Source organism: Cyrtonyx montezumae, unplaced genomic scaffold (genome assembly GCF_038088225.1).
Source record: "Cyrtonyx montezumae isolate F1298 unplaced genomic scaffold, pur_monq_1.0 scaffold_8, whole genome shotgun sequence".
In the NCBI taxonomy this organism is placed as follows: domain Eukaryota; kingdom Metazoa; phylum Chordata; class Aves; order Galliformes; family Odontophoridae; genus Cyrtonyx; species Cyrtonyx montezumae.
The window spans coordinates 42,302,580-42,590,937 of record NW_027072089.1 but is presented as its reverse complement, the minus strand read 5'-3'; the positions used below and the strand labels follow the sequence as shown (position 1 = coordinate 42,590,937).

The window sequence follows — 288,358 nt, the reverse complement described above, 5'->3', positions numbered from 1 at the left end:
TTGGATCTGAATGTACTCACAGACCTTTCTTTTGAAATAGGTGCTGCTCATCTCAAGGGCAGGGATGGCCTTTTGTATCTCACCAGCGCTGTACTCCCTGAGGACTTTTGTGAGGGCTTGTATTTGAATTTTCTTTTCACTTTCGTGGATACTGTGGAGATCAAAAAGATAGATGTGGCAGAGGAGAGAACTGAGTCTTTTTCCTCTGCAGAAGAGACTACAACAGGAAAGAAAGATGAGGCCAAATCCTGGCATCAGTGAAAGAGGGACATTTTTTTCTACTGTAATAAGCAGTGACAGACACAAAGGCATGCCCTGCCTTGCAGTGTGACAACTTGCTTGCCTCTCCCCTAGCCACGAGCATGGCCTTTTCTGACTGCCTGGTGTTGAAAATGAGTAACCCAGCCTGGCAGGAAGTGCAGCAGATAATCTAAGAGAAACACGTAGGCTGACCTGGTGAGTTGTGAGAAACACATGGCCCCTGAGAGCAGAGATGTAGAGGTAGGGGGTATGAGGACAGGAGTGTACAACTTGTTCAGGACATATCACCAACACCTTTTGCACCTGAAAGGTGATATCCTCAGCAGACCTGACTGAGATGAAAACCAGGAACAAGAATGTTTTCTAGAACAATCTCCCAGCTTTCCTTCCCTCCCTCCCCTTGGTGTTATAATATATATTTGAGAGTGATGTCAGGAGCAGTGCGGTGACACAGCCTCAGGTGTAGCTCTAGATGATGGTCTCTGTGCAAGGTGCAATCTGAGCAGAGCTGTGTTTCCAACGTCCCATCTGCTTACCACACTGGAAAGAATTTAGCCACCCTTCAGTGTGGATGACTGCAATGAATCAGCTCTGCTGTTCCTAGGTCTTGAGGTTGACCACAAAGACTTATATGTCCAGCCTTTGTCTAGGTGAGGGATTTCCCACCACCTGTCTCTAGCAGTCTAAAAGTTTTTAATAAAGCTTGCCTCAAGAATCTAGCTTTTCACCAAGGACTTGCTCCTCATCACGGAAGCTAAGGATTTGTCTGATCTTCATAATTTGATGTTTCTAGGGGAATCATATATTCCAAATTAGGTAGTGCTTGAGATCCATCCAATAATAAGTTACAGAGGGACTGGTTTGAAACTGTTTCTGGGCCACCTGGACATCAAAAGATGAGGTTCTTTCTGAGTGAGAAGACAGGACTCCCCCATGCAAAGCAAGTCTCAACATCAAATGAAAAGTGTTTTATGACCTCCCTACTTGACAGTCCTATGGAAAGGGCTGAGGGTCTCCCTGCTGTCAGATGTGGGTGTGAGTCTCCCTGGAGTGCTGTGACCTGGGCTAGCTTCATGGTAATTTTATTTTTTCCTCCTATATTCGTTTTGAAAACTTTCTCTGGGTTAGCCTTCGGTCCTGTGGTGCAGATGTTCAGCAGCCTGCATTCTTTTGAAAATAATGGGTTATTTGGAGGGCACTGATTGTCCTTGTTTAAAAGAAATAACCCCTATCCTTGAAAGAGAAAAAGGAAATGTATGCCTCTCCTACTCTGTCATCTCTTCTCGCACACTGCACTGAGGGTTAAAGGCGTGTCTCTGTCTCCTCCCCAGATGTCTTTATTAATAGCTTTCAAATATTGGCCTCCTTAGGCCATGGGCAGATGCAGCTCTGGACATGCTAGAGGCTGCATAGCACTCAAGGAGATAAGACAGTTTAGTTTAGCACAGCACGAATGATTCCAGCCTCAAGTCCCAATCAAAGAGATTTACAGCTGTTTTAAAAAGACAGTAATGTTGACTTGACTGGTGAAAGAATGCATGAAACCGCTCTCAATAAAAGGCCTGGTTTTAACAAGTAAATAAATTTTGGAAGCACAACATATATAACTCAATTATTATATCTTTTAAAATTAGCATGGTATCCTGATTGTAACGTATCAGCAATATTTCTCCTTTTGGAATTAACAGTCAATACCCCCACAAGAGAGACACATCCTTTAGTTAAAACAATTAATAAAACAGACAGTGAAACAGATCTCCTTTGTCACCATTTAGGAGCAATTTAATACTCTCTGTACCTAATATTTCATGATGCAGAAATCCTATTCTCTAATTTCCTTTCCGAGCCTCTCTCCCAAAGGGCTGATAATTTTGCCTTTCCTGTTCCTTTAGTGTGAGAGACCTTGCTCAGCATCTCACTGGACTGAGCTCTGGGAGAGGCACGAAACAGTCAGATGTCCCTTAGCAGGAGCAAACATGACCCCATGCCTCATGCTGGGTGGCCCTGCATGGGCACTAACGAAGTGACCATCTGCAATCTGCACCAAGCAATTATCTCTTGCCTCCCCTGACTGCCCGCCATGTGCTGGCACAGCCTGGTGGGAGGTGCACCTGGGGCGGCGGGGGTCGGGGAGCGGATGGTGTGCAGCCCTTCACTGGGAGGCACGCAACCTGCTGAGCAGACAGGTGCTGGCTGTGTGGATGTCCATGGGCGATGAAGCCTGGTTGTCCTGGTAGCTGACATCTATATCTAGATCTATCTGGGTTTTTAAACTGATACAACATGAAGAATGTCACTCTCTGTTACTGTATATGTGTATCTTATGGATATCCTTTAAGCACAATGCCTTGACCATGTCTGCCCTGCTTTCCTCAGCTGATGAATTTTGCCATTGTAGTGGTCTATTGTTTTTCTTTCTTTCTTCTTCTTCTTTTTTTTTTTTTTATTCTTCAGTTCAAATGCTTCAGGACATGATTCCACTTAGACTACACCAGTATTGTAACAATTCTATTGTTTCTATACATACTTTTAAAAACTTTGGGCTTTCTCTTAATAAAGCTCAGTTATTGAAACCAATGGAAATTCTCCCCTGATGTATACAAAAGCATTAAAGGAAGACTACTGTGCTGTGTGCTTAAACCCTATAGATGTCAGAGAGAGCACTGCATGTAGAGCAGCTTGACAATAGGCTTAGTGGTTCATTTTTTATTCCTTTTCTGCCTTACATCTGACTGCCTCTCTGTTGGTCTTAAAAAGATTTCATTGGCTTTTCTTGGTCCAAAGTTTAACTAAAGTGAACACAAGCTTTTATAAAATCTAGCTTTAAAAATATGTTCCCAAGGTATCCTGTAAAAGGCAAGGATGGTGTTTATTTTTACATCAGTGTACGTTCTTAAGTAGTATTTGAAACCTCACTACAACAGGACTAGGAATCAGGTATAGAAAGAGGCTGTGAACAGGAAAGAAATAGATTTCATTGAGTCTCCCCATTGTTGCTCACAAGAGGAAACAATCAAATTGTATGTTCAAGGGAGTTTCAAGAAACCATTGTGTGTTGCCCAGGGCAAGATCAGTAGATACCTCTTATCTGGGTTTTGGTTCATTTTAGCTGGGCAGCGTCCTATAGCAAAGGCTTCTCTGTTCCAGTCCAGGGCTAAAGTTGGAACAGGAAGACAAGAGAGCCATTCAGGTTTCAGCCCAGTCCTGCTTGACTGCAGTCCCCTGCAGACACTGGAGGCCTGGATAGAGTGCATCAGGGCTGCAGCTGGGCTCCACTCCCTTCCCCACCTGCTGTCCTGCCTGGGGGAACCAAGACAAGCCCTTTCTAGCAAGGTTGGTGATAATACACTTTTAGAAACATGAGTTGTGCTTTGCTTGGAGGTAGTCTCATCACACTAATCAGCAACTGCCAGTGTAGGTTTGCGGAGAATGGGGCTGATGGGACAGCCCTCCCTGCCCAGAAGAGGTGGTAATAGCAGTCAGCTGTGCCCCTTCTCTTCCTCCCACCCTCAGGTAACCCAGGAAAACCCACTGCTTATTCAGCTGAACCCAGGAGCTGAATCTGAGTGTAAGGTGGTATTCCTTGCAGCATGCCTGTACGCACAAGGTAGAGTAGCCCCAGGCAAACATCCCTGGGAGATGCTATCAGGTCCCTCACTCAAAGCAGCTCTGTGCTGTGTATCCCCACATCTGATACACCAGTCTTGTGCTTGTGCTTGTCTTTGGCACCACACCCTCATTCTTCCAGAGTCTTCCCTTGCCCATAGAATGGTATCTGGCTAACATACAGGGAATTACAGGAATAGAAATTGCTATGGTATGTGGGAACATTGGGTAATCTGTTGGGATTATACAGATGTTGTCACATGCCTTTGAAACTCAGTTTCATTTTCTCCCTTTAGGCTGTTCTCAGCATCCTTGGTATCCTCACAGCTGAACTGAGCTGGCAGAGACACCATCTCATTAAGCAAGGAATTTTCATTTCTCTGCTAGCCCTGCTGACCCCATGCAGGCTCATCTGTAATGCTGCGGATGCTCAGGTAAGGGTTCAAACAATGCTGTGGGCCTTGCACCAGCCCTTTGCTGCAGGAAAGTTACACTAATTGTGCCAATTTGGAATTTAAGCTAATGTAGGCTTATACCCCCTCTGCCTCTGGGATTTCAGCCAGATGCTCAGTGCTCCCTCCTTTGGGAGCTGATTTTGGATTCTTGAGTTTTGCCTTTGCCAGACGTGCTTTGCACCTGCATCGCTGCCAGACTCTTAGTGAGAACAAAAATATCCTACTTCCTTCACAGGTTCACAAGTAAAACAATTTTTTTACTTGGCAGGAGGCAGATCTTACATACTCCCCCTGTCTGTGCCTAGCTGCCTCTCATCTCCCACCACTTTTGTTTCCGCTTCTGTGGAGACGAAAGCTTTGTGATGGAGAAAGGGATGAGAAATTGGGGATGGTGTGGGTTGGTGGCCAGCAATGAGATGGAGATAACAATATTAAATGGGTTTTTACATGGAATCTCAGCTAACCTTTGGGTTCTCCAGCCCCACTGAATGACCACATTCTGCCACCATGTCCTTCCTTTCTCACAGCAAGTCCCCTTGCAGCAGAGTTGCTCAGGTCTACTGTGAGCTAGATAGGGGTATGCAGCCAGTCCTTGCACCATTAAGCAGATGCCACACTAAACAATGCCCACAGTCTTTTTCTTCTTCCTTTACACTCTCTTATAAATCCACCCCTGGGAAGTAATCTGTAAAATGACACAATAAAACTAACTCAGTTTTCAGAGAAATATACAGAACTAAAATACACAGGAATTTGACTTCTCACACTCGTACATTAATGTACAGAGAAGAACACATGGTGTCAACCAATTTAAAACACAGGGACTTAGTTTGTAAAGGTCATTTCTTTAGCTCTTGTTTTTAACCAGATATGAACCGTTATCATTATCAAAGGAACTACACTTTAACAGCAACAACTAACCCCAAATATTTGCAGGCCCTAATTCAATCCACTCATTAGTGGAAACATTTCTAGTGTCTTCAGTATGCCATGGATTAGGCTCTTGTTACTACATTTGTCTGATCAGGAGCATTGTGCTTCAGGCATGGCTGCAGAGTCCTGTAATCCTTGTGCGGCCTTCTAGCAATGGGAGCTATCATCCTAGTGTGGGAGCTAGAAAACCTAAATGTTGTGTGGAGGGAGACCGGTAGTTTAGGGCACAGATCAGCAGAAAGCAGTAAGTTAACCACTGTAGGTGGAATGATTTGCTTTTTTTGGTCGTTTTTTTAATGACTCTACTGACGTAGTCCTCTGGTGTCTAGATGTCCAGGTGCTCAAATGGTAAACTAGCATCTGATGCTATATCCATTGCCATCACTGATACTTTCCCTATGCGGCCTTTTCTGCCCTAGACTGCTTTCATTAATCCTAGTCAATAATTCTGATGATTTTTTTACTTCTTTATTATTCATTTTACTTTATCTAACCTAGAATTAATCAGGTTTATCTCTGATTTTAAGCCCTGCTTGTCTCTCTCTGGTGCTTGCTCCTTAGCTGGCTGAGCTTGTCCTTCTTAACAGGAACCATTCTGTTTGTGAAGAACCCTGACTCCTGTCTGGACATTTAAGGTCTAATGCGCAGCAGAGTATCTGAGAATTATGGTTAGCAATTCTAAGTGTAAACCCTCTTGGTGAATTTTGTTTATTAGACACTGAGTTAAGTAATTTTAGGTAGAAGTAGAAAAAAAAAAAAGTGTACATTACCCTTAGATGCTTAGAGAGGCAAAAATAGTTACTTTTTCAGATACATCCCAAAGTCACAGATCTGAAAGCATATTAAGTCACATACCCCAAGAGACTGAGACTTTCTTTTGGATTAGGTAGCTATCTTGCATGATTTCCTTGGTCAGGATGGATCCCCTGTGTAAAGAGAAGTTTTGGTTCTGGTTAACAGCACTGGAGATGAATTATTTGGAAGTCAGTGGCTGTCTGTGCATACCTCTTTTTGCAGAATGAGGTGTCCTGTGACCTAGAATTTACTGGCATTTCATTAGGGAAGTGAACAGTTGTGTTAGATAGTTCAACATCTATGATATCAAGAAAAAACCATTAAAATGGATAACAAGCATTCTATAGTGAATCAGCTTTTTATAGCTAACTTGTTCCTTATTTGGGGCAAAACCAAACTCATCACTATTAGGGAGACTGGACTATCAGAGTTGTCAGAAATTGAGTGGAAAACATGTCAATAAAGAGAAAAGGATCAGCAGATTGAAAAGGAAGGTTGAAAGGATGATAGCTTTCCTACAGGGCTTTGATTTTCATTTTGATTGAGGATTTTGAGGCTATCACTAATCTTTTCCATGTTAACACATCCCAAAACTGGCTGTAACAATTAGTCAGGGTGAGTGCCTCAGATTTTTTCTGCTGAACTGCAGTATAACATCTGGCGTTTGCTAACAAACAGCAAATTAGCTTTCTGATTTGTAGGGTATATTTGTCTAGAAATAGAAAGCTCAGTAACAAGGTCATGAGGTTCAACTGTAAATCCAATCCTAAAAATAGAATCATAAAATCATAGGGGTTGGAAGGGACCTCAAGAGATCATTGAGTCCAACCCCCCAAACTAAAAATAGTTTCACCTTTTTTAAAATGAATGTAAATCTTGTGAAATCTAAGAGTCAGTATAAAACAGTAAGGATACATATTCAGCTTCAGATACAATAGCAAAACAGCATCATCCCATTTTTGTTGAAGATCCTTCCAACATGAATGAGTCAGCTTTAATGTCACTGCTTCTGTGATTACTCAGTCTTTGTGTTGTCCTAAGGGCTGAACATTAAGGGTGCCAACTGACACAGATGTGTGTTTTCAGGATGGAAACATCTGCCTTCCTCAGGTGGGTGGTGACCATCAGTCTTAACTGAACAGTTTAATGAACTCTGAGGGAATGCCTTGTCCTTCTTAACATATAAAACATTGTCACAATATCAAATATAGTGTTAAAGAATCCAAATGATGTATCCCTGAAGTATCTTCAGTTACCTGAGTTATATGCATGCACTTTTCTGTCCAATGAGAAATATTTGCTATGTGATAGCTATATTCATTGACTTTGATGTAGCTTCAGGAGCTAACAACTTGTCTCCAGATGTCTAATTTGCTGTTAGTATTGACTGATTTGACTACTGACGTTTTCTACAGTTTTATAGACATCCTTTTCTCATCCACACTCTCTGCTATTAACATTTTATTAAACATGGGAAGACAACCTTCATGAGCTGCAGCCACCACACAGCGTGTTTGTTAGCCATGTCTGAGATGTTAACACAACCTGGAGGGTGCCTTTGTTGGACACAAACAGACAACATCAGCAGAAAAGTGGAAAATAAGACTGAAGCTTATCTGCTGCAAAACATAAACAACTCCCTTATACCTTCTCTTTCTTGGAACTCTGCAGAAAGAGAAACAGAAGAGAAACTGGCCTCAGTTTCTTTCCATGCTCAGTTATGCATGACAATGATGCAGGCTTGATCCGCTGTCTCAGGAGCTGATATTTGGTAGGTAAGTATTATGAAGAATCACTGATACCATTTATCAAGGGAGAAATGAGGAACAACATCAACATTAAGTTTTCTTCCTTACATCAGCATTTAATTTTTTTTCTCTCTAGTAGGTTTTGACAGAAAACATGCTACTGTGAATTACAGAATTGTCTTTTTTTTTTTTTTTGTCAAACTGTAGCTAAAAGTGAAAGCCAGCATCTTGCATGAAAGTTCTTCCCTACCTGTCCTATAGTAATTCTAATCAAAACAGGGATTGGGAATTAATTAAATTGAAGGCATGCTGGCAGGGATATAAAAGCTCTTATTTTCTTTCCAGACTTAAGAATGGGTCAGCTAGGCCTGTCTTACAAGATTTGCAGAGAAAAAAAAGTGTGATGGATTATAACATTTCATACTTTTTACATTTCATTTAAAAAAACTCTATACTCAAAAAACAGTGAAAAGACTGGCCATGGAAAAGAAAAAAAATGCAACAATCGCAAAACTCCTGATGACAGAAGTAAAAGCAAAGGATTAATAGAAGGGGATCACCCTTGGTTTATGCCTTTATGATTTCCTCTAATGAGGTACAGTGTTGGGTAACTGGTGTCATGTGTCATGTCATAGCACATCATATTCATTCAAGGGTCTGTCATGTCGCAGAGTGTAATAGGAGATGACGGGTACAATGAGTGACTGTCAGCCTAGAATTCTTTTTTATTTTATTTTATTTTATTTTATTTTATTTTATTTTATTTTATTTTATTTTATTTTATTTTATTTTATTTTATTTTATTTTATTTTATTTTATTTTATTTTATTTTATTTTATTTTATTTTATTTTATTTTATTTTATTTTATTTTATTTTATTTTATTTTATTTTATTATATTATATTTTATTTTATTTTATTTTATTTTATTTTATTTTATTTTTTCATGTGTAAAAGTTTAAAATTTATAAAATATGCTAGTGGTGAGTTAAAAGAAGGAGAAAGGAAAGAAAAAGGGCAAGGAGTGAAAAATAGTCTTTACAAGACAGGAATCAGGGCAGAGCAAAAGGCCAAGCCTCAGAAACATCAGTCAGACAGGCTAGCTGAATCCCTGACACCTTAGCTTAGAAGTTTAACTTAGCAAAAACATTGGAGCTGCTCAGAATTTGAACCCCAACTTAAGAGACTATTCAGGGTAGGTTCTAGTTCAATCCAGTATTAGTTGATCCAGCCTACACCCCAGAAACTTGAATTCAAGCGTGCATTTACATTACCAATTTCCTTCACATTCAGGTCCATCTCTGAATGAAAGATTTTGTATCTGCATTGTGCTGCTGTGTTACAATTGATGATGTCTGGGAAATTTATACGTACCTTTCTTTTTGGCTTAAATTTGCCATAGGTATTCTTTGTGTATGAGTTCAACAGTGAACATATTATGGTTCATACAGAGATGCCTGTTTACTCTGTCAGGGATTTTACTGCACTGAAGTTTGATGTTTTATTGAACTACTTAAAACGGAAAGCCATAACCATAAAAATGTTTTCAATTTTTTTTTAATTGTAAATAAAACTAAATGTTGTGTGCAATAGAAAATACGAGAACAAGTTAACAAGGCAAAGTTGGAAGCTCTCATCTTTATACTAACAATTTCATCATGGTTGCTTTTATTTTAAGTTACACAATGCAGAGAAGCAAACACCATCGAAGTTATAATTTAAGTATGCAAAGGATGCTCAGGAATGTCCTCTGTTTCTTAAAGTTTGAGAATAATGTCAGGGAGACCAGGCTCTTCTAGTAGAGGAAGCAAATTCCCCCTCAACCATACTCAAAACTGTATGTTTTTTATTGTGGTTGTTACCTTGTGCATCTAGTAAACAACTTATTCCTGGTCACTATGACTAGAAAAGTTCACCCTAGCTCTGGATGTATCCAAAACAGGATAGAGCACAAGGAGTCTGGACACTTGGACAGATTGCTGTTGACCACCACCCCCTGGCTGCCACCATCCAACCAATTCCTTATCCATCCACACTTCAAATCCATACCTTTCCAAGTTTGCAGCACTTCTGCATTGACATAAAGAGCTCAGAAGGTAGTGTCAACCCAGGGGAGTGGGGCGTAGTTGTGAAATTACTTGAATTCCTTTGGAACAGATTTGGAAGAGAGAAATATTCTTGTGGAATAGTTAGGTCTCATAAAATTTCACATTATCTGAAAACAGAGGGTATTGTGAAGCTGTGAGGCACAGAAACTATCTCAGTACTTTTCTGCATCTGTTGCTATGACAGAAGTTGTTTCAATCAAACTGCTGATTAATCTATGCAGAGCCACCATTTTTGCTAAAAGTGGACTTGGCAAAAAAGGACTGAAAACAGAATAGGAGAGACACAGTTCAATAACTACCATCAAAGGGTGAATAACTGCCCTACTGCTGACATGGCACACTCACTTAATGGTGGTATGATATTTTAGAGAAGAAATAGAGTATATATACTTTCTCCATATTTTGCACTGCACAGAAGAGTAGTTAGGAGAGGGCTACATTAACATAGTAGTGTGCTGGCAGCTCCCTGGAATAAGGTATTCCTGTCCCTTGCATCTATAACGCATTGATATAATACCATGCGATCGATTACACAGTCCTGTATCTTTAGATCTTGTTAAGGCAATATTTGTATTAAACACGTTACTGCTATGAAAGTTTACTATTGTTGCTCTAAACACTGAAGCAAAATTCTACTACCCAGCCATTTGTGTCAGCTGAACTTTCCATGACCTGTAGCCTAGTTAACTGCTTCATGTATTACTTTGTATGGATCACTGAAGAACAGCTTTTCAGTTCAATAAATATTCTTCATAGACATTTTCCTTATTTATATATTTATTTGTTAAAAGAAAAACCGAAAAAGATTCTCCTGCTGTTTGTTGCCATGAGTGCTATTGTGTTATTCTTCCTATTCTGCTTATGAAATAAGGAGTTCGAAGATGGGAAGCAGTGTAGGATTTTTGCAGTCAATATATATGACAGATAATACTTCTATCCATGAACTTGCCTGCTACTGCCTGGGTAGAAATATTTCATTTTCACATATATTTATACAGTTAAGAGTACCTTCACCTCAGCTGTTTAGACATTAAGTATACACTCAATCAATTGAACTTTAGACCAGATCTTTGACTGCTGTAATACAATATACTTTCACTAGGTATATCATAGTTTATTCCAGTTAAGTATCCAATGCATTGTCCAGATCTCTTTCACTGAAGTCCGTTGACACTACACTCTTGTTAAGATTATATGTGGAGTTTAAGGCAGACAGAAGAGCATTACATTGATTGATACCTTTGATGTATTACAGATCTTGTTCCAAGAAGGTGTTTGGGCTGATCACTCTGCTCCCATCTGCCAAATATGAGGTACCCCGCAGTACAGGTGCTCCTGGAAGCCAAGAATTGTGTGTGTTGCAATAAATAATAGGCCATCCTTCTTATACTCTTTTATAAATTCACCTCTCTGTGCCACAGTACCTCACTTTTTAACATATTTGTCCTGGTCAGCATCCCAGAAGATAGGAGTGCTATTTTGATGTAATGGAGGAAGAACAAGTGGCAAAATGGAGTGGCAAAAGTATGGAAATATTCAAGAGATCTGGGATGGGAAGCAATTAAATCTCAGTCTCCTGGGCATGCTTCAGAGCTAAGTACTCTCTGCTAACTCTTCTAGCATCTTTAATGAGTCATAGCGCTTTCAGGAGCAAAGCAACAGTAACTGTATACGACCCCACTGCTTTTTATTTAAAGAAAGAGCTTCATGAACAGCATGTGTTCACTGGATTTATCTGTAGCTTTTTGCAGGTGTGAGAAACATTAGTTTAAATGAGATTCAAATTTTTAGTGGAGCCAAAGAATGCGTGTTTTTCCACCACTACATAAAAAGATACTGCAGTTGAAAAATGTGGATTTTCTCCATTGTCTCTGAATTATCTAACACAAGAGTATTCATTTGGATCATTTAACCTGTGCTAAAGCAGGTGCAAAACTTAACCTTTTATGGAAAATCTTCCTTCTAGATAAAAAAAAGAAAAAGAAAAAACAATTCTAGCATTACCAGAAGCTTTCCTACTGCTTCCTGGCAGAGGGCAAGATGAGCAGTTCCCCCTTCACTGGCTGAGCTGCCCTCTCCAGCAGTGCAGGATCCATGCTTTGGCTCTTTTTTTCTCCCATCATGTTTTGAATAAGAAGACCTATCACCAAGTCTTCCCACTATGTAATTGGCAGCTCGCTCTCCTGGAGTATTGTTGTAATATATCTTTGAAGCAGAATCTCATTTTGAGGCTCTTTTGTATGGTATGCTTCCCACTTTATAACCACACTATTATGAGAAAAGGGAGAGTAAACCAGAAGATGGAAAATGAGGGGCTTTGTACAACTCAAGCAAATTCTTTCTGAGAGATGAAAAACACACCATAAGACTAACCATAGTATGAAAGTTATGTTGCTACAGCATGAATGTACCTTAGCTTTGACTATACATTTTCTGTTACTGTTACATGGTAAAAGTGTAACTGTCCATTTTTAAGAATTTTATTCCCATACAAAACACGTGGGGAAACAAGTAGCAGCTACAATGCAGAAATAAATCAAGATTTGTCACCCCTGGAAATTACAATGGCAAATGGATAGATACCACACGTTCTTTCCTGATGAATTCCCTCAAACATACATTCTGCAACTTCAAGAAAGAGGATTCACTCCACTCCTTATCTGGATGGGCTAATTGGGTCACAACGATGATTTCAACTACTAGATAAGACACACAGTCATGTCATTACTCTCTATGCAATGGCAATTATTTTCCAGAATCTGGAGCATTTTTTCCAAGGTGATTCTGACTGCAGCAATTACTCACACAAATATATATATATTAATATTTAAAGGAATTTTCTTCCAACATTGTTTCTTAGCCTTTTCTAGCTAACTGGATGACAGATTAAAGAACAAGAAAAAGAAATCACTATGAAATAAAGCATGCAGTGTGCATAATCAAGTCTGGGTTTGTCCATATAAAGAAGGTGCATTTTAAGTTGCTCAGTTTGACATAATCTTTTTGATTATATTGACACAATCGTCAGACTTTTGTGCCTGTACAGGCAGTCATAACAGCATTTTGTTTACTTGTGAAGCCCTTCGTGAGACAGGAACTGATGCAGATATATCAGTGTATCAATCTGTGAATCTGTTTATCCTTACAACTATCAATCCCATGCAGTCCGTGGAGAAACACCAAGAACTTCAGTTGTATTCTCTTTAATTGTCAAGAAAGATAGATAGATAGATGTAACAGCCTGCTTGTAGAGGGTTTCAGTTGTTTATTTTTAAAATCTCATTCAGTATTTCAATGAGAGTGTCGGTGTGTTCTGGTGACCAAACTTCTCCTATCTCCTCTTAAAGGAAAATAGACTAGCAAGAGTCAGCTTGAACTTAACAAGACTTATGCATTTGGCTTTCAATCAAACCATGTGCAAGTTCAAAGTCAGTGTTTCTTAGACTGCCATCTAGCAGCATGATTTTGCCACCTTTGGTGTCGGCATAAAAATCAACAAGCGTGCTACTGTAGGAACTCCAGTTCAAAGGTTGAAATGGAGAGATTCCATGTAAATCAGTACTTTTCCAATTAAACGTACTTTGAGAGTCTAACTAGGTGTTCCTACAGCTTTCTGTAAAGGAAACTAGGAAGGGATCATCTATAGCACAGAGGCATAATAGAATTCTGCTTTCTGATGTACAAATTATATCCACTTACACAAGGTGATCTTCTACATGGGGATGCCAATGAATAGTAATGGTATGATAGGTTCCAAGATGGTCTGTAGTGACTTGTGCTTTGAAAGCAGAGGAAAATACAGGGAGTTCCTACATGAACTGATGAACGGATACAATTTTTGCTAAGACACACTTGGCCTACTTATTTGCTCCTTTTTGAACCCCACTGGTCTTTAGGACATGTCAGAGTGATTTTGACAGTATTATAATATCTTTGCCCATGTCTTTTTCCATCACACATGCCTATGTAATTGGATTCTTAGACTTTTCATAAATAAAAGCAGCTCCCCCTCTCCTTCTTTGAAGCATAACTTACTGCATCTTCACTAAATCCTTGCATACCAGTGTCCAGCAAAGCCTGGGCTTTTACTGCCTTACAAAATTGCTTGTCTCTCAGAACTTCTGAGTAGCCTATTCAAGTACACTGAACTCCTCTTAGGAACAGGATCTCCTCTTCCTGCTTGCTCTGTGCACCTCATAGAGAAGGATACCTTCCATCCTGCATTATGGTCAGGCTCCTGTCAGTTGCCCTGCCGGGCCTGGGCTCTGGTGAGAGGTAGGTGTTCAACTCTGTGCACACCCCAAGATGAGCTACGTCCTTTGGTCCTGCTTGCTTCCAGGGTCAACAGTGCTGCAAGGCAAATGTTTTATGCCTCAAACATCTATCAGGAAGTAAAAACTTCTGCTGTGAACAAGAAAGGTGGAGAGACAGAAGTTATATGGAGTTTTCCTAGAGTAATGTGTATTATTTTCGGTTCCTTTCCTAATAATTCTCAATGCGATATTTGCCACTTGTCTGCCATGGAGCTGACTTTTCAAAGCACTATCCATAATGACTACCCAATCTCTTTTCTAGAGTTGTGATAGCTGATTCCCCGAGCTAATAGCTAATTTAGAGTTCATCATTGTGTGCATAGTCATGTGGATAGTTGTTTTTTTTCTTCCTCATGCGCCTTACTTGCATTTATTGACATTTCATTTGTGATTTTCATTGGATTTCATTTGTGATTTTATTGCCTCATCACTCAGCATTGAGATACTTCCATAGCTGTTTGGAGTCACTTACAGCCTTCACTATCACAGATAATTTTATGTCATCTGTGGTCTTTATTGTGTTAGTTTTTACCTTTTCCACATCACTTTTTACTATTTTGAACTGAACAGATCCCTGTACAGATCTTGTAGGACTGCTCTGGTAACAACTATCCATCAAAAAACATGTATTTTATCTTCACACTCTTTTTTTTTCCTTAGTTTTCAGCCAACCATTTATCTATGCCAGTGCAAATTGGCTTTCTTTTCCTTAGCTCAGCTTATTTGAACCCTTTGTGAGGCACTGTCCTTCCAGCAGAGACCTCCATTACATCTTTCACAGAACTTCAAAATGGTCTGGGTTGAAAAGGACCTCAAAGATCATCTTGTTTAAACCCTCCTGCCATGGGCAGAGTCACTAACCACTAGAGCAGGCTGCCCAGAGCCACATTCAGCCTTGTCTTGTTTCCTGCTCTCCCTGAACTGTGCCTTGTAAAACCCATTCCCCGTAGTATTGAAACTAAGTCTTTGGGCCTCCTCGATTTCTGTAGTTGATGAAGAAACCCATGATTTGCAAGTGGGAGCTCACTGGAATCTTAGCATTATGGCAATGATGCATGATATCAGTGCCACCAAGAGATCCTGAGGGATTAGTTCTGGGTACATCTCCAACTGTAGGTGCTTATATACTCTGTGGGGAATTGGATGGCTTTAGGAACAGTGTGCCAGCAAGGATTTCATTTTGTTTTGGGAATGACTGGTGTGTCAGAGAATGCTGCTGTTAGAGCAAGTAAAAGTAATTCTAAGTCTTACTTCTCAACTTGTGAGGATTCACTGTGCCCTTGAAACTTTTGGTTTACAAGAACCTGAAGGGAATGTCTGTAAGAGAGAGGAAAAAAATCCTGTCTTTATGCTGTACTCAGGTAAATGTTAATATGTGCTTCTTGAGCTTTCATTTTAGTGTATACAAGAACTTCTGCAGTGCTGCTATCTAGATAAATAGCATATTTTCCTTGTGAAAATGCTGTATATTTTTCCTTCAATTGATCTGCTAAGAGCCCCACTCAGCTTTTTTTGAATTCTTTGTCTCATTAATACGAGACTCAAATGTACAAAAATCAACGATGTCTAGAAGGAAGATAAATTGTTACATGTGTTGAGAGTGATGGCAAGATGATGTGAATTACACAGTCTAGCTGCTTTGGACTTCTTTGCCAATATGCATCGTATTGCAGAAACAGCAAATTTAAAATCCTGCTAGGATTAGTCTATTATTTTAATGACTATTAGTTTTGCCCTCTCAGTGTGACAACTGGTTAGTTATTGTTGTTTTTCCAAAGCAGAAAAGTATTTAATTCAAAATTTGGCACACTGAAGTACTCTTCTTAAACACTGTGTCCCACCCTGCCTCAGCTTGTCATTTCTGTAATTGTTCTTAAGTATAAACATCTTTAAATATTTAAGTGAAGCAGGACAATAAAGGACATTTGGCCAACATTTGAGGGCATATAAACCCAGACATGAGACTTCTGGGTAGGAAAAAAACTGTCATATTTTACTTAACTTGGTCTTTAAAGCTGCCAAAATTTCTATATGTAAAACATCCTTATATAGTGGACCTGTTATCACTATGCTTTTCTAACATGTGCAACGTTTTAAATGAGATTTACATGAAGGGCTAGAATGAATAAACATCTACAGTGTAAGCTGAGTGTGACAACATACCACACGCCTTCACAAAAATATCCAGCAATGATCTTAGGCTGGAATTCCCAACCCATTTCAATTAGCTGTAATTGCCTGCTTGCATTAGCAAGGAAATCTCCCTTTTAGATAAAAGGCAACTGCATGTTCTGGCCTGGTAACCTTTCCTCCAAATGAACAAGTACAGTCCTTCCTCTAAATGGCTCTGTTTTCCATTGCTCTTGTTCCTCTGGGACTAGATGGGTCAAAAGTGGTTGGAAATGTACTGAAAACACTTCAATTTTTTTTTTTTTTAATAGGGGAAAGTGATGTATGATGCCAGGATGTGCCATTAGTGGCTTTTTTGCATGCACCTCCAGAGACATGAACCCAAATGATATTCTACGTAACTCCTTTCTGAATTTTGTCATGAAACCAGTGTCAGTTCAAGGAGTGAATAACGTGCTCAGTAATGAAAAACATGCCTTGGTTATTTGTGCACCAGGCCCCACTGCATATTCAGTGGTGGCGATGGGAGTCCTATTAACACAGAGGAAAACAGCTCAGGCTTCAGAATGGTTCCTAACATCAAAGTGAATTAAATACTGACTCGCATTAGTAATAAAGAAATATGTGACTCTCGGGATAAATTCCCAATGCCTTTACTCCAGTTTATAGCTCTCTCATCACCGGGCAGCTGACCAAAGAGAGATCATTTGGCACTTCAGTGGCTGCCTGAAGCATCTTCTGGTTTCTGAGAAACTCTGGCATTAAAGACCTCTTGTATAGGATGTCAGGAGATAATTTTCATGGCCTTTGATTTGTCTGCACCTGTGTTTTGATGTGTCTATATAACCTGCTCAGAATCAAAAAAATCTGTGGCTGAACAGCTGGAAAATTGAACCTGAGTCTCTTGAGTTCAGTGCCCTACCTGAAAGGCCGGTTTTCATTGCCTGAATGAGAAGTTTGTGTCCTCTGGGCTTGAGTCCACAGAGCAATTTATTTCCATACAGGTTTCCTGCTACTACAGTTCTAAGTTTGGTATAACTTAGCTTGTCATTCACATATTTCTAGAGGTGACACATATGGAGGTGTATTCTAAACAGCTGCACCTATATGCATATTGCATTGGTGGTTGTTGAGTTAATTAACACCTGCAATTATGCTGCACTTTATGCTACAGGACATATGGAGAACAAGAGCATGGATTTGGCCTATCAGTGGCTTGCAGGAGTGGGGCTGACGAGGGTCCTGCACTGGAACTGTTCCTATGAATTAAGGCAATAAGTAACTATCTCAAGCTCAAGTATATTTTATGAAGTTTTTCTCTTTGTGTGTATGGGTATGCACCTTCTAACCTGAGTAACAGTTGTTGCTATATATAAATTAATATAAATTCATCACTTTGGTGTAAGAGACTTCATCCTTCCAGTCCACTGGAGTATTTTTGCTAGCATCTTCCTGCCTCACTGATCCATATTTCCTTCCCATATGTTATTCAAAAAACACATTTTTGTTCCTCTTTTTTTCTTTTCTTATAGCTTTTAATTTCTCTCTATTACTTAATGCTGTAAGTGCTGAGTTTTGCTGGATGTTGCAAATCATACAGCATAAAAACCTTCCATGAGATTTGGGCTAATAATTTATTGTCATCCTCAGGGGTACTTGTGTTTTTACTAACGATAAACAAATAAAAGCTCTTTTTTTTGTTGTTGTTCCTTTCATATAAAAGGCAACATTCTCTTGTGGATAAAACTTGGGAAATTAAGGAGACCTGAATATCTTTCTAAGTCACTGACTTGCCCTGACCTAGGTGTCTCATCTGGACATTGAGCGCTTCTATTATTCCAGTGGCCAAAAGTGGATACAAAACACATATGTGTCCTACTCTTAATATGGTTGATATGTGTGGACAGAAAGTATTAAGTAAGTGCTTTGGATAGCCACTGGTTTAATTCTAAGATTTGTTTTAGTGCAAGAATAAATGGCCTTATTTTTAAAAACTGTAAGAAAAGGTTAAATGGAAAACAGAGAGGGCAGAAACCAAAGGCCACCCAAGTCAAAGGGAGGTGCAGGTTTCAGCAGGTTTGAAGCAGACCACTTGTGACAACTGTATTAAACAGATGCTGCTGTGGGTCAAATATTCTATATTTCAATAATTACAGTCCACACTATTATAGGATTTATGAGATCCTAAACAAATGGCCCAGCTGAGTTCTTTTCTTGTGCAAATATCCACTGAATTCATGGAGAGAGGGAACCACTCATATGCATCACTTTCTGGGATCAGGGCTCTATTTTTCTTCCAACATACTGATTGGAGGAACAGTTATTTGGAAGAGTTTGAGTGTCTAAATACCCCAAGAAGCAGAAATACTGTAATTCGGAGACTCGTTGCTTTAATTAGCAGAGTGCTGGGAGCATACTGCATCTCCCTTTAGCTGAGCTATTCTTTGGCTCTTTGTTCAATTCTCTGGATGTTCCATCTATGAATATTATAAGCACGTGTGTCCTTATCCTTACTTTAAAAGCTTGTTTGTGGATCATTATGAGCTATTAGGGAGCACACATCAAGCAACTGTTTTGGCAGAAATACAGGAATTGTTTCACTTTCTGGCTGGAACAATTATCTCCTACCGACCATGATGCTTCATGGTTGGATCTACTGCTCCCTCCCTACTCCTGAGCTCCTCTTTGAGGAGAGTATGGCAAGTAGTCATTCTCAAATGTAGCTTTAATGTGCAGTTTATTTTTCCCCAACCTCACATTTCCAAAAATAATAGTACAAAAGCCACTTCAGCACATCATAAATCCAAGAACTAGAGAGATGTGTAGGATGTTTTGAAGTAAAGATGTTTTCAGCAACCATGAACTGTGAAACAAAGGCTGGCTAGAAAACATTAAATGTACAATGTTAAGAAGCTTCTGTGTGGAGCTTCTACATTAGAAATCTCTCACTCTATGATTACTTTTCAGTTTGTCAACGAGTAGAAATGAGCAGCGACCAACCTGAATACTATACTACGTAAAATCCCTTATCTCCATTATAAAGTGCTCCTTCTGCTCTTGCAAAGGCTGAAAATGCACGGAGTTTTGTCAGAGCTGTAGTCTTTACCCCTAGTAACTACTACTGTGCTTGTTTTTTTTTTTTTTTTTTTTGTCTAATAAATGTTTTTTGGAATATAGATAGCTTCTATCTCTTTCCACCTTTCTGCAGTTGTTTTGTGTTCTTAATTATTCTCCCCATGTCCTGGGTAGGGGCTGTAGATCCCTATTCTGGAGGTACTGTGATGAGAAAGAGTGGCCTGGCAAAGCAGAAAGCTATGCACTCACTTCCTAATCATAAAATCATAATTGTAAAATTACCCATCAGGACACATGGCTAAAAATCTATTAAGTAGCCCTGGTTTAAACTCTTGACAGTGAGTTTCCTGAGGGCAGAGACACTATCAGTGTCATTTATCCATTCGTGTCCAGCCCAGGAGCAAACTGATTCTCTGCTGGGATCCTTTAGCAAAGCAATATTTTCTTGGAAGGCATCAGCCCACAGCACTCTTGATCCTAAAAAGTATTCATCTCAATCCCATCAGCTGAGGAGGAGGCTGGGGATGCAGGCCATAGAAACACACTTACCCCTGGTCTGTGGACCGCATAACTGGTCTCACATCTTGTAATGGAGGAAATGTGGTTGTTGTGCCTGAGTTGTAGCCACACTGCAGTGGTGTTTACTGAGCTTCCCAATGGGGAAGAAAAGGGGTCAGAAGCTGCTGCTTCACACTGGCTATTTGTTGAGGGGGCCCTCACTTGCCATCCTCACCTGCCTCACCTGACAACCACATAATAATTTAATAAATGTAAGTAGTTTCAAATAACTTCTAGAAAGTTTTTCATGGAATCACAGAATCTTAGGGGGTGGAAGGAACCTCTGTGGATCATCCAGTCCAACCCCCAGCAAAGCAGATTCACTACAGTAGGTCACACAGGAAAGAGTCCAGGTGGGTTTTGAATATCTCCAGAGAAGGAGCCTCCACAGTCCCTCTGGGCAGCCCATTCCAGTGCTCTTTTCGAAGTTCCCAGAGCTTGACAAATCACTTAAGCCCATTCCTATTAACTTAAGCCAGATTTGAGAAAGGATCTAGGATATTTTTAAAAGCATAAGAAAATCATTTCAGACTTAATATTAGTAGAGACACAACAGAGAAAGGCTCTAATACCTTCAGAAGTTGCCAGGTAATTTACAGAAGCTGATATCAAGGCAAAAGGGTGAGTACCTAGAGACAAATCTGATAACCTGATGCATTACATGTTTACATCTGTTAATCTGGCATCCATGAACTACTGCACTATGTCAGGGATGACTTCCATGCTTCCTCTCTTTGTAATTGAAAATGTTGCAACAACTGCACACGGATTCTTTCCTTGTTGGGCTAATTTCAGGCCTTCGGCTGTTTTCCTTCCAGGAGATGGAGACATGTAAGGAGTGTGCGAAGGGTTGTGTGGGGTTGCCTGGATCCAGGTTAATATGATCACCCTAATGCTGGTGATGTGGAAGATTGTGTGTGACCTCATTCAGGCATGGTACCCTGCCCTGATCAGAGTTGGATGCCCCCAGAATAATTTGATGTCTCAAACATTTGGTTCAAATAAAAAGAAACCCCAAATATCGAGGAGTTTGCCATCAGGATAAAAGGAGATTCAAATCTGCTTGAAGAGGCATGTTTAGATGATATTATGGGTAGTTATACAGGCCCCGTTATCACAGCAGTTCATTACCAGGTAAGAGAAAGTGTAAAATAATTAGACTTACTTAAAACCAAATACATATGTAAGGCAGGGCTGTAGTAACAAGCACTTCATCCTTGCAGCTCAGAGGCAGAACTGTTGCATACTGGAGGAGAGAAAACAGATTAAAACCAAGGCAGTAAGACATTCATATTCACAAGCCTACTCTGAGGAAGTAGGAAGGATTCTGACCTGCTATTGACTGAAACCAGTTATAGAGAGTAAAAAGTATAAATGCACTAAATATGAGTAAAGTTAATAGAGTAGAGCCAGAAATTAGAGAGTAGAGGAAGGAGGTGAGCTGCAGGTAGATAGACTTACCAGTACATTAATTATCCACCAAACCACACTGATCCTTGCTTTCGGTAAACAGTCTGTGTTTAGTAATCAAATCATTCAATGTGCAAGAAAATCTCTACCTTCTTCCTGGTGGTGGCAGGCACCAGAACTTCCCAAGTTGTTGACGTTCTGTAAAAATTCTTAATTTCAGTACCCCTTGAATAGAGATGAATGAAAACATCAGGGGTAACTCCCCCCTCTCCAGAATTGTAATGTTCTCAAGAAACAGCTGAATCTCAGTTACTGGAAGAATAAAAGGAATGTGTATGGTCCTCTTTTTCTGCAATTCTCCACAGAAGAAACTGAAATGACACATATTTCTTGAGAGAACTTTTTAGATCCAGGGATCTGGGCTAAATCTTTGTGAACATCTGTGAATACTTCATCTGTCAGCCCTCCAAAAACAGGAGTGGAAAGTTGTCATTGACTTCACACAAGAGATGACACACTGAAACAGCTCACCAGCTGTAAAACCTCTCTGTGCATCAAGGTTGCAGCAGTATTAAGGGGCAGCCTCCAAACAGGCAGATCGCCCCAGCCCTCTTTCAGGAATCACACAACATATTTGCTCAGCTTCTGATAGATTTTACCAAAAAATTTCCCCTTAGGAAAGGGGTAGTGAAAGAGTTAAAAATAATAGCAAGCCAGATGTTCAAAATATAATGAGAAATCAAAAGCAAGTACAACAATCCCACAGGATTCTTTAGGTGCATATCTTGATTTTTCAGCCTGCAAGCTTCGTGATATTGATATTCCATTATCAGATCCCCAAGCTTTGCAGCTTACTGGGAGCATACTCCCATCTAATCAATATCTAAATTCTCTGAAGTAGTTCAGAAAACATACATTTTTTGGTGAGGTAAATGATAACTTTATCCTGGCCTGCTTTCTGCTGTACAGAGCAGTGCAGAAAAGCAGAAGCACAGGTAGGATTGAGCAAACACATTTAAATGGAGACTGAAGATGAGAGCTACCACTAATGAAGATGACATGCTACCACTAGTAATGCTGACATGTAGTGTTCCTCACCTGCAAATCTAGAAGCTGAAGAGGAGTATGAAGTAGTTGTAGGTTGAAGCACCTTCATCTTTGCCTTTGGTACCAAACTGAGATTTTTTAGCAGTCCAGCAGCAAAGCTTCTGGACAAAGCCAACATTAAGTTAGCACATAGAGAACTGCTTTCTTCTACCACTGATCAAAGAGCAGTGTAAGAAGTTGGAGAAGCCACGGTAACTATCAACAGGGGAGGTTCAGGTTGGGTTTTAGGAAAAATTTATTCTCAGAAAGAGTAGTGAGGCACTGGAACAGGTTGCCCAGGGAAGTGGTATTCAAGAACCGTGTAGATACAGCACTGAGGGACATGGGTTAGTGAGCATGGTGGTGATGGGATGGTGGTTGGTCTAGATGATCTAAGTGGTCTTTTTCAACCTTAATGTTTCTATGATTCTATGATTCTGTGTTTCTCTGAAAGTGCTCCATGTCTCAGGCAAGCTTGTTTCTCCATGCCTCACCTTTAGCCCTGGTGTGGGTTTTTCCTCACTCCTTTCAGCCTTTGTTTCCCCAAGGGTTTTCCAAGAAACAGACTGAAAGGTCCCATCTGGAGATAAGATACACAGCAAAGACTGTCTTCTCTATTCTGCATGCTCCATTTGATACTTCTCATCCAAAGCGGGAAATGCTGGAGAGCTGCTAGGCAGGAGGGCCTGAAAACTGTGGTGCAGAGCTCAGCAGCTGTTTCTGAAGCTGTGGTGTTTTGACATGGGCAGAAAGCCCTCTGGGTCCTACATGCTGGGCAGTGGACCTCAGGGGAGCATGTCTTGCAAAATGAATACCACAGTTATTCCCTAGGGACTATGTTTAAAAAAAAAATAAGAAAAAGGAAGAAAAGAGCTCTATGTTAATGAAATGCTTGTTTATGGAATGCCCTATGTATCGAGTTTCATATCTTTATGGGGTTATAACAATACCCACAATATATTAATAGTATAGATAATATAGATGATAAAATGATAAAAGGTAAAAAGATGATTAAGGTAATAGTGTCCATTCATTAAGACTTTTCAAACAGCAGCCCTGACTCTTAATTTTGTGTTAGGCTTCCAAAATGTAGAATGTAGTAAAACATTAAGTCAAGCTTCAAGTGTAATAGTTGTACATAATAAAGACAACATGTGCTCCTAATCTATTACATTACCACTTTTTAATTAGTGCAAATGTTTCATTAACTAGGGGTGATGATACTGCAATTTCATGTAAGTCTTCACATCTGTTTCCACATCTCAAATACAGAAATTGCCTTTTCTATACACAGAAGTAGCTGCAGCTGGGGTCAGTGAACTTAGTGTTTACAGGGAGCTAAAAGATGACCTAGGAAGTGCCTGAGAACAGTCAAGAATCTGGATCTAATAGTGCAAAACAAGCGTTCAGAGCAGTTTAATGACGAAAAGAATGGGGCAAAGAATACTCTGGTCTCCATCTGGCCTTAATGAAAAGAAAGTAATGAAAGGCAGGTGAATAGCAAGGGATCTCAGTCCATAATTTCCACTTGTGATGGTTCACATGAACCCCGTGGGAAGAAGAAAGGAACATTGGACATCGGGTATTAACAAAGACCTTGAAAGACACTGCTCCTCAAACTTTGTATCTGCAAGATGTTTCAACATCTGTCCTCATTAAAAAAGACATAGCCAGATGATTAAAAGAGGTGATTATCCCACTATGTTTATTGTTGGTGCAGCCTCATCTTGAATATTGTGTGCAGTTCTATTCTCCACAATATAAAATGGATGTTAACACACTTGAAAGCATCCAGAGCAGGGTAACAAAGCTGCTAACAAGGCTGGAGGACATGTACTGGGAGGAGTTATGCAGTCCACACTGAAGAAAAGGAGAACAAGAGATGACATTACTGCTCTATGCGGGTCTCTGCAGAGGAGGGAAAGCAGAGGGAGGTGGTGGGCCTTACTTCTGGGAACTGGTGGCAGGAGTAGAACAGCACAAAGCTTCCAGGTGAGGATAAGACTGAGGATTGGAAAATATTTCTTTAGCGTGAAGAGTGGTTAGAACTGCAACAGGTTTCCTAGCAAAGTGCTTGATTCCCCATGCCTGTCAGTGATCAGGAGGCATTTGTACAATGCCCTCAATAACATGTTTTAACTTTTGCTCAGCCCTGAAGTCATCAGCTGGTTGAACTAGATGATCCTTGAAAGCTCCTTCCAACTGAACCATTCTTCCCTTTCCCTTCCCTTCCCTTTCCCTTCCCTTCCCTTCCCTTTCCCTTCTACTTTCTTGTGCAATATTGTTACAGTTCTGATTCTTCAGGCCTCAGGGCAAGTCCTATGATTACACACAGATAAGTGAAATTTTCTTGTAGTTATTTCCAGTGTAAGAATGAGAGAAGTCTGGAGATCAATAAATGGGGTGTATATTTATAGAGAGCTCATTTCAAGTACAGAGGGGATCAGTCTGGCAAATACTTGAGTTTCTGCACATTTCACCATCTTCCTGGGTTAAAAATTGGCACATTGAAATGTCAGGAGTTGAAGTTAAATGTTATTTAAATTAGAGAAGCCAAACCAATGTAAAGAGCAAGGAAATACAGCTCCTTTTTACTTCAAAAGGGAAAAATAATGTCAGTAATGTCCCTCCCCCTTGTTGCAGTCAAAAGAAAAGGGCACCATGCCTGTTTGATTTCTGTTAAACATCAAATTATCCATGATGCCAGAGATATATTAGGAAACTATCATATCAAGATAGCCGTATAGTCCAGGGCCTATCAGATGTTTTAAAGGCAGGCAGGATAAGCCAGTGAGGATGGAAACACAGGAGTCTCAATAATTATTAGCTCTCCAAATGATCCTCAGAGCTATATCTATAGATGCATAGATCCCTTTCACAAAGTCAAGCACACATGTTATATCCTTAAAGGAGTGTGCTGGATGGTGAAGAAAAGAGTTTTGCAATGTGCCTTTCTTTGAAGAAGATTTATTCATATTTCTAAGAGGCTATGTCTTGCTACCCAAGCATCTTACCATTATGGCTACAGATCTTTATAGATTTGCTGTAGCCCTTACTGAGATGGTGTGTACAAAACAGGATTTCACTCTCTCCTTTAAAATTCAATTCATATGGGAATTACTTTTACCCTTGATTTCAATAGGATCAAGATTTTATTCAAACTTACATCCGACTTACAATAAGCCATGTGTTAAACAATTTCACTGAAGTAGAATGCAATGTCCTAAAAATAAATACACTTCTCTTCTGTGTCCAAAGAAAAAAGTCAGAAGATGTTTCAGTTTAGAATTGTATATGCTACTCTTGTTGAATAGCCAAATCCAAATCAAACTAATTTACCACCTAGCTCAAACAGGTGGGCAGGAAGGCAGAGGAATCAGAAAGAATTGTTTTCTATCATTTGTAAGTTATCCACACCTAGTTATAACTTGGATCACAATTTGATCCACATAACAGAGAAGGAAATGACAAAATAAGAAACTTAAGCCAACTTTCCTCGTTTCCCAAAGGCCATAACTGAGGATCCAAAGGAATTAGTCCTAAGCCGTTATGCACCAGCTACACTTTGGCTTACATTAAATCAACCAACACTTTGGAGATTAAGATACTTCTATCAGTCATTCATAGCATAATAATGGCAGTAATTTAACTCCTTTGGGGTTTCTGTAAGATTTCTGCAAAAAGCAAGAGGAAGAAAGTGTATGGTTGTTGCCTTAGGCCTTCTGTGGGTGTTAAATATGTGTAGGTAAATAGCTGACAAACCAAATATTCATCCTAGCTGAAAACTAGCATATGCATATTGATCCATTTTACTCATGTTTACGTGGGACTGGTTTTAATTCAGTTTAAAAAAATTCTTCTCCCTTCTTCCCTTTGTTCATTCTATCACTACTTATGTAAGCTCTGCTTGGTGGACCTGGCCCAAAGAATGTTAAGAAAGAGAGGAAAAATGCATATATATTTACTCTGCGTATGCAAATTGCATAGGATCAGTTCCCCAGCATGCTTATTCTGCAAGTGGTACTTTTTTATCAAGGAAAGAATACTGTTGACAGCAATTCCACTACAGCATATCTATTCTCCACATTCATTCTTTTATTTAATTCCAGAATAAGAGTCTGGAAAGGTAAAGATCTCTCCTTGTATCACCAGAAATCAATAATAAGGTCAAATGAACTTCAGAATAACTGGTGTGCATGTCTTAAGCTCACATGCTCAGGAATCCTGTCTGAACAAACATCAGATGAAAGTGAAAGTTGATTTTGTCCCGTTAGAGATATAAAAAAGAAACTCTGGTTCTTACTCTTCCTTCTCACACTTCAGTAAGATTTTCTTTTTTTCTGGATGTTTTGGTAATCATGGTATCTTGTTTCTCTCCTTCCTTCTCAGCAAAGCACTCCACTCATGCTCAACTCAGTGGTTTTGACCAGCAGCGTTTCCAGCTCTTAGATGAGCTATGCTACTTTGCTTCCTGCTGGAGTGGGAGAGCAGCTCCTGCCTATGCCAGATTTAATTCAGACTGGGATTGATTCTTACCTCCCTGCAGCTGCTCTTTGGATGCTCCCTCCTTGTTAATCCCATCAGGCCTTCAGCAGGTCTGTTCCCTTCTCCATTTCTCCTATATGTTGTGGTTTAACCCAGCAAGCAGCTGAACCCCATACAGCCTTCCATTCTCCTCCCTCCCAGTGGGATGAGGGATATAATTGGAAGGAAAAAAGAAAGGTAGAACATGTAAGTTGAGGTAAAATTATTTGCTAAGACAGAAACAGAAAAGAGTAATAATGTTGATGATGAGGATGACTATAATAATGTAGTAATAATAAATAAATAATAATAAATATGTGTATATATGTATACATAAGCAAATCATGTTATACAATAAACAGTTTCTCACAACCCAGTGATGGATGCCCAGCCAGTCTCAGTGCAGCTGTGGATCCCCATCTGAGAACTCACTTCAGATTTATATTTTTTTTCACATGATGTCATACTGTGTGAAATATCCCTTTGACCAAGTTAAGGTCAGTAGTCCTCCCATTTTCTCCCAGCCAGTTTATCCATTGTTTGTTCTTCTCCATCCTCATTACTACCAGTGAGATGGCATACAACAACGGTGAACTTCATGCAAATTTCCACCTTATGGATCACATGCACTTGATGCTATTTGGATTTTGGGTTAATTGATTGTTGTTTAAATCAACAGTATATACTAGCTTTAGTACAGCTACTTCCTTCTCATACTGGATACTTGCCTTGTGGTCCACTTGCCTGGCTGACACATAATATCGCCCCTGTAGAGCTATCTTATCTTCACAGTGGACAGGAGTTGCACCTAGAGCCATTTTCTTTTTTTTCAATTGATTTTTCAATGCCCACTTCTTAGAGAGGGAGTCCATCTGTCTGGTTTCTGTACCCATTAAATTCAGGCTATCAGTCCCATTAATACAGAATCAGAGCAGCCAGGTGACAATATGTTTGCCTAGATGATGGCTGAAATCTTTCTGCATATCTCACAGATCACCTAGGGATAGGAACTGGGTGGTTACTGACTCATTTATAACCTCTGTCTCTTCCTCCTGTTCTCCTTGTATACAAGGGTGATGGATATCGGTTTGGGTTTGTTCAGCTGCAGGGCTTTTCACAGGGGTTGGGTCAGCTGTAGGGCCTGCCACAGGGGTTGGGTCAGATACAGAGGTGTTTTCTTCCTTCTGAGGGTGCTGAATAGTATCGGATAGTCTTTGATAATAGTGGGCCATGCCCCAGAGCAATACAGCAAGCTGTAAGTCTTTGACATTGCCAGGATCAAGGCATACTGTTTTAAAACATTCTGTTAGCATTTTAGGATTTCCACACTTGTTCAGGGGTGAGTTCCCATCGGAAGTGATAATCGTGACTGATACCTGCCCATATGCTCCCACATGCCTTGCCACCCACAGCCATCCTGCCTCTGGGTACATATCTGGGTGGTATTTTTGAATAGTTTCTTAGCCACAAATAAAACCAGAAACACATGCAGAAGACATAGTAATAAGATTGTACTAGTTTGAATATCCCAGACATATTCAAAGTTTTCATCAACTATTTTAGCTTGCCTGGAGTAGAGAGTGTACTTGTGAAGAGTTTCCATGGTGAATTTCCAGAAGTCCAAGAACGATGGCACTGTTGAGTACAAATACCAAGTTAAATCCACAAAAACATGAGCACATGCTATATACAAACTAGCAAAACCATAAAGAAGGCTAGGCCAGCCCTTAGAGGTGATAAACAAAACAGATGTAGCTAAGAAAATCAACCTTATAAGTTCATAAGTTCATAAGTTCATAAGGTTGGAAAGGACCTATAAGATCATCTAGTCCAACCATCCTCCTATCACTATCTCTACCCAACTACTAACCTTATAAACAAGTAATACCACACTGTGACTGAAAAGATCAGCATTGTTACCAGCAGCTATTGAACTACTATGCTGCTCATAATGATTTTCTTATTAACACATTCTTGTCAATTTTGTCATTATCTCTACCCTTTGAGTTAAGATTATGTTCCACAAGGACTGTAGTGGCTTTACCTGGCAGGTAGCCCAGCACCACACAGCCATTTGCTTACTAACCCCTCTCAGTGGGGTGGTGAGACAATCAGAAAAAAAAGGTAGAATTTGTAGGTTGAGATTAAAACTATTTACTAAGACAGTAAAGGAAGAGAGAAATAACAGTTATGATAATTATGTGTATGTGTATGTGTATGTGTACACACACAAAACATGTGATGCACAAAGCAAGTGATCACCACCAGCCAGACTCTGAGCAATCAGAGCCACTCCTGGCCAACTCTCCTCAGTTTTATAGTTTTTGTCACGTGATGTCATGTGGTAAGGAATATCCCTTTGGTAAGTTTCAGTCAGCTGTCCTAATTCTGTTCCCTCCCAGCTCCTTGTGCCCCCTCAGTCCCTCACTGCCAAGACAAGATGAAAAGCTGAGAACTGAAATGTCCTTGGCTCTGTACAGCACTGCTTAGCAAAAACTAAAACATCACTATCAGTATTATCAATGTTGTTTTTCTCCTAAAACCAAAACACAGCACCATACCAGACATGATGAAGAATATCAGCTCTGCTCCAGCTGAAACCAGAACACTAGCCTTGCCTTTTCCCAGTCCCACCTTCCTCTTCTGCACTTCTCTTCTGAAGTATAGTTAGCCATATACATACAGAAATGGAGACAGCACTTGCTTTGATCTGTCTTTCAGTTGATGAAATATTTTCAAAGAATCATAGAATCACTCATCATAGAGTATCCTGAGTTGCAAAGGACCCGCAAGAAGTCTACTAAGTGTCTTGTATCACACATGCTGTAACATCTGACCCACAGATCAAATCTAAAACCACAAGTTTTCAAAATAAGGTGGAGCCTATAGCTACTAGTTTAGTATAAACATACATTTAATAATCACTGAGTGTTTTTGACACTGAAATCATTTCATCAACATTTTTTCCCATCTCTTTTATTTATATAAACATGTACATGTGTATAGAACAGCTAGGTGAATTTTGGGTGCAGAATCTTTGCTGATTAGAAAATCAGTGCTGTCACTGGTCAAAGCTTATTCTTGCCTTCTGTGGATTTTTCTTAAACTTATTCTTTTCCAGTCTCTTTTTCAAGTAATTGGGTTAATCATCGCTATCTTCCTTAGACTTTCCAGTTCTGATTCTTTAATTGAATTTGTCCCCTGACATTATACTCTGTGAAATTTGCAGTCATTTTTTTCTGAGTGGTCATGCTGCTGTATCCCTACCCACTGCTTCAGTCAGCACTGTTCAGCAGAGGTCCTCTCAGATCTAGAGAATGTACACAGCGGTCAAGCTCTGCTGCATACGGACTGCCTTGTACTGGCACCCAACCAGAACCCGTGGTGCTCACAGCTGCTGCACCTTTTTTGCCTGCAGCGTATTCTGAATTAGCATGTACTGAAAATATTCATTTCACAGATGTTCAGCATCAAATTCCACTCTTTGGAAGACAGACTCTATTAGAAAAGAGCAGATTTTAAGAAAGGACTCTTCCCATGGACAAGTGTACCTTTTGACTGAAGGTCTCACTTCATGTTCTTTTTGGAGCAAAGTCAATGATGCATCAAAAAGCCATTAACTTGAAATGTTTTTCTCATTCACATTTTCTCATTCTCATTAAATGTTGCTATGTCTGTCTCAGGTTATATATACACTTGTCCTCAGTAGGGCTTGAGCGAGGCCACCCACCTATATTACAGGCCATATATTAGATTTTCGATTGCTTTGGTGGGATTGCTAGAGATACCCATATACTGTATTGTCAGTCTCTGAATGTCCTTCTGGTATAGAATTTTTAAACTAAGTGAATGTAATGGATTTTTGCCATGGATTCAGTGGAATCAGGATTTCACTTCTAGGTGGTTTATTTTTATTTTTATTTATTTTTTTCTGCATTTGGTGCAAGGCTACAAAATCTCAAAGCAGGCTGAAGATGTCTTTTACTTTCTGTTGCACAGATAAATTTTACTCTTGCCTTCATCACCAGGACAGACATGACCAGAAGCTATGCTTTGGACAGAAGGAACATGAAAAGAACTGCAAAATTCTGGCTTGATGAATGCTTGTGAGGAATGTTTTCAAATGTGTTTTTCCTCAAGGTTGCTGCTTCTGTGTGCAATGGTTGTTCATTTAATTCAGACAGCACCTGTCTCTGATCATTATTTTTTCGAGTTCCAGTAATCCATAAACTTAATCTAGAAAAGAAAATGTCCTATTTCCAAAATACTCTGGTGGAATCACACTCCTGTTTTGATTACTCATTACTAAGGGGCAGGCACTGAAGCATTTTCTTCACCAGATAGATATAGTCTCTTCTGTGTCTTTTTGTTATCTCCTTTCTTGCTTTTCCTAGTTTTGCAGGTATCTTTTTTTCTTTTACTACTTCAGAATTTCCTTCTTGTTCTTCCTGAGAAAATTCATATAATATGAGCAGCCAGGCGTCTAAGGCCACCCCAGGAGCAGGAATTTTATAGCTTCTTATTGTTGTGGGCTCCAGGAAGAATCATGAAAACAATGGCTAACATGGTACCCTTTTCATAGAATCATTGAATCACAGAATCACACAGCGCTAAGAATTTCAGTGTAATGTCTCATCTAGCTCTGACTTGTCATGGCCAAGGAATGGGCCCCCTCTACTTTTTAACAAACCTTATATAAAGTGGTGTAATGTACTATAGAAAGTGTGGGGGGCAGCTGGAAGCAGTGCCTACTTAGGGTATTGCAACTACTCAAGATCAAACACTGATGCCTTTTAAGTATCAGTACTATATTCTTCAGATCTCTAAGAAAAGAAAAGCCTTGTACAGCTTCTTAAGCACGCAGACAAGCAGTACTTACTGAGCTCTGAATATGATTTTCCTTTCAACACTCCCACAATCTCGGCATTTCTAGTGTTTCTTTTGGTACTGAAGCTGTGGTTAAAGGCATGCAAGGACATCTGTGCATATTAAAGATATAAATCCCTGATTATTGTATAAGATCAGCACTTGAGTAACATTTAAGAATCATAGAAACAGAGAATCATCAGCTGTGTGACAATTCCTCCCAAACACAAATTACGAAAAAATTTCTCTTGCCATTACCCAAGTATGTAATGACAATGTTGTGGTATTAGCATTTCTACACCAGACTTACTTTTAGCCTCTACATGAAGCTGTAGGCACCAGCATCTTCACAGACCTCCCAGTATGGGGAAAGTCAAAATTTCCTGATAGTTTATCTGATCCACCAAAAAGGCAAAGGAGTTTCTTCCTCAGTCAGGATTGTGTAATAAATCATGACCTCCTGAGAAGACTCTTTTCTCCCTTCCATATCCATTTTTTTTCCATGTGCTCTCCCATCTTTTTCTCTTCAAAGGCCTGGACACAAATGTATAAGAATACTTCTGATTTCCTTCGGCCTTGCTCCACTGCTTTGAGTCCTTCTGCAGTTTTTATTGCCAAGCTCTCTCTTGACTAATGTTTCTCCATTATCATTTTTCCTGTATGAAATGTGTACTTGTAGAAGAGGTTGGCAGGCACTGGTGCTTGGATAGATATGAGTGGTTTGATATTAGAGGTACTGGCTATTGAACATTATTTAATCTCTCCGTCTCCGTTGGCCTTTTTCATTTTCCCATCTACTTGCACTGGTATTGTCTTTCTGTAATTCAGTTACAAAGCTCCTGCAACATATCTCCGTGAGCTGGTGTCTGGATGAGGTGCTTTCAGTAAGGGCTATTTGGTCAACACAGAGATCACAGTGGGCAGCTCCTGTACCTGGTCAGACAAACAGGCTATCAGCAGCTGTACTGAACATGGATGTTGACAAAGGTAGAGCACTGTTACAGCAATTTTTGCCCTAATCAGGTTTCCCTGGCAACAGGAGTCTTAAGTCCAGAGTGACATCTTGTTTCTAACAATCTTTTATTTCATTTTCAGTGGGTAATTGCAGGCAAATTCTCCAACAGCTGTTGCGAAACAGGATGAAGTGATCAATGCATTTCGTTCTGCTGTCTGCAAAGAAAAGTATATTAGGGAACAGTGTCAACTAATTAAGGCTTTTATCTGAGCAACTTAATCTGTGTATTAGTTAATATTATCTAAATAGGTAGGTTCTCTTTCTTTGCAAACTTATGGCATATGCTAGCAATGAAATAACATTCTTCTCAAATACATGATTAAATAGAAGTACAGATTACGTTACTGAGGCTGAGATATATCATTTACACAGGGGACCAGAAAATCTCTTATCATGTATCTCCATAGCATTGTGGACTTTGTCATCACTCAGGTGGTTTTATCTCTGTAACTTTCAGGAGAAAGAACAAAACAAAAACAGGCTACTTACTTCTCTTCCTTGCCAGCACTAGCCAAACAGAGGTCTTGGCTTCTGAATGTTGTACACAATTTGGAAACAGCAGTTAACATTTGATGAAAGACTTACAGGATGTTTGCAATCATCTGGTGCTAATTGCAGGAGTGAGTTGTTATAATGCAAAACACAGTAGTGCTCAGTTCGCACTGGATCAACTCTCTGTCATGCAGATGCTTTACAAAGGGAGCACAACGATATCTACACACAAATATTTTTTGGGGAGAAGTGTCAGGTATAGATGGAAAAACTGTCTTTCACTCTGAGAGATAGAAAGCAGTAATGATTCGCAGCTATACTAGGGCTAAAAGTCATAGCAGTCATGTTAAAAAAGGGTAGGACATTTCTCTTGAGTTGTACTTTGCATTACAACTCGTGTTTCTTGCTTGCACCAACAAAGCCTCACTTTGTCTGAGGGTTTGACTTCCACAAGGCAGAGAAAACTTTGATGAGGAGATAACTTAAAGACACATGAAGATCTGGTGTATGTGGTTGCTACTTTTCAGAGCAGTGAATAAGCATGTCCCTTCTTATGAGAGAAAGGTTTGGTTTTGAAAGGTTCAATGGATCTAACAGGCTTGATATTTCTTATTGTGCAATTTGATGGATTTTTCAAGGAACCTTGTTGATTTAACATCTAAAGACAAGAGACAGAGAACTGTGGAAAAAGTTAATATTCATCTTAAGGCTGACAAAAAATGAGGAATTTGTCCAAAACTTATCTCTGCTAATTTAGTTAGTAAGACAAAAGATCAGTTTCATGCAATCTGTTGCCAGTCTGTGATTGAGGATGAACTGTGGACTTCCTGAGAGCTATTCATGAGTCTGGAGATGGAGTATGAGAAAAAGAAGAAAGGGCAGGGAGGAAAGGACTCAAAGCTTGTATTTCTGATCAGTACAGTCTTCCAGGAACTAAAATAGCACATTTCAAGCTGCTAGCTGGTTGCTTTCTGCAGCGGGAGTCCCCTCTGGCATTTAAGTCTCAAACACTCCCTTTGGCTGCTCAGTCTTAGACATAATAAGCAAGGACACAAGCTACTAACAAAACAAGAAATGTTTCACTTATTATTCAATCTTAGAGCAATACTTAGAGCACTTTATATTTTTATTTAACACAGGTAAGTATAATGCAGGCAAATCTAAGATAGCAAGATACATCCATCCCAACCACAGAATGTTTTATTCCTATAGCTTTTAGGTATACAGACAGATCCTTAACCAAATCAGTGAGTACCTCCCTGCATTATTCCCTGCTAAGAATTCTCTGTTTAGTTTGTCTGAAGCTCCCCAGACTTCCTCTACTTCTCTTTTTTTCCTACACATTTGGATTCTCTCCACGTCTGTTTACTAACCTACAGAAGTGTCTTGAAAAAAACATGCAAACCTAAACCACAGTTTTCTATCAGAGAGCAGAGAAGCATCATGCTGAGAAAGACCTCAAATAGTTAGCTGCTCCTTTTTCCTTTCAAAGACAGGATCAGCCACCAGATCTGACAGATTTTTCCCTACCTTGTTCCTCTCCAAGAATATTTACTTGAAAAACTCTCCAATGGAAAACTTTCCAAACAATACCTTCCCTACTTTACCGCTTACAAATGTTCCTAGTATTTCATATTAATATTCTTATTGCAATTTAAATCTACTATTTTTCAGTCTTTCTACCTTAGAGGGCATTGTTTTATATCTGTCAAACTGCCTCCTTCCAAGCTTCTCTTCTGTAGCTGAATGATTATTTAGGTTGATCAGGTTGGTCTTCCCAGCATCAAGTTTTCAGGACACTTGCGCATTCTTGTTGCTCTTCCTGTGAACTGTCTCCAACTGGCCTAACTCCTTCTAGGAATTCAGTGCCCAAATCTCAAAGTATTCTGAGTAGAACAGAAAAATAAATCTATACCTGAGTGTTATTATTTGAGGCTATCTATTTGAAGAATCTTGCTCCTGGTTGACCTCATTTTAGGGGATCCTCAAGTGGGAAGCAGCCCACGGGGTTTTCCTATTCCTACAGTGTGGTCTGTGGGGCCTTTCAGAGAAACTAACAGACCCTGTAGGATTTAGGCTGGCAAACATTTTCTGATGTAGGCAGTGAAATCTGTAGTCTGTTACATATACCAGTGCTGATGCCAGGCTATACTCATTTTACAGTGCCCTGCTTAATTGTGTTAGCTAGAGAGCTGTCATGGAGCAGAGCAACTGCCTGCAATGGGCACAGTGCGGAGGCAGAGGAGAGGGAAAGCCAAGCATATTCCTGGTTTCTGAGTGGTCCCAGGGACAGAGCTGTGCATAGGAGAGACTTTTCCTCAGGGCATCTGGTCTTGCTTACAGCCATATGAAATTAAGGGACAAAATAACTGGTCTGACAAGAAATTTAGCCAGTGGAAGCACAGGGAAACAGCTACCAAAGGATCTTTGTACTTTCTCAGGTCATCAGCAGAGTCAGACTTTTCTCACAAAATTGTTTGTACATCCATGTCTCATTTGGGAAAGGGAAACATTCCAGTCTGAAGGAACAAAGACTTCATTTGATTTGCTGGTTGCTGTCTTGAAAGGCTCTTGTCAGGCTGACTTTTGCCTACGGGGAGAGAATTGCCATGGTGTGAGGCTTGCAGGCAGATGGCTGGGAGCGCGCACCGGGCGCAGCGCCTCCATCAACCCAGCTGTAGCTCCCAGATTGGAAGGATCTCACGCTCTTTGCCTCTAGGTAGAAAACGTGAATGATAAGAGCCTGCCAGAAATGTCAGCTCCCAGCTGCGTGACAATTCCTCCCCAACACAAATTTAAAATAAGAGTCAGGTAAAATTGCAAATTTTCAAAGAAATATTATCTGATGGACAGTTATTAAAAGGGCATTTTCCGCAGTAAAGAATGACATCCTTTCCATTCTGACAGGAAACTGTCAACCATTCCTCCTTGCTGGTGCCTCAAAACCTCTCAGATGCTCTTTTCTGATCAGTGGCTGCTGGCTCTGATTTCATCCTGTGACCTCTCTCACATAATTTCCTATGAGCCTTATCCTGCTCATTCCATCTGCCCATCTTCCCTGCTCCCCTTTTCACTCTCACTATCCCTCTGCTTTTCAAACAAGAAAAATAAAGGGAACAGAAGAACTTAGCAATGAAAGATACTCCGATGCTCACACTGCCAGCTCAGTAATGCCAGTCTCAATGTTTTTTCCTAGCTCTTTTGCTCCAGTGTTACGACATTAAATCACTTCTATATTTATACAATATCTTGTATTTTGATATTGCAACTTCCAAAGGAGCCATTCAAGGAAGATTTAGAGGAAAATGGAAAGGGGAGAAAACAAGAAGAGGGAATTGAAAGGAAGCTGTAACTGCCCACTGCTGGCCAAGTGGTATATGTAATTGCATGGCTGACTGCACTATCTCTCCATCATTGCATACTGGTACCACATCTTGACATCTTCTTAGACAATATAATTCTATTAAAAACAGACTAAAAACCTTTTATTTTTTTTATGAAATGGCCTGAACTTTAACTCAGTTATATTCCCCAGGAAGCACATTGCCAGCTTCCCGGAACAGTTAGAGAGAGAGATGGATCCTGAATAACTGCTCCTTCTGGAGGCATCAAGGATCCTCAGTGACAAGTGAGTACTTGCTTGGTCACAAGCAAGTACATGCTTGGTTACTTATCTGAGTACTTGCTTGGCCACAGTTTATTCCCCAAACTTTGGGCAACCTGCTGCCTACTGACTGCACGTCACTGCTAACATCCATTAACTGTCTTTGGTCCTTCCATTACTTGAGGGAATCTCATGAGCATGAGGGGGTCTGACATTTTGTACAATCTAATAGTGACAGGGAGAGGGGAAATGGCTTTAAACCAAAAGAGGGGAAATTTAAGTTATATGTTAGAAAGAAATCATCTACTCCGAGGGCAGTGAGGCACTGGCCTAGGCTCCCCAGAGATTCATAGAATCGCATACTACCTAAGATCACCCAATCCAACCATCTACCTACCACCTGTACTTCCTCACTAAATCATATGCCTTAGAACTACATCCATACAAGTTCTTGAACACCTCCAGGGACAGTGACTCCACTATCAACCTGGGGAGCCTGTTCCAGTGCCTCACTGCTCTTCCTAAGAAATTTTTTTTCCTAATATCCAACTTGAACCTTCCCTGGTGAAACTTGAGGCCATTCTCTCTCATCCTATCACGAGTTATGTGAGACAAGAGGCTGACCCCCATCCCGACTCAACTTCCTTTCATGGTGTTTTCGAGAGCGATGAGGTCTCCCCTGAACCTCCTCTTGTCCACGGGAAGCAATCCCATTTCTCTCATATGCTCCCCATTAGTCTTGTGCTCCAGAACTTCAAAGCATCATTGCCCTTCTCTGGACAAGCTCTAGGGCCTCAATGTCATTCTTTTAGTGAGGAGCCCAGAACTGAACAGTACTTGAGGTGCAGCCTCACCAGAAATACAAGTACTAAGTACTGGGGGATGATCACCTCCCTGCTCCTGAGAAGCTGTGGTGCCCCATCCCTGGAGGTGCTCAAGGCCAGGTTGGATGGGGCCTTGGGCAGCTGAGCTGCTGGGTGGCAGCCCTGCCCATGACATGGGGTGGGACTGGGTGGACTTTAAGATCCCTTCCAACCCAAATCATTCTATCATTCTGAGATTGATCAGCATTTAGGGAAATGCTGAGCTTTGGTGGTGGTCTGGCAGCTCAGCAGGAACTCAGCGGGCATTGAGACCCTGCAGCACTGATTGCTTGCCTTACTGAATCTCCATGCTTTTTGCAACACCTCCTATAGCTAACAATATTGACCTGGAAACCCTCTTTAATAAGGTGAGAAATTAAAACTAAACTCTTGTAGTTAGTCTTAGTGATTCTAAGCAGAGCAGGCACTTTCACTCCTGATACCTTTTGTCCAGATTCCTTCTAAATCTAAATCAGCTCCTCTGCCTCCCTGCTGACACCTTCAGTAGGAATTTTTAATGTGTACACTGCAGGCCTCACCTTCTGGATTCCTAAAACTGCGTATGTGTTTATGTGAAGCCCAATAATGTAGCACTCAGCTTGGGGGAATTGCAAACGCTGCACGCTGGCCTGCTCTCACCCAGGGTTGAGGGGAGCATAAAGCTAGTACATGAACATTGCTTCATTTTCCCAAGCATCCAGCTTCTGCCAAACAATCGACTGCAGAAGTCACCACTTTCTGCCAGCTAGCAATACACTGTTAGCAGTAATTGCAAAAGCCATTAATAAAAGAGGGGAGGGGGTGAAGCAAGACACAAAAGGGAATAAATACTGTACATAGCCGGAAGGCCCTTCCCTCCCACACATATGATTCACTGTTGTTCCTTACCTCACATGGGAAAATGTTGTCCTGCTGAATATGTACCTTAAAGGCAACTCTGCCTCAGAGACATCACATATGCATATTGATAACATGCACTTTGTAGTGCCTAGAGATGTTTTTAACGAGGCTTGCTGAAATGTACCAACAACTTTCTCTCTTCTCTTTCTGTGTGCCACAGATGATTTTTAAATGTGTTTTCTGGTGGTCTTTATACCCTGTAAGAAAGTAAAATGATGACACGGGTTGACACAGATGTCAGAAGAGAGGGGTAATGCCTCTCCACCCTCCCCAGCAGTGCAGGCTGACATAGGACCCTGGACTCCTTGAAATCTCCAAAAAAGCCCTTGTAATTGTCCACACACAGACCAGAGCATAGATTAATCTTGTTTTGGGGAGAATGCCAGGAGAGGTGGCTCTGCTTGGAACACCCCATGGGGTTTACAACCTGATTAACCTCACCCACGACTTGCAAAATCAGGTGAAGCTTCCTTGTCAATTCGAGGTGGTGGGAAGAGCAGTGACAAGCATGCTGAATCCTCCTAAGTTTCCAGCCTCTTTTTGCCATTTTTTAGTAACACTATTAAAATAGTATTATTTATTTTCAGCATCAGCCTCATGGTTCCACTAGCAATTACAATGGAGGTTCAGGGCCATTAGAAGCATGTCTAAATGCTAGTACACTGTACTATGCTCCGTGGAAAGATACAGAAGCAAGTTTTAAATAGCTAGCAGGATGTTGCGACATCTCCACTGTCCTTTATTTACTAAAGAAAATCTTTCTCATAAATTCTCTTAGCCTACTCCAGCTTTTTATTGCTGTTAGGCTGCTTTAAACATCTTAGAAACAACCCCTGTGATGTCTCATAGATCACAGTATCATTTCTGGTTTGTGGTAGATATAAGGATACATTCTTATCTGTAATTCTCCCTGCTTTAATTAATAAAGTCAATTCCTAAAAGTTCCTCAGCTTTGCACTGGAGAGCATAATCAGATTTGTCTGTCTGTCATAACAGGGTATTTTCCTCTTTCTGAGAAATCTTCATGTTGAATCAATTTAGAAATATAGAAAATTTGGGATACAGTTTAAAACATTTCTGGAAGATTCCTTTTCCTTCCTTCCCTTCCCTTCCCTTCCCTTCCCTTCCCTTCCCTTCCCTTCCCTTCCCTTCCCTTCCCTTCCCTTCCCTTCCCTTCCCTTCCCTTCCCTTCCCTTCCCTTCCCTTCCCTTCCCTTCCCTTCCCTTCCCTTCCCTTCCCTTCCCTTCCCTTCCCTTCCCTTCCCTTCCCTTCCCTTCCCTTCCCTTCCCTTCCCTTCCCTTCCCTTCCCTTCCCTTCCCTTCCCTTTACTGAAATAATGAAACAACCCTTTGTATTTCCATTCTATTGATATATGACTACAGATGAAGTTAGGATTCCTAGATGTACCCAAACCCATAGACTTCATTACTAGGAGAGGAAAAACTTGTAGGTCACCTCAGATAAATTATCTGTCAGCATTGTAAATGTACACAGATCCATTATAATAGGATTTTCCCAGCAAAATGTCTTTGGGGGAGATCAGATCCTTGCTTGAAGCAAGCATGCACAAGTGGAACACACACTGAGAGGTATGCTCCAGCCTTCACTTGTTTGGAACACAGAGACTACTTCCACCAAAAATAAAATAAAATAAAATATAGATAACAATTAATCTGTAAAATTTGGTGGTTTGTAAGACATCATTACACCTGAAATATTTGATTACATGAGTAATCATCTCTGGGCCAGGACTCTTAATATCCGTATGTTTAATAGAGAGAAGGATGCTCTGGGAATACTGACACAAACAAGGAACTCCCTGAGTACTTGTCAGCTGAGGAAATGAAGAAAGAGCAGTACTCCTGCACAACTGCTGTGCCCAAATGTTCTCAGTGAGTAATGCCCACCTGCTATATTTTCAATATACCTTAGTTTTCATATTTTCAATAACCTTAGACTTCTTATTTCTACTGTTTATATGGGGATAATCACAGAATTATAAGGGTTGGCAGGGACCTTGAGATCATTAAGTTCAACCTCCTGCTAAAGTAGGGTCCCTACAGTAGGTTGCACAGGAAAGTGTCCAGGCAGATTGTGAATATCTCCAGAGAAGGAGACTCCACAACCTGAATCATGCAGTTATTCCTTCCCAGGTGTAAGACTCTGCCTTTTTGAACTTCATTAGGCTCCTCTCTGCCCAATTCTCCAGCCTGTACAGGTCTTGCTGAATGGCAGCACAGCCTTCTGGCGTGTCAGTCACTCCTAGCAGCTTTGTATCGTCGCCAAACTTGCTGAGGGTGCATTCTATACCTTCATTCATGTCACTGATGAAGACGATGAACAAGACCAAACCTAATAGCAACCCCTGGGGAACACCACCAGCTACAGGTTTCCAACCAGACTTTGCACTGCTGATCACTCTGAGCTCTGCCAGTCAGCAGTTCTCAGCCCATTTCACTGTCTTCTCATGTATCCCACACTTCCTAAGCTTACCTACAAGGATGTTAGGGGAGACACTGTCAAAAGCCTTGCTGAAGTCAAGGCACTCAACATCCACTGCTCTCCCCCTGTCTACTCAGTCAGTCACCATAGAGGGCTATCAGGTTGATAATTTTTCCCTTGGTAAAATCATGTTGGCTATTCCTGATAACCTTCTTTTCTTCCACTTGCTTGGAGATGACATCCAGAATAAGCTTCTCCATCACATTTCCAGGTACAGAGGTGAAGCTGTCTGGCCTGTGGTTTCCTGGATCCCCCTTGCACCTCTTGAAGACTGAAGTGATACTGGCTTTCCTACAGTCTTCAGGCATCTCTCCCCATTCTCTATGACCTTTCAAGGATGATGTAGCACAAAGGACAATTTTATCCATGCTTTTGCTAAGAAAAGTGCTCAGTTTCAATATTAGATATAGTCTTTTGATAGAATGTGTATGCATATTCTGCAAAATATACTTCCATTCTCGTAAAGCTTATTCACTTGAGTGTTATCCAGTATCAGCTTGTTTCCATCCCTGCAGATATATGGAGAGTTTCCCAGCCTTGAAAGCAAAAATCAAGAAACAAGAATTGGCAGCTATTGGCACACATTTGGATAAGAGTTTTTCTTGTTTCGTGCACAGGTCTATATTGTTTTTATCCTTTTAGGATTAAAAGAAGAACTCACAAATCCTTCTTTTATTTTCGGGACTGCTGGAGGGGAAGCTAAGGAAGAAAACCAGAAGCCTTAAGGTAGTGTCTGAATTAAGAGTGTGAGCAACTTTGCCAGTTACATGTCTTAAAACTAAAAGGGAAGAATGAGGAGAGGCAGCCACTGTTCTGCTGGGGAAGCCAGTAAATGCTCACAGGAAGCTGCTGCAGACAGAGGTGAGGAGAGAGGACCAGCGTACTGGTGAGACAGCCCCTCCATGCTGCTGGGATCATCACCAGTGAGTGGTAAGTGCAAGTTGAAACTGGAAATTGATAAATTTTCCAGCTTTCAGATCTGTAAGCTCTGGAACAACCTTCTAATTAAAGCAGTTTTAGACAAGCCACTAATCCTAACAATAAGATGTGTTGGTCTAGAAGTGTTGCTTTATAGTTACTGCGGATGGTAAAAGACTGAGCCCTGTACCTCACAAGGTTCTTCCCTTTCTATGTTCCTGATTAAATGAAGTATTTGATCAGTACTTATTATACTAGTGTATGGTAATAAACACCTCGAGTGCACAGAAACCCCTCTGTTCCTCCTAGAGCTTCCCACCAGTATTCTCCTCTGCAGTACAGTCCTTAGTGTGAATGGTAAAACAAATGCAAGCCTTAAAGAGTAAATAAACTTGTGACAGGGAGATGGTGCTAAACAGTCATGTTCTTGGCCACTCCTGGGCAGGTTAGTAGGAAGGGCCAGATTCTGACATCCTTGCTCTCTCTCAACTACAAAAGACATTTCTTATGGTGTAGAAAACTGTGACAAGGTGATGCAAGCTGACTTAATTGTAAAAATTCTGTCCAATCATCAAAAAAGAAGTACACAAGGAACATTAAAGGGTCATTGAGCTGTGCTCCCAAGTATTGGGTGAAAGTGATTTAACTCTAGACAGCTTTACCTTCCTTTCTAAGGCAAGCAGTGCCAAGATAGCCGTGACATTTCAGATAGCTTTATCATAGGTTTTTAGCTCCATTCCAGTGGGCTTTGGTTCAACTGAAAACCAAAGTGAGCCTGCAGGTTGGTTTCTAGTTTCTAAAAAAACCATTGCCTTTTTGTAGTAAATATCATCTGTCTTAACATCAATAATCAGAGGCATTGGAACTACCTGATTGTTGTATTTTTATAATGAAGAATATATTTTAGGATAATTAACTGCAGCAGAAGCTATTTGATGCACAGGAAAAGTGTTTAGATTGTTTTCTTTTTTATTCTTTTTAATTTATTTTTTTAAGTTAAGGTGAATGGGCATGCTGAAGTAAATATAAAAGGCAATGAGCCAGAGGGAAAGTAGAAACACAAACACATTGCGACCAGAAATACCAGGGTGTGCTTGCATGGCTGCTAGGCACCATTATGAACCTGCACCCCAGGACAGCAGGTCATCCTAGGAATAGCTTTTGCTTGGAGCATGTGGTGTCATCTGCCTACCATCCTGTGGCTCTGCGATTTATTCTGATGGAGAAGCCAGGAGTTGAACAGTGAGATATATTTGTTTTCTTGTGATACTAAGATCAGCTTTGGAACTGGACACTCTTAAGTAGCCAGAATATACTGGGTCTCTAGTGTTGACCAAGAAATTGGTCCTTGCTTTTAAACATTTAGTGAGATGAGGGATAATATTAAATAAGCAAGACTGATGTGGCTGTCATGATAACAAAAGATATGAAAGTAGAAGTTGAATCCCAGAGTGCTTCAGCTGTGATTCTGTGGGTTGGAAAATGCTGCGAGAATGGGACCATCCTCAGCAGGCAGGGAGACATGCTGGGGCACAATGGTAGGGCTGTGCTGGAGCCACAGGGGGTTCCAAGGAGGCATCTGGGGGCAGGCTTGAGAAGTGACATGGGAAAACACTGGGGACAACAAGGTACCAGATGCAAAGGAAGGAAGCATAGGAACACACTCCTCAGAACAGGCCTGGTGATTGAACATGGACAAAGCAATACTCCCTGGAAATGCTGCAGCAATACAGAGGACTGTGTTCAGAGCACAGTTTGTGATGTATCCAGCACAGAAACACTCAGTCAGCTAAGTTGATGTTATCTGCTAGAGGTAATGCCTTTAATCAAAAACCCCATTTCAGTTTACACATGCCTTGGCATGAAAACTGTTACATGTCATCAGTAAATGTTAAACCTGATGACATTTAGCTTCTCTTTTCGTTTTGTTCAGTATTTCACCTACTTTGGCACATGGACCACTACTTGATGTTCCTGACATGAAGCTTCAAGCCTGTTTTCTAAACATGTCACAGCACATAGAATTAGCACTTCCTTTCCACATCTCCTTCTTTTTGGAAAAAAAAAAAAAAAAGGTAAGAAAGAAAAACAAGAAAGATGACAGAAAAAAATAAAAAGTGAAGGAATCGGCTCCTCCCTCAGCACCACAATGCGAGTCTAAGCTGGAAAGCAGCTGGTGTGACCATAAGAGGGCACACTGCTGCTGCAGCTCCAGCGCATCCCAGCAACACTTCCTGGGATGAGAAGTGCCAGATGTGTCCCTGCTGAGTGAGACCGTGCAGTGTCTACCTGCTGCAGGACATGGAGGATGCTTACTAGTGCATTCCCCAAATATTTGCTTGTCTGCTGGCTTTCCATTCCCCACCCTGCCTCTCAATCTTCCAGTCTTTCTCTGGATTGCTGTTCAGTGAGAGTTTCAAAGCTTGCAGTACTGATATACTAAAAGATGGCATTTCTGGTCACAGTTTTAATGAATCTGAAATTTCTTGGTGTTAGTGAATTTCAGCCTGTTTGCACTGTAGTAAGTGATCATATAAGAACAGATACATGCAAAGAGATTCCCTCTTGGATTTGATCTTCAGTGTAGATCTCTTGGTGTTTATTGCAGCATCGTTTTTGTGACAAGTCCTAGGCATTCTTCTGCTAAAATGTTTTGACAGTATCAGAAGTGCAGACAGAAATTAAAAAACTATCAATGAATTGAAGGCATTGAATTGTAAATTACAGTAGAAGATGTTAGCTGGTTATAAAATTAACAAAAAACAATATTTGAAGGTCATAAACAGAGTGGACGCAGAGAAACTATGTAGCTCAACAGAAAAAGGATATATCAAAATAGAGAGCAGATGAGTCTACTACAGATCTACTCCCATGTTTGAGAGAAAGAACAGCAAAATAGATTTGCAGGTAGGATTGAAAAGTGTTAACATGAACTGTGAAAAACAATCAGGTTCTGGTGGAGGGATATGCCCTACTTAGTGCCTATGACAAGTAGCCACGTAAGGATTTAGGAATTCTTTACATTAGTGAAGGAATACCTTTACATACACAAGACACTTGTTGTTATGATAGAGAATAACTTTTTCAAACCAGAAATTGCATACATATTCTGTCATTACATTTTATTTTTTTTTAATTTAAAGGCAGGAAGTGTATCAAATTCTAATGTCTGTTTGAAACAAACACTAAACACATTTTTATCTGTCTAATACGTACAGTTAATATTCACTTGTGTAAGTTCAATCTATTGGACGATTTCCTGTATCAGTGAGGAGTTTCAGAAACTTGAAGAGAAACTCCTGCAGCTTGCACCTGGCTTGATGTGATCCTTGTTTTCTGGCTGCCTCTGAGCTGTTTCATGTTCCCTCAGCTCCCCAGGGCTGTTTGTTTTATCCCCTCTCTAGCCAACAGCCCTCTAGTTTGAGTGCCAGGCTTCTGGGATGGAGGTAATTTCTTTGTTATACTTGCATTATTTCTAGCACAGTGAAGCACTGACCCCCAGGTTATCACACTGCAGTTAACTCCTAATAATGGATATCTGACCTGCTGGTACAAAATACTGTGCAATAAAAAGTGATAAATGCTTGTGTCTAGAAGTAAAACTCAAAACCTTCCCAAATAATTTGACAAGACTATTTCCACACCTCTGATTGCTGGAAGTGCCACAGCTCCTGTGTAATGTTGTCAGCCTGGTCGTTGTCAGGAAGATGAAACTACTTTCAAGTGCTTTGGGCCAAGTGTTCTGTATTGGAAGTCCCCTGAAAATTACCAGGTGACAGTGCTTGCAGACATCACATGTTCTTAGCATTCATGCATGTTCGTTTTCTGTCCAGCTGACCATGGGAATGATCAGAATTACTCTTGCAGGAGAGTCTAAGAGTTATGGGCATCACTTACATTTTGCCTCCTGGCTGCCTCCTGTGCCAAGCTCCTAGAACTGATCATGTGCAAGAGCTTCAAGGGTATTGGTGCAAACTCTGTCAGTTTGGTTTAAATAATACTCATAATCATACTTGCTTAACCAAGGTTGCTTTCCAGTGAGAAACACACACTTGTTCTTTCAGGTTCTCCAAGAGTTGAATGATCTGGAGCAAAATGTAGAAATAATCTATTCCCACTAGATCTGTGCAAACATGTCCAACTAGATAATGAAGTCCCTTAGTGGCAGTTGTCTCTCATAAGAGTATTGGTACTGCTTTGGTCTTACAGCAAGCCTTCTCAACAGTAGTCTACACAAAGAGAAGTAGTTTTAAATCAGTTGCTAGAAGCCCATGCACAGATGGTGCCGATGCCTGTGGGAAAATTTGTCACTGAAAACACACACTGAAAACATCTTCAAAAAGGGCAAGAAAGAGGATCCAGGGAACTACTGGCCAGTCAGCCTCACCTCCATCACTGGAAAGGTGATAGAACAGCTTGTTCTGTATGCTATCCCCAGGCAATTGGAAGAGAAGAAGGTTATCAGGAGTAGTCAGCATGGGTTCACCAGAGGGAGTTTGTGCTTGACCAACCTGGTAGCCTTCTGTGATGTCATTACTGGCAGGGTGGATGAGGGAGAGCAGTGGATGTAATCTACCTTGATTTCAGCAAGGCATTTGACACTGTCTCCCGCAGTATCAATATAATAAAACTAGGAAGTGTGGAATAGATGAGAGGACAGTGAGGTGAGTTGAGAAGTGGCTGACTGGCAGAGCTCAGAGGGTTGTGATCAGTGGCACAGAGTCCAGTTGGAGGCCTGTACTTAGCGGTCCAGCCCCCTTCAACATCTATATCAATGACCTTGATGAGGGGATAGAGTCCACCCTCAGCAAGTTTGCTGATGATACAAAGCTAGGAGGAATGGCTGACTCACCTGAAGGCTGTGATGCCATTCAGCAAAACCTGGACAGGCTGGAGAGTTGATCAGAAAGTAACGGGGTGAGGTTTAACAAGAGCTAGTGTCGAGTCTTGCACCTAGGGAGGATTAACTGCATGCACCAATACACGCTGGGGAATGACCTGCTGGAGGGGAGCTCTGAGAAAAGGGACCTGGGTGTCCTCATGGATGACAGGCTGGCCATGAGCCAGCAGTGTGCACTGGTGGCCAAGAAGGCCAATGGAATCCTGGGGTGCATTAAAAAGAGTGTGGCCAGCAGGTCAAGGGAAATGATCCTCACTCTCTATTCTGCCCTGATGAGGCCTCATCTGGAGTACTGTGTCCACATACTGCTCCCCAGTGCAAAAAAGACAGGGATCTCCTGGAAAGAGTCCATTGGAGGGCTACAAAGATGATGAAGGACCTGGAATACCTCTCTTATGAGGAAAGGCCAAGAGACCTGGGTCTGTTCAGCCTTGAGCAAAGAAGACCCAGAGGGGATCTATTCATGTCTATAAATATCTAAGGAGCAGGAGGCCAAGGGACGAGGCTGGACTCTTCTCAGCAGTGTGTGGCGATAGGATGAGGGGAAATGGCCACAAACTGAAGTATAGGAAGTTCTGCACAAATGTGCATGGGAACCTCCTCCCAGTGCAGTGACGGAGCAGTGGCACAGCTGCACAGAGAGGTGGTGGAGTCTCCTTCTCTGGAGACGTTCCAGACCCGCCTGGACGCCTACCTGTGCAACCTGGGCTAGGGAGCTGCTTTGGCAGGGGGGCTGGATTTGATGATCTCTAGAGATTCCTTCCAATCTCTTCAGTTCTGTCACTCTGTGATTCTCAGGATTCCATGGTCTTGGCCTGCATGAATGATAGAAGGAAAGACTTGCAGACTTTTGGGAGCAGAAGTCTGGCACCTTGATTTAACACCTCTTCCAAGAAGTCTGGCTTCTTTATGGAGCACACTTCAACTGGATCACCTCAGTACTTGTGAGGAGGACTCTAGAACTTTTCAATTTGTCATTTGAATGATTTGTTTCTATTTCACTGGACAGGATACTGACTTACCCCCACAGCACAGCATTACAGCTTTGTCTCCATACACCAGTTTTTTACTGAGTAGGTGACATCCAGCATAATAAAAAAAAAAAGAGATCTCATTTCTTAACAGAGATTAAAACAACTTATTGCTGCCTCTGGGACTGTGAGCTCATCTTTTAGTTGGCCTTACTAATTAGCAGCATAAACTCCTGCCTCCCTTATGAGATAGGCTTGCAAGCGGATTTTGGCAGAAGCTCTGAGGGTCATGTAAGGAATGTTCTGCGAGACTACTCAGGCTGACAAATTGAATCAAAAGCACTAAAATACAATGCAATTCCTAGTGTGAAACACTTAATCTGAGATACAGTGTGATGGGAAATGCCTTCTGAAGTTCCTGCTTTCATGATTCTTGTTTTATCATCTATTTTTAAGACGAAATTTGTTCTTACCTTAAATGCTTTTTCCAATTGCCTCCTTGAATTTATGTTAGCAGGGTTGCACTGTGTAGAGGACTCTAACACCAGGTTTGAACTGTCCAGAATTTTTGGAGCTCCCATGCCTTACTGCGAGAACAATGACCATCTTGATTTCCAGACAGCATTTACTCCCATAGTTATCTCCCAGTGGAGACACTTCACCGATTTCATTTGCTGCAGAAAACAACAGCATTAAAGGACAAGGACTAGGGCAAGTGTTTAACAGTAGCTACCAGAAAGTTATTTCATTATCTGTCTGGTATCATTCTTTAAACCCTGAAGTCTCAGATCCCAAGATTTCCAGCTCTCATAGTTGTAACAGATGATCACACGAGGTCTAAAAAAGCAAAAAAATAAAAATAAAAATTAATTTAAATCTCATCTGGTTTTAAAAAGAGAGCATTTTGATTCTGAGCCCAAGTTTACAAATAGCGATATTTTTGATCTGGCACTTAAATTATACTAAGGCTTTCCCAGTGTTATTAGAAATCTTACCCTTCCCCTTCCCTTCCTTTCAACTTCCCCTTCCCCTCCTTTCCCCCAATTTAATAGCACCTACACATCCCCATGGTGCTCATTAGCTCTTTCTTTCAACACTAAACTCAAATGTATGGGTCTTTGGCAGCTGAGGGATATCAGACCTTCACTGCTGCCTCCTCAGTCAGGACAGCAGCCTGTGACAGTAGGCCAAGGGAAGGGAGTTCTGTCTTATCAACCAAAAACCCACAGCATCTGAGGCTGAACAGGTTTGTGCAACCCTGCTGCTGACATTATGGAGGGAAAGGGGAGGTACAAGCTTAACATACATTCACTATGTCAATACAGTATTTTTGGCACCATCTTTTCTTCAGGTTCATGTGTAGAACTGCAGGAGAAAGACAGCTGATCTGTGGAAATGGCATGCCTGGATTGTACAGATGTCTCTTAGGCATCAAGTTCACTAGTGAAATTTGGACTATATATAAAAAAAAAAAAAAAGTAGCATAAAATATTCTTGATGCCACTTTTGTCAATGGATAGTCACCACCAGAGGGGCTCCAGACAAGCAGAAGGGCCGAGAAGAATCAGAAAAGCATATGCTTGAAGCTTCACTGTAAAACCTCAGTAGATTGCATGGGCACACAGGTTCAGTGAAGGGACATCTGTCTATGCAGGAATTATAGAAAAATTGAGTTAATGTGGTAGAGAATTCCATCAGATCCTGAAAAACAAAGATCTCAGACAGACAGAAAAGTTAAAACATCCTCAAATTTAAAAAAAAAAAAAAAAAGAATAAAAAGGACTGCAGAAGGCTTCTGTCAATGAGAACATGAAGTTCTACTTAATTCCATAAAATGTTTGAGGATTCAATCTATAGAAAAGATAAAACAAAGCATGGAAAGAAACAGAGATGTATAAGAGGGAAAAAGACCCAACTCCTACACAAATATATACAGATGAATGATCTTTTTCTGACTAGTGAGAAAATAATATCATTCCAATTTGATCTTTTCTTCAATGCTCAGACACAATAGCAATGGCTGCTATACATAAACTTCAGATGTTCTTCAGCCACACTCAATGAAAGGATTTATATTCTGACTCAGAAAGGCCAGTGGTGAAAAGAATTGGGGGATGTTTATTTACACAGTCATAAATTAACCTAAGGAGAACCTCTCAAAGTACAGAATGATGAGGATGCTGAGGGATCCAGATGAACTTTCTGACTTCCATGGTATTTGCTGGGCTTTTTCAAGCTAAGAGGTTGGAGAACACAAAGCTTTATTCTCTCATTTTAGTCTTCAGGCCACAGGATCTTCTGCATTTGTGCCCTAGTGATGTTTGCCTCCAGTAAATATGAACTGCACTGGGCAGCTGTGGAAGAAAGGCAAAAAACAAAAAAGCCTGTGTCTGAAACATTTGTGTTTGTGTGCATCTTCGCCTGTACAGCTGGTCTGACTCAGCTCTGAAGATGCCATGCAGCTGTTCCTCTGGAGCTATACCTGTGGGCAAGCAGCAGCGGAGTCCAACATCTCTGTACATCTTCCTGATCTCCAGAGTTCATTCTGTCCCCACCCTGTCATGTTTAATCATGAAGCATTAAGCTTTTTCTTACTGGATATTCATGTGCATATGTTCAGAACTTACAAGGCCAATAGTATATTGTTCCAGTTTTCCTATTGATGTTTTTATCTCTAATCAGAGCCCAGGGACTTGCCACGAGCTCTAGTCTTTCAAAATTGATTACTTCCTTTCTGGGTCCCTACTTACTCTACTGCAATTCACAAAGGCTGGGTTCAACTGGTGCAAACTGACTTTATCTTTTCTGTGAAGAGAAGGCAGGATTTATCCTGAGTACTGTGCAGCTCTGGCAAGTCAAGACAAATGAGAAGCACCCTTTAGGACATCTCTGCTGCTGCCTGGAGAGGGTGGCTGTAAGGGCAAAATGGCAAGGAGTGGCAGCATTCTCTTGAAGAAGCTTGGGGAAAGATGCTCGGGAAACTAAAATGTCTCACTACATCTCCGATGAGCTCATCTTGCTGGGAATGCAGGGAACCAAACCAAGCCAAGCCAAGCTAAACCAAACCATTATCAAAGGAAATTTTGGGAAAAACAAATTCATATCCAATGTTGTTGGATCTGCAGTTCCAAAGTAAAGCAGCTGTCTCCACTGAAGAAAGGAGGCTAACCTAAGGTATGATTGGATAGTGACAGAATATTTATAATTCTAGAAGGTTCCAAAAACTGTGAGGCAAGCAACATTTGAATGGTTCATGTGTGCAAAGAAAAAAAACCTCATGGCAAATGATCCTGATGAGGAATAGAAGCAGAACCCAACGGAGTTTCATGTCAGTAGGGGGACAGCCCTGACACACCTCCAGGCTGAAATCCATATGCCTCAGACATAAGTGGAAATAAATGAGATTCTGGGATCTCAGTGGGGCCTGCAGTAATCTCAAGTGGCAGTCAATCTCCCAGTTTCCCAAAGTGTTACCTACTGGTCTTGTACCTTCCCAAAAGTAAATCTTGTTGCTCATTTTTGAACAGTTCACTTTCACATACACATGAACATAAAGCAGAGTATACTAATATGGACATTTACACATTTACACTGAGAGTTTTGTTTTATGAAGAGTCCTATCAAAAGGGAAGCTGAGTTGAAACATAAGGAGAAGACCATTGCTGTGGTGAGTTGCCAGGCATGACAAACAGTGTAAGTTCCCTTTGCCTTTCAAAAGAACCTTGTGATAGGATAGCACTTTTAGCTAGATTATTCCAGTCTTTGTAGTTGTAAAGATTGCTTTTCTAATGAGGTAAGAGAAGTCAAAAGAAATTAATAGCCAAGATAAGAGCTATCAGTTTGATATAAATAAAGTAGCTTATAAAGCTTACAGTATACCACAATCTGTGACAGATAAAGGAGTCCAAAGCCAAAGGAGACTTCAAAAAGAAGCTGATACTGGGAATATCTATATCCTCAGTTCTCTTTTTAAGAAGACAATTGATCCACAATTTGCAGTTGTTGCAGCTGAAGCCTGTGTCACAGTTGGAGCTTAGGGTGAGGACATCACTCACCTGATGCAGTGCAGTTCCTCCTGTTATGTGCCTCCAGTGTGGTCTCACAAGCCTACATCCATGTCCTCTTAAGACCATAAGTGACTATAGAGCTCTCCCTTGCCACCCTGCTGCTTTCCTGCTCCTCCCAGGACCCTCTTGCATCTTAACCCTGGACACAGCTACATCCCCACTTGTTGAATGTCATGCCTGTTTTAGGAGTTCAGCTTTGCATTCCAAGGAGCCAGGCACCAAAAAGTATTATTACTACCAGACCCAATTGTGTTGCTGAATTTTGCCGTGGGAGCTTGATCTCACAACTTATGCATTAGTAAAAGGACACTGAAAAGCCCACATCCATTCTATCACTTATATAAAACTGTAGCTCCCCACTATTCTATATGCATTTTAAACTCATCGATCAGCATCAGGGTGGAGTGCACCGGCATAACTTTTGCTCTACTTGGTTTAGCTAGTTTCCATGAAGATATTACATCTTTTGCAATCACAGCTCTTCACTAACATTCAACTTCTACAGCACATCACAGTAAGCACACACTCCCAAACTCTTCAGATGTGCTGTTTTCTGGATTATTTTCTATACATTTTGGTCATGAGCTTTGGGACTCCTGAATGTTTTCAGTGAACAAATGATGCCTTTTCTTTTTTGGAAGAGACAATTTATTTGCAACAGAAGTGTGAGGTACAGTAGAACACAAGTGGGAACCAGAAAATCATGTATTATTTCTTAGTGTATTCCTCAACAGGTTATTTCAAACATAACACACGGAAAGTTTAAGTCCTATAACATTAGCTGATATGACAGTGACTAAACATTTCCACAGTAAGAAATACTGTGGAAAAAATCCTCATACATAGTTTGCTCTATCTCGTTTGTCCTAAATTACAAAGACCGCATCAGTGTGATTTAAATCGTATAAGTAACTACGTAACAAATAATTCAGTCTGTGTTTGCATCATGTCTATTTGTAAGTCCTTGAGAAACTCAGATACACACAGTCAGTGTGTGCGTCAGTATGAGAGTCAGTATGTGTGGCATTCTCATCTCTCATCTTCAACAGAAAGGTTCACAATGTAAATTCTCACATATTTACTTTAGATTATAATACTGGATGGTGTATAATATCCTGCCTGTGTTACACAGAGTTAAAATGAGATGTTGCAGATTACAGCAGCAACTGCTGTTAACTAGCATTAGTAAGATGAAAGTCCGATCTGAGGACTATTTCTTTTTAGGCATTTACTATATGCCCAATAATTAATAATTAAAAATAAAACACATTTTGAAAAACTCATGTGCAAGTACATGTGACAAGCCTAAATGCTGCATATGAGATGAGTCTTGCTCCTGCTTCCACTGAATGAAAAAACTTCCATATACTTCAACATGAGAAGGGTTACGATATCTCAAACAGTGCAGGAATCTTTTTCTTTATTTTAATTTTTTTTCCATAAGAATAGTTAGGATTTGGCTGATAATCTCCCCAGGATTTAGGCAACCTGAAAGGTATTTCTGTGCCTCCTTGTAACCGCCTTCAGCTTTCATCATTTCTCTTCTGAAGTCCAGGGATTAAATATTCTGAATATGCTCGTTAATGTGCAAATGCAGTGTTGGAAACACCTGTGCCATCATGGAGTGGTATGAGACTCATCCACAACTGCTTTTAGAACTCCAGAATAATGGCAAAAGACCTATGAAGCTTACTGTGATATATATCCACCAACATAAACAAATACATACGCTGTTTCAACCTGTTAGAAGGTCATGCCTGTTTATTATTTAACAAAATGTTAAATAATTTTATGACAAAGATGCCACTAAAAAGAAAACAAACAAAAAAAAAATCAAGAGAAGCACATACCCCTGAAAGTAAAAGCTAAGTCCTAAGGGGTGCTGAAGTGTGATGTCACCTTACATGAATGGTGATCTCCTGTTGTGGGACTCTGGTGGAAGTTATACCTAGGGACTGACTTAAGGGTGAAGTGAGGGTGAGTCATAAACCTCAAGCTGAATGAATCTCCTTCCTGAATTTACTATCTTGCTTAGAAGTGCTTATTTTGGAAAAACTAAAGTGAAGTGTATGAAAGAAGCCATTGGCTCCCCGAAAAGCTCAGCATCATTTCCATTGCAGCTAATGACAAACCTCTCCATGAGTCTGATTCCATGGAAGCAGGAGCAAACCTATCAGATCTCACTTTCCTAATAACGGCCAATGCATGACAGCATCCTTTATTGGCTAATGGTCTCTTTATTTTAGCTTCTCTTCTTTCCCTTGATCTTTCCAGCAGCCTCAGCATCTTATCTCCAATGCTCCTGTTGAGTAAGGAGTTCTCCCAGGACTGGTTCTGAGTGTTTGCCACACTTCATTAGTAAACTGAGTTTCTTGGAAAAATTGAGTTGGCCAGTGCCATGCTCATGCTATGCTCACCTCTGCAGCAGAATCAGGCTGTGTGAAGAAAACAAGCATCGCATAGTTTGTGTGAAGGACCCTTAAGCATAAAACAAATCACAGCTTCTTATTTAAATAACACAGCACCATGCAAAACCCGCATATTACAAGTTTCTAAGGAGTGCCTTTAAATATGAAAATGCAAAAATTTTGACAATCCACCCGTTCTATGTATACAGCACTCTTCACTTTACCTGCTTAAAAAGGTTTACTCAAAATGTCCCTTTAAGAAATACAGTGTTAGAAGGACAAAAAAAAAGCCAGAACAAAATGTCAAAAAAACAAAACAATGTCAAAAAACAAAACAAAACAAAACAAAAAAGCACAAGTTTTACTCTTTCTGATTGAATCTAGGATTCGAATTGAGTTTAGGATGCTACTTATCCATTTGAGAAAAGGCATACAGGAGTCTAAGCACCACACCTATGTTGCCCATACCCAGGAGCCTCAGCTCTTGCTGTGACTTAGCTCTTATCTGTGATCCTTGGCTGTTGCTTATCTCTTACTTGATACAGCAGGTCAAATACCAGCAGGTCCCTAGCCATGCTCCTGCCCTTGAACCACGATGCTGTCCCAAGGGGACAACCATCAGCTGTTTTGCCCTACTCTGCAGGCACATGACAGGAGTGTGTCTCTCCAGGAGCAGGGCTGTCACTGGGTCATCCCAGGAAGCCCATGTGTGCCATGTGCTGTGCCCGCACAGCAGAGGCAGGAGCAGGGCCCAACTGCAAATGGTGGGGGAATCACAACTCTAGTGTTCAAGGCAGGGAGCTTGTGCCACTCTCTAACAAGGTTTTTAAGGCAAGAAAAGCGTGAAAGTAGGAGAATGAGCACAGCAGAACATGCTGGAGATATACAGTGCTGTAAGTTGGAACAGCAGAACTGCCCTTGGATCACAGTGCACAGATTTGAGTTTAGCAGTGGTTTATTATCTCACTAGAAGCATCTAATTCCCTGTAATAAAGATTACATGTAGAGCACAACAAGAAGGAGACAAGACTATTACAGCCCACAGCCAGGACTAATGCTTTTTTTCCTCTTTTTCTTAAGTAGGCAGGAATAGCTTTGCAATTTCAAAATACAAACTGTACAATTACCGTAATAATATAATGCTCCTGACTGCTCAGCAGCTGCACGTTGTAAAACTCAAAGCCACTGATCAGAAGCAAAAGCAGTAAGTAACAGCTTTATAGAAATGTTCCAGTGAGATGATTACATCTATCAAAAATACTTCTGTGGGGGAAAGCCGGATTACTGATTTCATATCCCCTTCCTCCAAAAAAACCCTGCAAATGCTTGCATCTTTTCCTAGCAACAAATAAAGCAGCCTTTGCTGGAGATGTAATTAAGACTAGATGAGCTGTGGAACAAGAGAGGATCCTGTTCAACTAGTTAGGCATCAGTTACAACAAAAAGGCAGAAGCAGTCGTGTTTTTATCCCGTTATAAAAAATAGCTCTCAATCAGTGTCTCAATACAGTTAAAATTTAAAAACTCTCTACATTACTAATAAATTAAAAATCCCATATCTCCGACCATCTTGTAAGAAAGTAGGTAAGTAATTCAAATTTTTAGTTTACATAAATTCGCACAGAAATCTGTATTTGAACAAGTGCACTGAAAACAGATACGCCTCCTTTTCTTCTGATAGGTCTTATTTGAGTTATTAAGTAACAGGAAAGCCTTCATATTCTTTGCATGACCTTGAGAGTCTGCTAACATGAAATGGTCAATAGTCAAACCCCAGGAGAATGTTTCACCAAATAGACAATGTCAGAAGTGAGCAAGAAGTACAGTTAAATGCTTTGTAGGCTTATTACAGTAGACTTCAACATTCAATTTCAGCAGATTTACTCCTGGGAAGAGACGAAGGTAATACATTTACACAGAAAATTGTATGAGGGAAATTTGATGGGTTGATCGAATTTTTTCTGGAGCCTATTAAAATATCATTTATTTCAGAGGTAGTTTGCAAGGTAGCAGTGACATACATGAGTGGAAACGCTACTCCTTTGCTTGACTTTGGATAAAACTCTTAAATACTGTTGGTGCTGCCCCTGAACCTCACAGAGAATGCTTAATGGATAAGATGTTCTAATCAAAGCTGACAACAGTCAATTAAGTGTCAGAAGAACAATCTGATAAGTAGGTCTTCATGTCTATAGGCATTTCCTGATATGTCTGATCTGTCAATCTGAATGCTAAACATCTCTATCTTCATCTCATTATTGGCTGATTTATTAAAGAAGAAAGCTTTCATCTCTTTTTGACTCTGGGGTTGTTCCAGAATAAAAGGAAGGAATATAGTAGGAGCAACTCCTAATTTGTAATAATTCAGGGGAAATCCTAATTATAATGAAGTCCTAATATTCCAGCTGAGCAGATGTATGGTTTGGTGATGCCACTACCACACTAGCTGCCTTCACCACACCTTTTAAGAAATGGTAGATGCTCAGTTTAGAGGAGATCTGTTTCTTTAATAGGTGGAAGGATATCTGTGGACTCGCTGGCAGGCTGCTCTCTGCTTTCAGTGCTCCTTGCTAGTCATACAGAAGACAGCACCTCACTTGATGGATCTCTCCCCTTCTTGTCCTCACTCCTGTCAATATCAATCACATGGACAATGCCAGGCTTCAGGATCAGGTCATCGGTCTCTACGTGGCTCCGGGTGTCATCCACTTCTATGTATTTCCCTTTGGATGGCTGGGTAGCTTTACTGAAGACATCCTTAAAACGGCGCTTGAGCTCGACATCTGGGCAATAGACGTACTCATAAAGAGCACCAGCAAGGACTGCTCCTATTATTGGTCCCACCCAATAAACCTACAAAAAGAAGTGGAAAAAAAATAGGCATTAACGTTCCAGAGCAAATAAAGAAGTGAGAATCTCAGAGAAAAGCATGCCACTGCAGACTTGATTCAGAAGACTTTCTGTAAAATGTCCTGACCCAATAATTTAAGAAAGAAATACTCTCCATTCACCTTGAATCTAGTCATCTAAACCACCGCACACCTTGTGGGTGCAGATCTTCCCTAAAAATTCCTCTCACGCCAGTACTGAGGGAATCACCAGAGACTGTATCATATGAAGCAGAAAAGAAAACATAACTATGGTCACTTATCAGTAAGGTAAGGATGCTGTTTCCTTGACGTTTGAGAAAGATTTCATTCTACATATCTGGTTAGCAACCTCCTGGGGCACGCAAGCTGAACAGCCTGTTGGGCTCAGCAACTTTTATTTTTTTTTAACTGTATCTGGCAAAACAAAAGTTCAGGTTCTTCATCATCTTTAGTTGGATCAATCATAGATATAGCATTTCTTGAGAAAAAAGACCACTTGTGAAACACTACTCTGTAGACATGTAAAACATGCAGTTGCTTTGGCACAGTTTTTTTTTCTAGACTGCCAAGGATAAGGTGGTTGAGAAGCAGCCTCGTATCTCAAACTGAGGCTCAGATGGGCTTATCAACTTCTAACCTCTTTCCAAGAAGCCTTCTCTAAATTTTCATTTTATCTGCCAAATATGTAGGTAACATATTTGTCATATCTGTCAAATATGTAGGTAACATATTTGTGCTGTTTACAAAATGACACACAGAATAAATACCAATGAAGAAAACTGACCTTTCTGCATTTTCACTCCGAAATGATTATATACTTTTAAGGAAGCCAAGCTTGTCCTAGTGCATACATACAAGCAGTTCTACTTCAATATTTCACTCACATTTCCAAAGAGTCCAAATTTGACTTCTGATCCTGCATACTCCAACAGGCAGGCAGCTCTCTTATTATCTAATTTGATAAACAGATATGACTGACACACACAACTTTGTAGGGTATCTACCTATTTTAGTATGACATGTAGCAGTTTCGTAATATTAGTAGGCGCAAAGGCACACTGACTTCTCTTAACATGTTAATGTCACTGCTCTGAAGGAGGAGAAAAAAGCTCTATTTCCAAATGACCAGCAGAGAAGCTAAGCTTCTCCTACAACTTTCTACACAGTACATTTGTTTATTGTTTACAGCTTTAGTCACAAATTAGAGGCTCCCTCAGAGTATGGATAATTAATCTTGTGAAAAATTACAGTAGATTTTTCATAGGAACAAGCCATTCACTGATAACTGGGTAAATCTGCCTCAATAGGATAACTCGTGGGAACAAAGTTACACATGGTATCGTGTTTGCAGAATTGGAGCCTCAGGGCCTGAAAATAATGCTATTTCTGTTATTAGCTACAGTGGGAGCAATGTGGGCTCCGTACTTTAAAAATCAAGAAAATCCTTACACGCCCTGCAATATGCAGCTCCTACAGTTAGTACTGAAAGCATCCCTAGAAGTGCTTTCCCTGTGTTTAATTAGGTGAGGCTGAGCTGTGATCCATCTCTCCCTATAAAATGCTGATAAGTTCAGTAGTGGGATGCTAAAGAAACTGCAACACTCACAGTCTGTTTATTAAATTGTTTCGGGCACAGACACTCCTAGTTAAGTTGATGCTTTCTAATCAAAGCAGATAACATCTGGTCCGATTCATAAAGACCAGGTTGCAACCCCTTCATCTCTTGCTGTGGGCATGTGCCATGGCAGGTTCTCCCTCTGGAACCAGATCACAGAGAGTCCCTGCTCTCATTTTATGTCTGCCCCAATTTGCCACAGAACCAGGTGAAACGTGAAGCCAACAGAATTACTTCCATAATTTCTCACCAGCATGACCCAAGGGTTTGCAATCTGCCTCAGAGGACTTCTTTGTTTAGTCCCTCCCATCTCACTGGACTGTTTTTGTTTTGTTCTTTTGGTATGATTTCCTTCTACCCCAGTTACTCACTCCACAAAATGGCCCCCAAGTAGCTATACGCTATCCTAGCACACTGCCTACCACCCTGCAGTCCTAGATGTGGACCGTGACTGTACTACAGTGTGTGGCAGGTCTGCACCTGTCTTCCCAGTGATGGTCTTGATGGCATCTGTAATGATAGATAACTAAAATTGACTGCTTTATGAAAAAAATTGATGGCTGTTTGCTGTTATGAGGCAGGAAGCATGAAAACAGAGTTACCCATTGGTTTTCCCATTTTCCCATGATGACAGCAGGTCCAAATGAGCGAGCAGGGTTCATACTGGCACCAGTGTAATTGATCTAAAATAGAGACAGAATGTTGCCTGTTATTAGAACTTCAAATGTTGTCATTCAGTGTCTCTCAGTCCTTTTACTACGGGACACCCTGGTATTGCACGGTGTCTAATCCTGATACTGGATATGCTTACTCTCCAGAGTCTTATTACAAAATTAACAAAACCATCACACAAACAGGCATAAAATCCCAGATGCAGTACCTTGCCCAAGAAGATCCTCCTTCTGCTTTCAAAATGTTTTTGACATGGATCCATACAAAATATAAATAAAATGTTGAGGGCCCCTCACGACAAAAAAGACATTGAAGCTCTGGAGTTTGTTCATAGAAAGGCAGTTTTGCTGTGAGGGGTCTGAAGCACAAGTCTTATGGGGAACAGCTGAGGGAAGTGGGTTTGTTTACTCTGGAGGAGGCTCAGGGCAGACCTCATCACTTCCTACAGTTTCCTGAAAGGAAGCTGTGGTGCAGTTGGGGTTGAGCTCTTCTCCCAGGTGACAGTGGTAGGACAAGAGGGAATGGCCTCAAGCGAGGTTCAAGTTGAATATTAGGAAATATTTCTTCTTCAAAAGAGTGCTGGGGCATTGGAACAGGCCTTCCAGATAGGTGGTAGAGTCACCATCTACAGAGGTGTTCAAGAAACATTTAGATGTTGTACTAAGGGACATGGCTTAGTGGAGAATATTGCTGGTAGGTGGACAGTTGGACAGGATGATATTGAAGTCTTTTCAACCCTGGTGATTCTCTGATTTTATGATTCTATAATACAGCAGCTATATAGCTATATCAGCTATAGATATTTGCTTCTGAAGTAAGCATAAAGTGAAAAAAGCTCTACTTTTCAAAAAGAATGCATTAACTTACAGCAAATAGATGTCCAATTGCAACAGAAAATCCAATTGCTAAAGCTACTGAACCAGTGACATCACTTCGTTTTGAATCACAGCTGGCAAAAATAGTAAAAACCAGCTGGAATGTAATTATCAGCTCCACCAGGAGCCCATGGCCAGCGGAAAGATCCCCATGTACCTGGAGGAAGGGAAAGAAACACAGGAGATGATAAACCAGAAAGCAACTATCTACATTAATTACATTTCAGTGAATGGTATTTCTAAATGGTACACAGCAAAAGACAACAATGAACTTCTAGAGGCACACATTCCCAACTCTCCTCCCCTTCCCTTTCTTTTTCGAATTTGAGAGCCATGGAAAATTACTGCCGGACTGACAACAGACAGCTTGCCAGTAACATCCAATGGGAACTTCAAAGTTAGACTGCAGAAGTATCCTTTATTTTTACATGGGGATTTGCAAAGGCTGCACTTCCCCTTCACCGTTTTTTTTTTCTTGGGAGTGCTGTAATTTACTATTCAATTATAAATTCATTAATTAGCCCTGACTTAATTAATTTAAATTTCAATTAAAATTTAAGCAGTGTGCAGCTCAAGTGCATTTTTAATAAGTCCTGCAACAGGGCTAACTGATGGCATTTCTTATTAGTTTAGAACAAAGCTGAAATCTAAGCCACAATCTATTTCAAAAGTATGTCATTTTAAATTGATGTTTTTTCAATCCCCATCATAACGGCAGAGAATTAATTTCCCCTCCCCGGTCCATAAGAAAATGTCATTTCATGCATATATTATTTAAATTCTGCCCGTAAATTAACATTACCTGCTGTCATCAGATTTAGGGAAGTTCTAGAAAAGAGTACTTCTATAAAAAGAATTGCTATATAGTGTTGCATAAAGCCATCATGGGGAGAGCTTTAAACGCTTTCTGGATGTTGTAAGTAAACCAGCAAGCTCCTAAAATCTCTACTCGAACTCTCTTTATTCTGTGTGATGCTGATTCTATTTTCTTACGCTATGATTTACTATACTGCACGTGTTGGAGCAGAAGTGATTACCGCAGTGACTCCCAGGCCTCCCACCACACTTGGTGGTGTGATGAGGTAGAGGATGCCAGCTCCCACGATGGCTCCCAGACACTGGGCAAGAATATAGAAGACTGACTTGGCAAGGCTGATCTTCCTTGTGCAGACCATCGCCACAGTCACAGCAGGGTTGATGTGGCCACCGCTGATGTGTCCGAAGCACTGCACCATGGTTGCAATGCTGAGTCCAAAGCAGAGAGAGATAAGAACCATGTCTACGGGCAATGGCTTCTCTGATCCACCCCAATTGATAGTGGAGCCGAGGCTGAGGAGGACAAAAATCAACATGGCCAAAAATTCTGCTGAAACAGCTTTCCAGAAGGGCTGAGTCCAGACCCCTTTAAACGCTACCATGATGCTCTCACACTTGCACAGTTGTCCACACTTACTGAAAAGGAAAAAAAAATTGTCAGAAGACGCCAAATAAAACTTATTCTCTCCTTTAAGAAGGTTGTTATTTGACAAGCTTGGAGGGAAGGCTCAAGGCAGAGTACCCTTGGAAGGGAACAACCTTGGACAGATGTGCTGTCAGAGCTGTCCTTAAAACATTGCTGGAGTTCAACAGTCTGCAGGATGCAGGGTAATTAATCATCCCCTGTGATAAGCCTGTTCCTGTAGCTTTGGTTCATGCAAAACAGTCCCTTTATTTTTTTTAAGTATGAAAATAAGTGTATTCTTCTATCATAGCTGACCTCTGCCTGTCTAGGAGTCTGCAAAGCCCTACCACTTACTTCCAGTGGTCTGTTAATCATCATGCTCATTAAACCAGTGGGTTATTTCTTTTTCTAATCAAATCCATATTTTTCACAAGGGGGGTGCAATAGTTTGGTGAAAATATATATTATAGAATCACGGAATGTCTTGGCTTGGAAGAGACCTTGAAGCTCACCCGGTCCCACCCCGTGCCATGGGCAGGGCTGCCACCCAGCAGCTCAGCTGCCCAGGATCCCATCCAACCTGGCCTTGAGCACCTCCAGGGATGGAGCAACACAGCTGCTCTGGGCAGCTGTGCCAGCACCTCACTGCCCTCTGAGTAAACAATTTCTTCCTAACACCTGATCTAAACCTTCTGTCATTTAGTTTAAAGCAGTTACCCCTTTTCCTACAACTATCAGACCACATAAGAAGTTGGTCCCCCTCCTTCTTGCAAGCTCCCTTCACGTGCTTGAAAGACTGCACAAAGCTTCTCTTCTCCAAGCTAAACAATCCCAAATCATAGTGAAACGAGCCTAAGCCCATACCATAGCCAAATCCTAATCATTTTTACAATAGTGTAGTGATGGGAGGTTGCCTTGGGATCTATAAGAGAAAGTCTATTTTTCTGAACACTCACACAAATATTTAAATTCATATTTATACAGAGTGCAGTTTCTTCTTTCTGGACATAGGGATAAGTTTGAATCCAATAAGGAGAATGGATGCAGTCCTAAATTCTGACCGTTATATCAACCGTGTAGTCAATAGTCTCTTATTCTGTACAGAACAAGTAGTAAAACAAAACAACATTTTCTGCACATCCAGTGTGTACAACTGTGTGTGGCAAAGAAAGAAAGAAGTGTCTTGGATGTTCCACTGTCTGGAAATGCTATTTATTAGTCTGCACAGCCTTCCTGATGAGTTGCAGTCTTGCTAGATGCTCATATACCAATGAAAGTGGGTCACCAAAGAAAAGTTATTTGTGGTATTAATAAATCAGGAGAATAAGCCAAAAGGGAAGCATTTTAATGAGTTTCTAAGGAATGCTAACAAGATTCTTCTTTAAAACCAAAAGCAAATAAAACCTCAAACCTGTCCAAAAACACACACACACACAAACAAACAAACAAAAAACAACAAAACCACAACAGAAAACAAAAGAAAGAATACTCAACTGCTACTTTGGGAACAGAATTTCAAGTGGAAGATGGATGAATTTATGTGCAGTTATATAAGGTAACCAAGCTACAATGCATATTTAATACCACTTACATCAGAAAGAAGCATAAAATGCATGTCTAGTCATTTCAAGTTACTGCAAGAGGAATGGGCCATGAATTTCTTAACAGTTGTGGAGAGTTAGGGAATAGCAATTTAACTGTGACTAGAGCAAATAATTTGTTTCCCTGTCTCATTTCTTATGCTAATTTACTGTGTAGTTTGGAAAGGCCATTTGCACTCTATCTCACTGGACTCTCAGATGAGAAAAGAATTACATTATCTCCTGCAAATGATTATTGTGAAATACTTGTGAAGTGATCTGACAGACTCTGAACTTTGAGCAGGACTTGTTTCACTAGAAGAGAAATTCAGAACTTCAAAAGTGAAAAAAGTCAACCCTCAAATTTGGTTTCATGTTAAACTCAAGACAAACTGAAACAGTTTTTCTAAGACACTGCATTAACAGTCACTTAATGACCAGCCATCAAGATTTGTTCAAAATGGCTCCAAATTCACCACCTCCCTTGGTGATAAAGCCACAGCTATCCTTATCCTTGAGCCCTATGCCCTGTTGATGGCTTATCTATGATATCCTTGCTAGCTCCTCACCAACAAATTTAATTCAGTGGCCTAAGTAGGACAAAGGAGCAATGTCCATACTGAGAAGAGTGCAGGTGTCCCAGAACATGTCCCAGCCGAACTCATCCCCTCATGCAGGGATGAGTCATATCCTGAATCCTGTGGAAAATAAACGTGGATGCACACACAACAGAAGCAGCACTCATCTACTCTTTCACACTCACCTTCTTTGGGATATGGCACTGGTTTTCCCAAGCTCTAGCTTACACCTACTTTTTGCGAAGTACAAAGCACGAGCTCTGATGTTATATTCCAGACATGATGTTTGGACTAGATGACTTAATGGACTTTTCCAACTTAAATGATTCTATGACTTTTGCAAAATTTACTACTACACAAGGAGGGCATCAAATGTATTTGGCGCATGGGAAGGAGGGATATGGGGACTCATGACTTTGTCCCAATGTGCCTGACAACCACTTTCCTTGCACCGAGAACTGCAGATGGGCCTGGCCAGGCATCCATTATGAAAGGCAGATCGTAACACTGCTGCGCCAGCTGAGACCACATACTATCCATTCAGTCAATGCCATTTACAGTTCCCTCAAAGTGCAAAAATTCTACACGCGAGCCAGAAGTGCAACTCAAGCACAAAAGCTTGTTCATCAACATAAATGAAGTTTATATACTAAATATCCTAAATAGCATACTGGAAAAAGAAACCCAAATGGCGGAACTCTACTGCCTGTCATACTTTGTAAATGATCTAAACACCCATCTTTCATGCTCTCTTTTTTCTATGAAGCTTTTCTATGATATCAACACTCAGCAGTCCCAGCAAGTTTTCTTTCAAGCTGCAGAAGTTTATTCCCCACAGAAAAAAAATATTTAACTCCCTCCTGACCACTCTATTTTAAAAAAAATTAAGAGCTTAAAAATTAAGAGCTTAACATTATTATTATTATTATTTAGCTTAGATTACGGGTTCTCACTTAAATCCAAAGGATCTCAGCAATTTAGACACTGCCTCCAACACTCACTGCCCATCTGCACACGGTCAACTTAAAGGCTTGAGATGGGACAGAGAGATGATTGCCAGGTCATGAAGCTGAAAAGAGGTGTCCCAGCATCTAAGATTTGTCACCGAAGCTGCAAAACAATTTTTGGAGTAGTTGCCGCTCGTGGTTGCCTTCTGCAAGTACAAAATGCAACAGAAAAACAGGGCGGCACTTTCAGGTAACAGCCACACAATCATTTCACGTGGCCATCCTTGAAGCTCTCTGGTGCAGAGTCACACAGCAGGTGTGATGGGACACACATGACGGGTGATGGGACACGGGGTGGGGGCATCACAGTCCAGTCAGGGTTCAAAGAGCTTGGGGTGCGGGGCAGCCTTACTCTGGGCTCACGCAACGTGCAGGGCTGCAGTGACTGCGGCTCTGAAGCGGTAACAATATAAATAATAACAAAGGCTTCCCTACAAATCCCAAACGGCATTTTTAACATTATTTCTTCCCGGCTGATGCCACTTGGGGGGAGGGGGGAGGAGGGGGCAGGGGCACAGCCCGGCCCGGCAGCCGCGTGCGTGCGGAGAACCAAAGTTTCGGTGAGCGGAACGGAGACTCTCAGCAGCCCTCCGTCCCCCTTAGAGCACCCACCGGAGACAGCAAATTATCTCCTCGGGGCTGCCGGGGTAGCCCCGCGAGCCACCGCACCCCGAACCCCCCTCTCCCCGGGGGTCACCCCTCACTCCTTCTCTCCCTCCCTCCCTCCCTCCCTCCCTCCGCGGAGCGCACTCACCCGCGGCGCGGCGCGGCCGCTCTGTCGCTCATGCCTGCCCGGCAGCGCGGAGCCGCGGCAGCGCGGGCGCGGAGCAGCGGCGCTTCCCGGGTGGGCGCGGGGTGGGCGCGGGGCGTGTGGGGGGTGGGGGGGGCGGCTCCCGAGCGGCGGGCCCCTACCTGCTGCTGCGGGCGGGCGGAGGGCACTCGAGACGCTGCCGCTGGAGCCGCGGGTCATTTGCGATCATGTGAATATGCAGATTGGTGCGGGGGTTCGAGGCTGCTGTCGAAAATGAGGGAGCCGGGGACCAAGGGAGCCCGCTGAGATCCAGCGGTGGGGGCTGAGCGGAGTGGGGAAAGGAGCAAAGAGCGCTCTGCTTCTGTACGCCGGGCTCATGGAAATGAAGCGTAAGGCATTCTATGGGCAGGGAGCTTCGTCCGTTACTTGTTACCTACTGGTACCTCATCAGGTAACCTAAGCAGCAACGCTATATGTTGCATAACAAAGTGTTCACTTTGGTCTCCTTTGCAGCGTTCGGCAAAGTTTTGCCTGCTGTGGGGAAAACGATGGAGGCCACTGCAAAGAACTGCTGAAACTATGCTGCGATGATGCCCAGTTCTATGGATTTCTTATTTTTCCTATAAAATCGTTTGAGTTGGAAGGGACCCTTGGAGGTCACCTAGTCCAATTCCCCTGCAACGAAAAGGGACACCTACGGCTACATCAGGTTGCTTAGAGTCCCATCCATTCTGACCTTGATTGTCTCCAGGGATGGGGCACTCACTCACCATCTCTCTGGGCAACCTGTCCCAGTGCCTCACCACTCTTACTGTAATAAACCTTCTTCCTTATATCCAATCTAAATCTCCCTTCTTCTAGTTTGAAACCATTTCCCCTTGTCCTATCACAACAGACCTGCTGAAGAGATTGTCCCCTTCCTTCTTATATAGCCCCCCTTTGGTTACTGAAAGGCTGCTCTCAAGTCTCCTCAGAGCCTTTTCCAGGCTGAACAGCCCCAGCTCTCGTAGGCTGTCCTTGTAGAAGTGTTCCATCCCTTGGATCATTTCTGTGGCCCTTCTCTGGGCACACTCCAACACGTCCACATCTCTCCTGTACTGAGGACTGAATGCAGTCTCACCAGTGCAGAGAGGCAGGATCACGTCCCTCACCCTGCTGGCCCTGCTTCTTTCAAGTCAGTCCAGGATAGGGTTGCCTTTCTGAACTGTGAGGGCACACTGCTGGCTCATGTCCAGCTTACCATCCACCAGTACCCCAAAGTCCTTTCCTGAAGGGCTGTGCTCCATCCTTACGTCCCCCAGCTTATAATTATAGTGGGGGTTGCCGTGACCCAGGTGCAAGACCTTGCTCTTCTCATCTTGAGGGAAACCCAATGAATCTACAGCACAAAAATCTGATGAAAAAACAGCCCTTTAGGCAATAAGATTGAAACAAAGCCACCAAAGTTCCCTGGCAGGATTATTTTGTTAGAGAGTGTGTAGAGACTGACACTTGAAGAAGGGAGGCTTGAACATGGAACAAAATGTCTAGAAAATTCTTTTTTCTTTTTTTTTTTTTCCAGGATGCTGTAAACAAATTTGCACACAAGACAATAAATAAGTAAAGCCTGTGTGTTGACTACTTACTAATCAGAGTTTATGGTATGTACAAGGTGATCACAAAGTACAGATGTAGGTGTTCCTCTCATGTTTGCCTGCTCTTCCCTTCTTTAAAGGATAGTCATAGATAATAAAAGACATCCCAACTTTGTGACAGAAGAAAAACAGTTGGATGGATGCTCAGCATTCTTGTTTTCAATCTTTGCTTCATTTGTTTGTGTCTTGTTCTCATTTAGGAAGAGAGGGAATCACCAGCACACAGCCCCACTCCTTCACTGCCTGCATTTGGTCTCTCAGCCTCTGCCCTTCACAACTCATTACTATCATTCCAGAAACTCTGATTCCTAACAGTGCCCTGTGGGCAAATAAGCCCATCATACACTTCATATACTCACAGACTAAGTTTTTGACACTGTGGGAGGAGCTCTCCACAATAACAGTACATCAGTCAGGCGGTTCCTCTGTGTGTTCTCTTTTCCACTGCTATTGTATTTTCCCCTTCTCCCAGGCATTTCTGTACAAGAAGTCACATTCAGTGGCTCTGTTTCACACACCTGCGGGTTCCCTTGCTTGAATGGTCCACATCTTTTCTCACCTGCAATTCATAAGGGCAGCCTGATGTGATGGGTGGCAGGTCTGGCCACGGCAGGGTCTTGTAACTGGGTGGGCTTTGAGGTCTCTTCCAACCCAAGCCATTCTGTGATTCCATGATATTTGTTTATTTCAGCCTTTCATACCACAGCTGCTTCTGCCCAATACATCATTTTCTCTGTTGCTCCAAAAGGTGCACACAGAGATCTCCATTTTCTGCCCAGTTTTGGAGCTGGCTGTCTCAAATCAGGACAGAGGCAGCTTTCATAGCTTTGCCGTAGCAACACACGTGTTCATTGGCACCTCGCAGACTCGGCTCCCATTTGGTTAGTCACAAACAACACTCTCTTAGTAAAACAAATAATTGCTTTTCCTTTCCTTGCAGATAGCACATATCTGCTCTTTGTGGTCTGTGGAGCAGATCAGTGCCACATGGTGAAGCGGAAACATGAACACCTTCTGTCACTGCTGCTTTTCTTGTTGCAACAGGGCTTCTGGGGGATCAGACAAAGGTTATGACCACAGAAACAGACAAAGGCAACGCTTCAGGCACAAACCTGGAGCAAATCATGCTGTGCCAGCCCTGATTAAACAGGCAGACTGTTCCATTGAGAGCGCAGGAGGTAATAAAGCCATCCTCTGAGGTGGCACTGAAGCACAGAGGAAAGTAACTGTTTGTCTGGGGGTGAGTTAGTTGTTCTTGGGATTTGGGAACACATAGATTCTCTTTTATAAGACCTGGCTTAACTCATTTTGGACCTCTGCTCAAGGATGAAATGTTCCTCCTGCTGCTGTGCTTAATACAGTTAAGGAAATAACTTAGAGAAGAACATACATGAAAATTTAAAAGTGGTGTTAATGCTCCATCCCTGTCTAAGGGGGTGAATATGCATCACAGTCTCACCATGCCTCTGCTTCTCCTTCACTGAACAGTGCAGCCAACTTCCTACAGTTGTTTTTAGGGCATCATGAATTAAAGATCTCCCTAGGATAGTAAGCCATGGTGAGAAGATGCTGCAACACGTAAGGCACATCCCTGCACAAAGGACTTCCCAGACAACTGGAGCGTGCTGGGTCTGGGGTTTTGGTTTGATCTGTTATGGAGGAGAGGGCACTCTGCCAAAGTTGGAGAGGAATGTACTAACAGCTAATTCCAGCTAACATAATATGAGTGAGAGAGGCAGAAAATCTCCCAGGACTGTATTCAGACACCTTGCTGAATTGCAGTGGGAAGAGATCCACCACTCTACAGTGAGTTGCATGGAGAGCCATTGAGGCAATGCAGTCAGATCTGCCTTGTGATTTGGTCAGCCAGGACTGAGAGAGATGAAAGAAATACCAAAACAAAAAACAGATGACATAATCTAGTTGCATTGTGTGTTTTCTCAGTGGCCATGGTCTTTGTCTACTTATACCCAGAGAAACAGGGCTGCTGTCTCCACGCTGCTGATATTAAGCTCCTCAGCTTGCCCTCTCCTCTGTCAGCACCTCTTCAGGCTTTTAGTTTCTAAAATGAATGAGGTTCACTGACCACGCTCTCTCTTCCCCCACCCTCTCTAAGCATTCCTGCCCTTTCCAGTGGAAAGCCTCCTTTGGCTACAGCTGGTGGGAGACCAGAGATACCGTAACAACTTAGTTTCATACCAGCCTTGCAGTCACAGTGGGCAGCAGGTAACCACAGCAAAAGGTAACCACAGCCAGTCTTAGGAGAGGCTCCAGAAGGATTTTCTTAAGTACCCGAAGTGATGGAGGGATTTGGCTGCTGTTTTCACCGTGGCACAGACTCCTGGGAGACTGAATTCCTTTGACCTTCTTTGGCTGCTGTCAACAAGGGACCTTGAAAGCAGGCTGCAAGCCTTTCAGAAATGATTGGCACCTGCAGAAACACTCTGACTTTCTGTACTGCCTGGCAGAGTGTTTCTTTCTATTGCCACTAATGAACCATCCACCCCTCACCAACATACAGTTTATAAGTTTGGGCTGATCTTTGTCTACTGACAGGATCTTACATAAAACACCACTTACTGAAATGTGATCTTCGCACATTTCTGAAGTTTCAATTTTCCTTCGGTGTAATCTTGTTACTTAGGTCATTCATTTTGTCACGCCTTGGTATCATCCTGGTCCAGATTTGGCTGTGGGGCTGTGTTCTCCTGACATTTAGAGCAAGAATTCCCTGGGGAATCAGTCAAGAGATTTGACATTGCTTCTGGCCAGGCTCCAGAGGGTTTAGTTTTACTCTCCCTCTCTATTTATTGTGGAATCTGTCTGTCCACAAGCTGCACATTTAGTCCTATTCTGGAGAAGGAGAACTGAAAGGGACAAAATGGCCATTCACTCGAGGGATTCATTCAGGCTGCTTATAATGGTTTTACAAGAATTTGTGCACTTGGATGACTGCTGAGCTTCCTTAGTCCTGCTCCATTGCCTTCCTCATGAGACAATTTGGACCGACTGCTTTTTCTTTGCTCTCCCCCTCAGCTCAATAGACCGCAATTATGGCTGGAAAAGCAAAACTACAATCCAGGTAGCATGGGAACAACCTGGAGGCTTTTCATCTTTAGAAATAGTTTAATTTCAGCGTGGCACAGACAAGCCCCTTGCTGGGAATATGTGAAAATAAAAGCCCTTTTTCTCCTCTCCTATCATAAACTGTTGCAAAAAGCTGCATCAGTGGCAGACAGACAGGGACAGAGTGGAGGGAGGATCAGGAAGGAGCCCAGTGTACTGTGTGAGCTCACCAGCATGGGGGAAGCATCACAATGAGGAGAATTAAAGTGTGGGAGAAAGATTTGTCTAAGTTTACTAGGTAAGACACTGACATTTGATTGAGCTCCCACAGATTTTGTCAGCACAGAAAAAGCAATATTCCACATTGTATATCCCACTGCTGTATGTTCTTTAACAGGCAGCTATGCTTTCATAACTGATCCGAGCTGCTCTCCTTCCCAGTTCTACTGTTATTTATCAGCTCCATACCTCCAAACACTCATCTTCTTCTCTCAGCACCACTGCAGGCTCTTGGCCCCCTTCATAAAAGGAGCCCACAAGACTGTTCTGCCTTTCTCTGTGCACCTGTTCTCTTCAATAATTTTTGATCTTATCATCAGTTGACTCTTGACAGTGATTATGTGCTTTGTGTATTCAGCTTTTTTTTCCACCTAGAGTTAAGAATGAAGAGTACTACTTTAAAAAATAAAGTTACACCTAACCAGAAGACCTATATCAAAAAGATTACATAATAAAGACCTGTATCATGAAGACTTTTAATGACACCTAATTCCAGTGTTTGTGCTGCAAGAGGTGCTCTCAAGCATGAACTTGGTTTCCAGGAGAGAAGTTTGCTTGCCAACAGCAGACGATGACTTATCTGAAGGTGCAATTGTCATGGTTCTTAAACTAGTTCCACCTCTACCCAATGTTGCTGCAACTGAAAGGCTGTATTCACAATGCTCAAAGAATCATGGAGTATAAAACCAGATTATAGCACAAAATGTTCTAGTTAACTTATAAACTTTTCACACCATTACACATTTCATTGTTTCAACAATTTACATTTGGTTAAATGTGTTTTACAAAAAGCATCTTTGCTTAATTTGAAAACTCACAGGACAGAAAATCCACCCATTCCTTTGGTTGTTTGTTTCCCAGACTAATCATTTTCATCACCAAAAAATGGTCTTTCTTTCTAAAATGAGTCTGTATGAAACTTGTTATGCTGTTCTCCTCCAGATTAAAAAGCCTCTTGTACTTTTCTTTTGTTCCCATGAGAATACTTACATAATGCAAGTAACTCATCTCTTCATCATCCTTTTGATAAGCTAAATAGGCCGATTTTTCAAAGTGGCTCATCCTTTTCAGTTCTTGTTTTTGCCTTCACCACTTTTCCACCCTGCTTTTAAAAGTACTACTTTAGTATTGTCTGGCAGGCATATCCTGAAGTGTGCCTTGATAGGAATTGTTCTATTTAGTCTTACCACAGCACTGCACTGAGGAAGCATTCTTCATTACCCCTCCTCAAGACCTCTTAGTCCTTCTCAGGACATAGCTCTCATTCTGGAGATAAGACTTGTTTCACTATGAGACATGAAATTTTGCTTTTTCTGGCACTAGAAGATGTCGTGTTGTGACAGGGATGTCGTGTTGTGACATCAAAGAACAATCTACTCCACTCTGCTTGGCTATCCTTTTCTCAGCTTGCTTATTAAGTCACATTCAAACCATATTGGCAATTATGCTATATTTACCTTCAGATTTACTTCCTGAGGAACCCCCAGAAGCACACAAGGCCCCACAGCAATCCTTCAGGTCTCTGGCAACAGCTACCATTACCCGTCCATTAAGTACTTTTAGAGATCTGTTGCCCATGTGTGCACCCATTTAATGCTTCATGACCAATGTTCAGCAGTAATGCTTTAAACAAATGTCACAGTATTGTGGTAAAGCCTCTAGAAACAAACACACAGTTTAGTGCAGCTATCACTGTCAGCCACTGTAATTTTAAAACTGAAGCCTGTCCTGTGTTGGCTTTTTTGAGAAGCAAGGCTGAGTTTCAGTGGCATCTGATAGTCGAAATGTGCCCCAGTACTAAGAATTTGTTCTTTGTCCAAGCTATCTGCCACAAGTAATGATAGTATATAGAATATACATATAGCTTCATATTCTGGGGATCTATACACCAACTGGAATTACATGCCATTAATGGGTTGATGCAGCATATCCTGAAATAGACAATTTTCCTTCAGATCATTCAGGCTTTCTTTGTAGGTTACAATAGTAACTGTCTTCTTAATACTATGTATTTTATATATTTTTTTCCTCCCCTCCCAACACTAGTTATCTTCTAAAAGCTACCCTTTGGGACAAGCGAAGATGCTGATCTTTCCTCCATGCAAAGGTTCTTCTTTCACTGAAACAAAGTGAGAAGCAGAGTCTGACTATGAATATTTACAAGTTCAAGCTCTTTTATCCATAAGCTTCTGAAGAAAAGCTGACAGCATGTTTCCCTTGAAATCCTTCGTAGAACATTAGTTTCATTTCTGGCAGTTTTATACGTTTACAACTTAAAAAAAAAAAAAAAGGAGGTGAACCCTAATAACTTGTGATCTTGATCAGAATAATACAAAGATTTTACAACTCAGGAATGACAACAGGAGTTATTCTATCTTTTTTATGATGGAAGCTGTACTGCTCTGAAGATACTTGTGTTTGGTTCAGTTACCAACAAAGATAATAGAGATAAGCTCAGCAGAATACAAAGAAACAAATACTTCTTGCCGCTCCCTTAGGCTTTATTGATATCAGTTTAGAAACATGGGATGGATAGATGGATGAATGGACAACATGATCACTTAACAATATTCTGCCCTCACCTGCTGAATTATAGAGAAGGTGCTCTGGGAGCACATGCAGCCATGAGCTCTTTTGAGACCCATTCCTCTAGTCCAGTACTTGCACATTTCCTGAGGGGGGAGAATAGTGAATGCTGTCTACAAAAACTGGATTAAATCAAGCACAAGGAGGCTTTCCTTGTGTTTCTTTGAAAGAAATTCATGTTCCTTTATAAGCGATGTTTTCTAGTGTAACCTTCACCACTGCCTTCTGTGGGGACCTAGAGGACATGCTGCTCTTTTTTGAGGAGATAATTGTTTTTGTGAAGGCATCTACTGTATTCATTCAGTGTTAAAAAAGGAGGCAGATGTGGCTAATCCTGTCTCTTCAAGGATACACACCAAAATAGTTTGTTAAAAATAGATACACCTTTATGAGAATGTATTCAGAGGGAAATTTCTAGTTTATGGTTTCATGTGTCCCTTTTTGTTTTAAGCTTAACATCTCCCAAACCCAACTGATTTGCAGTTTCACCATGCTTAACTGACCCAAGCAGATTGTTCTTCCAGCATCACGGCAGAACCAACACACCAGTGAAAGGGATTCTTTTCAGCTACACGCCTCATCAGCACTGGCATTGCGGTGACTCCTGCGCTGTACTTCCTAGGGGTGAAAAGGGGACAGTCACACATGCAGTTCCTCAGTTCTTCAGGCTGAAGCTTGCAGAATGAAAGCTTCATGCTTTGCTCATGAATGCTGAAGCTCTTAGAGATGGCTTTAGACTTGTACACTGAGCATATTTAGTACAAAAGACACAAGAAGCACTTCAACACATTCTCACCGTGTAACTTTTGCTGTCCAGTTTCTGAAACCTGTAATTCATCCTTAAAAGGTTCGGCTCATCCTGATCCCAACTGCATTGTCTCAAAGTCCTGATAGTGTCACTGGGAAATTGTAGATGACTCAGTTTCTAACATCATGAAGAATTAGAAAATGCATGTAGCCTGCAGCCAAGAAAGCTCTTTTATCTCTTACTCAAGTGAGGATGCTGAAATGGAAAAATACCAGGTCTTAGAGGGGAGAATAATAACTTGAGCTACACGTGAGTGTTATTAGTTGGAAAATGAAGAACTTATAGTGAAAACATTATGAAAGTAAGGCTGTAGGGATCATAGTGTAGCCCAAATATCAAGCAGATAGAAAACACCATTAGAAAATGTTTCTTCAGTGATAGAGAGCAAGGACTTTGTAGACAGGAGACTGCCCTGAGTAGATGATCAATAAAATAGAGATATGTCCCCACTTTTTCTTTGCATGTGGCAGATACTGAAAGTCCTAGACCATGTCAGAAGTTTGGGCACATCACTGGTTTCCTTGGGTTTTGTGATGAGGCCAAAAAGAGAAGAGAAAAAAAAAGAAAAGAAAAAAACCAACAAAAAAGAGCCTGGGAAACCCTCTAATTGTGCAGTCTCAGTGGTTTTGTTACTGCTCCAAAATAAGGGGTCAGTGCATAATAGCACTAGAAGAGCTTGGTTACTGTAGATTTTACATAACCAGTTCCCAGCTTCTCTCACTTCTCCCATTCAGCCTGTGCCCAGTTTTGCAACGAAGACAGTACAGAGAACAGATTTCAGCCATAAAGATGTCAGTGGGATAACTTGTTTTCCTTTGGTAAATTGCAATAAATTCAAGAAATGCATTAGGGCTTGCAGAAGGAGGAAAAGAAGCAGGGAAAATGAAGAATAAGAAAAAACTGAAAATGCTAAAAACAATTTTTCAGAATGTCCTGAATTTTTCCCTTTTCTTTTCCATGGCTTACTCTGAAAAGTCTGGCTTTGGCAAAGCAATCTCTACTGCTTCCTGGCAGCAAAAGCTCCATTAGAAGCCCCTGTGTGCACAGACGGTGCAGGACCCCAGACCAACCATGGACACTTATCTGAAGGCAGCCACAAAGATTCAGGGAGAAACAGAAGAGCACCTGTTGGCAGCATGGCTGAGACACAACCATTTTGTCCAACCTCAGTTCTGTGCTTGTGTTTCATGGCGATTTCTGGAAATACCATCCTCCTCTGGAGCTGAGCTTTTGCTGCACTGCAATCTTAGGGTACTTTCATCAGAAATATATTATGGCAGCAATTACTTGTCGTGCTCTGACACCTCCAGCCACAATTAACATCTCCCCTTCTCATTAGAGGTTTATGTTCTGTCCTTTTACTTATCTCCTGCTCTCTTTTAAACAATAGCAGAAGTCACAAAAAAGGTGAAACTGGTGTCTGTTGCTTGATGCATTATTGGTGGTATTGGCGGATACTGCTGTCTAATTCCCCTCCTCCCAGGTACCCCACCAAAGGACCTCTCCCCAAAATCTGTCCCATAAGAATCAGGTGCAGTTGCACTCACTATGCCTACATAGCATACAATACTGTTGCATATGCAACACTGCCGTGACCATTTTCTGCTATAGTCTGATATGAGAATAGAGTTAATCAAGGTTGTTAGGGACATGGGCTAGTGGGCATGGTGGTGAACATATCTCTTAGTGCAGACTTAAGATCTTTAGGGTCAAATGCAGGACTTAAGCTAAGTAGCTCCCACTACCATCAGTGAGCAGCGTTTTGCTAAATCTTTGTGTACGTATATGAGCATATATAAAAAAAAACACATACATTTATACATGTATGTGTGCAAGTTTTGTAGGAAGGGAAGTTTTTAGCTGTAGAACTCAGCTCTCTGAATGCAGTGCTTCTCAGATGAATGATAACTTGTTCCCAAAAGTTAAAGATCTGTCTATGTGTGTGTGTCTGCTTTCATCAAGAAAGAGATAATTCAATAGGCAGAGCCAGTCTGTCTATATTCAGTTTTACACCTAAGCAACTACTTGGGATAATTAAACCTTTAGCACTGAATATCCTACTGACATACATTTACAGTCCACTGAGTGCTCTATGAGATGCCTGGAAAAAAAAAAAAAAGCTCTGCTCCTTCCCATGATTTGTCAGAATGTTGTTTCTTGAATACAAATTATACCAAACATTTCAACTTTGTACACCTTGGGAAATTAGTAGGATTGGGAGGTTCTGCAGAAACTTGATTTTCTGGAAGGAATTTGAGAAAAAAGGATGAATTTCTACATGAACAGGCCAAGACAGCTATGTGTGCACAGATGGTGGCTGACAGTACCATACTCTCAGGCAGGCTGATTAGTGCAGCCTCGGTGCCACAATAACATAGATGTGCTGGGCTGGAGCTGGCTGACACTTGACAGCTGAGAGAGAATCAGCAATTGGTTGCACCCATTTCTCCTGACATACTTAAGAAGGCAGAAAATTGTGAGAAGGCAGAGGAAAGGGAACTACAATTATATATACAAACATATATGTTTGTGTATATATATATATATATATATATATATATAGTGATTATAGTTATGTTTTTTCTCTTTAGTAAGGAAGTGGGGCTCTTTCTTTGCCATCAGGTCTTTTTTAATCACATCTCTTTCTAAAGATAAATATAAATACTCTGCATCAATGCAATCTCCATCTTATCTGTAGCCCCCATACAGCCATCAAGAAACTGGCTGTTAGTGGGAGCTACATCCTGAGAGCCTCCAGCAGCCAGGAAAGTGGAGATCTCAAGGGACGACAGGACCTCAGGAGGAGCTGGAGGAATGTGGACCTGGGTGCCAGGTGATGCAGACCTGCTGTCTCAGAGAAGACAGGACTTTGCCTTCATGAGTGGAATCTATTAATATCACTTAGATTTCGCTCCTGTTTCTGTAGAGTGTCCAAGTTTTGGACAAAACTGGGCTCTGAATACAATGCAAAGGCGAGATTCTCAGCTTGTCTCTGTCTGCTCTCATCTGTACAAAGGAACTGGAGGGGCACTTTCCCCAGGTCAGACAACCTGGCACTGGTTTTATGCTGAGGCGATGCTTGGGCAGGCTTGACAGATGCACAGTGTTTTGAAACAGAGCTTGCATTCTTAAGGCTGCCAACTGCACAGAACAGAGCTGAATGGTGCACTTCTTGGCTAGAACAAAACTGGGAAGTCCCTGGCTTCTTCCATCCAATTGGAAATAAAATACAAAGAAAGGGCATGAACATTCTATGAGATAAGTTCCATACTAAGACCTTGCTTCAAAACACAGCTACTTATGTGCAGAGTAGAAAGCCTTCAGCAGAAAGCATGTGGTATAATTACCATCCATTTACAGGCCTATTTTGCCAATGGGGAAACTGAGGCAGAGAGAAGGTCACGTAGCTCAACAAGCCTGTGAAGTTACAGAGCTCAGAGGAAAATCCGAATGTCTGAAGTCCACCTAATATTGTAGCCACTTGATATCGCATTGCAAAGCTACATCTCAGTAATCTGTGGAACTGCCTGCAATTAGCTACAGAGCAAAGAGCATAGCCATTCTCTCCTCAATCAGATACGTTTGTGAACAGCTAATTTCACTGAAAGCATTCTCAATAAACTAAAGAGAATCATACAAACATAGAATCATTCATGCTGGATATGACCTCTAAGATCATCTAGTCCAACCATCAACCCACCCCCACCATGCCCACTGACCATGTCCCTCAGAGCCACACCCACACGGTTCTTGAACATCTCCAGGGACGGTGACTCGACCACCTCCCTGGGCAGCCTGTGCCACTGCCTCACCACTCTTTCTGAGAAGAAATTTTTCCTAATACCCAACCTGAACCTCCCCTGATGCAATTTCAGGCCATTCCCTCTCATCCTATCACTGTAACCTAGAAGAAGAGCTTGACTCCCGCCTCACTACAATCTCCTTCCAGGTAACTGTAGAGAGCGACAAAGATGTGCCCTAAGCCTCCTCTTCTCCAGGCTAACATTTCAGACAGCAGATCAGTTGCATGTATCTGGGGCTATAGGCAGTTTTCCTTTGCTGAGTCAGTAACATTTGCTATTACTCCTTGTCCCTGCCCTTGCCACTGGACTATGAACGAATTCCTAGATACAGAACAAGTACATCTGTATTTTTTATGAAGTGCAAAACATTATGGCTTGATTTCAGACATCAGGTTCCAAAGCTAGATTCATTTAGTTCTGAAAGCATCACAGCTGATAAACAGGTTTTAACATAGCATTTAAAAATACTTATCTGATGCACTGCTAGCCTGAAGGCATGTACAACAAAGACTTTTATATATAACCCACATACACAACATGGAACTCTGTTAAAATATTTTCCTCTCAGACTTCTGAGAAGTGTCATACTACAATTTTCATTTAAATTTAAACTACATTTAAAATTAAAGTGGTGATCTCCAATGACCCATCACTGAGATAGACCTCCAGCCTGAGGCAGGAGAAGCTCCAATAATTTCAGCCTTTTGGGGGAGCTGCACCAGAGGACATTTCAGGGGCTGTGCCCTATTTGACTGCACTGTGGCTGCACACCTCTGATTGCATGGAGAGTTGCAGTTGCCTTACATGGGCAAAAATAGCAAGAAAAGGAGAAGGTACATCTACGAAATCTAGTTTATTTTCTAATCAATACTGATTCACTTAAGAAGAAAAGCAAATATGAAATGTCTTCCCCATTTATTTTTATTTTTTGCTTCAGAAGGGAAACACAACGGTCACGTTCAGAACAGACCAAACAGCCAATGGAGTGCTCTCCTATTTCAGCCTGGCCTCAGACTCATTCTGATGGCTTTACAGGCCATGACTTATCCTGACAACTAACCTGCATTACAGAAGACCTTTGAGATCTTCAAATGAAGAGGTGTTTGTAACTAAAAAGCATTTACTATAATGAAGTCCCATAAAGCAGGTTCTTTACTATATGTGCAGTTGCACTGAATGCTGTGGAGTGTAATCTCATTCTTCTTCTGCATATATTCATTATCTTTTTTTGAGTAACACATCTGTGCATAGTAGTGGAGATGGGATTTTATGCAGTTACAGTGGATGACCTCCAGCTTTTGTTTTTGCCTTGCACTCTCACAAAATATAAGCCAAGCTACAACTCAGTCTCACACTTCGACCTTTTAAAAATAGAGGTTATCTTTTATGCTGCAAATTATGCCTTCATCTTGTATAATCCCACAAGTCAGATATCACAGTCCCACTTCAATTATGCTGAACTCTTATGTTAATTTTAAATCATGTAACTTAATTTCTGGCAAAGCAGGCTGGTGATTTTCAAAATGTGGTTAATGAGGCAAAGTACAATCTAGATTCTGCTACTGAGATCATCCGAATCCCTTAGGTCGCTGAAGATGACTGTGGAGAGGCTCTTCTTTGCAAAAGCCAGGGTTAGATTTTCAAAAAATGAATTTTTAAGTGCAGTTAGGGGCTATGAAATTTGAAGTTGAGCATACAAAGAAGTTAAATTACTTTCACTAGAGCCATAGAACAACAGTGCAGCTGAAACAATTACACTTCCGTGCACATCAACACTTCAAAGGCCTTAAGTAGTGTCTTCCCTTTCTAAATCACAAATGCAAACCATACCAGATTTTCAAGATGACAGCCCAGGGACCCGGTGCCTATGTCCATGGATGCATGCAAATCAGTGTCATTTTCCCTCTCATTTGCAGAAACCAAACATTTGCTAATAACTTCTTTCACCCTCTCAACTCAAACAATGGCTTTATCTCAGAACAGTTAGTAGATAAAGTCTTATGAGACTGTACAGCTTTTTTAGTACAATTACATCCCTTTCCACCTCCAAATCTCTTTCAATCTCTGGTCAAATAGGCCTAAAGCATGTCACTGAAGCAAGCTCAACATTAAGTCTCCAAAGAGACTTGAGCTTTGTAATATATTACTCTGTATTTCCCTGTGTTAAAGAAATACTTCAAAACATACGTTAATTCAACTCCATTCTTAATTAGAACGCTAAACTTTTTATTTGCATATGGTCTGGAGAACTTTTGGTATGTAAGTCTTTTCTTTTTTGTCTGTAAATTAGTAATTAATTAACAAACACCTGCAGCAGACAAGACAAAGCAAATATATGGATATCAAGAGGCGAGTGTACATTCATTTTTTATCCAACTCCCCTGATGACATGGAAGACCTCACTACATGGCAAGAGAGAACCAACCAGAATTTGAGGTCCTTACCTGAAGAAAGGCATCCAAACAGTCCCATTCCAAATACTTCTGGTGTTAAGACCTGTGGTCCATCTAGGCACAATGACGGCTCACAAAGTAGTACTATGCTCACTTCCCTAACGCACCCATGCACCGCCTTGTTGGTGCTGAACCTCTCCAAGCCTCCTGCTGATGATGGCTTGTGGGCTTTTTCATTCCTGTCTTTGCTCCACAGCCCGAGGAATGGGCTGGCTTTGCCACTGGTGCTGGTAGTCCCATCTGGTTCCATCTCTGCCTTTGGCTGCCCAGTCTGCTCTTATCTTTTCCCCTCATAGCAGTGCCTTAAGAAGAGATGGGAAGAACCTGCTGGGTTATGCACTTGCACTATGGAGGCAGTAAGTAGCTTTTCTTCTCTTCTGAGGGGAAAACTAAGGAAGAAACAATTAATGAGGGTATGTGAGAGAATTGGTCTCTCTCTGTGGGTCATAGGAACCTACAATTACTTCCATGGAAGGAATAATGCCATAAATATGGGTAAGATGAAGGAAAGGACAGCAACAGCAACTGCTCTGGTCATGAAGAATTGTTGGGAACAAAGGAAAAGAACATTTCACTTGCTTGTCCCCTGATTTTTCTCTATCCATTTTGCCTTCTGGGGCATCCTGGCCCTATTTGTGCAAAAAATTGCCAGAGCTTAGACTGATGATCTGATACTGACAGACCAAGAGCAATCACAGCAGATGTAATGAAACTGCTTCTTTATGTAGCCATTGCTATGTTGCATAGCCACAACTCTAGGACTTTGCCTTATCACTAAATATGCACACTATCTTGAATACTGGTACTGTGGTATTCATCATTTGGTTGACTCCAGTGTAAAATTGTTAATTTTAATGCACCTCTTGGTTCTCTGAAAGGATTGTCATGTGTCATCTATAGTCTATCAGTCAAAATAGGGTAATGGACTGTGACTTCAGGATGCAGGCTTACCCAGACTTGTTCTGCTAAAGTGTCATTTGCAGTGTTATGCATTCCTATTCATGACCATCCTTCGATGTAAAACACTCAGGTCTAAAAGTAGCTACAGTCTAATGGTAATCAAACAACCAACTTATACAACTGAGAATGCTGCAAACATTATTAGAAAATTAGCCAATGCTTCTTTATTAATAAGAGACAGCAAGTGAAAAATACATTCAAAAATAGTTTCAAAACTGATTTATGAAGCAGACACACCAAAAGGAATCATGCCACTGTGAATGATTTTTTCTTAAACCATTAAAAGAACATTAGGTAAGCTAATGTAACATCTGGCTGCACTACCTCTTCCACAATAATGGTAAAAGCAGCTTTTTCAGGCATTTTACTGCAATTTATGCTGTTTACATGTCTCTTTTTTTGGTGCATTTTCCTGAAACTTTATGTTACTTTAGTTTATAAAAGCTGCACTAAGTCAACACAGCTCCACTTAGCAGCTACTTCATTTCTTTTCAGGGGTAGTATCAAAGTAGTTGTTCTGAATCCCAACATGATAAATACCTAATGGAAGCCTGAAACCATCCCAGTGCTATACAATTGGTGATGTATAATTGAACATTAAATAATCCAAGTAATAGAAGTCGTAGGTCAGCTGTCTCTCCTCCTCAGACAATTCCTTTAAGTATTGCCTCACTACTTCTGCACTTGTTCTCTCATCAGAGGAATGTCTGTCTTTGAACCTAGGAAACTTTAGCTCTGCTGGAGCACCTACCAGCTGCAAAAAGTAATTGGCGTCTTCTTCCAGAGTTTCAAACTTTCCTATGAAATCATAATTGATGAGGCAGGGATAGCAAAGCTTACTGACTTGCTCCCAGTGAATGTCCATTCCCACTGGACGATGGGAATCTAAGAGATACTGGATAAATTCCTTGAACTTAACTCCTGATCCTGTTTCCAATGCCTCCCCATTTGCATTGTGTCTATACTTCTTAATTATTGCCTTCCCAAACACTGGATGGTAATAGCTATTTGGATGTTCAAATTTATCCCTGAAGGCAGATACCAGTCTTTCCAAAGGATCACGTACAAATATAGTCTTGGTGTATGTGTTCAAACGTGTGTATATTCCTTTTAGGTCATAACTGTCCAGTTTCCTTAGATGCTTTCCATAGTGCACATCATCATGGGAAATATTGCGTACCGAAGTTGCAAGTCCATTGAGCACCATGAGGACCCTTTTCCAATTGGAACAGCCTGCTTTTGGCACCTCACAGTACAGGACCTTGTGTCTGTCCTCCACATAAATTCTTGACACTATGTGCACCAGGTGAGTTCGCAACTTCTTCATACTGTTGTATTTCTTGCAGAACTCGTACAGGAAGGATCTGCGCTTCTCCTGGGTGCTATCAACATCCTTCCACTGGTCACCCGTAACCAAAGTCTTGTTCAAAGGGTGCAGCATAGGGGGTAAATACACCTCTTTGAACTGGCTGAAGGGTGACTTGCTGATCTTCTGCTGGTCAGACAGTCCACTCACCAAGGAGACAGCTACTGCACCAAAAGCGTCGTCCTTACCCTGCCACTGCTGGCTGCCCATGATGGCCACCTCCTGCCCACCAAGTCCAGGACGAATGTGCCTGCTCTGTGCCACCTTCCTCTGCATCGCTGGAGGTGGGAGCATGAAATCCTGCAGACACAGAAAAAAGCAGACCTTAAAATGTAGCCGCAGCACAGCCAAGCCATATCACATTCCAACAGTGGCACAGGTAATGGTGTGCAAGCAAGGTGCCATAAGTACTACAAACCCTATTTTGAACCACTTGATCAATACGTCTAGTTTAGCAACAAGCTAATTACTGGAATACATACTTACCTGACAGTGCACAGCAGATCTACCTACAAAAACTTATTACTTATGCCCAATTGAGGTGTTCAAAGAGGGATGCTGATATTCCCAGTAGGGGTGGCCAGCCTACTCCGTGTCTATTACCTTTACCCTCCATGACAGCACTGGTTGAATTACACTGCTGCTAACAGTTTTCTAAACTGAGCCAACTGAGCACAGCTGAGCCTACTACTGGTGAATCTGCTTTTACCACTGTGAGCTGGAGTCCTTGCTCCCCAGTGGCTGCACAGTCAGTGCAGGTAGTAGGGAAACAAATGAAGGCTCCTAAATAGACAGCATCAGTGAGTTTGAATAGGGTAGAGTGACTGTTAACCTCTCACTCCAAAACGTTTCTCTTCTTGTCCTCTATGTACAGGTCACAGAAGTAGCAAGTATTGGATGGCATGCAGATAAAATGCACGCCATACAGAACTAGCTGCTGCAGTCACAGCCAAAAATAAGTGTTTTCAAAACTTATTCCATCTGACTTATTTAAACATCAACATTAATGTCACCGACTAACTAAACATCAACTAGTGACCCTGCAAAGAATGTAAGAAGATGAGACTTTCCTCCTGAATATTTCTTCCAGTGTTGCCAGCTTTGATGAAAACCACAAACTGCAGGAACAGCAAAGCTCAGGTTTGTGTTCTGTGGTCAAATTCTCCAAATTATCATGCAAGTTGACTGAAGAAAATTCTTGCAACTTAGCTATTCCTGTTCTCTCATTCTTCAGTGGATTCTTTTGTGTTTACTATGGCTTGTACTCTTTTTCCTCCTTTCAGCAGGCAAGTCTGCAGCACTGGGACAAAAAAGCTGCCTATTTCTTTCCAGTTCTGGAAAGGGAGGATATTGGTCAATATGTTTTTAAATATCCCGTGGCAAACACCAGATAGTCAGATGGACATCCACACACAGACTGTCCGATTTCATAGGTCTAACCTTTTTGGAAACCCACACAAAAAGATTCTTCTGCCATAAAGTGCTTAAACATTTACTGGAGAGTTGAATTGTGGACTAGCAGACCTTAAGTGATTGGGTTTGGGAGGATGGGAAAGTTTACAGAGCAACTCAAATAAAGCTGTTAACAATTCAGAGGAATAACGTAAGAAATGGTAACACATGGAACAGAACTTGAATTCCAGTTTGATATAAAGCCTGTAGAAAACACTGTCAGTTCGAAGAAAAGTTAGCCTATCTTGACACATACAAATTGCCAATGAGAAAAACTAATCTGGGGGGTAAAGCCATTGGGTACTGCCACAAGCCACTGACCAGCAGACATTTGCTTTCACTGAATGGAGTAAAATGATTCTTGTACTGGTGAAAGCAATAAAGGAAGAGTGCCATGAAGGACTCGTACATCTAAGAGAGTATACGTCAGTGTTTTTAGACCAGTAAAAGGATAACAACTCTTTCAGTTTGGCCTGATCTGTTTTTCTCATAGAATCTATTTTTGTAATCTAACATCTCATTATTTTAAACAGAAGAAATACATGCACCTAGAGATTTATCTCTTCTGCTCTAGGATGGAAGGAATTAAGGTGCGTGGTTGATGTACAATAACAGAAGGTAGTGCTGGTACAAAAAGAGGGGATGACTGTAAGTCTAATGGGAATTTCGTAATTACAGTGAATGATGACTTACAAATGCTACTGCAGAACCACAGACCTGCAAACTGCTTGAATTTTTTTACCTTAAAAGTAACTTTAAAAGATGAAAATGAAAAATATGGGCTACAGAGAAATCAAGCATGTAATTCCAGGCTCAACAGAGACAGGAACAAAAGGTCTTAAATTCACCAGTGCAGATCTGGTGTATGTTATAATGCAGAAGACACATCCCCAAAATTGTGACTGGACTGGGGTACCCCAATGCAGAGAAAATTCAGGAGTGGGTAGAAGTACCTCATGACTTCTAGTAATTCTAGTTTAGCAGTCTATTTCTGAAGACACTTCAGTACAGAGACACGTAACCACCAGAATTTCAAACTAAACCCACTAAAATGAGCACTACTCTTCAGAGGGAGAGCCAGCTTCCTGAATTAAGTCCATCATCCAGAGCCAATGGAAGATGCCTTGGTTTCACTAGGCCAGGATGGAAAAGAAAGAAAGGTGGGTGGTATGACTTTATTCCATTTCAAACAGCCCACCTGGGACACAGAACCAACCTCAGAGAGTAACCTGAGGAAATACCAGAAAAAGACTGCATTTCAGCCTCAGAAACTGTGAATGCAGCTGTAGAAACCACTACTGAAGGATTTTTCAAAGGATTAGAAGACTTCATAGAAAGATGGGCAGAACTATTCAGAGAAATCTCAGGAAACACCCTAAAGGGACAATGTGCACAGTGAGAGTTACTTGAAAGGGGCTCCCTTTCAGCAAGATGAGGCAAAAGAAGGATCAGGAAAAACAAGCAAAAAAAAAAAAAAAAAAAAGCCCCAAACAGAAGGAAAAATAAAGACATGGGGAAAAACAATTGAAGTTTTGAGGGGGGAAAAACAATCTAAATATGTAAAATACTGTTATTTGCTTCCCCTCTCCACTTTTCCTTCAGATACATTTCCCAAAGTGAATACAGCAGTAGTGACTGCTCTAGATAGAGAGTGCTCATTTTCAGATACCTTATAGATCTGAACTTCCCCATACTATGCTTTTTTTTTTTTATTTTGAAGAAGGAATGTGAAAATAAGAAAATTCCAAACCAATAACCATTCAACATCAACAATAACAAAACGTATGGCCATTACATTTACTATTTTAGCTGTGCAGCAGGCCACAAGCTGCTGAGCATCACCATTGTGGAACATGATTGAACCAACAGGCAGCAAGCAGATAATCCCCTAGCAGTTAGTAAATCTGGTTCCACACCTTCCTATGCAAATGGTCCTACCAGACTCTTCCAGACTTGTGTCCAAAAGGAGGGATGACCACTCATGGCTTTCTAAAGAAGAGCTAAGTTTGAGAAACAACCAACCAACCACTTGGCATGGGAGTTGAACACAGTGATCATCTTGGATAGAAGTGAGTTTGTCCTTGAGACACGTGACAATCTGTGCAGCAGGCTGCACACATTTCATCCAAGAATTAAAATCCAGTGAAGCGCTGGACCTTCTCCCGTAATTATGTGGAGTGCTGCCTTCTTTGTTTGCATTAACACATTTGAAAGAAAGTTAAGAAATGGCCAGGAGTCTAATTTAGATGAGTATGCACATGACATCTGTCTTGCTCTAGTTGGACAGGAGTAAAAGATAGATTTAAAATTTGTACTCTTTCAAATACAAAAGGAATTTATAAAGAGTGTTAGTGTAATGCTTGGCTACTGGCAGGCAATCTAGTGAAGCTGTTGAAACATAAGGCATTTTTTTAGGTCATTAATGGATTTGTTCTGTCATTTTTATTGCTGGAGATTCCCTTGCCCTCCTCCATCCACAAAATGATTTTTCCTCACTGTAGAAATAGAAATAAGTAGCCAATACTTTCTTTTACACACATCAAAATTGTTCTTTCCTTTAATACCTTCACAAGCCACTGGGGTAGAAAAGACTGACTACTGCCAAGAATGCTTAAGACTCATCCAATTACGCTTTGTGGTGGTTTTACAATGCACTTGTGGGATCTCATCTAGACAGTTTGCAATTAGAGCATCCTGCCATGCAAAAAAGATAATGATGTATTGAAAAGGATGATATTCCAGGGCTGATTTGCAAAGATTTAATGGCCTGCAGTGCAGACAATGCAGCGTTTCCTAAACGTTTTAGTGCTGATCTTATTTTTACTAACAAGAGTAATAAAATTAAGTAAGCCTAATAGAAAACGTAGGACAGAGAACAAAGGAGGAAAGAAATACTCTGTTCTATCATGTTTCTATCTGTGCAGAAAGCAGATGCAGAAAGAGTCTCTTCTGGGACATTTTCTCATTTTTTAAATTTACTCTGTGACTCCCTGATAAGTCGGCACAGGGAGAATATCCTCTTGATCTAGGTTTTTAGATGCTAGGAGCTTTAATACCAGAGGACTTCAAAGAAACATCCTCTTACTTGGATTGGAGGTGGGTCTGAGTCTTTGAAAAGGTCGTACATAAATTAGATTAAGGTTTAAACTAACAAATCTTCCACCTAATTGAACAGTTAGGAAGGATTTTTCCAGAATTATAGCAGATGATTCAGAATTATAGTTGAAATATGAGGAAAACACAAGGGTCTGCTTAGCCCTGGGAAAAGAAGACTGAGAGAGGATCTGATAAATGTTTACAAACATCTAAAAAGAGGTGGGAGGCAAATGGATGAGGCCAGGCTCTTCTTGGTGGTGTGTAGGGATAGGACAAGGAGTAATGGCCTAAAACTTGAACACAGGAATTTCCATACTAACATGGGGAAGACCTTCTTCACAGGTAAGGGTGATGAAGCACTGGAGCACACTGCCCAGAGAGGTTGTGGAGTCTCCTTCTGTGGAGAAGTTCAAGACCTTCCTGGACGCCTACCTGTGCAACCTATTGTAGGGTATCTGCTTTAGCAGGGGGGATTGGCCATGATGATCTCTTGAGGTCCCTTCTAACCCCTGCAATTCTGTCATTCTGTGAACATTTGGAATTATTCCATCTCCAGTACACCAGAGAAGCCTGGAACCATTACTACTTCACTTTAAGTGTAAAAACAAGTAGAAGTATATCTATCCTATATTCATGTATGTGCAAGCTTCCTTAAGCCTGCTAGAAGAATGGAACACTCTCTGTTTTTGTGTTAGAAAAGCATTTGTAACCATAATTCAGTGATCAGAATCCTCTGTTGCAATGCTAACTCACTTTACTAAGAAGTAAATATGCCCACAACTTTCTCATATAGCAGAAGCTGGGTAGTTTAACATTGTAAAGAAAAATCCTACAGGTGTTTCCAATGAAGATTCTGGCTACAAGTGACAGGCAATGCTGATTCATAGGTTCATAGGTACATTAGGTTGGAAAGGACCTACAAGTTCATCTAGTCCAACCATCCTCCTATCACCATCTCTACCCATGATGAGGTACTTCACCTTCTGTACAATGCAGATAAACCCTCAGATTCATCACTTGTACTTATAACAGCTGCTGCAGAGACAGGCACCAGTAACTTCTCTCCTTACAGTGGAGTAACGAATTTTTTGTCTTATTTATTCCTGGCAGATCACCACTGCTACATCCCTCACAAGTCAAATGTACTCCTCGTGAACAGTGCAAGTTCAGTGGAAGTACTTCTGTTGGAGATTAATAATGTTGCCTTGTGGTTTATATTCAATTCCATCATGGAATGAGACAATCGTACTTTGAACTTTTCATAGTTCTTTCCACCCCTGAAGTTCTCAAAAGATCACAAAATAGCAACAAGCTTAATGTTTCTTCTGGATTAAGATCTAGGAATATTCCTTATGTAGAGCCACAGTTGCAAGCCTGACAGCCAATAACAATAGACAGAATGTATTCCTATGAGATATATACTCCCATGCTCCTAAATGTACTTGTACAAAACACCTTTAATATTACCAAATCAGCTTGGAGGAAAATAAATTAAAAAAATGAGTATATGAGGTGCTCCGAGTTTCCTGCAGAGACTAATTAAGAGGCAAACTTTGTATTTTGTAGTTGAAACACAATCCAGTCCAAGGGAGGTACTTGTGAACACAAAGCCAGACACAAACAAGAAGAGCTTATCAAAGTAAGAAAAAAAAATACTGCAGGTAAGTTTTAATTAACAGATACCAGACATTTTGAGTGTTGCTCTTCAGAACAGCTTTGTGAATCAGTGACTATTGACCCTTGAATCTATTAGCAGAAAGCTAGGCATCTCATTGCAGCATGACTGAGAGTTATGCCAAGGGCGAGACAAAGTATGTGAGGAAGAAAAAGTAAGAGGGAAAGGGGCTTTTTTTTCTTTCTTTTTTGATTATTTTGTGTTGTTATTTTATTTTATTTTATTTTTTGTTCAGTTGTTTTTTGTTGCCTTTGTTTTGCTTTAGTTTTAAATGTAGTATGGCCCAATGTCAGGGAATCACAGAATCAGTAAGGCTGGAGAAGACCTCTAAGATCTAGTTCATCTGTAATCCCATCATCATGTCCACTTAGCTCAGTGTCACATCTATCCTGTTCTTGAACACCTCCAGGGAAGGTGACTCCTTGGGCAGCCCATTCTCATGCCTCACCACTCTTTCTGAGAAGAAATTTTCCAAATATCCAACCTGAACCTCCACTGGCTCAACTTGAGGACATTCCTTCTCATCCTACTGCTGTTACATGGGAGAAAAGGCTGACCCTCACCACACTACAGCCTCATTTCAGGAAGCCACAGAGAGTGATAAGGTCTCCCCTGATTCTTCACTTCTCCAAACTGAACTATCACAGTTCCTTCAGTTGCTCCTTGTAAGACTTGTGCTCAACTTCCTTGCTCTACTCTGGACATGATCCTGTGCCTCAGTCTTCTTTGTTACAGTGAGATGGTGTGGAAAAAAAGCACCACTAGCCTAGAGCTAGTTTTGGAGAATAACTCAGATCCATGGGTCATTGGGAAAGAAGAGAGGCCTAGAAAGGCAAGATAAACAGCAACATTATCAGGACCACAGTAGTAGTTCTTTTCCTTCTTTGTAAGGGAACAGGAGGAACCCATCTGTCTGTGTCCAAGGAGCCTAAGAGATACTGATGGCTTGGCACTGGACTTCCCTCCTCTCCCTGCCTCCAAGTGCAGAAAGCTCCAAGTGACACATGTTAATGAAACAAGACAGCCTGCACCAGCCACTCCAACCAGTTGATTCATGTGGTCAGCAGCCTGGATGAAGGAAATTAATCTCAAATTCGACTTGCCGGTTCTTGTTCAAATCTTGTTAATTCCCTTTTCCAATCGCACAGTCAGAACATGTGGTTTCTCCAAAAAGTGTTCAGAACGGGACAGATAAGAATGATCAAGGCACTGTAAATAGAAAAAGTCCCAATTAAGATGCCACAGTTACAAGAAACTAACACAGTTTGTGTGACAGATTAAAAATTCACCAGTACAGTTGCAAGGAAGTACTGAAAACAAAAACAAATACCCTATCTTATTAATAACAAAGAAACCACTGTTGAGGTTGATCACTGGTAATGATCAATTTTTTCTGGATAGTGAAATGCTGATGCTAACTCCACTGGCTTTCTGACAAGAGTTTAATGGGACTTGTCCTTCACAGAGTAATTTACAGACTTGTAAATAAGTAGAGATGTTACAGCCTAGACTGCCTATGTTTAGACAGAGGCTGCACCCAGTTTACATGGAGCACTTCTCTCTAGTTATGCACTACTAGTAAAGGCCAGGTTTCAGATCACAGACCACTTACATCACCATACCTCATTACCTCATTCCTATGCAGTCACATTCATTTTAGGAACAGGTTTTTCAGTGTGTTCAACCAATATTTCATTCTTAACTCATTCAGTCCCTCTCCTGTGTGTCCTCTTACCAAAATCTAAGTCCAACACTGTAGGCAGTGACCAGAAAGAACAATGTTGTGTTAAAGCATCTTAAATAACCTGAAATTCAGGATAAAATTATACTTGTTTAATGAAGGAGAATATAAGAAAAAAAGACTCTTCCACTGACTGCTAGGTTTACTGGAAGCATATGGAGATTTTAAATTTGAAGATAACACTTTCAGGTAGTGACAAAATATTTCATATTGGTTTCTTATTTAAGCATATTAAATAATGTTACTGACTCACTTTCACGTAATTTAAAGCACAGAAGTAAGTCAAGTAATCTAACAGTATCCTCTGCTGACACGTAATTCTAAAAATCATTACTTCCAAGTACAAGGTAATCCATATATACAGCCATTTTACAAAGAGGAAAATAAATAACGTTTCTTCTGCATTCACAGCTCAAACCAGGAGGCGTTTTTGAGTACACTCGATACTTTAAACAATAGACGTTTAAAAGAAAGGGGTTGACACTGTAGGCAAGATACCAACATTCATTCCTCCAGTGGAATTAGGGTCCTTGTCCTGGCACTCGGTAACCAGCACCAACCCTGCCATCAGGAAAATCTGATTTCCCTTGGCACATCTGCACCCACAGAGCAACAATCCTACAGGGCTCAGCTGCTTCTGCTGTAAGGTGAAGAATGAGCAGTGTACTGCAAACCTGGACTTGACAGTAGAAGTTCAGTATATCAGTTTCCTTCCTAACCTGCCCCCACAAGCTACAGTGAAGACAGCTACTTAAATAGTTGCTTAGACATTTGTTTGAGTAGCCAGATGCAGAATTTGGATGCCTGTTAGGATATCTGGAACAATGAAGGGACAAAGTGCATAAGGTATACAGTGAAGCAGTATGATTCTAAGCTCTTTCAAAAGGCTTCAAGATGGGTACCAAATCCTTTCCACCAATTACTTAAGGGAATTACTGTAGCTGTAGACATCAAGCTACAAGCAAGCTGTTCACCAAGCTGCTCTCACAAGCAGCGAGACAAGTGGTGGCCTAGTTTTGCAGGGGTTTCAGTCACATTTCCCTACCCTGTCTCCCAGGCCAACACTTCTGCTTTCTGCCTATATTCAGCTGGGTAGAAGTGGTCATTGTGAATGCAGTGGTTCACCAGCTGCATTCCTGCTTGCTGGACAACCTCTTGCCCTCTTTTGAAATGGATATGGGATATGACCTTTTGTCTTTCTTATACAGAGGACAACTTTTCCCCTCTTATTTTGTAACCGTGTCAAAGTTAGCTAAAATTGGCCTTGGCTTCGAACCTTACCGCAGAAGGATTGACAAGGAGAGGGCCTGGCAGTGTGAGTGGAAAGGTCTCCTCATGGAACCAGGCACATTTACAAGCATAGGAATGTAAAAATGAATAAACAAGTGTACTCCTCCCCCTGCACCCCCAGACTCCCTCCCCCCTCCCCCCCCCAAAAAAAAAGGCCTGTAATGTAGCACTGTGCCCCTGCATACATGGCAATATTTCTCACGTTAGTGGCAATGGTAAGATCCACAGGGATTTTTTTTGCTGGTAAACAGAATCCATTTCCATTTTGTCTGCAGGTAAACACACTTATCTTCCAGCATAAACAAGACATTGTGCTCTTTTAGAAATAGTAAGAAAGGTTTCAAATGAAACTAGGTTCAGTCAAAGAATATTAATGTATATTCAGGCATGAAGAATTCAATTTCCCCAAAATTGCCTTGGAAGAGACAGTAAAATCTCTAGAGGTCTTAAAGCACTTTCTGCTCAATCACAATTAGCATTTTATTCAAATTAGATGACTTCATTGGTAAATAAAAAATAAATATAAATGTATATAGCACTCTAAGTTGACAAATATCTCAAATCTGTTATTTGTCTACATTCATACACTTTTAAATAAATTCATGAGTTCAATTTTACAAAAAACAGAACAAAACAACAACAAAAAAAACAACAACCCCAAAACATTAATACTTAGAACTGATTACAATCATAAATTGCTGTGGAACAAAATAGGCTGTAAATTTACAAAGGGAATTATTTGCTGCATACTCCTTCTTGACACTAAATGGAAGGTAATATATCCTATTTTCACAGGAGGTAACTAACTTGTGTTTATCACAGGTAAGAGAAAATACCCTCGTTTATTCTGTGGAAGTTTTTTGGTCTAGCTGCCCTCCTGGTATGCATGTTGGTGTCACAGATCATCAGTGTGCCACCCAAACACTAACTAGTTCAACCACTATCCCTCTTAGAAGCAGAAGAATGATTAGGAAGAATGGTGCTGCAGTTAAGGGCAGATGCATGGGCCAGAACCACAGTGCTTGGTTTGTATCTTGGAGAATGTTTTTTGACCTTCACACTTCATTTTTCAATGTCTGCAAAACAAGGAAAGATAATAATTGCCTACCCCGCATGAATATTGTGATTTCCAATTTCTGATTAACACTGGTAAAAAAAAAAAAAAAACAAACAAAAAAAAACATTTTTCAGAGTGAGCAGGGACTGCTCACTGAGAGCTGAGTCAGGACTGCAACCAACTTCCCAGCCATTCTGCCTTTCATTCCTTAAATCTCAGGTCACGTTTTTCATTACTTGTACTCAGTATCCAAACTTATTCATAACCTTCTGTATACTCTAATCCTTGCTTTTATCACATGTATCACTATTAATAAAATCATATTTTTTAATTTAACCAACACCCCATTACAAGCTTGGGGCTGACTGTCTGGAAAGGGACCTGGGCTTCTGACTATAATCCAACAATGCGCCTTCATGGCAAAGAAGGTCAACAGCATACTGGGCAGCATTAGGCAGAGCATTACAAGCAGACTGGGAGAGGTGATTCTTCCAGTTTGCTCAACACTGGTAAGACATCTGGAGTGCTGGGTTCAGTTTTGTATTTCGAATAAAAAAGAAACATGGATATACTCAAGATGGAGCCAGGCTCCTCACACTGGTGAGAAATACACAAGGTGGACAGGAAGCAAGGCAGTGGGCACTCATTAAAGCACAGGAAATTTCACTTAAATATAAGAAAATGCTTTTTCTCCTGCAAAGGTAATGAACACAGAGAGATTCCCAAAGAGTGGAGTCTCCAGTCTTGTAGATTCTCAAAACCCAGACATGGTCCTGGGCAACCTGCTCTTGCTGACCCTGCTTTGAATAATGGGGGGTTGGACCAGATGATCTCCAGAGACACCTCCCATTCACATTGTTATGTGATTCTATGAAGAATATGAAAGCATTCCCTTTGTTTAGCGGGATAAAATGCAGTAGTCCTTTTGAATATTTTCAAAATCCTAAGTTTGGAGGAACAAAGTAACAGCAAGAAATGTGACCTCAAAGCAGGAGAGGACTTCAGAAAACCTGTACTTGGAAGCCATTGTACACAGATTGAGCTTATCCTAGCTAGGTCATTTTAGGGGATGAAGAGGAGAGGGGAGAGTCTGTGGTCTACTGCAGCAGACCACAGCACTGAATAAAGGAAAAGAAAGGAAGCTGGACTAATTGTAAGTTTGTTCTTCCAGCTTGACACAAGTTTATTACACCACATTGATACCTGATACCTGAAGAATGCCTAGGTCATTCCCCAACACGGTCTGCACAATAATCTTACACTGACATTTAAGAGCAGTTTGAACTTATTTTTTTCACCTCCTTACTTTGGCAGATGTACAGTTACTCCTCATTTAAGCCTAGCTCTATCAGGAATGTTGCTTCATTACAGTCATTTCCGTGATACTGCATCTCCCCATTCCCAAGTCTAGAATAGGAAATTCTCCCTGACAGAGGCATGCAAAGACTAAGAGAAGGACACAACACTGCAAGACAGCTTGCCTTGAAGAAAGAGCACTTTAGGGACAAAAATGATAGGACATGTTGTGGAGCACTTCCAACAGCCTCCAGACCCAGCCAACAACTTCACCACAAAAGAGGAAAACAGCTGGAATTTTAACCTGAAAGTCTGACCATGCAAACAACTTCAACTTCAAAATGCAAGTATGAATACTGACAGTCCTTCGGCTTCTAGGAAGCACTAGGAAAATCACATGTAGAAGTATATATGAAGACCACAACACAGAACAATCTGAGGGGCAAGGATGAAACAAAGCACTGCCTTCAGTCACATTTTGACTGGCAGTCTGCAATGCATTTTATAGCCAAGATGCTCATACAGTTAGAAGCACAATGTCTGTTCTTGCTTCCTTGCATTTCCCTTAGTAGTAGTTAACATGCTGCAACTAATCTGGCTGTAGATAGGTGCCAGGATTTACCCTGAAGTTACAAAGGTAGTTACAAAGACTGGATGACCCTGCTCAGGGAGAGAGGTAGATGACTACTGCCATTACACAAACATGCAACATATAAATCATAAAAGGGTTCTCAAGGAAAACCAACAAATATTTCATGATGAAAGCAAACAAGAGACTGTAAAAAGTGATATCTGTGGACAGTGGGGTTTGGAAACAGATACTATCTTGGTAATATGTTTATATAATATTTCTCCAAACTTGTTTAGACTTTAGAAGGAGCTAAGAACCACAAATAAAAAGCAATGGTCTTTAAGACGTTTGAAGTCCCAAACCCTCAGATTTATCCATTCCCCGTCCCTACTGTGTTTCATTTCGTACTCAACAAGATGTTTCTTGCCACTTGCCCCTTCACACTTATGCTCCTGTTGAGTTGTAAAATCATCCATCTTTCACAGAACCTCACTGAGATTTCTGGCAGGCAGTTTAACTCAGCGCTGCTTCACTGGCATAAAAAACAACTACATGATTTTAAGCAAAGGAAAGTATCTTCTCCTGCATACAAAATATCTAGTTCAGTGCTGGGAATAAAAATAACTTTCCCAGTGGAGGTACTCCATTAGGATCAACTTTAATTTAAACCTTTTTATTGAAGAAATATTAATTCGAATCATACATGCAGCACCTCTGCAATGGCATCCTAAGTTACAAACTTGGAAATAAAACTAATTTCTAAAACATTATTCAAGTTCTTGGAAGTTCAAAGGAAGTTAGTTTGCAATCGAACATCACCAACTTCTCTGGTATCCCTTTAAAAATGAATGTCTACCATTTGTCCCCAGGTTGACTTTCTACAGCTTTATTTGGGTACAGCCTCCACATATGACAGTAATTGAATTTTGCTGAAAAATTAAATGTTCATTAGCTAAACACAGGGACAGAAGGACAGAGTGGCTCAGCAGTTTGAGGAGAAGGCAGTGGCACACAGGAAAAGATTGAGATCAGGTACACAGAGCATGGGGCCTAGTCCAGCTTTTGCAACTGCAACAAACATCCTTTTTATCACAATCCACTCTTCCTCAGCAAAGGGCAACGTCCTCTACTGAGCAGATTCTGTCACAGGGGAACAGGGAAGTGTTAGATCTCCAAACACCCACCCACCACCCTGTCAATGTAGCCTCAAGTTGTGCTTTAAAAATACTTCTGTCAATAAGGACACCCCAAAGTGTTTTAGCAAGGCATTTCAGGCTAATTTTCAAATGCTGTTTAGTTTATAAATGTTAATTAGGCTTGTTTTAGGATAGAAAGTTTCAGCCAAAGCATAGAACTTCCATTAACTTTCAGAACATTTTTACATTTATTTAGGAATAAAAGATCATTCTCTGTTTGACGGAATGCTAAGTTTTTGGCTAAATATGTTTGCTCATTCATTACTTGAGATGATGGGGAGGTTCCAACAGCTCTGATAGAAAAAAAATCTATGGTTACTATTTGATGTTGCAGGGCCAGGCTTCCCACAAGCTTCCAGATCTGCAGGTCTTTAATTGGAAAAGGAGATATGACAGCTCAAGACACCAAAAGTGAGTGACATTTGCACAGTTCTGTGCCAGGGAAGGGGAAATGCTGTCAGAGCCAGGCTGTGCACAGCCACCTTAGGTGGCCAGTCACCTAATAGTTTAGTCCTCCACCTAGATGATCAGATAATGGCCAGGTACGATGCCAGTGCCTCAACTGATGGCTTGGGAGAAAGACTTACTTAACTGAGGTCTATCACAGAAATACCAACATTTTAGCGACTGCTTTTTAAGTGACTTATAAATGAATCTCACAAACAATACAAATAGCCATTTATATAGCATTCAGATAAGAGTATTCATTACGAGGACATGGACGGGTGAAACTGTAACACACCACCTCTTTACAAGTCAAGTCCTTCCAAGAACATATTCTTTGGGAAAGCTAAGTTTTTCCTCCTATCAGAATGGTTAAGGGAAAGTTTACTTCAGTGTAGTTCCTATATCCTTTTCATGATGCCGAGATACTAAATAGTGATATATAATGATGATCTTCTAAACAGCTACTCCCAGCTGATACAGTAATAAGGACAAGATAAAAACTACCTCCCCCAGACACCTTCACAGTTTTGTGAAGCCTCAGGAAAATTCACAAGAGAAATAAAAACCTAAATGAAAACACCACTTGTATGCAACAAATTTCATACCAATAGTTTTCTGTTTTTTTTTTTCTTTGTTTCTTTAGTTTGTTCATTTTTGAAGGAATATTAGCAAAGTATTATTTGAAAAACAATAAACTAAAACTCTGTGCTACAAAATTTGATCGTAGTGGACAAATTATCTACAGGCTCTGACCTCACCATTAACACATTGACAAGTAGATGCACTAAACTGTTAAATGGTAAGTCTTAGATTTAAATAAAAACCAAACAAACAAACAAAAAAACAAACCAAACATGGCTACTCTTGTGAATGTGATAGCTCTGCAAAGCCAGGAAATTGTCTGATCCATGGTCCTTAACATAGCTATGTAGTTAATATCAGCCTGTCCTCTTTGTAATTGCTACAATTCTTCTATACAAAAAATTAAGTAACAAAAAATACAGATGTGTCAAAGTACCTGAATAGTTATCTGTTGCTGCAATTTTTCTCCAGACACTGAAAGACAAAAAAATAATTAGTTTGACATAATTTAATGAATACAATAACACACACACACAAGAAATACAATAGTCAGGAACAACAAAGGAAAAAAAATTGAATGTTATAATTAAGAAATGAAATGTAACGCCCAAACAACTTGTAACTTCTAAATGGAAATCCGCATTGAGTAAAGGGAAAACAAGCTCCTCTTGATCAAAATGTCATAAAAACGAGACTGATAGAGGTATCCAATCTTGCTAACCCAGTACCCTACGAGGAATTACAACATACAAAGTGAAGGCAATAAATTTCAAACATGTACTATGAAGTATCTTAATTAACACTGCGAGACGCACTGCTGCACGTATACGTGCCTGAGAGACTGACAGCATCCAGCTCAGGATTTGGGCACCGGAGGAGAAAAGGAGCTTCTGTTGTTAACCTGAGATAAAATTACGTGCCTGTGTCATGACTGAGGTTAAGCACCAGCTGGCTCAAGGGAGAAATTCTGTTCTGATAATATCTACAAAGTGGTGAGCTGAATTACGGTCTTGCTCCCTTTCCTGGCCTTCTGCAGCATTCTTTGGTGCACTCCTGATGACATGAGCAAACCATAGACAGAACATTGCTCTCCTACAGTCATCTGTGACCCTAGCAGCAACGACATCTCAGATCTATTCTTTCCTTTTAGATCAAAAGGGACAATGGTTTCGCTTAATTTACTGTTCCCATGCACTAGCTGTCAAAAAGGCAGCTGGTATCAATTACTCTACTACTGGAGACCATCCACATGTATTGGGTAAAGTCAGGAATTTCACACTGACCTATCCAGTTAAGTTACATGTACCCATGAGAGTTTTCAGAGTGTTTTTTTATTTCTTTTTTTTTGTGTGTTGGCTTACTTTATTTTTTATTTTTTAATTTTTTGTTTTAAGTAATAATGATAGGACACTGTTTACAATATGTTAGTAACACAATTAACTGCCAGGGGAGCCTCACACTGATGGCTGCCTCCTTCAGCACTAGAAACAGGGTTTCACCTCAACAGAATTTCTTTGTGCTGATGTGTGTGGCACAAGACAGAAGCTTTAAAGTGAAATGAAAATATTTAAAGTATTAAAACATATTCGTATCTAAAAGAAAACGTTCTTCCCTACTAGTTGCTGAGAATTCTCCTATTTTCAAGGAAAGCAATACAGATAACTCAGATAAAAATAATTACTTCAGGCTATGTTGTAAGCTTGTCATGATAATTATTTCCTGCATGCTTCTGTTCAGCTTTTGTTTGCTAAATATAAAAACAATGCATTTTTTTTCCTCGTCAAACAGAAAATACCACCCAGAAAACTACTGTTTTGGGGAGAATTCCCCAAATGTATTTCCTTGTTCACTGAGATTGTCTCTGGAAGTAACAGAATTGATTCTTGTAACTCATTTTTAACCAAACAGATTGCTGGTAATAGAAGGAGTATATGTTTTTAGCATTCTGTAATGATATACAAGTTGCTAGGAAAGCACAGTGCTTAAAATCTCTGGTTAGATCAACACTATTTTGCTCAAAGGTTTGTGGACTTTGAATACTGATGCTTTCCTGTTTCCCAGTACATTTGTTTTTAGGCTATTTTGATTCACTTTAAAGGAATTTTAATAACTTTCTATTGACAACATGGACAGCTGGTCTTGAGAATTAGTGAAAATTCACTTGCTGACTGAGGAAGGAAGTGACATCAATGAGTTTCTAAAGTCAGCCCAGAGGGAAAAGTGCGATCCGCGAACAGTAGCCTTTCATGCCATTGTATTATTGCCAGTGATGCCTCAAGATGCAAATTGCATTTTCAATCAAACTTGTGGTTTCTACCTCAAACAAATACAAAAATGAACAGAAAGACTGGGGAAGCCCTCTGTGGCCACTTCTGACATGGATAAGGAAAAAGTGAAGATGAATTTATTCAGTTCTTTATTCATTTTTAGTTCCCTTATTCACCAATTTAAATATCACAGTAACAAGGAGAAGAAAGTTGCCAACATTCCTGTATGATACAATAGCAATGATGACTTGGGATAAACAGGACAGAGATTGACTAGGCTGTTAAGGACAGCAGAGAGATCAAATTCAAGGTCACCAGCAAATTGAATATTGTGTTCCCCATTTATTCACTACATGATCCTTGTCATCATTATGGAACAACTATGTGAATTTGGCATAGTCAGCAGTTACACTTAGAGTAGGCCAAGATCTGTAGTAACAGAGATACTGCAGATCAGGGTGGAAATACATTGGCACCCTTATTTCAGGAAGCCTGCCAAGTCTTGCTGCGTAGCGTACTTCTGTTTTAAGGATAAAATCTAAAATTTATAAAAAAAGAAACAACAAAACAAAAACACTAATGTAATAAACACAATCTCTATTTTACTTAATATGACTGGTCTCTCTTCCTCACTGTAGTAGATGATCGGTAAGCTTAACAGATATTCCTTCAAAACCAACAATTATCAAATAGAAAAGCTCCTCCACAATTCAGCTTTTTTTTTTTTTTTTTAATAAGTTTTTTACAAAGCAAAAGAATGCTAGACCTATGGCTTTTAGCTGACAACTAACAGCAGGGCAGGAGGAAGGACTGCCATTGAAATAACCAGAATTTTGTCCGTCCTGCTTTTTATTTTATTTTTTCAAGTCCACAGGTTTCCTTTAGGTTTTATTTATGGCATCCTCAATTTTGACAAGGATGTTTCTTTTAACGTGCCTTGTGATCACTTGTGAGGATGGCCATTGTTCACTTGACTAATTCAACAAGTTCAATTAGGGAAGAAAGTCCAAATAGAAAAGACAGTGCAAAGGGACACTAATAGAACCAGAACCACAAGAATATGCCAGTCTCAAAGACAACACCTGCACTAGTGTCATGACATTCATATAATTCTTGAGATTTGCCAGACATTTCATTACCCACAGACTTTCAGTTGCTAAGTTCAAAATTTACAACAGCTTTTCCACAGCCACTGCAAACATCAACTAACTGGGATTTTACAGCTGTCTGGAAATATACATGAAAGTTGTCCAGCAAAAACAGTCCACATAGTCCATGGGGACACATCTTCTGCAACACGAATGGGTCATCATTCTTCCATGTTTCTCCTGAAACATGTTTTTTCTTCTGGCAACTGCTCCTAGCTCAGCTCAGTAGAGATACATGACCAGACTTGACAATGTAAGCAAACTGAACGGCCTCCATCATATACAGCTACACTCTACTGTTGCATTGAGTAAAAAGATAAGTATTCAGCAGTATAAACTGCAGTTCTTACTTGTTGAGGTTCTGCTCTCCTGCCACACTAACTGAGAAGAAACTGGTATAACTGAGACAAAATAGTTAATGAAACCCAGAAGTGGAGAAACAAATCTCCCTAAACTCATTTTTAGTGATTTTCTTTTGTCTCACTAATCACAAAAAAAGCATAAAACAGTACCTTCATATGGTTTGAGGTGTTTGAGACAAATGGCTTTCTTGGGCTAACCTCAAGCTGTATCACTTCAGGAAAAAAATACAGCAAACTTTCTTTAAAAGATTTCTATGTATTTTCAACCACTAATTAGTACACTAATTCCTGTTTCCAGGGCAAGTTGGGTTTTTCAATTTTTTTTTTGCTTACCTGTTCTTGAACAGAATACTACCTTACAGAAAGGAACAATGTATATTTTGTAATGTAAGGGAACACTGCAAGACACAGGAGCATGTCCTAACTGATGTTGTCATGAGGAACTGCGACACAGACTCCTTAGCTTTATGTGCCCAACGTACAGGGAACAATGCGTAATTATGCACACTGTGCCTTGCTTACCTCCATAGAAAGGAATGTGATATTTGTGCAGGTTTACAGATTAATCTGCTGTAATTCCTTTTAACGTTAAACTTCTTCCAGCTCAAATATGATTAACATTACCAGGTATAAAAGACTGATTGGAAATATGAGTACACTCCAACAGAACAAATAACAGCTTGCTGCTATTTCTTATGTTCAAATAGTTGGATACATTAAGGATTCTTATAGCATGTTTGTTCTCTAACTATATGATGAAAAAAATAAAGTTTAATTTCAAAAGGCAAAAGAATACTACTGCATTTAATTAGTGTAAAATCCCTGAAATACACAGATCTGCCAATTTATATGACGTGACTGCTGCTACAAGTCATAGCAACAAAGGATACAGTTTCTTTCTTTTTTTTTTTCCCTCAAAATCAAATCCTAATTTATTCTTTAAACAAGAGGGGACCCTCAACCTTGCCCTGGAACAGCTATTTTCATAATCTAGAACAGTCATATCCACTTAGCTATGTTGGAAATGGCACTAAAGGAAATCAGTTTTAAGGAGATAAATCAATATTCTAGTATGATCTTTATTTCCAGTTCATTATATAAACATTAACAGTTTTGGATTTTACTTTACTTTTATAGATCTAAATAAACACATATGCTACATATTTGGTTATGATCCTCCACACTTTCATTACTGCTTTCTTAACCTACTAGAGCAATGAAAGGAAACCAAACCACATGTTTGCAAATCTTTTGAAGGAATTTCCAATGGCACCAGAACCTGAGGAAGAAACACTGAGATTTATTTTTCAGACTTGTAATTGAGAAGTTGTGACCCAAACAGACTGCCTTCTGAACATGCCCGTAACTAAAGATTAAAAGATTTAGGACAGAAACATGCATTTCCTATAATTTAACTGTTGCCTCTCTAGCACATGCAAGCCACACATCTCCTTCAGATATGCATCACGTTTTCCTCCTAATCTGAAATTCATAAACACAAAATGGTTCACTTACAGCACTGCCTTCAAAACGTAAGTTAGCTTAGTTTTTCACCTGTGATAATCACGCAACAGACTGCAGTTACAGTAACCTAAAATGTATTAATTACATCTTCATGGTATTGCATAATCCCTTGTCAGCTGTCACAAAGCCAACTCATAAGTTGCCCTGACAGTAAGAAACATAAAAAGAAACTCAAGTTAATACTGATCGAAGCAAATGAAGGAAAGTTGGCCATCTCAAAACACGGAAATTCTCATAGCATTCCAGGCTCTCCCAGGCTCATTTTTCATGATTAGTCTTGATATGAAAACAGACCTTTAATTGACAATCTCTAATAAGGATGCAGAACTGTTCTCTTGGTGGTTGAAAGGACCTTGGGAAACTAAACATTTGCGAAAGCTCCAGTAGTCCAATGTCTCATGCTGATTAACACACACAATTCAGCTTCCACCTAACAAAGTCCTATCAAAAAGAAACCTCAAAGGAAAAGAAAAATGTTCCTGGCCTGGCTAAGAAACATAGGACTGAGGGCCTTAATTCATTAGTTCTGTTGTGTATAAAAAAAAAAAGAGAGAGAGGTGCAGTTCAAATCCATTCTTCAGACAAATTCTGCATTAGCTAATGTAATGTAGCTGTACTTACAGCAAAGAGAGAAAGATGTTAGAATGCAAGTTAATAAAAAATGCGAGTTTTATCTACCCTCTATCTCATCAACACGGTCAAAAACTTTAAAATGATACAGAATTGTCAGTATGCTCAACTAAAGGAATTAGCAGGCAGGCTTGTTTGCCAGTTTTCTTCTAGCTGGTTATACTCTGTATTTCTAAGAAATGAGGGAACAAAATGTTTGTCACCTTGTTCCTTTAAGGATGGAAGATTTGACAAGATGGAAACATGCCAGACAGCGTATTTGTTTTTAACATCAACAAAATATTGATATCATGCTTTGGATGGTTTCCAAGTCAATGCTGTGTGTATTTTCATTGCCCACTTGGCATTCATCCTGTATCCAACAATAAGAATAGCTGGTTTCAGTTTTGTTTCACAGCTTACTGTGCAACTGCTTTGAAATGTTTTCTTTTTTTTAGCCACTCATGAGTTTCTCAGATTCCTGTTCTCCTAAGGAAACAAATGGACCAAATCACAGATTCCCACTCATCTGCAATTATGTAGGCAAAAATCAGTTAATTATGGCTTAGCAGGCACATTTCCCCAGACTTTATCACAACGTGTTCCAGATCCTAAGGTAAAACTGCCTCAGTTCTCACACTGCAAGGGCCACTGGACTCACATTTTACAATGGATGGACCACCAGCCTTCACTTCCATGTAGCTAGCTACACACAGTGCTTTATTATATAGTGATTATCTAAAGCATGGATCACAATCTGTTAAAATGTCTCTGACTATGCGACACTATAGAGCTCAACTGCTGCTGCAATTACCTTCCACAAGGATTCTGGGCTTAGACACAAACGAAGCCATTTCCTCTTGTCAGCTGGTCCCTTGCAGTTTCCTATATCAAGGCTCTTTGTTTGTGTTAAATGAGGGATATGCGACTTCATTCCACTGAAGGGAAACTATCTGAGTTCACTATGAGAGGAGGAAGCTAGGAGCTGTCACAAAAGATCATGGAGAGCAATTAGTGCATTCATCTATGTACTCATGGTCCCCACACAGAAATAAGAGCCATGGACGTCTTATCTCTAATACACCCTGTTACAACCCTAGGCAGCTTAACTTACAGCAGGGCTGACATGGCAGTAGGCTGGCTTTGGCTTTGAGTCCTGCTTCATTTCTGTCCACATCAAGAACATATGGTAGTCCCCACCCAGATGAGGAATGCGACTGAAGCTGGAATGTGCAGTCAGATTAACTACTTTGTGGCAAAGCCACAAGGCCTCATGACATCCTTTGCGGCATACCATAGAGAAGGTCAGCAACTGCTTTTTCAGTAGTAGTAAAAATGAGTGAACGTCCAGCTGTGAAGCTCATGGTGCCCACCTAATCTTAATCAGAATGGCATGGAAATGGTAAATGAAGATGAGGGCACCAGTAAGAAAGAGGAACAGTACATAAGGTCCCATAGAATTATGCATGCAGAGCTTTTTTTTAAAATTTATTTGTTCATTTTTTGATTTATTTATTTTTTGATTCATCTTCTGGGACAACTGCACCATAAAAAGAGCTACAGTGCTTCCCTGATCTGAATTGGAAACAGTGGCAAGCAAGATGAGCGTGCAGCAAGCCCAAAGAGGGGTGGAAAAATCCAGTTTCTTGGCGCTAATTACAAAGTAGAATTCCACAGCAAAGACTCCATGGGAAGCCCCAGTCTACAGTTTCTGTATTTCAGAAATAAAAAAAGAGATGAATTGTCTAAACAACAAAAGGCCAGGAAGTGACCACTGGTGTTGAGAGTAAATATTGTTTCAATTTATTACTCATTCTGAGTTATGCCTGCATAAATAAACTGTACTTGTTAGAATCTGACATGTTTCTTTGTTTAAGGTCTAAATGCGACACTATAAGGCACATTCTTAGTACACTGGCCTCAAATAACTTTATTGAAATAATTCCATTTCAAAGTAAAATATTCCCTAATGAGAATCTAACACTCACAGAAAGACAGTGCTCACATTTGCAAGAAGGATTACATGCATGGGAACTAGCAATTAATTAACGAGTGATGAACAGGGAAGAAAAGGTGAAAGAGAAACCCTTTGAAATAGAACCTTAACAACTAGAGAACAAAAAAAAATTCTTGACAGGGTAATTTTAGAGTGAAAGAAAACTAGGAGGAGAAAGACAAAGCTCAAACATAACCTTTCCAAATGCATGGCTCTGCATTAAGATTGGTCAGATACAAAACCAAAACCTAAAGCAGTCAGTTGCTGGAGGGAGTACGAATTTATCTATGTTTCGTATAACTAGAGTATGACCTTTTGTGACCAACTCTAGTGCTTGAATTTAGCTATAGTTATTGAAAGTCATTTGTTAAAGGTCACCCATGACTGAGCATACAATATGTATCCAAGATGCACACACATTTAGGTTTGTGCTACTCTGAAGAAGTTGGGGAGAAAGAAGGAGTGCAGGAAGCTCAATCACTGCTGCAGATTTGTTTCTCAGATGGTTTGGGACAGCTTGAAAACACTGTTTAATCAAAGTAGTTGATTTCTCATATGTGAATTATTAGAGAACGCACAGGTTCAGTGCTTGCTACGCATGACTATGTTACAAGAAACATTACCAAATATGGTTATATTAACAAGTCAGACTACTTATTTGCTTGTTGCAATTTGAGTCGATTGCTGATGACGAACACTGTAAGATCTCTTCTTCCCAGTTTATCCACACTACAAAAAGATTAAGCTAGCTCAATTTTTATTATTAGAAATAATGATCTCAGATTAGGACAGAGGTTCAGAGACAAATGGAACACCTATTTCTGTCTTTCTGCATAGACAGCTTTAATACTTCTGGATGGGTAATGTTTCAAGGAGCTCCTGGGAGGAAGCACCCATAGCAACATGCAGACAATGCTCAACGAGAAGAGTTCTGTAGATACGTAAAGACATTTTAGCCATGCTCTCCGAACACATTCTTCAAATGTGAAAATTCAAACTATTTGAAAGATAGTGGACTAGGAAATAAAGAAAAATCCATGGGTAGAAGTTGAAGAAAATTTGTGAGACAGACCTGACAGCAATCTTATGGATCTTATGAGATGATTGCCCTAAAAATCCCAAAGGGCAGACTGCAAAGGGTATACTAGTGCTACATGAGAGCATATTTAAGATTTTGAACAAGTAGATAAAAAAAAAAAATCCTCTATGCTTCCTTTCCTTAAAGACAAACCTGCAGCTCAGGGTTGTAATTCAATCCATCACTAACTTTTGCTAACTGAGCAGCAACTGAGTGTATATAGCATGTACTGGGGCTAATTGCAACCGCCTCTGTACATGCAGGTGCAGCACCCTGATGCTCCAAGCCTGGTTTGGCGGAGCCTTTCACCTGCTTCAGAAACCCCCACTGAACTCCCTCTGTGTGCCATCCTTGCTCTGCCAATTCTGGTACTGGCAGTGCTCAGAAGCAGGAAGCGGCAGGGGTGATGAAGCAAGTTCAGCTGGAGAAGTAATTATAAGAACTGATCTCATGTATATCACTGAAAACATGGTTAATTAAACAGACTAAAATAATGGTAGTAAGGTGGTATCCACTACTCTGAAACTGTAAGTAGCTTGATGGCAAAATCCCAAATGATGCATGGTATCAATTTGTTCACTCAGGAAGAGACTAAGGAGGTGTTCTCAGGCAGAGCCCAATTTTTTCACACAGAGGGTAATTCTTTAAAACTACACCTGCAGGGTCTCCACACACAACCATTTTCTGCCCTTGGAATATACTGCTGCTTGCAAATAACAAAAAGCTAGTTCCTAGGTACAATTAGCATCAATAAAATCTGCAGGTGCAGTTTTATGGAGACCTACAAGTAGAACATGACCATACAGCACACTGCTATTTATGCAGATACTCCAAAAGTAGCACCTCCTATTTATTTCCATGGAAACTCTATGAGATACAAAAAGCACGATAATATTATTTGATAGAGGAAATTCTCATCTAAAAAACACTGTTTTTCAACATAGTGACCACAACTAGCTATGCATTTTCATCTGCAATGACCAAAAGCCTGCATGCTGCACTTGTAAAAATCCTCATGGCCATCTGGAACATGGTTTGTCTTTCGTGACTCTGCCACCACTCTTGAAACTCAACACCCATCACCTCACTGTGCTGACACCCAGAAATGTACAGCAAATGTCAATGAATGTCAATGGGTGCAATTTTTCCACATGTAGGAATTCAGTGATGTACCACTGCTTCATACACACTTGCATGTCAGATGCCATTTTGTCAGACTGCCCCTCTGCTGCCATCTGTCACACAGCAACAACATGCGACGGAATATTGGTGGGAAGGGTCAACCTCTACTGCTATACCACCAACATCCGCCTCGCATGTCATGGGCCAACATAATGAAAGAGAAGGCGTTACTTTCAGATCAGCCTCATACATAGCAGTCCTCAGAAAATGAACTATCAAGTCTTCCTATTTGTTAGTATAGGATACAGCATTCCAGGCACAACCAAGAGAGGCTGAGCTGAAATCACAACGGCCAACAGACCAATTTAAGTCTACTCAGTCCTGAGTGTGCATTAATATTGATAGTGAAAATGATACTCCAAAACTGAGGGCAACATTAATGTATCCTCTGGAAGGGTGAGAAAGGAATTGTGAGTTTTTTATACTGTGTAACTACATTAAAACATACTTTTATGAATAAAAATCTTCCCATGTCTATTCTCCCCATAGCACTTTATTCTTCTTCAGGCTTTATAAAATAATCCTTTGTACCTGACACGAATCAACATGTGAATTACTGACCATGTTAGTTTCAGCAAATACTGTCACATATTTATAATATGATGCTATTATTCACATGTAAATTATGAATTTCTACTGAACTGAGCTCTCATAATGAGACATTTCTCTTTCCTTCTGGCTTTAGAATACAGTCAATATTGCATCTGATTATTAACGAAACCTAGTATATTATTGGCTTATTGCTAACTGCAGGGGCAAGGTCTTCACATGTTTCTGTTTAGCTTATTATAACTATGGGTCTATATCTACTCAAGATACTCTATGATTCTACAATACTTAAACAAAGAATGTAAAAATAAACATAGTAAATGTGCAAAAAATATCTTCATATTAGAAATTATACTGGACTAAAGCCACTCCAATTGCAATTACTTAAATAATTAGTGAAGTGTAAAATACTCAATTTGATAGGACTGAATTTCCTGCCTTCTGAGGAAGGAAATCTAAAAATCTAAAGAAGAAAATGCGATAATTGAGCATCCACACACACCCCCACACACAACTTTTAGGTATTGTGAACGCATTAACCTTTTGCAATAATTAAAGTGATTTGTGTACTTTGGATTGTTTACAATACTAAGACTAGGTTCAAGTATTGCAAGCATAATGAGGAACTTATCTTCCGAAAAATTAATTTTACATCCTTATGTTGCTGGCAGGGAGCGAAATCAGTGAACAGCATTTTTAAATAGATGGTTAATTAGATGTATAGCTGGAGACTCTGGAATAGCAGAGATGCAAACAACTCACAGTTTCAGATTCCTTCTGTGCGTATAAACAAAGCAGCAGTGTTGTTATTCCTAGTAGTATTTATCATCTCCTTGAATTACACATAACTAGCTACAAAAACCACTGGGGGTAAAAAAGAAAAAAGAACTAAAAAAAAAGAAAAAGAAGGAAATACCTATGGTTCCTACTGCATGGCATGAAAGTTAAGTTAAATACAGTAAAAATGAAAAATCACTGGAATATTGGAAGCAAGGCTTACTGATCACAGGAAAATGCCACTTGGACACCAAGAGTTCGGAAGTAATCCTGCAAATTTTATTCTCATTTCTGAGTACAGATCAATTCCATTAACACACTGTAGCTTCCTATTTCTTTGCTGGAAAATCAGATAGCATCACACCACTACCTCCTCACATTCAACATTCAAATGATGTTAAAATTACCACTTGAGACAAGCTACAGACCCACATCTTTGCTCAGGGCTTGGTTCCATGACTAGAGTAAGCTGCTCAAAGTCTGGCAAGAATGGAGAGTGCTGTATTCCACAGCTGCATTGTGTGCTTCTGTGTGGTGTGCTTCTCCTCCTCCACTAGTGCTGACAGTACTAGTGCTGCACATCATGTGCTAAAGACATCACCGACCCAGTTCAGCTAAAAACCCTCATCTTGCTTAATTGGTTGATTTTCAATCATATCAGCTCAGATCAGCCCCATCAGCTGTATGGATGGAAATGCGTGGCTAGGGATAACAGAGGGGGGGCAAGGAGAAGTCCCCTCCTGAGGAAGCTCACACATGGATCAGCATAAATCCACTGTAAATCCACATTCTCAGAGCCCTCATCTGTTCAGCTGCTACTGAATCATCCGGAATACTGATATTTGTCACAAATGACTGAACAGTTCAGATGAGCAACAATAACAAGTCTCTTGACTGCCTGCTATTTTCCTTCAGGCACTGCATTGTATGGGACTCCATCTCTTTTTTCTTCTACTCAGACACACTGCCTATTTGGATTTCCAAAAGGTATTTGATAATCTCTCACATAAGATTTCTTACGGAAACCTAACAGGCACAGAATTAGAGAGAACATCTTTCTGTGGATTTAGAAAAGATAGGAAATAGAGCATGGACATTAATAATCATCTAACTGAAAAAGAAAGTCACCGACAGAGTCCTACAGGCAGCTAAGATAGGACTGAAACTGTTCAGTAAGTTCTTAAAATCACAAGTAAAAGGGAGATGACAACATTTGCTGATGGTATTATTTCCACTCCCAAGCGAGGGGTAGAAACAATGGAGGTGAAAGAACTACGGACAAACATAGGCAGGTAGTCCAGTGTCACGTGAAGTGAAATTTCTGCAAAGCGATGCCAAGTAGGGAAAAACATCTTAAAACTCAAAAGTAGTGGGTGCTGAACTCAGCGTGGAACTCTGCCACTCAGGACCAAGTTATTGGGGTGGTGAGACTTCTATATAAACGTCAGACCCATGCTCAAAAGTTAAAGAGCAAGATTATACATCCATTAAGGTTGGAAAACACCACTAAGATTACCTAGTCCAACCATCAGCCAATCCCCACCATGCCAACTAACCGTATCCCTCAGTGCCACATCCCTATGGTTTTTGAACACCTCCAGGGACAGCAACTCTACCATCTCCCTGGGCAGCCTGTGCCACTGCCTCACTATTCTTTCTGAGAAGAAATATTTCCTAATATCCAGCCTGAACCTCTCCTGGCACAACTTGAGGCCATTATCTCTTGTCCTATCACTCTTACCTGGAAGAAGAGGCCAACCCCCACCTTGCCACAACCTCCTTTCAGGGAGTTGCAGAGTGCACTTATGGTCTCTCCTGAGCCACCTCTTCTCTAGACAGAATAATTCCAGTTCCCAAATTGAAGATTATAGGAAAAACAAGAAGAAACGGTTGCCTTACAGTGTATATACACACCTGCAGCTTAAATAATTTATGCAGTTCCGATCCTTCCACTCATGTGAAGAAGGATGTGACAGAAATGGAGAAGAAAAAAAGAAGGTGGCGGATTAAAAGGACAGGCTGGCTTACAAGGAGCAATACTACAAAACCTGGAGAAGCAGCGATCCAGAGGAGATAGGATAGAGATCTATAAAATTGTAAGTGACATGGAAGGGGTGAATCAGAGCTGACTGCTTGATGCCTCTTCTAACGCATGGCTGGAGGCAACAGATGCAGAAGGCAGATGGCAGGTTCAGAACAAACATGAGGAAGCAGCTCTCCACCCAACTAGGAAAGGAAACTTGGGAACTCTTCACCAGGGGATGTTGTAGCTGCTGAAACTTTACATGGATTCAGGGGATGACAGAACAAGCTGAGAGATGAGAAACCCTTTGAGGGTTCATAAGCAAACAGAAACCACCTCTGGCACAGGAAGTCCCTGAAACACAAACTGCTAAGTATGGGAAGGCAGTGTGGAGAGATTTCAATCTGCTGCTAGAAAATTGAACAAGGCGGAGCTCTAGTACTGCTGTATTTATGAGCCACAACAGAAGAAAAAATAAACAAACCTGTAAAGACTCCAGTTTCAAATACTTCAGCCTGCAGATCCTCCAATAGGTAGAGTCTACTATATGCCCAGGTGGTGTCAGCCAGGCAATGGGAGAGGGAAGTTATTATTTTTGTTCCTTATCTCACATATCTCAAAGTAGGGGCACACTAGACAACCACTGAAATCATCACTGTGCTGTTTTCCACCACTTAGATCCTCTGCACTTGTACAAGTTGCCTTCTGGACACCAAAACTCTGGAAGTGCTAATGGAGAAGCCTGGTAACAGCAAAGTTCCAAAAACAAGTTTCCAACAAAGAAGAAGACAGACTATTAAAAGCATTATGATCTATGTGTAAAGCTTAGTGATTCAGTGATTTTTTAAACTACACAGAATGTTACTAAGAGCAGGAGGCTGAACTACAGTACCTTTAGCCACATGCATACATCAGACTATCCTAAGTCACATTTTAGAGATATAGAGTGTTTAGGAAGTATTACAGGAATATATATATTTACCACTTGTCAATTTGCTGTTTTCTGGTTTTGCTACCCTGGAACTGAACAAAAATAAATACAGAAAAACGAGGCTTTTTGAGAACTGAGAGGTGTTGGCTTTTTTGTTCATCAGACATCCATTTAAAGATTGCAAATTGCTCATCAGGCAGTATAACAAACTCTTAAACACTCCCTCTAATTATACAGCATTGATTAAATACAAATATATCTTAATTAAGCTTTTCTACAGTACTGCTCCTATGATTTTCCTCCTAGAAGAGAAATCGAGTGTTTTTTTTTTCCTGTAGAGTTTCATTTTCATAATGCCTCTCTCTTCATTTATTTTCAAAATTAAGAAACAAAATCCACACAAAACACTAAATATCTCAGCTGTCTTAACACAAAGTCAGCAATGTCAGATCTAAACTTCACCTGCATGGAAAACTCCCAGATCAATGCCTGTATTATTCACATGCTGATTCTTAAGGAAGTCTATTTTTAGCAGTTTAAGATGTTACAACTTCAATTGCTGAGTTGTGTTAATTAATTAAATGTTACCAGACTATCCTGATGTAAAGCACGGGTTACTTGCTATTGCAGCTGAAGACCAGTCACAGGATTTGCTTAGTACCAGCACAATGGAGCAGTATCTCGAATGTTAGCACCTAGTGCCCTCTACCTGCATCACTTAAAATGCATGAGAAGTCAATATACAGAAAACTTCACTTTGTAATTGTTAAAAAAATCTTTCAGCCTTAGAATTAAGCTGACCATAGTCCATTTTTTCAATTACCAGAGTCAGAAATGCTATTCCCTTTTAGACTGCAAGCTACACAAGAGAATGCCATTTCAAATAGTGTCGATATTTTTTTCTTGAATACTTTTATCTTGTTTTAGTAAAACCCAATTTTAAGCTTTCCCTAACAACATTCAATCATTGTGACTGTGAATTCAGATGCCCACCTTATCTTTCCAGGAAATGTAGCAGAAGCCATGCTGCAGTGAAGTTCATCATGACAGGCAGAGAAAAAAAAATTTTCAGCTCATAAATCCTGGTCCTGTAATCTAATCTCTGTGCTGAAACACTTATATGGTCATCTGAGCACCTGGCATATACTACAGACAGGCAGATCCCAATTCCTGCACAGATAAGTCGGCACCATAAAAGACAAAGTTTCAATGAGCAGACATCCAGCACCGTGAATGGATACTTGGAGAAAATTTGTCTGGGTAGCCTTGACCTATCATTCAGCTAAAGCAATGTTACCATAATCCACGGTTACCATGGCTGTCTTGACTTTTTAATTCTAAACGGTACTCAAGATAATTGTTTTAAATTCCTCAACTACAGATTCTATGGAAAACTTATTCTCCTGATTTTTTTTTTCAACATGTGCTGACCATTGAATTTTAATCCTGCTTCCCTATGAGATATGAAATGTGAGTGTGTTCATTTGTGAAGCGACAAAAATCACACAGAAAGGCCTGACCTCAAGTCCATGTGTGCAAAAAGCAATGCACTAGATGTCCCTTAACTGTAAACCTAAATCAGGATTCGTGTCCTTTAATCATAAGAAATGGTTCTAAATTAGATTGTCATCATTTCCTCGTTGGAATTTTAATATCCCACCTATAGGTCTTCCAAAATGTACCACAAGAGCATTTCCTCAAAGATGGGAGATACAGGGAAATACATGCCCACATTGATATTTAGCAAACTGTTTTTGAAACTTCTGAAACCATCTACATTTCCATTTTGTATTGAAAGCATGTTTCCAAAGACTTAATTTGAGGCAGTTCAGTTTAAAATAAACAGAATGAATAAATAAGTCATGCTTCCAGCATGTTAAGTCCTTGTCATTTCTTCCTCCCCTTCCAGAGCTCTGTCACCAGCAGTCTGGCATTACTGTCCCTACCTGATCCCAGTCCCAGTCAGGTTCCCGTCTGTAATATGCACCTCTTGCTCCATCCTCTCATACAGCAGATTCATTAGACAACAAACTTACTAGATTGCCATCAGCAGCTAAAGCAAAAACAAGTAACACTGACTGAGGCCTTCTATGGCCAGCTCTGGTCAGAAGTTGAGGACAACGTTGACAAACAAGCACTACAGCAATAGGACTGCATGCCATGCCTGCTGAGAGCACATGTAAACCAATCCTCACATTCTGCACACTTCAGCATTGCACTTGCCGGGCCAAAGTGAGCCCTGAGCTCTTGATTCTCTGTGATTGGCAGTGACAGCCAGAAAAGTACAGCAAAGCCCATCAGCTTGGAACACTCCTTGGAGCACCTTCCAGTTCCCTGTGACTGTTTATCAGAGGGGAATGGAGAAAAGCAGTCCCATGCCAAACTCTCATAGGTACACAACTGGTAGGTAAAATCAAGTTATTTCTTGACACAAACCCAGCTTTGCTGGCGTACAGGGAGCTGTCAAAGTGTCCGTGTGTGGCTGGGCTGCCAGTGTGTACTGAGCATCCCATCAGAAGCCGTGCGGGTAGGGTGAACCAGGGCAGCACATACCATGAAGCACCAAGTATTGAAAACCCCTATGCACTCCAGCTGGCATCCCAGGTGCATCTTGATGGGTATGTGTAAATAAGAACTCTGGCTTTCTTTGTTTTCAACAGGAGGTTTGGCATTTCAAAGCAGAAAGGTTTCACTGCTTGCAAGAAATGTAACTGCATTTGTGATTATTTTCTCCCCTGCTGCTAAATATGATCATTTGCTCCACTTCAGTTTTTAATAATTAAATTAATACTAATTGAACAGCTTTTAAGTGTATATTTAGCCTGTGCACATTGCATATGTGCTAGATCCTGCATACTGCAGCCTCTCCTTAGCCTTGCCCTTTATCCCCCAATCCAGAGGAAATGTTTAACCACAGATCCCTGTCCTGAAACTCAGCCGTGTTGGCAGCAGCAGGTTATTTATATGTTCACACTTCTGAATCAATACAAAAGTCCACAGGTATTTTTAAAAGATACTTTGAAGAAAGAAACTTCGACAAAACTGAAATCCCACAGCTAATTTTGTGACTAACTGCCCCCTAGTGACAAAGTCCAATCTGAAGTAATTCAGCCACTTCCAAGCGTTAGAGTCCTGAAAATCAGTATTTCAAACATTTTTTTTTTTATTTTAAACAAGAAAATGAAGAAAAACAGGCCTGTCTCAAAAATAAATAAAAATGTCTTAGTCTGAAAACAGATTTATTTATTCAAACCTTTTCTCCAAATGCTTCAATCAGACTTTTCCTGCGCAGGCAGCGTCAGTGTCAATGTAAATATTCCCACAACTCAAAATTGTAAGTGGTGAGTTTGTTTTCAATATCCAATGAACTGATATGCTTCTGTTGCTCCTAACTGCCGTCCCACTGAGTGGTGAGGCTGCAAAAGCAAAATGAAAAATGACCTCAGGGCCATCCCTACAAGCCTTGGCCTTGGAGGTGCAGCTCTGCCCAGAACAGCTGCCCACAGGGCATGCACGCCAAGGGCTTTGTTCTGTACTGCTGCTCATGAAGGTGGAAGCACAGGAGGCACGCAAAGTGGGTCTAAAGGAGGGCCATAAAGATCATCAAGGGGCTGGAGCACCTCTCCTATGAAAACAGGCTGAGGGAGCTGGGCTTGTTCAGCGTGGAGAATAGAAGGCTCTAGGGATACCTCACTGTGGCATTGCAGTTCTTGAAGGGAACTTAGGAGGGAGACTGACATTCTACATGGTCTGATAACAGCAGGACAAGGGTGAACGACTCTAATCTAAAATAAGGGAAATTTAATTTAGTTATTAGGTGGAAACTTTTCACTCAGAGGTGGTGAGGCATTGGCACAGCTGCCCAGAGAAGCTGTGGTGCCCCATCCCTGGAAGCACTCAAGGCCAGGTTGGATGGGGCCCTGGGCAGCTGAGCTGCTGGGGGGCAGCCCTGCCCACGGCACGGGGTGGGACAGGGTGGGCTTTAGGGTCCCTTCCAACCCAAGCCGTTCTGTGATTCTATGAACTGCCTTAAGTTATACTGTTTTCTGGTACACTTTCTTCTTATTATTTTTTAAGAGGATGTAACTTCTGTGAAATGTTTTTTTCCCTTTGCACTTAAAAAGCATGGAATTCATTTTTCTCTTGTTCTAATGAAGTAATAACCTTACCACATTAATTTGGTTTGCTGCCTTCACTGTCTTTGCAGTACTGTAATCAGTTATGTTAGCAAGAAAAGCAGTTCTCCTGGGGACTCACAAGTTACTGTAACATCGGGGTTTTAGTAAAGAACAAAAAAACCCACAAATCCTATACTGTTCTCAAACATTAAATTGTAGTCTTAAAATACAGCTTTTCAGTAAGCAATTTCTTACAGAATACAGCTCATAAAACATACATGGAAAAAAAAAGACACATGGCAAAAGAGACAAATTGTTCAAATGTAGACAACATAAAAATACAATGACGTAAGTTCAAAACTCCGAAGGAAATCGTGCCTAATTAAAAACAACAGAAACTAGCACAAGGATGCCTTAAAATAGAGTGTGACCTCTTAGACTACCATCAAATAGAGTACACTTTTATTGTTAGTACCTGTTGCAAATTTTAGCATAGTACTTTACTGTTTGTTCAGATTCAACACTGTCTTATATGGATAGTATAGACTGTAATATCATGGGCTGTAAATGCAGACTAGCTGCCCATCCAGAGAAAGGAATAAATCGTCCTTCAGTATTCTCAATCATGACAGAAAATCCCATGCTTTCTTAAGGCTAATAAAAGCAGACAAGAAACATGCTACTCTTACACTTTTATGAGACAAAGCTCTCCAATTCAGTGGCTGTGAAAATTTCTTCTGAATATATTAAAATGATCTTAGGGCTCTACAGAAACCCTGCTCATAAAACAAAACACACACACACAAAATAGGCTGGGATAGTTAAAATTAATACATCATAAATAAAACATGCCTTTCAGTATATATTAAGTGACAGGTCTCAGAAGCTCCACTGCCATGCACGTGCTCACAGAGCAGTGAGAACACCCGCAATTCATTAAATCTACTCAAGTGTGCAGGTTCTTCCTGGTGTTATCCATAATTGAAACATTTCAATTTTAGTTAGAAATAAACTAATTTAAAAGTAAAACAAGGAAATTAGTCCTGTGTTTCTGGATTACAATCCCACAGTGCCTCCTACTAGCCATATTTAGCCTAGAAGGGTTTCATTAAAAAAAAAACCAAAAACAACTGTGTATTTTTTTTCTTTTTGGAGGGGGAAGAGGGGAGTTGGGTTTTTGAGTGGGCAGATACCTTTGCCAACAGGTTTTCAAATAATTTCTTTTTCCACAAAAAACAAACAAATAAAAATGTCACAACCTGCAGTTTAACCATATGCCTTGAAAATGTATTTCCTGCCATTAAAACAGGCATAAGGAACAGCCTTCCTCCCCTAACAGGTCCTCAGAGAGAAATGCACTGCTTATAGCAAGAAGCACAGTAAGCACAGCATAGCATGCATGGCATACTTTGCAAAGGTGACAGGATGGGGGTGACAGTCTGTCCTGCGCTGTCCTACTGTGCTTCCCCTTCATGCTGGGCAAAAAGAACTATTGTTATCCAAAAAACCTTCATCACATGCTCTGTCCCTCTATAGGTCCCTGCCAAGCACTTCCACAGCCTTGAAACAGTTCAGGTACCTCTCAGTGTTGGGACAGTCTATACAAAAGGTAAAAGACCACTCCGAATGACATGGATTATTTCATTATATCATACACAAAAAGGTTGAGACTTAGATCTCTCATCATGGGCTTGATGTTCACAAGTCAGAGGTATAATCACAAGTTCTGACCCCGAGTCCCCCTGTTATCCTACTCTTAATGTGAACTGGTTTTGTTCACAGAAATGAGAGTGGGGAAAATGTGGCTCCCTACTCCTGGCCTGCTTTAATGACTGACTGAGGTTTCACTCCCGACACAAATTCCACATTTGAAAATACAAATCACAGCAAAACACACAAAATCCTGCATGCACATCTTTTGAGACTAGGCTATGCTCTAGGAGTCATGAGTCCCAATCCACTAAATGGGCTGTACTGCTGACCAGGGCATACATGAATCACAGCGTCATTAAGGTTGGAAAAGACCCCTAAGTTCATCTAATCCAACCATAAGCCTGCCACCGTGCCTGCTGATCATGTCCCTCAGTGCCACATCCACACAGTTCTTGAACACCTCCAAGGACGGTGACTGCACCACCTCCCTGGACACTGTGCCACTGCCTCACCACTCTTTCTGAGGAGAAATTTCTCCTCATATCCAATCTAAACCTCTCTTGGCACAGCCATCACCTCTCATCCTCCATGTGCTTTGCACACAGAGCTACTCCTCATTTTTGACCTCTAAAAAAAAAAAAAAAAAAAAGCAAGACTAGTCCTTCATTTTTTTTTTGTTAATTTTGAAATCTTCTTACAGCATTACCAAAATAAAATGATTTGAGAACTCGAAGATGGGACCACATGCTCTTCTTTAATTTCACTGTTGTTCCTTGGCCATCTGCTTTTGGATGGCTGCTGGAGACCAGAGAACTGTCCTCAGCACATTTTCTGTCTGACCACATGCCGCTTGTTATTGTTGGGCAAATGAGCAACCAAATTATGTCCTGCTTATATAAAATCGTGTGCAAGCTATTCCAGCATAACACCAGATGAAGCAGTAGAACATTATCCTGGGTGGCATGTGATGAATTCCTGGAACATGATTCTGCTATATTTCTGTTACATTCTTTCAATGCATTAAAAAAAAAAAGAAAAAGAAGAAAAAAAGAAAAAGAAAACAACCTACAGACAAACAAACAAACATTAAGCTCCTTCTGAAGATTCCAGTTTCTGTAAAAACCTAGTCTAACTTATATACAGTTGTTTCTCCATATATTACTACATAGTAACATTTTCATAGTTTGCACAATCACAGAATCACAGAACTGTAGGGGTTGGAATGGACCTCCAGAGTTCATCTAGTCCAACCCCCCTGCCAAAGCAGCTCACTAGCCCAGGTTGCACAGGTAGGAGTCCAGGCGGGTCTTGAATGACTCCAGAGAAGGAGACTCCAACAATGAGGCACAAGAGCGGCACAGACTTTTATCTTGACAAAGAAATGAGTTTATCTTAAAAGAGTGGGGTTGTAGTTGATCTGTATTAGTCAGATGGGGGCAGAAAAATACTGGTACCTTGTTAAAAGTTCCATCTCCTAAGCCTTGGAAAACACATTATTACCATTATTGTCCCTAAGGCAGCAACACTGGGAACACAAGACTTTTGAGACTTATCATTCAGGAGAATATGTTTTTTTTTTTTCTGAAAAATAAGCCAGTTAAAATAGTTCCCATGTCACTGTTTAAATAGTTCCAGCTACAAGAAAAATATGCTGAGAAATTTATACATACCCAAGGTGCATGCGGGCATAAATAAAAACAGGTGAAAGTCATTCTGATAATTTTATATTCACGTGGTATAAGAAATGAGACAAAAACTTTCAAATTTTGCTCTTTGTCTCCTTAAAATCACCTACTGAAATACCTACCAGTTTACCGCCGGTAAGCCAGTAATTATTTAAGTGCCGTTACTACAACACACCAGCAAGGGGAGTAGTAACACTTTGAGAATTTCCTTCGTCGGCAGCAGCAAACTATTCATAAATGCAATAATGTATAGAAAATTGACGCTGATCAGGATAGGCAGTGGAAAGAACATTCGTTCTACTAAAAGACAGAATTTTAACAAATCGGAATCTTTAAAGGCTATTCATTTTTGAAAATGCAGAAGCACACACACACAGCTGTAGATCAGCCCTATGTAACATCCAACAACAACAAAAAAAAACCCAGTCTCAAATTTCAGAGGTTATTTCTAATATATATACATATGTATTTATTTTTAAATAGCAACGACTGTTTAGGAAGGACTGATATTTCCATGGGAAGGCAAGACACTTCACTAAGAAAGCTCGCATGGAATCACTGGGGCTGGTAGGTAGGAGGGCTGAGTTCACAAAGATGAACTACAGCCAGTGCTAAGGACAGCAGAAGATGTGAGTTTCTAAAACCAAGCTTTCACTTCTAGATGTCATAGTTCAGGGCAGATAACTGGCCTGGCACTGCTGCAGCACAGTATGCTTTCTAAGTCCAGGCAGGCCAGTATTATAAATTCTCCCTCCTGCTATCACAGACCTTCCACAGCATCTCAGAGTTTCCCATAGCAGAAAAATGAGCACTGACACTATATCATACTACAGTAAGATACTGATACTGCTGAGCAGCAGCACTGGCCAACTGCAAAGCAGAAGAGCCCATGTCCAAAGGGCGCATTTGCTGTGTCAGGTTGCAGTGTTGAGGTGAAAAGCTCCTGGCTGCGTTGGTTCCCTGGTTCATCGCTGCAGCCAAGGTTTTCCCATTCACAGAACCATACAATCGTTAAGGTTGGATGAGACCACTGAGATAATCTAGTCCATCAGTCAGCCCATCCCCACAGTGCTCACTAACCATGTTCCTCAGTGCCACATCCACGTAATTCTTGAACACCTCCAAGGCTGGTGACTCAGGGCACCTCCCTGGGCAGCCTATTCCAATTCCTCACCACTCTTTGTGAGAAATTTTTTTCCCTAAAATCTAACCGGAACATCCCGTGGTTCAACTTGAGGCCATTACCTCCCATCCTCACACCTTTCCTATTACACTATAGTTGTTAGAAAGAATCCCTCTTCCTCTAAAATGCTGTAACTTTTCAAAACCTGCTACCCAAGTATGTAGCCCAAGTATTTAATCAACTTGTAAATACCAAAGTACAAAGATGTCCTAGGCACTAATCATGAAATTACTATGCATGACAAAACTCAGAATAGTGTTTTGCTGTAATTGTGCATAATTTAACTCAAAAAAGCAAGAGAAGTTATATTTATAGAAAGAGGTCAAATTGATGAGGGGAAGAACACTGTCATTTTTATTAGACTGATACAGAAAATCTTCATCCAGTGCAAGAGTTTTAGGATGTCACTTCTCCATTGAGTTGCTAGAGGCAGCCCATCAAAAAGGGGACATCTGATGCATGATCCAGTATTATATATTATATATAATATTGGCTATGTGAATATGGATATATTGAATATGTGAATATGTGAATATATATATTATATATATCCAGAGCCATATTCAAATATATTCAGCTTTGTTACTTTAAAATGCATCTACAAATTCTCGTGTGTTTTTAGCCATTGGAGACACAGTGTTTTATAACTCCACAGTACAACTACCAGAAAAAAGCAATACAAAGTTTACCTTCCTTCTGATAAGAAGGAATGAAACTATTACATCAAAACCAATACCACTCAAAAAAAAAAAAAAAAAAAGAAATTGCAACAGAACAAAAAAGCAGATCATCTCAGCAATTTCCTAACAGTTTTAAGAACTCTGAATGCTGATGGGGTCAGCTCCAGCACTGGCTCGAACAGTTTCTTGGTTTTGCTAAGGGAAAAAAAAACCCTGTGGGATACAGGGTGGCATCCATCCTTAACACCCCACAGCTGAGACTGGAGAAGCTGTGTGACCTGCCAGAACATCCCAACAGATTAGGCTACCCAGACACAGAGCCCGTTATGGTTGAAGGGCTGTGCAGCTAAACAACACCATGTTTGAACTGACAAGATCATATGAGGAGAAGTGTGGGTAAAAAGAGTTTGAAGGTCTGTGCCGCACCATCAGGTTAGCTCTGTTAACAGGGCAGCAGCCACAAAAGAGTTGTGGGCCTTCTCCAGCAACACTCAAATGCAGATTTCACCCAGTTCATTACTGCCAACTCAAAACACATATACATCTAATCCTTTATCTGGAAGAAAGACAAGAGATGAAAAAAAAAGAGCCATCAATCATCTGCAGAACTTGCGTGACAGGGAAGAAAACCTCAGCATGAAGAGCTCTCCACTGAGGAGAGCTTGTCTCACATGGGATGGGGCTGAGAGCCTAGCTAATGTTCCCTGACACTAGCCTGAGCATATAATTCCTTGGGACAGGATCATAAATTTTATGTGTTACTATGGGGAGTGAATGTCTTTTTGAAGGAACTGACCTCAAAAAGAGAGCAAAGAGCAGAGAAGCTACTGCAAGAAATGCTTTGGTGCTAATACAAATGGTCCTGGTTTGTTTTGTACCAGCTGTAGCACTTGACTATTAAATGACTAACTTTCCACAAGAATACACCTATGAAACCAAGAAAAAAAATTATGAATTACGTTTGCTATTTAATGTAAGTAAAACATCTCCACCTTAAAGAAGCAGACTTCATGACGGGTAGCATTCAATGCAGATGGATTACAAAAACATGAGGATGGCTTTAAAACCAGGTCGGCAGCACTTCTAGAAGAAGTCAAATTAGTATATTTTTCCATCAAAGTTGTGCACCTTATCACCTTCTGGAGAATAAAAATGTAATTAACTGATTCTGAAGATGTCTGGAATAATAGTAACCTATTTTGGCTTATCCGGGAAAGGTATATAGTACCTTTTCAAGAAATGCATACATGCAAATTCAAAGTTGTCTATCCAGGCATGATCTGTACCACAGTCCTGTCTAAGATCTCAACTGCAGCCTACATAGTCTTGATTCACAATCCAGAATTTAACACATAATATTAATGTGGTCCCAAAAGGTTTGTTTTTGTTCTGAACAGACATCAACTTCAAGGCACTGTGGTAATTGATTTCACCAACACATTACCAGTCCCATCACAGACAATCCACTTCCTTTTACAAGTACCGGTTTGGACCCCTATGGCCTTGCTGAGTCAGAGGAGCACAGAAAACCAAGGCAGTTCCAAAATCCTGGGTGGGAAATACAGAACACGACTCCAGATCCAAATATGCTAATTCTTTTTGCCCATTTCCATCTCCTACAAGTATAGGCTTTCTATGACAAACACTCATGGTGCCCCCGTTTCCCTGCATTCTTCTTCTTCCTCACGTAAGTAAGCCTAAAAGCATAGTTTAACTTGCAAAAAGGGAAGAAATACTCAAACTCTTTAAGAAAACAAACAAATAAGATGTTGAACAGAAATGCTCTCGGATGAAACTGTATAATGAAAATGAACACAGCCATAGCTGGCTTTTTATCTTTGCAACACAGGTAGCAGAAAGATCCCGTCTTTCTGGCTCTGTACATGCCTTAAATTTTTCCTTCCTCCTTTAGGAAGCAAAATTTTGTCTCTAAAAGCCTTCTCATTTGCTAGAAAAAAACTCAGATTGTCTTTATTTCAGAAAATGTATTATCAAGAATCTTCCTCCTTTTCAGCTGAATTGAGAGCTAAGTAGAAAATACTTCGGGTATCTTAGAAAACATCAGGTGTTTTTCAAACTTTTTTTCTCCAAATTATAGAGAAGAGATTAATATTACAATAATTTTATAACAAAAAAGCAATTCTGAGATGCTGAAATTCTCAAATAATTTCAAAACATTCTGGCATTTTTCATAGGCTGTGGACTATGACGTATTCAGAATATAAAGGACCCTTTCATTCAGAAGATGTCAAAACAGTAATGTCAACACAGTTCTGCAAAGAAATGAATTTAAACAGAAAATACATTTGAAAATTCTTTTCCACATTCAGTTTTATAGTTGCACAGGCTCAGCATTTCTTTCCAAATGAGAATATTCTGTCAGAAAGATCCCTGACTTGCTCTAGGGCTCGGTTTTAACTTGCATTTTAGCAACAGGAGAACTGAAGCCTGAAACTATGTTTTTCTACCCCAAGTACCATAACCCTCCTCCTTGGGGTCTTGCTGCCTGTGATCCCAGGCCCAGTACTGAAATCATACAGCTGTGTTACCTTGGCTCAAACTTCTAAGAAAACTGTTAAGTTGTGAGAGAAGGATGTGAGGAAGCGTGCAAGCTAGAGCTGTTCAAGATAAGAATGGCAAAACTGCAGACAGAGGCTGAGCTGCAGATGGCTGTCATCACAGGATGTAACAGAAAAAAACACTGACACGAACAAGATAGTAAGCATGTAGAGGTTGGAAAAAAATGCAGCATCTTAACTGATTATTTATGTCCCTCAGTCTCTTGAACTATGGAGTATTTAAAAAGACAATGCACAAAACTGAAAAGATAATCGACTGCAATGGAAGCTTAATTGTGATCTGAAGTATTTGTTCATTTGTATAATTTTAATTCCTTTTCCATTGCTAAAGCAGATATTCACTATATATGAATATATAAAGCAGTGCTTAGTATTATCCTCAAATAATTTTTCCTCTATGCTTTTAAGTATCAAGGGTCTAATCTTATCTGATTATTCTCATTTTACTGCATGATCCAACCTATATCCACATTTCATTGCGTGGAATGAATTATGCTAAGTCTGTAAATCTAGTGACTTAATGATATACACATTCTCAGTATTATTTTTAAGCCCTTTACAATACAGTGTGGCTAAGAGCACTATGTGACAGATGCTACAGAATCACCAAACATTTGAAGATTACTACACTAATTTTCTAATTATTATACATATCCACATGGGCTTCGTAGTGATTGCGGTGCTGTCCGAATTGTTGGAAGAGATGAGTTCCTGCAAAAATAAACCATAGGTGAAGGCTGGGGACACTGACACCAAAAAAGGCAGGCTCTTTACCATATCCAGCAGAGCTGTTGACAGTGAGGACACACACCATTTAACACAGGCTAATCAATTCCCTCACTGTGAAAGACAGGTGTCAGCTCTTGACTAACCTTACATGTAGTTTACTTACTACATGATTTCCTTGAAAGATTCTTTTCTGAATAAACTCTCTTTTGTTTTAGGAAATCCAACTTGTCACCAGGTAAACCAGTCATTTCCAAAGCCAGTTTACAAGCAGAGAAGATGGAAAAGAACAGACAAATAGAAGGACAGATCATCATGCAATCCAGGTACCAGAGACAATTAAATGGGAGAGTGCAGTTCGTAGGGCTGAGCTGCCAATGCTGCCTCTAGTCAGGGCTCTGCAAGAAAGGAGCTACCTGGAGGATGTCCAGGGAATAAAGCACCTTCCAGTTGGTCTAGGGCTGATAAGAGGAAAGATGTACATGGAGCCACGGCATTTATCAGGATCCTATGCTTGGCTCAGCAATGCACTAACAAAAACTTTATTTCATCTGCTCACATAGCAAGAAGGGGAATTGCTTTCCGCTTCAATTTTCCAACCTCTCTTTGAATAGCCATGATCAAAATGAATACAAACAGTCCCTTTTAATTAATAGTGAACTAGAAGGATTTTTTCAAAAGCACTTTCAAGGCAGTCACTGACCACTGGCAGCTGCATGCCAGAACTCTATTTGATCTTAAATTGTGTTTCATTCAGAAACCTTTCCAGCCTTAGAGAAATAAAGAACTAGTCTGTGCATTTATGTATACATCAGTTTCTTCAGAAGCTAGAAAAGCAGAACATTTTCTGATCTTCATCTGAACTCCATTAGAGACAACACACTGCAGTACCAAATTCATAAGACATGGCAGTAATTTTCTGCAGATTTCAAAAGTATGCAAGAATTGGATACTGAACTGGACCACATCAGTTACACTACTGTTGATGCAACAGAGGACAGTAACTGGATTAAATATCTGAAAAATAAAGGAAAATGTTCACACCACGTTACTAGGTTACACACCATATTGTTTGCATTACAAGACCTTGAACAACTGCTTCTGCTGCTGTTAATGGAAACTATCACAAGCAAATCATTTGTTTCACAACTGAAATTGTAGAAGTATATGCTACTACTAGATACACTTCAAATAGAAAAGAGCTGTCACTGTCTGGAAGTCTTTACAACTAATTATTTTCCTTGTGGCATTAAAATGATGGATAATCTATAAGCAATTCCTATATTACTTTCTTCCTTTCTCTTCTAAATTCAAGCTATACACAAAACCAAAACTGTATTTTCACATCGGATTAACTTTATTTGTTTTAAATCTGCTGCAGCTCAATCCAAAAGATGTGCAAGAAAATAGTTTTGTTTATCTTTTGGCTTAGATTTAAATTTAAGAAGACAAGCAGCAGCAGCAGTGTGAGACATATATAATAGGGCTTAATTACATGTCATGCAGGCTTAATTACCAGAAGTGGCAGAAAGAACCTGCAACATTTCCTCAGAGGAGAAAAATTATTAAGCATGTTTGCCAAACTCTCAGAGTAGAAATGCTATTAATTGCGAACTGTCTGAATACAGGACATGGTGTTTTCTATTTAGGTTGATACAAACAAGGTCTGCTCCCAAAGTAATGCCTCCTATTTTATGATGTTGACCCATGACATCAGTGGCAGATGTTGGTGCTTTGTCACTATGGGTTGAATTTTCCTACCAATATCCCATTATGTGTTATTGCCATGTGACAAATGACAGTAGAGGGCCATCTGACAGAATGGCATATGACACAGAATAGCATATGAAGCAAAGGTGCGTCACTGAATGTCACCCACTGGCATTCACGGATGCTTGCTGAACAGTTCTGGAGGCCAAACAGTGGATGTGAGCACAGTAAGGCAGTGGGTAGGTATGCTTCAGCAATGGCAACAGAATTACACTCCCCAAAAATATTAAAAATAAAATAGCATTATGTTGATTTTTGATAGACTCACATAGGATTTTTTTAAGCCACTTGTAACACTATGATATGCATTCACAGAATCACCTGGCTTGAAAAGTAGCCCAAAGATCATCTATTTTCAACCCCCCTGCCATGGGCAGGGTTGCTGACGACTAGACCAAGCTGCCGAGAGCCACATCCAGCCTTGCCTTGAATGCCTCCAGGGATGGGGCATCCACAACCTGTCTGGACAACTTGTTCCAGCACGTCACCACCCTCTGAGTGAAAAACTTCCTCCTAACATATAACCTAAATCTCCCGTCTTAGTTTAAAACTGTTCCCCCTTCTCCTATCACTGTCAATCCATGTAAATAATAGTTTCCCGTCCTGTTTATACACTCCCTTCAAGTATTGGAAGGCCACAATGAGGTCTCCCCAGAGCCTTCTCTTCTTCAAGCTAAACAAGCCCAGTTCCATCAACCTTTCCTCATAGGAGAAGTGCTTCAGCCCTCTGATCATTTTAGTAGCCCTCCTCTGGACCCATTCCAAGAGCTCCGTGTCTTTCTTGAGCTGGGAGCTCCAGGCCTGGACACAGTACTCCAGATGGGGCCTCACAACAGCTGAGTAGATGGGGACAGTCACCAACCTCTAGAAGTTAGGCTAGCCATCATTTTTATAATGCAGCCCAGGCTGCAGTAAAAAAAACTTTTTTAATGCAGGCCTTCCAGGCTGCAAGCACACACTACTGACTTATGTCCAACTTCTTGGCCACCAGGACTCCCGAAGTCCTTCTACACAGGGCTGCTCTCCAGGAGTTCTTCCCCTAGTCTGTATAAATACCTGGCACTGCCCCAGCCCAAGTGCAACACCTTGCACTTGGCCTTGTGGAACTTCATTAGGTTCACATGGGCCCACTTCTCCATCCTGTCCAACTCATGTTATGCATCATATGATTTATAAGAAAATTGTTATCATTTGAGTAATAATATTTTGAAGATACAAGCAAGTTCCAGAAAAAGTGAAATAATTATTTCAACTCTAAGTAGTAATCTGTCAAAAAATCATTCTTCTAGGAGTTATGATTTTAACAAGCAAAGCAGTATTCACTGAAAATATCCTGACAAAAGACTTCTGTGAAAGTCAAATCCATCCCTGCCTGCTTTGATGGCATATAGTATAGAAACATTCTGTAGATATTCTGCTTTATTATTGTTAACATCTCTGAGTAACAGCTCTCCAGAACCAGTTATTCAGCCTAAGCTATTTTTTGGTCATCCCGCATAAAATAGCTGAGCATTTTCACTGTGTTGCAGAGAGTGTGCATAAAATGCTAACTACATGCTGACACTTCCCCTTTCATTCAGAGAAGGAGATACTGAACACCTTCTTTGTTTCTGTCTTCACTGTGGGAACTCTCCCTCGGGACTCCTGGACTGTGGGGGTAAGTGAGAGGGTCTGGGCAATGGAAGACTCCCCTCTGGTGAGAAGTCTAAGAGCATCTAGGCAACACCAATGTATGTAAATCCATGGGCCCCAATGGGATGCATCCACATGTGCTAAGGGAGTTGGCAGAGGTGATTCCTAAACTGGTCTCTATCATCTTCAAGAGGTCTTGGAGAATGGAAGTGGTGCCTGAAGACTGGGGGATAGCCAATGTCACTCTGGTCTTCAAAAAGGACAAGAAGGAGGATCTGGCTAACAACAAGCTAGTCAGCCTCACCTTCATCCCTGGAAAGGTGATGGAGCAGCTTGTTCTGGATGCCATCTCCAAGCAGTTAGAAGAGAAAAGAGCTGTCAGGAGTAGTCAGCATGGGTTCACCAAGGGGAGGTCGTGCTCAACCAACCCAGTGGCTGTTGGGAATACAAGAAAGTATACTTCGAGCAGAAGCTGTGGAACAGGATTAACAACATGAGAAAGGAAGGCTGAGAACCAAGGACACTTCCAGATGAAAAGAAAAACAAGTTCAAGTAAGCTGTGGGATGGCAGACCCTAATTGGAGGAAGAGTGCAGAACTACTACGGTATCACGATCAAAAGTTACCTCCTCCAGGATGTGTTTTGCAGAACTGTTAACTGCCGGGAGTGTTTTTAGAGTTGTTTTTCTCGAGGCTCTTTACCGATGGTTGTGTGCTATTTTCTATACACCCCTGTCTGAAACACTATAAGAATAAGGCTGTCCGGGTAATAAATGGAGCATGGTTTAACCATATTGGTGTATGTCATGACTCTGGCCATTTTCTCAGACAACAAGTGGCCTTCTATGATATCATTACTCGTTGGGTGGATGGGGGAAGAGCAGTGGATGTAGTCTACCTTGATTTCAGCAAGGCATTTAACACTGTCTCCCACAGCATCTTTATAACAGAGCTGAGGAAGTGTGGAATAGATGAGTAGATGGTGAGGTGGGTTGAGAAGTGGCTGACTGGCAGAGATCAGAGGGTTGTGATCGGTGGCACAGAGTCCAGTTGGAGGCCTGTACTTAGCGGTGCTCCTCAGGGATGTGCTGAGTCTGGTCCTGTTCAACATCTATATCAATGACCTTGATGAGGGGACAGAGTCCACCCTCAACAAGTTTGCTGATGATACAAAGCTAGGAGGAATGGCTGACATGTCAGAAAGCTGTGTTGCTATTCAGCGAGATCTGGACAGGCTGGAGAGTTGAGTAGAAAGGAATGGGATGAGATTTAACAAGAGCAAGTGTAGAGTCCTGCACCTAGGGAGGAATAATTGCATGCACCAGTATAGGTTGGGGAATGACCCACTGGAGAGGAGCTCTGAGGAGAGGGACCTGGGTGTCCTGGTGGACGACAGGCTGGCCATGAGCCAGCAGTGTGCCCTGGTGTCCAAGAAGGCCAATGGAATCCTGGGGTGCATTAAAAAGAGTATGGCCAGCAGGTCAAGGGAAGTGATCCTCCCCCTCTACTCCGCCCTGGTGAGGCCTCACCTGGAGTACCGTGTCCAGTTCTGGGCTCCCCAGTACAAAAAAGACAGGGATCTCCTGGAAAGAGTGCATTTGAGGGCTAAAAAGATGATAAAGGGCCTGGGACACCTCTCTTATGAGGAAAGGCTGAGAGACCTGGGTCTGTTCAGCCTTGAAAAAAGAAGGCTTGGGGGATTTCATCCATGTCTACAAATATCTAAGGAGTGGGAGGCAAAGGGACAAGTTGGACTCTTCTCTGCAGTGTGTGGCAACAGGACAAGGGAAAATGGCCACAAACTGAAGTATAGGAAGTTCTGCACAAATGTGCATAAGAACTTCTTCACAGTAAGGGTGATGGAGCACTGGAATAGGCTGCACAGAGAAGTTGTGGAGTCTCCTACTCCAGAGACGTTCAAGATCTGCCTGGATGCCTACGTGTGCAACCTGGGCTATGGAGCTGCTGTGGCAGGGGGCTTGGGCTAGATGATCTCTAGAGGTCCCTTCCAACCCCTACAATTCTGTGATTCTGTGATTGCAGCTGTTCAAGAAAATAAGTGTCGATGCCTGAGGAAGACCACCAGACACCTGGCTCTGCTGTAGGGTGGCACACCTTGTAACACTGGAGGTGATAAGGAGGACAGGACTTTTTGAGGGTAAGAGCTTGGCTAGCACTTGGTATATATGACGCTTTCAGCCAGTTATCTAAGGGCTAGACCTGCAGACAAAGACTTTACAGAGATGGAAGTTATTCAGATTATCATCCTGTACTCAACACATTTGGTTGCTTTCTCCCAGTGCAGCATGGGATGTCTCAAGCAGCAAGCATTCAGTAACTTTCTTAAGGAAGGTGTTCAATAACTTGCTACATATCCCTTGTGGAAAACTAAGCTCCCTTCAATTTAAATATTCCTGGCACCCAGCTGAACACTGAAGCTACTTCTCAGTCATCCAGTCATTTAAACTACTATTCACTACAGCTTTCCATGACTATAAGCATTAGTAGCAATTTCATTACTGCCTCTAAAAAAAAAAAAAAAAAAGAAAAGATTTATCTAGTCACCTCACTTCTAAAGTCTGAGCATTTCTAATATATACTTGAATTTGTCTTCTGCCTAGGACTCATCCCAGTAGGTGCCAACATTTTACTTCTCTGCCTTGCTGGCATTTTTGACAAGGGTAGGGGTGAATCAACAGCATGCTGAAAAGATGCTGTAATAAAGAAGTTAAAGAATAAAAAGTTGGGCTGAAATCCTAACTCCTGCAGAGCCTCATTAGTACAGTTCATCTTGACTCAATCTATCACTGCTCCTTATTTACAGTCCTTCAACTTATCCAGAGTCCATACGCCTTATGTTTATGTCCCAGCCAACATGTATCAAAAGGTTTACTAAAATACACATATTATATCACTTGCCTTTCATCTGCTTATTTTGTAATCTTATCAGAAAAGTAAAAAAGCAATCTGGCTAGATTTATCCTTTCTAAGCCTTTTTATCTTTTTGCTTATGGTTCCATTATTAAAGCTAAGGAAAATAATCTTCTTTACTCAACCTCTCATTGTATTTATCATTTGCCTGCTTTTTATCGCTCCAATTTCACTAACTCTTCCAGACACTCACAAAAATGGACCCCACAGTTGGAAGTGTCTACACCATGGGGATAAGGACTGTGGAAAGAAGCCCAGAAATGGAAGACAAGGTGAAGCAAATTTTGTCCTTAAATCTGCCACTTCTGACCTTAGTACACTGCATGTGCTAAAACTCAATTCTGCGGCAAGGAACACAAATCAACCAACCAAAGCACTTCAGCGTTCCTTTAACTTTAACCACATGAAAAATCCCTCTTGGCTTCAAGGTCTACTGAAGTGTCACAAACTAAGCACAAACTTTACGGAAGGAAAAAAACAACTACAACAATTCACAAGCCTTATTTATTAGCTCTGAGAGCCTACTTCCTTTAGACAGATGAGGCAAGAACACAACTGCCACTGAACTTCGAGGTCTTCACTTCGCTCTGCACAAGCCAGTTCTTCTCATGTGTTTTTCTGTTATTCCTCTTGGTCAGCACTCATTCATTTTCCTCATTTTCTTCATTATTTGTTGCTGGGTTCCTGAGCTTTGTTTTTACCATTCCCTGGGAGGACACACTGTCATGGGACCTCCCTTTTATATTCTGCCCTGAGTACTAAGGTGACAGGCATATAATCCATTTGGTTCATCTGCAAATTGCAGAAATTACTGGAGATGTTATACTCTACACTGCAGTCTAGGTAGGAGCTCTTCATCAAATAAGATCAAAAGCAGAGGAACTGGGGGGCTTCTGTCTGTTTTCAATACATACGTCAGATTTTTCCACAGAATTTTTACTCATTTAAATAAGACTGAGAGCTGAGAACTACTTTTCACCTGTCATTTTGAAAGTCCCACTACACTACTGAGTACAGGTACCACATCTTTCCTTTAATGTATTCTCCCTGAGTCAAAATAACTTGCCCCAGTAAAAAACAACAATAACAACAAACAAACAAGCCAACCATCTCCCAGAATCTTGCAAAAAAACCATATACTGCCAATAGTCTAGGACAATATCAACATACTATTATCATACCCTGGTAATGTGATGCTGCCTCTCAAATGGCAAAGGAACAGTAAAGGAAAATGAATTAATTTTTATCTGTTGATTCAGTTTCATGTGAAATATTTAAATAGCCCCTTCTGTTGGCAGTGAAAGGATGATGTTGGCATACGCCAGTTACACAGTCTAACCAAGAAATGAATTGCCAGCACCAAGTGCAAATGATTTGAAGTGTTCAGCGAAAGAAACATAAGAACAGAAAGACTGAAGAGACCAAGAAGCCTGAAGATCCGACTCTCAATGCTAAGACAAAAAATTGAAATACTAAAAATCACAATAAGGAGATAGATCTAGAGGAAAATACATCCAAACAAAAGGGAGTACAGTGCAAGAAACAGTTGAAATCAAGGATAAAATAAGCAATAGCTGATGAACAAGCAGTGACAAAAGAGGAACAACAGCCTGAACTGCACACACAAGCAATTTCAATCAGTATTTGCTTTCTCTCTCTTTCCTTTCCCCTTTCTTGTATTAAATAAACCACTCCTGCTTAGTTCAAGAAAAAAAGAACATATTTAACATTTCAGACATCCATTAAACTGGAAATTTTCTAAGGCCATATAGCATGACTATGGGAATGCTGAGTGGGATTCAATGAATAAAATGGATTTGCTCAGACTTCTGTGAATGTCACTGATCTCTACAAAAATGAAAGTATTAAGATTAATGATTGCATTGTAAGCATTACACCAAACAGATCCAGCAAACTCTTGGATGGATATTGAAGAGGTAAGCTGTTCTCATTTTGCCTCCTGCTACTTGAGACATGTAGCATGGGAGTTATGCTACTCATTTTAGAAACTGGATCACCTGGTTGATGTGGTATCTTCTCAACAAAATATGATCCCCAGGGCATTTTGCAACACCGTGGCCAAATCTACAATTAAAATATGGGGACACAAGTTTCACTGATGGAAGTATAAAGCACATTAGTACAAGTCAGAGATGAATGACAAAGTGTTTTGGCAGCTGAGACAGAGGGCAGAAGGAGCAAAAGACAGACATGCATGCACTCTAAATGCTGAAATTACTCATAATTCCATATAAATTTCTCCTTCAAGATTTCCTTCCCATTTGAATTCTGAAAGAAAAAAAGACCCCAAACTATGCTCTACATTAAAGCCTGAAAGGATTCAGCATTATATACTTGCCTCTTTTGCTTTGAATTCAGGGAAGATTTACAGCACTTTCAAACAGAGGCTCCTACAGAGTGTCTCATTTTGGCTGCAAAAGATGCTGAGGCATTCAGGTCACAGATGACTTCTGAAAGTTTAGACTAGGTAACATGCAATAAACATTCATAATTACTCTTTCATGTAATTCTCAGGGGACACAGAGCTTTATTACTGCCTATTTAATTGAAAACATCCACCTATTCAAATACAATGAGCTATGGGGAAGAATTGCTTAGGAATGTTCTCATATCCAGCCGTAGTCACTGTAATGCTGTGTCTCTGCTTTTACCCCCCGCATTAACCAGTTCTCATTTTAGAATTGTTTTGCTTGCATTATATAACAAAATATTATGTATTTGCAAAAACTGTATGCACAGCTGTTTTGTTACTCACACTCCATCTTAAAACTGACTGGTTGGAAAATGAAGTTTGTCTGAAAGCAATCCCTTTTCATTTCATCTCAGTTTACATATTCCATACAAAAGTCTCTCCTCCATGACCCAGAAGTGTGATTTTCCAGTAAAGTAGATCCTTCCCTGAAACTACAGCACAAAAAGGGGGCTTGCTGTTACACTATTTTCTTGTTTTATGTTTTTCAACCAAATTCTACAAACCTATTTAAGAGCAGAAGCCAAGCAAAAACTGCTGACTCTAACCAGAAGGTCAGTATAGCTTGTTAAGAGCTGCATGAAATAGTTTTCATAGACCAGAAGCAGTAATTCTTGGAGAATAAATAACTAGCTGAGATACAAGTCAAACTAGTTCTGTGAAAAGCCTTTGCTGAATGTTCTTTCAAAGTACCAAAAGTTATTTGTGTAACCATAGTTAGGCTTGGTTACAAGCAGAGATCCAAGGAGATTTCATTCAACAGAACTAGAGAAATTAGGCCACCACCTTAACGCAGGTAAATTAGTAGCATCACTTACAGTAATCTCAAAAAGAGGAGTCTCAGACTTCAAGATTAAAGATATTTGTTTCCTAATCAGAATTAGGAACTGTTCTCTCCACTAATATACTAGAGAGACATGCCAGAGAAATCCCACAAAATGGTAGATTGTGGTTTATTTAAAGGAGGAAAGTGAAACTCAGGAATTGATCTCATGTTTGTGTCATCAGTGTGTTGCCAGCCCTCATTCTTAAGTATGTTATACTGAATCAGGCAACACAATGAATGCTTACAATGTAACAGGTCACTGCAAGAAGGCATTTCAGCTGACAAAGGTTAAGGCAACCCTCTGAGGTACGAAGATGCATGTCTGAAATACTGTAACTACTTCCTTGCATGGTAACTGAGAGTGGCAGCTATTGCAGGAATAGACAGCAACCTTCCTTCTAGAAGAGTAGACCTGCTTCCTAACTCAAAGCAATTTTCATACTTTGACAGTAGGTACCAAAGATGAACAAAAAAAGCAAATTCTAGCTAAGTGCTAGAACTCTTTTCCGTGTTTCAGTAACATAATCTGGGATCCCACTGTACAGCGAAGAATCAAGCTTTGAAAAATAACTGAAAACTGAAATGATTGCTGGTGGTTGTTAGCCTATGAACGCACCACAATAACTGCAAGAAGTACTATCAGCAGTTAACTTTCCATAATTTTTCCCATACAACTTATGTAACATCGTGCCACTAAACAGCAAATACAATTGCAGTCCATTCTATGAACTGGAAAAAAACAGCTCTACTGATTTTACAGAGAAGACAGTTCATGATTGGTATAATTAAGTAATTTGAAAATAGAAAATGCAGGTTATGCAGGTTTTGTAGTGCAGAACAGAAATTTGTGCTTCTGCATTGTAATAGGTTATTTCTCCTCTAAAGGCAAGCATTTATGATTTCATGCGAGTCCATGGGATTGTCTCAAGATAACTAGATCTTCTACATTCAGCATATAAATAAGAGTATTACTCCATTTTACTTCTACACAAATACCAATTCTCCACTATTACAAGATGAGCTTTAAATGAATCCATATTCACTGTACTCCCACTGTGCCCTTTCCTTATACAGAACGAATACAAAACGGGAAAGAATTAAGTGTGCATGTCTAACTCAGATTCTAACACATTTCAAGCGCATGAAAAGCATCTCCAATTTTATGTATGTGCCCTATATACACATATACACAAAAGGCATTTGAGTTTTTGCAAACAAAATAAGAAAAGCTAAATAATGCACAAACATTTAGCACAATGTCCATAACAACTCCTCCTTCATTCCTCGGCCGGAAAACTTCCATTATAAGCTTAAATAAATATACGAATCACTGGATACAGAATTTTTTTTTTTTTAAGTACAGCACTGAGTACAAATAATCATTTCAGGCCTAAAAGCACTGGTACGTTACCACAGAGCCATTAACTGTATATTAAATTATACAACATTTCATTTATACTACATTTAATTTTAGCCACAATGGCCTAGTAATTAGTGCTGACTGTTTCTGATCTCTCACATATGAAAAAACATGGCTGGTAAATTAGTGATGATAACCAATAATGAGAAGCATGGACATTTATTCTTTCTCTTGGTATACCATTTAATTGTTAGGATGAAAAAATAAAAAAGCTATTTTGCTCTGAATTTTACTCCTTCAGGCAGATCTGACCCATTAAGTATACCTTATTTACTCTCTCTTCGTTACCAAAGATCACATGATATTATCCCATTTTACCTTTTCTCTCTCACTGCACTACCAGGCAGTGGCCAAGCAATTCTAAATTTGCTTTCACTTTCAGACATTTATCTGCATACAGTTAGGTGAAAGGTATTATTAATCATATCCTGTTGCTAGGCTACCTGGAGATGTTAATTTATGCTTAATGTTACCCTTTGTTAAAAAGTGCCACGAGGAACACACAGATTAGAGACAAGAAAGCTACCTTGCAAGAGCTGAATTTTTACAAAAATCAAGATTCTCAGAATATGGATTAACAAGAAAAATAAGAACAGCACAGTCCACAGTTTGCATAGTACAGCTTCATTCAGAACATGTACTTTTTGGATAACAGACACACAATATGAATGAAAATCAAGGTGAAAGGTTCTGCTGCATAGCTACTGGAATGCTTTAAGGACACTAGTATGTTTTATTATTTAGCAATGAGCGTATTAGCTAATTTTCAGTGTAGTGAACTGAAACAACTAACATTTGAAAAACAAATACTGCATATTCCTTAGTAAATTAGCATAGTTTATGTTCATTGCTGTAAGCTTTACACCTACAAGTAAAAGTATGTACTTATTCTACAGCTTTACTCAATGATACTGCAAGGTATTCATTTCATGCATTTTATCAAATAAAACTGCTCACTCAATACTCACCTGCCTACTTCACAACCACCCTACCAAAGGGTAGCATGTAAACATAGTCACTCATTTATACAGACATCCTACTCAAATACCTGTCACAACTAGGAAGAGTTACCAATGGCTTGAAGGGGAGGTTTAAGTGATAGGCTACGAAGTCCTATGTAATGAAAACAGTGAAGGAGTCCACTAACAGGATGCAACTTAAAAGGCTCTCTTTACTTACCGAGCATCAGTAGATCAGCTGAACTGAAAAGCATGAAACAAAGTTGTAGCACAAATAAGGCAATGCATTATTTTACTCCGAGACAGTGGGACAATATTTGCTAATTGTCCTAAAGACTTTAATAGGATCTTCTGTCTCATCTAAAAAAAACTGCAAAAGGTCTCATTTTTGCCGCACTTAAAGTCATGTTAGCCAACATGAAATGAACAAGACAGTTCATATTTCCCTCCACTATGCTTCAGTTTTCTATATGGAATTAATGGCAAATTTAACTTCCATTGTGAAGCCGATGCACATAGCTGAAATATGCCACTCCTACTGAGTAGATTGGCTAAAAGAGAAGAAGTGCTTGAATAAATTTCCAATAATTGCGGAGTTCTGATACTTACTGCAATTCAATCAGATGAGAATAAATTCCATCCCTGTAGGACCTCTTTCCACCACTAAAGACAGCACTGATCAGTTTAGAGAATTGTCAATATTTGGTACATATGTACATCTAGAAATTTAGCCTGTGGTCCTCAAAATCAGGCAAGGAGCCACAGTACACATGCAACATTATAAACTCATAGCATCCTAATCCAGAATTCTGTTGAAATGAGTAGATTCTAAATGTCAGAACAGGCCTGCAAAACTCTTCTATTTCTAAAGAAAATAAGCCTTTGCCTGTGAGTTCTGACCTGAAAAAGAATATAGAGCTTGGACAGAATGACAGTAACAATGACAAAATGACAATGATACAGCATTTTTGATAGATTCCTGAGTTAGAAACTAGTACTGTCATTACCACAGGAAACACACTTGCACGCAAACAGTACTATCAAAACTGTAATGAGAGTAGTCTTTATATCTTACAAAATAAAGGAACAAAAAATGACCTTCAATGACACCAGACCCTTTCTTACTCCTATAACACATTTTAGTGTCATTCAGAGTAAAGAGCAAGCTGTTCTCTTCTTGTTTCCTTATATTAAAAAATGGATGCGGAATACTTCTCTAAGTATGGTACTCATGTCTCTTCAAAAAAAGCAGCACAAAAATTTCATGGAGCATTAGTTGTTTTTTTCAGAGTTTTGATTCGCAGGTCTTTGATTTTTATTTTTTTTAACACATTATTTCCAATTGACTTTCATTTTGGCCTTACTTTTACACAGGTAGAGACGTTTGCATTCAGCATCTTCAGAAATGCTAAGCACTGAATTCTTGAATGTCTAGGTAGGGGTTTTTAAAAAGTGGGCTCTCTATCATTTTTGGATTTTGAAGCATCCACCAGTGAGTTTGAAGCAAGCAAAACTTGTTTTCATCAGCATTCAATTATGTATTATTCTTAAATGAACAAACAAACAAACACCAAAACTTTGTTTTCCACAAGGAAACTAAACACCCGTCAGCATGTTTCTGGCTCTAGCTCTGGTCTAAGATTCCTAACCAAGTCATACTCTTCTGTGAGAAGGCTGAGATGAAGCCACATAGGCAATGCTGGGGACTAAGTCAGTGCCAGTGACACCACCATGAAAATGTTATGAAGGAAAAATGACTTCATACCTTTAAGTGCAGATGCTCAACTCGGCATAACAGAATCCTTTTGCCACTTGCACTTGGTGCGATCCAAGGTATGATTACAGATTATGCAGAATCATTTCTGGACAGGACGGCATAAGTCCTCTTTCAAGCTTTAGAGACTCCAGCTAACTTACAGGCACCCAAATTAAACTTCAAAACCACAAGGCTGTAGCCTTTTTCACAACACCTCATCTGTTGCTATCTTACGTTATGTTTAGTGCCTACAGTCAGAGAAGCATTCACCTCAAATCACAGTCAAACGAGATCTGGGGAACTTCAGGCCTGTCAGCCTGACCTCAGTATCAGGATAGGTCATAGAAAATAATACTGAGTGCAAACACGAGGCATGTGTGGGACAATAAAGAGAACAGGCCTAGATTCATGAAAGGCAGGTCCTTCTTGACCAACCTGATCTTCTCCTTCTCTAACCTGCCTACGGGATGAGGAAAAAGCTGCAGCTACAGTCTACCTAGACTTCAGTGAAAGCCTTTGACTATGCGTCCCACAGCATTCTCTTAGAGAATTCGACAGCTATGGCTTGTACAGGTGCATTCTTCACTAGATAAAAAAAAAAATAAATAAATGGATGAAGGGCTGGGCCCAGAGAGTGGTGGTAAATTAAGTTAAATCCAGCTGGCAACTGGTCATTAGTGATACCCCCCCCCAGGGGTCAGTACTGGGGCCAGCCTTGTTTAATATCTTCACTGATGATCTGGACCAGGGGACTGAGTGCATTCTCAATGAGTTTGCAGATGACATCAAGATGGGAGAAAGTGCTGATCAACCTGAGGGTAGAAAGGCCCTATAGATGGATCTTGATAGGCCAGATTGATGGGCAGAGGCCAGTTATATGAGATGCAACAAGACCAAGTGCTGGGTCTCAGACTTCGGTAACAATAATTCCAGGCAACACCAGAGTCTTGGCGCAGAGTGGCTAAAATGCTGCATAGAAGAAAAGTATCTGTAAAACAGCCAACTGAAACACAATCCAGCAGTGTGCCCAGGTGGCCAAGAAGGCCAATAGCACCCTAGCTTATATCAGAAATACTGTAAACATTAGGACCAGGGAATCGATTGTCCCACTGTACTCAGTCCTGGTGGGTACTGTGTTCACTTTTGGGCCCCTCACTACAAAAAAAAAAAAAAAAAAGTTGAAACTCTGCAAAGCATCCAGAAAAGGGCAATGAAGCTATGAATGGTCTCAAGCTCAAGTCTTATGAGGAGCAACTAAGGGAAGCGGGGTTGTCTCAGGGGAGATCTTTTCACACTCTACAATTACTTGAGAGGAGGTTGTGGCAAGGTGGAGATTGGTCACTTCTCCCAGGTAACAGTAATAGGATGAGAGCAAATGGCCTTAAGTTTTGTTGGGGGGGGGGGGGGGGCACTCAGGATAGATATCAGGATACACTTATTCAATAAAAGCAAGGCGATGTACTGGAACACACTGTCCAGGGATGTGATAGAGTCAGCACCCCTAGAGATGTTAAAAATACGAACAGATGTGGCACTGAGAGACATGGTTACTGGGCATGGTGGCGATGGGCTGATGACCAGACTGAATGATCTTTGTAGTATTTCCCAAACTCTAGGGGTCTATGAAATTCACTGATATAACTAGCATGGGAAAAAAACCAAACGAACAAAAAAAAAAAACCCAACAACAAAACAACAAAAAAAGAGAAGGTTTACTTTGGATACTGACATTCAAAATGAAAATGCTCAAGACCTGCAAAAAGCTATGACTGGCTGCCTGACACACACAGCAAGGAACTATTTCCCTTCCAGGCTCCACACATTCAAGCTGACCAACTGCCCAGCAGAAAAAAAAAGTCCTGAAAACTTAGAGAAGGAAAATAACAAGTACATCACTGGGTTTATTTTTCTTTTTTCTTTTTTGTTAACACAGAGATGGAACAGCAATCACTGGCACTGAACAAAGAGTCATTTTACGATGACATCACACGGTCCAGCCAGCACGGGTTCACCAGGGGCAGGTCGTGCTTGTCCAACCTCATCTCCTTCTATGACTGGGTGACCAGACAGGTAGATGAGGGAAAGGCTGTTGATGTAGTCTACCTGGACTTCAGCAAGGCCTTTGACACGGTCTCCCACAGTATTCTCCTAAGGAAACTGGCAGCCCGTGGTGTGGACAGGTTCACTCTTCTCTGGGTGGAGAACTGGCTGGAGGGCCGTGCCCAGAGGGTAGTGGTTAATGGAGTTAAGTCCAGCTGGCGTCCTGTAACGAGTGGTGTCCCCCAAGGGTCAGTTTTGGGGCCCATCTTGTTTAATATCTTTATTGATGACCTAGATGAGGGAATTGAGTGTACCCTCAGTAAGTTTGCAGATGACACAAAGCTGGGAGGATGTGTCGAACTGCCTGAGGGTAGGGAGGCCCTTCAGAGGGATTTGGATAGGCTGAACAGCTGGGCTGAGCAAAATGGGATGAGGTTCAATAAGACCAAGTGCCGGGTCCTGCACTTTGGCCACAATAACCCCATGCAATGCTATAGGCTTGGGGCAGAATGGCTTGAAGAATGTAGAGAGGAAAAGGACCTGGGGGTGTTGGTTGATGCTCGGCTCAACATGAGCCGGCAGTGTGCCCAGGTGGCTAAGAAGGCCAACAGCATCCTGGCCTGTATTAGAAATAGTGTAGCCAGCAGGAGCAGGGAGGTGATCATCCCCCTGTACTCAGCTCTGGTGCGGCCCCACCTCGAGTACTGTGTTCAGTTTTGGGCCCCTCACTACAAGAAGGACATTGAGGCCCTGGAGCGTGTTCAGAGAAGGGCAACAAAACTGGTGAGGGGCCTGGAGCACAAGTCTTATGAGGAGCGGCTGAGGGAGCTGGGATTGTTTAGTCTGGAGAAGAGGAGGCTCAGAGGAGACCTTATTGCACTCTACCACTTCCTGAAGGGGGGTTGTGGTGAGGAGGGGGTAGGCCTCTTCTCCCTGATAAGTAATGACAGGACGAGAGGGAATGGCCACAAGTTGCGCCAGGGAAGATTTAGATTAGATCTCAGGAAGCATTTCTTTTCTGAAAGAGTGGTCAGGCACTGGAATGGCCTGCCTAGGGAGGTGGTTGAGGCACCATCCCTAGCGCTGTTCAAGAAGCGTTTAGATGAGGTGCTTAAGGACTTAATTTAGTAGTTGGGTAGAGATAGTGATAGGAGGATGGTTGGACTAGATGATCTTATAGGTCCTTTCCAACCTTATGAACTTATGAACTTATGAACTTATGACATGTACCCCTGGCATTGCTGTTTAGGGTAACTTATAAAACAGCTACTCTATACATGAAGATCTATTTGGTTTCAAGTCTTCCAAATAACTGGTACTGACAGTACAATATATATATTTTAAAATTCATTCAGGGAAGAACAGGTTCAGTTTCATTTCAAAGATCAAACATTTCTTCTGAGAGAAAAACACCCAGATCAAACTTGGCACTCCTTTAACTTTACAGGACCACAATTTCTGGTTTGGTAGTTCTGCTTTGATATTAATGTTTTGAAGAAGCACTACTCCTCTTTGCAGCCCAAGTTACTTTTCACTTTTGCTTTAGATTCCAGGTGGGTGGGAAAGAAGAAAGAAACCACCATTCTTCAGATGAGATAAAGTCAGGCATGAGCTTTCATCTTTAACTTAGGACGGTCGGTTATAATACAGGAAAATTGTATCAAAATATCAAACTTCTAAGAGTTAAAAAGGATAGCTGTAAATACAGAAACTAACTTCATTTTTTGAAGCCAGTAATAGATGCACTCTGGGAATCACACCTCACAAAAAGTAGGGGGAAAGTCTAAATTCTTGCCTTGCCTGGTGACCTGGCAGTCACATCTGCCTCCCCTATCACATGAAGTGTAGTACTCCACATGTCCTGGTGCTTTAATCAAGCACATAAATGAGCATTGTGTTGCAAAATGACAAAAGCAGCATTAAGGATCTAGGATAAGAAAGGCGTGCTATAGTGCGGTAGCATACTACTGCTGCCTGACGTTACTCAGGAGAAACAAAAGAAACCTTTCATGAGATTACTGCTATGAAAATAAGACCATATATTACACCCTTTGTAGTACTATTTAAAGAGGCAAGTATTGCATGCTTCTGCAGAACAAGAGAAATCCTTACAGTACAGAGAATGCTTCATTTCAACACCTCTTCCCAGGTGTTCTTAGGTTACCTCATCCTTAGAGAAGGCTACATGACATCTCATCCCTCTTCTCATCCTATCCTTCCTTTCCTATATTACCTCACCCATCTACCCCAACAGACTGCACTGGATAGGGTATTTGGGTCTTGAAAAGCCAAATAACTCATGGCTACAGCTCTGCTAAGTTTTCCAATGCTAAGTTAGTGGCAGTTCTCACACTTCAGCAGCACCATGCTGAATGATTAGGAAAAGCTAAACACAGCTTTCATTGGAAAGGGCTGACTTGTTTATAGAAAAGTACCCTAGTATTTTCCATACAGCTCTTTAACTCACTAAAATATTGGTATCGTTTCTGGTAGCTGTCCCATCAATAAGACATTAGAGTGGCTGAGACAGATATAAAAGAGGAGAGAGGAGATTTGATATCCAAATTGTTTTCCCAAGAAGCCACAGCTTTGTCCATAGGCAGCAGGGCAAGGCATCCATGCAGGGAGCAGAGCAAGAGTCAATACACTGCTGGGTTTTGAAAATACTGCCTCCCACATCTGCAAGAACTGAATCCTAGAAGAAGGGCTTTCGAGGAATTACTTCACCTCTTTCCAGGCTGCTCTCAAGGTTTTGGAGGAAGGTGTTGTAAATTGCAGCCTTACATTCTTAGACACTTTCTGTTACTTCAGACAAAGAACACTATACATACACACAGCGCATATATATATTTGCTACTGCCTAACAGACCAGTAAGATTCATGAAATAAAATACATTCCAAATTCAAATTAGTTTTACTTAGAGACCTGATGTTAATTTATAATTTATAAATCCTTCCTATCTTCCCTATCCTAGACTGTTCTAACATACAAGTCTCAGTGTGTTTTTAATGGTACTTTTTAGCTTTTAGAAGTCAACACTGTAGTTAACTGCCACAACAGAGAGATTTTGTAAATATTAAGATCAGATTTCAAATTACAAAACATCCCTGCTAATATTCTGATGTTCTGCAATGATTCTTTTTCCTTCCTGCTCAGTCACTAAGCCTACCAATATGCAAGGCTGTCTCAACTCAGAATTCTTAACTAATTTCTACTAGCTGTTCTATTATGTTCAATCAGTTCAGAGGAAATCCGCCTTGTTTAACCTCACAGCTGGGAATTCTTCACAGGCTTGCAACTGAATAAATTTATCCTGTCTTTGAAGGCCACAACTACATTAAAAAATCCAAAACAATTGTCATTAGGTTTAGTAGCTAATAACACCAGTGCATTTTCCATAACTACAGTCTATGTCCATTTTACAACAAAATCCTGATCTCTTGGCATACCCTAAGTTTGAAAAGATAAGCTTTCCTTCTATCTTATTTGAAAAATGATTTTTCTCAGATAGTTTGCTCTTCTCTGTCTTTCTTATATTCATTCCTTTCTTCATTTAGAAAGCTCATCCCACTTGAATTCCATTCCGGCTCCATCTGACAGCATCACTCTGTACTTTTCTATCCAAAGAACCACTGTTTCTCTCGCTTCAGAAAACTGACTCAAGATACCATATTTGGCCTCTGATGGTCATATACTGTTCATAATAGAATAAATGAAATATGAGCCAACTATCATATTTAAGCTATAAATATATTTGTCATTAAGAAGAAGAAGATAGTAACAAGATTTCTTCCTCATTAAAAAAAACTCTATAAAATAAATGCAAAAGATTTTATTATCTCCAGAGTACAGTACAAGCATACAAGTATGAGGGTATACTTTGAATCACACTTCAGGTTCAATTATTGTTAGTTGCAAACATGAAGGTCACAGTGTGGTCTTCAATCTTCAATATTTCTTCATCTTCAATATTTTCTTATATATATAATATCTTATTAATATTTCTTCATATTCTTCAAAATTTTTTTTATATAATCTTCATCTTCAATATTTTTATTGAAGTAGAACAGATAACTAATTTATTAAGTTACATTATTACTTATTTCTCACTCACTACCTTCCTCTCTCTATAGCATTTCAGATTTATGATACCTTTTTTCATTCCCAACCCCCCACCCCCATTACAACATCCAGCCATCACTGTAACTTTGTGTAGAAAACATGAGAATAGGCCTCAGTTTGATCATCATCATCATTTTAAGCTTCCATGTTGCTAGTATCTACCCATAAGGTAATACTTGAAACTGCTGAAAGTCGGAATACATCAGGTGTAGAAAGACACTGTCAAATCTCTATAGAAAGTTCTGCAGCTTCTTCCAAGCCATGAGTTTTTACTGCTGCTACAGAAAATGAAGACTAGAAAAAACAACTCTGAATAATAAAATATACTGATTTTTCAGTTGCCTTGCAGTAAATTCAAAGCAAGCTTTCTAGTACAGATCATACCCCAGAGACTATCAAACCCATGACAGCAGGATGGCAAACAAAACTAAACAAGCATCAGGCTGCATTTTATAGTATGGCTTAGATGTTTCCCAGAAGGGAAAAGGTTATACCACCAACTTTTCTCTAAAGGAAAGAGAGGCTTAAAAATGCATTTGTAATTTGAGGTTCCAACATTTTAGTAAAATGGTTAAGATTACTAAATCCCTTACAATTACAAGTTCACTGAACTTCACTGAACTTTACTTCTCAGGTTTCTTTTAAACACAGTGATAATTTTTAAGATACAGTTGAAAAAGCACTCAAATATTACGGAAAGCTTGAATCACTGCCAAGATGTTTTGTATAAACCCTGTATTTTTAAGATCATAAAATATTGAGATTTATAATATGTTCGGATAGACAAAAAGAATTAGAATAGCATTTTAATTGCCCTTGTGCCCCTATGAATGTACAGAGATGTTCAGTAACCCATGAAGAATGAAATACAATATAACAAAGCAGCTATGGATATATCCTTCTCCATTGTCTGCCATTTGATTTTACAAGGTGTCACAAAAATAATGCATACTTCATTATTTCTGTAGCGCCTATGACCAAATAGTACTGTTGTGTTGTTGTCGTTTCTCTTTTTTTGCATGTCACCCAGCCAACTACCAGCATACCAGAAGTTTAAAATTTAACATCTAAAGTGCCCCCTACATTAATTCCTCCTCATAAAATAGATATCCCTATCTATATTTACGAAAAAAAAAAGTATGGGAGAACAGACTGGTTGGAACTAGTCAGAAGGAAATGAGGCATACGTACTTCTGATTGCCAGGCTCTAACACATAATTTGTAATACTTCATAAGTTAAAGTTTTGTAAGAGTTGAAAGCATGACTGGAACTCCTGAAAAAGAATACACATTTTGCTTCACTAAGCATGACAACACAGCGAGCTATACCAACTTGTACTGAAAAAAATAAAACAACCAAGAAATAAACCACAAACATTTTGTGCTAAACTCGTGGAGATCTGGAAAGGAAAGTTCAGATAAATGAAAAGGAACAAGAAAAATGTTATCCATACTCCATCCATTTACAGAAAGATATTCTTTTTCCAGTGCTACAAGATCTTACTATTTATACTGGCTAAAGGGACAACAAGTTGTGTTCAAAAAGATAGTGTACACACGTGTATATACATTTTTGCATAGCTGTACTGACACCAAGCATGTGAAGCAGCAAAGCACAGCCCAGCTGTTTCAAACAGCTGACAATTCTTTTCTTAGCCAAAATTAGCTGTTGTTTGCCATTTTCTGAGTTAGGACAGTTGGCTTTCCTTCTGCTTTGTACTGTAAACTCAGTGTGTGCAGGACTTTAGAATAAAGGCTCAGACTTGTTCCATGGGGTCACTCTGTGTGAGAGGTGCAAGAATTACATGCAGAAAATGCAAAGCTAAAGAGTAGCCCAGTTCAAAAAATTGCTATTGCGATAAACATGGTCTATTTTAACTATAGCACTTTGAAAGAGCAAAAAAAAAAACAACCAAACAACAGAAGGCACAACAAAAATACAAAGCACAACTACTTGTATATCTGTTTTTTCTCTAGTCTTACTGATTTAATTAGAATCCTTTTTCACTTTAGCTTGTATGGTAAATATTTTCTTTAAAAATATTTTTGTGAGAAAGCAATATCCTAGTTGTAAAATATTACAACATTTACGTAAAAGCAGGAGCTAGTTTGAGGCTCTTGGGTGCAGATAAGAAAAGCAAAGGAAGTTATAATGGACTTATACTTGCTCTTCTTTATTTATTGATGTCTATTGGTTCTGAATATTTTTCTTCTACTTTAATATACCTTTTCATATACGGCTGCTGGAATGAAAAACATAAAAAATAAGAAACGAACCCACTATTCTGCCTGAGGGATTGAAAGAGGAACGGGAGCATGAAAAGAAAGAGTGAATCTGTCAAAAACAGATAAGATTATGGGTGATACTTTAGCTATTGCATGAAGAATTTAGGAGCTTTATCTTGAGAAGGTATATTCTTGGTAATAAGAAACAATGTACGTTTTTTGCTATCCTTGCTCAGCTCTTTCTCTTTTTAGAACAATCCTTCATTCAGGTTATCAGTTTACATCTTAGGTATGCAAAAGACATAAGCTCATACATGTTTCTATGTTAGGCTTTAAAATAAAACACAACTACTTTGCTTCTGAGGAACAAAAAAGGAAATGGAGCAGGACAAAAACTTGTTATATGCAGAAGTACTCATACACTATTAGGACTTAAATATTTAAGCACTTTGGATCGGGTTGATCGATATTACACTACTCTCCAAAAACCACTTTGTCTTTTAGAGGGATACAACACTGAAATGCAAGACTATAACCTTTGTATACGTTCCCAGTTTAAATGGTTAGGGAAACGATTGTATTTTTCTCCTTTTTGTCCTTAAGTATATGAATACTCCATTTATAAACAAGAGCCTTAAAAACACTGACATACTGTTTCTTGAAAGTCTGTTTCAGAATCTATTAGAAAAGTTTCTTCTGTTTAATAACTGAGCAATGCAAAGTAAGTTTTTGTTGATTTATTTCTAATTTGGTTTTGTTGAGTCAAATGTGCAAGGACATACTGAGACAGGAAATTGGAGATGGTGAGAAGAATTGGCTTCTAAATGCAGTAAACTAATATCCATGCTGACACACCAGTGACTGGCAGTTCTTAACCTAGGATAAATAAGAAAAGGATACATACAGTTCACATTTTATGCACCACTTATCAGCTTTCAACTCAACCTACTGCACTGTGGCCATTATCACTCAACAAGAAGTCATTATCTGTCTAGGCATTTTGATAAGATAACCAAATTGGTTGTAAGAAGCATAGTTTAAACTTCGAGTAACAGAAAAGTAATACCTCAGGAGTTAATTCAAACTACGGAATCACCAAGAAGAAATAGAATAAAGAATTTCATCTGTCTGTGAGAGAAGTTCTCCCTTTATAAACAATGGTTGCAAAGAACACCAAAGAAATCTTCACTGAGGACATACCTAAGAACATATGACCCTGGTACTACAGGATTCAAATACCATAAGAACCCCATAAACTAGGAGTAGGTATTAACCTCAAGTGTGTAGAAAACTTATATGCCCCAATTCCCTGTCTATTTTCTGAAGGTTTTATAAGAGATCCAGGGTAAGGTCAAACACAACACATTATCATCCACTTCATCTATGACTTTGGTCAAGAAGTCACTTTCACACAGTAAGGAGAGGCAAAAATAGTATGATGTCAAATCTCTCAACTTGCTGTTTACCAGGTAAGCCCACCCCATCGGAGGAAAAGTCACACACCTTCATAAAACATGAAGAAGCTTCCTGAACATACAGTACCTGAAAGAGGATGAGGCGTTCCATATATCCCCCTCCACCACATTTCGTGTTGTGAACTTACTTTGCATTTTTCCTCTCTGTTCACAGAAGAGCATTTATACTTTGTCGCTCAATACTTGAGCTGGCATCCGAAAATAGTCTTAAAAAACATTAACTACAGACCATACAAAGAGTTAAGTAAGATGAGCAACCATGGAAGAACCTGGCAAACCTTTGCAGTTCAATATAACCTAGAAACATGAAACCTTCCTTCTATTCTTGGATAGATTCCCTTTGCACACCCTCTTTAAAATGTTTATATAGCACGCAAACTGTAGTACCTCTAGCGGGGTATATACAAAGCTAAATTTAGGCAGAGGAAAACAGCCTCTTTCCAGATTCTCTCTCAAGCCATTGGAAAGTCAGCAGCTCCAAATGAGATGGTCAGAAGAGGATAATTAAGCTGAATTTGTCACTGCAACCAGCAATCCAACAGAAGGGAAAAAAAAAGCACTTATTTTTAAAACTTTAAGCCAACTGTCTGCTCTTGACTCATTTCCAGCCTCACCCAGACAGATGTTCTTGGTACTCCCGGTCAACGCATGCTGCCAAGAACTACCAACTCTGGCCCAGCCCAAGTCTAAACCGTTATGCAATACTAACCTCACCGGCACTTCACTGCAGAAGAGCCTGAGACGTGAAATTATCCTGCAGGGCAAAAGGAACTGTATCCCTCTCCCCCATCCACAACAGTCAATAAGACAGTTCCAAACTATAAAAACTACAACAAAATATCTCCTGTATTTTTTACCTTTAGGCTTGTAAGAGGAACAGTACATATCAGAGCAGGTGCAGGAGAACCATCCACTGCAGGACTACACCCAAAGGCCTTGATTGTGTCTTAGTGAATACAGCCATTTCATGCTCAGCACCATGCAGGAAATCTGTAACAATGCTTTATTGCTCACATCCAAAATACCTCAAACTTTTCTGACCACAAATTAGCTATGAAAGTGGCCTTATTTGCTTAAAGCATGAAAAAACATAACACTGAAGTAAGCTGACATTGCCCTCATTTCCCTAAACCACTGCAACTACTGACTGACATTTTGCGATTTAAGGGAGAGAGAAGTCAAATATATACTGGCATTTTTACTGTCAGGCAAAAAAGGTATTAAGCATACATAGGACTGCAGTCCCATCTACTGCTTGTCACTGTATCAATGAAAAGCAAGTTGCACATGTTACTTTCTCTTATCCATTTGCATTACTCTTGAGTGCCTTCTGAAAAGCTATTTTATATTCAATGGTGAGCCATTATTTCACTATGAGCCTACTAGGTAGTTTTACCAGCTGGTCTATTCTGTTTGAATCGACCCACAAAACAACTGCCCACGCTATGAGAAAGGTTAGATTATATGCATGCACCTATGCACATACTTTTTTTAACCTATATAAATAGGTATGTATTTATATATATACATTGATATTTACACTAAACAAGGTACTTGAGCTCCTTCAAGAAGACATTCAGCAATCATATACACTCTTCCATCTCTTAATCAGACAGTTACTAGAAATAGACTTCAAGGACTTCTTCCAAAAGAAAATTAATTCTCAAAGAGGGATATATATTTTGTTACAAGAAAAAGTTCTTCAAATCAAAACTACATGAATGAGGTTTTATATTACTTTCTAAAAGCTTCAGAATACTTGATCAGCTTTGCTGATTATTTTATCAGTGACTGAACGCTGCCTTTTTCTTGCTTTCAGGAACTGAGTTAAAAAAATACTTCAGTCCCTATCTTACAGTTCAAACAACATACGCAGTATAGTTTCTATCAGAAAATGCAACTTCATAGAACTAAAATTAAAAACAAAAGAAAAAATAAGTTTCAGTATTGACAAAAGGAATCTGTAACATCAGAATTTCCAACTTCTGCCTCAACAAACTGTACACAGATTTTATTCACAATTCTGAGGTATTTTAACCTTAAATGAAAAATTCATCGATTGCTGTTGCAAGGACTCCTTACAAGAAATCATATGTTAGAGGACAGACTGCAAAACATTTGCTAATAGTACTCTGATTAGCTCTTTCAGAGACATTTCTCAAATAAATTACATGATACATTATCACTTGCCTTCCCACCCTTAAATTCAAATGGTAAAGATCCCCCATATATCAACACTGGTTTCAGAGGTCTTCATCACAGCTAGTAAAAAATCTCAGGTTCCTTTTTTTTCCCCCATGTTTAACAGGACTTGAAGTTCAGCTACACATATTAATCACAACATCTTTGAGGCTTTCTCTGCCCTACACAGGCTTGTGTTTATCAGTTTCTAAATCTGTGGTTATCAATGGCTTGCCACATTGCCTCATATTATTAAAGCTACTTCCTTCTGTTCACATACCTTCACGTCTCAAAATCTCACTCAACACTGACCAGCTGACACTACCATCATTTTCCTTGTTGATTGTTGGATAACACAGGAAAATTCAGTTTTTAGTTCCTAAAGTTTAGGCAGCAGTTTCATTCTACAAACATTTTAGCTATTGTTAGGTGCTCATTTTCTCCAAGATGAAGCGAGTAGTCATACCTACACCCACTAATGACAGACAGCTCTTCAGAGATGAAATGGCAGCAGGTCACTTCCTTGAAGCAGTGAAAACTGCGATGGCAGGAGGTTCACAAACACTGTTTAATCATTATTCTGTTCCCAAAGGTGTTGCAGCTGATTGATACACTAGAATTTCATTCTAGATGATAAATACAAAAAAAAAAAAAAAAAAACTATGCTACTTCCAGGCCCAGTAAATGTTTTGCCTAATTTAGACTGTCAGCTTCATTTCTAATCACTGTATGAGTAGCATTAAACAGATGTGGCATTCAGAACTCTTGGTGTTTTATATTTAAAAAAATCCTCACATATTTCTCTCCCTCTCAGTCTTACACATTAAATATGCATAGTTTGTCAAAATCATGGAGAAATCCATCTAATCAAAAACTAATCATTATTTCAGTCCTGTCAGTGATCCCATTGGCAGGTAAATGTTATTCTATAAAATATTACTCATATTTTAAAAATGCTAATCATCTTCCTACGGAAGAAGTGCTCAATACTCAGCCCCTTCCCAAATGTCCATCAGATCTGACCTTTTCTTATATAAATCTCTTCTGCAGTTTATTTGCACTGGTGGGAACTCAATTCCAGAACAGCTGTGAGAACAACATTCTGTACATTACTATTAATTCTTTGATAGGTACAAAGCTAACATGAAACAGCCAATCATTCCTGATCTGCTGCTTTTGCTAGATAAAAGCTTTAAAAAAATAATGTAATAAGGAAGTAAAGTAATTGGGATCTTCTGCTGAGTCAGTCACCTTAATGTTTCAAGACTGGTAAACCACATTCATAATGAGACAGAAGGCAGAAAGTCTGTTAGCAAATCACTGATGTCACACTTTAATGAATACTTCTATAGGATTACATAGCATCAAATAAAAAGCGCTGTGAAGAATCTCCAAGACACTCAAGCTGGGCCCTCCTCAGCACAGGAGTCACAGGAGAAAATCATCATTCAATACATCATTGCATAGATTCATGGAAGAAGGAATAATCCAGGGCTACTTAACACATGTCCAGTTCGGGAAGCCTCCAATTATTAAATCACAGACAGCAAAGAAAATTCTAAAATTACCATTTTAAAACTTGCCTTACGCATACAGACTGCTCTAGGCACTGAAGCAGACACTATAAGCTAGAGAGTACCTTAAAAGCTTCACCAAAGCTTCACCTAGTTTAGTTTTTTTGTTTGTTTTGTTTTTTGATCTGCCAAGTAAAATGGGTTTCATCAAAACACTAGCTGAGGTACTTGAAATCAAAAGTAACAAAGATTCCTTGTTAAAGATATTACTTATGAACCCCTTGATTGACACTGTCCTTTTAGAAAAAGGAAAACTTAGGTAAAAAATGAGCAATAAAGACTTACCTACTTTCTCATCATCTTCCAAGGGCTGAGTTACATACCACCAAATCTTTCACCTTTTCAGTCCCTGCTTTTCCTCTCTTCTACTATTCTTTTATTTCCTCAGATCACATTACCATCATAAGGCAGCACTTCACACACAAATTCATACTGCCAGTTTTTATTAGCTGCTTTGATGTCAGATCAGATCTCCTTCCCCCACAACAAAAATTGTATTAGTAGCTAGAAAGCATTCAGATGTTTGCATTAGTTTATTCCACGTATTTGCAAGGTAGGAAAAACATGGAAGAAAAGTGCAGTATCACTGTCTTCTCAAGACAAAAACCAAACAAACAATTTTGATCAGGTTAGTCATGACGCATGACTAATACCAATTCCACATTCCCACCCCTCGGAATGCGTACATGTGCATTGACAGCCTTCAGTCACTGAAATATGATTTAATAATAGAGAATTTAACTGATGCATCAGAAACAACATAACCAAGGCCAAAAATATTTTACATAAAGGCATAAAGGAACTGCCAGGAAATAGTCAGACCAAAGTAATATATAGTCATGAAAAACATAACATGTACAGTAAGATATATAATTGCAACAAACAAGTTTAGTGCAGCTCTCAAGATAGTAGTCATAATACAGGTTAGAATAAAGCAACTGTAGTGTCTAGCTTGCCCTCATTTCTGATCACTGAAGAGTAAGAAATCATTAGTATTTTTGTCATTTTTGAAATCTCTCTCATTTTTCCTATTGTTTACCATGAATGGTGAAAAAAATAATAAATTTTGACATATTCACTAGTAAATAATTTATTACTGAACAACTCATTTTGATTTTTTTCCTTGGATTTTTATTCTTCTTTCTTGGTATACTCAATGATAGCAAAAGTTGGTAAGTCAATGATCATCTTTGAAAGAAAAGGTGAAGGAGATGGATGCTCCTGCACTATCATCTCTGGAGTTAGGTATTCTTAAGAGTCCTCTTACCTAGAGGAAATAGGCAGTCTTTGGGAAGAAAAGTGCTGAAAAGATAGCAAAAAATTCAAAACAAACAAATGCTCCAGAAAAAAATAGGAATACTGTAAGTTGATACTAGCCTACATGGATTACCCCATTTTATATGCCAAGATAAACCTCTAGCATTCAAGAAAGACAAATACTTGCAGCATGGCCATTATAGTTTTTTCTTAAATTGACTTCCAACTGTGACATAAACTAAGTTTTATTTACCGCATATTAATGCCAGCCACACCGTATGTGGCATTTGATAGCTGGAGAGACAAGGCTGACTCGACTTGTCTGGAGTACCTTGAACCAACCCATCAGTCACAGCATCTGGCAGCTTTATCTGTGCTATATTTATATGTACGTCAGTCCTAAACCTGATGCCAATGGAGTTTCATTATACTGCATGATCAATCATAACTTAAGAGGTAGCACACCTCAGCTATTTGCAGATTAATTCTACCAGAAAGGAATTTCTGCTCAAAGGTTAAATAAATCATGAAGTATTTATACTTCACTGCAACTACTTAAGCCTACATAAGCTCAGTCTCATCTGCCTGTTCATCTTCAAAACAGACGCACTGAAGTGCAAAATTAGGAAAGAAAAGTAGGGCAAAATTAATTTCGCCATCTGTAAGAGCAACGCAAATAAAAGCTCAAGATGTACAGTACTGTCCATATCCTTTTTACACCTCACATATACTTTGTGCCATTCCTTCCACATATGCAATGAAATTAACATGAAAGTCAAGGGCAAGAACAGGGTTTGAGACAGGTATCATCTCATTCTCAAAACTGACAGTTGAGATCAAGTAGAAAAAAAAACCCAAAAGTTCTTGCAACAAAATATAAATCAAATGTTTTTGTACTTCATTGGATATCACTTAATGAGGGGCCAGTCAGCCTACTCTCACTCTAATGAATTTGCTCCTACATGTAATTTCTTTAGTGATTAGGACTCTATTCATATCAAATGGGCTTCTATTATTGCATCAATTATTCAACAGTTCCCACAGGAACAGTTAAAAAAAACAACACAGAATTAAATTCTGGTTTCTCTACCAACCTGCCTGCCAGTCCCTCCTCCTTCACCCCCCATCACAGAACATGACAATTGTTTCTTCCCTAGCACCACTATTTTACGTATTCAGTGATCTCTTGGAGGACTGCTAGTAGGCAGAAAAGGTTAGACATCTTGAGGATCTTACAGTTCTAAGGAAAATTCGGTTTTTAAAGAGAACTACTTTCTGTTGCTTTTGTTAATAACTGTTCTGCAGAGCTACTCAGCTATCTAAGTGGCTTATAAATCAAGCATAAGTTCACAGAGAGTCTCAGTTCTTTGGCCTTACATCGAGAACAGAGGAGCAGCACTTTCTGGTAAATGCATCATAACTCTTGACCATAATTACAGAATTATCTTAAAACAATGACATTTAATGAATTACGTGCAGAATATGGTAGAACTGACAGGCTGCATTTTTACACAATTCAAGTGTCATGACTAATGCCAACAGTTTGTAAACCATTAGTGCTCCACAGTGGACAGGGCATACCATGCATCAGTGAGTCGTCTTAGAACAAGAAAAAAAACAGAAACAAAGATAAACAAAAATAAAACTAATGCATCAATGTGTATATTCTTCACATATCTTGCCATGCTTCATTTGAAAAGTGTACTGCAGTTATTTAATATACTGTAATGTGTCCCATGAATATTAACATATTTGGAACACTGGTTCCCCTGTACTGTTTGTCATTAAGTGGGTTGCTTTTGTGGTTTTTTTTTGTTTGGTTGTTTTTGGTTTTTTTTACCCCCCAGGAATAATAAAATCATTTTAGCAAGAAGAGTGAAATTCTACTAACTTCACCATAATAAAGTTTCCTCATTCAGTTGCTACCAGTATGAGGCTAAGGTCAGGAAGAAGAAACTCTGAAAATAACAGGGTTCTAGGATACTGACTGTAGGAGCTTTCGCTTTCTTCTACATAACACTCCCTCTTTATCTCAGAGCTCTAGTTTTCCTATTCCACCATTGTCCCCAAAGCCATCTACAGGGCAAGCAGCCTTTCCCAGTCAGACCTCACCACCAACAGCTATACAGCACACTGTTGTGACTGTGAGCACGTTTCTCAGTAACACGGACCTCATGCTATGCCCCTTCCTGCAGAGTAGCTGACCCTCCCATGCTGCTTGCATTACACACAGCACTCTATTTTCAGCCTTCCTGAAATGCTGTCAAGAGAAGCCAGCTTCCCACAAGGTAGAGGATAGTGGGAATCACACAGTGACTCACAGTTATGCATGGAAAACACCACTTGTGTCACAGCAAGTCCAATAGCAGAAGACTCAAGGTCCCCACTCCAACCCAACGATATCTTTGTTCAAATTAAGGCTGCCAGCCCAGACAGAACTTTGTCTGAAAACAGTCAGCAGCTGCATGAAAGTAGGAATGACAGAAAAGTCTAAGTTTTCGGCACCAAAGCATTCACAAATAATTGTGTTGCTTCCTTGTGTCTGTCTGCTCCTCCTCAAAGTTTAAGCAAGAATATCAAGTATAACCAAGAGTCAAAAGATAAAACCATACACAGTACTTACTATGTTTATTATTTCCTATTAAATGCATTTTCTTTCCCTAACCAAAGTATTTTATGGATCAATGGTGATGCACCAGGCACTGATATTTCTCTTTTTCTACTTAATACAGATGAATGATCCCAGCTGTAGCTAACATAGCTCATGCACCAGATCTCCCTGGCTGATCATCAGAAGCAAGAGCTCCCAAACCCTCTTTCTCATTGCAAACTTACCAAGAGGCGATAAACACGTACAAAGGGTACAGAACTGCATGACTACAAATAATCTCAGTTCATTTGAGCTGTTTCAAAGTACAAGCTGAGAAACTAAACTGAGATTGTAATTCACACGCAGTAGAAAGTATTATAAATCCTTAACTGCTTACTCATCTATACCCTCACACATGTACAGCTGGAAGAGTTATCCAATTGCTAGATTCTAATTGGTACTGAAATGACCTGGTCTATTCCAATCACATTAAGTATAAAATCAATTATCACCTCCTCTTCTTTCACCTGGCGTTTTCTCACAGTAAAATTTAATATTGATTCAGATTATTGTTAACCTCAGGCTGCTATCTTTAGTTACGTTTCTGTATGTTTCTCAGCATCTATGACATGCAGAAGCAGTCCCCTGAGGTGCATGTCAAATTTTGTGGCTATTAGGCCAACATCCATTACATTCTAAGGCAAAGAAACTCTTTGCCAAGAGACATGTATTTCCCCTTGCTATTTCCATTTCTCAGGAAGAAACTCAATTTTCCTAAACCAAAGATTCCTTGGACACATGCATATAAAAATTAAAGCAATAGGTAAGGCATCAGAAGCCACATGCAGAAAGCCGAAGTATCCTAGTTACATTATCTAGCACCCAAAGGAAAGACTAAATTGCTAGGAAAAACAGGGTTGCCTCTGATGGCCAAGATCCGTCACACTACTATAAAGCACCAAAGAAAACTGAGTAATGAGAGAAGTAAACAAATCACAGTATCCAGTGTGAGATTAAGCGCCAAACCTGATGTGCCAGACTGATGTCTGACCACACAGATTAGGAAAGAAAGCCTAAACAGATGAAACAGTTGACCCTGGCCTACTAAAGCAAGCTTTGAAAGCAAAAAACAAAAACAAAAAACAACCAACACCACCACACTGGTGCAACATTCAATCCCAGAACTAAGAAGAGTTTGGAGATCTCTCTGAACTTTTCTTAAGCCACCATTTATGTCCAACTGGCCTACAGGAATTCAAAAGAATCAACCTTGCAGGTCCTTTTGTGGGCGATGTCTGAAAGTGACAAAGCTCAGCTGGAAGAAGAAAGGTGAGGGTTGAGATCTTCCTGGTGAATTTCACCTACCCACATAGGCAAGTGCATTTTTAACAGAGAGTGAAAGACAGCTTTTTTTTTTTTGCTTTTTTTTTTTTCCTCCCTCTCCCATCATTCCCCCAGCCTGTTCAATACAATTACTGCCTCAACACCGTTTACCATCGTATTCCATCATGCCATTTCAGGAGCTTTTAAACTGAGACAAAAAAAAAAAAAACAAAAAAAACACAACAATAATAACCTAATGAAACCAAGTAAATTTAAGTCATCCATCTCTATATCTTTTTCCTCTATTGGTTTGAGAAAGTCTAGCTGTGACCAACTGTCCTGGTTTTCTTTTGCTTATGAGTATTGCAGACTTTTAAACAGGAAATAATTATTAAAATGATGTGGAGCATTGAATCTTCTTTGCTTAGCATCCCTATCCCCACGCTAACTTCTGCCATCACTCAGAAGTCTTGGTAACTCTTATGTCATTGTCCCTTATAGATGCGGTCATAGGAAACTGCAGGATTAAGAGACAACTGTGTACTCAGCCTGAATTTGCTAGAGCTACGAATTTCAGCCAGCACTACCCTATGGAAAGCTGCATGGTCAATATCACCACAAAGTCATCTGAAATAATGAAGTAGTGAGGGACAAATTCTGTTTACTTCCCAGTATCACACAGGTTTGCTAGAGGTTAGTGACACTCTTGGACTTTGTTATCATGGGGAAGTATGGTAGTAAAAGTTGTACTAGAAGGAGTAAAAGTTCTTAAAGACCAACTGAAACAGATAATATTTTCAAGCTGAAAAATAGTACTGCCACTTGCTGTTGACAAAGGCTTTCCACAAAGGTTGCTATTGTACATCTCCAATAAATCAGTATCAAACCAGTAAAAATCCAAACTAAACGATGCGCCTAGTATTTTACCCTTAACTAGCTGATAAGTGCCTAAGAATAATGTTATCTTTATACACAGTAACACTTTAAATACAGTATATTCTGCAATCCTTAATGAACATTTACAGTTTTAGAAATAAAACCTTTAAACTGATTTGCTCTCTGACACTGATTTTCTCTAAAAAGAATGAACTTCAGAGTTTTGGGGCTGGGTTTATTTCAGGACTTATCAGAGTCACAGAATAGTTTGGGTTGGAAGGGACCTCAAGGAGCATCGGTTCCTACTCCCCCTCCCATAGGTAGAGTTGCCAACCACTAGATTAAGTATTAGATTGGGTTGCCTAGGGCCCCAATACAACCTGGCCTTGAACACCTTCAGAAATGAGGCATCCACAACCTCTCTGGGCAGCATGTTCCAGCATCTCTCACCACCCTCTCAGTGAAAACTTCCCCCGGTATCTAATATAAACCTCCTCTGCTTTAGTTTAATACCACATCCCCTTTTTCTATCACTATCTACCCACATAAAAAAGTTGTCACATTTATAAACTTCCTTTAAATATAGAAAGGTCATAATGAGGTCTCCCTGCAGTCTCCTTTTCTTCAGACTGGAGAAGTCCATCTCCTTCAGACTGTCTTCATAGGCGAGGTGCTCTAGTCCATCTGATGTTCACTATGGCCCTTCTCTGGGCCCTCTCCAAAAGCTCAACATCCTTCCTGTGTTGTGGGACCCAGACGCAGATGCAATACTCCAGATGGAGCCTCATGAGGGCTGAGTAGAGATGAACAATCCCCTCCCTCACCCTGCTGGTCATCCCTCTTCTAATAAAGCCCAGGATACTGTTGGCTTTCCATCATGCAAGCACACACTGCTGGCTCATCTCAAGGTTTTTTGTATTTTTTTTTTTAATCTACCAGGACTCCTAAGTACTTGTCAGCAGGGCTACTCTCAAGGAGTTCTTCTCCCAGACCATATATGTGTCTCCCAGCCCCAGTGCAAAAATCTTGCCCTTTGCTTTGTTGAACCTCATTAGGCTCAAAAGGGGTCACATTTCAAGTTTATCAAGGTCCCTCTGGATGGCATCCCTTCCTTCTGCTATATCAACTGCAGTGCTCAGCTTCACGTTATCAGCAAACTTGCTGAGGGTGCATTCGATCCCATCATTTATATTGCTGATAAAGACGTTAGAGAACCAATCCCAAGACAGACCTCTGGTGGACACCATTTGTCACCACCCTCCACTCAGACATAAAGCCACTGACCACACTGCTCTGGCTATGACCATCCAACAAATTCCTTATCCGCCAAATAATCTATCCTTCAAATTTATGCCTTTTTAATCGAGAAATGAAAATGTGATGGTGGACCACATCAAAGACCTTGCAAAAGTCCAGGTAGATGACATCAGTTGCCTTCTTTTTGTCTACTGATACCATCACTCCATCACAGAAGACCAGACTGGTCAGGCACAACCCTCCCTTAGTGAATCCATTCTGGTTCACTCACTCATCCCTTCACGTGCTTTAACATGTTTTCCAGGAGGATCTGTTCCATGATCTTCCCAGGCACAGAGGTGAGGCACACAAACTTGTAGTTCCTCAGGTCCCCCTTACCTCTTTCGTATGAGAAACTTGAAGAACAATAATCATTCACCAAGCAGCATTTACTGATCCTAATTAATCATCTTTCTTTTGTGCTTCAAGCAAGTTATGAGGAAAATATAATACACACAGAAGACAGTATACTTTAATAAGAAGGGGCAATACAGAATATACCCGGCCTCACTGATTGTTAAGCACTGTAAACAAAACAAAACTTGCTTTGTCATACTGGTGGCATTCTCCAGCCACTAGCATATCTTATATAAACTACCCAAGGCATCTACAACAAATATTTCAAATGTACTAAACCAACTACATTATTCATAACTAATACCTGTTATTGAGCAGGATCCTCTCTCATTTACAGCCAGACTCCCCCCCAAAATTTTGATCTTTCTGTAAACATTTGCCTCTGTAATTCATTATGTATGAACTATCCTTTAAGCCATAACCTTGTTCCACTCAGGTAAGATTTAAACAAAAAGAAAAAAAATAGATTAAATGGTACCATGTATTGAGTACATTCGTACACATACTCATCTGCTACTTAGCATCAAGACAAGGAAGAAATTCCACAGACTCAAAGTATCTCACCAAGTTACCAAATGACCAAAGAGACCCCCTTGGACTACCAAGGACAGGAAAGAAAGCAAGAATAAAAAAAAGCCCTCATGCTGAATAGCACAGATACAGTCTGGATAGCTACAAAGAGCAGACTGAACTGATGCAATTCATGTAGGTTTTTTTTATGGGATGTCAAACTTTTCTTAAAATAAGATTGTTAATGACAGTTTGAGTCAAATTTCTTCAGATTCTTCATAGAAATTAATGCTGCAGCCTAAGGAATGGGAACGGAGTCAGAATGATGAGAACTACTCAGCAGCTCAAAGGGCAAAATGTTCCTGTGTCAGAAAAGCAAGCAGACCACAAAAAGCTGCCTAGTCATCCATACAGTGCTGAAGAAAAAAAAAACAACCATACTAATACCCTGCAAAGGAAGAAGAATGCATACATATGAAAACCAGTATCTAAGGTGAAACACAAAGCTGCTGAGAAAAAGAAGAGGCCGACTTTCCTACCCTCAGGAACTAGATAGGAGGGATAGTTTCTAGGGGAGGGTAAGGACAGCACAGCATTTTTCCAGATGAGTTATCAGTCATAGTGCACCTGATGAAACACTGAACTAGTTCCAGATAGGCATGAAGATGATAGAATTTATTGTTGTGGAGTGTGCCTATTAAATTCACTAAAAGAAGGAAACAAAACGCTCATCACACATCTATTCACAAAAGTATTCAATACTATTTTGTACCAATCACAGTAAATTACATCTGCCTCCCAAAACAGAAGCTTTTGAAGTACAATATCAGAATCCTTAGAAGTCTAATTCACATCTGTAACACAGCTGGGTTAAATTGCAAGTGTGCTTGCTTGCTATGCATACCCACACATCCTAAGTGATTCGTAATATCAAACTCAATATCAGTTCTGGAAGACTCATTAGTTTGCTTCCCCTATATGAGAGTAGATTGCTGGAAATTATTAAGCATGTAATAAATAGTAACTGCTTCTTAATCAGTGACACAGTATTTAATGTGAAGAGCATAAGACAGTATGGGGAACTGTCCAGTAAAGCAGTTGAACTTAGTTGATTTCATACCAATTTCAATTCTGAGTATGAATATATATAAGTAAATATTTGCATTCATGTTGTAGGCAGAACATATGAGCACATTTTAAACTGTCAGTGTTGATGTCAGTGATGTTAGCCCAGTAAAATCTGTACATGTTGATATTCATGTCCCAAATTGCCCTTGACATATCTCTTTCCTACTACACTGAGATGAACTGATGACATCCAGCAGAATGGACTCTGACCTCAAGTATGAATATATTATCCTGTCTCTACACACCCCATGCACAAAGACAAACCAAGAAACATGTCTCTTACCTCAGTAAGATCTCTCTCTCAACAGCCATCAGAAAGGAGTATTATAGAGCTAAAAGCTGTTTTCCAGAATGAAAGATGCTCTTTTTATTTATTTATAAGGAATAGAGATGGTGATCGTGATTAGAATTAACCAGAAGAGCCCAAGCATTGCAGGAGGGTGTAGAAGACATGGCATGCCTGTACTGAGTCACCCTTAACTACTTTCTGCTTCAGCAACCAAACATGATTGTTATCTGTCTTGTGCAGGGCACCACAGAAGATAAAAACAGTTCCAACTATGATAAACATTTGTCTCTATAGACTCATGGCATCACAGTTGAGAAGCACAAGGAACATTCTCCATTTCTCAGTAGAACATCAAGTCAAATACTTGGGAGATTAAAACTCTTGCTATCTTACAGCTGTGCAACTAGTGACACAACTAAAAGACAATATAAAATCCTTATATGGGTACTTGTCAATTTGTGCTTCTCCAGACAGCTCATCCCCAAAAAAGCCACAGTGCACAACATGAGTCAGTATGAAAAACATAAAAAAGAGTCAAAAGTGCACATTAGCCAAGGCATATTGTGAATACAGAAGTATGTTTTATTTAATAGCAAACTGAAGCAGCATCAAGGAAAGGAGGACAAAATCATTAGAGAATTGTGCAACAGAATGCTTAGAGGAGGTACAGGTGTTGGAAATAAAACAGAGTAGCTCTCTGCATTTTAAATTGGAAGAGAAACAAGCAAGACCAGACACCAGTGAATGACTTTTCTTCATGAACTTTCTAATGCACTTGACCTGTCCACTGCAGAAGATGACAAAACTCATTTTTTGGATCTTGATGAAGTGCTGTTAGAACAGCAGTCCAATGACACAAAAGGGCACCCAAAACTGCAGTCATGTTTTAAGTTCACAAACCAGTATCTTATTCTCTGATAGTTCCTATTTTAGTATTGAAATATCACAGAATTGTCGGGATTGGAAGGGACCGCCAGAGATCATCTAGTTTAGCCCCCAGATGTATACATTTCCAAGTGAAAACAAGGAAAACCCTCTCTTACTATGAAAATCATGGCAATATATGAATGAGAAAACCTTTAACGGCCCTGAAGAACACTGTATCTTCTAATTCCCCTTCTTTTCCTGTTTCTTCTTAACAGCCTATACATACAGAGAAAAGTGTATTTGTGAGGGAGGAAAATAGAAATAGTAATACCAAGCACTTCACAGAAAGAAAGGTTAACTACAGGACAAATAACGGAAGGAATGTAAAGAATGTCAGCAAGTAAATAAATCAATAATCTACAGACATCATCTACATTCCTGAACTACCTTGAAAGCAAGGATATCTGCCCTTAACATTCCCAAGAACAGCTTCAAGGAAGAGTTGCTCTGTAAGGTCTGCTTCTGTCAACACTCTCCTGTCAACACTTGATTACACGGGAATCTTTCCAAAGGGAGCCCATACTACTTTTAAAAGTTTCATTAACATCAGCTTGTAAATACACTAGTGGGCTCCACAGAGCTCTATGCTGCGACCAGATTTCTTTAATGTTCTCATCAATGACTTTGAAGCAGGACTAGAATGCATACTAAGTTGGGGGACAACATTAAACTGGGAGGAGATGTACGCTCTCCTTATGTACCGAGGCCTAGCAGAGATCTTGACAACTCTGGCAGACAAATGTGATTTTATGAACATATTTCTTCACAATATTATCAGTATATTTTAATGTAAGATTTTTTTAACATGGTCAGAATTTAAGCAATAGAGGCAAGAGGACATAAAAGGTAGTACTTCTTAACTAGCTGGGAACAGACCATATTTTTAGGGAGGGAGAAGACAAAAACAAATACATCATGTTACAGTGTGCTACAACAGAAACATATTAGCAAAGCTAAACAGTGGGTGATGAGGATGTGGATATCTGCCCCACACACAGTAGAAGGGCATTTACTTCAGATTAACTGAGCAGCTGCTGGGGGCTGAGGAGAATTGCTCATTCTAGTTTCATTCCAAAATGAATATAGATCACCCCTTGGGGCAAACCAAAGCATGGTAAATTGCCACAATAAAGTCAACTTAGAAACGTAATCCTGAGCCAGTACCAATACACATTTAGCTGAAGTTGCAACATGCCTCTGATGCGACATATGACAAAGATTTGAAAATACAGTATCTAGCAATCTCTAGCAATAACAACATTGGGATGGGATGACTCTGAGTGTTGTTACCATTTTTGTCTACATTACAGTAATTCTTCAAAAATTGCTTCATCACTCATCATAAATGTATAAAAAAAGCACACAAAAAATGATCATATAAAACTACTTCAGAAGTGGAAATAGCAGAAGCTTGGCTTCAAGTATACACAATACATTTTCACAACACTTATTTTGCAAATGAAGCAGATATGATTAGGTGCCTAATGGACTCTTCTCATGTATGTATTAAGTACAGTTACTAAAACAAATCTCCTGTCAATAACATTCTACTGCCACACAGGGAGGACTTCTTTGAGTTGTCCACACTTACTCAATGGACTTCTCGAACACCTTTTAAGCCATGGATGCAATAACTTCAACAACAACAAAAGAAAAAACATCACAAGAAACCCACAACCCAGAAGCTTGTACCTGTATTCTGCTCTTCAGTCCAGGCCTGCAGATACACGAAGAGGAGTAGACCAGCTACTCCAAACATCAGTAGCGACACGAAGACTTGTCTTAGGTTCATGACCCTAACAGAGGGCTACTCCTCAGCTTTCAGAAGGACGCATGGCTCACTTTCCTGAAGTCCTCAATGTGTCTGCATCATCTTCAGCGTCTTCTCCAGATTCTGACCTGGAATAATAACAGATGTAGATAGTTCTTATGTTACACTGTCATTCTCCACCAAAGAACCTGTGAACAGCATACTGTATACAAGCTACTATTTCCAGCATGTAGGTTTCTGTTGATGTTCTTAATATTTCTACCCTGGATGGGAATCAGACAGAACTCTCAAAGTGGCTGCAGCCACCACTCCACCTACACACATCATCCACTGCTGTAGTGGAGAAAGTTAACACCCTGATGAGATGCCTGGAAAATTAATTGACCAGCTTTTCACCCAGCTATACTGTAATACGGGAAAGCCTCAAGTATCTGATTCTTGACACTAACTTCATTGGAAGCATGATCTTGCCAAAAAGTAGTAATCTTGTACACCTGTACACCTAACTAATCCCGTACACCTGACACAAAAGGTCCATAAACTCACAGAATCATAGGGGTTGGAAGGGACCTCTAGAGATCATTGAGTCCAACTCCCCTGCCAAAGCAGGTTCCCTACACCAGGTCGCACAGGTAGGCGTCCAGGCGGGTCTTGAATATCTCCAGAGAAGGAGACCCCACAACCCCCCTGTGCAGCTGTGCCAGTGCTCCGTCACCCTCACCATAAAGAAGTTCTGATGCACATTCATGCAGAACCTCCTGTGCTGCAGTTTCTGTCCATTCCCCCTTGTCCTGTCTCCACACACTGCTGAAAAGAGCCTGGCCTCACCACTTTGTCCTCCACACCTCAGATACTTATAAACCTGGATCAAGTCCCCTCTGTCTTCTTTTCCCAAGGCTAAAGAGACCCAGTTCACTTAGCCTTTCTTCATAGGGGAGATCCTCCAGGCCCTTCACCATCTTTGTGACCCTCCGCTGGACTCTTTCCAAGAGATGCCTGTCTTTTTTGTACTGGGGAGCCCAGAACTGGACACAGTACTCCAGATGAGGCCTCAGCAGGGCAGAGTAGAGGGAGAGGATCACCTCCCTCGACCTGCTGGCCACACTCTTTTTAATGCACCCCAGGATCCCATTGGCCCTCTTGGCCACAGGGGGCACACTGCTGGCTCATGGTCAACCTGTCATCCACCAGGACATTCAGGGCTCTATACAGAGCCCCTCTCCAGCAGGTCATTCCCCAGCCTGTACTGGTGCATGCAATTATTCCTCCCTAAGTACAAGACTCTACACTTGCTTTTGTTAAACCTCATCTGCTTTCTTACTGTCCAGCTCTCCAGCCTGTCCATGCTTCACTGAATAGCAGCACAGCCTTCAGGCATGTCAGCCAACCCTCCCAACTTCATATCATCAGCAAACTTGCTGAGGGTGGATTCTATCCCCTCATCAAGGTCACTGATGAAGAGTTCTGATGAAGAGTTGAACATGACTGGACCCAGCATGGACCCCTGGGGGACACTGCTGGTTACAGGTCTCCAACCAGATTCTGCATCACTGATGACAACCCTCTGCGCTCTGCCAGTCAGCCAGTTCTCAATCCACTTCACTGTCCACTCATCTATCCCACACATCCTTAGCCTTGTTATTAGTTATTACTACATCCACAACCCTCCCCCCATCCATCCAGTTTATTAAACTCAGTTTATAATAGAATATAGAAGACTGCAGAATATCAAAGATGCAACTCATTAACCTGAATCAGAACACTTTTAGCTTGAAAAAAGGTTACTAGAAGCTGAAGAGCAGTTGTTAAAATTAGGCTGAAAAGCAAGAAGAAAAAGTAAACTGAAATTCAACATAATAGGACACTCTTGTAATGTAAATATCTGATAGAAGCGTGTAGTAAAGAGTAAATAATGTAATGAAAAACCTGACCTTTTAAATGAAGATGATATACTGAAAAGAGATCGGTCAAAGACAAATATTAGAAGAACTGAACTGTATCATAAAGTTGCTCAGGTTGGAAAAGACCTCAAAGATCATCAAGTCCAACCACAACCTAACCATACTACCCCACCTCTAACAACCCATCACTAAATCATGACCCTGAGCACCACATTCAGATGATTTTTAAACACATTCAGGAATGGTGACTCAACCACCTGCCTAGGGAGTCTTCTCCAGTGCTTAACAACCCTTTCTGTAAAGAAGTTTTTCATGAAATCCAATTTAAACCTCCCCTGGTGCAACTGTAGGCCATTTTCCCTTGTCCAGTCACCTGTCACCAGTGAGAAGAGACCAACATCACTCTCACTGCAATTACTTTCAGGTATTTGAAAAGAGCAATATAGTCTTCCCTCAGCCTCCTCTTCCCCAGATTAAGCAGCCCCAATTCCTTCAGGCATATTCCTCATTGGGCATACTTTCCAGGCCCTTCACCATTCTTGCTGTCTTTCTTTAGACTTGGTCCAGCATCGCAATGTCTTTTCTGTATTGAAGTGCCCAAAACTGAACACAGTACTTGAGGTGGGGCCTCACCAGTATCAAATACATGGGGAAGATTACTTCCCTACCTAGTCCAGCTCCTGATACCTGGGAACACTGCTGAATCATGTTCAACTGACTGTCCACCAGTACACCAAGATTCCTTCTGTCAGGCAGACTACCATCCACATGTAGCACATGTACACTCAAATAAATGCCCATATTTTATTTTTCTGTTTAGAAGTTATTCTGAAATGTAAGATTATGGTGCTTTCCACATGAAAAGTTCTTATTTCTAAATAACTCAGCACAGCCACATCTATTACGGCTGGGACCCCCATAAAAAATGGCTGCTGAATGAATGGAGTAACTGTTTTCTTAGAGACAAAGGATTTCAGGAAGAGCAAAACAGCATTCAGAACTTCACAGAATATTTTCCCCGCTCCAATTTTGCTGTTAGAATTATACAGTATTTTGCAAAGCATGAACTTGCCTGCAGAAAATAAATCAAAGCCCCAAGTAGATATCACTTTACACGCAATTTTTCTGTAGAAGACAGATAGCTAGGCATTAAGAGAACATAAATGCTCTGTATGAAGCCTTCTTTTTGTGTCAAAGTATTTTGTTTGAACCTGGGACACTATGGGGAAGTTAAAAGTTGCTTTATTGCATATAGTTCTTCCCACATTTCTTCTACAGAGACAATTTTCTACACATAATATATCTGTTTGCAACTATTATGATGCCTGATATTTGAAGGAAGCAGAGAAAACTGGGCAAAAACAAGGAAAATCCTTCAGAGAATTATTTGTGAAATGCCTTTGGAAAAGATGATAGTAGCAGAGCCTCCTTCCAAAGCTGCTGTTCTTTAGCTGGTACCACTCTGATTTCTTCCTACAGCACCCTCAGCATTCTCAGACTTGCAGTTGTCCCCAGGTTTCTGCTCCCAGTCTTCACAGCTGACATCAGGCCTGTAGCAACTACACTGCTTACACGCCTTCAGAAATCACTGCTGATAAGGAAGTGGCTTCCCAGCAACAAGCTTTAAGAACTTTTAGTTAAAGGAACAAGGAATACAAAACCCTTCTGTTTTACTATAGACAAGAGCTGTGTTGTTCCTGTAACAGGACATTGACAGCATCTGGAACGGGGGGAGAAGAAAGTAGGACTGAATACATAGTTCTGAATGAGTATGTTTGAAAGAAAAAAATAAAAAGACTGCAGATACCTGATAGTGGAAATCCACTGCCATCACAGCTGCATGCAGCACCACCCGCAAGCCCTGGATTATTAACATTTGGATGCACAGTAAAAACTGGGAGCAGTACCAAGCAATTAATCCATTAAAAAGCAAAATAGATGTTTTTCTTTTACGGTAGTTTCTGTTTTGAGGAAGTAGAAATTTGTAAGAATTTGTAGAACTTTTGTATGTATCTATCTCTATATATTGTGTAGACACACACACCCCAAAGGAAAGGTAAGCAAAAAACAAACATAGAAACAGTAGGTTGGAAAGCACCTACAAGATCATCTAGCCTAACCATCCTCTTATCACTATCCCTACCCACTAAGCTACTAAATCATATCCCTTAGTACCTCATCCAGATGCTTCTTGAACAGCTCTAGGGGCAGTGACTCCACCACTTCCCTACACAGGCCATTCCAGCGTCTGACCACTTTCAGAGAAAAAGTTTTTCTTCATATCCAATCTAAATCTTCCCTGGTACAACTTGTGGCCACTGCCTCTCATCCTGTCATTAGTTATTTGGGAGAAGAGGCCAACCCCTCCCTCACCACAACCTCCCTTGAAGTTGTGGACTGCACTGAAGTCTCCCCTGAGCTCTCTCCTCCAGACACAACAATCCCAGCTCCTTCAGCCGCTCCTCATAAGACTTGTGCTCCAGACCCCTCACCAGTTTTGTTGCCCTTCTCTGAACACGCTCCAGGGCCTCAATGTCCTTCTTGTAGTGAGGGGCCCCAAACTGAACACAGTACTCAAGGTGTGGCCACACCAGAACCGAGTACAGGGGAATGATCACCTCCCTGCTCCTGCTGGCCACACTATTTCTGATGCAGACCAGGATGCCTTCTTGGCCACCTGGGCACACTGTCAGCTCATGTTCAGCCAAGCATCAACCAACACCCCCAGGTCCTTTTTTTCTATACAGTCTTCAAGCCATTCTGCCCCAAGCCTGTAGCATTGCATGGGGTTACTGTGATCAAAGTGCAGAACCCGGCACTTGGCCTTATCGAGCCTCATCCCATTGAACCTCAGCCCAGCTATCCAGTCTATCCAGATCCCTCTGAAGGGCCTCCCTACCCTCAAGCAGATCAACACATCCTCCCAACTTAGTGTTATCTGCAAACTTACTGAGGGTACACTCAATCCCCTTGTCTAGGTCATCAATGAAGATATTAAACAGGACACCAGCTGGACTTGACTCCATCAACCACTACCCACTGGGCACAGCCCTCAAGCCAGTTCCATACCCAAAGGAGGGTATTCCTGTGCAGGCCACGGGCTGCCAGTTCCCCCAGGAGAATACCGTGGGAGTCTGTGTCAAAGGCTTTGCTGAAATCTAGGTAGACTATAGCAACAGCCTTTCCTTCATCTACCAGTCTGGTCACCCAATAATAGAAGGAGATGAGGTTGGACAAGCACAACCTGCCTTTCGTGAAACAGTGCTGGCTGGGCCTGATCCCTTGGTTGCTATGAATGTGCTGTGGAATCTCCCTCAAGATCATCTGCTCCATAACTTTTCCTGATATTCAGGTCAGGCTGACAGGCCTGTAGATCCCCAGATCTTCCTTACTGCCTTTCTTGTAGAAATCACTTTGAAGCCAATTTACTCCACCGCCAGTCATTATACAAAGATAATTGGGAAGTTTTTATGTTACTTGTGATTAGTTTAAATTATATAAAACTGTAGTATTTATTTATGCATTTAAGACTACCTTTAAATAAGAATACTTGTTCAGCATTGTTTAGAATCTAAACATATCAAATCCACCCAGAATTTGAAGCTATTCTGCCACCTTACAGTATTTTAAAGGCTTTTCAGCTTGAATAAGTAGTTTAATTTAATATAGTGATTTGTAACTCACATACCAAAAAATGATGGCAGCATTAAAGAAGCCTGTATCTAAAAGCCTTCTAGCAGAACTTGAAAAATGGCCACACAACACTGACAAATTTGCTCCTTCAGCATTAAAAAACTATGGTCATGGATAACATTCCCTAGCATCCTGGCAAAGAGAGAATATCTGCAAATATTCTTTCATCAAGATGAATGCTCCCCTGTGGCTGTGAGAGAACAGCAAACAAATAATTACTTTCAACCTAAGTATTTTCAAAAGAGATTAGTCCTATCTACACAAAGGTCCAGTATCCCAGTTAGGCTGTAGATCTTACTGCTTTCACTCCTAGTCCTGGCTCTACTGGGTGGCAACTTGACCTGCAAGGCAGAATGCTTACTCCAGGGAAGTTAACACAGTCTAATAAACTGCTGTATCCCTCTCACCTATGCTAAGGTTGACTCTTACTTCAGCTTAGCCTCTTCCTATCTCTTTGGAAGTATGGACTATTTTAACTTGAGCTTCCACAGGGCAATATCTTAGGGATGTTCTGACTGTTTGAGACAGCTTGATATGTACTGTTCCTAATCCCTGTACAGATACAATTAAGGCAGCAGACAAAAACACTGCACATCTTTGTTGGCAACACAGAGCTCCCAGCAGCAAAAAAAAAATAAACAAAAAAAACTTGACAAGTTTATAAGCATTCACTTTCAAGGCTAGATTTCTTAATTCTACTGTCATATTTAAGAGTCACAGGAATCCATACTCCATTAGTATGAGACCCCTGCATTTTTCCCTTTCATGTTCTGAGTCCAGATCAAAGGTACAAATTCCTATATGTGGCCAATAAGGAAATGGAACAGCACAATCACTCAGAACAGAGGAAGACTTCATTTCCTGCTTTCAACATACTTCTTCCTTTCAGTACATCGCCCACTTCACTCTACCTGGCAAGGAAATACACCTGCAGATGAGGTGAGGAATCTCCAGCACTCAAGCAGCTTTCTGCTATTCCAGATCAATGCCAACATCATTGATTGTAGTACATTTGGCTAACTTAGTAATTCCTTACCACTAATCCACCTGTCATCACATGGTTCTGAAATCAAAGACATAAATTGTTTGTGAGGCAATATACTATCAGTTTAATTCTCCTCCCTTTTTTTCCCCCCCTCTACCTGAAAAAGATTAGTGGTTAACCAGCAAAAAATTGGTGAAAAGCCAGATGCTCCTTTTAATGGTCAAAGCATTCATATTGCTGTGGGCTACCACAAATTCCCACCCACTCGGCATCTCCTTGGGCGCACCTGAATTAATAAAAGAAAAATGAGAAAGAGCACACAAAGGCACAACCCTTCACAGCCCACCCACATTTTCTCCTCTCTTTCCTTTTCATCCCCAAGAAGCAACAGTTTTCCTGATGCCTCCACTGGAGCATCATGACAGAAAAATTTTGCCCCAAGGAATGTCCTGCTGGACACCTGCCCAGACTGCTTTCAGCACAGTCAGTGAAAGGAGATGAGGGTAACTTCTCACTTCACTGCTTCCCCTCCTCCCTCACTTCTCATGTTAACTTGCGTCCTACTTCACACATGTCCTCCAGGATCACCTTTCCACTCCCCACACCCTATCCTTCTGGCTTCACAACAACAAACACAAGATACAGCCTCAGCTCTTAACAATGCTTGCATAGTTCCTTGTATCAGGCAGTGCTGCTCCTCATTCTGGTTTATCCCAGTGGCTGCTAGGAATAAACACTCAGTATTTGCTCTTTTCTCTCTCCAACAAGTTACGCAGAGTATTACATCTGGGTGAAGCCAAAGTCCTTATAGAAATCTGGATTAAATGCGTAACTAGATCAAGACAATAAAACTCAGTGCCACTAGGCAAATATGCAGGAATGAAAAAATTCGTAACATTGCCCTTCTGCACCACAGAAATCTATTGGGAAACAGAAAAAGGTTAAACATGTAGCAGGCCTCGCTACAAGGTCTAAGCAGAGGGGCAGTGCAGCAACAAGTCTCTCACCTCACAGCATATGATACTTCAGTGACTGGTGCTGCAGAGGGAGACTCTCAGTGTCTAGACCCACTGGTACAGCTGACAGACTAGCAACCCCTTAACTTGCGGGGCCTCTTATATGAAGGCTGTGTCTAAGCGAAGACACCATCTGGCCTGCATGACTTTGCAACTAGCAATAACAGAAGATTACTACTTACCAACCTTGCAAATCAGGTTAAGATAATTTTGTTATAGAATGTCATGAGAAAAATAATGGAATTTTTCATAGGAAATATGCATCTGAAATGTATACAATGAAATCCTCTGCACAAAGAGGCATAGGGTCATGTTGTCAAAGAAGAAAACTGCTTAAAGCAAGCATCCTTCCCTCACCCACTGAAAATACAGAAACAAGGAAGCCCTTTCAAAAAAAAAAAAGAAACAAAACCTTCACAACTGAAGTTTCACAAATGATCAGGAATTCCAAAAATCAGCATCACCAAAGCAACTTCCCACCACTCAAGCTACACGCATTTAACATTTTTTTTACTTTATTCTCCCTTGTTACATAGTAAACTTCAGTGCTGCTATAGCAATTACATTTTATAGAATACGATGTTATACAAAATGAGGAACATGGTAGTTAAATAAGTTCTGCATTTGAGTTGGCTGTTCTACTGTACTTAAGCCAGATTCTCATTACCACTTTATATTTTTCCAAAGAAAAAATCTCTTAATGAAGCAGTCCACGTAACATGTATCACTTTCACTAACAGAGCACATATTGGTTTCTGATGCCATTTAATACCTCCACAGTAATAAAAGCAGGTGATTGAAACCAGTCCATGGTTCCCACATTAGTTCTGAGATCACACAGCAATACACTTACCTATATGATCCTACTCATCAACCTTAAATCTTGAACTTCACACTGTATTAGTTTAACCCACAAAGCAACTATCCAGTTAGTTTCTTTGCAGGTTGTTTTACTGCAGTTCTAATATATATATATATATATATATATATATTTACAGGAAACAAACAAAAAACTGTGCTTGTATTAAAAACACATAAATGTCCTACCCATGAGCATGTAGATTAATTAAACAGCTTCATGAAAAATTTTGTTTGCTTTAGGAAAACAGAGAAGAAACTTCAGTGGTACTAATAACAACGGGTTTGGAATTTTACCAGTTTACCAAATATTCACTGTCAATAGTTTCATTCTACAGACCAGAACACTTTCTCATTGCAAAAAAGAAAAGAGGTTTTTTTTTTTTTCTAACATCTCCCACTCAAGACTGGGGGATGCTACTGTGCCTGGGCACAAATTTGGCACACTTACCTCTTACCTGTCTGAAGCACAGCCTGAAGTCAGTGCACAGACCCATGAAAGTCACCTGGAAAGTTAAACAGAATCAGCACTTGTGAGACAGCACTTGACTCTTGAGTCTTCTAGAAGGGCTCCGATGGACTTTTTCCTCTCCTCTTAAGATGAGGAAGATAAGAGTGATTTTGCTTCAACATTCCTTTTCTTTTTTCTTTTTCTTTCTTATTGCTTCCCCTCTCACGTAATGAAATTATGAGATCTTATTTCTTGTCTGCAGCGAACCAAAGTGTTACCACAGCGCCAAACTGCAGCCTGTCTGTCCCAGCCACTCAATTCACTGCTTGAAAACTCACAGACAATACAATATACGTGTTTTTTTAATATATAATGATATGCCCTGAATTCCCTATTTTTTGTTGTTTGACCACTGCGGGGAGGAAGAGGAGTCAGCAGAAAAGTTATTCCTTCTGCAGAGCGCTCCGTTGCAAATAGGTTTCCGCTAAACTTCTGGGAACGCTCCAGAGCTCAGAGCTTCTACCGCAACCCTCCCTCTCTCCGTACGGAGATAGCCCACGGCGCCTGGTGCCGCGAGTGGAAAACCCTCGCTACGGAAAGGGCAACGCGCCACGAAGAACAAGGAGAGGATGAAACAAGCTGTCTGCTCCAGGCCAGCACGATCCCCCCAGGTGAAAACATACCGAGCTCTGTCCGCTGCATTCCTCCCGCGCTCGTCGGTGAAACGCCCAACACCCCGGGGCTAGGCGGCAGCGGAGACGCCGAGCGGGAGGAGCCGCCGCTCGCGGGGCTGGGAGGAAATCCCCCAACAAGCCCACCCGCGCCACCGCCCGGGGCGGAGGCCGCCGCCGGTCCCGCCCTGCCACGCCCCGCCCGGCCCGGCCGCCCCCTCGTCAGCCCCTTACCTGCCCGCCTCGGCGGTGCTGCGGGATGGGAGTTTTTAGGGGTGTGTCTGCAGCGAGGCATAAAGTTTCACCGCAAAACTTTGGGGCTGAGCGTGTTGCGGTCCTCGCCTAAAGGGTAAAACCTCACCAGTGCTTTGGGATTGATCCCTGCAAGGGCAGGTAAATTTAGCGTTCTCTCGTCCGCGCACTGCTGCCAGTGTCTCTGCAAAGCCTATGTCATTACGTGGAGAGCTTCTCGTTCCTGCCTCAGAACGCCTATGAGATTAAGCGCTTTGCTAACAGGTTTTGTTTGCTGTTACACATCCAGAGGTAGGCTCTCCCAGTGCCAGCAAATACACTGCCAGCCAGAGACAAGTCATAGCTGGAATTAGCTACTGAAGGAGGTAGGATTCCAACATATTAACTTTACTGTCATCTATGGGAGACAGGGTAACATAGAAAAATATTTGAGTTTACTAACACTTTGTGCTTTGCAAACGTTATCAGGTTATTGTTACAGTCGTCCAGCTGTGTAGATCAATAACGCATCTTAAACAGTCACATTGCTTGGTTTACGTTCTGTAGTTCCTGCTAGTAAATGGGTAAGCACAGAGGAGCTTTGACTTTCCAGAGTTATTCTCAAGCCGCTTTTATCCCTCTCTTTCCCTTTAAGGCTAGTATAGTCTGGCATTACCCAAGCATTTGCCTCTGGAAAGCTCCTTGAGTTACTGTCCCACCGTTTGCTTATGGCATAAGCCCTTTCTTGGTTTAACAGTCACATAACTTCATATTTTTACACAACACATTTTATCCTAGCAGATAGCAAACCATTTTGTAATCACTTTTCCAACCAGCCAAGCACAACCACCTTTCATAGGAACAACGTCAACCAGCTCAAGACAGTGGTTCAGAGCAGGCAGTAAAGTACTGCACACTGCTCTGATTTCCAGGGGGCACTTAACTAAGCAGAGTGTAATTACCCCAACCAGAGCTCAGGCACGAGGGATAACACGTGTTCATAGAAAGAGGATCTGAAGCAGCTAAAGGCAGCCAAGACCTGTGCAGTGAGTTGTTCCTTACGGGTTTCCAATCCAGACAGTAAACCAGCCTGCTTCTGCTTAGTCTGGATGGTGTGATTAGATATAGTTTCATCTGCAATACTGCTATTTTTATTTAACTTAAGGATCTGCCCAGTCAGGGTTCATTATACAAGTAGGCAGCTCAGAGCAAACTCGGAGAGCAACTATGTTTCCTTATTCTTTAAAGCCAGCCATGGAGCCAGTATTAAAGTTGTGTTGAGTAAAGGCAGTCCCTTGTAAAGGCAGCTGCACCTGCAGCTTGCCTCTCTTCCTGGTACACGAGAGTGGGAGGAATGGAAGTTAATTCAATGGCAGAAAACACCCTTTTCTTGCTAATTCCCATAGGTAGAGCATATTTCCCCTTTTAGACAACCTGGCAGGAATGCAATGCAACGACAAGCACATGCCCTAACATAAAAATACAGCCTCAGATTAAAATTCTACACCTGTTAGTCCCTTGTGGCCAGCAAGATTTTAGAGAAAAACAACATGCCTCCTGAATTTTAGTTTCCTGAGTTAATACACTCTGAAGGTTGTAATAAAGGTCACTGAAGCTTCTAATAAGGATATACAGATTAGTCTTCTGAGTGTTGTAGATTTAATTTCACTCAATAAACACACATTGAAAGCATATTTCTTCAGATTGATCTACTCATTGGCTGTACCCATCAACTGATTAAAGTTATATATAACACTGAAAATATCAGATGTCTTGATTTTTTTCTTTTCAGTTAAAGGAATAAATTAAATGCCTTGGGATAAATCCAAATTTCATTTTACAACTCAGTTAAAGAAAAAAAAAAAAAAGTATGTTTACTCTATATATGACTTGTTCCAGTAGTTCCAATACAGGTTCTTCCAGTACAGAGGGCATATTCCAACTGCGGATTTAAGCATCTTTAAAAGATTAAAAATTCAACATGTAGATGAAATTAGACACTGGATTAGGAAACTCATTAGCTGCATAAATGTAATCAGCACCTTCTGAATCCTGACACATAGGAAAAAAAGAAAGGAATCACAAAAGGGTGGCGGCTGTCTGTCTGAGTCAGCTGAGCTGGTATCAAGCCAGTGCCTGCATCAGAAAACCTACTTGTCAGGATTCTGCATTCATCTTGTAGATACGCTTCCTGCAGACAGCAGCTCAATGGGTAAAGTAGCAAAGCCATCTTCTCATAGCAGTGAGGTGATGGTGGGGTGGTAATGCTTACTCACAGTAACATAAGTAGTCAGTGCAGTTACAGAAGAGAAATAACAGGTCTTGAACTGAAAATGAAATCTGCTAAAATTACAAGTCATGATGCTGAAATAAAAGCATCTTCACAATAAGACCAATTTAGTCTCTTTAAGCACGTTTTCCATGTTTTCAGCTCAGCAGTGGCAGGCATGGAGGAAAGTTTGGTGTGGGGTCAGGTTACAGTTATACATCCTCGCTACACTTCAATAGCTCCCCCAAATCCCCTGTGGGTACTCAGGCCATATCTTGCTACCATATGGAACAGAAAAACCAGGTGTGCTACTGTTGTGAGCTGCTGGGAAAACCTAACCTCTAACTTTCCAGTTACAGTTTCCAGTTGACATTTTTCAAAGCTTTTAGCAAGGCTAACTCAGCCACCAGCCCATATATACAAATTTCAAAGAGTCAGAAGTCACAGATTCTTATTTTTAAGAATACTTTAAAATATAAAATCCATGGATCAGGAAGCAGATGTGAAAAAAATTGTTCCTGTTAGGCCTGATCTCTGTCTAGGCCTGATCTGGGGAGGATTTGACCTTTGGAGATTTCTAGATGAGGCAAATTTGTTCCAAGTACCACTTGTCACTAACCTCAGTGAATTCCAGGATAGGCCACATCAGCACTGTCTGTTTCAGTGATGTGTGCTGTATATCAATATAGAGCTCATTAGAGAAACATTTGAAGATTAAAAGCATTTTATCATAATGAAGGTGTCTTTTGCTCTGGGGCACAAGATGTCCAGCAAGTAGTTCTATTTTAATTCTTTGAGCTGTTTTAATTTTCAGCTAATTAGCTAGAAGTACACCACCTACCACATTCTCTTTTTCTCGGTTAGAAGGCTAAAAATGGAGCATTTACTTGTTTCTTAAAAAAAAAAAAATAATAAATTGATAGAAGCTTGCTATAAAATTCCTTTGCTCATAATTGCTATATTGGGGTAAATTAACAAAACCTTTCAAAACCAGTTGTGTGCTTACTCAAAAAATATTAGGTAATTCAAATTGCCTGTTCTTCAGCTATTAAAAAACTTTAAATTTTTGTGAAGTCTCTGAACAACAAAAACATCTCTACTTAAACACTTCAGTGAGTTACCAGTGAAGCTCTTTGAATCTGATGAGCTCCTGCCTCAAAGGCCAAAGAAAAACAGTAGTTGCAATCTTTTTATTGGAGGCTAGTACATTACCTTACCCTAATTCTAAAAGGTTCTTCAAATGGCAGCTACTATCTTGCCCAGTGCTTCCCAGCTGGAAAATGCCTCAGGATGTCCTGAAAACTGTGTTTTTGTTTTTGTTTTTTACTTTTATAAGTAATAAGGAAATACATTCTGTATTTAAAAGGCTATTGAGGGCTTCCAGTTACAGACATGTCTAGAAAGGTTAAGAGTAGCTCCCATTCTTTTACTCTCCTTGTGCTAGCACTCGTGAGCAGAGTGTACATATGTTCTTGTGTTATTATATGATACATTTACAATTTAGATCAAAGTATATCCAGTTTTGAAGGCTCTATCTTTGGAAGATTTCAAGCCAAGACTAGATAAAGCTCTGAGCAACCTGGCCTGACCCTTTAGCTGACCCAGCCCTGTGCTGGAGCTTGGATTGCAGACTTCCTGTGGTCCCATCCTACTTGAGCTATTTTATGTCATTCTGCTGGATATCCCATCTGAAAATCAGGAGGTCAGGTTTCAGTAAAAATTACTTCTCCCTACTACTGAACCACAGACAACAAATGAAGGCATGAAGTCCTTAACCAAACATCAGAAGGTTTTCTGTTGAAATGAGGTTTGTAAAAGAAGGAAGTTCCTCTGAAAGCCTTCATCACTTTTGAGAGAAGATTCCAAGAGAGAGCTGTTTTTTCAGGCCTTTTGAACAGTGACTGTAAAAGCATCACAATTTCTAATCTCCTGAGTTCTAGAGAAAGGGGGGTGCTTATCTTTGTTCTCTGAAATAATGCTTGATTATGGTACTTCCTAAAGAAGAATCGTCTATTGTTAGAGTGCCTAAGAGACAATTTCTTTGGTCTTTCAGTTATTGGTCTTGTGGAGTTAACACTAAATTAATTGGGAATTTTTTAACTGTTTGGTTTAAGTGACTTTGTAAAGATCTTAAAATGTATATTCTTCATGCTTTTCTTTAAATTTTGGCTGCTGGAACATTAATGATTAGTCTCCATCTTCACTTTGGAATCTATATTTCTCAGCTACAAGTGGTTGCTCTTCAGCATTATGCAGATTTAAAAAAAAATGCTCATAAGAATATTTCATTATCTATTATGTAATTACTGACCATTGGAGAAGTAAAATCTGAATATTGTGCTTTGGTCACTAGCCATGCCCTAAATGTGAAACAAAAATAAATTCTCTTACTTCCAACAGCACTCTCAGTAATAGAAAGTTCTGCACTGATCCAACATCTGTTGACAAGCTGTCTACATAAATCTCCAGAAAAGCAAATGGATGCATGCAGCTAAGTATGCCTCCAATGTGATTCACAATCTGTTCAAACAGGAACACCATGATATCAGACATGTAATTCTGGTGTGACTGTTCCTTTTTCATCCTAAACCTTTTTAAATACCTGGGATAAAGAGCAGATACAGTGATGTGATAGTGTGGCAGCTGAAGCACAGATAAAGGAAGATTAAATTAAATAAAACACTGCCTAATTTGCTTAACCAGTGTTGGCATTGTACTGTATGTTGAATGTTTGCATTACTTATTAGGACCAATGGACAGATTCAGAACTCATTCTGACAGCCTGGATTCAAACACTATACAAACTATGAAATTAAAATATTCATGTGTCAGAAAAAAAAAAAAAAGTCACTGAGAAATTCTGGGGCAAATGAGGGTGGAAAGTAAAATAAAGAATAGGCAGATTGACAACCAGACACTGAAAAATAGGAGAGAGACAGAAAGAAAACTACAGGTTTTACATATTACATATAAATTAAATATAAAAATATAATTAAATATTAAAAAGTATATATATATATATATATATATATATATACATAATATATATAATAAATAGCTATTGTGAACATTAGTTTGAAATGTTTGATCATTGTATCATGAATCATAGGTGATTAAGTGTCAGTACTGTCCTATGCCTTTGCACCTCCTCAAGGAGGGACTATTTATGGAAAACTATGGCAAATATGCTACACTGGAGTAGGATACATGCTAGCCTAAGATTAGGAAGCAACATAATTACTCTTCACAGACTTCCTTTTGGCTACAAATTGGGATAGGTATAAAAGAAACCAAAAAAAAAAAAAAATGGTTTTGAGAGGGTATAACCTAGAGGGGCCTATTGTTGTCTGAATTCTGCCAAAAATATTCTCACAGCTGGCTTTGTTAGATGGAGATATTACTCTGAGACAATAGTGATTGCTCTGGGAAGCCATCTTTTTACAGCTGTAATCTTTTGGGCTAATTACGGCACTAACTTATTTGGTGGACTTAACCACCATGAGCTGCTGAATAAAGCTGTATGTCTCATACTCTTATCCCTCCTCCTAGCTGGATCGTTGTTTGGAATTACATGTGCTCCTGGTTCTGTGAATACTCTCACATATTAAAACCTCTTAGTTAAGAGTAGGAGACTAGATGGATTAGTGTCAGCAGCATGCATGGGCAATTAAACTCTGTAGCTTTGTAGCAGTTTAATCAAGCCTTCCACAATTTTATGCACTGTAAGGAAGAGAAACCAGAGAGAACTAAATGTGCCTCTAATGTTGCACTGTTAGGAGTGGAGGAGATCTGGAAAGAGCTGTTTCAGCTCAGACTGGGAACTGGGTTGGAGCTATTCTGGAAGCAGGAATGATGGCAGAAAGTTTTCTAACCTCAGGGGATTCCCTCCTGACATACACACACAGCCATATTTCCTGAGTCCTGGCTCCACTGCTGCAGAATGCTATGAAAGAAAGCACAAGTGAACACCATGGTACTGCCCCAGGGTCATAAAATCTTAGCAGATCTCATAGGTTTCCTGATAATTTCCCTTGGCTCAGTTCAGTTCAGTTCAGCTGTACATAAATAATGCTCTCCAGGTTGTAGCTTCTCTCTCTCTCTACTGATTAAGTTGAGGAAGGTTTTTATTTCTTTTTAGGAAGTTTTCCTTGCAAGTAACAATTTTCCCATACTGATTTAATGCTCTTTTCTTCTCATTTTGTCTCCAAAGGACACAGAATGCTCACTAGCTTCTTTGTGGTAACCTATTGCATGCTAAAATACTTCTTATGAAGGAAACCACTGCATAGACTGGATTGTTTCTCTAATAGGAAGCCACCATCCGTTAGCCTATGTTTGAATTCTGCAATGGATTTGTCTTATTCATGAATTCAGTATAAACCACCGTCCTGGTTTTATCTGATTGTCACCTACTGAATAAGTGTGGTTTTGCCAAGGGTGCTTTCAATGACTCATTATCCTAGTCAGTTTTTATTTTAGACTTGTGACTACTGAACTTACCTTTTCCAGACAGTATTGTAAGATTTCATTTCTAACATCTTTGTAATATAATTTAAGAATACGTGATAATTAACTTGAAACATTATGACCTTCCACAGTAGCACTCATGCAATGTTTCCATTTCTACAGGCTGTTATGCCACATCTGGAAAGGGGAATATGATCTACAATCCTATTCACAAGAGAATCTGAAATAATTTTAGCATTCATCTTTTTGAAGGAAAAATACTCCTGTGCACAATTAAACACTTACTATCAATGAAACTGTAGCATGTTCTTGACTGACTTTCCTAGTACGCACCACATCTGAAATGCAATGATTGGTTGTGTTTATTTTAGCTGTTATATTAAACATGCTTGGAAATTTCGTTGATTTTGGAGATGGAAAAGCGTAAGTATTTTTGTTAGTTTGTAATTTTCAGGATTATCATAATTACTGTAAGAAAACAGCTACAGAATAAACAAAGCAGCCTGTTATTCCTTTGTTTGTTTTACAAACAAATGTTCTGCTTCATAATTATCCCTTTATAGCTAAATGCTTAGGCACAAAACACACTGTTTAAGAAAGCTTTATATTCATAGCGGCAAATATTTGACAGAACATGTAGAGCTAAAACAGGTTATTTATTTTATTGGTTATAAACGGCAAAGTTTCTGGTGAGTAGAAATTGAATATTTTTATTTAGATTTTAGACAAGAGAAAAAAAAACCCCAAGAAATGTGGGTCCTACACACACTTAGCATCCTTAACCAAATATCTGGGAGCTGGAACCAGATGATCTTTAAGATCCCTTCCAGCCCAAGCCATTCTGTGATTTGTGGTTTACCATTGTCCACATTTTCCAACTACACCTATCTTAAACCTGTTTTTAATCATATACAAGAAGATCAACATGTATTCTACATGTGTACATAATGTTATATATACTTTCAATTTATTTGTGTTTGTCTGTGAATATGTTTTGAGTTTGAAGGTCACCCAAAGAGAACTGAGATTAACAACAACAATTTGAATTTACAGGAGTGAATTAAAGTATCAGGAATTTTCTTTATTTTTGCTAATGTCTTTCACTAACTTCAGACTCATGTTAGGTACCTACCTGTTGCTTCTGTCAGTGTAATAAGACTGACTGCCAAGTTGTGAGTTCAAAACAAAACAAATGGAAATAATCAGGATTTTCATAACTGCTTGCTATAAAAAATCCCATTTGATAAGTAGCTCACAGGGAAAGCTTTATTGGCAAATCCCATTGGTACCTTGCTGTCAGAGAGTCCATCCATTTTAAATTTCAGAGCCGAATACATTTTCTGTTTGCAGTTTGGATTTATTAACCTAGAAGTCCAGAGCTCCACAACATGAAACTCAGCTCCTGTTGTATCTGCAGCCTGGGCCACTCTAAAGTTTGCGTCTGTGATTGCTACTCTTGCACCATAGTTTTGTTACGTCCTTTTGTCCCAGTGAAGCAGCCAGCCAGCTGCCAGCTGTGTGTGAGACAATAAATTTTACAGAGAACACTCCCAAAATCATCAGCAGGGTCTAACGAGAGGGACAATTCAGGTTATCACTGAATCACCAGTCTTACTTGCACCAACTGCCAATTTCTGTGGTGTGTGTGTGTTTGTGTAGGGAACAGAAGTTTTATTAAGGAAATTAGTGATGGTTACCAAATAAGTCATAGCAGTTTGTCTTCAGATTGTCTTTTCTTTCTGACTGCCTGCAAACATAATTTTAGCATATGGTTTTGAATATGAGGTAAGATATCCCCCATAGAAAGTTGGAGCAAACTAGTTATCAGCATTTGCTCAGGTCACCTTATCCCCAGCAAGTTATGCACAGCGCTCCAATACAATCCTAGGGCTGCGGGTTATAGATTAGGTTTCCTTTCTGCCACCCTACCAGCAAAATGGGGCTTCTCATTTAGCTACATCAGATCATGTTTTGCAATGGATGGATCAACTTCAAAAATATGTATGAAATTCATCTTATGACAGAAATGTATCTTGTATTCAGCACCTGCCTTCATTATCCTGCCTTCTCTGTCAGCTGCCTGTAAAGATTACATTATATAGGAAAAGAGACCTTAAGCTGTCAGAGAGGACTGAATGCAATCTTTTAAGAAGATGTTGGTAGTACAAAACCTGGTCATTTTCAGTAAGTGAATTACAACACCTTTCAGGTATTACACTTGTCCCTGAGCATTCTTTTCCATTTCTGCATTGTTACAATCACACTTTCTGCTTCGGAAAGGTATTTTTTTACCCACTCCTACTATTAGTAAGCCAGAACTGCCACGATTACCTCTAGCATTGCCATCACCAGAAGATGGAATAATTTAACAGGAAAGCTGCAATATCAACTACAGGCAATTTAATATCTCCAGGTATATAGACAAAATTAGTTCTCCGTCTATTTCATGTACAGTAGCTCTGGGTATATGGGCAAGTTGAATATTCAGACACAATTGCTCTCTCCTTGTCAACAGGCCCATGAAAACTAGTGCTTCAGAACATGACATTTTCCTCTAACTGAGGTAAGAAATGACCTGTTTTCCAGGAAAACCAATATGCACACTTGAATCTGAGATATTAATCTTATACTAAAGTGGATCAACAAATGTCACAATTGTGATTTCCACTGTAAATCAAGTATTTATATACAGCTGTTGCAAAACATGGGGAACATGACAGCGGTAGTAGCAGTTTACTGGGGAGAGTGAGAAATGAACACAGGTAATGATACAGCGGTAACATGTTTTGTTCTGACATGTCCATGTTCTTCTGCATGAGTGTAACTCTCATGTTAATGCTGCCAAAAATCGTGGGCTGAGAGTCATGGAGGCAATGATGACTGTGGCTCACACTCACCACTACAGCCAGCATCCTACTCCGTATACATAACAGCTGGGTTGCATTGTTTCCAGAGAGCATCCAACAGCCACTGTTTTCTTCCCTTTGAGCACACCTAGATATTTATTTTCTTCCAGGGCTGTTTGTCAGGAGGAGTGTAAGGCCCAATGATGCTATGATTATTTAGAAATACCCTTTGGTTATTTTCAGTTCCTTGCCCAAACAGCAAAAATGAACAGTTCCTCAGGCTCTCTCTGAAGGAGCAGTAGCTGGCTGGGAAGATGATAGAAGGAGTCTAGAGTTTCCCATTACATCAGACCTTGATCAAGTATTGTGTAGGGAAAGAGTATTTTATCTGTAAATAGAGAGAGCCAGTCCCACATCTGTATATCTGTACCAGGACTCTGTTGAAGCTAATGAGGCAGCTCCAGGGTCAGCTCATTTAGCAGAGCACCACCTGAGAGACTGCTGTATACTCAGGAGAGTGGTGGTTCTATCCTGAGGCCAAGGTACACGAAAGCATTTCAGGAGCTTGAGGAAGTAAATTAGTGTGTGAACATGAAAACCTGAGGAAGGAATGAAGAAATTAATTATCAGACCAAGGGAAAAACAAAGGAGCAAGCAAAAAAACAATTAGTAGTTGAAAATGCTCTTGAGTCCAGTAACCTTGGGGAATGTATTGAGCTAGTAACTGTGGTTGCTTCCACTTAGGGCAATTATTGGACATCATATAAACTTTTTTCAACCCAAGACAGAATTGTTTATGTGTTAGGAAGCAGCCATCAATAGTGAAATTAAATATCTGAATGAATGCAGGAACATGTGCTAATAAAATGTGAAGGAAGCAATCAGGGAAGATGATCAGTCTTGTCAGTCTGACATTTAGCAGTGATAAAGAAAAAAGTCTGGTGCCTATGTACCTTCTCTTTTGCAAGCTGAGCCTATCTAGCATAATACTGAATGGCAGAGACTTATGAAGTGTTTAAGAGCTTCTCTGCAGAGTTGAAGACATGTAAGTCTGAGACTCAACACTAGATTATTAAAATGCTTTACCCTTAATGCCAAATCAGAGCATCCTGGGATCAGGAATAATTTCCTGTGAATCTCCAGACCAGCACCTAGTCATGCACTCGACCTGAATAGGAGCCAAGCTGCAAAGAAGTGATGCTCAGTACTGTGGCCTAGAGAAAAGCAAGGCTTGGGATAGCCCAAGACAGAAATGCAGAACCCACTTGTCATCCATTCCTTTGTTCCTCTCTTTCTACTGAGCAATTAAATGATGGCAGTGCCCAGCTACAAAATGTTGCCTTGTTCTGGGGGGTCCCTGCTACAAATCTCCAGGCAGGCAGCTGAAAACAAGGTTACTCCTTGCAATTGCAACTTTGCACTCTACCCAGGATGCAAGTAGTATTCAGCAGCAGAGAATGGCCTCTGGCTGCTCCTATAGATCAACAGATGGAGGAGCTGCTAAACTCAGCGGCAGGATTGAGAAATAGGTATTTTGCTCCATCACCAAGACTGTGTGCAGATGAACAGAGGATCGCCTTTAGATCACAGAAATAAAATCTATTATTTAGTGTTGTTCTTGTTTTTTGTTGTTGTTGTTGTTTTTTAGGTCAATATGCAGCCTGTCCCTCTCCTCTCCCATCTATTTTCTGTTATTTTTTCCAGAATGTTGTTTGCTGGCTTGTTTTCTGTAATGCTCAAGCGCTGAATTTCAGAAACTAAAATTGGTAAGCCTTGCTCAGAAAGCCTCCTAGAATTATTAATGCTCTTCTTTGATGAAATGGCTTAAGATAGGTAGCACCAATTGTTTGCACATTATTTCACTTTTTTTTTTAATACTTTCATTTTAGTTGTTAATGCTCATCTTTGATGAGGTGACTCAAGGCAGGCAGTACAGTATGTCTGTCCATAATTTCATATTTTTTCTTTGCTTTTAAGTAGGATTACTATTAAAAAAAAAAAAAAAAAAAAAAAAAAGAGGGGGGGGAGGGAGAATTTTGTGCCAAAACCTTACTCTGTCATCATCAGCTTTACACTCTCAACACGTTCTCCCTGAAATCTCAGATGGCTATTTGGAAGTTGCATACTTGGTACTTAAATTCAAATGCCTTTTTTTCACCCTATTTTCTACCATGGGGTGGTAACTATTTTAAATACTGCCTCCACACCACTAAGCCTATTATATACCTTCCTGGAATTTTTGTATATTCCAGGCTCCAAGTTCCTGAAATACCAACGATTTTTGTGGGATGACAACCTCAGACTAAGTCTTTATATATACATTAATGATTATCATAAGTATTAGAACACTGTGCCTGAATTTTCAGTTTGCATGAAGAAATTTGCCTCCATATCTCTGCCTCTTTTTTAAAATTGATGTTTTTCCCAAATTGATCAGAACATTAAAATTGCTTACACGTTCCAAATTTCCATGATCACCATAAAAAAAGCTCAGAACAATTATAGCTATGTGAGATCTGTGTGTGCTGAGTAGAGACACAAAGAGGGAATGTAAGCGAAAGATGTAATTAATTGGTAATCTTGAAAGTATAAAACAAGTTGCCTTCTAATTTTACAGAATGTAACCATCACGATTTATGATTTCTGACGAACTATATATTGATTTCTCTGTCTTAGGAATCAGCAGCTTTCCCTGCTGATTGAATTCTAATTACTCACTCCATAATTGCATTGATTTCAACAGACTTCTGGACAATTTTGTACCAGGCTGGTTTCAAATTACACTTAATAAATTCATCATGACTATCAGTACAGAAACTTCCATCCTGCAGCATCCTGAAATAGAAAGAAACTGTTTTTCCTTCCTACTGCACAGGCAGAGTTTGCCCTCAGCTCCTATTGCACTCACCTAGAGTAGGCAAGCTGGCCTGTGGAATATCACGAGTTGGAAGGGACCCACAACGATCAACTTCTGGTTCCACTCTAAAATCCAAACTCTGTGCTTGAGAGCATTCTGCAAATTACAAAAGTTTGCATTTTCAAGCAAAAATTCAATTGCTTCTGTCTATTACACCAAAGCGAGGAAAATCTTGTATCTGCCCTCTCCAAAATACATGCAATACATGCCAAAGATAGGTAAGTCATATTGGTACTGGTTACGCCAACTAGCAAAATGGGGCAAAATCCCCCTCATGTTCAGCAATGCTCCACATAGCAGTGCTGCCCTATGTGACAATATCTTGGCTGTCACCAAGCCTCTCTGCCTGTTCGCAGGGTCGCTCTCACAATTATTTGTCATCCTTTCTGCCTCATACAGGCATGGGCATTTGCATAAATCAATATCGCAGCCCAACTGGTTTACAATTAGCTTTAGGGAATCATATTTGGTCTCAACATTTTATTTGCATTCCCTCTGAGCAATGGCTTCCTACACTTTTGAGTTATTGCTATATAAAGGAGCATTCAATATCCAGTCAGGCTGAAAGCTACTGATTACATTCATCAGCTTTAATAAGATATGTTATTAGATCTTATTTTCTTGAATTATCAATATATCAAATATATGATCAATGGTGACCTTTAAATATCCCCATGACAATATTTTTAGAGATCTTTTCATTCAAAAGGAGCTAGAATTGTTTTACAATTGAAGGCTTAAACTCTACTTGCAGGCCTTCTTTAGGCTTCTTTACTTTTCATCTAAAGTTCCTTATTTTGAGTGCAGCAGTTCTGGTGCTGAATTTGCTTGAAGTGACAAGGTCTCTAGAGGTCCCGGTCATATCTGTTGCTTTTATTATTCTGACCGTATCTAAATTTCTGGACAGAATAGTTTCAAGCTGTTGTCAAGGTGAGACATGGGCATGGTCCTGCCCCATCCCACCACTTCTCTGGCATGAGAGGGAAGCAGGATGTGCAGAACCCAGCTTTCTACTGTGCATTCAAAATCATCCACTTAGCACAAATACCTATTTTGGAAGTGGCAAGCCTAAGTTTTACTGTAACAGGTTGTTTTCTTTTCTTATTGCGAAGTGAATAACAAACTATCCTCCTTCTTCTCTGCATTTGTAGAGAACACGTCCAGTAGGTAAGAAAAATGATTTTGCACATTATTTTCTAAATTATAAAGCTTTCCTTGGAGGTGAACTTCCTTATGGTCTCTGACAGACTGTCCGACAAGAGTAGTAAACTTACTGCCCTCTGCAAATGATCTAAAAGAGTTTTACATCATCTCTTGAAGGAGAGAACCATTTTAAAGAGTTACTGAAACCTGAAATCTGAATGGCTTGTTTCGTTTTAGGATAAACACAGTGAGTTAGGGTTTACTCTTGACAGCCTGAAAGAAAGCAGTCTCAATGAATAGACGAAATTTTATCAGACAACAAGATTCAAACAGAAATTTCTTTTGCTTTATTTTTTTAAATGAAAACTAAAAATAACAGGATTACTCATCTATTTCCCCTTAAAAATGTTTTTTTTTTTTTTAATTATTTTTTTATTTTTTTTAGGTAATGGTGAACAGATGATTCCTTCAAACTTCACTTGCAATGAATTCAAGACAAGATAATATCATCATCCATCTTCTTGATGAACCTCATCATCTTATCTTCTGTCTGAATCCATATCTACACATATCTTCATTTAAAAATTACAGCTCAAGGTTAGAAAATGTTTAAGGTCAAACTTCTAAGCTGCCATCTGGAGCTCATTTAATAGTCACCAAGAACATCTGCCACTAACAAACATGCCTAAGCCAAAACTTAGACTTTACCTTTTCTTTCAAGGAAAGAGACTTAGAGTCACATGAACATAATCTGAGATGCTCTGCTGCTGGCCATCAAAACTCAGTGCAAATTTAGTGCCGTTTGGCAACTAGTGAAGGTGTTATTAGAGAAAAACAGTTTGTAAAAACAAATTAACAGTGTTCACAGTCTAAAACCACCATTTCAGAAATAACAGTGTCATTAAGAACTTTGGAAGACACATCAAAATTGAGGAAGAGGGTGGGGGGTTTTGGCATATGGTTTCCTCTGACTGATGAGAGGACTGGAATGCAAACTTCCATTACTGCTATTGCAGCTGCTCCTCTGCTGTAGCTGCAAAGAAGGCTTCAGCTCTCAAATAGCTGAAGGCAATGTTTTTCAAGAGTGCTGTAAGTGAAATATGAATGTAGACACTTAAGAGATAAAGAAAACGTGTCCTCAGAGGTAGGTATAATATTCTCTGAGTTTTTATGACAAACGTGAAAGATATAAAAATCAGAGAAACACATGGCTTACAGAATCTAATTCCTCAGAAAAAGCCCCATATATTTATTCATTGCAAATCATAGCAAATCCCATTAGCTGTTAATTCTGTGCACTGGGGAAGTCATTTAGAGTTTTAGAAATACTTTAAGGTTGCTACTCTGCTCACACACATGAAATCCTGATAGCAAGAAGTAGATTTTATGAGTTGAAGACCTCTGATACTAGAAGCAGGAGAAATGTCTTTTTTTCGTGTTCTGATTGGAAATTATCCCTTCAAAATGATGGAAATGACATACAATATCTATTAGATTATTATGAAAATTTTAACTAGGAGGAAATGTTTTACATGATTTCACCACTAATGATTTCATCATACAGAAGAGATGCTTTTAGATATGCTTAGTGTGTAAAATTTCTGTAGTTTGGTAAATGTTGGGCATTGGATTGTTTTCCATAGATGGAAAATTAATGCAATATATTATGTATTTAGTAATTCATTTAAACTACTCAATAACTGATGTGTGCAATTCAAGGTAATTCATATGTATATTAATAAGTACAATATAATTTTTTCCATTTACAGAACACTGAATCCATACTTTAATGACATCAAGAATGCAGAGAAAACTGAAAAGATTGCTTTCATTCAATTGACAAGCTGTGAATGTGACTAAAATCCCCAAATTGATTGTAGATCAATTTACTTTTGAAATTGAAAAACACAAGTTATACTCCAGGTCTTGTACTTCATGAGGTTTTAAAACCACATTACCATTTGTAATTTAACATACAGTAGAATTTAACCCTTGTCAAAAGGATGGGACTTATATAGGAGCTGATAGTTGTCTCGTGGTGTGAAGATTCATGAGAAGTATTATGTTTTGTTTTTCTTTATAATTCATATTATCACAAGATAATCATCTTTTTTTTTTTTGGGGGGGGGGGAGAACTTTGTGCCTGTGTGAAAATGAAGAGAAAGGTTTTGCATCCATATCTCCAATCAAGCAACTATTTGCTCTCCAAAATTCAGAGCATCGTTATCAAATCCATAAATTGAAAGACACTGAGTGTGATCTCTAATAGGTTTTATCTTTCCAGTTCTGTTCAAGAACTGTAATAAAAGGAGAAACCTACCATTACTTCGAATGTGTTTTTACATTTTTTCTTGAAGCCTAGAAATTCTTTACCTTCAGTAGGATCTAAATATTTTCTTCACTTTTGAAATGTCTCTATCTGCTCATGGCTGAAACAAAATTTATAAGCAGGTTCTATCATGGTGCGACTCTGAAAACACCTCCTCACCTGAAACAAATTAATTTAGACTGTCACTGAATCCTCCGTCTGCTGAATCTTGCAGGAGTAACTTCTCTACATTGTGAAAATTTTAAAAGACCCTCTACACCTACGAATGAATTGACAAGTGGAAAAAGTGGTAGGTCTTCACTGAATATCTGAAGATGTATAGCAAAATGCCTTCAAGGCTTTAATTACAGTAAGAGAACAGAGCATGTAGAGATTTATGGCAAACTAGATTTTTAGATCCAAAATTTAAAAGTAAGAAAGTCTAGAAGTTAGGTTGACAGGCAAAGTTTACAGGAGTTTGTTTCACAACTCATAGACTTCGATATAGAAAAGAAAAATCATGTTTTATGTTTGGCACGGAGCAAGAGAAAAACATGTCTAAGCAGAAACCTGCAGAGAAGTTGTCCATAAGAATTTGGTTTCATCTTTTTGAATGGAATTTCCCTTTTTGCTGAGCTATTTTAATTATTACTTTTTATTTCCAAATAATACCATAACTCTCATAAAGCTATAGAAATGGATAAAGTTATTCCTAGTTCATTAGTCTGTAGTTAGTAGGCTTGTGTGTTTGCTGCCCATGTCTGCTAAGCTTGTATGGTTGAAGATAAGTAAAAAATAGTCAGTTTAGTGTATTAATGCATGCCAATATCAGCCAACATCACAAACTACTGTACAATACCTTCTTTGTCCCTCTGCAAAATAAAGATGATAGTACTGTTTACATTTACTTTATCTCAGTGCAATATTGTGCTCCTTAATCATGTCCTGCCATGCAAGTACACTTAACCTTTGGAAGTCCTTGAGGAAAAGAAAAGAAAAGAAAAAGGCAAAGAAAAAGCAAGGCAATGTGAAATCAAATTATATTGGAGGAAAGGGGAACTTTAAACCTGGGGCAAACTAGGATTGGTTGGATGTTTTTGAAAGAAAAACATCATGTGGCCAATATTTTCCCTTCACTTTTATTGAAGATATTTATAGTTTTTAATAACGGCAAAGACTCACACTCAGCATCTAATGTTGCATGCTCTGTTGTGGCTATAATGCTGACAGTACCATAAAACCAGCATTACAATACCTCAATAGAAACACATCGTTGTATGCTGCATGTCAAATGGAATGTGTCCCCCTTGTCCGTCACCTCCCCACACCCTGCAGGTCTCCTTGGACTGCCTAGCAGCCATTTGGTACTGCTCAATAAGTGACAAAAATATCTTTTTTCCATTCCACTTCCTTTTAGCCCACATACAGCTTCTGCTGCCATCAAAGGCCTACAGACCTTTGGAGAAGTATGTTGCAAATCAGGGAGGGGATGAAAGACTATGCGCCCATCTGATTACCAGCTGCTAAGGTATCGGATATTCCTAACCATCACTGGGGAGAGGCTGCTGGGGAGATAACCCAGTTTGTGAGTGAGTTTCATCTGAGCAGGGGAAAAAGGGTGTGGGAAAGAAAAGCATGGAAAAGGGACTGTGAAGTAATGAGCAAAGAAGGAGAAGTTAGAAGTAAATTGGAAATTGGAAGAAAAAGGAAAATTAAGAGGGTAGGCTAAAGTGTATATGAAAAGGAATTGGGAGAGAGGGAAGAGAAAGGAAAAGGAATTACTGAAAGTTAGTTTGAAGAGTTTGCTGACACTGTCAAAAAAATGTGTAGTGTCAGGAATTTCTCAGAACTCCCCAACTCTACAAAAAGGAGAAGATAGGCAATGGCTGAAAGAGCTGGTCTCAGTTTAATTAAATGTTTATTTATGCCTAATGTATTTGAAAATTATAATTGGTTTCCCCTAGCAATGCCCTTAACCAAGCCCCTCTCACAAAGATCTTTGAAAAGCAGATAACACAAAAAATCCCAGTTGGCCATTCTTTTTCCCTGAAAAAGAAGTTTACCGAAATCTTCAAAGGCAAGGATCTGGCATAATTTTCTCTTGAGTAAAGTTAACTCTGCAAGTTAAAGCCCTGTCAGGCAGAACAATGTACTCCAGCTATCTGCAACCTTGGCCCCAGACCTATGAGCAGGAGTGACTGATGTGCTGCCATCAGGTTAGATGGAAGACCAGTCCAGTTCTTCCGAATAACTCATCCCTGCTCGTGGAACGTTATGGGTCCAGCAGAGAATATTCCCACAGCAAGAACAAAATAAATGAGTTTACCCAGTTTCATTCTGCAAAGGCTCCCACTGCCCTTCGGTGTCAGTGGAGATGCACTGGCAGATGAAACACAACACACAGTAAATGTATACCTGAGGAAACTGTTGTCATTTAAAGACCACGACATAGCCGCAACATGGCTTAACTGATCATTTCTTGGACAAAGATTCTGCTCACTATCATTAGTTTTATTGTGTACCAGCTTTCAAAATGTGTGGTGTGATTAATTGCGTAAGAGCCAAAATGGATAACAAAAAGTCTGCATATTTCTGATGCTGGAAAACTATGGATCTGATGTTCTGAAAAACAGGCCCTCTAAATATGTTCTAGGTAGGACATTGTAACACTCACATCACATGGGCCTTGTAAATCAGGCTTTGGAACAGACAGAAAAAAAAAAGACAACAATAAAGATGCAAAAATGCATTTGAAGTCAGGTCTTCAGCAAATGCAGAGTGGGGCTGGCTAGGAATATTTAGGAGGAGCCATTATTTCAAACAGAAAAATCAGTTTGTGAAAGAAAGCTCTCAACAAGATCGTATGTACAGTTTCAAAGTGGAAAGAATTTCTGGTCAGAATACATGTAGAACCAATTATCCACTGGCTATAACCCCTTCTGGCAGGAGGAACAGGAAGTCTTAAGACCTTAATTCTCATCAACTCCAACTCAGAAAGGAGTGTTCAAACTCCTGGGCTATTATGTGAGGCATTTTGAGGTGAACATTTAGAGTTGGACAGTATCTTACTCCAGATCCTCTGCTTTTTTCTCCTATCTTGTCCCCCAGCCCACCCCAGACAAAGCTCAGTAATTATAGCACTTTTCTGGGATGTGCATGGAAATCTAAAATGGGTTATCTCCCTTACCACTGAGCAGCTACCAAAGACCTGAAGCATCACCCTCAGCAAAACCTCTTGGTTAGAAGAAGACTTGTGCTCAATCACTCTTTGTGGTTGACAGCATTTGAGTTCATAAGAGGAAGATGAGTTTTCCGTTTCTGAAGAAAAATCAAATGACTTGCATCTGAGTCCAGGATCTAGGCAGACACAAATAAAAAAAGTATATATATTTTTTAATATCAATTTAATTGCACGTTTCTTTTGAAGTATATGACCACCTGGATGCAGTCATAGCGATAACAACAAATCAGTACTTGTGAGGAAACACAGTTAAGTATTAAGACCTAATAATACACTGTCTTGGAAACAACTGTAAAATTATTTTTTTCCCTTTACAAGCAGAGTTTTAAGAATGCCAAGAACCAACAAGTGCCTAATGTTGTTTTTCCCCAGTTGAAATGAAAAGATATTGATTTCTACCAAATAGATTCCCTAATATGTAAGCTTATTATTCTAAGGCTTAGAAGAATCATATACTTTTATTTCTATTCTGAAGACACTCAAAATAAATGCTTTATGAAAATGAAGTGTTGTGTATGCTTCTTGAAAAATCTACCAATATATAAGGCACCTTTTCACACAGTGGATATATGCATTCCTAATGTTGCTGTATATGTGAAGAGTAAGCGTCACTGAGCACTGAAAGGTGCAAGGTTACAGTAGTGTGATAACATCACGTGTGGTTGTGAGGTTGCATTTCAGAAGCAGGTATCCTTAACTCCTGTGACTCTATTGCTCTACACTAACACGAAAACCACAGAAGAGATGAGGAATAGGGATGAGTCAGATGCAATGAACGTCCTTTTACTGGAGTACACCTGCAACTGACACTGAGAGGTTTTTCATTAAGCCTATCATTATTTTCTATGATTCTATGGTTCTATGATCCCTAAAGCTACTGTTTTCTAACTCTGTAACTGAAATTAGGTCCTTTTAACAATATTTGTTGAAGTATGCATTTTAGAGTCATAATGAAGTATGAGTATTGTAAAATAAAAATGTCTCAGAGCTTTTGCTTGCGGTACAAACGAACAGTGAGAGACTTAGGGAATGTCATTTACCTGAGTTTTTAAGGGTAATATTGCTTTGACTTTTGTAATATACATGAAAAATTAACTTTTTTTCCTGTGTGTATACTCCCTTTGCACACCATGCTGAACATAATTCGTTACATACTAGCTCTGTACAAAGCTCAGTGAAGTCACACTACAGCAATATCAATGAAACTTTTCTTTCAAGCAGCAATAGGACTCACCAAACTCTGAATTGTTGGAGGCAAAAATAAAATAATAAAAAAATCTAGTTTTATTTTCTACCACTTACACTGTCTAGCATAAAACCAAAGCCAACTGCAATAATACTTCCAGCAAATGACTCAATCTACAAAACCATCATTCCCTGACAGTTTCAACCACTGGATTTTTCTTTTCAATTTATTTGTTAACCAGTATTTTGACCCTTCTGCTATAATAGTCTCCATAAATTAAAATCTGAATAGTTTCTCCTAATTCATTTTCTCAGCATTATTTCATTAGCATTACATCTCAGCTGTTCAGGATGAATGGCTGCAGTTAGAAAAAGAAAGAGGAATTTAAAGGGTTTCATGAACACTACCCAGTATACAGCTGCAGTTTAAGATTAACTGACATCAGCTTGACCTCATACCTGCCTAAAGGAAAATGGTCAGATAGCATTTGGTAAAGTTTATGAGATGTTAGCTCCTACTGTGGTGTATGCACGTCTTTAATGAATTGTAATTTATGCTGAGAAGGACTCCCTTAGGCACACTGCCTGGTTCCAAAAGCGATAGAGAATCAAACTTCAAGCCTGTGATCTCTTCTTTTAAACTTTTCCCCGGTATCTTTTGTAATGAAAGAAATGTGATACAGACAGAACAGTGCAAGCGTGGTGAATAGACTCTATGGGGCAGTCATGAATAAAACTGAAATGGGTTATGTAAGAGAAAATATATGCAGCTGCTTACGACTTCCTCAGTTGCACAGACCTTAGTAGAACACGATTTTGTTTCATTTAAAAAAATCTTCTTAATTGTATTAATTTTTATTTAAGAAAAATAATGCTATGCAATAGTTTGTAGATTGGGAGAAACAAAAATTCTGCTCCCTGATCATAAAACTTAAGCGTCTATGTTTGAAATTTATCATTTGAAACTTCTTTAAAAGATGAAACAAAAAATACAAATACAAAGTTATACTGGAAAAATAAATGAACACAAGCTTTTGAACTCAAACTAGCTTTGATCAAGAGCAAACTTTAATGAAATTTTAGAAAACCACTCGTATATTACAGTGGCAAAAGCTGTCTGGTTATAAAACAATCACATCTGTTTTTCCCCCACTGAATTCTTGAAAATAATAGGGAATGACATAGTGGCTGTGAGCACTTCATAGTTTCTAGAGTGGAGAAGTAGGGAATATTTCTCACTGATTTCTAGTGACCCCCTGTGGTAAGCCAAACTTAACAGTACTGCTGAAGGCCTTGGCATCAGGTCGATGTCAACCATGGCCAGGAAAAGTCTTAGGAGTTGAGTCTGACCACCTCAATGAGTGAGACACCTTAGGCTGTCCAGAGCCCAGGAGGTGATCAGAGTTCAAAAGGTGCTCTTAGTCTGTGAGAAGATACCAGACTATGAGCAACAATATGCCTTACTTAGTATATAAGGATGTAATTCTACCAAACATGTAGCGACTGCCTAATCCATAGGCAGAAATTAAAGACATTTACTCCAGTCACAGAAAAAAATAAAAAAATAATAGGATGAAGTTAGAGGCTAATTTGTATACTCTTTATATAGCATTAATGTAGAATATATTTGTTCATACAAATGTCTTTCCAAGCTAAGTTCAGCACTGAGGTGAACAGTAATTCAAAGGAGGGAACTGCCAGCATGCCAGGTAATTTAGTTTAGAATTCAGCCTGAAAGAAAGAATACAAGCTATATGAGGAATGTCTTCAGATAGTTCAACTTTTAGGTTTTCTAATACACACAGTAAGTCCATCTGTAAGACCAGAAGTTTAAAGAAAGTTCTACTGGAAAAAGGATTTATTAGAATTTATGCTCACTCTCAAATACTTACAAATGCTTCATAAATCACATATTGACTACACAAACATTCCTTCAATTGAGAATAAGCCAAGGTTCTCACTATTTCCATTTGTCCTAGAAATAAATCCACTTGCAGAAGAAAAATGAGCTAATGGGAATATATTAAAGAGTGAATAGCAATTTTTTTTACACAGAAAGGTACATCTGGATCTCATACAATTCATATACCTAGAAATGGTACTTTACAAATTTTGTCAGCTGTCAAAACACAAAATGAATAGCTGAAATATAGTTATTGTTTATTGATGAAGGTAAAAATCCCTATAAACTGTTCTAAATCTCATGTCATGTTTCTCTAGTGTTTGCAAAAATAAAAGGGCTGCTTCCATATCTGACATGTCGTCATTACAGTTGGTGGTTAGTTACATTAGTTGGGAATCTGTTACAGATCATTTAACACATATGGAACCAAGTCCATGGACTCAGTCAGTATTGTTGTCATTCTTCCCTGTCTTATGAAAAAATGAAAAACATAGTTGGAATTATGAATAAACTTTATGTACATTGGCAAAGCTGACAATGTACTATATGCATAAGCTCTCTTTTCTGTGTGTGTTTTTACTGTTTCATGTTCTTCCCATAAAATTGCTTTAGTAATGTCCTTGAAAAGTAAGGGGAAAAAAAATGCCATTAATATTTTGAGTCTTCAAAAATCAGACTAAGAAGACAATGAAAACAACCTTACATGAAAAAAAAGTGAGTTATAAAATATATTTGACAGTGGTTAATGGTTAATGAAGCTTTCAGACTTTGAACAAAATAACTGGGCAGCAAATTTTGCAAAAACACCAAGGAAAAATATTTATTTAGAGCTAAATGAATCTGGCCCTAACCAAATCTCCCTGTCTTTCCATATTAAGGAATGTACTCTTGAGAAATTTCTCTCAGTTTAACTTTTGGATGTGGGAATAACAGTTGTGCCTGATGGACCACCCACAATGTGCAGCATGGAACTTCTGACAAGAACAGAAATGGGAAAGTTAGATAAACGAACGGTTTCTCCCCCCTCAGTTCTAGAAGTAATATGATTACAAGTCTGAGAAATTCATCCTGAAAAAAAGTTTAATCGATCTTGGGATAGTGCCCTGAAAAAATTCCATTTTGACTTTTCCAAATTTGAAAGAAGTTTCACTGGAAAATTTCCAATAGTTCCAGTCACTCAGTAAAACAAGCAACCCATTCTAAGCAAGCCATTCTAAAGGTATTTGAGCTATAAGCTTGAAATCCATTTTTTCCATTTAAACCAGGCTTTGAAAACAGTAACTAAATATATTTATTGAAATCATAAAATCTATGGTTATGATCCCTGTGTCTTCATAAGTTTATAGTCAAAATACCATTTTGAATAAATTCATCATCCTTTTCCCATTTGCATATTACATGTATTGTTGCCACTTTAAAATGCTTCTGGACATTTTTCAGAGGGTGAGTTTTCTTTTCAGAACAGTTTAGATATCTGAACAGATGTAAAATTAGCTGATGTTGCAAACGAAAACAAGTTATATACTGCAGACACACTTGTCACAAAATTCAAATATGTTATTTATCAGCTTTTAAATGAAAACAGAACCATCAACTTCAACTCAATCTAGCATAATGTAATGTTTGCAGCTAAAGAATAACTGATTATACTTACAGAGGTGCTTGGTTTTTATGACCACATTTTCCAATCTCATGCTACAACAGCAAGAAAAAATATTTTTTTCTCTCATATATGCTAATTTATAACAACAATTATTATGATTTTTATATCTATACAGTGCTGCCTACAAAATATTTAATACCTGAGCAGCTGGTGCGCTGTGGCTGATGCTTACAAAATGAATAAATGTTTTGTCTTCTGTTTTCCCCGTGTACTTGTATCCATCTGTTGCCTTGTGTCATTTTTGATTGAGGCCTAGAGGCATGACCACAAAACAAATAATGTCAATTTTGTTTTTGTTACGGGGAGGGCCAAGGACTCTAGTTCCAGGCTGAGAGCACGTTGGTCCTTGGTGCTGCAAAGAGATGCTTTTAGCTTGGAGACAATAAAAAGCCATGCATTAGGGTGTGCAAAAGTTACCACGACAAGTTTAAATTGATATTCATTACAGGACAAATAGTTTCATCAAGTGTGCACTCCAAGTGAAAGCAGATTTACCAATCTGGCAGGGGAAATGTTAGTTCCCTCTAATGAGCACTGTAATTGAAGCATGTTCTCTGGGTCAAACAACAGGCGAGCATCTGTTTCGTGTCCCAGCCACCATGTCCTTGCTATGCCTGCAACCTGCCCTCTCTGAGAAAAGAGCTCTCAACCCATGCAGATACCACTGGGGCTATGTTGTATGTGTGCTTAGACCTCAGCTGTGGTGCACTGGCTGCACCTTCTTGGTGCTACTGTACTCTGCAGAGCTCCAGTACAGAGTCATGCACCTGCCCTTTTAAGTCCTTTTAGTAAAGAGATGTTCTCACCTGTAAGGCTATTCCAGGCAGCCGTGTTGGGGGGGAGGGGGAAGGTGGTGGTGAGGATAGCTGCTCTTGGAGATATCTTCTCCCATTTTGTTGACTACAGCGGGAGACTGAGTGGTTTCCTTAGTAGATCAGTTCTTGTGCTTAAAGTTGACACCCTGAAACCTTTCAATTGCTTCAAATCCACCACTGAGTCAGAATCAAACAGTAAGTTTTGAGGATTTGCCTGCTCAGCTCAGGCATTACGTGAACACCTGGATTTGGATGACGCATTTACACACCCATACAACCATATGCACTTATTGTTATTTCTACAGGCATTTTATTCTTGTATAACTCCAGAAAATGTGTCTGTGAGGGTTTACATGGTGGGGTTTTCAACGGCAGGAAAATAGGGTTTCTGCAGACCATGTAGTAACAATTTAGCAAACTGAGAGAACCTCTTGAAATCTGGCCTGTCTGAGAGCAATCACTCTTCCCTTGGAGATTGAGAGAGATGAGTTGCAGAAAGAGTAAGATTAAAAAGGGTCAAGTAGTGCAGCTGGTGATTACAGGTACACAGGAGACTGCTCAAGTGTGTTTGGATAGAGCTAATGAGAGATCCAGCATTGGCCTTCCATTTGGGTAATGCTTTCTAAATCTTAGGCTGGCTCACCTTACCCATGTGACCTACCTTTTGATTATGTAAGTCAAAAGAATGACTTAGGAAACGGGGATAAAGATTTTGTCCCAAATGGGAGTATTCTAGGAGAGGTATGTTCCCAGTCTCAGACTGTGAGTTCAAGTTTCTCAAGAAACATCTTGGAGTTGTCTGTCTCTGCTGAACAAACAGCTTCAGGGACAAGGAGATGCATCCTGAGTTGAGTGAAGTAGATTGTCTGTGACACCTCTGTCAGGACAAGTTTTTCTCAAGAGAAAGACATGATCACTTTCTCTTGGAACCACATAAGAAGTCATTCAGTATGGCCATATTTGACAACTAAAAGAAATTTTGCTATACTCAAGAATTTCAGTTAAGTAATTCAGTCTTGTAGATCTTCTTTTTGCATACAGTTGGAACTAATGACCCATTTTCCATTTTCTTCAATCCTGAATAAGGCATATTAAATATTAATTACTATCTGTTTGAGAACGTATCTCTGAAGGCCATTCCTCCTGGAAAGTAGAAAAGGAAGAAAGAGGGATTTTCTCATATATTCAGATTTATTCTGTTTTGTAAGATTGAAGGCATGAGTACAATCCTTGCCCTCAGAAATGCTGCGTGTCAGATGTAGCCATGTAGTCTAAAGCACAAAATTAATGGAGCAAGACAAATACAGCCAAGCATGAAAATTATTTGGGAGAAACTGATCAAATTTCTAGTTGGTAACTTCTATCCTCCTCCTTCCCTTTCCTTCTAACATAACATGAGGTCATGAATGGATCTTACCTTTGAATAATTATTGGGATGGAATTATCTCTGTGATGAAATCTTTTTTCCTACGTATTTTTTTATTAAAAGTGGTGGAGATACTGACTCTTGATCATTTCTTTGCTACTAATTAAATGAAAGACTGCTGCAATCATGGATGGTTTCTCTCTCTTTTTTCTCTATCTCTTCTATTTTATTTATATATATGTATATAGATATATATATTTTTGTATCAGTCTAAGTAAAGTAATAAATAAATGCTTTGTTAGCCAGTGTAGCAGAGGTGCTCCTCTGAGCCCTTCTTGCATCACTTGAGTGAGCCAAAGCCTGATGGTGAGGCCAGACCCAGATCTCTGAGATTATTGTTATCGCTCCGATAGCTTCTACCCCAATTAGGATCAGAGCCCCAGTGTTCTAGGCACTACATTCTACACAGAAAGAGATATTTACAGTCCCCCAGAGCCTTCAGGCTGATATGAATAACAAACGAAGCCAAAGGCTGTTGTGCCATTCATCGTGGAAGCAGACTGAGCAGTTGTGCTCTGTGGATTTTGTGTGAGAAGTGTCTTCGACTGCTTGCATTGCCAACCTTTGTCTGATCCCCAGAGCATGACTAAGAAAAGAGGAAAAAAGGTAGAAAGATGAAGTCAGTTACAAAGTGGTATGTTTGATAGAAAGCTACATGGGGAGTAAAAACAAAATTACAAAATGACAGGACATGAATGCAGTGGGAGTTGGGGAAAGATGAAAGAAGGAAGGAAATTGGATAACAATAGTGATCAGAAAGAATAAAAGCAAAGACAAATAATGACAAGCAAGAAAGAAAGAGGATTAGAGTTGAATGATGAAAGCTATGGAAATAAGGATGGTAGCTACTATCAGAATTACAGAAAGTTATTTTATTTAAGATGTCATTGTTAGGAGTCTGAAAATATATATTTTTAAACATAGACAATCCTGAAATAAGGAAGATTTCAAGGCAAAAGAGACATAGGGGAAATGTACAAAAGCTACCGAGAATGTGTTTGTGTAGCACTAGCTGCTTCTGGAGTTAGTTCAGAATTGCCTGGATCAGTGTAAAAGAAATAGTACAGTTTATGTTAACACAAACTTTCACGAAGCCTAAACTGTCCTGTTAAAAAGTAAGGAATTATAAAGTGCTATTTGAAAATACTCTTAGATGCTTCTGAAAATTTCATCTGAGCACAATCTACTGTCATGATTTGCTGCTTTCTTTTCAATTATTTAGCAATGTCAATTTCTGTGCAGGAGAAAAAAAAATTGCTTTGTCAAGAATATCAGCAAACTTCCTTATGAATAGTTGATGCATGTTGAATAGCATAGTTCTTGGAGTTTGTTTTGCAGGGACTGTTTTGGCTGATTCTTGGGATTCCAAGCCTGAATGCATGCTAGGGGCAACTGGTAGAGAATCAAGCCTTCAGCCTGAAACATCGTTTGTATCTCTTTCTCTTGATTCTCTCCATCTGACCCATACCCCACATAGACGTCCAAGATTCTCCTGACAATATGCTGTACTTACATTATATAGGACTGAATGTACTGTTTAGTGAGCAGACACCTGAAAGGTCATTTGTCATATAGTCGGGATGAGGATAGTGAAGGCAAAGAAAAACAAGCATGTCATCAGATTGCCTGCCAGGACAGGAGCAGAAGAGCCTTGGAGCATGGTCAGGGTACAGACAGCATTCTGCCTAAGCACAGAGTCCTCCATGACCGAGTTATTTCCAGCACTCTGTGTTTGCATGGTGAGATTCTGGAGCTACTTGAGCTGTTGTGACTAACAACACTGATGTGAGTTTTGCAGCACCCAGATTCTATGGCAGCTAAAGAGGCTTGCCAAATTCACCACTAAGAAAAATTAGGTACAAATCACAGATGATATACAGGCCATTTAATTTAAAGAAGTCCACCCAATGTTAATGTTATATCCCACTGCTGAGTTCAATAAAAAACACATTTCTTTCATTAGTGGTGCTTCACTGTCCCTGGAGAATAATATTCCTTTACTAGCAGTACATGTGTACTGCTAATAGCTAGAATACTGTTAATAGCTAGAGTTTGTAAAGCTTTTAACACCTCTCTGAGTTCCTAAGTGGGACTGGTATACCATAGTACCTTGTAGCCAGGATGGCCAAACAAGCTTAGATTTCCAAGGATTATATTTCATAGGCTTCCTTGTTATTCAGGCTATGTAATTTGGGATAAAGGTCAAATTTTTAAGGCTTGACTTGTCCAAAATTTGTGCTAGGTATTTGATAAATCAAGGGTCTTATGCTGCAGGACAGCCATACATCTGGGGACTTGAGGATACTGATGGAAGGCAAGACAGACATGAGCTAGAGATAAGCCCTCACAGCCCAGAAAGCCAACTGTATCCAGAATTGCATCAAAAGTAGCATGGCCAGCAGGTCAAGGAAGGTGATCCTACTCTTCTGTTCTGCACTGCTGAGACCACACCTGGAGTACTGTATGCAGATGTGGAGTCCTTGGTACAAGAGAGACATGGACGAGTTAGAGTGCATCTAGAATAATGCCACAGAAATGATCCAAGGGATGGAAAACCTCTCCTATGAGGACACGCTGAGAGATCTGGGGCTGTTCAGCCTGGAGAAGAGAAGGCTTTGAGATGACCTGAGAGCAGAAGGGCTGTAAGAAGGAAGGGAGCAATCTCTTTAGCAGGGTCTGTTGTGATAGGACAAGGCAAATGGTTTCAAACTAGAAGATAAGAGATTTAGACTGGATATAAAGAACTTTTTTACACTAAGGGTGATGAGGCGCTGCGACAGGTTGCCTGGAGAGATGGTGGATGCCCCATCCTTGAAGACACTCAAGGTCAGGCTGGTTGAGGCTCTGAGCAACCTGATGTAGATGTAAGTGTCCCTGTTCATTGCAAGGGAGTTGGACTAGATGACCTTTAAAGGTCATGATGATTCTATGATTTTATGATTATTTGACTAGAATGACACAGTAGCAGAGATAAAATGTGCAGGCTTTTTCAGCCAAAGCTCATGCCTAGATCAGCTCACAAAATAAGAGATATCTGGCCGCAAAGAAATCTATAAACACCAACTATCAGAGCTGGATGGAAAAAGATAATTCCAGCTCAGGGAGGATTTCAATATTTGATGAGCACTTTCATGCCCATTTAAAATGAAAGCTCAAAATGTCAACGTTTTGCTTAGCCAGACTCCAAGCTCACTTTAAAATCCTGGGCAAGATGCAAACGGCTCCTGAAGCACCAAAAATTCTGAAATAGAAACCCTGATGACTAATTAAACTTTCATGTGAAAAGTTTTCCCACCAGGAAGGGGAGGGTTTCTGAGGGCACGCTTTTTGAAGCGCAGAACAGGCAGCCTGGCATACACAACCAGCCAGTGGTGAAAGCTCTGCTCTCACAAGAGTTTCTTCCAGTGAACCCCAAACCTCCTTAGCTGGCTTGAGTATGACCCTGTCTCTGATGAAAGATGCCTCTGTAAGCTGTTGCTATTCAGAAGGAACCATCTAGAAATCGCGTTCCTTTCCATTCAGAATCTAAGGCTTTCACAGAGAGTGCCATGTTTCATCAGCATAAATAATTAACTGCAGAAGGGCATGTAATATTCATAGCTGAAAATCATTAAACAAAATAAGCTGTGAAAAAAAATCTTAAACATGAAGCAATATTAATCATTTAGCCACAGATTCAGCTTAGAGCTTCTCTTTTGTTTAATTTAATTATTATTTCTTTAAACCTATTCACAGGCAGATGTTGCACCACAAACCCACACAACTAATTCCCACATGTGAGGCACTCAGCCTGAGGTTTAGCCTCTTGCAGTATTAATTAACATCACTAGGCACTGTTAATGTTAGTGGACAAAATCAAAGTGAAGAATTTTCTCTGCTTGGTGAAATGGGGATAAAAACGGGTCAAAAGAGCAAAGATTTTTAAGCAGTGTTGTCTTCTTGGCTGTATCATACACTTTCAGGTTTGTTAGTTTTTGCAAGGTAAAGAAAAAAAGCTTTTCTCTCCAAGCATGCACAACGGGAGCCCCTGAGAGCTGAGGTGTTTGAAAGCAGAAAGGATCCCAGCAGCTCCTTTGGGATTTCCAAGCAGGAAGACAAGAAAGCATTTCCATGTAAGAGCTAGAATCTTCTCAGCAAGCAGCAACATCCAGAGCTACACAGCTCCTCTCACTGAAGAGGTGATGTCAGGGCAAACTCTACAAGCTGGCATTGTTCAGCTCATGGCCGGGAGAGCCATCGCACACAAATTAGCAGTGTCACATCTCACTAAAGGTCTCATTGTCCTCGTGCCTTTCTGACATCCCTTTTCTCTTTCCCTTCTTCTGCCCAGAAAACAGGCTCAGCCTGAAACTAGCCTCTGTGAAATGGCTACAGTTTTGACAGTTGGGAAGATAATGTAGAAAATAAGAGGGAAAAGTGCAGAGACAGAATGGTTGAAAATATCTCTGCTGGCAGCTCGTGGTGGGAATATCTGATTCTCTAGGGTCTGTGGCCCGCTATCTGTCAGGAAGCTACATGGGATCTAAGCTTAAATGAGAAACTGTTTCTTTCTTTGCTTATCTTTTTTACCTATTCCTTTTTTTTTCTTTCTTTTTCTTTTTCTTTTTCTTTTTCTTCTTTTTCTTTTTCTTTTTTTTCTTTTTCTTTTTCTTTTTTTTCTTTTTCTTTTTCTTTTTCTTTTTCTTTTTCTTTTTCTTTTTCTTTTTCTTTTTCTTTTTCTTTTTCTTTTTCTTTTTCTTTTTCTTTTTCATGTGTGCGTGTGTGTGTGTGGTTTTCTTTCTTATTGTTTCCTATTGTGGTCATGTTTTTTTTTTCCTCCTGGAATAACTGCACTGACCCATGGTGTCATTTGCATGGAAATGTTCAGTGCTGTTCTGAAACTGCATTTGCACCACTTGTCCCTGCAATGCTGAGGAACCTGTGCAGAGGGAGAAAACTTTTTACATGAGTTGTAAAGCATAACCTACCTGAGCCTTCTCACAGTACAGATAAAATGATTTAAAACTGTTCTCCTGGAGGAGATGGTCGTTGCCCTGGGCCTTGAATGTGGTCAAACATCTGTCAAACGTGCAACTTAGAGCATCTTAAGGTCCCTTTTCTTTTATCACGTGTATGCTTTGGAAAGCAGGTGTAACATATACACAATGAGGATTCTTCATTCACTTCACAGTTATTTTTAATGTTTGCTTACAGGCACTTCAAAAAACTGGAGGGGACTGTGCCAAAGCACAGCAAGAGCTTATGCACTTACAGGTCATATACAGCTCTTTCATGAAAGGTGCAATCATACCAAACACCTATACTTCATTTTATTTTTTTTTTTAGCAAACTGACAGTAAAGTGAGAGAGCTTTTTTCATTAGCTAGCCAAACGCTGGGCCCAGATTTTGAATATTTTATGATTCTGTACGGGAGTTACAGACACATATATGTTTTTCTGTTTCAACTGCAAGGTTATTCAACCTTTAAAAACAAACAAGAAAATTTTGATTATTGTAGGATGCTTGACTGCACTGTGTTGGGACAGTCTGGAATGCACGGAAAAGGATTTCTATTTTCAGTGAAAATCATAACACAACCTTAATGATGCAGAGGTCACCAGTGTCTCCATGGCAATTCTCAGATGTGTAAGCAGGTAATCAATAAAAGCTTCCAGTGAAATAATTTTATGTGTATCATTTTGTTTCCCTGTTTATCCATTCCTTTGTCTGACTCCGTGCACTGGACTGCACTCTCACCCGAGCTGAGAGGTATTTAGGGCACAGTGCCTAAGTGCACACTTAGCAGCATTCTTAGCTCTCACTTAGGATAAATAGGTCATCTAGCATGCTATCTGCATGCCAAAGTGGTGAACACTGAACCTCTGTGTTGGTTTACTGCCAAAGTAGGATTTTAGGGCAGTATTCCTACTAGTAAGTAATGTAAAATGTAAGAGAAAAAAACAAAAACAAATTTTCCTTGCTGGGAAAGAAAAAGGAACAGAGCAGAACTCTGGGTGGCAGTGTATATTGTAGGTACAGAACAAATAGCAGAAATAGATGCATCAAACCTATGCGTGCTATGAACTGATGTATTAATCTGGAAGGAACCAGGGCTCTCTATTTCTACTGTCAAGATCTGAGGGCATAATTACATGAGCCTCAGCACTTGTAAAGATGTTCAACACAGTCATGAATTTATTAGAAAACAAGAGAAACACATTTGCATACTGAGTTGATATTTCTAGAGGAAGAAATCTATGCACTATGCCAAAATAAGAATTTAAATGATCTAATAAAAATTGTGAAATATTATGAATGATTTAGTAACATCATCAGCATTAGCACAGATGGCTCACCATGTTGGTGTACCACTCTGTCTGTATAATGGGGATGACTGAGAAATGCCACACGTCTCTATTACACAGTATTACCCCGGGTGCCAGTGCAGTGAAGAAGTTCCAGTGCCAGGGTATGAAAGTTATTGGTTACATTTCAGCTGCAGAAAAAAAAAATAAACGAAAAAAATGCCCTGTTGATTTATAATAACAACTGTGTTGTACAGGAGAGAACAGAGATGAGCTTTGGTCTTCTGTGGGAGACATATACTCTGCAAAAGTGAACAAAGTAAACTTTCCTGTGGAGTGTTATTGCTAAAAACCTTTCTTCCTGAGAAAAGGGGGATAATTATCAACAAATTCCTCTAAAGCTACTTGGTTACACAATATAGACAAACTCCAGAAAATTAATAGTCTTTGAGTGCATTGATATCGTCAGTATGACTTAAGTTACCTTTATGGGAAACAGGTTTCTCAAATGACTTCTACTGAAATTTCTGAGATTCGCAAATTCCAGTAATTGATGAGATTATACAAAATGGTTGTTTAAAAAGAGAAAGACAAAAAATGCTATGTTCAGATCTCTAGCTTGATTAAACATGCAGTCTTACAAAGTATCGTAACTTGTGCTTTGGAGAATAGGTTGAAGCAGGGATGGGGTCTGATCACAGGTGTAAATATATGAAGGCTTATTGAGCCAAGCCTGCCATCAAAACGAATGTACATTGAAGCATATGCTCAAAATCTGATCAATAGAAGACTAAGGGAATCATTTGAGATACATTACTTTCTTACACAAACAGTGGTAGCAAAGATTTGGCTGTCTCAGCTAGGATACAGCAGACAGCATGTACTTTTTAGAAAATTTAAACATACCATACATGTTTGGCATATGGCAAAGAACAGAAAATCTTGACACAAAACCTGGGAGCAGGCAAACATCCTTTCTGTTTCAGCCTGCATTCCAGATTGTCTAAACAAGCAGAAAATTATTCTTATTTTAATATTTTATTCAACACTGCCTCTTCTGGTTTCATTAAAACAGGGAATTACCATAAAAAGCAACAGAACAAGAAGAAAATTCTGCTTTCTCTTAAGTTCTTGGCAAAACTGTCATTGATTTTGAGAGGGAAAAGATTTCATCTCTTTCTGCAATGCTAATCTAAGTTCTTGCAAAACAGAAGTTTCTGAATTTTGCACTAGGACACATCTAGTTCTATCAGGCCTCTTTTGAAAAAGAAGTGCTTCAACTGCTGTTACTCTGAGCAACAACACTTAAACAGGTTTGTTTCTCATCTCTTTGTATGCTTCAAGGCTGAAATAGAGTGGATCTTGGTTACACACTACTCAGGGCACCATGGTTACCTTGCATATGGCAGCCATCACCTTCACTTTCATCTCCCACTCACAGAGTGCCCAATTTGTTGGCTTTCAGTAGAATGAGTGATCCCAACACTTTTCCAAATAGAGTGCATGGTGAACCCCAGAGCAGAGAACCACAGAGAACATTTGCTTTCTATAGGAGTTTCCCTCTATCAGACAGTGTGTCTGGAGAAAATCTTAGCATGTCAGGAGAAGGTACTTCCATCTCAAAAGCACTGTTGCTTAGTAGGAGCTTAGGGCTGTTTTGACAAGGATAGGTAAGACACAGTATTGTGCATTAATTCACAGTAATTATCATGTTAACTGTTAGGAAAGGTAATCTGACATAGTTTAAAGCTGGTTTTTGACCTACTTTCAAAGGCAGCAACTGCTGTCTTGTAGCACGCAGGGGCCTTGGAACTCAGACATCTCTTATCTTGGTGACATGGATTGTGGTTTATGTGTTGTCTGCCTGACAAATGTAAAAACCAGGTAGAGAGTAATGAAGAACTCTCCATGAAGTCTAATGATCCGTTATTTATCAGTGTTTATAGTGCCCATACTGTATATTAGCTGTGCTGTCATGGAAACAGCCATTCAGCAGCCAATTAAGAGCAAATCAGAGTGATGCTGTCAGAATAAGCGTAGGTTATTAGAAATGAATTTCTTACCTGTTCCCCCTTAAAGTCCAAAATCCCCAAATATTTTTAATTCTTAAGAATCTTATTTGTCACCATCTTTTTGGAGAAATACAGAAGCTATGCCATAAATTTCATGAACCAAGAAAGAGCTTTGTGAAGTCTGTGCCTTCATACAACCTGCACACAGTGGATTGTGAGTGACTTTACAAGTGCAGTTAATGTAATTACTTCACTTTAGTTCACTTTGATTGTTTCCCAACCCTCACACATAAGCAGCAGATTACTCCTAGGGATGGGTACTAGCTCTTTCTTATATGGCAAAATGTCAGAATAATGACTGCATTATGCCATCCCAGTTCTACATTCTACAGCTTTTCTGTGGCTGTGGTTTCACAGTAGCTTTGGAAGTGCAATGGCTCTGCCTTCCCTCCTCTTCCCAACCCCTCCCCAGCTGCATCTCTGTTCACTCCCTGCACTGGCATACATGTGCATTTGATCTCCCAGTGATGTGAAGGAGCAACACCAGTTTAATTTTCTTCCTGAATCTGGCCAGATGAGCACCAATACCTCTGCATAGCAAATGGAGAGAATAAGTTACCTGGAACAGCATCCTCAATTTAAGATCTCTCAGCTATCTAACTCTTAAAAATTAGAGTTAGATAGAGTATTACTCTCTTTACCAGAAAACTGTTCTGTTCCATTCCCAAAGTCACTACAGTCAGACTCAAAAGTTACACAGAAAATAACAAAAAAAAAAAAAAAAAAAAAAAAAAAAAAAAAAAATCAAGCATATAAAGATAACTATTCTTGTACCACTCTTGAATTAGATGAAGAAGGTGAGACAATAAATCAGTGCTACTATGTGTGAAGACCTGGAGTTTGCTGCAATTTTCTCTGATGATATATGGTCAAGAATACGGCTGATGAGAGTAATTATTTATAGCAAGCATAATAATATTGCTCATTAGAACTCAATAGGTGTCATCATCACTTTATCAAAAGCTTGTGAGTGTGATACTAATTTGGAGGTATCATACTGTTGCTTGAATTGTAGAAAACTGCTGATTTTTTTTTTTCCAGTACCAAGAAAATGATTATAGTAAAAGCAGTAATCAAAATGAAGGAACCCTACAGAAATATAATGGCTGTGGACCTGACAGCATTTTTTTCGTTCCTGCTCCTGTCAATCCAAACGAAGCACATAGTAAACAAGAATCCATTATGGCTGTTAGGTACAGACCCAGTGAGAATTTCTATCTATTCCTTCACTCACCCAGAAGTACCTACCCTTATCCATGCACCATCTCTGATTATTAAGAGTCATACAAAAAATAAGACTTTTAAAATATCACTTGGTTTGGTGAGGAGTATTTATGGATGTGTTTTGGATTTGCTTATGCTGCTGCTGAAATTCAGTGCCCAAAACAGCCACTCCAAGAGCCCTCTCCCATTCAGAACAGGCAGAGTTGCCTTAATTATTTATCTATACAGTATGTTGATTCCTGTAGTAGCTTGTTTTCTTCTCTGAGAGAGTAGAATTGATGGAATATACTTAACTTATGCCCTTTCATTTTCAAGTACTCTTCCACTAAACTTGCCTTAACTCACGATTAACAGTTTCCCAGCGGCAATCTGAAGTAAAATATTACACTAATACAGCAGCATCGCTTTCCTTCAGGAACAGAATACTTCACCTTATGTCCCTGAAACGGCTTTCCTCAGGTGGACCTTTTCAAATCATCTTAGTCATTTCCTGTTGTGTCCCATGATCTTCATCAAACGACCTCCACTGACGCTCTCTGCCTTCAGAAACTTCAGACACCTGTGTCACTCTTTTATCAGACAACACAGATGCTGAATTTATTCAAAAAGGTAATTCAAGAAGTCTCTAGTGACTTTATATGACTTTCAAAGCACTAAAGATATTAGGCTCATCTAATCTAAGACACCAGATCTATAGCTCGCCTCTGATTCAGGAATACTTCACATCTCTGAAGCCTTGAGGTAATCTAATCACGTATGGATGTGTGTGAGTCTGTGGGAGCCACAGCAGCCTTAAACTTTGGTCTGGTTTCTTTGTAATGAATCAGACTGTGAGCTTTCCCATTTTGCTAATGTTATAGTAACTTTTTCACTTGATCTAATTTTATTGCTACCTTTTGCTTCAATATGGTAAATATCAAAAGAGGTAAAAATGTCATACACCTGCATTTAGTTCAAGCAAATGTTCTATTTCTACCAACAAAATTATGGTATTTTTATATTAATCATGTCTTAAAATACTTGCAATGATGATTAGTTATTCATATGATAACTTCTTTAACTGTTGTTCGAGGTTAAGCATACATCTGTTTTTATGCAGTTTATGATCTCACAGTCCATTTTACCCTTATTTATAGAAACAGAAATTTTAACAAACCCAACATTTAAAAAGAAGAAAAGAAAAGCTGTTTAACTGCAAGGGTTACTGATAGGAACACTGAATTCATCAGCTTGTAATGTTGTTGCTGTGCGACATCCAGCATCCTTGGTATTTTATCCTTTCCTTTGAATCTGGGCAGTGTGTCACCATCTTTCAGCTTGATAAGTGAGAAGTTTTATTTTAGGATTTATTGTAATCCTGCTTTCATAGACTGTCTTTCTTTCCTTGTTCAAATTCAACTATAGTGCAACACCTCCCACACCACTCCCACTGCAATTAGTTTAGGTATGTGTATGCTGAATCCATGACCTGATGGCATTTCAGTGTACACATCCCAGTGGCAGTTAAGCTCCTTAGCTACTGAAGAGTACGCTGCATAGAACAGAGGTCACCGTGCAGCCCGCTGACCATCTCACCTCTCTTCCCCGCGTCCCCAAGGCTGGGAGGTGCCATGCCTGAATGCACTGCCCCTTGCAGCACCACCTCTAAAAACCAAACCCGAAGGGTTTCCTGGCTTTTTTATATGCCTTATTTAAAACACTAGGTGTCACTCGCATCCTCCTAACGCAGCCTGTTGAAAGTTAGGAGCCCAGCAAACCCTACTCCGTGCGGGCATGAAGGTGTTAGCAATGCAAGCACAGCGCAGGATGGCCTCCTGGAATAACTACCTGCATGGGAAGCAGCCAGAGGGGTGCCAGCCCGCTCAAATTTCTGATTTTGTGCTTTCTTATTGGGCTCAGACAGAATGTATGAAGCAGGGAAGAGCCGTAAATGAGGATGAAATTTTAGTTCTACTGTAATCAAATTCAAATACTGCCAGAGGTTTTACAAAAAATGACCTTGATCACAAAATGAGGTCTGAATAAATGATCTGGGATATTTTTTCTACCTGTTGGGTACATTTTAACAAGTTATTTGTACCAGGTTTTATATAATATGCTCTAGTGATGTGATACAAGTTCAGCTTCTACACTGGCTTTTCCTTGTCTCTGCAGGTCTGTAGCTGCTGAGCAGCAAGGTAAACACAAGCAACGTTCAATAGTGCACAAGAAGGTACCTTTCAGTTTTTATGACAGCCTCTGGAGAGAACTGAAGCATCCTCTTCCTAGCACCTACTGCCAGACACTGGAAGAGGCACAGGGTGAAATACAGTCTGGCAACAGGTAGCATAGCAGCTGTCCCTCAGTCAAAAAGTCAAGGGCAGCAACCTGGCATGGGCAAGGGCCTCTCTAAGAATATTTTCCATGTGTTTGTTGCTTTATTTCTGTAATCAGGAAGTTGGAGATTTGCCCCCAGATTTCGAAAGCATTCAAAAGGGCACATATATGGCTGAGCTGCAGGTTGATCTGCTGTACAAGAACTGGCTATCATGGACTGTGCTAATGATGGTCTCATTTAATGACTTCTGAAAGTATGAAGAATGATTAGAAATGTCAAGACTAGCACTAAGGTGCTATTTGTGCCTCTATAGGGCTGATTGTACCAAGCTTCATAGAACTATAGCATGCCTTGGGTTGAAAAGGACCATAAAGCCCACCCAGTCCCACCCCATTCTGTGGGCAGGACTGCCACCCAGCAGCTCAGCTTCTCAGGGCCCCATCCAACCTGGCCTTGAGCACCTCCAGGGATGAGGCACCCACAGCTTCCCTGGGCAGCTGTGCCAGCACCTCACCACCATTGAAGTGAAGAATTTCCACCTAATATCAAACATAAATTTCCATCTAGGATCCCTCTTTACAACTTACATCTGCCCAGGCAGAAGGCCCTGAGGCTCTTCTCCATCCAGTGGAGGTTTTCTGCTAATTCTAGACAGTTCTAGGCATCTAATATGGCAAAGGAAAGATGTATTTTTCACTTTATCTTTTAAAGCATCATCCACTCCTTTACATTAAAAAAGCACATAAAGAACCAACCACATTAAGCCAAATGGTAATGATTAAAACACTCAAGAAATAGACTCAAGTCTCCCTTTGCCCCTATCTTCATCTCCCTCCCCACACTTCAAAACGCTGAGTAGAACTGTGTTTCATACTGTACTCTAAAACCCCACCACCACAGGTCCCAGTCTAATTTCTTGTTACCCAGGACTAGCAGTCTGTCTATGTTGCAGGATTGGGACTGCATAAAGGAAAAGCATAAAGGCAGAGCCATTTGAGATAAAGCTATCCAAGGATAAAATCTGCAATAAATCCTTTATTTCTGAATTTTTCAATCTTCCTTTATATTTTCTTTGTGAATAAAAAAAAAAGCAGAGTTGTTTTGTACAGAAATCAACCAAGTAAGATTGTTTAAAATATATTACAAAGTTATATAGTGGATTATTATATATAATAGGATTTTTACAAATTCAATCAGTTTTATACATTAAAATGTGTTCCATATAGCAGGCAAACTAAGCTTTGTTTTTTCCCTTAGAACTAGTCCAGCTTTCTAATCAAAGGGAATCCGCTTGTATTTAAAATTTTGCCAATCTCTTTGTTCCCCCTTCCTAATGTAGAGATTCTAACAAATTTTTCAGACTGCCAAGCACTGATACAGCTAACAAAGTGAAGCATTTGAAAATCTAATGCAGCTTCCAAGGATGATAATGCTCATGCGTGCATACTTCACAAAACAATTTGTTTACTTTTCTTGAAGAGCTTATCTGGTCCTCATGGCACTGAAATGCACACACTCAGCAACATTCACATCCTTCTGTCTTTCACAAGAAAGAGATATTAGCCTAAGTTTGTGGAGAGAGAATTTCCATTGAAACCCCAATGGCAAGCAAGTTTCAAAGTATGAATATCTTTCTTATTCCCATCTCCGCACGTTGCCTTAGATTTGTTTTAATCACTTTCAGAAGTTCTGTTTTAGTAGTGGTAAAATCAGAAGAGTGCTGTCAGTATCACATTTATACTAACCACAGTAAGCACTTGCTCATTTTTGTCCTAAATATTCCAGTTTCTTAAGTCTCAAATAAAATTTTGATTCACCAGTGGGGCATACCACATAAAGTTTATGTTATATATAAACTTTATCTACTTATTCAGAACTAAGACAAATTATTCATTAATAAGACAAATTATTAAAAAATAAAGCATTATTTTATTTTATATATTTCAACATTATCCCTGAAATGAATATGTTATGTTACTCTTTTAACAAAATTCCTTAGTAAGAATATTTCATTGAGTTCTTCAGGACAGAAACCTGCCTCAGATGTATAATTCATGTCGTAAGTACTTTTAGTAGGTAAATAAACAGTTGCTATTCTGCTGTTGGACAGCTTTGACTGTGCATTCAATAGCAATAGTAGCAGTACTGGACACTTTGAGGAATCCACACTAGGTTCTGCTACTTAGGGGACAAAAAAGGTGTATGGTTAACTTCCAAGCCTGTTGAGTCATTTTTTCGGTTTGTTGCAGCTTCCTCCGTCCTCATCATCTTCCACACAGTTTGCCCCATAAACCTTTCTGCCTTTGAGCTTACAGATTAGCTTCTTTGCCATGCAAACTATGAGACACAAGCTTCAATTATTTCCAGTTATCAAAACTAGAGAACTTATTGCATCCTTTCTCACAGCCTGGGTTATTATCACACCCATCTGTGTGGTGTGGCAGCCTGTGCAATTAGCACACCCGTCTGCTTCAAGTCTGTTGATTATCCACAGATCAAAGTCCCACTTGACTATGGCCATTAACACCTTTCAGCGCAGGAATATAATTCAGAATGAGACTGGGAGGTGGGAAGGTTCAGAATCTGTTTTAGATAACAGTTTTATCAAGGAAAGTCCGGGTGTTTAAATGGTTGGCAAGTGGATATAGAAGGGTTGCATTGCTATAGGATCTGGGGCCCATTGCTGTGGTTGCTTATTCATTCTTCTAAGTAGCAGAAGGGAGGGGGTGGCTTTTTACAGTTCTCTTATATTCCACTCCAATATACTGGGCACAAAGAGTATTTTCCTTGGGTGAAATCTCTTGTACTTTAAATCCACCTTCCTTTTGCAGCCAGGACTTCACCATATCTGAGCTTCCCTGTTTAATCAGATGTGAAAAAAAATTTGCTTTTCTCATGAGATTAAAATGCTCACATTGGCTGCACCCTCCACTGTTATAGTTTTAGAATGATTTAATAAAAATGTCTTCTCATTCTCCAGGACAGACACAAAATAACGCTTGTTATGAGAAAGTTAACTATTCCATTGCTTTTTTAAAGTCAGATATATTGATTGCATAATTTTCCTTTTGAATCTCTTTGGTAAAATTCTTTTTACAAAGAAACACTATATCATAAAAATGTTGACTGAAGTGAATCCAAGCTCGGTAGCAACACAGAGCCCAAGTAGGAAGATAAATCTTTCTGGGTTATCATCTTTTGTTCTCACATTTCACTGAAATACGTTACCCACTGTGAGAGAGGAAAAGCCTCAGGGGTTCTTAATATTTCTCTTCCGTGAATTTCCAGCTACTTGATGTATTTATGGCTACATTATCAGTCTTCATCAGGATGCAGTAAATACCTTTGCAGGGGTCAGTATCTTGGATTTAGTTCAATTGTTATTTTCAGTGGTGATAGAAACTTGACTTAAATCACTCCTGTCATGTACTTGAGACACTCAACTTGTTCCAGCATCTGCCTCTCCCTTCTCAAAAGAAGGACATATCCCCTGCTTGGAACCACTAAGAGGGAGAAACCCTGCCCTGCCTTGCTATCCTACCAGCTCTCCTTTGGGGTTTCTTGTTCCCTAGCACTGTTCTGATCCTTCAGAAACAACAGATAATCCAGTAATTTCTGCTTTATCATCTTATTGTGCATTTCAGTGTCTCTGTCTGCAATACTATTCTTTCCTTCTTTCATTTCACCTTGTTTTGTGACTTATGACCCTGAATCACATATATTTTTAGCTCCCCCTTCCTGTTTCTGTACCATCAACCTTTCTATTCCCTTCCTTCATTGTCCCCAGCTCCAAAAACACTGCCAAAGACCATTTCCAAAAGACCTTGGAACAATAGAAAGAAATGTTTATCTCTGAAGATCTGTCCTCTCCCATGATTTATATTCAAGTAAATCTATATAGCTCAAGCATATCTATAGCTCAATTTACTTAGGCTTCAATACTGAGCACCATATCACCCAGCCATGCATAATTTCTGTAACATTATGATTATCAGATTCAGTATTGCCCAGATTCCTGTCATCGTCTTCTGAGTGAAAAGTGATGCTCCGTACAAGGACTTTTCCTTCTTTCCACGCCTACGCCTTCTACCCACCTCCACATGCTTCACTCCTGTATTTGACACAGACCTGTAATTAGCCTAATTAAATTAGATAAGCATGTCCTCATTATAGAAATAAATTATGCATTTTTGTTAAAAAATGGACTGGTCTGAGACATGAACCTTCCCCCCCCCAAAAAAAAAAACCAAAACATACTTGCTCAGAGCAGGTGTCATTTGTAAAAAATGTGCTCACAGTCTGCCTGCCTGAGACACAAATCTTCCTCCCTCTCAATCTCCTAGCTCTTCATTTTCTTAGTCACTTGTAATAGTTTCAAACTCAAAACCAAAGTCCTTGTTAATCTCCACATGGGAGAAATACAACCATAGCCCCTGTTCCCACAAGGAGATGATAACCCCTGCTCGTTTTCATAGTGCCTCACTTTCACTTGATCTTGACTAACATTCTAGCTGTTTCCCATCAGCCTTAGACAGGTTGGCCTATAAGTAATGTTTTCGAACTGTACATCCATCTTTCATCTTGCCATTCTCTCCAACATATTTCTAGTGCAGTCTAATCCAGTGCAGAGAGAATCACATTGCCTCTCTAACCATAATACCTCTTCTCCAGGGACCACGGCTCCAGCAAGTGCACAGCTCTGCTGGCTCTGCTTGAAATCTCAGGGCACAGTCTTCTTATCCTGTTACTTTCAGGAGGTCAATCAGCTCTACTTAACACCTGTTTAAATACCACTCCTGGCCTGAAGGGTAGAGAATGTCAAACTTCTTTGCCAACTTTCAGCCTGCAGCCCTCTGCTTGGCATCTTGTCCAAGCTATCAGAATATCACTTGTCCCAGTTGCATTTTGGGGTTCGGTAACAAACACTGAATTTATTAGGGTTTCCTTTTCTATTCCAGTCATGAACTCCACAGTCTTATCAACCACACAAGCTCCTAAAGTTAGCATTGCCTATCTCTATGATTATCTCCTCCCCTTTTTCTGCCCTCTCCAAATTGTATTTATTTTTCCTTAACCTCATACTCCATCCTTTTCCATTCTTCCAACCCTCTGGCTGAACAAAATTTGTTCACTGTAAAGAAGGAGTGATATCTTCCTCTGCTGCCTCTTTTGTCACAGAACTCCCGTTTATAAAAAATTTTGTACCAACTGCAATTCAAAAGCGGCCACTATGTCCATCTAATATGACCTCTGCTACACTGAAAGCTTACAACCATAAAATATGCCAGTATTCAAAGTGCACGAAGATCCATATTTAATTTTGAATCTTCCAGTTAATATAGAATTCACAAGAAAAACATCGGTAAATTAACTCACAATAACTGAGAGTTTTCACTTTCCACTTCCATCTACTAGATTTTATTGTGCTTTTTGCTGGAGAGAAAAGAGTACTCTACAATCCAAAGACAATTCCTACATTAGCCTTTCCTTAAAATCAATGATTTGTTGCTACAAATTTGTCATTTGACTGTCCAGTTTTCTATAATACTCCATTTCTGATATACATATGATACTACATAAATAGAAAAGAGAAATTTAGTATTGCATTGCTTTCTTTCCTCCCTTCCCCAACGTGTTTACACTGCGTATTTTCCTTCCTTATTTAGAAAACTGTTTTTTCTAGAATGTTCTTGAATGTTCTCAGTTAATACTCACATGTTTATGAACTATTTGTGAATCTCAATTTAACTTCATTCATTCAAAATTCAAATGTGTATATTACCAGAATGAGATTTATTTTATTTTCCTGTAACAAATGTTACCATGTTAGAAAACATATTGCTTTGAAATTACTACCAAACTCGGTCTACTAATGAATCCCTCTTTGTATTTCAAGTTCTAGTCTATTTAAAAGTCATCAGGGCTGGATACAGCAAGTTTTGATTTAAGAAACTGTCATCTGTAACATTTAAAAATTCCAAGGACATTTTATTATTGGCAGCATGAGACTAGCTGTACAAGATACTCAGATGGAAATTCCCCATGATAAAACACTGCTTTTTACACACATTATGAGTAGATATTTAAGTTACCATTTCCCCTCTTCCCTAGAGCAACGCCTGTGGCACATTGTCCTAAGCTCTTTCTTTTAGGGCACTGATCCTTAAATATTTATGGGCTTTTAGCTTTTACATGGACAAAGCTTTGAGTATTATCCCCATTCTTATCAAACTCAGATTTTGGGTAAAATGCCAACATCTCTGAATTTCTACATCTTCCAACAGCCTGTCGTCAATATTTGTTTCCTTGCTTCTCTTCCCTATTGCTTCAAAGATTCACTTTCTTTTATTTAAAGACTCTGTTCTTTTCTGTCTATTCCCCCTCCTATTCTTCTCACATGCCTCATTCATTCAAGTCCCTGCTGCAGCACCAATAAATCCACTTCCAGTATACTGGGTCCACAATGTCTTGTCACCTCAATTTCTCCTTCCGCACACATCTTTTGGATGTTAGATTTCCCAACAGTTCCCCCCCCAAATTCTTGTTCTCTCCTTCTCTCACTTAGACACTGAATTACTTCTTGTTCTTCCTTTCCAGCTACTTTCTCACAAATAACATTGTTCTTTTCATTTTGGATCTCAGCCACCTTTGTCTTCTTACCCCTATTCCCAAATATCTTGCTCTTTTACAAATCTTGTTAGAAAACAAATTAAGCTAAAGCCTCCAATCATCATAGGGAACTTCAGGAGGGGTTGGAAGCAACAGAGAAAAAAATGTTTACCTGCAGCTTGGAGACTTCCTGTTTTCTCAAAACTGAGGATCTCATTTGTACCACGGTCGATGGAGAAGTTCTTCTCAAGATTTGTCAGAGGAAGTGTTGTTATGAAGTGTTGTCCAACTTGTACTATGTGCAAAAGAAGAAACATCATCAGTTTAATCCTTAGTCCTTAGCCTTGATTGACCAGTCAAAAGAACAAGGAATCCATGCTTACATCACTGGGGAGAGGATATAAAAAAATCTGTGCTTTTTTTTTTTTCCTTTGGGGGTTAAAAAAAACCTCTGTACCTTGCTTGCCGATTATGTGTGTTAATATGATTAATAGCATGTATGAAAAAATTAAATCTATAAATTGTTTGATTCAAAGGCAACAAATGTAAATATCTCCAATTCCAGAGAATTATTAAAACAGTAGAAAAGTAATAAGGCTTTTATTTTCCCCAAACTATGAACATTAATTTAGAAGAGAATACAAAATACAGGAAGTAAGTTCTAATTTGAGATGGGAAAGAAAAATAACCAGAATCTCCTACAGAGTCCCTAGTGACTGTGAATGTGTGAAATTAATCACTGACAGGTGGAGAGGACAATTCTCCATGCAGTGTTAAGCTTCCTATTCTCTGAACGACAGGCAGTTAGAATAAGAGAGCCAAAGATAATAAGAGGTGCTTTGCTGCATTAACCTTCTGATCACCGGCCATGCACCTGCAACAGAAAGAGGTTTGCCCAAAACCTGAACTGGGAGTACATCTTAAATAAATATATATTATCCTGTACTTGTATTTCCTTTGGAAGTCTTCCAGATGTCATCATTTGTTACAGCCTTGGACAAATTCCCTTCTCCCCAGCACTCACTACACTTGCATATTCGGTGCAGATATGGAATTCATGGGGTTTGGTCTCTGTTATCCTGTGCAAGTTCCTCAACTGCAATACTTATTGTGTGGGAATACCCTGACCCATGAGAGCCCTTGGTTCATCTTCCCTGTGTTCAAACCTTCTGCATCCCTGGGACTTTCAATGAGGTACTTCACTGTCCTTTCCAAAAAGATTCATTAACAGTTTTATCTGAAGTACTCTGAAAAACATGAATTTGGAGGCATTAAAGAGGAAACTAAATGAAACAATGAACCTGTGTCAGGTTCAGAAGAAAGAGGATGCATCAAGTGATGGAACTCCTTGACATGGTATGGTCAGGATGCCAAATGCAACACTACTGTACCTAGCACTAGATAAGGTTGAGAGGTAAAAAACTCTTGACCAACAAGCTTTAAACACAAGCTTAAAACAGTGGTCAGTGAAGTCTCTCAGCTGCATACCACTGGAGACTGAGGTAATAAGCATCACTGTATGTTCTAAAACCATTTTTTCTGAGTATCCAATATTGTTCTCTGTCACACCAAGATAGTATAGATCAGTTTTTGCTCTGACTTAGAATAACCATGTTCTTTTGATATAAATTGGCAGGGATTTTGCAGAGAAATATCTGCTTCAAACAGTAGTGGTGTCATGATAAAGATTTAGAAAATGATAGATAAGCCTAAGCAAATCACTGCCTTCATTTCTTTGTGGAAATTAAGTGTCTTCCCTGTTGCAGGGGAAAGGTTTTAGTTTAAGCTTTCTGCCTTCCTTTCTCAGGTTGGTAGGTGTGAGATTCTGCTTTGTATATACCTCAGTGTTTTGCAAGAATGAAACCTCCTTGTCCAGCTCCAAATGAATGTCAGCTGAATGAAGTTTTCCAGCCTCCAATCAGCTGCTTTCTAGCCAGCTCACCTTGAGGAAATGCACATGAAATCAGGCGAGGCACCCTTCTCTGTAAGGGATCAGCAAGACTGCTGTGACACAAAGCAGACATAAATTTAGCTGCAAACTTAATTCCTCACACTGAGATACATGTGATTTAAAGGAATAATGCCATCTAAATAAAGGTAGATGCTTGTAAGGAGAAATGTGTCAAATGCTGGATGGACATAATCCGGCCTGCAGCTTAGAGCAGGAAATGAAAGATAAGCACCATAGACTGCAACTACCAGAAAAAATATTGAAAGCAGAATGTATTTTTTCTAGGTGGGAATTAGCTCTCTATACATGCTGCTAAACATTTGAGAAGTTTGGGCTTTCATTTTTCTGTCGTGAATAATATATAAACATATGTGAAAAAATGTTGTACTTCAAAGTCATATAGGATGCCTAAGAATAATTTAAAACAAAATAGTTCTATAAGCATGTTTTCTTACTGAGTTTCTTATCCAGATTTTCCAGTCCCGTTCCATGTCACTCACATGGCAGTATTTAAAATCACAGTTAACAACTTCAGAAGCTGATAAGCTTGTTTCAGTGCTGTCAGCTAAGTCCCTGTACCTTTATCTGGAGTTTGTGTATGTTATGATGTTCAGTGACTGCTTAACTTGCACTCACAGAAATATTTCAACATTTTCTGCAGTTCATAAAAAAAAATCTCTCAGGATCAATGTGTGTCCTGAGGCAGGATTAAACCAGTACTCAATAGGGCACCAGTTGTTCTGGTGGCCTGATTGCGTTCATCTTTGTTTATAAAAAAATCCCTCTCATCTCTAAGTGTGTGAAAAACTCCTATAAATGTGAACCAAATGCCATGCAGTTTTCTGAGACTACAAGAAATTTACAACATATTCTCTGAAGCATACGGTCTCCTCTGTCACTCTTAATGGACTATTCATTCAAAGACCCAAATATTCCAGCTATTTCACCGCTGTTTGATTGCAAAGCAGAGCCATGGTTCACTGTTTATGATACAGAGAATAAAATAACTCTCACAGTTCATTCTTGCATCCGGTCTAACTCCTCAATGTGCTGCTGCCGTCCTAGCTGCAGTGTAATTAGCTTGGCTCTCCAGTCCCTGAAGATAGCTTGCGTGGGTGGGTACCCTGCTGCCACCTGCTACTGCAGCTTTATCAGTGAGCTGTTCCTGAAAACTGATATCCTCTAAAAACTGGAATGAGTTTCCCAATTTTTTATGTGGGGACAGAATGAAGCAAAGGTAAAAGAGAGCCTCCCACGTTATTACAGTGACAAACCATAGGAGAAAAAAAGTAGAACACTGAGTAGGGCCATGTCCTATGTTGGTACATGCTTGTGCTGTTTCATTTACCTTGGCAGAACCCACTCATTGTGTTTGAAGCTCTTGACAAGGTCTTTAGAATTTTAAAGAGCAGTTAGTTATGAATAAGTAAATTTGCTGCCAACTCTTTTTCTTTTGATGAGGTTTTTTTTTTTTTTCCTAGTGTACATTTCAAGCATGAACAGTTTTATATTTGAATTATATGTCATTTTTTCTCTGTTTGTTTTTCTGTTCAGCAGTGTGTCAGCATGATAGTTTTGATGCAAGTCAGTCCCTGCCTGCACTTTGAGCTGCTGCACCTTAAGCAGGGACAAACTCCAAGCTGATTAATGCTGCACACAGCAGTGGAACACCCAAATCCTACGGCCACTGACATGACTACAACATTAATAGAATCTGATGTGTGTCTGTACTGCTCTGAAAAGCAGCAAAACCCACACTGTTTTCACTGGGTAATTATTATTTTTTAATTTGGTTCCAATAAAGAGAGTTTCTATATTCAGGCCAAATGTTGTTAAATGTTAATGCTGCCGACTGTGACTTGGTGTGCTTCTTTCCATAAAATGAACAAAGTGACTGTGCTCTCTTGCCAGCCACAGATTTATTGAGGTATGGATTACACATATTAAACACAGTCATCAGGCCACAAAGGTTCCATCACAATCTGCCTACGAGCTAACATCATTAAGGGGCAGACTTCATATATCTTCATGACTGATACGCTGATCGTTCCCACTCCATTGACTAATGAATTGACACATGCAATGTTCTTCAGCATTAGTGTGCATACCTTTGATTTACAGCACTAAAGTATGGGGCTGTAAGCTCTCAGATACTGATGAATTCCAGACAGCACTTGCATCTGGCTGTCCAGGATGCTTCCCTCTGAGGACAGCAGTGTTCACATCCCAGAATCGTACAAAATAAATGTGGTGGGCCTCACTCTGTCTGCAGTTTCACCTCCATAATGCCATCAATGACTGCTTGCCTTCCTGAGCCTAATCCCCAGCTGCTGTAAATCAGTGTATGTTGATTTACATTGTTAGTGGTCTGAGCAGTGTGTCTGAGCCTTTTGGTTCGTCTGCTTTTAAGATACACTTGGGAGCCACCAATACATGGTTATTTCCAGGGTTTGTCAGTGCCAGGGAAAAGGGCTCAAGAGGAGAGTTAACAGACTTCTGCCCTCAGTGGGTGCCAGCCCTGCCAGTCTGCAGCTGCAGTGTGAAAGTGGTGGATGCTAGCCTGATGCTGCCTCTGTGAGCAGAGGGGAGGAGAGAGCCTGTGGGAAGATGGGTAGTACTGAGTGGCTGGCTGCAGGCTTGTGTTTTGCTTCCAGCCTTGTATTTAAGTTACCCACTATGCATTCTGACTACCTAGTTCTAATGGGTGGTGTGAAATAAAGACAAATGTCAACACTTTGGAAGTTGCCATCACACAATCTTCCTAAATCCATCCAATAAAACAAAAGACCCATCACAGGTACCATCAATTTCATGAGCAGGACAGGGCAGGAGCAATTACTTGAATGCATCCTGAATGAAAGACTGGATATGATTTGTGGTCTGAGTTTGTGGTGTATTGAGCAAAAATAGCCAGCAAAGACACTTCCAAAATTAAAATTAAAATAGGAAATTCTTATTTTATGTGGCAAATAAGCCATAATTTTAAGAAGTCTGATAACAGATGCAAAACTAAATCATTCAGATCTTCCCACAGGGAGATATATTCTAGTCTCTGACACATTTTAACGATGACAGAAATATATTACTCCTCATAGATTCTAGGATTGTTTGTCTGTTTTTAATTTTGAGATGCCTCCTATGGTTATTCAGATTTCATATCAATAAGCTATCATAGATTTAAACCTTTTCAACTGAAGGATTTTGAGGCACAGGCGAATTTCTTCCTAATATTCACAGAAAAAACAACTTGCAACAACAATTTAAAAAATATATATATCTGACCAGGAAATCTAACTAACCCGAAGAAAAGAAAGAGTTCTTTCTCTCAGCTCACTTGCTATGATCACAGAATCATAGAATTGTAGGGGTTGGAAGGGGCCTCTAGAGATTATTGAGTCCAACCCTCTGCCAAAGCAGCTCCCTAGCCCAGGTTGCACAGGTAGGAGTCCAGGCGGGTCTGGAACGTCTCCAGAGAAGGAGACTCTGGGCACAACCTCTCTGGGCAGCTGTGCCACTAAGATACGAGATTAAGTGAGATGATCATCTCACTTAAAAAACCCTAGCAGACTTGTCATGAGACTATGTGTCTAGTCACACTGCAGATAAGGGTGTCACTGAAGACAGAAGGATTGACATCTTTCATGCATTTAATGAAATGTTAATAGTAAGGGTAGCCAATTCCATATCCCTTTTAAATTAGAAGATTCAAAACTACACTGAAAATATAGGAAAACAAACCGGAATTTCTATTAATTGTCTATGTTCTAATTTTGTAGATATAATCAAGGTGGTAAAGAGAAACCTGTTGTTAGTGCTTGTAGCTGACAAAAGTTCAGGCTGGAGAATGAAGAAAAAACAGCAAATAAAGAGTTATGCCACAAAGGAGATTGTCATACTATTTGCAATCAAAATTAGATCATTTTTCACAGCTGCTAGATATGAATGTAAGATGCTTCTAGGCATCTTTAATTTATATGTCTGCAACTGGAAAAGCAAATAATGTATTTTGATAGTCTTCTTAATAGTATTACAGGATAAAATGTGTCACAGGGTGACAATGTCCTTTTTACAGCATTGCAGCACCAGTTGTATAGGGAGTACAAAAGCCTTTCCTTTTAATATGTAGCTCATAAAGCCTTTCCTTTTAATATGTAGCTCATATTATCCTTTGTTATTAATACACCATACTTATTATGCTTAACTAAGTAATGGAAAAAGGGATTTGAAAATCTAGGTAAATTAGAAATCAGATTCTTGATTCACGATGCTGATCATATCTCTTCAGGTAATCTTCATAAAGGTAATCTTTGGAAGCAGGACAGATTTTGTGGATGGAGTTAAATTTCATCATGAACAGGGAACAGCTCAGGAACTACCTGGAAAGTTGTTGTGCAGCCTGCAATGAAAATATGAGCCCGTGGTTGTGAGAAGAGGAGAAGAAAGAAAGAAAGATGCAAGGCACTGGGAGGAAGGTCCCCAGGGTGCTGGGAGGAAGATCTGCTCTATACCTGTATCCAGGTGCAATGTGGAACCAGCTTCCAGCAGAATGTGGAAGGTGAAAGACCCCACAGACAAACCAAGGAGGGCTGTTCATCGATTCACCAAAAAGACTGGTTGAATTGAACAAGAAAAACACCTTGTTCTTCTCCTTGCCAGCAGCTGCCATGTGAATCTCAGAGGAAAAACAGTAGCACAGAGAAAGCTTGCAGACCATCAATGGCAGGACTTTGTCCCTGAAGGACTATGTTGAGTGTTCCCTTTTACAGCAGGAGCCTGGATCTGTTCCTCCACAGAGGAGATATGCTTAGAAAAAAGGGATGAGCAAGCCTTGTGGGAAATATATCCATAAAGAGTGGAAGGAGGAACGCAACAAGCAGATATTTTACTGAGGAAGTCTTCTCATTTAAATAAATTCCCACAAGACCTCTCTCTTTTTATCTCCTCTGTCAGTGTTCTTACTTGACCCGTGGGAATCTTTCTGCTTTGGCTTCTAGAAACTTTCATGTGTCCAAGATGTGAAGAAACTACGTGAATTTTTGTTGAAAATCTCTTTGCTGAGTGCCATAAATCTATCCTGAATTTCCCATTTCCTGCTGTTCATCTTGCCTTGAAAAGTTCCACTCCAAAGAAACACTATATTCTCTCCCACTCTGCATCATATCTGCTGGCTCCTTCACTGTCCTCTTCCCTCAAAGCATTGCAGTAAAGAAGAACATAAAAGTTGTTAGTCTGTCTGATGTTCCAGTTTGGCAAAAAAAAAGTGGATGAACTCCATATTGCTCAAACTACATGAGCACAGTGGTTTTTCCCTTTTCTAGAAGGTATATAAACTCCTTCACAAACTGAAAATATCTCCACAGGACTGTGTGAACTACACAGGCAGCAAAAGCAGCCCCACAAAGTATTAAAAAGATATACTTAATTAGCTTGTTCTTACCATGAAACAGAGGTTGGATTCATTTGTGTAAGCAAACTTAGAGGAATAGTCTGTTGTCCAGTAGTCTATCAACTGAAACACAGCACAAAATTTAAAATTCTTTAAGTTTTCTGAGAAACATGTAGGGTGTACTGAAAATACAAACCTATGTGATTAAAGACACCAGACTGGCCCTTTCATGTATGCCTCAACAAACTTTATACAACCCTCTTTGAATCTCCCACAACACGAAGTGCACACTGTGATTGTGACTTCTGCACAGGCTTCTTCTTTCTCATTAGCTCCAATTTAGAGATGGGAGGAGAATAAACTGTAGGCAAAGTGTGATCTGAGATGACAAGGCTAATTTTGGGGAAAATGTTCCTCTACCTTCTCCAATTGTCAGACTTAATCTGAAGCAAGAACAATGTGCAGGTAGTAAACATAATAGCCTTCTAATTATATTAAATTACCTCTCAGGAGCTTCTCTGCCCTCTTGTCAAAGTCCAGGAACTGGCTTTTAATGACAAATGTGAGCCTCAGTGGGACATTCTATATCATCATTTAGTTCAGCAAATGTAGCCCAAATTAGTTATATAGGTGTAATTAGATGCTGAAAAATAATTACCTTGGCCTTACCATTAAAAATTTCTTGCTTGTATCCCCTTATGATCTATGAACAAATTACTTTATTAGGAAATCATTAGAGCTCAATTTGTCTCTATATACTACAGACATCAATATTAATTTCTCATAATGTTATCACACATTCTTGCCATAAATTCATACAACTATGTAACCAGATATCAATTTGGAGTTGTTACTAACCTTAACTAAAAGACTGGTTTTACATACTTAAATGTTTTTCTTAAGCATCATTTTCCAGTAGAAAACTGAAGTTCTAGTGTTAGGCCATGAATTCAGACAATCTTTGCATTGCCCCATTACAGAGGGAAAGCGTTCCACATGGGTGCTACTGCAATATCCAAGTTTGAGTCTGCTGAAGCAAACTACCCCCTCAAGACCATGAGAACACACCCTATTTTCAGAGCCTTGAGAGCATCCTCCTTGGAGGATTATTTTGGGGCTAGCTCTCAGACTGTGTAGAAGAGAGCAGCTCAGTCCCTCTGAGATGCAAAGATGCCCTGCAGGACAGCCTGGCCAGGACTAACCCATTCCATGGGAACTGCTGGCCATTGCAGAGCTATGACTGTGATCTCAGAGTCCACTACAACTTTTATTGGGCCTCTGTTTCTCTGCAGATTTCTCTGAGCACTGAGAAAGCAGGTTGCTCCAGTGCCCTTGATGTGGAGACACAGTACAGTTTCAAGTCATATCTAGCAGTTAAGTGATTTATTGACTATTAGAATTTACAGAGCAGATGTGAGAAGGAAAGGAGATGATTAGTCAGACCCCAGGTCACCTCCTGCTATAAAATATGTTCCCATAGTTGAGCCTTTAGCTTTCACACAAGGGCAGGTTCTCACTGAAGTCTGTCATTGCAGGACTGTAAGCTAATTCTCTGCAGTGACGGTTGGAAAGTTGCTCACTGTTGAAACAAGCCAATATAGAGCAGCTGTCATCTTTGTACTTCTCAGGGCATCATACATACCCATACAAGTACTCTGTATAATAGGACCTCTGAATTTCCATTTTGGTGTGTGTATGCACATGTTTGTTTTATACTTTTTATAATATGACAATTTTTGTGGATTTTGGTATGCCACAAGCACTGGAGAAGAATTTAGTTAAGAAGATCATATACAAGCAACAGTATGCCCACAGACTTAACAGTCACTTCAGGAAAAAAAATGTCAGTAGTGGATTTTTCAAAATCAATGCTTAAAAGTTGATGAAGACTGAGATTCTCAGCTTGTTTCCTTTAACATCCATTTCAACAGGTACAAATTATCATCTCCTACTGGTTATAAAATTCTTTACCTAGAATATATGGCAGTTTTATACTGATTGGCAGCTAAGCTCCACCACTTCACTCTCTCAGTCCTCATCCTCAAAAGAGCAGGAAGAGAAAATATGATGAAATACATCTCAAAGGTTGAGATAAAGACAAGTAGATTACTCTCCAATTACAATTATGGGCAAAACAGACTCAGCATAGGGGAATTAATGTAATTTATTGTCTACTGATAATGGTCTAGAGCAGTGAGAACTAAAAGCAAATAAAAAACACCTTCTTCTCATCCACCCTCCACTGACTCTCCCCATCAAACAATAGAGGGGAATGGGGTCATTGATCATCCCGTAGCACTTGAACTCTGTTGTTCCTTCATGGTCACTTCCTTCTCCTGCTCCAGCGTGGGGTTCTTCCCAAACTGATCCCACACTGGCCATACTTCTCCAAGCACTGCTCCAACACAGCTCTATATCACAGGGCCCACCCTTCAGGAACTGCTCCAACATGGATTCCCATGTACAGCAGCTCCCCCAGAGCCCTCCTGCCCCACTGTGGGCTGCTGGGCTCTGCTCAGAGAGGGTACTCCTGCAGCCCCCTGCTACTAAAGGCTTACCACATAAGCCCATGTCAGAATCACACAGATCCCATTGTCAATACTCCTGCAATCACTGCAGTGGTGCTCACTCTGCTGTTGGTCTTGTACAAAGCTTCCAGAGTCCCAGATTCTCCCTCAGGAGACCTCTGAATCCTGATTGTAGCCATGTAATGGGTGCTATGGCTGTTCAAGAAGCTGAGAAAGGGACACTCAGCTGGGAACTAATGGGAGACTCCTTGCAAAGCCCTTGTGCATGCCTTAAGGTATTGAAGTTGTTAAAGCAGTGAGTAGACAATAAGCATCTCAGGCCAATTCCCCCACAGAAAAGGAACAAAGAACTAAAGTCATCAATATAAGTAGCGTAAATCAACTGAATAGGCAGCTGGAAAATGACAGCTACTTATATTATGAGACTTAGAAAGAGAAGATAAAATATAGGTGGATTTTTATCTTTTGGGTTTATAAGGCCATGTTTGATGGACCATGAGATCTTGGTAGGCTTTATGGGCCAAATTCTTCCCTGGGGTAACTCTATTAAGCTTGGTTGTCTCCCATTAGGATGGTTTGAAGCAGGAAAATTATGTATGCTGCAGTGGTAGTGTGAGGTACTCTGCTTTTAAGAGCTGCCATGCCTCAGCTAGTACATTAATTCCAAGGCCAGGAAACATATATTCAAAACTGCAGAAAGCAGCAGAACTAACACTGCAGTGCAGAAAAAAGAAGACAATCGGTGTTCTTAGCCAGCACACATTAAACGGCAACTAAAGAGCTCAATTCTTTGCTTCCTGCAAACTGCATTTTCCAATTATATTAATTCTTTTATCATTGCCTGCCTGACATGTCCCCCCCCCAAGTCAAACACTACCAGTGCAATCAGAACAGTGCTCAGGAAGGGACTCAGCTTTGCTCTGGGGAAAGGGTCTTTAAATGTCATTCTGTCTTGCTTTAAGTTGTACAGATTTTTCCTATTTTCTGATCACCTCCAGCTCCAAACTCAGTCTGATAGAGTGACAGCTCTTCTTGAAGCTGGCTATTACTCAACACCTATGTTCAGGGATCCAAGCTGAAAAGAAATAGATCACTCTTTCAGCCTCTGAGTGAATCGTTTTCAAACTGAGATGTCCTGGAAGCATTCCAGTGGAGGTGAGAAAAATCCTATATAGTGATTTAAGCATCTACTAACCGTAGGCTTTCTTGAACTTGGAATATAGACAGGGAAACATCCCTCTGAAAGGTTTACTACCTTAAAAATTACCTTTACTTTTGCTGACCCACAACAGTCAACCAAGAATACATAGTTATAATAAACTTTAAGTAAAACTTGATGCTTAAGATGAAAAAAGTGGAACAAGATGACAAATGTGGAATAAGTCATAGTGATTCTTATTCCAGTTGTGTTTCGTTACTGACCTTGCTAAGAAGACAGAAATTTTGATTGCAAGACAGAAGATTTTACAAATAAAAGTTAAATTACAGTGACTTGGAAGTTTTTTTAAACCCACACTCCTTTTTATTTTCACCCGTGTTTTTCTACATTTTTGTCAGCTTGTGGGTACAACTAGTTTAGATGTCTGGTCCTAGCAGTAGGCAAATACAAATACCAAAAGAAGAAAAAATATTCTGTACCTACAACATCCATCTGTGCACTGCTGATAGGTAAAGAATCAGCACCTTTTATACTGAATTCTGCTCCTACTAGTTCCATCTTTCTAATGACAGCTCTTGTACTGGAGAAGACAGTGAAGAGACAGCACCTATCCATCTTTTCTGTGTCAGCCATGCTGGTATGCCATGGATTTGTTTTCTGTTTTCCTAGTCTGCTCAGCCATTTTTTGTCCAGAAAGATTGTTACTTGTCTTTGATTATCTATTTTGAGGTACAAGAACTACATAGTTGATTTTTCATGTACCTAACATATCCCCAAGATCTTGTTGAGAGTCCATCATTTTACACTGGAGTGGCTCTCCATCTTTATTGAGCACATTAGTCTGTATTTATCTGAACTGAACTTGAATTCTGTTCTGGTTTTCAGACTTGTAATATTTCCCCACAGTTCTTCCTACAATATGTGTACATTACTAAGTGGTACAGCTCAGTAAGAACTCAGAATGAAACAATTACAGAGTGAACCAGATGATGCTGAGAATCCAACATCCATGTAAACACATTTTGAGGTGTTTGCATGGGAGAATACTTAGAACTAGCCTGGGTAAGTGGATGGAAAGCTAATTAGTAGTCAGAGCGCACCTTCCAGCTTAGTTTCTCCTAAGCTGCAATCTAGATTGTGCACTCAGAGACTTCCTGACAACACATGTACAGCCTAGTAATTGAGGATCATAAAATTTGCTTCAGAAGCACATTCTTGACAAAAACTAGAAAGCTAATGTGGGCACTCCTCTAATCTCTGCTCTTTCTATCACACTGAATAACTCTGTAGTATCAGCAAACTTCATACTTCAACGCTCACTGTGTTTTCAATGTTATTTATAAATACAGTGAACTTAAGATGTACTCCCAAATTCATCTCAAGATAATACATAGCTCCTCCTGCAAAGCAAACATGTTTGAGGATGAATCAGCTTTATCTACTAACCCTCTTGGAAATAAAATTATTTGGGTTGTAAATTGTGTTTGAAAGTGACAGTTTCAGCTGTTAGTCTGATATTTACATTATCTCTCTTGGGCTAGTCTTTTTGTTCTCCCACAGCATGTCAATCCACATCATTAATGACAAACTGCCTCAGTACCATCCTTCATACTTTAAACCTTTCATAAGTAGCAACCATTTTATACGTATCCTATACACAATCTAAAAACTCCAGAGACTAAATGTTTATTGCAAACTTACTCAGGGTAGGAACAAAGTCTTAAAGTCCCTTTTACTCCTCTCTTGCATATTGTTTTTCAGTTGGATGTGTTCCCCGCTGTGGCTTGCTATTTGTCAGAATAAAGAAATGAGCTCACACAGCAGAGATGGGGTACATATAGAGCAGGAAAGAGGGAATAACGATACAAGAAAGAATTAAGGACATCTTGTTGATGAAGAAAAATCTATCTAAATGTGGTCTGAGCTGCATTCATGATTATTAACATTTCAGAAAGTGGCGATAAATGGAAATTTTTGGTATTGCACACTGGTACGTATCGACCTGTTTCAATCACTTGAAATAAGGGTTCAAGATATGCCCTCTAGCTTATCAAGAGGAAAAGTGTGCAAGGCTCAATATCTTAATAATAATAATATTTAGTCCTTGAGGCTGGAAAGGTCTTGGGAGTCCTCTTTCCAGTCTTGCTCAAAGCAGAATCAGCTGCAACAGATTTGGAGACTTCACAGAGGCTTTCCTGGGCATCCCATTCTATTGCCTGATTTTGCTCGTTGAGAAAAATATTTTCCTTTCATCACATTTCAGCTTGTCTTGTTTCAGTTTATGCCTATTGGCTCTCACATTCCCGCCATGCAATACCTCTCTGTAATTTTTATTACTTCTCCAGAGGTACTGGGGGGACCATTTTTGGGTGCTCTGGAAGTTGTTCCAGGCTTAACAAGCCACAATTCCACTGCCTCTGTGTAGAGAGCAAACTCCAGACTGTGACTTTGACTGGACTTCCTTGATCTAGCTCCATATTAACATCATTCTTGTCATGGGGAGGGGGGGGGTTGATTTGGGACGGGGACAACTAAACTGGGAAAAGTGTTTCTGGTATGGTCTAACACAGGCTGAGTAAATAATGACTTACAGTGATACTCTTGCTATACTTCGTTAAGCACAGTCCAGGAAGCTATTAGTCTTCCTTGTTGCCAGGGCCCTCTGCTGGCTCCCACTCAGCCCACTGTTCACTAGAACTTCCAGATTCTGTTCAGCAGAATAACTCCCCAGCTGCTCAGTTCCCACCTGTATCACTGTGTGAAGTTAGCATGTCTAGCCTGTAGGATCTCACCTTTCTCCTTGTTGAACATCATGAAGTCCCTGTTGGCCTTCAGCCTGTCTAGCTTCCTCTGAATGGCAATTCTGCCACCAAACACAGTGACTGCATCACCCATTTGGTGCCACGTGCAGACCATGGTTATTATGCATTCTCTTTCCTCCTCCAGATCTTTGATAAAGGTATTGAACAGTAGAGGTCCTAGCACAGAATCCTGACCTATAACCAGCCTGCAGGTACAGCATGAACCATGTCCATGTCATGTCTGTGGTACTACTGCATACTCAAATATAATACTGAATAGTATAACAGAACACCAGGTTAGTTTTCACATCTGAATTTATATTTTTCTAATCACAACAAAACTTATGCAAAAAAAGTTTTTGGTATCTGAATTTATTGATGTAATAAATAAGATGTGGTGCTGGAATTATTTTCATTTAACAGAAAAGGTCATTCAAAAATGCTATCATAAAGCTTACTGAGGAGAGCACTAAATTAACAATATTTATTTGTCCTTGTGCCTTTGTATGAAGTCTCGTGACGTGAACTATTAAATGGAAAAATGTGTTAAGAAGGTGATAAATGTTGAGAGGCATCAACATCAGTAATATTAGTGGAGCAGCGGTAATGCATAAAATCAAGTTATTCTTATCCTTACTTTGATAAACATTTAACACTGGGAAAGAAAAGTAGAATGAAAGAAGACTTCTGATTTCCAGGAAACTCTAACACTGTAATTGTGGATGATTTTATACAATTACTTATACACGTGCATAAATGCTATTTTATTATTATTATGTGGCATAAAGAGATTCAGATGAACCAATCTGGAAAAGAAAACAAGTTGAAAACTCTGTGTTCAACATGACTCTTCAGACATTCAAGAACAGAATTCAGACAGCTCCAGATTGTAATCTTGGGTGGGTAGCTGGAAGCAAGGTTTTGGAGAAAAAATTAGCAAAATTCTCTTCTTTGCATCTTCCATATTGTTAATGTAAATTTTGCTATACATGATCCTAGTTGCTTTTAATGCATTGTAACTACCTCATGTGGAAGATATGATATGAAACTTACTCAGAATATTTGGCTCCCTAAGGGTTTTAGATGGTTTTGCAATGCTTCACTAGCTCTCCATAAATGATGGAAATAAATCCTTTTACTTCAGAAAGTGATATAGGTTCAAGATGTCATTGCATATAATAACAGCTATTTTTGGCAATTCTTCAACTGATTTAATTGTATCACAAATAAAAATGAGACAGACACAGTAAAGACAGTTCATGGGAGAACAGAAGAATTGACTAGAAGACAAAGAAGCATGATATATTGAAAATATTTGAGGATACTACAGAACAGACAGAGTGAGAACTTCTAGATGTGTTACAAATGATGAAAGTAAATTCTGTCCTCTGAGTCCACTGGTGTTGGGGCAAGATCTAAAAAAGTTAACTTCCAGCAATTTCATTGCTGTCTTTTAACTAGAGAGATTTGTTTTAGCTTCCAGAAAATACTTTCTAACTAATGAAACAAAGGCCTAAAGGAATACAACAAGAACTGAAGGCCCTTGTATTGTAGGTTGCAGAGTCTCTTAGACTATCTCAGGAATGGATTAGTTGAACACCTCTCTTCAGTAATAGTTTAAGCTTTGAAATGAAGAACTGAGGATGATGATTTTTCAGGTTCCTTCTGGCCATGTGTTCTATGGTTTATGCGTCTGGCTACAAAGCACTCTGGAGCTGAAGAGACATTGGAAAAGCAAATGAACATCATCCTCCCACCCCTACTTACCATCTGTAAAGTAATTCCCTGCACAAACCTTGCTGAGTATACATGCACATTTTAAAGCATCGCTGCGTTGACAATCTCTTCTGTGTTTGATTTGATTTTTACAGATTGCTGTGATGAAATTCTGCTAACCACAAGTGCTGAGAAAGCACTTTAAAGCTGTTACGCACAAACACACCTTGAAAGAGAATAGGAAAATTCACAAGAAATGTTGTTTTCACTGGTAAACTGGGTTGTATGACAAATTCATCCATTCAGTGAAAAGCCTAAGGGGTGAGACCACTACTTTAGATTACAGGGTATAAATAAACTTCATGAAGAAACTGTAGGATCAAATATAGGAGGGAATCTTCTCTTGGACTATCTACAGAAACCGTAGATTTTTCTAGAGTTTAGTATTTTAAATTCTTCACTATTTTGTTTTGCTTTGTTAGCTGTCCTTCAGTCTTAGTGCCCTCTTTACTCTCAAGAGAAAGAATTAGAGAAAGTATTTTGGTGAGTAAACCTTATGGGTAAGAGCCAATTTTACTGGGACTAGATAAATGAGTCCAGGGAAAAGTGGGTGACTGGGTCATCTTTCTCAAAGTGTTAAATCTAAGCAAGTCCTATTTCTTTTTTGTCACCTGTAATGAAAGCTGAAAGCAATAACTTTAGTTACTGTGCAACGAAGAACACCACTGGAAGACAAATATGAAGTAATGAGGAACAGGCTGTGCAGAAAGTGATGAGATCCATATCTGTTATAAAACTCAAACTCTAAAAAGCACAACAAAACACCCTGCCTCTAGAAAGCAGCAATCCTGCTGTGGCTGCTGTCTACTTTCCAGTGTGGTGGGTACTTCCTGGCTTACTATTCCCTATCTACTCCCCCATATGCCAGGGAGCTTCCCTTTCCTGTCCTCACCTCGAAGTTGATTGACAGGCATTTGGCTATAGGCTTCAAGATGCAAGTGGATGATGAAAATTCACCCCTTTGCATTTTCTCACTGCCTTTGACAACAGGGAGAGGGAAACAAGCACTTATGAGCATGTATCATTATTTGAAGAATGTAAAGACTGCACTGGCAACTGTTATTGCACTGTAACTGCATTGGTAACTGAGCAGGTCCTGATCACTAAACTATTTGAAAAGATTTGTAATTCAACTGTTATCCTAGAGAACCCTACATGAACCAGAATTAATCTATGGTTGGGACAATAATGCTTCATGTGTTGAAATTGGTTTGCTTTTTAACATACCAAGGGACTAGAGGTCTTCAGCAGTCAGGAAAGTCACAATACTTGGTAACACTGAACAATTTAAAAAGTAGTACAGCACACAAAAGATTTCTGTCCCAGAAAACCAAATAAGGCAATATTGACAGGTACATAAACTGGCCTCCAACCCCAGGTTCCTTGTTCCCAGCAAAGAGAAGTGGCAACAGGAGACATAATTTCTTGGGCACTCTCCTTGTTAGAATACTTTTGCCAGGTTTCTTGGTCTCCAGTAATTCCATTTTGAAGAGCTTCAAACACTATCTTTGGTGAACAAGAGGAAGAGCACTACTCCGTGAGCCAGACAAAAGTTCTGTAAAGTAGTACCTTGCAGAAATATCACATGCTACTTAACCCATTCAAGAGGATGAGGGGATATTTTGGGTCTGGTTTATGAAGCAGCAATGAGTAGAAGCTTTTTATTCTGTCTGGCATGAGTCATACGCTTCAAAAGAGACCATTTCCTTTGTAAATTATTTTGAAGCTCTCTGCTTTCAGAACAAAAAACACATTTTCAAAATGCTCATGAAGTGGAACTTATGTCTTTAGACACTAGTCCAATGCATCTGTAATGAAAGACTTGTCCCTTCATCACTCATGCAGTGCCTTTTCATTGAAGTACAAGAATTCACTCTAGGGATTTTCCTAGATCTGTCCTGTGTGATGCTGCCTGTGCTATCCTTACTATCAATAGTAAATAATGTCTTGATTTTGTTGTTGTTGGTATGAAAAGAAAGACATTTTGAAAAGATAGTGTGACCACCACTCCCAAAGACATCCCCAGAGGGGCACACTGATGAATTTTCTCAAAAATTAAATGTGTATGCATGAGTGTGAATAAGATAGAGGGAAATAAATACCTTTTGGCATTCTAACTCGGGAATTTTGGTTGGTCTCCTGAGTTCTCACCAGTAATAGGATTGTCACTCAGAGAAACTTTGCATTCAGTCCACATCGCAACCTCAAGACACTTTGATTCTTCACAGCAAAGCTCTCACTCATTTCCTGGCCCCCAGTTGACAACTGTTTCTGGGCAAGGTGGAAGCAGACTCCTCCTATTGGGAGGGGGCAGCTTTAATGACAGTTTTAGTGAAACACAGTCTCCACCTTATGTACCTTTACTGTATAGATTTTTACATACACAGCAGCCCCAGAAGCAGTTAAAAGTCTGTATGGAGGTCACAATCAGCACAGTCTCTGAATTATTATTCTGCCTGTCTTCCTTATTAAGATCATACCTTAGTGACTAAATCCATTATTATACATTGCATGCAAAACAGCTAATGTTGTGTCAAAACAGCAAGCACTTCTCTCAATATAAAAAGAAAATTAGTTTTGCAGTACTGACCAAGACAACTGATGAACCACTCTTCTGCAACATTTGCAATTTGCAGAACTGTGAGCTGGCACAGCTCCACGTAACCACCGTTTGCTTTACAGTATGCATTAGGAAAAAAAGGTACGTAAAAGCGACAGCTCTTCACTTTCTCCATAGGTCATGCACAAGGAGAAAATAAATAAGGAATTATTGATGATGCTCATATCATTCATAATCCTGCAGAACAACTCTGTTGACTATTGCATTCTCTCAGTAGTCTATAGAGATATACATCTAATATAAGATACAACACTTGCTTGAATCATCTTCTGATAAATCAAAGCACTGTTTCTGCTTTTAGAGTTGCCATTAAAATATCTCCTCTGGACATGAGTACTTGAATTCCAGTTCCCTGTGCTGTTACCTGAAATACTGATAGGTGCCATGGAGGGCATAACAAAAGCATACCACACATCATTGTAACAAGCTGACACAAGATCGCTTCAGATGAAGGATCTTTTCAAACCTGATGCCTCCCAAGACACCCACTAATAGCTGAGACAGCAGAGATTTAATCTGACTTAAAGCAATTGGACAGAAACTGGCTTATGTGCATGTCCATATGTCTCTGTGTGCATGTGCAGTGCTATACGATGTCACAAACTTTTATTTTTTAACCCAGCCATAAACATTTGCTCCAGGCAAAATAAAGTACACAGTGTTCCATCCAGGGAACAATTTTTGTTTAAACAAATTAAAAAATATCAATTTGCTCTCTTTTAAATTTATGAATGCCAATATTTCTTGCTCTTCTCTTCTAATATCCACCTGCATGACTCTACGTATGACTCAGTAGGGATTTGATTTATTGGAATTAATTTGGTAAGAGATTAGTTCACACCACAAAGTAACAGCTTCACACTTTTATTTATTTATTTATTTTTTCACTGGGGAAGAGAAGTCGAAGTAGTACAGCTGTTAGAATGGAGAAAAACCTATTGTGAGGGGAGAGTACGTGTGTATGAAAGTATAGGTTTCCCTAGGGTTGTGTGACCTCCTCTTTGCTCATTCCTGTACAGAATAGCAGAGGTTAATTACTGCAAGGGAAGTCGTCCCTATTCTGATAAATGCAAAGAAGCAACACTCCAGCAAGCAAAGAAGAAAGGCAAGTATTACAAAACTGAGAAAAGGAAGAAGTACTCACAAAATGGAGAAAATACAGGCTTGGAAGGCAGCTAATGCTGGTCTGATGGTCTTTGCTGTTAACCATAATGAAGCTGCAGAACTACACAGTAAAAAGCCATATCTGTTTTACCAAACCCTGAAGTCCTCCAAATTAGGGCATGGAGTCTTTACTGAGCTAAGGAGCTACCTAGCACTTTCCTTCTTAAGTGAAGCAAGAACCATTGTAAAGGACTACAAGTTTGAGTTAATTAAACATTCTGATTTGCTTTGGAACAGCCTGATGTGGGTTGGGTTAGGTTAGGAAGCCAGGAGAAAATGAAGTGAGTTTTTCTCTTTCAGAATATGTGAGGGAGTGAGGCAGGCTTACTTACAATATATTTCTTTGGCTTAAAGAGGCTGCTGAGTGTCAGCTCTCCATCAGCTCAGAGCTCTGTAATTTGCTGGGAGATATGGCTGCACTCTTGAATGTTTTGTTTGTGGAACTTCATGCATACTTGAGTGTCAATTTTCTACCTTGGAAAGGGTGGTGGTTCATGAAAACTTCTGAGTATATAGTTCTGTAAAGTTGTAATATTCAAAACCCTTTGAATATCAATCACAGAGATACTAAAATTTTCTTCTTCTTTCCTTTTCTTATCTTTTCTTCTCTAATATTAAATATCTTCACAATGCATAGGACAAAACATCATTTGCGAGTCTTGGGTATTTATTAATGGCAGATATGTTCTTCACAGAGTTTGTAGAGCTTCTCTGAAAGTCATCTCTTTTTGTGGAGCAAGAGCTTCTTACTGGGAGAGGTCTCAATATCCTCAGCAATAGGCACAGTATGAGGAACAACTCCTGTCTGCATGAACAGCCTTCCACTCATGCTCGTCCAGTGTGGGAAAGGAGACTTTTTATATTCTTCCATTTATCTCTGAGTTGTGCATAGGAAGGGAAGCATAAGGGCCTGTATTGCTCATGAGCTTCACAAACAGAACATTGCCAAATATGTCTTAAATTGCTGTGAAGCCTTGAAGCCTGTGAATGCTGATACAGATGATGGACAAGAAACTTCAGTGAAGTTGCCTTTGTTTTTCAGTCTTTGAATTTTTGCTGATCATAATCAGTTTCACCATCTGACTGAAACTAGAAAGGGATTATTTTTTTGCTTTGGATTTTAAGGATGAGCATATTTGTTCAGAGGATAGAGGAGACCAAATTAGAAATGCTGCTGGGGCATAATAAATTCACTGTAATTGCAAGCTGAATTCCTCAATTCTTCAGACACCATCATCTGTAAATATTCTGAATCTTTCATAGTTAGCTCATTTATGCTTTTGTCCTTACTGAATTAACCATTGTCTTTTCTTTTATGTTGTCTCCTGAGGGAAACCCCTTTTAAATCTTTTTTGTTTAATTCAATTAATTGGCATATTGTCTGGACTTATGTTTCCCCTCCTGGGTCTTGAACTTATGTTCCCTCAGTTCTCAAACTCCTTAGCTATATTTCTGCAGCTTTGACTGACAACTTGCTTGATCAGAGGACAAAGCGTGTTCTTTCCTATCTTTTACTTCCAGGCTAATATTTAACAATGTAGACAGTTTATCAGTCAATTTGTTAAGCTGGGGTGAGAGTTCTCTGTTCTGAAGTCATCACAAAAATCAATAATAATCAATTCAATTATTCTAGCTACATTAAACTATTATTAACTGTAATAATTAAAAATAAATAATTAAAAGGACCTCAAGCCTCTGCTGATTTATGAACAGTTTGTGCTTTTGTCCTTTGCTACCAACTTTCACATTTTTAATCCTTTTCCAGTTAATGAAAGACAGCAACTAAATCACACTGCTTTTTCAGTGTGAAAAATCAGAGGGTGAAGGTTTTGCTTTCAGCATAACTTCTTCACTTATATTAGCAGAAGAATGACTGTGCAGGAAGTATGAAGCATGAAGCAGAAAAAATGTAGATTTGATAAAGCATTATTTCTGTAGTAAGAAAAATGGGTTGAAAAACATAGGCTTAATACTACTCTTAGTCAATACATTTTATGGCTATAATAAACTGAATTAATGGTACATTGAGGACATTTTGTCAATGCTTTCTTTCTTTTTTTTTTTTTTTTGTCTCCACAGGATACACAAAAAACATATAATAACTTTACTACAAGTTGCTCACAGGAATTCTATCAAGCTATAGACTTGAGTATATCTTATATACTGTCAACCAAAAGAAGGAAAAGTAGGACAAAAGCAGAAGTATCCAAAGTAGTGATAAAGTTAAACAAAAGCAGAATGATCATGTCCTTCCCAAACATGGACACTCTGATGTCTCAGAGATTTCCATATATCAACATGTCCCTTATTTTGACAAAAAGTTTAAGGCGCAGATTTCAAGGCTGAGAAGAGCTAGTTTTGTAACAGCTTTCCTTAGGCCACAGTAAGAGTTTGGCATAGAAAATAGCAGTGCCCTGACTACCATTGTGTCTTTGTGTCTGTTCCTTTTTATAGCAGGATTCTGACAAGTATCCATATATATGAAAACTTATGGAGAGGCAATAGCTGTTTGAATTTTAAAGAAGCCAGAACAGAGAGAACTGTTTGCTTCATATTTCATAATAATAATGACCTGTCTTTTAATCATCAAAGACCACTTTGAGATCTTTCCTCTGGCAAGTTCTTATTCAAGCCAAGACCTAAGGAAAGGGTGACTAAAACTCCATGAAAACTGTTGATGGTATAAATGGCTGCTGAACAACTTCAATGAGAATCTTACTATCATGGCATATCCACTTAAGAGTATGTCTCATAGCTGTAAGCATCTATTCAAACTCAGTGTAAAAGCAACTGTGTACTACACCATGTTTCTCTTTAGATATATGAGCTCACTAAGTATTTTGTGCATTTTCTTGTTCACAGTAACCAGATAGTAGCAGCTAGATTAGAAACAGCAGATATTCTGGCGAGTATGAACCACTGAACTGTGTCAAAAGTTCTGCATTTAACTTGGATCCCATAGTGACACCACCTAAATAAATTATAATAAGCAGTGTCGCTGAGCCTTGTACAAAGAGGAAAGGACTTTAACACATTATTTTCAGGTATCATTTTCCATACCTAACTTACTAAAGGTACTGATCACATCTTTTTTAGTAATCACCATACATAAATGAAATACTATTTGTTTTAAACAAAAGAGAGCCCCAAACTTCAGAAATTAGTCTAGTCTCTCCTCCAGAACTACTTCATAGTAAGAGTATATATAAAAATGTAGTTTGAAAACTTGAGGGAGGTGACATCCTGGGTTACTGTGCCTGTATATCCTACTGTCATGGACAGCATTTGCCCTAAATCCTTTTCACGAAGTTCATTGTAAAACTTGTTCTTAAAAGTTATGAAGTCATAAAAGTTGTCCATGTGCGCTGTTCCTTCTAGAAGGCTACATATGTACTTCAATGCTCTGCTCTTTACAAACCAGTTCATTTCTGCTGTGAATACTATCCTTGTCAGTTTCCTGGTGATTATGACAAAGTATCTTTTCTCATTATGGCTTGAAAGAAATATGGATATATCTTCACGTATTTACTGGTAGAGGCATTACAACCCCTCTTGTAACAAACTGTTTCAAGATGGAGAGACATATGTTTCTTACACTATTGTGCTATGCTTTCAGCATATGCATGCTTCCAGTGTTGCCTGAGAGGAAGGATAACAGAGGTACCAATAATATTTTTTACTTGGCCTACCAAAAGGCCAGAACTGTCTCCAAAAAATGAAGCAGTTATACCAATATAAGTGGCATATTTAACTGGAAAATAAATTCTTAACATTCATATAATCCACTAGATTGTAAATATTTTTCTAGTAAAACAAATTGTGGATTTGATTATACTCTTTTTTTTTTTTTTTGTCTTCTCCATCGCCCTTTATTATCACAGTAACCATTGTCAATAGAGCAAGCCACACTCTCTAGGAGCTGGAAACTTCAGACAGTTTGGCAGTGTCCCTGAAAGTAGATCCCTACGTCAAATAAATTACAACAAAAAACCCCAAAAAGTGAAACAGAACGACAGGTCACAGAAGACACAGGCATCAGATACAAGGGTACTAAGAACAGAAAACTAAAACTTCCACTTTTTTTGAATCATGAGAAACCAGATCAAGTGGGCAACAACAAAAAAAGACCTACAAAATTTGCTAGTGGGTTTAAGGGAAGCAATCCTTTGATCATGCAATCTGTTTTCAGAATATGTGTTCAAGCCAAAATGACAGAGCAAATCAGGACTTAATATACGTAGCTTACATAGAAGGCAGAAATTATACTGAGCTTTGTTACCACTGTGCTTAAGAGGTGCATTATTGTAAAAGAAATTGTCAGACACAGCTGTAGTTTAAACCTGAGTGATAACAACATAATGATACTTCATACCAGTACACCTTCTTTGCTTCCTCAACAGAAAAGGTATATGAGTGTCAAGATTTCTTTTACTGACTACAACTGTAATCTCTTGATGCTAAAGACTCGGATATCACTTTAACAATCAACCAAGGGCAATTGAATTGTTGCGACATTTCAGCATGTTTCTACTCATTGGCTCAGTTCTAGCTGCACTTAGGTGTAAGAAAGTCCCAATTTTGCCTTAAGTATTTAAGTTATGTAAAAAAAAATATTAAAGATACCTATATTGTTTATCTCTGCCATCTGAAAATATCAAAGTGTGTTCAGTAGTCAAGAGTCAGCTACTCCTGCTTTACCTGCTTATCCACACCTGCATTAGAATACCTTCAGTATTATCCTTCTTTCTCCATTGCTCAATTTCTGTTTGAAAATTACACTAATTATAAATCTTGATTCAGTAGAAGACAGGAATTCAGAGTTATAGACAACCCTTAAAAATGCAGCATAGAATGTTACTGTAGAAAAACCTTCAGGTTCTGGAAACAAATAAACAAAAGACAACAACAACAACAACAAAACAAAATGCAGAGGGAGTAAATAGAAAAAAGGAGGAATATTCAAAAATTCAAGGTTAGAAAGGGTCATAAAACACAGTTCCCTGTTTTTTCAAGCCTAACGTATAAAATAGCTGACATATTTCTGTATGTATGTTCTTTCTGGAGAAGTCTGATTGATGCTATTTTGAGGGTATCCAAAATTTCAATCAAACCAAATCTCACTTTCACAACTATTACTGTTACTACTGCTTTCATGCTCTTCTTTCAATAAAATCTGTCCATGAGAATTTTTAGGCTTTCCATGTGGAACAGCTGCAGTATGGCCAAATAATAATGCCGTAGTACTTCTTGCCAAAAAGCTCCAAACTTAAAAGTCAAACTAAGCCAGCAAATGATAGATTATAATTGCTTTTAAGTAGCATTATAGCCTCATGTCAAGCAACTGCTAATTACTAAGGGCATGAAAAGGATCCTGTGGTACTAATGTATATTAATCACATAAAGACTAATGTACACATTTCTAGATATAAATGATGTAACAATAAATAAGATTAATTCCCTTTTTGTTGGTTGGTCAGTAAAGCTAGTTCTAAGAAATGCTAATGCATATTTATCTGCTGGAACATTGTACCATTTTACTATTATGTTTGTTGTTGTCCTTACTGCATAAAGTCATCCTACCGTCTAAAATGCTAGACAGTATCAGATAATGTGATGCTATTAATAAAACCAATGAATACAAATAGGGGGATGAAATTAATCTATTCCAAAAACATTACATTTTTGCTACTTATTTTTGTCATTGATATTAAGAAAATAAGAAGTATTGAATATCATAACCTTTACCAGCATCTAACAACACAACAAATGTTCTTTGATCATCTTGTGGGGGCTGGAGGATTCTGGATAGTGATTAATAATTATGAGACATTTAGAGGTAATTTTTCAAATCCTATCTAATTTATCATAATCTATAATACATAAGATTAAAAGATAGTTCAGGCTGGTTCTTTCGATCCTTGTTCAAAGGCAAAACCCGAAAAGAAAATGTTTAGTTAAAACAGAATCAATACTCTTTTAGGTAGATCAAAGGCTAAAGAGTAGTTACCAGTGTGGTGACCACCCATCAATCCAGGGAGTGCTAATGAAAGCAGTCCCAAAAGTAGCTGTGGTTAGATACAAGGAATGTACTGTCAAGATGACCATGAGAGATGGTATTTTTCCTGGCATTTTGGGAATCAGGAGAATAAGACCCTATTCACAAGACATGGACTTTCACTGGTATGGTGTCCACTGTTGTGGAAGGGTAGATGCCCAGCATATTTGTGCTCAGCAGATATTTGTCATCTTCCAAAGCATGTCCTTACAGGAGAATAACTGACTCCTGCCATCATTTTCAGACAGAGTAATATCACACAAGGTGCTCTGGCTGCAGATTTTCTAGTCATGCCAAGCAATGAAGATCTCAAGCACCTTTACAGCATTTCAGTCTGTTTTTTTTTTTTTTTTTGATAAGAGTTTTATGATTGTGATAAAACATGCTGCAAGGTGTAGCAAATATCAGAGGTATGGAATATTTTGAATTTCTCTAAGGTGCTTAACACATTGCAAGATCAGGCCTTAATTCTTCCAAAGGCATATGTTCAGAGAGAGTATCAGCAGCATGCAGTCGAACAGGACAGTACCTGCTGTCCAAATCTGTTTCAGAAACCAAAATAAAATAATCACATCTGCAAAGCATTATCAGCATACAGTGCTCTCAAAACCCACATGGGCATCAAAAACACTGATTTGTTATTTGCTGGGTGCTGGCACCAGCTTTTGTTGATGACGTGGGACTGTTGCAGTTTCTTTACATGTTGTCAGCAGCCCTAAAGGTCATGAAGGTGTGCAGAATGATAATCCTTGAAGAGCAAAGAGGGGCCACATCAGTGGAGAAACTAGTGAGAGTAGGTAATCTCCATCTGAAATTATTCTACTCTGTGTCAGGAATCTTCCTACTCCATCATGAAAGGACTTCAGATTTTTGTTTAGCCACAAATATACACTGGTAGACTTGGAAAGCATGTGCCTATGCTTCTCTCTTTTACACCTAACAAATAGCTGGAATAATCCCTGCTGTGGAGGTAAGCATTCAACCTCAGTTTTAATGATCTGAGGACATTCAATGAGTTCTGTGGTGTGGCATGTGTTCTGAAGTGATAGCTGATTTAATATTTTTCTCTCATTTCTGGCCAAGCAACTTCAAATCATGCTATGCTAAGAATCCTGGGTAAATGACTCCTTTTGAACAGGGAAAGTTAATAACTTTTTTTTATTTAACGGAAGTTGTTGGAAGAAACAATGAATTAATTGTTGATATTTCAAGAAAGGCCTTCATATAAGTATATATATATAAATTGTTTCTCTACATAGGAATATCGTCACTAAGAGAAAAAAATAAACTTCCCCTATATAACTGCCACTTATAATTCAGAAAGAATTGAGTTACTGTGTTAAAAGCATTGTGTCAATCTAGAAATACTTGTAATATCTAAATCAACATCTCTCAGATGTCTGTGCAAAGAAAACAATTGAATAAGCAAACATCTTTTCATATTAATCAGTAGGAACTTGATAAACTCCACTGATGTGGAAAATTAGCACCTTTGCATCGTTCCCAGATTTTGATTTCATTTTGGACACTTGGTCATGAATTGTAAGTGCTGCCTGGCTGGATGTAACTATTTCAGTTGAAATCCATTATATCTTATAGAATTATGTGCCTTGTTAGGGAAATGCTAGTTTTTCCATTCCAGCATCTGCACTGCAGTGGATCTATTATTAACAGTGAGCTCATTAAAAAAATGAAAGAATCTGATTTGTGTCTTTGGAGTGGGGGTTACCAAGGCCTCTGCTGAAACAAATAAGCTGGCTGTGCTGCTTCCAGCTGACACAGCTGTCACGAATACCTCCACTGCCACTGCACTGCGCAGGGATGCTGGGCTACAAGGCCTTGTAGCCATATGTAAACAATACAGCATTGATGACAGGTTTACAACACGGGAGACAACATGTGCAGCTGTTAGCCACTGGTTTTTATAGTACAGAACAAATGTTTTTCGATTTGCAGGCGTTTGGCATGCAGCCTCCACGGGAGCAGGAGGAGGGAATGCAGATGGCTGACGGCAGCTCTGCTGGCCTACACCACACCAGAGAAGGGGCTGGAGGCTGTGTTCCCTTCTCCTCACCTCCTCCTCTTCCTCAGTGGAGGAGCCGGGATTTCTGTTGACAGTGTACATGTGTTTTGTGGTGTACATCTGAAGTACTCAATTGAGGAAGGAGATAAACATTGTTAGTGACAGGAACAGCTGATGTGGGCTGTGCCTGTGTCACCTAGCCAAGTTGCAGCATCAACTATAGGATCATAGAGGCATAGAATGTTTTAGGTTCGAAAGGACCTCAGAGATCAAACAGTTCCAACTCTGTGTTCAAAGCAGAGTTGTCAACTGTTAGATGAGGCCACCCAGGGCCCAATCCAACCTGGCCTTGAATGCCTTCAGGAACTGGTCATCCACAACCTCTCTAGGCAGCCTGCTCCAGCACCTTGCTCCCCTCTCAGTCAAAAAATTTCCCCCTGATATCTCATCTAAATCTTTCCTCCTTTAGTTTAAAACCATTCCCACTTGTCCTATCACTGTCTATCCATATAAAAAGCTGATCTCCTTCCTGTTTATAATCTTCCTTTAAATATTGGAAGGTCATAATTAGGTGTCCTCACAGCCTTCTCTTCTCCAGGCTGTTCAAGCCCAGCTCTGTCAGCCTGTCTTTTTAGGAGAAGTTCTCCAGACCTCTGATCATCTTCATGGCTCTCCTCTGGACCCTCTCACCTCCCAAAGCTCTGCATATTTCCTGACTTGGGGGCCCCAGATCTGAACACAATACTCCAGAAGGGGTTCCACAAGGGCAGAGCAGAGGGGGCAATCCCTTCTCTCTCCCTGCTGGCCATCCCTCTTTTAATGCAGCCCAGGTTACTGTTGGCTTTCCAGACTGCAAGCTGACTGCTGGCTCGTGTTAAGTATTTCTTCCAACAGGATCCCTAAATCCCCCTCAACAAGAAAACTCAGAGTTTTTCTCCCAGTCTGTATACATATCCGCTACTGCCCCAACCCAAGGAAGGCCTTTAAAATGAAGTAGATAAGAAGGGATAATAGAATTTGGAAATTACAACCAGAAGTTCTCTAGTGTGAGAATATACAGAGTAGGAAGACAAGGAGCAATGACACCTTGTCTTATCCGGCCCTGTTTTTGTGTTAACAACTAAAGCACTGATTGCTTTCTGATGAGCAGAGAGCACATAAACTACACGTTAAAACAGGTAGGAAACATCAAAAGAGAGGGAAATTAAAAAATAATAATTTTATCTTAATAAATATCAGCAACCTTCTCATAAACCACATCCCAAAACAATATCAATATTTTATGAATAATTATTACACTCTTACACTCCTGTGTATATAAGTACATTATGTTTAGACTTGGGCATCTCAACTAGCTGAGCCTGTTGAAGTACATCTTTGCCAGCAACATAGTTTTAAGCATGTATTCCAATACTTGCTGGCTCACATACCTTTTAGTGATGGAAAGTTTCTAGCATATACTAAGTAACATTCTGATAAGCGCCTAGGTCACAATAACTCAGTAGCATGTGCAAGTAAACAAAATGCTCAGGGATCTGTTTTCTAGTCCCACAGGCATTGTGCCCTAATAGTCATCTTCCTCTATTTTGTTTGGGACCATTTGATGTCCTCAGGACAGTCCCTGACCATTACTGTCCTTTGACCCTGCTTTGGTCAAAATTATACGAAACAAGTATATGAAAAAATAAAGAGCATTGTGTGCCACAGCTTGTGAGAATGCGCTTGTCATGTTTAGTATATCAGTATCGATGTAGCTTTAGCACAAATGGTAGTGTTAAAGCATTAACTGCTAATTCCATTGGACAATTGGGCTGCTATGATATACTGGAACTCCCTTTCCCAAGGGAAGCTTTTGGCAACACAACAAAGCAGATACAAGATCTCAAGATACAACTTTCACAAATACTTTCAAGATAAACAAAAAGGTTTGCTTGCTCACAGAATAGCTACAGAAAACAAAATATCCAGGAAAGCTACTGCTTGTTTCAATTTGAAATCATTCTGGAAATTGGAAAATTGATCCAGATTGTAGCATCAAATATTTGCGAAAATCTTCTCTTACTTCTTAGTTATGGTGTTGCTATCTTCCTCATTGTTTTGTTTTATTTTATTATTTTTTCTTATAAATGAAAGGAACTGACAAACTGAAGAACTTCTGAAAATGTGTTTTCTTTAAAGTTTTCAGGAATGTACTGAATTCAAAATCATATTATTTCTTTAATTTAAACTATCTTTCCCAGTAAGTTAAATTTTTACACCATTCTTTAGCTAAACAAATAGCAAATGAAAACCTCAGAAGCAAATGAAAACAAGCTTGCAAGCTTGTTTAAAAAATATTTTTTTTTATCCTGCTAGAATTATTTTGCAAAGAAGATTAAATCTCACCATATGACTATAAAGAATTGCAGTGTGAGAAAACGATATTCAGCAAGAAATTTTAATAGCAGCCAAATGATTATACTGTGATATAGCCAAGGGGAAATCATAAAGGGAACGATCTTGATTTGAGAGAGAAAGGTCTGTAATTGCTGTGTTTGATACTTAGCAACATGTCCAGATGACTGGGTGACACATTTGAGAGAATTATTCTATCACGAGCTTTTGGGTGAGCTGTTATTTATGGCATTCCAAGACCTTCATCCTCTAAGTTTAATTTTTGAAGTTGTTCATATCCTTCTCAATATCAGTGTTTTTTTTTCTGTAAGTGCTAGAAGTAATGACTATTTATGAAGTATCCTACTTACACAATGCCTATTTCTCTTCTAACAAGGTCATACCATAGCTATCTATAAAAACTGCACATTCTTGCCACAAAAAGCAGATGCAGCTGGAAAGAGAATTTCAATTCCATGTAACCATTTGTATGTGAGACATACACTTCCAGCATACCACACATGTTCTGCATTTTAGCTCTGGGTGGGGCTTTATAGCCATCATAAACTTAATCCTCTAATAGATAAAAGCCTGCAAAAGCAGATGGATGATGAGATTGATGATGATGCTCTCCAGCAGCTGCCCTCTCTTTCTTCCCTAGTGAGTACTAGAAACTGACACATGTGCCCATATGGAGGCATATGAGAAGTTTGCTCCTGTTTTAACTCCATCTGCTAAACAGGTGGGTTGTGTTAGTTATCCATGATCCATCCCAGTGTTGCCTCCCACCACTGATGACAAATTGCTCCCTCTGCTTTGCAAGGCAGGGTGTTATCCCACATCTTCTGGAGCAAATCCCTTATCCCATCATCCATTACAGATCTGAGCTGTAGAGGAACATGGCACTTCCTCTTAGCTGTTCTCAGCTTTGGCATGGCCACAAGCTGGTAAGCAATGCATACTTACCAATTTGTACTCAGACAAGCGAGACAAGGAGAAAGTGAGTGATCAGGTTTTGTAATCTCATTTTATAGGACTTCGTTATGGCAACTAGACAAGATCCACCAGTGCTCCTCTTCAGGGTTTTCCATTTGCAACTTTGTGTTTAATTCAAGTGAAGTTATAAACCCCCAAAATGGCTTTGTTGCTGTAAGTACCTCAGATAGTGACCGTGCTTGCTATTCTATCATTTGGTTTTGCAAAAACTGGGCAAATTTTTCCATGCTGAAGTCCCTCCTATTGTTTATTAGTTACCTGATCACAAATCCCTCCTTTGGAGTTCAGGGTTGGTTTTTTTTTTTTTTTTTTTGAAGTACCGAATACAGATTATTTTTCTCATTCTTGCTTTTATTATATTTAGTAGGTGGATGTTCTTGAAAAACTGCATTGTCAAGTCATCCACTGATGCAATCCATAACTCACATAACACCTTTCCTGTGTTCACAATGAGCAGTTGAAACTATATATTAAGAAATACCAATTAAATAAGTGCTAAATTGGGCATAAAAACAACTCAGGATACTATAGATAAAATGAGGTCAGAATAATGACAGATGAATGGTGTAATTTTTGCAATACTAGTGAATGATGATCAAGAAAATCGACAGAGCAAAAACATGAGGCAGGAAATACCAACATACATACCTGCCTGAAATCAGAAGCAGAAAATCTATGCAAAAACATAAGAAATTGCTTAGATGCATCAAATCACCTTACTTTTCCTTTGTCTGTATGTTGACATTATCCTTGATCTCAAGTCCTTTTTCATGTGTTTTATGCTTGTGCTTCTGTCAGATTATTTCTGTGAGTCACATCTTCCCATGCCCTCAGCTGAAACTTCTGATCATGTCTTTGTCTCTTTCTGACTGTTTTATATTGTTTTGCAACCTTCTCAGATAACCACTTGGTACCCCACAAAATAATTCAATATCTCTTTTCAGTGAAAGAAAACAAATACACACAAAAAACTTTTTACATTGGAATGTAAATCCTCAACCATGTCCACAAAACTCATCAAATAGTTTGGAAATTAAAATGGAGCAATACAATTAGTGAGGCAATATGCACACTGCTTTGATGATTTACTGTAAGCTGACAATCCTTCAACAGTTCAAGTGGAACACAGCACTCTGTATTTACCGGCCTGGAACAGGCAGTGCTGTAGCTATCAACATCACAGCTGTGTCCTACTCTAAGACCCTGCTCCAAAAGTTGGGTTGTTAAAGTTATTATGTGCTAGGGAAAGCAATGATCCTTTGGTTGGGGGAAGACTTCTAGGGAAGTTCCCAGAAGACTTCTTGACCTGTAAGGTGCACTGTGAGGAAGATCTTTGCTGTTTTCAACTACATACAGGAGAAAATATATGACATTCTGGCAAGTTTAGAAGGACTGCAAGGCATGTGGACATAGACCAGAAGTAGCCAAACTTTTTTGGTCACACACCATTATGTTCTGGTTTCAGATGAGACAGTTGACTTTTTTCTTCTTAGTGTCTGGTATGATACTATATTTTGCCTTTGGGAAAAAAAATAATATTTATAGCAAACCAATGTTTCAATTGTTTCTGAACAGTGCTGCATGGGATGTTTCATCTTCTTGTAAAGTCCTGCCATCAAAGTGGGGGTACAAGATGAAGCACAAGGAGCTGTGAGGGAGCACAAGTTGGACAGTGGAACTAAAATGGCCAAATGGGTATTCCATGTCGTATGACATCATGTGAAAATACAATAAAACTGAGGATTGTTGGTTGAGGGAGAGCAGCTCAGGGTCTGGCTGGGCATTAGTTAGCAGGTGGTGAAAAATTTTACTGCTCATCACTTGTTTCCTAAATTTATATTATAATCATTACTGTTACTGTACTTTTTCTTTTCTGCCTTAGCAAATTGTTTTTATCTCAGTCCACAAGTTCTACTTGTTTGGGGTTTTATTTTGGTTCTCTCCCCTATTCCACTTGAAGAAGGGGGTGAACAAATGACTGTGGTGCTTAGCTGCCTTACAAGTTAAATCACAACACATTAGCAATAACAAACATTTGTCCACGCACTTCAATAGGTGTATATTTGTTAATAAATTATATACATTTACTGCTATAGTAATACATTATGTACAGTATAAAATATACACAGAAATAAAAAAAATAAATGTGATGGGCTGGATGAAATAAATGCTATTTTAAAATATAAATATCCATTTTTTTTTTTTTTTTTTTTTACAAAGATATATATTATTACTTCACCCAATTGATTGTCTTCCACAGTTCCTGAGCTGTATACACATTCCATTTTGGGACCACTGCCTTAGATGGTGCTGAGACAAATTAAGTTTTCTAATAACAAAGAGGAATGCTTCCTATTTCTCAGAGATGGAGGTTTTAGATCAGGAAAATAGATACTTCAAACAAATGCTCCAGGAAACCAGAAACAGAATGGCACAGGCTCTGAAATCTCTTTTTCTAATCCTCTCACAATGACTCTCCATCTGAGGAACATAATGAAGAATTTGCACACCTTTTGTTGCCCCTTTGCTCTCAGAAAACAAAGTTACCAGGAGTTATCTTTCTTGATAATGAGGATTATTTTAATGACAGAGCCATATAACTAAACTACTTTCTCTACAAAATAATGAAAATTATAAAACTTCATCAACAGTTTAGAAAAACCTAGTCATCAGTACTCAAGGTTTGCTTAATATTTTCTATCAACATCCCTCACATAGGACTAGCTTGATAATAAGGATTAGAATATATCTACAGTTGTAAATCACTATTCCACCTTACCATTAACTGGCTTTTTCTACCAAATGGCAAGACATTCCTCTTCCTTCATCAGAAGAACCTAATTAAGTAGTACAATTTGTATGCCTAAGGAAATTTGAGGATATAAGGCCACGACTCTTAAGCAAGTCTACATATCTTACAGAAATGTTCCCTTGCACACACTGTGAGGGAAGCTTGCATACAAATATAATGAGAAATTACATTTCCATATAATTAGTGTTATACGTTGATTCTTATGTATCAAACATTTTCTAAAAAACTCATCCCCAAGCAAAGTTTTTTTCAAGACATTCTTGAAAGCCTTGTACAGAGTAAACCCCCTTTTGGATCTATTAAACTCCAGAAGTCTGTATTTTTCTATGGAAACACTGAATTATCTGTTGAATGAGAGGTGTTGTCAGTATAGTCTTACCATTGCTATGCTGTCTAGAAAACCTTTATAACAGTGAGAAACAGCTTGAAATGAATAAAAACTGCAAAGTCCAAAGTATTACCAGAGCTCCGATAATGTGCCAGTTTTCCACAGTGAACATTCATGCTTGAAGCTTATGAAATAAACAGTGCAGACAAGCAGCTTTTTGCTGTGATCTGACTTGCAATTTGCACCTCTAAAAAAGCAATATTCTTTTTTTCCTTTTCTTGAGTCATTTTAATCAACATGTCTCATTCCACTTCATGGCTGGCACCTCTGCTGCAAGAATCTAAATTTTCATTAAGATATGCTAAAAGTAATACAATCTCCTAATGAACATCTTCACACAGAGAGAAAGAAACAAAAAAAACCCTGAAGGAAATCTATTATTCTGCATTATTTTGTACTCTGCTTAGAAATGTGTGGTTTGCTGACCTAAACATCAGGGAATGGATGTCATATGAGCACTCATGTTACCTGCTAGTAGGTTCATTAAAGGTTCCCCGGGGCTCCTGAGACCCGAGTCCCATTGAACCATGAACCTCACACGTTGTACAACACATGCACCTTCATCTGCCAGCTTCCTCCAAGTCCTTTCAGTCCCTCTCCTGTGAGGCACCTGGTTGCACACCCACACAGGGTCAGCACCCTTAGAAGAGGGCAGCTTGGATAAGGCATCTATCGGAAGAGCACTTATTTCATCTGCCTGGCAGGTTTCTCTTGAGAAATCACCAGGAAAGACAGCAATGAGAGATGGGCCATGAGCCAGAGGAACGGTCTTGGCAGACTGCACAAAACCTCCAGATCACAAGCCGAATCCCTCCTGACTGAAACAATAAAGCTTGCTTAGTATTTACTCTTATTCTTTTTCTTCAATATTTCTATCGTATTACAAGCTGTGAAACCACTTCATTTCTTATTTTCTGGATGCTAGTTCCTTTCTTATTTATGATTAGGACCAAGCTTCAAATGGAGAGCAACTGGAGCCCAATTAAAAGTCACAGGAAGGAAGCAAAACCTACCTTAAGTGTACTGAACTTTTTTTTCCTTGGTAATTTCTTTGAGGGAATAGGGTTTAATAACTAAAATTAGCTGGCTTTTTAAATAAGGGAAATAATATCTACTGGTGAATTGAACAGAGTAGTTCTTTGCAGTCACAATTTTGCCAGGTTTTCAAAACAGGTAGCAGGTCTTCTCTTCTCCTCCCAGTTTTTGAGAGATCCGAGGAGGAATGTCAGCCTCTCTGCATTTTCAAGAGGTGTCTGGCTTCCCAGGTTTGAATTAAATAATGGAACTAAAGAAATGCAGTGAAATGAATAAAATCATTCTCTCTGTCCTGAAAGAGGCTAGTGCTGTCAAAATCCCGTTTAGCACTTCAGCATACTCTGGTTCCAGGTTCTTAGCTGCAACAGCCATGTGTATAATGTTTGGGTTGTTTCTGACAGCCCAATGAGATTCTACTGGGTTTTATTTTCCGTAGAAAATATCAGTTGAGACCTTGTCATTGCTTGCTATATTTTTACAGCTCATTGTACATAGCCTCACTTTTAACACAGGTAAAACTAATTTCCAAGGTAAGCATTTTCTTTTACTTTTGTTGCCTTCTTTTCTAAATCTACACTTCAAACAGTTGACACATTTAATAGAAAGACTGGCCTCCAAATTGAAATTGCAGGAAACTACAACACTGAGGCACACAGACAAGCTGCAGACACAGCTTGAATCTGAAATCAAGACTAGCTGCATCTATGGGATCCTCTCACTTAGCTGATTTATGCCTTCACAGGCAGGACTAAGTAACTTTGCAATTTCATTGCATAGCATCTGTGCAGCACTGGACACCAGCTAGAAAATCTGTGTGATCTCTTACTACATTTTGCAGATTTAGTGACTTTGGTCCCTGTTAGCTGCAGGTATGCAGTAAATATGCTCTCTGTCTGCTGCCAAGCATCTGTATAGACTTCTATAACATCTGTAGAGCAAAATTGTAGGTGGGTTGTGTAATATAATGAACAGCAGACTACATAATTACCCTTTATTTACTTGTAAAAGATCAGTTACTACAAAGAATTGTATTTTCTGTGCAGCAAAAAAATGCTACTTCAATTAAATTGGCAAATGCACTTGCATTAATTCTGCCAATGAGAGTATAATTTCAAAGTGGCCAGGGTGAGTGTAAGGACACTGAAAATAGATTTTTTTTCTTCTGAGGAGCTGGCAGTAATACACCAACCCTTTGCAATAATTTCTAAGAGTTATTGATTTTGGAGCCAAAAAGAACCATTGCATTAATCTGACTTGACCTCCCGCACAACAGACGATTTTGCCCACCAAATTCTCCAATAAACTCAGTAGCATTTTTACTTCGCTTAAGAAGAACTTAAAAAAATAAGTGAAGACCTGAAATAGTGAAGGAGCTGAAATCTGCAAGTTCCATTCATGATGTGTAACAAAAATAAGAGTGAATTTGGTATTTCTGGCCCAGATTTATTCAGGTATCACATTTTGAATCTGCCACATTTAAATAGAACTTCTGAACTTGACTCTGTCTGTTATAAAAATCCTTCCTTTTCTGACTGGTAATGAAAAGAACACACTACATTTAAAGACTCATTTCTTCTCGGGCAATATGTGTGAGTTGTGCTAGATGGAGCAAGCAGAATTTAACATCTACACCAAGACCCTGGTGTGATATAAATGTGATCTAGATTGATCTAATAGTTCACATTTCTATCTGAAAAAAAGAAAATAGCAGAGCTAGAAAATGTGACTAATGCACTGAAATACAGCCATTGAACTGAGCGTGCAGAGAACACGAAGCAGTAACCCTAAGGAATAAAAGTCCTGCTTGCAGCTCTGCACAGCATGCCCTTTCAGAGAACAGTGGAGTGAAATCAGACAACACCAGACTTTCTTGGTCTATCAGTTCAAGAAATTAAGTCACACGATTAGTAGGCTACAAATTTTGATACAGCTTTGTCTAGTGGGGGATACAAAACAAAGGATCCCTTATGCAGTTCCACTGCTGTTTAGATTGGTCATCCCCACTCTATTCCTACCCTTGTCATTCAGTAAGCCAGAGATATATTTCAGGGAGGTCTGGTAGTGACCTTTCAGTATCTAAAGGGTAGCTAAAGGAAAGAAAGGGACAGACACTTCAACAGGGTCTGTTGTGATAGGACAAGTGGAAATGGTTTCAACCGAATGGAGCAGAGAATTAGAGAGGATATAAGGAAGTAGTCTTTTATGATAAGAGTGATGAGGCACTAACACAGATTGCCCAGAGGCAGTGGATGCCCAACGACTGGAGACACTTGAAGTCCATCTGAACGGGTCTCTAAGCAACCTGAATCTAGCTATAGGTGTCCCTGTCCATTGCAGAGGAGTTGGACAAGATGACCTCAAAGATCATAGAATCACCAAGACCTACAAGATCATCCAGTCCAACTGTCAACCTATCACCAATAGGTCTCACTAAACCATATTCCTCAACACAGTGTCTCAATGTTCATTGAATACCCCCAGGGTTGTGACTCTACCACCTCCCATTGCAGCCCATTCCAGAGCCTGACCACTCTTTCAAAGAAGTTATTTCCAAACATCCAAACTGAATCTCCTCTGGAGCAACTTGAAGCCATTCTCTCTAGTCCTATACTAGTTGGAAGAGAGAAGAGGCCTACCCCCAGGACACTACAACCTCCCTTCAGATAGTTGTATAAGGTCTCCCCTGAGCCTCCATTTTTTTCAGACTGAGCAGTCCCAGCTTCCTCAGCTGTTCCTCATAAGGTCTGTGCTCCAGACCCCTCACCAGGTTCATTGCCCTTCTCTGGGCACGCTCCCTTGCAACTCAAATGATTCTATGATTCTATAAAATTTGTTGTTAAGGCCTTCTCTTCATTCAGCTCTGACTTTTGATATATTAAGAACTTTAAAGCTCTATGGAGCAAAATAAACAAATTAAGTATTACTCACGGGCTCTTTACTCCTTCTGTTCAGCTTGGAAATCATCTTTTTCCCTATAAAATCTTGAAGTTTGTAGTGACAGATAACTTGGAGGGAGAACACCATGAGATGGGGCAGGATCCGACTGCAGCCTGACCTGTCCAGGAATTCCAAGGTGGTGCTGGGAGTACTGCACAGCCTGGTTTCAAATGAGCTTTCCCATTGCTGAAGAAAAACAAAAAGCTGTAGTCAGAATTGTTTTTCATTTGCTCCTTTGATGTGAATCCTTCGTGACATACAAATATCTAGAAACACTAACAATTGAATAAGTAATCACTGTAAAGCTCAGAAGGCACTTTTAAATCTAATACTTCAGCATATGCATTTGAGTTCTGTAAATTTCCTAACAGTCCTAATAAATTTAAAAATCATTACAAGAATCATCAGAAAAAAAATAGCTTTGTATTTAAGTCCCACCTTTCAACTAAAGTGGATGTGTCAGTTGAAGTCATGTGGAGGCAAACAACTTCTTTACAGGATATACATATACCTCAAGAGTATTTTCAGCACTGGAAACTATGAGATGGTATTTCAGTGCCCTACGATATTTGATAGCTTTGATCTATTGCATCTATAACAGATGAGATGCCAAATTATTGAAAGCATGAAAACTAAGGTGTAAAGTTTGAGTGTGTGCACCTGTCATACATAAAATACATCTTTTTGAGTTCCAGTTGTAATTTGAACTAGAAGAAATACATATATTTGCATTCCAAGATGCTTATACACTCAGTTGCAGTTATCCATTTCACATACATGTGTTCTCTTTAGGTTTTGAGACTCGCTATTCATCAGAGATAAGCAGTAAAGCACCTACACATATGAAAAAAACCAAATTAACCATGTGCCTTTTGTTGAGAAAAAGTCAGTTAAAATATGTAACTCCTGAAATTTGGAGTTTAGCTACCATATTTTTTTTATAGCAAATTGTCCATACCATTTAATTCCCACATTTTAAAGAAGAGTTCTAAAGTGACCATATGTTATCTGCAGTATACTGGATTTTTATGTTCTTTTCCCGATTTCTGGATTGTACGACTACTACATTTTCCATGTCCCAAATGTCACCCTTCTGTTCAAGCTGACTAAACTTACATTTTAAGGGCTGGAAATGGCTACTTCAGCTCTTTCTAACAGAGAAGATGGCGGTAGTTGCTGCACATGCATGTATATCTAAAACTAGTGAACTGTATGGTTGTATCACAGCAACACTTATGCCTCTTTATACACTTGTCCCAGCTGTCAGAAGCATTGGTTGGATTTGAAAATGTAGTCTAAAGTGAGAGAGAATGGTTATTAATGATACTGAATAACTAGTGCACCATTCTTCTGTAGTGATGGGAGAAGTCTCTTGCCATTAGCAATTTGGATTGAAGAATGCAACTCACTTCTTAGACTTCAGCTTTCTTCCTTCTTGCCTTGTCAGAAACCAGTGATAAGATGAACCTAATAGAATTTCATGACGCTATGACTTCAGAAACCTTAACAATTAAATAAAAACAAGTAAATAGCAAAAGCTTTCTTTGTACTGTTTTTAGGTATCATTTTAAATATTTAAATATCATTTAACATTTTAAAATATCCTATATTTAAGTGACAAAGATTCTGTAACATCTAGTACCAATTACACTGAACCCATTCAGGTGCCTTAGGTCTTCCAAACACAAGTTGGTTCCCTGGTGATGTTTGTGTCCAAAACCTGTGGCAGCAGATGGTGGAAAAAGACTAATGCATTCACTATTAAAAATCTTATTTTAAAAAGTGTTTTATTATGATAGGTGGATCTCTGGTGTCATAAAGAAAGACATAAGAATGGACATGATGCAAATAATGTTTCCTGGTGCACATATTTTTTTTTATAAGTAGGACACGCTGCCACCTAAGAGGAAGATAATTTATCGTAATCAACTCTGCAAACCTTGCTCCTGTCACTGCTGTTGCTCTTTGATAGCAGATGAATAATCAGTACGAGAAGTGACAGTAAAGATGCAGTAGGTATATGTCTGCTAAACTGGAACTATCTTGCAGGACAGGATTGTACTGTGCACTAGAAAATAAGTCACATACTCTTCTTCAGACTTCCCTTTTGAAAGTCAAAATTTTCTTCCTTTATATGATATATATGTATAAGACAACCCCAATTTGAAAATAACAAATAACATCTGTATGAAAAAGTTTTATCAGCTGTAACATTCACACTTATGCTGTGTATCTACCATAGCCAGAGGAGTGCACTCTGCTGTTTCCATGCACTGACGGTGCCTGGATGACCAGAGTTACCAGACTGTGTAGCAGTATAGACGAGGCATATATCATCCTGGTATATATCTATTTAGGTAAGGATTACTGGTGTACTTAAGATCTTATAAAAAAAATGTTCTGTCATTAAACAGATGTTTTCATGCAATGATCTCTGTTTTCAGCAGTTACTGTTTTATCTAGTCCCTCAGTCCAGATAACTCTGCATTGAGAGTCAGTGAGATATTTGTGTAGACAGGGATTTTGGGATTTAGCTCATAGCAGAAAATATGATTGATGTGAGTATGAATACAGATTCATTGATCTGTTGATGATAGTATCAAAAAACAGCCTGACATAGGTCCAGTTGGCAGAAGGCAACATGAGGATACAGAAATATGGACATTTATCTCCTGGAACTTATGTGCCTGCCACTTGAACCAACAAGGCTGCATAACGTCCTAATACACTTGGCCAGAGCAGCAGCCAGAAACATTACCATTCAGAGACTGTGAAATGAAACACCCTTCACCTTGTTTATGCTTCATGCATGATCAAGAGCTAAGAAAGAAAGCTGTACTGGTACGACAATCTGTCAAGGAGACCAACCCTTTGTACAACGACAAAACAAACTTCTAAATGTATTTTCAATGTAAAACCTCTTGTGTAGTTGTTTATAGAGTACTACAGGAAACTTATGTTAAAAGGACATTAAGGCTGAAAAGTCAAGCTACTCAAAGTCAGTAAACATTGCAATTCAGGCTGCCTATGAAACCAAAACTTGTTCACTCAGTAATACTCACTGTGAGTTGTATTTTTGTGTAGGATCCAGGCCTTCCTCAGAGCAGAGAATCAATGGTGCTCAGTGTTCGAGAAGCTCTTTGGTATTTTGGTTTATCATCACTATTCAGTGAGGGGGTCTTTTTTTTATTTACTTACATGCTTGCGTACATACTATTCAATCCCACCTTATTCTCCAGCATCCTTTACACCATGTCACAAGATAAGAGGATAATTTAGACTGGAAAGGACCTCAGACAGTCTGTGGTTCAGCTCAGAGTACAGCTTTTCTGGATAATCCGTTCCACTGCCTGGTTACTCTCTTCACGAAAAACTTTCTCCTTAGATTCTGTCTAAGCCTCTCGTGTTCCTGAATATTCCCATTGGCTCTTGTCCTCTCACTCTTATGTGCACAGGCTGACACTGGCCTTTTGGAAGCCTCCCCATAGGTGCTGTGGGCTGCAGTTAGATTCTCTCAAAGCCACCTCTTCTCCAGGTTGGACCACTTCTGATCCCTTAGCAACTTTTCATAGGGCAAGCCTCAATTGTCCTGCTGAACTACTGAATTCATCACAATTTTTCAGTGTCTTGGAGGCCCAGAAATGGACACAGTACTCTATATGTAGTATAATGAGTGTTAAGTGAAGAGGGATAATTCTCTACTGCCATCTTTCCTGCTTGCATCCCTTCAAACCTGCCAGAATGCTTCTGTCAATAGTTCTCTTAACGAACTCAAGCATCACTGCAAACTCTTGCCACATGGCTTCCTTCATAGCAAATAATCAGTATTCCTTTTTGTATCAGTCAGGAGTACATGGTGCTATTACTCATTTACTGGATGCTACTTAGTTCTTCTGATTTAGAAGCGTGGGTATTTCAGCATAAAGTTTTCTGCAGAGTTCATATCTGCCACATGTGAATAGCAATTATTTAATCTCTGTATCCTCCAGGAAAGGTAAGGAGATGGGTGTGGAACTGTTCTGATGTGGAAATGTCTCTGCTGATTTTGAGCTATGCTTGAAATGCAGAAGTCTGATTATTCACAGGATTTAGCATTACGTAGCACATTATGCATTCTGATAAGAACTCTCAGAAGTTTGTTAGGGCCAAGAATAGTCTCAGAGGCTAAATTTGTGCACACAGGAAGTGAGAAGTATATATCAAGAATTATTCATACTTTCAGACATCTGGCTTCAGAGCTTTCAATCACTACCCCTCTCCACTGACTGCATGAGGAGTTTGGGCTCCTCATTTCAGACAGTTGTGGAAAGTTTGGCATGATGTGCACCACTTCAGAGTCCCTGGTAGACTCCCATCCTGCAAGGGAGCACCATAAGTTACAAGACCACATAATTGTAGTCTGAGCTTCTGTCATAAAATACCACCATCTGCCATACATCAGCAGTCATCTTACAGGTACTAATTATTTTCAGTAGATAGTCCTGCCTAATTGCCGACTGTAGTGCAACCATTCATTGAGAAGGGCAGGGAACTTAGGGGATTTGGCCTATATACTGCATGCATCATAAGGCAATTGACAGCAGTGACATAATGTTTGTATAGTATTCTCCTGGATAGCCATGCAGTTATCTAAAGTATTTGATTGACAACCTTAGCAAAAACTCTATTGATAAGCTCAAGTCATTTGCTAACCTAGATAAATATTTATGAAACACTAAAAATGCTCAAAGCACAGTTAAACACTTCAGGACAGATTTCAACATAATAGCTCATAGGATTTGAGTCAGCAGATTCAGATCTTTCTTAAAGCCTAAATCACTGAACAACAACAAAATGAGGTACATATCTGAGATCAGTGATAAGGCTGTCAATTATATGGATATCGACAGGAGAGAGTTGTTTTGGACAGAGATACCTAAGGAAACAAATGGATTCAGAGCTGGGGAAATAAGAAAGCAGCACAGAAGTAATTCATGATATTGTGCAAGACTGAATAGAAAACATGGGTCTCAAAGGAGCCAGAGTTCAGCAAAAATCTCCCTGAAGGTAAGATTAGGATTAAGTATTTATAGTAAAATTACTCAAGCAAAAATTCAGGCAGATTCTTATTTTACCCAAGCCACATCCATAGTTAACAGTTATTCATCTCAATAGCAGTGCTGTCCTGTGTCCATCAGTAAAGAGAAATTTGCATACTTAAAGCAGCTAGGAATTTATTGAGAAAGCGAGACAAGGATAAGCATGTTAGGGCAAAATTAAATTAGGACTGTGAAAGTGTAAGCTTATTCTGACTACAGGCTAAACACCGCTGCAGCAAATTTTCATGCTTGAAGATTTAAGAGTGGTTTGTGATGGATCTCATCTTGCAAAAATAACATCTAAGCCAATCGACAGCTCGTACAGCTGGCACCATGGTTAGGTTAACTTACCCCACTCTTTTCTAAAATGAGCAGCTATAACGTTACAGAACAGAGATGAAAACATTATTCTTCTGTACTAGGTGCTTCAGCTACCAGTGAAAAATGAGGAAAAGTCATACATACTTTACTAAGAGCAGACTAAATTAATTGAACTCTAGTGACAAGCAGCAGATAACAAAAGGTTTATGAACTGAGGACAGGACCCAAATCCTCTTCCGTTACAAACTACTGCAAACTGCTCATGTCAGCAATGCTTACAGACAGAAACGTCAGGGGCATCAACCAATTAGAAAAACTGTATTTAGGAATGATAGAATGTGTGCCCATAATTTAGTTCTATGGTACTAGAATAGATGAGGTAGTGTGGGTTTGCAGGATCACATTATCCTCAAATCACATCCTCCGCACAAATTTACCATGCTTATCAATGGTGCCATCTTGTACAATGAATTTCAGTGCTCACCTCAGGATCACTCTTGAAAGAGCAGAAACACACCACCAGGGATGGAACTGGCTAGAAAAAATTCTGATGAAATGTTCCTTACTCTGGAATTTGGCATAATAAAAATGCTGAATGGAAAGAGTTCAATTTGGGATGCATTTGCACAGCTAGGTAGTCTTTAATCTTTGTAAAAGGTTGTGATAAAGAGATCTCTAAAAATTCTGAATTTACATGAAATTCCTAATAAGAAATAATATGCACCTTCCTGCTGTGATTAGCAGCAGCCTCTGTAAAGGAAGTTAAGAGGCATCAGGTAAATACATTTGGTAGGTATCACCCAAAGGTTAGTTTTCCATGTTTTAATTTAATTTCTTTTACTGAACTGAATCATCCTCATAGTCTGGAGTCTTGTGAATAAGAAGAGAATTCTCCCAGAGTAGTTGAAAAATAAGGAAAATTAAAGTGGTTGGGGGAAAAGCAGCAAACTACTCTATATTTCTTTTTCTCCTACTCTGGAGATAGGACACGTGTATAGATGTAAAACTGTTTAGGCCCCTTTACTTGCTGAAGGTAAAGAAAAGATGACTTTTCTCTCTGGCAGACATACCAAAATGCTGACAGCACAGTGTATTATTCATTTGCACTGTATGAGTCATTGCCTGCTCCGTTAGTCAAAGAAAATTATTATGACCAAGGGGAAAGGTGAAAAATAGTACAAAACAGAATTATAGACTTCTGTGTACAATATTTATTATCAAATTTACAAGAAGCCTTGTGCCAAGACAAACAAGGAGCTGACCTGTAAGACAGCAGAGAACAAGAGGTGGTGGCTTTGGGCCTTGCTTGTATACACAAGGTGGTCTTCATTTGTACTCTGTAGTATCCCAATTACTGTACGTCAAAAGTTTCAAATTAGAATGCAGAAAATTGCTTCTCTAGGTGTATTGTAATGTTTAAACCACAAGATTAAAAACAGTCTGGGACAAATGTACCACGCTCTTATAGCATTTCATCTGTAGAACTCAAGCATCATCAAATAGAAAAATGACAGTGAAATATTGCTGGTTCTTTAGACTAGAAACCAGAACTTCCCAGTTCTGCTCAAAACCAGTTCATTGATAAGCCAAGAGAAGAGCTCTGATGTCCCAGTGATGAGAACTGCCCCCAAAGCTTATGACAACCCCATTTTATATTGATGGAATTTGTTCTTATTGCATAAAAACATGGGTTCATAGAATCATGTAAATTGGAAGGACCCTTAAAGTTCATCTTGTCCAACTCCCTTGCAATGAAGAGGAACACCTACAGCTCAGTCAGGCTGCTCAGAGTCCAGTCCAGCCTGATCTGGAGTGTCTCCAAGGCCAGGGCATCCACCATCTCTCTGGCAACCTCACCACTCTTATTGTAAAAACCTCTTCCTTATATCCAAGATAAATTTACCCTCTCAATTAGAAACTGTTTTTCCTTGTCCTAATCACAACAGACCACGATGAAGAGCCTGTTCCCCTCTTTCCTATAGTGGCCTTTCAGTATCTAAAGGGAAGCTATCAGATCTCCCTGGCTCCTCCTCTCCAGGCTGAACAGCCCCAGCCAGATTCCTCAGCCTGTCCTCACAGGGGAGGTACTGCGGTCCATATCTCAACACAGTACTCCAGGTGAGGCCTCACAAATACAAAGCAGAGGAGCAGGATCACCTCCTCAGTCCTGCTGGCCACGCAGCCCAGGATACGGTTAGCTTTCTGGGCTGTGAGGTCACATTGTTGGCTCATGTGCAGCTCCCCATCTACTGTTACCCCCAAGTCCTTTTTGGCAGGGCTGTTAAGATACTGAGATGAATTAAAAATTGTCTCTGTACTAGGATAGCTGTTCTGAAACCCTGTAAATTTTGATTCTTTCCCTGAACTTCTCATTCTTAAGCAATCCCCTTGTTTATTTTATGTAAAGTAGGGCTAAAAATAGCTTTTTAGCTTTCAGACCTTCACAGCCTGTAAGGTACTGAGGTACCCTGAAAAAAAGCGTTGCTTAGAAACAAAAATAAAAGTCAAAGGTCCCTAATTTTGCCTCTCATAATGAACTTGGGAGCCAAAGCCTTACTTCAAGACCAAGCTTTTCTTTTAATGTGCCAGCAATGTTATTTCACAGACAGTATCCAGAACAGGGATGTGATGTGCTTTGCTTTGAATGCCAGGTGACACAGCAGCAAACACTGCATCCCAAGCTGCTGGCCCCAAGCTGCTCTGTGGCTGCACAGCCTCTCAGCAGTGTTACTCCAGGTGCCAGCTCCTAAGGCACTTCTGAACCTCTGAGCCCTCCAAGGACTTCAGAGAGCTGAGCAGAAAATAGATGTTACCAGCATCCACTGCACTGAGTAGGACTCTGATTTAAATAATTCATTTTGATAGCAATGCATAAGTTGAGCAGTCATTCATTTTCTTGCTTCACAGCTTTTCCTAAGTATCTTTGTCAATTAGAAGTCTATGAGACATGTTCCTTGGTGAGTATACCTACTTTCTATTGCTTCTTGCAGAATTATAACGTATGTAAAACCATTCAATTTAATCCTTCAGCATCCCCTTTACTGTAACATATTCCATTCCTAAACTGTCCTAGACAATAATTGGTCTCTCTTTCCATGAGAAATACTGGCTGCGCATGCCTCAGCAGGAACTCTGGTTTTAACAGAGATTTCAAGAAACAAACAACTGTTCTGGAACTGGCAGCTTTTTCTGTGAAATTATTCCTTCTAAAAAACAAAGCTAGTGAAAAGAATATTTTTCTAGCGCAAATGTTTATTGCAAGGCTGTGCATTAATGAAAGGACAGCACATCTAAACACTGTTTGGTTCCGGTAGATTGCAAATGGGAAAGTCTTTCTATTCTAGTGACTATTTCTGCCCTAGATCCTGTTGTTATGAGTACAAATTGGGAAGTGTGTCCTTTATTTTTTCTGTTCCCTGAGTCTGATGGGCTGTAAGATGCAGGAGACAAAGTGCCACTAGGGACTTTCCTACTGCCTGGGTAATGGCAGTGTTGAGACGGAGCTGCGTGCCCAGCTGAGCAGAGAAGGTACAACTTCCAGGAAAGGAAGGCACTGGTGGGCATAGGATATGTATATATAGAGATACTAGAGATACAGAGACTGAAGAATCTCGGGAGAAGAGATATGAGGAGCAACTGAGGTCTCTGAGTTTGTTTAGGCCAGAGCAGAAGAGGCTGAAGGGAGACTCATGGTGGCCTCATGGAGAATGGAGCTCTGCTCTCTGATGACAGTACCCAAGGGAGTGGCATGAAGCTGTGCCAGGGGAGAGAGTGTTAATAAGAAGTTCTTCACCCAAGGGGCAGTATCCCAAACTGCCAGATGAATCCAAGAGGAGTTTGGGCAATGCACTCAATCAGTAAGTCTGATTTTTAGGTGGTCCTGTGTGGACCCAGAAGTTGGACTCCATGATCCTTATACATCTCTTCCAACTCAGCATATTCTATGACTCTATGATGGAAGCACACCTCTATATAAGCTCAGGAAACTGGTGATGGATTATAAGAGAAGAATTCTGATTTAACAGTTGCAACAGTTGTTTCAGGTGAATAAGGTCATGTTCCTGCCATGGGATCTAGCTGGAAGAACAAGACATGCAGACACTGGGTACAGGTTTGTCTTTAAATAGCAAAGCTGCATCAACAGAAGTCTGAAATCTTCCAGTAATAAGGGACATAACTACAATGCAGGGTGTACTCACTCACTGTTACACCTGTCCCATGGGATGTGCGATACACACAGGCCACTTGCTGTCTCCATGTCAGGAAATGTCCCAGGTGTGCAGCGTTTTCCTCATCCTAGTTTTTTCAAAGAATGTAAAATATAGAAACATCAGAGAATTCAGAACATAAGGAGGGAGCTGTGGTGAGCTCCTGTGTTGTCACTATTGTGAGATTTGGGACTACAGGTGAGCTGCATAAAGCACCTGCTTTGCAATCTATGTTTAGGGGCAAGGTCTTCATTTTGACAGCAGATAATCTGTGTGCAGCCAGCTTTCTCTTACAGACAGGAAACGATGACCATACTGACCCTATTGAGCTGTATAAGATTGCTTAGTAGGGGAAATGGAACAAGGTTATGGCTATAACTAAATACCATTGTGATAAAGATGGTTGCACCTTGGAAAAAAAAATCAAGAGGTCCTAAGTACAATATTACATGATAGAAAGATTAAAACACATATGAGTTGTAAGGAGAAGACTACCTCCCTGTTTCTCATGTAGCTTTAAATGGACTACTTACTGAGAAATAGTAAAGCAAAACCCCAGTAGCCTTCTATACAACCTTTTTTGTAAATGGAAAAGTACATTTTTCAAGAATTAGATGTGAATGATCAACATATTATCATCCCAGAACTATCTAATAATCAAACCTTTTTTCTTCTTTGTATTTGTCTATACCCTCTCCCAAATTCCAGCACCCCACCACTACTGTAATATTCACAGCCATCCATCACTCTCTGTTTACCACACAGTACAGTGAATAACCCAAAAGAATAGCACCCACACAAAATAATGAAAGTGGATGGTATATTTTGTATGGCTTATCCAAATGACATTAAGACAACCAATAAATAAGGAAAGGCTCACCAGTTGCTGATGGTTGAGGCTTACCCAGGACACCACAAAAGAGGAATCTCCAACAAAAGATCCTTCTTCCTCAGTGGCAGTCAGCCCTTAAATGGGGTCTGGGAGAGGTGGAGCCAGACTCCACCCCTTCCAGTCACACAGGTGCATTACCTTCACCTGTGCTCCCATGGCTGACTCAGTGCTCACCTCAGGTTATCAATCAGTGGTTCAGGCCATGATTCAACAGCTCCCATACACACATGCTCTCTTTTTTTTGCCTACAGCACACGCACCAACCTGTTTTTCAAACCTGTGTCCAAAAGCTACAGGATTTACCTCCTGTGAAACTTCCACTTTAGGTATTCTCTAGCACCTAACAGAGAGAGAAATCCAGTCTTACCCTCATAGACTTACAGAATAGAATCAAAGACTTGGTAGAAATAGACTAAAGGCTCTTCAGTGGCCATCAGGTCTACAAAGCAATGATCTGCATAAGAAAGTCCTAGGGAAGCATTGTCAAGAATCATTCTGAAAAATCCAATGTGGAAAATTACTAAAGCTACTCAAGCATAGTATTTTGACTTTAAAGGATGGTAAACTGATTTTCTTCCCTGGGCAGGCATTGTTAATTTTCTTGAATGAAATTAGTGGCAAAATACTGCTTTAAATGTGCTTACATTTGGAGAGAGAAGCACAGAAAAGCGATTGAATTGCAACAGAATTGTCAGTTGCCTCTTGCACTGTCATTTTAGAGTTTGATACCAACTGCAACCATCTATTAACCGTAGCTCATCTAAAGAATATGATGTCAAACTATGGAAGTCTATGTCAGTGTCAGATCTATGGTAGCTAGAGTGCTCATTCTGAAAAATTTACAGTGTGCTCACTCATAAAAGTGAAGCAGCTGAATTCTGTCAGAGCAGTGATCTGCTCTGAAAAGCAAGCTGCTCAGAAGTCAGTATTTCCTCTAGCTGATGACCTTGTTCCTGCTTTTCCATCCTCCATGTCATGCATCCTCTTTCTCTATATTTAGTCTATATTTGCATCCTCACTGCTTTTGCATTATTTCTTACAGGAAATACTTCCCCACTATCCATCATACCACTAGTCTTCACTACTTTCAAGAATATATCGTTGAAAGAAAATATAGAGAAGCTTTATTGTGGTAGCTCAATGAGCTAGACCCAAAGAAATAATTCCAAATACCCAGACTTCTGGAGGAGCTCCAGGAATGGATTTAGCCAGAGACTGATCCTGACTTAATGCTTGATCTAGTGGTTGGCAACCTTTCCCAGAGGGGTTTGAAACTAGATAACCACTAGATTACTAGATAAGCTCTGAGGTTCTTTTCAACCCAAGTAATTTTAGTCTTCTGTGGTTCTATGATTGGTTAATTACAAAACACATGGAAATCAAATGTTTAGGAAATAATAGTTAATAAGATTTACTGTTCCAGTAAAATGGTATCTGCATCATAAGGGTGTCTCAAGTAAACTTCAAATTCTAATTTCCAAGAATTGCTAAGAAAGGAAAGAGATGGAGTCCCACAGATATACATACTGAATTACCATTATTCTGAAACTATGGTTATAATGCCACACTTCAATTTGATGTTTTAAAGGAGTTGTTAGTTCTCTGCTTTCACCATCTTTAGCAAGCCCTTTCAAGCACTATGTAATCTTCCATCTCTGTATTCTTAAAGTATTTCAGTGTCAGACAGCACCAGCATTATCATTAAAACATTCTTGGAGGCAGCCTACTCACAGGGGAGTACCATGTAGTCTGTGGCAGTTCTACAGGTATTGAAGCTTGTTTCAGTACTGATTCCAGCTCACTTCATCACACACACACACACACACAAAAATATATATATTTGTTTCATTTTTCTTAGAAGGCTAGAATATTTTATTTTCATAATCAACTCCTAATTTCCATTTAAAAGTAGCATAAAAGTTAAAATTGTGGGTTATCATTGCTCTTCCTTGTACAGTTTCTAAAATTATCTAAAGTAACTAGATATTTAATGAATACCTCTGCAGATGAATAGATAAAATTAAAACAAGGGATTATTTGTTAAAAAAGAAGATAGAAATGCTAGGACTTGTAACGTGGTTATTCACAAGGCAGTTTTTTAATATCATAGGAAAGAGTATGAGTCAAGAGCAGTGGTGTTCATACAAACTTCTCTGTAAGGGGCATTTTTCCATTTCAGCTATAACTTACAGGTTTGCTTGTAGCTTTTTCTGTCTTTTTTATTTGATTTCAAAAATATTCTCTAGCTTTAAGTGAAGCCTTCCCACACATTGATGACCTTTTAAATAATTAAAATGCTAACAGTATACATGAGCTATTATGCAACTCACTCTTCAAAATAGCAGGCAAGAGACCAAAACTATGAGACAGAAAACTTGTCTGTGATACTTGTTTTGAACTTGCTTTGTTTTTCTGACAGACTCTGTTTGAGTAAAATTGAGACGTGTGCTTTGTTACTGGTTCAATGCTCAGAAATTCTTCAGTGTTGTGTCATTATTCATTGTTTCTGTTTTGATCATTTAAGCAATCTTTTCATGTTGTTTTCCTCCTGGATATATTATCTGACATATAACAACCAGAGTGTTCATAAAGCTTTGGTGCCTGTGGGTACATATGTAGCTGATGCCTGTTGAAATGGCAGTTTCACAGCCTTTGAAGGTATGCTGCATTGTCTGGAAAAAAAAAAAAAAAGAGAAATACAATTGCTGCATTAGAAAGCTGAAGACACTGTTAAAATCAACTACTCAGAACAGTGGCATAGCCTGGGAGGAGAGGTTGGATCTAGGCAAAGTACAATGTCAAATGAAATATTCTGGACTTACCTCTTATAACACACCATTGATTTGGTTACATATCAAAACAATAGGAGAATAGAAATAGGAAAACTTAAAATGAAATAATCCTTATTTTGAGAAGAAGGTTGGTAAATTTAAAGAACAACAGATATAACAATCTCTTAATTTGGATAGAAAGTTAAAACCAGGGACCTGCAAAATAGAATAAATATTCAAAAATAATAATACAGCTGCACTATTAAAATTAACAGGAGATGTCAGTGCATCCTTCAGGTGTGAAAATGCCAAGCCTTTGCTATTGTAAAAATATTATCTAGCTCCAGTGTAGCACTTTGCATCACAAAAGAGACAAAGAGCATTACCTGAATTTTGCAGGAAGAAACACAGAAGTGAAGTTTCTTAACTAGGTCTATTCACAAAGTAAGTGGCAGGGTTTCCAATAAGAGTTGAAAATTGGACTAATCATAACTTTCTCAAACTTCATTTGTTCCTATGTAAAGAAACTGGATATCAAATAACACAAACATGATGCTTGTGCCAGGAGGTGTCCTTGGGTGAGAAGACTGGCTGATCTTCAGGGCATTTCGATGTTACATCAGAAGTTACTGCATTAAAAGAAAATGCTAGAAAACTAGTTCTGTTAAAGAACCTCAGCAGCCAAGGTCACATCATTCGGTCCTATCTTATAACTCTCTTGTTGCCTAGAATATTACCCTACAGAATGAGATGTGGCATCTCAGCCAAGATTTCCTTTAGAAGATGCTCATTAAAATGGCTAAAAACCCCTAAACAATGGTGTATACTTTCCTTTTTCTTTGCTTCAAGTAGTGACAAGGTTGTCATTCAAATTATCAGGGCACCTGTTTCTAAATGCCCAGCCTGCTTTCTGAAGGCTGGCATAGTACTCTGGCCATCAGCAGGTTTTTAAAAAGTGATTACATTTGAGAGAAACAACTACTTTGTATAATGTATGAACCCTTCTAACTTTTAGGCAATGAACTAAGATTCATTTCATTCTGGTCCATATTCCCCCATTTTTGTTCTAACAAATCAAATTCTTAGTTAGCTATAGTTATGGTTCTTCCAGATATATGGAATATAAGGCCACCTGCTTTGCTTCAGAATTTCAGGTAGAAAAAATGTCAAATTTAAAGTTTACCAGAATTTAGTAAAAGCTCTAATCTTTGCATTACCCCTGAACTGTGAAGAAGTGAAAGAAGGCAATAAATAATGCTTTCTCAGAAAGAAAAGCAAGAAACAAAAAAACCAAAACCCCACCAAATGACCCCTCCAATCTTTTCATCTATATTAGCCTGAAAGGGGAAGAGTTGTGCACTACTACTTCTGAATTTAGTCTGATAGTTCAGTACAAAGACACTACATGAAGTTCTCGTATCAGAAAGTAATAACTCTGAAATGTCAGTGAATTGATTTTGTCTAAAAAAAATAATTAATGATATATAGCACTGCATGATCCCAAACAATTTAATTCCAGTCTGTAGTTTTCCCTTATGTTTCAAATTGTTTTGACATAATCATCTGTATTTTCAGTTATTTGGCGTTGCTAAATTCACAGGGATTTTTGTATTGTAGACCTCTTAGAAGAAAGCATATATCTCTGAATCTATGACAGTAGAATACTTTTCCCATGGAATTTTATCAAGTCCAGTCCTAAAAGCACAGGTTTTAAATACTTTGCCCTCTAGAAATTTTCCCATTGCTCACAGCTCTGTGCTACTTACAGCAAGCTGAGTTACATGTGCTTAACCTTACCTGGAGCTCCCTAAAAATGAATTCCTATCTATCTTGAGGTTTTCCTCTCCCATCTCCATACTTTTTTCTTCTAATCCCACCCCCTTAAAAACTTTGAATTATCAACTGAGTCAACTGAATAGATATCTAATTTTGTTTCCCACTTAATTGAGAACTCTCAGCAACATACTTTTGGTTATCATGTCTCCATGTACCAAATCTGTCAGAAGAAAGGTTTGAATCAAGTGTCACAAAGATCAGCCTGGAAAGTTTCAGGCATCAAATACTTCACGGTTCCTTTACTTGTGAATCTTTACAGACCATGAAACCAAGGAAAAACATCAAATTTAGTGAAAAGAGAAAGCAATAAAACATTCTGGACAGGCTTTGCTCCTGATAAGTACTGCACTGGTAATGTGCCAATCTGTTATGTATGTGTTGGATTGCGTGGGGGAAGATTACTTCTGAAAAATTTCAGAGTTTTTAATTTGGTTAAGGTAGTAAATTAGAAAATACGTTTCAAGATCAATATTGCAGCAATAAGCTATTCAGAGCGTAACTAGATTTCATTTAAGTTACAGGAAACAAGAGTCAATAGATTGAAGAACTGATAAAGTCATTAAAACATTGAAGGCTTGCACTGCGTACGTACAGAAAAGCATTTGAAACCAGTTAATTGAAGGTCAGTGTAAAGATTCTTAGTTTGACTTAAATGGGCTTCATATGTTATCCTAAAGTTCTCTCAACTCTTTTGCAACAAAATGTATTTCGCTGAGATCTTATCCAGTAGAAATATTTAAATTCATGATATAATTTTGTATTCTGGGAAGTCACTTCTTCTGAAGCTCTCAGCCCCACAATCCTGACAGGCTGGATGACACAGAGAAGAACAGCAATGTAATTGGTTTTGTTGGTGTCATTGCCTGACACCAGGTGGAGCAGAGACAGTTGTAGAAACCAACCAACTCCTTTTTCATGCAAGGCTTGTTAACTTTTGGCTGTGTTTTGTTATTTTTTTTTATTTTTTATTTTTTTCCTGGAGGAAAGGTAATATGCAGTGGTTTTGTTGTCAGTCATTAATGGATTGCTACAGTGTGCAGTCAGTTCTCTAAGCAGTGTTCTGTTTTGTTTTCTGTTCTTGCCAAGATTCCCCCTTTAACCTTATCAAAGCAGCTGCGTTTCTTCAACCTATCAAGCTGAGCCATGTCAGCATCTTAAGACAGTCACTGTTGACACGGCTGAGCAAAGCTGAATTGGTCTTACAGCCCTCAGGACATCCTGCACAGCATGCATGCTCTGTACTACCATCACTTACCTGATTTAAAGTTCAGACCTTTCTAGCTCGCTGTTGGCAAGGTAAAATGTTTTGTACCACTAAGGTTATTTATGATCATTCTGTTGCCACAAATGCTGTCCAAATAACCTTAGATTGTTTACTGGAGTTGGCAAAGGAGGACAGGGGGTGACGTTTGTTGGCACTGAAAGCAAAACAAAAAATACAACCTGAAACTAACAACAACGACAGCAACAAAAGATGCAATTCAAATTGAGCTTTACCTGTCTATCTGAGAAAGCTGCAGTAAAACAAGATTGGTTACATTAGAGAAAAAAGTATGTTTGACAAGGCTTTTCATTACTGTCCATGAGGAACTTGACAAGCGAATGGCCATTTTCCAAGCTGTTAGACACCAGAGTTACTGCAGATTTGCATGTATCGTGTGTCTTTCGCTAGCAGGAACACACTGTGACTGCAACCTATAAATCACAAGAATTGTGTCTTTACCAGTGTGAGAAAAATAAGGATGGATACTGAGAAATAGATAATGGGATCTTCAGAAGTGTTCATCATCACCAAGTCATCAGGAGAGCTCAGCCTCAAGACAACAATTACTTGTCCTATTTACTTCCTTCCTCAACAACATGCATATCTCCTAATTTTTAAGTAGGGAAAGAAGGGAAAATTCACTTAGAGCAAACAAACACTTTGTTTTCTAGAGTTTCCAAAGGCCTGCTCGAGTGTGTACACATTAGTTAATAACTATTTAAAAAGTTGCTCCAAACAGATGATGTTTTGATAACTGTCAGTGGTGGGCTAATTGTAATGTAACTACTAGATCAGTAAATGCAAATATTAAACTGAAGTCTATTTTTGCTTTGGAAAAAATTGTATAAACATATAAATGTGGCCTGTGAAACAACGGAAAAAAGAAGTTACATTCTAAAAATACAGGACCGAATCTTCAATACATTATTCAGTTCTGCTGGAGGATGATGTGCTAGAAGAAACCTGGCACTATCCACTGTGTGGGACTGCTCCTTGTTGAAGTTACTGGTGTATTCCTCAGCCTTGTTGTTCCTCTGTTACTCACTGCCCTAGTTTGGAGAGCCCAAACACTTGCAGTTTTAAGACAGCAGTTTCCTGTGCCTGGCACAGACCATCTCTGCTGGGCAACAGATAAACAGTCAAGAACACTTTCAGCCACCAAACATCATCCACTTTGCAGAGCCTAAATAATTATTAAAGAGATAAAAAGGCACAACTTTACAGGAAACCATATACTGTGAAATCTATTCGTATAAACACAAACAAAAGCCTTTCCTACAGCTGTCCCTGGCAAGGACTCTGCTATTTTTTCATGTATTTTTAAGATGGATGACTCCAGAAACTCTGTTTGTCAACTGAGATGTGTGTGAATTCCCCACACAACAGTTAATTACCCTGACAAATTGTCCATGAAAGTTATTAAGTTATATGGGAAATAGGTGAGGGAGCCTGGATTGTGTTTTTGTGCTAGAAAACTCATATAGGTTGGAAACAAAGGCTTGGGAACTTGGTAAGCCTATTCTGTGACTCAGTGAAAATAACTGATATAAAATCACAAAGGGGAACAAGGTCAAAAACGAAGCTAGTAGCAGAGAAAACTTCTCCTTTAACAAAATCCAGGGCAAAAAATAAAAAGAAGAAACAAAGAAAAAGAAGTAATTATCAACAGACAAGAATTAAAATAGATTTGAAGATTTCTTCTGTAATGGGAACTCTCAGACTGTGCTAATGAGAACACTGTAATGCCAAAGAACAGTTGTGAACAATAACTACCATAATATCACTATCTTATTATCAATAAAACAAGCTGATGATGTTAAGCAATTTGTTCATCTCTTAAACTATGACTTAGTGGAGAATTCTGACTTCAGAACTTGATTTCAAAAGCATTTCAGACCTCATTTCCCTTAAGAGCAAGGATTTTCATTTATATATTATACTCTATTACCTAAAAATCAGTACTTAATCATCTTTCATTGCGCTTTTATTCAAAGAACACACTTTATCCCTTCCAAGGAGCATTCACAAAAAAAGGTTCAAGTACAAGTCTATTAACTTGTATGAATGCAAATGGTTGGAAAGTAATTTTATTTGTATCTACACTGTGATACATAGATAGAGATGATTTCAAACCCCACTTGCTGCAAATTTTTTATTAAATAAAAGATCCACTGAGATGATAAGCTTTCCTGTTGTCTCTCCCTTACTTACTCAAGAGCAGGAAGACAGTCAAAATTGATGATGGTTTGCATAGTAATTTTATCACTGACTGCAAAGATAGTGATTTCCTTAGTCATCACATGTTGGGAGTTTAAATTAGAGACAACAGCAACATATTCATGTATATGAATAACATATGAAACACATAACATGTTTGCTTAGCCAATAATACTGTGAAATACCTCACAGTCTAAAATTTCTGCCAGTGCACTCTGTGCCAGGGTTTTTTTTTTTGATGCAAAAGTAAATCACAAACACTGGGATGAATTAAAAAGTAATGATAAAAATATTATATCTTAAAAAGTAATAAAACATAAAAGAACCATAAAATGCTTTTTTTCCATAAGACCTGTAATATTTAGAAAATAAGAAATTATTGCTTGTGAGTGCATCAGTAGACAAAAATACATATTTTTTTCTTTAAATCCAAAATTGAATGGGTAAGCATTTGCTTATTTTTCTTTACAAAGGAGTAAAAGGTCCCTTGCAGCAGCTAAGTGATATATGACTTGCACAGGGGCAGCATTAGCAGGCAAATGAATCTGAGGATGCATGGGATAGTTGCTATTGGATAGATCTACTCCAAGGTGCTTTCCAGGATTATGGTGAACCTACATGATTTGAATGTAGGATGTATATGATAGAGTATATATGATTTGAGTATAGGTACTGAATAAAGGGATGAGGAAGAACAGCTGGCATTTCCCCATACTAAACCAAACATTTTGGGTCAAGCACAGAGCTACTCTTTTCTCCTAGTAGAGGTACTTCCCACCTGATGATGTGGAGAGCAAGGAAGAAAGTTCTTGGAAGAGGCAACGGAGGCGCAACTGTGAACAGAAATCATATTAGGTCATCTTTCCAAACTCAGACTCTCAGAACAGTGCCCTCAAATAACATATCACATCCTTTTTCCCACAGAGCTTTTGCAGTACCCAGCTCCTGAGAGCTGGTGAAAATCAGCACTTCAGTACTACTCCATTCATTATGTAATTAATCTCACAAACAAAAAGTAAATGAGTCAATGTGGTCAGATCAAAGTATTCTCTTCCACTGCAGTATCAGCTCAGGTGTCTCCATGCTATCCTCTCAACAAGAGTTGAAGTATTTGTAAAGCAGAAGATTCAGTCACATGTGAAGTGTTTTGTTTTGTGTTTTTTTTTCTTCCGCTTCAGATTCAAACCATTGAAAATAAGATGGATATCTAGAAGAGCTAGAAATAAAAAGTGTCTGGCACCTTTCTTTTTAAAAGGGTTAATAATAAATGCCTGTGGAATATTTCGTTTATAAGATTTTACTGTTTTTTCTTCCTGCATGTATGTAGGAAGTTATATTATTATTACATTTTCTAGTTTGTGGCAAAGGGTAAAGAGATCAAAGGAGGACAGTATGTAGTAGCCTTCTGTCCTGAAGTGAAATTATGATTCAGTTATTAGCTCTGCTACTCAGAAGCACACATGAACTAATGCAGCATCTATCCACTTTGCCTTATCTATTGTGACAAGCCTCCAGGGGGCTGATCCACATGAAATTCATTTCACATCTCATTCATTGAGTGCCTAGGATTTGAAATACCTTTCTGCTTTTCTAGGTTTCAATAAGCTACACAGCACAGACTTCTTGTCAGAAAGAGAAGTAAGAAAGCAACCTTCTCCATAGGGATTGTGCTTTCAAATATCCTGTGATGCCACTGCAGATGCACTGACATTCATTTCAGGAGTTGTGCACATATGTACCTAGAACAAGAATGGCTTAGAAAATAATCACGGACTTCAGACTAATGGAAATATATTTTCGTGTACTTAGGAGGAAGATGAAGTTTGTACCATATGAAGTAAAAGATGCAGAAGATTCAATCTGAGATTGATGATACTGAAATCTAATCTTTCCCCTTCCACCAACTAAAAATGCCCTCGTTCAGTTAAAGGAATTTGAAATATTTAATTTTTGACCATTCACACTTTATTGGTGTACAAGTTCTACTGACAAAAGCAGTGCAAAGAAAGACCCCACTATTTGTCCGTAACTTTTCATATTTGGTAAGCAAAAACATTGCAGGAGAACAGTATTTCAAGACATGCTAGGGATTTCCTCCAGTAAGAAAAAGCATAATCAGGAAAAACTATTTATTTCCTTCTTTCCTTCTTCCTTAAACAATGAATCCAAACCATAACTGCTAGAACACACCAGTCAACACCTCCAGCACCCTATAGTCCTGAAGGAAATGGGAAACTACTGGGCTTTTTCCTATATATGTGAACAAACCAATGACTATCAGAATTAAGAGTGTGTTGTGCTGCGCCAGACAGAACAAGGCTTTAGCTCTAGGGAACCCACCTGCAAAAGACTACACCCCTAAGGGAAGACTGATATGAAAGTTAGTTACCTTAACTCAAGAGAATGATATGTTTTTCTGATTATTTTTATGTTTTGTCCACCAGAAACTGTCCCTGGGAGCAGAGGGGAAAACCATATCACCCCATGCTGGGACTCAGTTCACTAGAATGCTAGAAAATCAGACTTAATCTTGGTATTTCTGGCTAGATTAATCTTTCAAAATACATTCCTTTGATGAATCCTTTGACTTTTTTAGTATCAAGTACTTGGAACAAGAACAGGATTACTGCCAGTTTGTAGTCAGGCGCCCTAGCAAAGGCTTCTAAACGTACAGCATTTTCAGCTGAGAAAACAGCAAACACCACCTGAGGTACACTGGATTAGAGCATGGAGAAGGAAGTAAACTTGGTTCTATTTTAATGCTTTTTCCCTTTACAACCTCAGCCTCAGTATTTCACTCTGAGTCAAAAGGTTTCATGGCCTAATTGGGTGTGGCTGTACCCCATGAGAAAGAAGCACACAAGCAGGAGTATGTCCTGCCTGCCCTGACCTATGGACAATTCACACTTAAATTCCTTCAACCGCCTTACAGCAGCGCAGCAACACTACCCCACTGCCAGTGCCAATGCAACTAATTTTGTTCCCTGAACTTCTGTCCATATCTTAAAGATCCCAGTCATACAGGTCACGTTTTTCTTTTTGTACATGTTCAAGGAGGTTTTCCTGCCTGATGTGCTGTCTTTAACTACAGCTGTATTACAGCTAGTGAAGCCTACTGATCTGTGGCATTTTGTTCTAAATTTCTCCTCCTTCCCATGCACTTCTGTTTATTGTGCTACCAATGCTATCTCATATAATCCCATACCCATAGCACTCTCCAACTATTTGCCTCTATGTAGCACCTCAGATCCTTGCAAGCTTGGAATTCACAGGGTGCCTGGCTGCCCTCTGCTCCTTCCTGGCCCTTCTATTCCCCCCTTGTAGAGTCCAGGCTGCTGATACATATGCATTGACAGCAAGAGGCAGCTTCTTCATGAAGCCACCTGCACCAAGACTGTTCCATCACCAATATTCAAATTATACTCTCATCTGGTTCCATCTCCTCACCTACTACTGCTTTCTCTCCCAAGCTGCTCCATTTAGGAAATGCACAGAAATTAATTTTAGACCTCTTATAAGCTCAGCTGAAGCTATCCTGAGAACTCAACAGTTCCCCAAGGAGAGATGAAAACAAAACCAAAACGAGACCAAAACTAATGCTTAAGGCATCATACATTATAGTAAGCAAAATGATATCAGGGAAATCATCTCCTTCAGTTGGGCAATTGTTGCTCAGACTAAACCTGAAGGTAACAGTATCGTAGCTGAAGAAATGTAATTCATATGAGGAGGTATGCTAGAATCCTGAAGATAAAACATATTCCGAATACAGTTTGAAATTCATACTAAACAAAGTTTAGATGGTTGTTTAATTTCAATATTGATGAGCATTTAATTAATTCTTCTAGTCAACTTTTTTACATGTAATAAGCTTTTTTATTAACATTCCTAATATTACATCAAATAGTGTGCTCTATTTTTAAGCAAGAGTTATCCAAAGTATTTTATTGAAATGAAGCAGAAATTGACAATCTACATCTTCTGTCTAAATCAACATGCATTCATGAGCTCTTGGCAGATTTTTATCATTTGATCATGTACAATTTCTTCTACAGCTCCTAAATTACAAAACACTGGAGAATTTGCAACTAAAGAAACTTAATAAAACCCTGGGACTCATTCAGACAACAGCCTTTCAAGCAGCTTTATGTTTCTGAGTCTCTGTACTGCTTGTTCACCCCCACACATTCTGTTTTCTAATTTGGGTTTTATAAGTCAGTGGTAGGTGTTGAAAACACTCTTTATTTCTTTAAACACTTGTTCTGAGAGATTATAACCTGTATCTTGCAGTTACTTTGTTAAAGCTAGCTTGCATACACAGATTATCATGCATCTCATTATACGCAGCATTTATTCATTGATACTGAGCTCATGATCTAGTTTAAATATTGGTTTCCCTTCTAACAAAGTGCAAGTTTTGTTCCCAGTGAAATCATATTTTCTTCATGAAATATCATTGAATGAGCATGAGGGTATAGGGCAATCTGTCTAAAAGGTACAGTTAGTAAATATAATTTATTTAAGATATTTTTGACATATTTATGCAACATCTAAGCCATCGATAGCAATGAAATAAACAATTGAGTAAATTACTATTTTAAAATGTTTTCTATTATTACTGTTCATTCCATACACATCATAGATAAGATTATTAAAAAAAGAACTGTGTAATTCTTAGTTTTTATTCTGAAAAGCTATGACATTTATTCCAACCTCAGACATTCCCTCAAATTGCACCTTGAACTGAACCATATCCAGTGACTGTTTTTTTCTGCAGACAATGCAACTCATAAAAACATGTGTAAACATTACTTTAAATATCTCACTAAGAATGTGTGTTCTACCAGTATATAACAAATTGAGAACCAACATAGTTTTTCATGCAAGGCGTACAAGCATGACCATTTCTCTACAAAATATGTACTTACCTTCTGAGAGTACAATCTATCCCAAATTACTGGGGTCATGCTGTGACTGAAACATACAGTATTAGAGAGAATGGTTTTTGTGTTAGCAAGTAGGATTTATGCTATCCTGAAATTTTCAGTCCAGTGATTTTTTTTGCTTCTTCTATGACAATCTATCAGATAAAATACATCAGTTGTTGGCCTTATTATCATCAAATATTAATGTATTTTAAAATCTTATGTGTTTGTGGTTTTTTTCATCCTTTAAATTTGAAATGATGGGGGAAATGTAACAAAATTAAAATATGCAATATGTTAAATGCAATTCTCATGTAATATGAAGAAATACACACTCAAATATGCGTGGGAAAGGGAAAAATAGTTTTCACACATCTATAAGTTCAATATCCCAATAATTATGCAAGGCCCTGAGTGATAAGTTCTTAAAAGCCCAATATTTTTCCTTACATGGCATTTTTTCCTCTATTTTACTCAAAGTACATAACCTGTCAAATGCACAAAATAATATCTATCTTTATTTTTCAGCTATGGTATACTACTTTGTCTAAACACTATAAAAGGAATACTATTTAGTAAGGGCAATTCACCTTCTAAACCAAGTGTTGCATGTAAAAAAGAGAGCTGTGGATTCATCAAGTGCACTAAAGAAGGTTAAACTAAGTTATAAGGCAGTTTAGCTGATCATATAAAAAGCCATCATAGAAAAAATGAGGGCTGCTTCGAAAGTAATACCTCCTATTTTGTTACTTTGGCCTAAGATGCTAGAGGAAAATGTTGGTGGTATGGAAGAAAAGGCTGAACCTCCCCACCAATATTCTGTTACATTTTGTTGCTGTGAGACCCATGGCAGCAGAGGGGCACTACACATACTTTTGTTGTACAAGGCATGCAAGGAAACATTTCCAAAACAGGGATCATCCCCTTATATGCAAAGTTGCACTTGAAACCCTGCCGAGGGTCCAGATTTCAGAGCTGTATTCCAGTGCTCTGTCTATCGCCATCTTTCATCTTGTTCTCCATTCACAAGACTCCAGTAAAGGATTTTCTAACATACTCCAAGAGCTCAAAACACCCCACTGTGTCTCTCAGGGGAGATGTCTGATGGCTAAACCAGGCATGCTGACATGCAGAAAACACCTATTCTCCCAAGAAAGCTTTTTAGCAACATCATAGAATCATAGGGGTTGGAAGGGACCTCCAGAGATCATAGAGTCCAACCCCCCTGCCAAAGCAGGTTCCCTACACCAGGTTGCATAGGTAGGCGTCCAGGTGGGTCTTGAATATCTCCTGAGAAGGAGACCCCACAACCCCTGAAACCCCGCAACTCTGAACCAAAATGTATGCTCCCTTCTGTATGAGAGCTATAGCAGAGGTGAGGATGTTTTCATCTCGAGCTTAATAATACCCAGGGGGCACTTCTGAATTCAACACTAAGAAATATCAGCATAACAAGCTTTTCTGCCTTAACATTCCAGACTTCCTTGAAAGTCCATTCAGGACCGATTTTCCAGTGTGGTCCACTGCTCTGAGTCAGTGTCATGAAAAACCAGGGCCTAAAATTATTGCTATTCTATTCTTTTTTTTTTTTTAATATATGCAAGGCTTAGTTTAGCCAGTGAAGTTTAATTAGCTAAGCCTGTAAATTAATCACTCAGATTAAATTGCTTGTATCTGTCTAGCACTGTGATATTTATTTATAGAGCAATTATTATCAAATGTCTGAGATAAAAGCTTTTAGACTAAAAGTACTGTTATCATTCAAATGCATATTTATACTTTTCAGACCCCAAACCTCGAACTATGTTTAGAGCCACAGTAAGACTCAAAACAAAGGAAATAAATAAAACATTTATATTGAATATGCAATCGTGAGATTGTGAGCTCCTTGGAGCAAAGGCTTTGCTCCTTGAAGTATCTTGTGAAGTGTCTTGCATAGTTGGTATTACTCATAATAATTATTATTCTCTTAATATAAAATTTCACATCATATTTTATGTAGGTTTTTTTTTTCTTGCATTTTTTGAAACATTTCTGTCAGGCCCAGAGGGCTGTAAGGGAGCCTAGGAGCAATTCCAAGGCTCATGTTGTTAATTTACATGTTAAATGTTAATTAACATTTGGAGAGACCTCACTGCAAAACCACTGGAATGTGTCGCTGCCTTAAGGTGGATGGAAAACACTGAAAAGATTTCTCTTTGTATAGATTCTGACACAGACATTACTGCATTAACTCATAATACTTGGGGGAATTTTCTCATGATGATTTGCATTTTTTAAAGTCCTGTCCAGTATTTCCTGAGGATTTCCTTTATTTTTTCTGTCTCTGACAAAAGTGCAAAAAGTTTTATCTCTATGAGATAGTCATTGAGCTATTGTGAGTAGGTTGGCTCAAATCATAATCCTTTCAGAATATCTGCTACATGTTGCAACTGTAAGCTAAGTGGAAACAAATTTCAGTTTCAGGGGCAAATTTTAGTAATAGAAGACAGCTCATAAAATTGCCACGAGGCTGTAGAGTACGGGAACCTGGGGAGCAACTTTCCTTCATTTATAACTCTTTACATTCGTAATTTCAGAACTTCATGAGCTGAGATGGCCTTCAGCTTCATCAGCTTCCTCTGGCTTTTTGGCATTTCTAAATTATCTATCATTTAATGTAACCTTTTCTATGCATTTACAGCTCCAGCTTGGCTACATAATCCATATATTCAAACAATTGCTTTGTTAATTCATCTAAATGAAGTCACTGACGTTAACTTAGGGAGAAGCAATTTGCTGATGAGCAACATCACCAGTCAAGACCGTAGTCTTTGCATCAGTTTTCAACCAGGTTCTCAGGCTCCACTGCGGAGCTCAGTAGAGACCACCCTTTGACTTGAATTATTTCAATAGGCGCATGCATGGGCCTTACAAGAGCTAGAAACCAAATAACTGTGAGTTACACTGCCTCTAAAGAAAAATGAAAATCTCAATTCATCACCTTCTCAGAAAAGGATAGCAAGAAAAACAAACAAAAAAACCCTATGAAAATATTTGGCCATATTTGCACAAGGGCTTTACACTTTTCATAAACAGTTCTAAGTTTTCAGGCTGAGGATGTTTGCACACTTTGATGACACCCTGTCCAAGGAAACTCTGAACGTGATAGAAAAATAAGCCAGGCCATAGATAATCTTAAATAGTTGTTCATACTATTGACCCTATTTGTCAACAGAAGGAAAGACAAATGCAAGCAATACTGCGATCCTTACAAACCCAATTCCAGCTTAATATCAAATGCTTTTTTTCTTAAAGCATCAGCAACAGGATATGTTCAGAACTCTATGGAATTTTAAAAGAATGTTTTTTGAACAGATCATGGCTGCATTTTTGACTTCTGAAAACAAATTTCATTGAATCACCTTGGCCGTGACCATTAGAATTATGGTTTAAATTGTATTAAATGAATATTTGCTAGCAAACACACTGAGAAGACGTAAGAGTGCACTGAAGAAGCACATAAAATACTTTCACTAAAGTAGGACACCACATGATGGAACTCACTACGGTGGTTTCTCAACTTCTTCTGCAGCATACATGATTTTAGTATAGGAAATTCTAGCATAGAAGGGAAAAGCATAAAAGACAGATTATATCACCAAAATAGGAAATCCTGTTGAAGACACAAAACATTAAATACCTTTCTCCCTCAAGGAGCTTGCACCTCCAGTCTCTTAAATAATTTAGGGATTATTTTGGGAAAAAGGAAATAAAGCCTCTATCATATCCAAATGTGCTTTGTGACCAAAGTATCAGATGTTGCATGAAGAGTGCAGAAAGATGGAATATGTTTCATCATTTGCTCAAGCAGATTCTGGAACAGACAAGTATTTTGCATGATTGGAAGGGCTAGCATGCTAACTGCCAAAAGAAGATGTCAGTTTGACCTCCAGGCACTTTTATATTTTGGAAAAACCTTTCATGATGACTAACAGTCAAACTGAGAACTGCCACACACAGTGCCTGCCTTAATCTGTTGATAATATTGGATTACTTTTCAGATCTTCCCCAGTTTAGTGGTTCCTGTCAAGCTGTAAATAAAGGAAATCATGCAGAGATTTCTTCCACCAGTCATGGAGATGCCATTTGTTCACTAATTAGATGGCAGGTTTTCATGGCAAGTCTGCTCACTCATTGGAAATTGTGCCTGTTGCATTTCCATCCAATCAGCTTCCCACTGACTGGAAAAGGGGAAACATAGCCCCCATTTTCAAGAAATGAAAAACGTATCAAGAGAACTTTAGGCCAGTCAATCTTATCTTTGTGCATGGTAAGATTATAGAGAAAATCCTCCTGAATGCCCTAGTAAGGCACATGGAAAATAAAGATGAAGTGATTGGTGGTAACAATTACAGTTTCACCAAGGGCAAATTATGCCTAACAAAATTTGTGGCCTTTTATTTTGGAGTTACCAGCTATTAGTGCATAAAGGAAAAAAACTGATGTCATCTACCTGGACAAGTACAAAATATTTGACACTGTCCTGCATGACATCCTGGTTACCAAATTGAAGAAAAAAAAAAATGGATTTAATGTATGGATCACTCTTTGGATAAGGAAGTGGCTAGACAGTCACACTCAGAGAGTTACAGCCAGTGGCTCAGTGTCTAAGTGGAGGTCAGTGTCAAGTGATATTCGTCAGCGATTGATGAAGGGATTGGTGTTATTTAACATCTTTGTGGGTGACACGGACAGTGGAATTGAGTAGACTCTGGGCAAGTTTGCAGATGACACCAAGCTGAGTGGTGCAATCAACACACCATAGGGAAGGGATGCAATCTAGAGGAACCTGGACAGGCTTGAGAGGGGGGCCCATGCCAACCGCATGAAGTTCAACAAGGCTAAGAGCAAGGTCCTGCACTTGGGTCAGGGAAATCCTAAGCACAGACAAAGTTTGAGAGCAGCCCTCAGGAGAAGGGTTTGAGGAAGTCAGTTGGTGAAAGACTCAACATGAGCCAGCAACGTGTGTTTGCAGCCTAGGACAACTGTATTGTAAGCAGATCAAAGGATGTGATTCTGCCCCTCCACTCTGTTCTTCTGAGACCCCATCAGGAGCACTGTGTCCAGTTCTGGGGCTACCAACACAAAAATAACATTGGGCTGTTGGAGTGGGTCCAGAGGAGGGTCACAAAGATGATCAGAGGACTAAAGGACCTCCCATACGAGGACAGGCTAAGAGAGTTGGGGCTCTTCCGCTGGGAGAAAGATTCAGGGAGATCTTGTAGCAGCCTTCAAGTATCTGAATGGGCCCACAGAAAAGCTGGGGAGAGTGTTTTTATAAAGGCATGTAGTGAGAGGATGAGGAGAAATGGCTTTAAAGTGGAAGGGGTAGATTTAGTGTAAATGTTAGGAAGAAAATTTTTACTCTAAGGGTGGTGAGATGCTGGAACAGATTGTCCAGAGAAGGTGTGCATGCCTCCTCTCCAAAGGCACTCATGGCCAGGCTGGATGGGGCTTAGAGCAACCTGGTCTTGTGGGAGGTGTTCCTGCCTATAGCACGGTAGTTGGAATTGGATGATCTTAAAGCTTCCTTCCAACCCAAACCATCCTATGATCTATAAGCGACTGGTAATCCACTTAAAGAATGAAAAAGAAGTTACCGATGTGCCAAGGGTCTCTATCTAAAAATGAGAAATATTTGACAGCAGAAAAATATGCTTTTGTAGGGTTGTTTGTTTCATTTTTACAGAGAGAACTGGGATCACAGAAGGCAGACAGAGATCACTAAAACTCTTCTTCACACAGATTAACTTGTAATTCACTTATTCATGCGAGTGGGAATACAGCTTCTGAGACCAACTTCCTTCAGCAATAATGCAGTTTATGCTTCTGCTCTTGTGTTTTAATAAAAGTCATGGGATTAAAAATCCTCCCTAGTGACTGCTATCCCAGAGCTGAGATGTAAGAAAATGGATTGCATACTGTACCTCAAAACCAAAGTGACTGCATTTTTAGGAAATAAAAAAAAAAGAAAAAGAAAAAGAGAGAGAGATCAGTTGTAATGCGACACAGCTTCTCACGGGATGTATTAATCCTGCTCAGAAGAATTAGCTTACTTGACTCAATTGCTCCTTCGGGACTTGCAAATAATGCACATCTAAGTGATACATATTTGCATGGCATCAGAACAGTGTCATTTATGCTTTTAGGTGTTCCAGAATGTAAGCTCTAATTATGGAGAAAATTCTAGTCACATTAACACAGCATTATACAAAATAACATTATACAAAAACAGTAAATGCTTTAGAAGGGAAGTAGTGAATTTAGGTTTTTTTGGTGTTTATATATTCTCCAGTCCTGGACCATAACAGTAGGTCCTAGACATTGTATTTGTATTAAAAATAATAATAATAATAATAATGAAATTTGGAGGATACAGTACTTGTTCATCAAGTTGTTGGTTATTTTTCTCCCTGATCTGAATAACCAGACTAGTCATGTAAGTTATGCAGAAATCTATTCTCTTGTTTTTATAACAGTGACTATGCCTCAGGGCTTCTGCTGCACTTACTCCTTTGTGTAGTAGCTGGCAGGTGAGCAGTCCCATAATTTCCAATAGCAAGAAATACTACTCAGTGTGAGCAAGAGTGGCCCTAAGTAATGGAAGAATTCTATTACCACTTAGGGGCTCTCCACTGCTCTGATCCAAGCACTGCTATGGAAGGCCACGTGAAAAACAGATGGAGGGACACGCACATGAGTGTATTTCATGAGAGGCTGGGAAGAACAGGGCAGAGGAGATAATCTCATTCTTTGGGGAAGATAATACAGACTGTTTGAAACAATGTACTCTTATCTCCTTTAAGTAACCAGTAGTAACACTCAATTTAACAAGCATTGCTTACTGTAGAAAGCTTAATTACTCTTCAGAATGCATTCAATACAAAATTTCTCAAGCTGATTGCTTCAGCTGAATGTCAATGTATTATGTCCTAGCCACTTCAGTAGAAACTTTTGTATAGCAGCCAAATTTTCTTCTGCTCCATAAGTGACATGCGGTGAAAAATTATTTAATGAGCTGCTGCATTTTGCATCTGCATGAATATCTTTCATGTAAACATGCATTACAGTTGATCAATGTGGCCTCCTTGGTGCTGAAAACAGTCAGCAGTTCTGACTGCATGAGCTGTTCGAAGCTGTTGAGAGCATACAGAGGTTTAGAGGTGATTCTGCAGCAGTTTATACTGATCTAAGCCTGGCTCTCCCCCTCTCTCCAGCTGCCCCTTCACATCCCCTCCTTTCTGCTGCCAGACAGGCTCTGACCCATCTCCCATCCCTCCACAGAGAGCTGACCTGGGAACAGTGGTATATGGACCTGTGGCCACAGAGCATCCAGTGCTTGCACTTCAGAGCATTGACCTAGTGCAAGTAGCCAAATAAATAATCTTACCAGTAGTATCCTTATGAGTATTGCACCTAATTACATACAGCTTCAAGGCCCTGAGGGTGTAGAATTATCAGCACTGCCACAAACTGAGCCACATAGATGTTGTTTCGGTGACTTGTGGGGATAAAAGGAAAAGATGGGAAGAATTTCTGGAAAGCAGGGGAAGCTTTTCAAGATATAAACTCTTTAGCAAATAGGTTTACACTGTAAATGGATACATTACCAGCCTTCATAAAAAAAGCCTTAATTGGGTTTCAATCGACAGTCTAACCACATAAAAAGTCCTGAATATGAAAGAGAAGTTTGCAACATGAACAGAAGCCTTCTGCAATGAAAACTTTTTGTTTTCAGAAAACTGGTGACTTTAGGTATTACTCAGAAGTGAAAGCAAGCAAGGGATAACACGGTACTGAGTTGAGACAGTTTAGCTAATTCACTGAAACAGGAAAGTCTGAATGACTGGAGGAGTGTATGATATTTGGAAAACCTTTGACTACTCTGAATGAGAATTAAAAACAAAAATAGTATCTTGAGTCATTCTGCTGTGATGCTAATGCTTTACTTCCTAGCAAATTTAGTCCCATTTGTGTCTTAAGTTTGTGATAGAGCATCTCACTAACAGCTGAGAACAGTGATGAGATGCATTCTGAAGTGTGCACACTTGAAACTCTACCTCCCTCATTTTTCTCTCTACAAGAAGTATATTTCACTCTCTAAATTGCTAAAAAATAACTGCATCTGAGGACAAGCAACAGGTAGGATATGTATCAGAAAAAGTAAGAAGATGTTGGATTTAGATCTCAACTTTACTCTGATCTCTCCTAAAAGAAGCAAACAGTTCAACAAATTGTCTTTGCCCAGTGCAAA

At 39.5% G+C, this 288,358-nt stretch overlaps 2 protein-coding genes and 1 long non-coding RNA gene across 7 annotated transcripts; 1 reads left to right on the top strand and 2 right to left on the bottom strand.

Moving 5' to 3' along the window:
• Nucleotides 1-54,910: 54,910 nt before the first annotated feature.
• On the bottom strand, nt 54,911-66,124 carry AQP4 (aquaporin 4). Of its 2 annotated transcripts, none has more exons than XM_065752627.1 (5): nt 66,057-66,124; nt 61,576-61,990; nt 60,531-60,695; nt 59,594-59,674; nt 54,911-57,359 (listed from the first exon to the last, which is right to left on the bottom strand). In XM_065752627.1, exons 1-5 carry the CDS (start codon nt 66,122-66,124, stop codon nt 57,081-57,083), a joined length of 1,008 nt encoding a protein of 335 aa, XP_065608699.1. In that variant the 3' UTR covers nt 54,911-57,080. The 2 variants fall into 2 exon arrangements, with proteins under 2 accessions (XP_065608699.1, XP_065608700.1); XM_065752628.1 differs by lacking the exon at nt 66,057-66,124 and adding an exon at nt 65,899-65,928.
• Nucleotides 66,125-81,500: 15,376 nt separating this feature from the next.
• Nucleotides 81,501-256,696, bottom strand: CHST9 (carbohydrate sulfotransferase 9). Of its 4 annotated transcripts, none has more exons than XM_065752624.1 (6): nt 256,542-256,696; nt 218,719-218,841; nt 172,955-173,009; nt 163,972-164,178; nt 97,690-97,727; nt 81,501-83,150 (listed from the first exon to the last, which is right to left on the bottom strand). In XM_065752624.1, exons 4-6 carry the CDS (start codon nt 164,069-164,071, stop codon nt 82,053-82,055), a joined length of 1,236 nt encoding a protein of 411 aa, XP_065608696.1. In that variant the 5' UTR covers nt 164,072-164,178; nt 172,955-173,009; nt 218,719-218,841; nt 256,542-256,696; the 3' UTR covers nt 81,501-82,052. The 4 variants fall into 4 exon arrangements, with proteins under 4 accessions (XP_065608696.1, XP_065608697.1, XP_065608698.1 ...); XM_065752625.1 differs by lacking the exon at nt 256,542-256,696 and adding an exon at nt 221,512-221,564; XM_065752626.1 differs by lacking the exons at nt 218,719-218,841; nt 256,542-256,696 and adding an exon at nt 173,860-174,048.
• On the top strand, nt 173,961-188,042 carry LOC136058857 (uncharacterized). Its single transcript, XR_010623168.1, has 4 exons — nt 173,961-174,018; nt 183,108-183,155; nt 185,143-185,204; nt 187,944-188,042. It is a non-coding gene; the product is annotated as an uncharacterized LOC136058857 (long non-coding RNA).
• Nucleotides 256,697-288,358: the final 31,662 nt, after the last annotated feature.

Excerpts from the sequence above, each read along its gene's own strand:
- CHST9 (XM_065752624.1), bottom strand. The coding sequence starts at position 164,071 with ATGAACCTAAGACAAGTCTTCGTGTCGCTACTGATGTTTGGAGTAGCT. Across the intron at positions 97,728-163,971 it reads GACTGAAGAGCAGAATACAG|TGTCTGGAGAAAAATTGCAG; the intron begins GTACAAGCTTCT and ends TTTGTCTTTCAG. Across the intron at positions 83,151-97,689 it reads AGCAACAGATAACTATTCAG|GATTTCATGCTCCCACCTCC; the intron begins GTACTTTGACAC and ends CTGTGTCTGCAG.
- AQP4 (XM_065752627.1), bottom strand. The coding sequence starts at position 66,124 with ATGATCGCAAATGACCCGCGGCTCCAGCGGCAGCGTCTCGAGTGCCCT. Across the intron at positions 61,991-66,056 it reads CCGCCCGCCCGCAGCAGCAG|TAAGTGTGGACAACTGTGCA; the intron begins GTAGGGGCCCGC and ends TTTCCTTTTCAG. Across the intron at positions 60,696-61,575 it reads GAGGCCTGGGAGTCACTGCG|GTACATGGGGATCTTTCCGC; the intron begins GTAATCACTTCT and ends CCCTTCCTCCAG.